This window comes from Lissotriton helveticus, chromosome 4_1 (genome assembly GCF_964261635.1).
Source record: "Lissotriton helveticus chromosome 4_1, aLisHel1.1, whole genome shotgun sequence".
NCBI classification, from domain to species: Eukaryota; Metazoa; Chordata; class Amphibia; order Caudata; family Salamandridae; genus Lissotriton; species Lissotriton helveticus.
Genome location: NC_136063.1, coordinates 85045529 through 85333886, shown reverse-complemented (window position 1 = coordinate 85333886; position 288358 = coordinate 85045529). Strand labels below are relative to the sequence as shown.

The window sequence follows — 288358 nt, the reverse complement described above, 5'->3', positions numbered from 1 at the left end:
AATAAGGAACTTTGACAGGAAAAGTCCGCTGGAGCCCCGCTGGAAAGAGCCGAAGACCGTCCTGCTCACCACGAGGACAGCAATCAAAGTGGAAGGCAGAAAGGGGTGGATACATACGAGTCATATTAAAAAGTGCAACGAACTGAAACCAGACCCTGACTCGTCCACCCCCACCAAAGACTGTATTAAACCTAGTGACTTTAAGGTTCCCGAACGAGAGAAAACTCCCCAAGAGGAGTATAAACTGAAGCTTCGATCTAGCAAGTCAGACAGTTTAATTGTTTAAGTCCTCCCCTAGGTGAATCGGTTAAATAGTTTCTGACATGTATCCCCTAGATCGAGATAGAGAGAGAGAGAGAGAATTCAAGAAACGTGCATATTGCAAATCACTCCGCAGCCACTGTATAGTGACTTTATTAATCATGTTTTTTCTAAGTCTTCTGATTATTGTGGCGAGTATATTGCTTCCTATATATCACCCTATCTTCAAGCGTGAACAATCTGCTTACAATGTTTCTGCTGAACATTCTTTTAGTACATTACCCCCTCACGAATTGTCTTACAGACTTGCGCTGCGCAACAACACATTCATTAGCATGTTACATCACTCCCATCAGACGAGCAACGCTACAAACTGTTGTATATGTGGCCGACTCCCTCCCCATCAGAAATACAAGGGAGTTCTGCCCCTCTTTCCGTATCCGTTCACTCACAATGGCTCCTGTGGTGCATGGAGTAGATTGATTAATTCTTTAGATTCTGATATTGCTGTTACCCGCGAGGGGGGCTGGGTTTGGGGAAACCTGAATTCAGTTCTGTTTGACGTCTGTTACCCTGATAAAAATGGACGATCCGTTAGAATAGAAACTGATCTAGAAAACAAAGTATATGGATTAGGTAATTACACAGTTAACCTCATGATCCTTACTATTGAGTCCGAAGCTGCACCCATTCTCCCCGCTATGTCAGTATTACCAGTCACTGGTCATCTTTGTGTTAGAAAGAAAGGTTCAGTACACTTAGGTCATAGTAAATGTACTACTGTGGTCGAATTCACTGATGAGGGTAGGTCCTCATTCCGAGCTACGCGTCATTCCTACTTTGTTTGCGGCCATACCGCATACATACGTTTACCTCCAGATTGGGATGGTACCTGTTACATTGCTTTCCTTCTGCCCCCTGTTTTTCTAGCTCCTCCTGATTATCATAGAAATACAAATCTAGTAAAAGATAGATTCCGAAGAGATCTCCCGATTGTCGACTATACTGAAACGGCATGGGAGCAATACACAGATTTTAATAAAGGATTCTTTTTCTTCACAGGCCCCGTCCAAAACAGTAAATTAATACGTAGACTAACTAGAACACTTGAAGCAGTAGTACATGAAACTGCCTCCGCCCTAGGTAACTTAACAGAGGAGCAGTCTGCTATGCGGATTGTTGTCCTTCAAAATCGTCTTGTTATTGACGTCATCTTGGCAGATACAGGTGGAGCTTGTAAGGTCATCGGGTCAAGTTGCTGTGTTTTCATTCCAGAAAACGCGCCATCTGTATACAAGGCTATTACACGTCTTCATAAGATTGCAAGTTTAATACATCACAATCCAGGCACCTGGACTTGGTCCGGTTGGTTCTGGACAACGTTGACCGCTTGGGGATGGAAGATCCTATCCTTCCTAGGCATTGGCCTTGTCATAGTATTCAGTTGCTGCCTGTGCCTACAGTGTGGGCCGGCGATATGTGGACTGTGCGCCACATCGTGCATTGAACATTCCAGTTTTCTCTCAAACCGACAACGGAAGAGAGACGAGCAAATGATGTTACAAGAACAGACTGATCGATTCATGATGATCGAGATATCATGAAGGGTCCGTAGGGAACAAGGAGGGAATGAGGAAATATAAATTTTTGGTCAAGTTATGTTCCCTATCGTGTACCCCACCGACTCCATGTACGAGCTTAAAGTGCATGTAACTTCCCTCCTGTGCCAGCTATGAAGACGCAAATACATTTGCGTCCAATGTTAACATGTCCTCTTTCAGACCCACCCTGAATGGGTTGAATAGTCCGTTCCTAAGTATGCCATGCCAACGTCTTTTTGTGGTGTACTTTACACGTTTTTCAGCTCTGGCAAAGTAGGCCCTGAATTCTGCCATCGAGCCTTTTTCCTGCCTTCTGACTCTGAAAGCCTCAGCCCAGGCTGCCCCTGTACCTGTGAACTCTGCCTTACTTCCAGCGCGGCCCACCGCGCTTAGCTCAGCCTGCTGCCTGCCAAGAATGAATTCAACCTTCGAGTTATCTGTTTCCCTCTCCGAAGATGCATTCCTGCCTACTAGTTTAAGTAAACATCCCCCCAGCTGCAGAGCGAAGGGCCTGGCCTTACTGTCTCTGTGCAAGTAATTCATAGCCTCTGTTACCATGCTCCCATGGAAGGCCCATGCCCCCACGCTTCTCATGCAGACACTTAGGCGCTTATACACGCACTCACAGTCAGTATAGAATAGCTTCTGCCCCAGAGACCTTTCCGTCCAGATAGCTCAGTTCCTAAACATCAGATATCAGATATGATAGAAGCACAAGTTGATCTGACATGCCAGACTTCTGTCTCTTTCCGCTAGTTAAAATGTCAAGTCCCCTGCACCCCTTCAGCTTTACGTCAGTCACACGTCATGCAGCTGCGCGCGCATCCAGGCCTCAGATTTCTACTGACATTGCAAGATTCTGCTTTCGTTGCCACCCACTTATGACACCTACCTGTGACGTTTCTAGCACACACCTCTATGTTCACGCCTAGTTCACGCCTTCTAATTACGTATCACGACCACGTGTGTGTTTTATCTTGTTTCTCTCAGCTGTTACACCTACTATATTGGTTTCTATAATGTAACTCAAGTATATAAGCTATGTATTGTCAATAAAATATTGCTCTATCCCTTCCTGCACCCTCAGTGGTGGCAGGAACCAGATATCCGGTAATGACCATTCCTTTTTAAGGAATAAAACCCCTAAGAACTCTAACACCACGGACTCTGCGTCTTTCTTTCCGATTGAGTTATTATTGATTAAGTACTTACCTGCATAGAAATTAAGACGGTAAATCAAATATTTACCACAACCGCACAAACAGCAGCAGCACAAGCACCATGCATGCACAGAAGTGTTACTGTCAATAAAGTTTCCCCTTTGGGTGAACTTATAGGTTAACCACAGTTTTAAACTAAGTATACATACATACAGTTAATTCAATACCACAGACTAGGAGCAGCAAATGATAAACATGAAACAGTCATACAAAAAATGTACATTTTATTTTGGTATTTTAAAAACAATATTAAAAACAATACATAATGCTACACCATAAATAAATAACAGAAAAAATGGGACAATACACAAGGAAAATAATTCCAATTAAAAAGAGGAGAGTACACTAGTTCAGACAAATTGTTGAATCCTACTCCAAGTTGTATATTTAATTTCACAATCAGAGGAGTTTCTTTGTTCAATGACTTAGTGTATCTCCACCCATCTGCATTTTTATAAATTAACAGTGAGGCGGTTGTTGAGCCCACAATATATTTAATATGAAGCATTATTACTGCAAGCCTAAGAGCTATTGTGGGTAGGCTTTTTGCAAGCCTAAGAGCGATTGTGGGTAGTCTTATTAAATCGGCTGCAGACCTTTAAATCATAAGCTTAAGAGCTGATGCAGGTATGACGCAGGTATGATGTAGCCCCATAAAATTGGCTGCATATTTATATTTCAATAGTGAGGCAGCTGTTGAGCCCACAATGTACCTAATATGAAGCATTACTATTATCATTAATTTTGTCTCACCTTTGTAGGTACTACCTGAAGGCAGCTGATCATAGCGGCACCGTCGATACTGTTTACTCGTTGATTTAAAAGGTAAATACAATATGAACCTCTTTGTGAATCTAGTAGTGGTAATTTTTCCCCAAATTACTAGTTTCTTAGATACTGGCTGATTTTATAACGCCTTCTGTGGATATACATTGTTAATTAGAAACTGATTAGCTTTAAGATCTCTGTGTTATTCTATGTGAGATTTTTTCGCCACCTAAACAGATCATGGGCGAGTATGTGACAATGCTTTGCACATTATATATGTTGTTATTTTAGCAACATCTGATTAAATAAATCGCAGAAGAGTGTTGTAAATGAGTTGTGTGTGTAGGAGCAGAATTGTGTAATATGAAGATTGTAATTTGTCTATGCGGTCATGCGATGTATATCTTATATTGTGTATTTTTTATTTCAGATACTTTGTTAAAGTGGGATACTATTATTTTAATCCTGAGGAAGGTTTTTTGGCTTTGAATAATTATATGCCATAACCGAAACTCATCGATGCAATGTTGGGTGGAGATACACTAAGTCATTGAACAAAGAAACTCCTCTGATTGTGAAATGTTTATGTTTATGTTTCTTGCAATTTTTATAGCGCACAACTACCCGGGGGTGTCTCGGCGCTCAGTATACAGAACGTTAGCTATGGTGAATTTTAATGTGAGAATAACCAAGTTTTTAATTTCTTCCTGAAGCTGATAAGAGTAGGGGTTGTTTTGATGTGAAGGGGAAGTGTGTTCCAAAGTCTAGCTGTGGAGATCGTGAAGCATCTGTCGCCCCAGTTGGCTTTTTTTTGTTCGTTGAACTTTGAGCAGACAAGCTGAGGAGGAACGTAGCGTTCTAGGATTTTCAAGAGGGCGGAGGGCGTTTTTAAGAAACTGTGGGCCTAAGTTGTTAGTGGCTTTATAGGCAATGCACAATGACTTAAACTTTGTGCGGTTCCTTACTGGGAGCCAGTGCAGTTGTTTGATATACGGAGAGATGGAAGTGAACTTAGGAATGCCCAATAGGAGTCTAGCTGAGGCATTCTGAACTAACTGTAGCCTGTTAAGGACTTTATCCTGGGCGTTCAAAAGGAGGGCGTTACAATAGTCAGTTTTGGCAAAAACCAAAGTGCTAATTAGGGTTTTGCCGGCTGAGGTGGGAAGATAGGGCAAAAGTTTTTTGATTTTTTTCAAGGTAAAAAAGGATGAGGAGACCACGGAGTTGACATGGTGATGGAAGGTCAGTTTATTGTCAAACGTAACTCCAAGATTACGAACCTTGGTGACAGGTTCTGGAGGAGATCCCATCTCAGTAGGCCACCATTGGAGGGACCACATAGGTTCCAGTTTCCCGAATGTTATCACCTTTGTCTTGTCAGAGTTTAGTTTGAGACAGTTTGATGACATCCAGGAACTGATTGCCATCATTCCTTTTTGAAAGTTTGTGGCCACTGTCGCTCCGTCATTGTATATGGAAAGCACCAATTGGGTTACAACAAGGGGGTTGCTGGACTGTTCCTAAGCGTGACTGAGGGAAAGACTAACTGGCGTGACCAAAGGTGTAAATGTGACACCCAAGGGCATCCATTTTGTTGGATGGATTTGCCTCACACACCCCGAAGGATGTCATGCTTCATCATCGGCGGTTGCTCCTCGTCGGGGAGGCGGTGCAATCCCCGACGGGCTCACCTCAAAGAGGGGCTCTTTGGCGGAGATCTTTTTCCAACTGCCTTATGGTGAGGTGTGGGTGTGTGGGCAGGGTGGTATGTGATAGTGAGAAAGGGATATTAAAATGTAGCTAAGGGTACCGGAATGAACTTTATTCTGGGGGTCCCTAGCTGCAGTTAAAAACAAGGGGCTAGCTCACTAGGAGTCAACGAGTAAGTTCAGGTGAACCTAGATAGGGCTAGTGGTGCAAACGGTCGACATGTTTCTCGCAGTGGGCAATAGTTACCCGCGATTCATCAGGACCTATAAAAGGTGATTAACCACATGCTGGTGTCATGTGTGGGTTTGTGTGTGCATTACCTCTGTGAGAGTTGTCCTATGCCTAAACATGGAAAGGAGATAAAACAACAATGGGGTGTCATCGGCGTAGGTCGTAAGAGAGATGCCATATGACTTTATCACCCTCGCTAAGTCCGAAACATAAATGTTAAACAGTGTCGGACTTAGCGAGGAGCCCTGTGGTACTCAGCAAGGGAGGGTGAAAGTATGGGAGGTGAAAGGGCCCATTTTTACTGTCTGTGAACGGTTAGCTAAGAAAGAGGTGAGCAGTTCTTTAGCCTTGTTCTGAATGCCTATAGCTGAGACACGGTCGATCAAGGTGGCATGATCGACCGTGTCAAAGGCTGCGGAGAGATCCAGCAGTATTAATACTGCCGCTCCTCCTTTGTCCAATGTCATCCTTATTTCATCTGCCGCTTTTATTAAAGCAGTTTCGGTTCCATGCCCTTGTCTAAACCCAAATTGGGTTTCGTCCAATAAGTTGTTATTATCTATGAATTTGGACAGTTGAATATTCATGGTTTTTTCAAATATTTTAGCTGGGAAGGGGAGACAAGCGATAGGTCGATAGCTAGCTGGGAGAAAGGGGTCCAGAGTGGGTTTCTTTAGGAGTGGCTTAATAATGGCCTCTTTCCAGACTGAAGGATATAGTCCAGTGGTGAACATAGCATTGCATATGTTCATCAATGCGGGATATATGGCTTCTGGAATGAGATTGAGAATGGCAGGAGGGCATGGATCTAAGGGTGATCCTGATTTTGTGCCGGAAATTAGGCGTCAGACTTGTTCCTCGGTGGTCGCCTCGAAAACCGAGAGAGTAGGGGCATTGGTAGGCAGAGGTTGATTGGTAATAGCGGTGGAGGAAGATTTAAGGGTGAAAGCTGAAAAAATAGAGGTGACTTTATCTTCAAAGAAGTTAGCAAGGGAGTTGCAGAGAGCTTGAGATACGTTGGGGCGAGGGGCAGTGGGATTAGAAAGTTGAGTATCTACTTGAAACAGTTCTCTTGCAGAATTTTTTGCCTGATTGATTTGGGAGGTGTAATAACTCATTTTTTCAGCGGTGATGAGAAATTTATATTTGGAGAGCGCGCATATGTATGAGATTTTATCAGTGGGGTTGTAGTAGCGGCGCCAATGTCGTTCCAAATTTCTACAGTGTTGTTTCTGAAGACGTAGGGATTCCGTAAACCAAGGGGTGGAAGGGAGCTTTCTGCTGCGTTGGGAAATTTTTAAAGGAGCTAGTTTGTGACAAGCCATTTCTAGGCTGTTGAGGTAATTAGTAGAGTCTAACAACGGGTCCGGTTCAGTAGTGCTGTTGTTGTCGGACAGCATAGAGGCGAGATGAGAAGTGTTGATATTTTTCCAGTCTCTAAAGGAGATAGGAGAGGATGAAGCGATGGAAGATGGAGGGGACTTAAGCTTGATGGAGAAGCAAACTGCTGAATGATCCGTCCAGATAAGAGGGATCACATCTAAGATCAAGATATGCGGATTGCTGGTGAATATTCCATCTAGGATATGGCCGGCCTTGTGCGTAGGCTGATTCACAAATTAAAAATACAACTTGGAGTAGGATTCAACAATTTGTCTGAACTAGAGTACTCTCCTCTTTTTAATTGGAATTATTTTCCTTGTGTATTGTCCCATTTTTTCTGTTATTAATTTATGGTGTATCCTAATGTATTGTTTTTAATATTGTTTTTAATATACCAAAATAAAATGTACATTTTTTGTATGACTGTATCATGTTTATCATTTGCTGCTCCTAGTCTGTGGTATTGAATTAACTGTATGTATGTATGCTTAGTTTAAAACTGTGGTTAACCTATAAGTTCACCCAAAGGGGAAACTTTATTGACAGTTTGTCTTTTGGTACCCTACCCCTTTGGATTGTTTGGGTCCCTCTCTTTTGTTAGAGACAGCAGTGTTACTGTCATGGGTCATAGGTTAAACCATAAAGCAAGAAAGGCGACCGCCTAGGGTAGCCGGGTGCATCACATACAACACTGAGGGGAAACAAATAAAGCTACTAAATCAAATGTGAGCCTGGATCTATGTGTGGTCTTTGTGTCGCGTACACCTGCCGGAATGCCGCATCCAGCTGTACAGCTCAAAGTCAAAGTTTCAATCACCGGAGAGGCCGCTGGGCTCCAAGAGCTTCAGTTGTCTTTACGCATCAAGATGTAGCATAGCGTTGTTTTAAAAGGTGTGTCTTCGGGGCGTGGCTACGACGCCACGCAAGATGGCCGCGTTGTGCTGAACCTCCGCCTCACCGGACCTCTTCTTCATGGTTTCTGGTGTTTCCACGTCGTCTCCGTGACCCTGCATGCATCGAAAAAGCTCCGGAATGTGAGCTGCCTCTAACGCGCCCACCTAATTGATTTTCTGACAGCGAGTTATTTATTGCCAGCCTTCTCGACATTTGAGCTTCCTGTGGCGCCGTTTCACAGAGTTATCTTCCCTCACAGAACGAGAGCTTCACTTCACTGCGCAGAAAGAGAGCACCAGACCAGCATTTTTTCTCATGAATCTTCATACTGCAGAGCTCTAATACCTTGTGAACTTCCTCTAATGCAGTTCATTGCTTCAAAATAATCTTCTGCCAACGCATTGTCAATTTGCTACCAATGATGACTATCTTTCAGCTTGTCATCTCAACCCTTTACTGAATGTCTTATCCTCACGGAAGCGAATATGTAACTCATTGTTTGGCACTGGCTTCTACCTTCTGATACTCCAGGATTCTAACTTCTCTTACATCCTCAAGGTCAAGTGACTATTTTGCGACAACTATAGTCTAGTGCGCATGCTAAATGTCATTCTGAGATGTGTGTTCCTCTCTTCATCATCAGCAGCAGTTCCTCTGTGTAAATTGCATTTACTACCCAACGGAACTCTCTCTTCACTGCTACGGAGAAGCTATATCTTTGTATTTTGCAACACCTCACTAACTGATCAGTCATTCCAATAATTGTTTGTATAGGGGCAAATTGCGACAGCCAAAGTTTGTTTTTGTCCCCTCTAAATATCATCGAGAGTCCTCCGTTTTAATTTCTTCTGCTGCCTCTGCATCGGTGGATCAAATGGCTAGTCTTCCTCCGCATCGATCTTCTTCATCTCAGTCTGCATCAAATAAATCTTCACCTCCAGCTACTTCTTCTAAACATCTAAAACAAGACCCTCCCTCACCAGATAAACCTTCTTCTCCAATCTCAATGGAGTTACTTTTAGAGGAGATTCGTGCTCTTCGGCCCTTTGTTGAAGAAACTAATAAGGACATGCAAATTTTGAAAGAGAACTGGTCATCGATGGACTCCAGAATTACTTCTATTGAACAACAAGTTTCGGTTGTGCAATCTAATTCTCAACGTATCACTTCTTTGGAAAAATCAGTTCTTGCTCTCCAGCAACACACCGAGGATTTGGAAAATAGGAATAGAAGGAACAACCTCCGCATTTATGGTTTACCAGAATCTTTGGAAGGTGATGATCCGGTCACTTTCTTTACTTCTTTCATTCCTAAACTATTAGATATGCCTCCACACACCTCTATCAGCATCCAGAGAGCTCATAGACTGGGTCCACGTTCATCTGAGTCCCCGAAACCAAGAGGTGTTATTATTCTCTTTTTGAAATTCACAGATCTCCTTTCAGTTCTTTCTGCAGCCAGGTCCAAACGGCAAATTTCATGGATGGGCCAGAGAGTGTTCTTATCTCAAGATGTCTCCAATGCTACAGCATCCAGAAGAAAGGAATTCCTGAATCTTCGTGCACCTCTACGATCTCTCGGCGCTCGATATGGGTTATTTCATCCTTGCATTTTCAAAGTTACTTACCAAAACAAGTCTTGGACCTTTACAGATCCTGGAGAACTTAGAAACTTTCTTCATCTTCACTCCGGTGGCGCCATGGATACTTCGAATTCTTCTAAATGCTGATCATTTCACTTTCTTTTTTCATTTTGTTCATGTTTGATTCCTCCTAATAGTATACTTGCTGTTGTTCCACTTTCAACTTCTCTTTCTTGATCTTTTCTAGTCATTCTCGTCTTCTTCCTTATTGCATTTTTTTATCTATTTATTTGATGTGTTATGTAGAGTATTTTGACTTGTATATCGACTGTCACTTTCCATTTGTCATTTGTCTTTTTCTCTCCCAATATAGGTTTCTGATGACCCTTCCTGAATCCATATTTGTGGCATTCTCATTTCCTTTGTCCTGGTGTGGTTTGGATTTCCGCCCCTCGCCTGGTTCGTCTTGTTGAGTGTCGCCATTTCCCCACCTCCCTTGTATTTGTTCCTTCAGGTATGTTAATTTCAGTCGTCCTTTGGATATGTACTGTCTCTTTTTCTGCTTCTCTCTTTCCTTCCTTCCTTCCCCTTTATTTCCCATTTTTCTTGTTTCTTGGTTTTCACGATTTCCTCTTGCTTATTTTGTCTCTTTCGTCTAACGGTTATTTCATGTTTGTCATCCTTTTGGATTTGTACTGTCTTCTATGCCTTCTCTCTTTTCTTTCTTCTCCTTCCTTTGCTGACCCTCTTTCCTTTCCCCTAATCTTCTCCCTTTCCCCTCCTCTTCTTCCTCCTCCTCCTACTCTTCCTTCTACTCTTTTAACGGTTTGCATATTTTCTACCTCCTTAAAGTTTGAATTATTGCTTGTACAGTATGTTTTTGCATTTTTCAATTTTGAACAGTTTACTATTTTTTCACCTTCAAAGTTGTTTCATGGAATGTGAAAGTATTTAACCATCCTATTAAGCGGCAGAGAGTACTTTCACACCTCTCCTCTTACAATCCTGATATTGTTCTTAGTCAAGAAACCCATCTTTCAGATATTGAATCTTTAAACCTAAAGAGACTGTGGGTTGGTACTGTTTTGTTCTCTCCAGCATCTCATAAAAAGAATGGTGTTGCTATTTTGATTCACAAACGTCTCAATTGTAAAGTACTTCTTGAAGAAAAGGATGATGAGGGTCGTTGGATTTTAGCTAAATTGCTTATTAATGCTATCCCAATTACTTTGTTCAACGTTTATGGCTGTAAAGGGGGGTCAGGAATGGACTGGACACTTTGTCTTGGTAACGAGGGTTTTATTTTAACATAAAGTTTCTTTTTGCGTAAGGTTAGTCTTTCTCTTGCAAAACCGGCAGGATCCGTGGTGCTGTCTGTAGAGGGGTGTTCTTTCCGCTAAAACGTCTTGGTTCAGGATAGCGTTTCCTCCAGAGGGACCTCTCCCAGCGGTTATACCGAAAACAAAACACAGAAAAGGACCAATTACTGCCACGTCCTATACTTTTACTTTCAGGGGTACCAGGGGAGTGAAGGACACCTTCAAGTGATCTTTACGTTTTACCGAGGCTAAGTGACAGACGTGAGGGAGGGTAGTTTATCTCGGGAAAGGGAAGTGCAGGATACTAAGGGTTTGAAAGGCTTTTTACCGCGGGTAAAAGTCCCCGCCTTCCCACCCAGTTCGAGATTCTGTCCCGTACCTGTCGTAGCCACACTCCTCCCTCGGGAGTGTGGCACGGCGCTGCGCGGTCTCGTTGGCCTCCTGGCACGTCTTCTTCGGTCAGGGCCTCTCCGCTTCCAGCCTCGTCTGCTTCTCGTCCTGGCGTGGCGTGTTCCTCGTCTCCCCGGCGTTCTTCCTCCTCGAGTTCCTCTCCACGACCTCCTCCCGTGTCGGTGACGTCCCACGCCGATCTCCACGGTTCCGGGGCTTTATCCAATGCGATGAAGGCCACGTCATGATGGGCAGTCCCGGCGTCCTGTTCCGTCGGCCAGTTAAAGGGGCCGTTTTGTATTTCTTGCGACGTGCTTCGCCAGGCAAAAGGATCATCCTGTGAAGAAGGAGCAACCACATCCTCATCATGTACTGACCACCAGGAAACTTCTCTGCCGCCGCCCTTACTGTTAGACACTGTCCTGGTCACCTCGTTACAATGGCCCTACATGCTTTGACTCCTCTTTTTGGCCCTCCATTACAGCAAAATGTATTCAATACAAAGATGAATCTTTCCTATTAGGCGGAGACTGTAATCAGATTATCGATCCTTTTTTAGATCGTAAATCCTCTGTTCGTTTCACCCCTCACAAGCCCCATAAACAGTTTCTTGACACTATTACTCAGGTGCATCTTGTGGACTCATGGAGACTCACTCACCCAGATACTATAGACTTTTCTTTTTTCTCTCCTCCACATGCTTCTTTCTCTCGTCTGGACTATATTTTTCTATCCTCATCTTTATCTCAAAACCTTCTATCCTCTTCTATTGAACCTATTGTTATCTCTGATCATGCTCCTATTATCACTGTATTTGATCTTCTTCCTCCTACTCCTAAATCTTCTCGCTGGCGCTTTAATTCTTCTCTTCTTGCTGATCCTCTTTTTTCTTCCTCTTTTCGTTCTTTCACTTCTGAATTTTTCCAACTTAATTCTGAACCTGACACCCCTCCTCATGTTCTTTGGGATTCCTTCAAGGCCACAGCCCGCGGATTTATTATCGATTTTGTCTCTAAAAATAAGAAAAAGTTCCTTCAAAAACGTAAAGTTACCCTTGCGCACATTAAGTCATTAGAGCATCAATTCTACAATTCTTCTCCTAATCATATGTCTCCTAAACTTCTTCAGGCTAAAATTGCTTTTAACAAACTTACTGCGGATTCAGCTTCCTCTTTTCTTCTCCGGAGCAGTGCACGATACTATGGAGGTCGCAATAAATCGGGTAAATTACTGGCTAATTATCTAAAATCTCGTAAAGAACGAACTAACATAGACTCTATCTATTCCCCTTCTAATGTCCTTTTACATATAGATGCAGAAATTTTGGACCACTTGTACGGGCTCACTTAACTTACTGCCGTCGCAAAAGGATTCTTATCTTTATGGGGCCATGTGTTTCAAACAAATAGCCCCATAAAGATTAGCTTCGGAGCGATCTCTCCCTCCCCTTCTTTGCCTCTTCCACGCACTCCTCCATCCCGTCCCCTCTCCGCCCAGCCCCCACAGTCTCCACAGCCTCCTCCTCCCCTCCTCCCCACCATGGGCACGTCCACACTGCCCTTCCTCTTGGCATGCCCAGTAGCCACAACAATGCAGACATGCACGGTGTCCCCCCCTCTCCCTGCTCCAACAATTCCCTGCCAAAAGCACGTAGTACCTGCTGTGGCAGTGCAGCGGGTTAATGTGCCACCACCGAGATGCATGCTTGGCTGTTGGTTCACAAGTGCAAGATCGGAGTGGTATTAGCCTTCAATTGCACGCTGCCCGGCCCGCTCGGGAACCGCTGGTGTGGTGCTTCCTAAAGAGGGGGATCGGTTGGGAGATTGGGAGAGCCGGAGAGAGGGTGGTTTTTGGCGTGGGCCCTATACTGCCAGTCAGGCATGTAGCAATGAGGATCTGGCCGGTAGTTGGCGAGTCTCCCCGCAGGCTGGGGGGTCATGGGCATAATCAGGGGCATGAAGGTCAGAGTGCAGCGACGCTTGGGCACAGAGATCGGGCATGTTGGCAAGCGGTGTAATGTTAGCTCCGAGAGTGAGGCAGGGGCCATAAAATCTAGGCATGTGCCTCAGGGCGCTGGTATGCCCCTCTCCGGTGTAAGGGGTCCAGAGCTTGTCTGGGTTTCAAGCTTGGAAATACAACATCGTCTCCAATATGGCAGCTGTTGGGGCTCATGGAAAGTATTTGCAAGACTGGACACCCCCCTTACTTATAGGAGTACCCTTTCGGGGGCTGCGGCTCTCTGTGAGTGGGGGTTGCGCATGGGTGGAGGGCGCGGGCGCCGTGCAGTAGGGTCACTCGGCATGGATGCAGTGTGGGAGGCAGCTATCCACAGGTCGGATGGCGTGGCGGCCTGGGCCAGTGGGTGGACACATGGTTTGTTCTGCATTCCGGTAGCTGGATGATAAAGGCGACGCCGGCGCCGACCACAATTCCAGCCTCTTTCAGACCCACGTTAGCATTGCAGCCTGCGTGTAGTTTTATGACCCAGAGTGGTATCTGGGTGCGGGGTGGGTGCTGCCGAGTCTCTCTCTTCAGGAAGCTATTTACAGCAGGGGTCACGCAGCCCAATCTTGACTGCAGGAGACACTTTGTAATCTGCATCTCGACCCAGGAACTGCACGCGGTGAGTGTGTGTCGTGCTTGCCTCCCCCTTGCGTCGGATTGCAGATCCAGTCTCGTATGAGGACCCTCGGCCTGGATGTGCACAGGCTCAACTTGTTAGTGCAATGCCAGGGTGGGCTGCAGTGGGGCTGCCGGGGCCCCATAAGTCAACGTCCTCGGGATTGCCCTCTCCCCTTTTTACACATGAGAAGCAGCAACAATGTCAACCGGATCTTTAAGTGGAAGCTTCTCTATTTATATACAAGTCATAGTTACTGCTTTTTTAGCTTCTGCAACGTACAGCCATTTACAAGCCAATAGTGCTGATTTGTTGTAAGTATGATGTTACGTGTATCATATATCTGGATCCCTCCCTCTGCTCCCCACCATGCCGTGGAGCCCCCCTGCATCTCTTTACTGGGCCAGGTTTGTGGGGTCGGGTAGCGAGTCTTGCCTGGATCCCTCCCTCTGCTCCCCACCATGCTGTGGAGCCCCCTGCATCTCTTTACGGGGCCGGATATGCGGGGGCAGGTAGTGCCTTGCCTGGATCCCTCCCTCCACTCCCCACCATGCCGTGGTGCCACCCCCGCATCTCTTTATGGGGCAGGGTATGCGGGGGGCTGGTAGCGTGGCTTGCCTGGATCTCTCCCTCCCTCCGCTCTCCACCATGCCGTCAGTGCTGGCCCGCGAGGCATGTCTCACCTGTTCTTATTGCAGTGGAAGCACAGCTGTCCTGTTAGTCCGCATACTGATGATTCTGGGGAGGGCGCCAAAGGCTCTGTGTGTGTGGCTCTGTGTGTGTGGCTCTGTGTGTGTGGCTCTGTGTGTGTGGCTCTCTGTGTGTGTGGCTCTTTGTGTGTGGCTCTGTGTGTGTGTATGGCTCTGTGTGTGGCTCTGTGTGTGTGGCTCTGTGTGTGTGGCTCTGTGTGTGTGGCTCTTTGTGTGTGGCTCTTTGTGTGTGGCTCTGTGTGTGGCTTTGTATGTGTGTGGCTCTGTGTGTGTGGCTCTGTGGCTCTGTGAGTGTGTGGCTCTGTATGTGTGGCTCTGTATGTGTGGCTCTGTGTGTGGCTCTGTGTGTGTGTGGCTGTGTGTGTGTGTGTGTGTGTGGCTCCGTGTGTGTGTGGCTCTGTGTGTGTGGCTCTGTGTGTGAGGGTGGCTCTGTGTGTGTGGCTCTGCCTGTGTGTGCAGCTCTGTGTGTGTGTGTGTGTGTGGGTGGCTCTGTGTGTGGGTGGCTCTGTGTGTGTGTGGCTCTGTGTGTGTGTGGCTCTGTGTGTGTGTGGCTCTGTGTGTGTGGCTCTGTGTGTGGCTCTGTGTGTGTGTGTGTGGCTCAGTTTGCGTGGGCAATTATTTTTTTTTCTTAGCCGTAGTATGCAAATGTGAATCAGGTGCAAAATCTCAGTTTTTGCATGATCCATTTTCTGCCTGCAGTGGACTAGAAAATGAATGAATTGTATGCTGCATTTTTGCAGTGATCCATTGACTGCCACAAAATTACTGACCAGTCATGCCAACTTGCAGATACATTTCACAATGGGGTAGGGGGTTTGGGGGGAGGATCTTATAGGGGATATGTCTATGAAGGGACAAAATCATAAGCCAATTGCATTTACGAGGCATGAGGGCACAAGGTCATGAAGAGGGGTCAGGGCTTTGGGCTGAGATCTGACCCCCAACATTCCTCCCCCCAAAACAAAAGCTTCTGAAGCTACCACTAATGCCCTGGGGAATATGTAAAAAAAATAGCCATGAAACGCAGCAGCGCCCACCCTCCAGACATGAGCTGGAAACCCACATCCCACAACCCACACCTGCAGTGTGAGAAGCAGCAGTGTGTATGAGAGACAGCAGTGTGAGAGACAGCATTGTGTGTAAGAAAGACGGCAGTGTGGGAGAGACAGCAGTGTGAGAGAGACAGCAGTGTGAGAGATAGCAGTGTGTGTAAGAGAGACAGCAGTGTGTGAGAGACAGCAGGGTGAGATACCTTTTATTTATGTTTTGGTTTTTGAAACATAAATAAAACGCATTGTTATTTGCAATGTCAATAGCTCAAACTCGCATAAATACGAGACCTATTGCACCCAACCTCTTTTCAGCTTGGCATATTCCTCGGCAGATAAATGGGACTCCTGTAGACAAGCAATATCTGTTCCAAGTTTAGCTAGATGAGTTAAAACTCTTTGTCTCTTAATAGGAAAATTCAAACCTCGAACATTCCAAGATACAATTTTTAAAGGCATGTAAAAACATTAAACAAAAATAGCAAAAACCAGCTATGACATTTTAACAAGAATTGAAAACCATGTTTTGCATTGCAACAACTGTATGTAATTTGGCAGAACTGAAGATAAAGAAAGAAGATTAAGAAAAAGAGGAAAGCAAGATGAGGAGAAAAGGATAAGAGACGAATAGGAGAATTAAATATAGCATTAATTAGTAGTGAGAGAAAAAGAGAAACTATGAGAAAAGAGAAGCAAGAATGAAAAAGTGAAACAAAAGAAGCTAGAAAGACCAAGAAAGTTATAACAAGAAAAAGTAACTTACATAACATCCAAAACATAGAGAGGGTGGGAGGGTGGAAGCCACATAGAACAATGACGGTTCCAAGACTCATAGGGGAGGGCAGGAGGGAAGAACGGTTTCCACGGACTCCAAGAACACAAGGGAAAGGAGGTGGCACGCAGGATGGATATCTGTGTAGGCAAAAAAGACAAAAAGGTAAAACAGGATGGTTGGACATAAACATGAAACATGTATAAATCAAATCATAATACCAATGAACATCTAGTAAGAAATATAACTGTTAAGTTCAAATCTGAAAAAACTAGAAAGTGTTACAGGAAAAACAAACTACTTAGAACTTGATGTAGAGGCAATGTCCATTTTGTCAACATTGTGAGAATACAGAAAACTTTTCAGTCTCATCGGGTCCTCATAAGTAGTAGTTTTTTTGTTGAGAGTTACTTTGAAAAGTCAGGGGTGGAAAAGCCCAAAGCGTGCTCCCATAGAACGTAGTTGTGGACGAAGAGACAAAAATTCCTTGCGGCGGTCCGCTGTGGGCTTGGCATAATCCTGTGAAAAATAAAGAGGATTCCCCGACCAAGTGATTCGATTCATGGCTCTTGCAGCAGATAGGACCCGCAATAAGTCAGTGTATTCAAGAAAATAAAGGATGACACCTCTTGGTTTCCTTGCAGCCGAAGAAGATACTCCACCAGAAAGTGAGCCCGAACAATATGTCCTTTGTATATTGAGATTGGTATTTTCTGGCAAGTGAAGTAGTTTTGGTAGAAAGGATTTGAAAAAAGCAATAGGGTCAGACCCTTGTGAGTTTTCCACCAAGCCATACATGCGAAGATTGTTTCTTATGTTCCTATTTTCTAAGTTTTCAATCTGCTTGTGTAGGACTGATATTTGTGCACAGAATGGATCTACTTTGGATACAGAAGATTCAAGTGAAGCCACATTTTGTTCCAAGGCGGTAACCAGTTCATCTACATTTGACCCCTTATCGGAGAGCATTTGGAGGGTGGATTTGGTGTCTTTAATAAAAGGTTGCAAGGCCCTTATCTCGTCTAGCAGTAGGTCCATCGTGGTTGAAGTGGGCTGCTTTGGGGGAGAAGGGGGATCTTTTTTTAGTCTCTTAATGGAGCCCTTGCTGGTATTAGACGTTGATGGAGTAGAAGATGTTGACGAGGCCATAGATGACGGTGTGTTCGGCGTGTCCTCCATTGATAAACACTGATAGCGAGAGCTAGTATGTACCAGAAATTTCCGTGCAGTGGGGGAAGGTTTATGCAGGACCTTAGAGAGTCTTCCCATATAGATGGTAGGTATCACAAGAAAGAAAAAGACTCAAGAAAGAAAAAGACTCAAGAAAGAAAAAGACTCAAGAAGAAAAAGGAAATGAGTCTCTTAGGGTTTAAAACAGTATTAATACCTTTTGTTAAATAGGAAACAGGTATGCAAAATAATAGAAAGAACTAGAAAATTACTTGCAATAATGTAGAGCAACACGTCAGAGCAAAAGAAGAAATGGAAATGGATCCACAAAGTATGAGAACAACATGGAAAGCAAATGCAAGGACTATAGAAAAAAATACTTGTAAATCACCATAAGATAACACATCTAATAGGATACTTAGCACAAATAAATATGGTAGGTCTTACGAAAAAACATGCCTAGATTAAACCTAATGTCACTGATGAGACCATTGAAATAGGAAAAATCTCAATAATACAGTATAACAATGCATATAAAATACACCATTAAATATGAAAGCATGTAGGTAATCAGTGATGCAGTGAGGGAATAGCTAACAGTCCTTGAAGTAGGCTGAAGGCACGTGGTGGTGAAGAAACGCTGAAAACATGTTGTAGGTCATAGATAGTGGTGTTTGGTAGTATATAGCCGTCACTGAAGAAAAGTAAGCAAATAGTGTCTCAAAAGTAAGTTAAAACGTTGAAAAATCATATCAGTCACCAAAAATATCCATATACATATATTGCGCCTGGAAAAATATGTAAAGTGTGTTTCAGTGTTGCAAAATTGGAAGGGACGCACCGCTGCAAAGCAGCAACATCAATGACACCCTGATCAAAATGGCGGCAGTCCATGAGTGAGAGAAACTTCAGCAAATAAAAAAGGACACAGAAGGCTGCCCAGGTTTATCAGCGCTTCACAAAAGAAGAACGCTACAACAAAGGAGCGGTAAAAAAGGGGGGTGGTAATGGACGGAGCATCTGAACCAATCAAACACTCACACCCAGTCATAAGATCTGGGTTTAATCCATCACCGTTCTTTAGCCCACTCTGCCACACCAGTTCAGACATGGCTATATGCAAATCAGTCTGACCCTGTGCCTCATGGGAACAGTCCACCCCCTTTTGTACCGCTACAACAAAGGAGGCATGTGCAGCAAGTTAGGAGCGGCTGCGTGTGCTAATTAAGAAACCCCTAGGAGCAGCTCTCCGTCAGTGGTAGCACAAAATGGCGGTCGTTACCGCGGCAGCTACGTGAGACACTCACATGGCATTAAAAAGTCCCGAACTTGTCCGCGAAGCCTCCAAACCAGGTTATCAGACGCAGAAGACCCTCCTACGACATCACCTCCAGGTGAGAAGCCGTGTTGCGGGAAAAAGGAGACGCGTCAGCCCGGTCTCTGCTCCGCCTCCCGGGAGACTCAAGGAAAAGCCGCCATCTTCCGCGGGCGTAAGCCACGCCCCACCAGTACCATCAATTTTGATTAAAACATTTATGCTATTTTAATATTAGATAAGCAATGTAGGAATCAAAACTCCTGTCTCAGGAGCTTCAGGATATGGCGCATAAATATTCTGTGCTGCAGTCTAGGAGTATTTGGCTGTATATAATGAATAATGAGTGTGATTTTAAAACAGGTTACATAAAGGATTTATTCACTCATGAACATATGTGTTTTTTAATGTTCATGATCTTCATGTTGATGATTTTTGTGAGCTCGGCTCATTTTGGGCTTCTTGTAAAAAGCTTCCACTAGCTTTATGCTTCTTTCTAAGGAGAATCCAGACCTGGCGAGGCATCAACAGTCGACAAGCAGCAGCAACCAGGGACTGTGGGGAGACAGGCAGTGTCTGGGCCACAGAGGGAGCAGGCATGGGCCGACAGCAGCAGTCGACAAGCAGCAGCAAACAGGGACTGTAAAGAGACAGGCAGTGTCTGGGCCACAGAGGGAGCAGCCCTGCCAAGTACCACACATCAGGGGTTAGGAGTTGCCAGAAAATAACCCCCCCACACTCACTTGAATCTCAGCCAACATCAATGTAGTAGAGAGGAGTGAGCGAGCTCGACTCTGTCTAGGCAGGTTTGGGGTGGGTGGGTAGGAGGATCTCCCACCGACATGTTTTTTTTTAAGCTGGACAAGTTGGTGCATTTTACAGCACAATCTTCAACAAATGTGGACAAACTACATGTTTTCCAAGCATTTCATGAAGGGCCATTGGTAAATAACCCAAAAATAAGGTCCCATTTACTGATCTTCACCATGTATTTTGGGAGGTTTCATAACAGACAAAAAGGGGGCAAACAGTGTTTTACAGTATAATTTTATACGACGCTGGTTAAGCGACATTGGTTTGCAATTTGATAGTTCCTGCCATTTCTTTCAATGACCAAATAGTTTCCATTCCCTATTACCTGTCACATTCTTTTCCTATTCGCAGAAAGGCCTGCTGGGCTATGGTTAAGCGGGGGTTTCCTAATAGGGAGTGATTCAGACCTGGTCATCGCGATTCCGACATGTTTTTCGGTGGACAGGAAAGACAGGGAGGGTAAGGAGATCGGGGCATAACCATAGCTTATCGTGATTCTCTGAGTGCGACATTCTTGGATCTTCCATCCAAGCTCGAATGTGAAGCGCTCTCCTTCAAAATTGCCCTCACCCACAACTATACTTTTAATGAACTTCTTACTTATCATCCCCCGGGTCCCAGAGCGATTTTTATTAAAGCCTTTAGTCAATTGCTAGAAACAACCCCCTCTTGCCACGATTACACCAAATTAGGTGATATCAATTTTCACTTGAATAATGAATCTGATAAGGATACGACTGACCTCACTGACTTAATGTCTAATTTAGGCCTGAAGCAGATTATGAAAGGCCTCACCCATGTGGTAGGGCACCTGCTTGATGGCATTTTCACAAATAATTCATTCTTAATAACAACCAGCTCACTCCAACTTTCCTGGTCGGATCATTCTGCTGTCGTGTTCAATCTGATTCTTCTGAAAGGACTGGGTAAGGTTAATACCCTAGCAAAAAACAAGAGCAATACCTATAGCACACCATAGATGCTACTGAATTTAAGACTTTTCTAACAAATAGTAGGCCTATGATCAGAAACGACTCAAAAGCCATCACCGCAGAGTATCATACCTGGATTGGCTCGGTAGTAAACTCTTTAGCACCCTTAAACGTAGAAAGAAATTGTTGAGCCTTGCCAACTGAGCATTGGTTCTCCGTGGAACTTAGACTTGAAAAAAAGGTGTTGTCACATCAGGAAAGTTGTTGGAGACAGAATTATTCCAATGCTGACAAAATAACCTATAAGAAAAAATTATCACTAATTGCAAAGAGATGATCATTAAAGCTGAAACCAACTACTATACGGATACAATAAAATCAACAGACAATTACCCTAAGTAATTATTCACCACGGTTCAGAAACTAACCAAATTGCCTGATATGTAAAATTCAACTATCAATCAAATCTTGTGCAACACCATAGCGTCCTTCTTCCACCAAAAAATGTGTAACATATATGACGCTTTCTCCATGAATCAAAACTCTAACAGTAGAAGCCTGCCTGCCGATGACCATGGCAGTACCCTGCCTATTGGTGACAACGGTGTTAGGGGTGGCCAGTCCCCACTGGCGAACTGGGCTGACAATCATTCAATCACATTATCTACCTTCCCATAAGCTAACTATGAGCAGGTTCTCAAACTCGTCAGTACTGCCAAGTCTGGCTCACCAGCTGTTCCCTGCCCACCCTAAATCATACACTTGACCCCAGAGATAATTGTACCACATCTTACCAGCGTATTTAATCCCATTGTTAAGTCTGGCATATTTCCAAAGCTTTGATAAAAGGCATCCATCAGTTTGTTTCTAAAATCTTAACCTAGATATTCTGGATCCCAAAAGATATCGACCTATCCCTCGTCTCCCACTGTCTGCTAAAATGATCGAAAACGGATAAATCAAGAACTGACGGCTTTTATCAACAACAATGATCTCTTGGACACAACTCAGCATGGTTTCAGGAGCAAGCACAGTACGGAGCTGGCCCTGATTTCCACCACAGAAGAAATCAGATGTGCAGGAGACAGAGGAGGCAACGCTGCCCTGGTTCTTATAGACTTCTCTGCAGCATTCAATACTGTCACTGATTAATGGTCTCCTTAGTCTAGGTATTAAGGGTTCAGCCCTTTCTCTACTGAAGTCTTTTGTAACTGAGAAACCGCAATCAGTGCAATTTGACGACTTTGAATCCCCTCCCTTTCAACTGCCCTCTGGCATTCCACAGGGTTCTTCACTCAGCCCTTCACTCTTTAATCTTTGCATCTCTCCTCTTGTAGGACTTATCTACTCCTTTGGATTCGCCATGGTGTCATATGCAGACGCCAATTAAAAGGGCAACAAGGAGCACAACCCAGGCACAGAGCTCCACCAAGGACCTACACGATGCCCTTCAAAAGGGATCAATTAGGCAATTTTTTCAAAAAGAGGAAATCCGAGTATGACTCTGGGCTGCCAAAAGGACTGCATACAGGACGGGGAATCTGTCGGGTCCGGCACCTTTCTTCCTCTGTTACCCAGCAACTCAAGCACGATTAGTGTGGTATCTCAGTGCTCACCTATTCCCAAAAGGAGAATGCTGTCAAGTTCAGAGAACTGGGGAGAAGTGCAAGTTGACACCTCCCCCGTCATCCCAGGGAGGCACATCAGTGACATTATCTCTATCTCAAAAGGAAAGTCGCCTGACTCTCCAACCAAAGGGAATAATAAGACAGTGCAGCCTAATGTGGAACTAACCCAAGAGATCGAAGGTCGTGGCCAATAACATCAGAAATCCGAGACTCCACCACCAGTCTCAAGCCCCTTCTCATCCATAGATGTCATGACATCAGATTCTCCAATGGTAGGTAACCTTACTGCCTCCTTTCTTCAAAACCTGGGGCAAAATATTGAAAGAACCTTGGAGCTAACCCCAAAATTACTGGGACAGTTATAGGTAGCACGGGACATACAGAAAGAAGGCCAAATATTGAATGTCAGCGAGGACTCACAACCAAGGCCCACAATTGAATTATACAACTCTGTAAGCAGAGCCCTACTATGGCAGTCGACAAAGATGGACGTACAAATAGACCCCTTACAATCAATAGCACTCCGTCTAGTCAACCTAAGTAGCAGGGTGGAGGCACTGGAAGATAAGCTTGTAAGGAACTTGGACCCCAAACCTTGCTCATGCTCTTGCGCAACAATCATTGACAAGTGGGCTTCCCTCCTGATGGTTTTAGGGGATATAGTAGAGATAGCCAGAGGGAGAAGGGATATGCTGGCACCCAGCAAAACTGATAGTCTGGCAGCTTCAAGCAACTATCATATGGCTCCAAGCGAGGAGGAAGCAAACCAACCCAGTCCAAAAATAAATGATGGACCAGAAAACGACCTTGCACAAAGGCTTGGGAAACCCACGCAAGGGCTCAAGGTCACTTTGGGCCAAGCGAGGGCCAACAACAGTGAAAGGGAGGTGCCCAAAAGGAAGAGCCAAGTTTCAGGAGCCCCAAATTCACCAGCCATGTTAGACGCTCCCCTATCAAGGAGAGCAAAGAAAAAGCTGAGAAAACGTAAAAAGTCCAAATCAAAATGAAGACAACCACAGTCACTGATTATAAATCAACCCCCTCACAATCCGAATCAAAAGACTGACAGTTTTATCCAATATACACAATCAAACAGGGGGTCTAGAAGGGTGTTCCGTCGGGCTCATCAGAGGGAGAAAATCAAGAACAGGCAACTCCAACAAGTCTTAACTACGTACAGGATTCCCTGTCCCTTGCCGACCAAGCATTATTCTAGGTCTCAACATCATAATTTTTAAACAGTGGTTTAAGATAAGCAAATCTAAAAGACAAATACAAATAACATAAAAGTACAAAGTGGAAGGTGCTCTGCTTAGTATGTCCGTCACAAGGGCATGGGGAGACTGGGCGCTGTTTCATTATAGGGAACAATACTAAATGGTGCGCAAGGCCTAACCTCATTCTTGTTAAAACATAGCAGTGGGAGGGTCTCGTTTATCTATTTATTAATGAAATTTAGTTAAGCGCGAACAATTGCCGTGGGGGTCTCGGCACTGCTACTTCTGCAAAAATTCTCCACAACTGAATTTCTAAAAGATCACTGGTTAAACAACCACGTTTTCAGTTTTTTGCGGAATGAAAAAAGGGAGGGGCTGGTTCTAATGGACTGAGGTAATGTATACCACAATTTTGGAGCCACGACCAAAAAGCGATCTCCCCAGGAAACAGTCTTGGTGCGTGGCACCACTAATTCGTTGAGAGTGGAGGATCGAAGTAGTCTCGAGGGGCAGTAAGGTGTCAACTGGTCTTTAAGAAACTGGGGTCCTTGTTTGTGCAATAATTTATATACAATGCATAACGTCTTGAACTTAATACGGTTTCTGATTGGAAGCCAGTGATAACCTCTGATGGTATCAGCAATGGGTTTATGCTTGGGAGTTCTAGAAAGTAGCCTGGCAGCCGCATTCTGTACAGTCTGCATTTTATTAATTACACGGGTCTGGTCATTGGCAAATAAGCCATTGCAGTAATCCAGTGAGGATAGCACTAGGGAACTTATCAGGGTTTTGCCGGCACTCTCGGGCAGGAAAGGGAGAATTTTCCTTACCAATCGTAGCTTATGAAAAGCTGTGGCCGCTGTCTGATTTGCATGGGCAACAAAATTAAGGTCATTGTCAAAAACAACTCCAAGGTTCCTTACCTTAGAAACTGGTTTACGCAGGGTTCCCAAAGAAGTTGGCCACCAAGCGGGAGACCAGTTTGGGGTTAGTTGTCCAAATATGACAACTTCCGTCTTTTCGGAATTAAGTTTTAGACAATTAGAAGACATCCAGTCTCCAATTGCCAACATACCAACTTTAAAACCCTCGGCTACTCTTTCTCCATCATTTTTGATGGCCAGGACTAACTGAGTGTCTTCTGCGTATGAGGTAAGGCTCATCCCATGTGCTTTGATGGTTTTAGCTAGGTCCGACACGTAGATATTAAAAAGTGCCGGACTAAGGGATGAGCCTTGTGGGACCCCGCACGGCAGAGACAGGTTAGCCGACTGGAACGATCCCAGGGTAACAGCCTGAGTTCTATCGTTCAGAAAGGAGGCCAATAGACTCTTGGCTGTCTGTTGAATACCCATTTTTTCGACACGGTCAACCAAAATCAAATGGTCGACCGTCTCGAATGCTGCAGAGAGATCTAGTAGCACTAGTAATGCTGATCCTCCTTGATCTCGAATGACTCTGATGTCATCGGTAGCTTTGATCAAGGCGGTTTCTGTGCCATGGAACTTACGGAGCCCGAACTTTACAAGTCATAGGTAAGTTTTGAAACCATCTGTATCTATTTCCAGCCTGCATTCGTTCTTGTGGCGCAGGAAGGTGCTCTTTATCTTCTGTTTTGACAATCCTGATACTTCACTTGGGCTTTCCAGGATTGTTGGATTGAATAAGACTCCAAAGGTTTTAGCTAAATATTTGAGCCAAGGGATCTTAAGACAGTTATCCAATCGCTTGCAGTCGTTAATAATAGACTTGGTAAAAATGGTCTCCTCCTTTAACCATATAGATCTCCATAACCAAAGGGGTCTCAATGCAATTAAATCTGTCAAATAATTAAGATCCACTTCACAGTGAATGAGTTCAGAAGAGGCCGAAGCCGGCAAACATAAAAGCTTTTTTAAAAATGAATTTTCTTCCGTTTGCAAGTCATAACTTGGGTGGTGTCCCCATACCCCAGCCCCATAAAGTGCAACAGAGGTACATCTTGCTTTATAAATATTGACCATGTCTTTAATGCGGCAATCCCCCAATTTAGATGCAAATTTAAAGACACCATACGCACTTTTGGATATTTTGGCCCGAACATTTGACAGTTCGCGGTTCCATTTCCCATCAGAGGAAAATGATAACCCTTTATAGCAAAAATTATCCATGTTTTGCACTTTTTTGCCATCATTAAAAAAGGGTTTCATACTCTTGAGTTTCGGACCACATACCATTGTGAAGGTTTTGGCCTTATTAATCATCAGCTTCCTCTTACTAATAAAAACCGCAAACCCATCGATTAACCTCTGGAGGCCACCGGTGTCCTAGAAAAAGCACAGCGTCGTCCGCGTAAAGCAGGACTGGGACTTCCTTGCCCTCCACTTGTGGGGAATCCGCCTGTATCATTTTAAGTGCTGTGCCCACTTCATTAATAAATAAGGTAAAAAGCAATGGTGCTAGGACGCAGCCTTGGCGTATACCACATTTTACATTGAAATTAGCGGTGCATTCACCCATTTGGCCGTACAGTACTTTGGTCGATAACTTCTTGTACAGCCTTGCTAAGAAATAGATAATGGGATGCAGATCACCTAGATTAAGTAAAACTGACCAAAGAATTGCATAATCCACTAAATAAAAAGTGATGCTAAGATCAAAAAAACATAAAAGGAGCTGTCCCTATTTAGCACATGTGTATTTTCCAAATAAAAGCTCTAGATTAATACACTGTTCTAATGTGCATAGCCCCTTTCTAAAACCATATTGTGCCTGAGCCAAAATACCATGCTCCACGACCCACTCCTCTAATCTTATTAATAAAACCCTACTCTTGATTTTTACTGAAGAGTCAAGTAGGGCAATGGGCCGATAGTTTTTGGTCTCAGGTTTGTTGCCCTTTTTGTAGATAGGGATAATAACAGACTCCCCCCAGGTAGATGGGGGGCCCTCCGTTACTGTAGCATTAGAAACTCTTGTTAATATCGGGCCCCATAGTTCCGGCACAGTTTTGTATACATCAATGGGGACACCATCCGGACCTGGTGCTTTCCCCCCTTTGCTGCTTCCAATACCTATCTCTACCTCGTCAAGGGTAATGTCTAGGGGAATAATGGGCCATTTATGCAGATTGACAGGGTCCTTAGTATCTAAATTCATTGGGTTAAAAATACTGGTAAAATGGACCACCCATTCCTCACAGCTGACATGACATGGAAGTTCTGGGAATGAACCATTTTAAAGAAATTTAGAGTTCACAGTGTCCCAGAACAACTTATTATTAGATGTATCTGCCGCTAGTGCGAGGTTATCCCATGCCTCCTGTTGGAGCTCTCTCTTTCTTCATTTTAAATTAGTTTTATATTCTAATCTTAGGTCATGTACTAATGCTTTATCCCTGGGACTGTTGGACAATGCCTGTTTCCGCTGATTCATGGAGGCGGTGCAAGAATGATTAAACCCTCCCCTGACCTGTATCTGTTTCCTACAGGGTTGCGCTGTAAATAATTTCGAGATTGAATTATTAATTGTTCTAAAATTAGTCAAGATCTTTTCTGATTCAGTCTCCAACATTAGACTGTCTTCAATCTCTTTACCACAAACTTGAACGATGTTTTCTGTTATTTCACCTGAGTTAGTACCCTTCCATCTAATTCTGGTGCCGCTTGGGCGGCAGGGGGCAATATTATTAATGACCATACATTGCTCTACTGTTTTGTTTCCCCATACAAGCAGTGGCATAATAATACAATTGTGGTCACTCAAGGACAAATCAACAATCCTCGGGGTAGAACATAGGCTCACAATATTGGCAGAAACGATTACATGGTCAATAGTGCTATTTGCTGTTAGTGGACCGGGGGAAACTATGGGAGTGCCTGATTAAATATGAAATCCCTGTGTGCTTACTTGAAATCTTGAAAGAATTACACAGAGGGAACTGGGCCCAAGTCATTAAAGATATACAAGGGGCGCTGACAAAGAAAATTGAAATAGGGAATGGACTGAGACAGGGCTGCGTCCTCGCTCCGCTCCTTTTTTCAATATTTCTAGCGGATCTCCCCGCAGCACTAGAGGTGGAAAGAAGCGCGAGCCCGAGAATGAATAGTAGAAAGGTCTCTTGCTTGCTGTATGCAGACGATCTTGTGATTACTGACCAGACAGAGCTCGGGCTACAAAGAAAACTAAATGTATTCCATGATTACTGTAAGGATAAATTGCTGACAGTGAACATGGAAAAAACAAAGATCATGTGCTTCGGTAAAGGGACCAAGAATTTTAGCTGGTACCTAGATAAAATAAAATTAGAAACGGTAAAAGAATATAAATATCTTGGTCTTTGGTTTGAACCCTCCTTAAAATGGGACATACATTTGGCACACCAAAATGCAAAAGCATCTTCCTCCATTTGTGGCCTGAAAAAATTCAATAAAAACTATGGGGATATGTCACACAAACCGTTATTAAAAGCATACGAGTCCATGATACCGCCCCAAGTACTGTATGGTGCAGAAGTACTCCTTCTAAGCGGAAAGGGAGGCTGGGATCGGGAGGAAGGTAAGGCCCTGAAAACATTATTGTCACTACCTAAGTCATCTATGATACAGGCAATTAGACTGGAAACAGATATCATTGGATGGACTACTCAGGCCAAAATGGCGATGGTAAGATTCTGGAAACGCCAATCCCAGTGGGTAGGGGAAAAGGTCTCACATTGGTGTAGTGAAGAAATCCGCCACAGTAACCTAAGGTGGGCACTAGACGCAAAAAGAAAAATAAAGGAAATAATCGGGAATCTAAAAGTGGGAGTAAACCAAAATTCTCTAGATGTAGAGTTCACGAAGAGTGCACTCAGAGTACAAGGAAGGGAGTACTCCAGAAGGCAGGATATAGGATATCTAAGAAACAAAAAATCAGTGGTAAATATGATAGAATCATGGGAAAACGAGACTGGGTACCCATACTTAGAAACCCTGCCAAATTATGCATTTAGGTGGGAGATACTGAAAATCCGAATTGGCACCATCCCTTGGCTAATGGAAGGGAGAGTTAAGGCAGAAATGTTATATCCAGATGGTACATGTAAATGTGGCCTGGGGGCCAAGTGTGAAATGCTGCACATACTACTTGACTGCTTGACATGTCTAGAAGTGAGAAAACGGTTCTTACGACCTTTATTTATAAAATATGGCATAAGACAACGAGTACAAGCGACAAACTTATTGATAGGAATGGAAAATCTGGAAATAGCAATTGCACTTGGTAACTTTCTGAAAAAGGTGAATCGCATAGCACAGGAACAACAAAATAAATCAAATTGAGGAACCTATATCGATAGACACAAGTAAAAGCTAAGTTACGAGGGATTGCAAGCCTATAAGATATCGGATAGTACTGTAATGAGAAACATATTGAAATTGCCTATTTTTAATGTAATATCTTCCAGTTTTATTATGTATAGCATGTGTTTTAAAATTCCTCTTAACATTTTTTATGTCTGTGCTACCCATAGAATGCCTTTTCTTTTTAAATTTTGTATAACATATAGAAAACGGCATGGAGAGTAACAGCCTGATTTTATACATTTTGTATGGTTTTGATATTGATGTGATGCATTTCGATCTCATTGTTTAAAGACCACGGTCTAAATAAACAGAGTTTCTCTCTCTCTCTGAAGAGTCAAGTAGGGCAATGGGCCGATAGTTTTTGGTCTCAGGTTTGTTGCCCTTTTTGTAGATAGGGATAATAACAGACTCCCCCCAGGTAGATGGGGGGCCCTCCGTTACTGTAGCATTAAAAACTCTTGTTAACATCGGGCCCCATAGTTCCGGCACAGTTTTGTATACATCAATGGGGACACCATCCGGACCTGGTGCTTTCCCCCCTTTGCTGCTTCCAATACCTATCTCTACCTCGTCAAGGGTAATGTCTAGGGGAATAATGGGCCATTTATGCAGATTGACAGGGTCCTTAGTATCTAAATTCATTGGGTTAAAAATACTGGTAAAATGGACCACCCATTCCTCACAGCTGACATGACATGGAAGTTCTGGGAATGAACCATTTTAAAGAAATTTAGAGTTCACAGTGTCCCAGAACAACTTATTATTAGATGTATCTGCTGCTAGTGCGAGGTTATCCCATGCCTCCTGTTGGAGCTCTCTCTTTCTTCATTTTAAATTAGTTTTATATTCTAATCTTAGGCCATGTACTAATGCTTTATCCCTGGGACTGTTGGACAGTGCCTGTTTCCGCTGATTCATGGAGGCGGTGCAAGAATGATTAAACCCTCCCCTGACCTGTATCTGTTTCCTACAGGGTTGCGCTGTAAATAATTTCGAGATTGAATTATTAATTGTTCTAAAATTAGTCAAGATCTTTTCTGATTCAGTCTCCAACATTAGACTGTCTTCAATCTCTTTACCACAAACTTGAACGATGTTTTTTGTTATTTCACCTGAGTTAGTACCCTTCCATCTAATTCTGGTGCCGCTTGGGCGGCAGGGGGCAATATTATTAATGACCATACATTGCTCTACTGTTTCGTTTCCCCATACAAGCAGTGGCATAATAATACAATTGTGGTCACTCAAGGACAAATCAACATTCCTCGGGGTAGAACATAGGCTCACAATATTGGCAGAAACGATTACATGGTCAATAGTGCTATTTGCTGTTCTTCCGGTAAACATAGGAATCTCCTTCCCACACCCATCCCTTGCACATTGCATGATATCAAGATCAAATTCAGCCAGAACAGCATTTAGGGTATCACCATAGGTGGTATGTGGGAAGTGTATACAGTCATCCCCTTCTTCGTTTTGAAACCCGCAAGCTTTTGTAATGAACAATGGGCAGGTTGAAATATTAAAATCTCTGAACCATACTATCTCCAAATTAGTATTATCCACAATAGCCAGGTTATCAAGTTCCAGCTTTAATTCGGTAACTACATTATGGCGGGTAGAGTCAAATATATTGTTATAAAAATTGATCAGTAGGACATCCTAGCCATCCCTGTGGTTTAGCCAAAGTAGCTGAGAATGATGCCCTATATTGATAGTTCTTTTGACTCTCAGGGGCAAAGTATGAACAACCCTCCTTTGCTCTACCAGATGACGAGGGGGTTGCTGGTAAATCATAAGAAGTGAACCCTTCAAATTAAACTGTATCAGTACTCCAGGTTTCCTGTAAGCAAATTATATCATGTAAACTAATAAACTCCTTCCAGCCTAACATATCCTTCTTACTTGCTATTCCGGCTATGTTCCAGGTGACAATAGTATGGCCACAGGCTGGGGGAATTCCTGGGCAATCGAAATGTAAATCACTAGTGCCACTACCTATACTGCTACTAGCCCTGAGAACAACCTCACTGGAATCTCGAGGCAATATAGGGGAAATTGGATTTGCTGCCGTTCTATGTCCTGTGTTCACGTCTATATTAACACCTACATTTGCAGCTTGATGCTTTCCTGGAGGGGCAGGCATGTTTTTGTCACATGATGGATGTTTAGGCAAGGTAAAAACATCCATGGCCCTATTATACATACTTCCAGCAAGATATCCTGTGCCCGTCTGCTTAGTAACACCCTGCTCCCCCTGAGGCAGACAAGCTGTGGCCTGTCAATAGTTAATATCTAATGTACTAAGTGTTGAGAATATATTGAATGTAGGTAAACCAAAGTGTGGCTGCTGGATAACTGCTGGTTTAGTTCTAAATAACTCTTGATCCCCGCCTACAGTGGATGAAGGTCTTAGATGTCTGTAAAAGAAACCGAGGGGCAGGAGAGAAGCAATATGATATTTATATGGGTAGGTAGCTGCTCTTTCAAGGGAGGTTTGGGCCCAATTAGGATTCATAAAATTGTGGGTGTGGTTTGCGCGTCAGCCAAGATGGCGGCGTAGCGTAGGAGCTCCGACATCGGCCTCCGCCAGACAAAACCGATCTAGTCCTTACAGGTGGTTGCTCCAGTCCCTGGAATCCCTCATTTTGGCCTTCTTCCCTGGGTCCCCCTCCCTCCCCTTCTTCCTCAGTAAAAACCCTAGGAATAAAATTGAATGACCAGCTTACCTTGCACTCACAGATTAGTTCTGTTGTTTCCTCCTGTTTTTTGATCCTCCGCACCATCCGAAAAATCTCACGCTTTTTCTCTCTCTCTGCCCTCAAACTTATTCTTCTAGCCATGGTCATTTCCCGCCTCAACTACGGCAACGCTTTATACTCTAGTGTTCCTGCCTATGACCTACGGCGACTTCAGCTGGTCCAATACCAGGCCGCCCGACTTGCCTATAATCTCCCCAAATCTCACCACGTTACCCCGTTACTCAAAGCCTTACATTTGCTTCCCGTTCGGGAACGTTCTCTCTTTAAGATGGGCTGTATCACATTTCAGGCCCGAGCAGGGAAGGCCCCCGCATTCATCAATTCAGAAATTAAGGTCTATCTCCCCTGTATAGAACTGCGCTCCTCCTCCCAATTCCTTCTCTCTGTTCCTCGTTTTAGGAGGAAGAAATTGGGAGGAATGAAATTCTACACCCTTGCTCCTGCATTTTGGAACACTCTTCCTTTCTCCCTTAGGTCCTACTCCCACTATTTAGAGTTTCGAAAAGCTCTCAAGACTCTCCTGTTTTCTTAAGCCTTTTCATACTAGCGACCTACTTCCAGTCCTGACCCTGGGTTTGCATTCTTAGCGCCAAGAAACCGCTTGGTAGTCATGCGCTATATAAATATTTTAAAATTCAAAATTCAAATTCCGCGTTTCTATTTACTTTGGCAGATTTACCGGAAGCTTCCTGTCTCCTCACGCTGTTCTGGACTTTGGATCATGAGGTGAGCCCAGCGCCCTCATTATACTGACTCTCTGTGCATTTTCAGCGGATTTCTTCCTCAGCCGCCATTTTGCGCTCAAATCGTGCATTAACCTACGAGAATTCCTAGCCCTCTGCGAGGACCTGGGCACTTTTCTGCATAACGCTGGCATGTTCCCTTGAAATGAGGTGAGCCCAGCGTCTTCAAAATGTATCAAGTGCTGATATTTTTGTTGTTTTATATCGCGACTCGGGTCTTTTGATCCTGGCCGCCATTTTGTTTTCTACAGAGCGCGATGTCTCTCAATGTAGTGCGAAGATGCCGCCTTTACTCCATATTATATCCCTGACCTTTGGATGATTTTTCCTGCAGTTTTTTCTTATTTTTTGAGCTTCCCTCCTCTGTCTCATTGGATTTCGTGGACTTATTACTTTTTCTTCAACGAACTTCCTGTCATAATTGGTTTCCCGCCATTTTGTCCATGTATCTTCAGTCTCATTTCTTAATCCTTCTCATGTATATCTAACTTTGATTACCCTGCAGAACCATTGGTGGCAAACGCTTTAATCTCAATTAATTTATTGGGCTCTTTCATGGGGAAACTTCGCAACCTGAAGCTCTCTACAACTACTAAGGTACCTGCTTGTTCAGATTCAGACTCTCCTCTTCAGGATATGGAAGAAAGCACAATGTCAAAACCTGACTCGACACCTGGCGCTATTCCCAAATCCCATAATGGTAGCAAATTACCATCAACCTCAGCCTCTACTAAGCGCCTCAAAAAAGATCCTCCTTCTCCAGGGAATGCCTCATCTTCTTCATCCATGGATCTTATTTTGGAGGAACTGCGAGCTCTCAAACCCTTTATGGAAGCAACCACTAAGACTCTACAGACTTGGATTCACGTGTTCTAATCTTGGAACAATCAACGGAGTCTCTTCACTCCCCCTGCTCGCATATACCCTCAATGGAGGCTGAAATACTACAGCTCAAACAGCAGATGGAGGATTTGGAAAAAAGGAATCGTAGGAGTAACCTTAGCCTCTACGGACTTCCTGAACTTTTGAAAGGGTCTAACCCTACTACTTTTTTCCAATCTTTCCTTCCGAAAATCTTGGACGCACCAGCCCTATCTTCCATCAATATACAGAGAGGTCACCGCCTTGGCTCTAAAGTTTCTACTAAACCTAGAGGAGTCATCATGCTGTTTCTACAATACACAGATCTCCTACAGGTTCTTTCAGCCGCTAAACTCAAGAAACAAATTACATGGGATGGTCATCGTCTTTTCCTGTCACAACATGTTTCCAAGGCAACAGCTGACCGTCGGAAGAAATTTCTGGACATGCGTCCACAGCTGAAAGCTCTTAACGCTAGATATGGTCTACTTCATCCGTTTCTTTTCAAGGTTACTTACAAAGATAAAACTACCACATATGAAGAACCTGCAGCTCTACAAGAATTCCTTCGTCATCATGGAGCAGATGCTATGGACACCTCCAGACATGTTTAATTGGACCTGATGATACTTTGGTTGTGCTGATTCTGTTCTCATCTTGTTGTCCCACTTTTTAATGTTGTCTTACCCTTTTATATTTATCCTCTGTTTAGAGTCATCTCGACTTCATGTCTCCCTCTTTTTCACAATCATCATAATCATCATTTTATTTCTCTCCTCTTTACAGATGTTTCCTCTTTCTTACTACCCCGATGTGTCACATTGTTTCTGTATGCTGCCTTTTCGATTTCTGGAAGCAGAGGCCTGATGCCCGCTCTTGATGTTGTCGCCGTCGTCTTTTGATGCCATCACCCTCGTTCTCGTTTTGCATTTTGTGTTCGTAAGTATGTTCTTCAGTCGTCTGTTTCGGACATGTACTGTCTTCTTGTGTTTTGAACTATTTCTATTCTTTCTCTTTCTCCTCACAGACTCTTTCCCCTCTTTCTCTTTTCTCCTTCCTCTCTTTTTCTTCTGTCTTTGTTTCTCCTTTCCTTTCTTTCTTTCTCATCGCTTCTTATTCTCTTTCATTACTGACTTTGCAATGTTCTTTATCCTTTTCTCTCTTTGAACTTAGTGAGCATATTATTACTAGTTACCTTTTCTTGGTTTTATCTTCCGTGTTACTACTTGGAATGTTAAAGGATTGAATAATCCAATTAAAAAGCAACGGGTGTTGTCCCATCTCACTAGACTTAAAACTGATGTTGCCCTTCTACAGGAATCCCACCTCTCAGAGATAGAGGCTTTGAGGCTTAAACGTTGCTGGGTGTGTCATGTATTCTTTTATCCTACTGTGGATAAGAAAAATTGAGTTTTGGTTTTGTTCCATAAAAAGTTCAATGTTTCTTCAGTTTCTCATGAATGTGATACTAATGGTCGTTGGGTACTTGTTAAATTACTTATAGATAATATCCCTCTTGTGATTTTCAATGTTTATGCTCCACCGGTACTAATATATCCTTCTGGCCCTCTATTTCTGATAAGTTCGCTTAACTTACTGATGATTATATTATTTTTGGTGGTTATTGCAAACACATTTTTTACCCTTTCCTTGACCGACACTCGAAGGTAAAGTTCTTACTGTCTAAAATGCACTCCCAGTTTACCAAAGCAGTTCAGAACAATGCATTAGTAGATATCTGGAGGTTTTATAATCCTGATCTCAGAGAATATAGTTTTTACTCTCCATCTCACCATTCACAATCCCACATTGATTACATCTTCCTTAGTAAATCACTGACTCAACATGCCATCCGCTCTGACATCGGTTCCATTTTAATTTCAGACCATGCTCCGGTCCTGGTTGATATAGATCTCTTTCCCTTTTCCTCTCATTCTGGCAGATAGAGATTTAACAATACTTTACTTCTCGATCCCACTTTTTGAACTGAATTTACCACGTTTGCCACTGAATTATTTCTACTTAATCAGACTCCCGACTCCCCTTTTGTTATGGTTTGGGACTCTTTTAAAGCAGCCTCTAGGGGTTTTATCGTGAATTTTGTGTCGCGGGGATGAAGCTTAGAGAAACCAAATCTATTCAGCTACTTGCTGATGTCAAACAACTTGTACTTGCTTACTACTCCTCTAACTCTGAATCCTCCCTTAAAGAACTTATAGAAGCCAAAGTGTATTTTAATAAATTTACCACAGAGGCTGCCTCTAATCTTCTATTGAAATGTAACTCTCGATATTACGGTGGTCAAAATAAAATGGGGAAGCTACTTGCTAATTATTTGAAAGCTAGGAAGGAACGTACCAAAATTGAATCAATTAAGACTTCCTCTGGAGAATCTCGGTTTAAAGATAAGGACATTCTCACTGAATTTGTCAATTTTTACAAAACTCTCTATACCACGGAACATGTCCCTACCCTGGCGGATCTCCTTTCCTATTTCCAATCTATCCCTTCCCCTACTTTGTCTCATGTAGATTTTGGTCCTTTGGATCTTGATATCTCGCTCACTGAGATTTCTCGTGCTGTCTCGAAACTACGTCACGGTAAAGCCCCTGGCCCAGACGGGTTTACTATCGAATTCTACAGTCACTTTGCCTCTCTTCTTCTACCAAAACCTTTACTTTTATTTCAATTCTTTCTTGATGTTGGTCTATCAAGTGGCTCTTTTCAACTTGCTTTAATATGCCTAATCCCTAAAGACGATAAAGATCACTCCTTATGTAAGAATTACCGACCCATCTCTTTAGTCAATACGGATTACAAAATACTGGCCAAGATTTTAGCTCTGAGGATGGACCCTTTGTTACCTGAATTAATCGTGCCTGAGCAATCGGGCTTTGTAAAAGGCCGCCTATCCTCCGATAATTCTCGAGTCTTTTTTAACATTCTTAGTAAAGCATCCTCTCTACATCTTCCTATAGCTGCTATTTCCCTGGATGCTAAAAAAGCCTTCGACAGGATCAGTTGGGATTTCATGTTTCAAGCTCTCACCTAGGCAGGTTTCCCTCCCAAATTCTTTTCTATTATCTCCTTACTCTATTCCGGCCCCCAGGCATCCATCTTTGTTAACAGTATGGTTTCATACTATTTTGCTCTTCAAAGGGGTGTTCAACAAGGTTTCCCATTATCTCCTTTATTGTTTGTTTTAGCTTTGGAACCTTTTCTCACTAAAATTCGTCAGGATGATACAATTTCTGGCTTCCACTTTGGTTCTCAACAGGTTAAACTTTCGGTATACGCTGATGATATCCTTTTCTACTGCTCTGACCCTCTCTCTTTTCTTCCTTCCTTTCTTCAACAAGTTTCCTCTTTTTCCGCGGTGTCTGGTTACCGTCTTAATGCTGACAAATGTGAAATTCTCCCTTTAAATTCTCTATGCCAAAAACATCTTTTCGTCCATTCTGGTTTCTCATGGCAACCTACTAAAATAAAATACTTAGGCGTTTGGTTTGCTCCTCTCTTTTCCGATACTCTTAAAATAAATTTTGAATATATTTCTAAGAAACTGGATGCGGCCATCACCCATTGGAATCAACTCTTTTTGTCTTGGTGGGGCCGTTTGAGCTCTATAAAAATGATGCTTTCACCTCTCCTATTATATACTATCTCTATAATTCCAATTCGCATTCCGGATTATTATTTTAAAAAGGTTGACTCCATTTTATTGAAATTTTTATGGAATGGTAAGCGCTCTCTTATCGCTATTGCCTCCCTACGGAAAGGTTCAGGCTGGTGTTCGCTTCCCTGACTTTAAGGTTTATCACTGTGCTTTCTCTCTGAAACAATTATCTCGCTGGCTCTCAACTGATCTCCCTCTCCATCCTCCTCTTTGGCTAAAAATAGAGTCTTCTTTTATTTCTCCTTTTGAATTTCGTGAAATCTTATCTTTTACGTCCAACTTGACTCGTCTTCATAATCCTATCTTCTCTCATTCTCATTAGCTTCTTCTTCCCTTTTTATCTTCCTCTTACCCTTCACTTTCTTCGACACATGAACATCCTATCTGGTATAACAAACAGCTTTAAATTTCTGATTGTGCCTTTTTCTGGAAGACCTGGCACTCACATGGTCTACGCTGGATTTCTCAACTTCTCTCTCATAACACTCCCCTTTCCTTTTCGGACCTTCAATCCCAATTCTCTCTACCCTCCAGCTCTCGCTCACAGTATAACTTGTTGTACCCTATTCTTATTCAATATCTTCAATCATTACCACTTTCCAATGACATTCCTACAGCTCACAGATCCATATCCTCGGTAATTAATTCCTCCCCCTCTGCATCCTTTCTTTATAATTCTTTTCGTTTCCTTGCAGATAGATCCAAAACTAAAATTGAGCTTGCCTGGGAGTCTGACTTATCTCAAGATTGGCCGATTCCCTTCTGGGATAAGATTTGGTCTAAAATTCATAGGCCCTCCAGAGCTGCTAATGCAACCCAAACTCTCTATTTTATTTATAACAGAATTTTATTTACTCCACAAGCTTTATCAACTTTTTCCTCGGACACTCCCTCTACCTGCTGGTCATGTCCTTGTCCTTCTGCAGATTTAAAACATATGATATTTGATTGTCCTCCCATATTTCAGTTTTGGAAACTAGTCTGGCTTCAAATCCAAAAGTTATTTCACCTTCAAGTCCCCTTTTCTCCAGCTCACATTTTTCTACGTTCCCTGTTTCCTGACCTTCCCCAATCCCATCAACATTATTTACTCCTTGACCTTTTAATAGCTGTGGCCTTTCATCTTACTACCTCTAATTGGAAACAAGCCACCAATGTCTCCTTCCGTTCGTGGTGGAATGCAGTATGTTTTCACCATCGTTTAGACACTAATTATGTTTCCCCCATTTCCCTGGCTATTAAAAGAGACCTAATGTGGCTTCCTTTGGTAAATTACCTCTCCTCATCTGCACCTTCAGTCACTACCCCTGATCCTTGTTCTGTTGAAGTACGAAAACCTCCTTAATTCTCCCATTGCCTTTTTTCTTAATATTTATTACTGAGTGTTACTTATTGTGTATCTCATATATTACTTAATTTATTCAGTTTTGTAAATTATTATGCTTGCTTTGTTATTTTCATTAAGATTTTGAATGCCTTTTATTTATCTATTTGTATTTTATGACTACAACATTTCTTTTATTATTGTGTTACCTAATGGCTTATAATTTTGTCTGTTTCTTCACCTTCCGTTTCTGATCTTTTATTTCTTCAATAAACTCAAACTTTAAAAAAAAGGATTCTTAAAATGGATGACTATGCAAGAAATAAACTGCCCATTAGACTTTGGAGAGCGCGTGGCATGCACATTAACTCGGCAGGGGTGAACGGGGGTGTTACCTGCAAAGTCGGGTTTCGGCTGTTTACTTGTCCGGTTCTTGCAGGTAACACGCCGTTCACCCTTGCCGAGTTAATGTGCATGCAACGCGCTCTCCAAAGTCTAATGGGCAGTTTATTTCTTTACTGATTACCTGCCCAAAGCGGTATTTACTTTCCCTGAACCTCTGACTTATCGCCCTTTTATACTACGTAGGTGCCTCAAACTTGCTCAATACCCCATTGACTACAAGCATGCTCAACGCTATATGTGCACGTTTTAATCTACACAATGCAAATGACTTGTTTTAAACTGAATGCCAATACCGTTCTGTACTCACGGATGCTAAGAGATAATTATTAAGCAAGATTTTTACACGTGCTCACAGCCACTGCGCCGTTTTTTTCGCATGATGCAACAAATCGGACCTCACCAACTTCCTCACTTCTTAGTCATTTTTAGCACATGTCACGGACAAATGTCTCAATACCAATATTGTCGTGCACGTCTATGCTTCTAGGAGATCGCTATCGTGCATGTTACCGTTGTTACCCACTCTCACATTCACGTCGCCGTTATTTTGTTAATACATGATGTCTCACTCCTCAACTGTCTCAAACACCCACCAGGGTTGATTGAAAGACTGATAAGACTAAATAAGCATCAATAGTCGAACATGGTGAATCAGCTGCATTTTTGGGGGTTTTTAGTAGTTTACGCTTCGGCATCCTTATAGTGGATGTATGACGTTACAATGCATGCTTTTACAACGAATGCCTTTATAACGCGGTTTTTACAACGGATGCCTTTACAACGCATAGTGCTTAGGGGCGCTAGATAGTGAATAGTTTAATTTACTATTACAACTCCAGTCCCCGTGGATAGTAGGAAAGGTGTTGGATAGTACATTAAACCTATTCCCTATCCTAGAGCGCCCCCCAGCGCAATGCGTTATAATGGGGTGCGTTGTAAAAGTTGCGTTGTAATGGTAGTGCGTTGTAAAAGTTTTGTTGTAAAGGTTGTTTACCCCTTATACTGTATGTGTAATATATATTACTGGAATATATCACCAAATCCAGATATAAGCACACCAACGGGGGCTTGAAGGTCTTCTGCAGTCGGTATATTGCCAGCAGATACAACCGCTGAGAACTAAATTACAGCTAAATTAAAAAACAACGTACATACATAAGTAACCCAGGCCCTAATCACTAGGTTAATACCATAAATTACCATTAGATACTAGGTGCCAATAATACAAAATACGTAAAGTGCCAAGTGCTGAGGATATTAATACTGTAAAAGGGAGGCCAAACGCACAAATAATGTAACACAGCCTGTAAAAGGTAATACACACACAAAAAAGGAGCGTATTACTGCTTTGAAAGTCTCACCGCTAACAGTCCTTTGCGAAAGTTCTACCTGTTCTGGCAAAGATCGGTTTCCGTTCACCCTGTGATGCTTGTCAGGCTGTTATCAGTGCACGAGCTCCAAACGACAAAAGGTATGGCCCTGCCACGATCTGGCACGGACGGGTGCAGACGGGCCTACCCTTGGCCCGCGCGCTTCCCGCGCCGCCGACACCCCGTCCGGTATGTGTGGCGCTGGGTGGCTGACGCGCTGTGGGCTTTGGCGGCTGTGCGACGGCGCTCCGAACCACTAGGGACGCTGGGAGTTGTAGTTGTTCGTGCTCCCGGTCCCGTTCTGCTTCCTCCTCCGGTTACAGCCTCCCCAGCAGGGCCGGTGCCAAGTGCTGAGGATATTAATACTGTAAAAGGGAGGCCAAAACCACAAATAATGTAACACAGCCTGTAAAAGGTAATACACACACAAAAAAGGAGCATATTACTGCTTTGAAAGTCTCACCGCTAACAGTCCTTTGCAAAAGTTCTACCTGTTCTGGCAAAGATCGGTTTCCGTTCACCCTGTGATGCTTGTCAGGCTGTTATCAGTGCACGAGCTCCAAACGACAAAAGGTATGGCCCTGCCACGATCTGGCACGGACGAGTGCAGACGGGCCTGCCCTTGGCCCGCGCGCTTCCCGCGCCGCCGACACCCCGTCCGGTATGTGTGGCGCTGGGTGGCTGACACGCTGTGGGCTTTGGCGGCTGTGCGACTGCGCTCCGAACCACTAGGGACGCTGGGAGTTGTAGTTGTTCGTGCTCCCGGCCCCGTTCTGCTTCCTCCTCCGGTTACAGCCTCCCCAGCAGGGCCGGTGGCTGCAGAGTCAATAACAGTTTCAGGGCTTCCCGCACCACTGGAGCTCCATCGAGTATTTGTGGCGCTGGGTGGCTGATGCGCTGTGGGCGTTGGTGGCTGCGCGACGGCGCTCCGAACTGCTAGGTACGCTGGGAGTTGTAGTTGTTCGTGCTCCCGGTACCGGTCTGCTTCCTCCTCCGGTTACAGCCTCCCCAGCAGTTTCGGTGGCTGCAGAGTCAATGACAGTGTCAGGGCTTCCCGCACTGTGGGAGCCCCGTCCGGTATTTGTGGCGCTGGGTGGCTGACGCCCTGTGGGTGTTGGCAGCTGCGCGACGGCACTCCGAACCGCTAGGGATGCTGGGAGTTGTAGTTGTTTGTGCTCCCGGTCTGCTTCCTCCAACGGTTAAAGCCTCCCCAGCAGGGCCGGTGGCTGCAGTCAATGACAGTTTCAGGGCTTCCCCCAAACTACTAAAGGCAATAACATCACTATACGAAGACACCTGGTTTCGGGTCAAAACAAGCGCCAACACAGTGACCTCTAAAATCTATACAACAACGGGCTCAAACAGGGCTGTGTGTTGGCACCCCTCCTGTTTAACCTTTACATCGCAGACCAGGGCCCCCCCCTGAAAGGTGCCAGTCTAGTATCACTAAGGCTGGGCAGGGCGAGGCTGAGAGTATTACAATACACAGACGACAAAGGGATAATGGACCACACAACAGTGGGCCTTCAGAGAGCCATGCATGCTCTGGACCACTTCAACCAGGACAAAAATCAACTAGTTAATCAGGGGAAGACTATGGTAGTGGTGTTCAGGAAACATCAACACAAAAGGCTAGCCCACTGGCTCCTAGGTGAGCTGCAAATTGGCACAGTAACAGCCTACAATTACCTTAGGGTCTGAGTCTCAGTAAGGGCCAACCCAAACATAATCGCAAACATCTTAACTTTAAGGCCAACAACATTATTTATTTATTAAGACAACTGAGCCACCACCTGCTAAGTCCATCAGCCGAGCCGATACTGACCGTCTTAAAAGCAAAATTTCACCTGACATCAGTTACAGTTATCTGGCCTTCCCTGGAGCGCTGGACAAGATCTTCAATACAATCCAAGTAAAAGCATGTATATCCGTGTTGCTTATCCCGCGGTCAGCAAGGAAATCTAGGCTACGACTGAAGCTTGGCCTCGGGAGACCACACTTGACATGCCAGGGGGACCTGATACAGCTATACCTCAGGACCTTGAGGGCACCAGCAGAATCACTCAGATATCAGCTGAGGTCTGTTTTTGAAGAGGAAAGTTCAGCCTGGCATGCCAGCTGGGGCCCGGCCATAACCACCCTGAGGATTGAGGCAGCAAACTTAAAATTACCTGAAATTCCCCTTTTCCCCTGTAAGAAAGCGGTGAACAGGAAGGTCCTGAAAACATTGTTTGCTCAAGATGTAGAAACCCTCTGCCCTAGATCGACTCCAGAGACATTGGATAAATCATACATTTCGGGAAAGGCTCAACCCTATCTATGAGAGGCGTTGACGTTAAAAAATTCGCAGAAAAATTCTTTACATGAGACTCATCCCGTTATCCATCACTGATTTCAACCCAGCATAGGCATGTAAGTGGGAAAACACTGAGCGTAGGCCCTGTGCTGTGGGCCCAAATTTGATCTTCGCCCGATACTCATCGCAAATGGGGTAGGGACCTGCTGAGAGGCTTCGTCCCTGTGCTTCACGGAATCAACAACAAGAAACCTAGCTAGACTGTGGAAATTCACGCACTTAATAAGGCTCGTCATAAAAGAGCCGTTACAAGGTGATGCTAATCCTTTGACAGCCTGATGACCACTTCTTGTGTTGGCATTCTACATTTTATAATACGTTGAAGGCTGTAGGGTGGTCGCCGCTAGACACTAGGCAGATCCATCCTTCATATTCAAATGGCCAACTCATCAAACCAGATTTTAACATTTTTGATTTTATTTGTTTCATCTAACATGCAATTACAAGTAACTATGAATTTGCACAAATGAGTTAAGAGCCAAAGGCTGATCATAAGGACAAACACATCAATGGGGAGGGGAGGGGGAAGAGGGTAACGGGGATCCATTTTAACAATTGTGCTTCCTTTTACAGTAATGATTTTAATGAATTGAACAGTTAATAAATTAATTCATTAATTCAAGTAGTAGTTTTGTTCTTTCAACATCAAAACTATGGAACACCGTACCCACCCACCTGAGGATCTCTTCAGAAGTGCTACCTTTCAGGAAGTCCCTTTAGACCTGGCTTTTCACTCTGTAGTCAGTTTTTATCAGTGGTTCTCTTCATTATTCTTGTTTCTTTCAGTGTATTTCAGGCTGTAGCGCCTAGACGCCTTCGGGCATTAGTCCACGCTTTTTAAAAATCAAATCTCATGGAGTTTCTCTTTTGTATTCTTCTTCTGCTCTCAGGGGCCTGCCTCCACTTTCTGTACTGGGATAGTAGCTTTACCTCCTCTCCTAGGCAGCCTGTTTTCATGGTCACACTCCCTCCCTCTCAGGGTCTCAGTGTGGTTCCAGAGGGCGCAGAGGGCGTTCTTTTCTACTGGGACTTGTTATCACTGTCCTGGCGGTGAGGTGGGACTTGTAGTTGTTACCCCTTATCGTAGTCCCCTCCGAGGGGCTCTGTGTCCTCCCTAGCTCTTTGTCTCCTCTGTATGGTGCTCTGGTCTCTCTTGCAGCCTCTGCACTGAGGGCTGATTCTGCTGGTGCAAGAGCCAGAGACCTGGGCCCTGATTAAGAGCTTAGATGCTATTTATCGCACCTGTTAAATACTGATACTACGCAATAAATACCACCTATTATGAGTTTGTGGGGAATATCATGCAGATTTTGGTGTTTTCCCCCATTAAATTTGGACAGGTTTGCCCTGCTGAAATTTAGCAACGGTTGAGTTATTTAATGCATCTGATAATTATTGGATGCATTAAATACCTGCAAACTTGCAATATTGACCTGTGCATAAACAGGGGTTTACACATGGGTCAGAATCCACAAACCAACTCGTAATCAGACCCTCAATGTGTTCAGGGCAGCGTCACTTGTTGCTATGGTAACTGGGAGCCTAAGGCACAGAACTAGTGGCTGCTCCTCCACTATGGCAGAGGAGCGTTGCCCACTGCCTTGAAGCAGTAAAAAATGGAAAAAAAATAAATGGATTGTAATGTAATGTTTGGTTGCAGCTTTGTGTGACGCTGCGGGACGGGGCTGCAGAGCAGGGGTGGAGTGGTAGAACCCTCCTAAGTGAGCAATGACTGCTTGGTTGGCCCTCTCGGGCCGCCCCTAACAGTCATGCGCCTTTCCTTGTTCTCCATGCAGGCTGCATTACAGCTTGTATGGAGAACATGCCCAGGCCCCCAGTCCCCGGCTGAGCGCCGAACCACGGCGCTTAGACTAATCACAGGGCTGCATTACACCATTTTGATTGGTCAGAGGAGCCTGGCTTTGCTCAGGGGTGTAACAATAACCCCCGCAGCCCCCGCAGTGCGGGGGGGCCATGAGCGGGAGGGGGCCCCTCCGGCACTGTGCACTGGCTGGCCAGAGAGCGGGAGCGTGACCCAGCCCTGGCTGTGCATGATTCAGTGTGTCAGCCGCACTGTACGCAATCTTCTCAGCAACAAACCCCCAAGGTAATGGTTTAAAACGTGCAACATGGGGCAGGCTTTCATTTGGCTCCGTAATCCATGCTGCTCCTGCAGCGTTCAACCGCGTCACAAGACTGCCATCTAGTGGATATCTACTAGTGCAGACTGAAAGACTGCAGCCAGAGGTAGATGATGACATGGCAGGCACCAAGGAACAAACACAGTCTGGTTAAACGGATGTGGGCCCCAACACAATCTCTTTTCAAAAAGGGCATAATATGGTGAGGTTTGAAGAAGCAACATGCTTTGTAGTATCTTCAAAGTAATAGTATCCTCTGCCTTTATAGCCGTACGTTTGTGCTTGTTAGTAGGGTAGGTGCATTTTAAAGAAGGGAAGTTGTATTTTAAAGAGCAGTGAACCATTACCATTTGAAAATGTTTAGGAAATGAGTATCAAACGGTGTTTTGAAAATCCTCCCTGGCAGTAAAATTAAGAAAATTTGAATAAAACATAAGTGCAAATATATCAAGGGATGTTTTTTACACCTTTGGGGAAATGTTGGGTAGATGCGCCATTTCTAGGCACTTGATTCCAACAACTAATGATATTAAAAGGTTTAAAGACAATTTTGAACAAAACAAAGGAACACAGATCTGGCGAGTACAAAGACACGGTGGGCCTGTTAGTCGCCACTGAATTGAATGTACCTGGTCTTGCAGGACAGCCCTCGATGGAACAATGACTGCTTGGGACAGATAGGCAAAGTCGCCATAAAGTCTCGAGGGAGGTGTGGCACAGATCAGTGTGTGTGGCAATGGGCCCAAGTCATTATGCACAGACATTCGAGCTCACCAAGCAGCTGGCATGCATTGTTCTTCAGCCTTGAGCTCTGGGCTTATTTTCTGCATGTGGTTGCAGATGGTGGTCACCAGCAATCATTTGTAGGTACCCGGGCTTAGTTTTCATCTTATTTTGGCCCACCGACTGAAAATGGGAAAGGAGTAGAAAGTGACAGGGAAACCATGACAAAGAGGGAAAACGGGGATAAAAAAGGGCCAGAAAGATGAGGCAAATACACAGAAAGTACAGGGCAGAGGAAGATAGAGACATGAGGTGGAACCAAAACTAGTCAGTTTTGGAATTCAGGTGTGCCAGCAGCTTCTTTCTAAGAAACATTTTGGAGCCTGCACTTACGTTTCTTACAAATCAAGCACTGACTGCACCAAGAAACTGTCAGTGACTGGTGGGGATACAATATGGTCCTGGACTCTCACTTTGCACTGCTCTCCTTCTCGTTCTCTGGTAGCCTACACACTGTTTCCAAATTGAATGGGCAGACAGTGCAATTTACCTGATGCAGACGGCTCAACCAACTAAGGAAAGAAAAGCCCTGCCTCTCCTCTACATGCAGAAGGCCTGACCAGGTGGCATAACGAAACTTGAGCGCCCCCCCACCCCCACCCCGCCCCTCTGCAAACTACATAGAGGGCCCCCACATGCTCCGGAACCAGTCAGGAGCTCTCAGCCACCACACAAGCCCAGTGTTGGAGGGAGATCGCCCCCCCCTGCACTTTAGGGGGTGGTCAGTACCTCCTTTCTTCACTGTGACAGCAGAACACATGTGGCCTTCTCCCAGTCCTGAAAGCGGTAAAGATGCGTTATAGGAATCCACGTTGGCTAATACATGGTTGGGATTATTAGGGCCGGGCTGTGGGGTCATAGTGTATGGTTGCTGATAGGCTGTCTTATTATTTTAAGACTAAAGATTATGGAGTATTACTGATGTCCAGCATTTGCCAACATTATTCCCTTCTTGGTGCTGAGGAGTGTTCAAAACACATTGTTTTTTAATTGTGACCACAGGCGTGCTTGTTGTTAAGTCCATGCACTGAGTGTTTATGGTCTCTCGCTCTGGGTCCCTTACCTAGTCTTTCTGTTCAAGCATTAGTGTTACTGTATCCTCTTTTTCCAGTGCCAGTGGATTTATGTAAGTTTCACTGTAATGTCTGTGATCTGTGTCTCTGTATCCCCATGTCCCAGTATCGGTGTCGCAGTGGCTGTCTACCAATGCAGGTGTCGGTCACAATGTACATCTGTCAGTGTTCCCATATCAGTGTCCAAATGCAATGTTCTACTATCGGTGCCCTTTGTCAGTTTATTTATTTAGTTTTGCATTTTTATATAGCTCGTACTTTACCCGAAGGTGTCCGAGTGCTTTACAATAGAACCAGTTTCATTACATAGGGACTTCAGAGTACATGAATTACATATACGATATGAAACAGATAAAAGTCTAAACACAAAAAGAAAATGTTACAATAGTGTGTACGCAAGATGGGCAATTTAAACTAACAGCATAAATATAATCTGCCAATATAGGCGGGAAGTGAGCACAAAGTATTGGCGGGAAGTCAGCGCAAAGAAGATACAAATAGCATAATGATATTATATAGCATAACATTATATCATCAACTTGTTGACATGTTTGAAAGTATGACCCAAATGGATCCAAGGGTCCCGGGAGCCAGACCTCACTACCGTGATCAGTCTGCAGGCCTTGCACAGTGCAGTCATCCAGGTCTCAGACTCTCACCCAGGGCCGTAACACAGGCCCCGCAGCCCCCTTGTTGTGGTGGGGGCCCACGCTCCAGGGGCCCCCACACTCAGCGGAGCAAGCAAGCCTCTTCAAGTCTTCATAAATAAAATGGTGCCACGGCCTCCCCATAAAATTAAATGGTGCACGCACGCCACGGCCTCTTCATTTATTAAATGGTTGGGGCGCACGCCCGGGCCCGGCCGGACCGCTGAGGTTTTTCATAATTAAATGGTGCGCAGTTGTCTACGCCGGACCGGCACAGGTCTGTAAAAGAAAGTGTTGCATCTGATGACCCCTTTCTGCATGTAGCGATTTACTCGGCCTCTACCATCCCCAGCAGGTCAGTCCTGGAGGGGACTCAGATTTGTGGCACAGTGGCTCTCTCTCGAGCATGCCCGGCCTCCTCACACCCCTTGGCCTTGCCCGGAGCTGCGCACGCACCCATCACATTTCCCAGAGATTAGAAGGTGGGCGCCTTGTTGCCTTAGGTCACGTAGTAGCCGTAGCCCTGCGCAGAGTAGTAGGGGCTGCCGTAGACCCCCAGGGCAGCGGCTGTGGCCAGTAGACTGCTCTCATACACCGGGCAGTAGACAGGGGTCTGCGCCGAGGCCCTAGCCACCGGACTCACAACAGGTGGTCAGGGAGTTGGTGGTCAAGATAAGCGTGGCTCAAATCCCACCGAGTGACTTACCACACTCACTTACAATCACCAAGTAAGAAGTCAGCCAGACCATGGAGAAGAATAAACAAAGTATTTTATTAGGCCACAAACTCCCATATGAGAGGGCCCTGTCCGACCTCACCCCTAAGAGTGCGCCGAGAGGACTGACTCATCTCATCACAGCAATACATTATAACATGGTACAGCAAAGTAAAACACGCCCATACTGGAAAAGTACTGGACCCTGGAGAGGGTGAACAGTGGCCTCACACAAGAGGCATCTGCACCTGCAATAGCAACATTTGGTTATCTCTGCCCAAGGCCACGGAGCCAGGCCTCAGCATCTCCAGCGCATGGGAACATTACTGATTAGAGTTTGTTATAGTTTCGGCCACAGTTAGCTAAGAAACGAAAACTGCTGCGTTCAGGCTTTTACCTATACCTACAGGAGGGTGAATAAGCGAGTGCATCCAAAATGGTGGCACACAGGCTAAGCTAACAAAACTGAATAACATCACACGCATAAATGAATAATAAAATGTAGGATGCAAACGTAAATGTATAAATGAATATATCATTAGTTAGACACATTTTAGCATTATGTGGCTAACATGAGCGTAGCCTTTATTAACCGAAAGATAAGGTCTTTACACATCATGCTAGGGGCGGGGAAACATATCAATCAAGAACATCATCAGCAATAAGCATCAACCATTGAACATCATGGAGCTCCAGGTCATTAAAAACAGGATACTGTCGGGTCGGTCTTTTAATAGATTGCAAATTACTGGCACACATGGAACAACAAGGGGGAATGCAATAAACACATAGGCAACAAGTCAGCAAGATACCCACAACTCTTACAATTCCCATCAAAATCTTCCAACCCCAAGAGGAGAAGACACCCCACAGCCATTTCTGTAGTGACCAAGTACCAGTGTCCTGATGAAGTTCAGTCGCTAATCTATGAAGTTTCTGCACAGCTAAATTAACAGTGGGGGCTGAGTCAGGAATATACACACAGCAAGATGTTCCGATGACGCGACAGGCTCCACCCCTATCAGCAAGGATGACATCAAGCACCATCCGATTCTGGATCGTAAATAATCTCATAACCTGCATCTCGACAGACATATTAGCTGCAATGTCTGCCTCAGTATTCACTACTTTTTCCATCACCCTCGACAGTCTCCTAATAGCCCTACTGTTAAATATGGGACCCCAGAACGGCAGTAGACCCTTGGAGAAATCTGTCCATTGCTGTAAAGAAGTGTCAGTCTGATCCACATCCTCAACTTGAAGTGCCCTCCTTTTACGCTGCCCAGGCATTATAGCAAATCGACGATGAGTCTTATGATAGTCTGAGGGCGCTACATAGACAGGAGGAAGCAGGTAAGCCAGATAGCAGCCACAAATATCCATTATCTCCACAAACAAAGTAAATATTCGGGGGAGTGACCAAAGAAGGACTAAAAGGCAAGCAAATCGAAGCAGTCACGTTACAAGAACTGTTCCCAACTTTTATAGGGCCCCTCCCCAGGATACAGAGGAAAGATGTGGGCCCAACAACCGCCAGAGGCACCAAGGAATGACCACTACCATTCGTCGCCGGAGGGTGTCTATAAGCCAGGGATGAGTTCAACTGTAGAAAGCTCTCCCTAACTTTGTCAGTGTCGTTAGGGGTCACATATTGTCCCACTTTCTTTGAGCATGTTTCCAGAAATGTCTGATCAAAACGTCCATCAGTGAACAACTGTCCAACAGAAGAGGTGGGCATAGGGCGTACTCGCATTGTCAAAGTCGATCTCCTACTAGGTAACCGGGGATCTAGAAAATCAGGTTGTTGAAAGAATTTTACCATGCCAATTAGAGTGTACCATCCCACACAACTATTCACAGGAGTTAATGGGAGTGCCAACAATCTATCCTTTTTATAGGCAGCAGAAGGTAGCAACCCACAAACCCAACAATCTGTCACATTATACACTGCATGAGCATGATGTAGTCTTAATAAAAACATTATCACGATAACCTTTCCGCAAACATTGTTCACCATAATCAACAGTAACCATATTGTGCTCAGGAAGGGCAGATGGGGTCGGGATAAACATATGAACAGGATAGGCTTCATCTAGGAAAAACAGTATTCCAAGAATTATTAGAAATACAATTATTAATATCACAATGGCCACAATTTTTCCTTTTCGGGGCAGAGCGAGCCATGGAGAGTCGTGTTCTGGTCTACGAGGAGCTGTAAAAGGCTGCTCCTCCTCAGGAATGGGACGGCCAAAAGGATACATATTCCCTAACTAAAAGTCCAAAATTAAACTAAAAGAAAATGGTAATCAAACAGTCACAGTCACACCGAAGCCGGCCAGGGGAGTTCTTCTCCCTCAGAAGGGATCTTCTCCCTGTGTCCGTTAAAGGCTCACAGGCAGACTTCTATTGTTCAATCCCTAATCCCACGATGGAGTCGCACAACTTTAGCAACTCAGGAGCACTTAATCCGGGCCCAGGCGCAGTCCTAATGTCTCATCTGACAATGTCTCAACAGTGCACCAGGGCTCTTCCAGCAGTCCGTCCCTAACACTTAACTAATCTTCAGCACAGTTCTCTGCTAAATCCCTATCACAGCCCTTCTTCCAGTGCTCCGTTCTCCTTCCTTCCTTTCCTGGGCTGCAGATTATAACGAGTGCTCCCTCGCACCTCTGGATCTATGAACAGAATGGGGGGCTCAATGGCAGGGGACTTATCCGCTGATATTTGCTCACTGTGATCAGGAGAGGCCTCAGGACTTGCAATATGAACCGGCCTCTCCTCCTTTCGATCTGGCTCCTCACTCCTCAACAAAGCATCCGAGAAGGGTATGTACAGAGGAACTTCTTCACATTCATCATCAGCGACGCCTTTTCTCACCCATTTGTCATATGGCAATCGCAGTGGGACGCGCTTCACGTGGGACACATGTGTCCACGCTTTCCGGCCCTGAATCCGGAGTGCGGTGCGGGTGGTGAGGAGGACTTGCCTCTGCTCCGACCACCTTGGATCCAAGCAGGACTTCCGCTGGTACTTCTTCACGACGACCCAATCCCCGGGTTGTATGGTGTGTCCTGCTCCCTCCGGCCGCGGCTTCAAGGTGTCTGCTACCTGCTGATGAACAGAACGGAGATCTTTAGTCAAAGCATACAGGTAATCTGTCAACAAAGGGTATTCTATTTCTGAGAAACATTTAGGTCTAGGGACACCCAACACATTGGCTGGGCGTCCAAAAATGACCTTATGAGGTGAGACCCCTGTCATGGAATTGACTGTCACTCTAGTGGAAAGTAAAGCCAAGGGGAGTGCGTCTGGCCAACGTAACCCTGTACTCTCTTGTATTTTGGCCATTTTCAACTTCAATGTCCCGTTAAACCTCTCTACCAAACCTGCAGCCTGGGGGTGTTGTGCTGCATTAAATGTCTGTGATATCTGTAGTCCCTTACAGATTAGTTCCATCAATTTGGCATTAAAGGATGTGCCGTTATCACTCCAGATCACCCGGGGCAATCCATAACGAGAGAAATATTCCTTTATCAACACCTTTGCTGTTGAGCCAGCTGTACAATCCTTATTTTATTTATTTATTTTATGTTCTTGTATAGCGCAAGAATCGACCCCTTACGAGGTATCTCCGCGCTTTGCTCGCAAGATGGAGTAGTTGCTATAGAACAGAGAATGCGGATGAACACTGATGACTGGGAATATTTAGTCTTCCTGGAATAATACAGTTTTTAGTCTTTTTCTGAAAGAGGAGTGATTGTAGGTTTGCCTGAGATCAGTTGGGAGATTGTTCCAGAGCTTGGGCCCTACCAAAGAGAATGCTCTGCCCCCTTGTCTGGTTTTTTTGACAAGAGGGGTTTTGAGTAGCAATTGATTGCTTGACCGCAAGGCTCTGTCAGGTTTATAGACGGGTAACTTTTGGACCAGGTAGTCAGGACCTTTCCCGAACAAGCACTTGTGGACAATGCAACAGATCTTGAATTTGGTGCGCTGTCTTATTGGCAGCCAATGCAGTTCACGCAGCAGGGGTTTAGAGGGAGTTCTGGGGGGGGGCCAATCTTGCTGCAGTGTTTTGGACTACTTGGAGGCGATTAATGGCACTCTCATTGGCTTGAATGAGGAGTCCATTACAGTAATCAATTTTGCTGATCACCATAGTCTGCACTAGGGTCTTTCTGTAGCTGTCAGAAAGGTAGGGGAAGACTCTTCTTAACAGACCGATGGTGTGAAAGCATGACCCAGCAACTGCATTCACGTGTTCCTTCATGGTAAGGTCACGATCCAGCTTCACCCCTAGATTTTTTACTGTGAGTTTAGGGGTGGGTACTGGTCCCAAGTCAAGGGGCCACCAGTCAGGGGACCACAGTAAGGATGCTTTCCCAAAAAGCATTAGCTCCGTTTTTCCAACGTTGCATTGGAGGCGGTTGACAGCCATCCAATTGGAGATGGCCCTCATTCCTTCTGCAAAGTTGTCCCTAACGTTGGAGTTGAAGGAATGGAAAGGATAGAGGAGCTGGGTGTCGTCAGCGTAAGACACCGGGGTGAATCCATATTTTCTCACAATCTCAGCGAGGGGGGCCACGTACACATTAAACAATGTGGGGCTTAGGCATGAGCCCTGTGGCACCCCCTTCGTGAGCACCCTGGAAGCAGAGCGATATGGTCCCAGGCTGACGGATTGTGAGCGCCCGGACAGAAAACTCTCCAGCCAAGAGAGGGCTTGACCTCCTATGCCCACTCCCTGTAGACGGCTCGTGAGGATCTTATGGGACACAGTATCAAATGCGGCCGACAGGTCTAACAGCACCAGAATCATTGAGCCTCCTCTATCCTGTGACATCTTGATGTTATCGGTCACGGTGAGGAGAGCAGATTCGGTGCTGTAGTTGGGCCTGAACCCAGATTGGGAGTGGTCCAGGCCCCCTGTCGCCTCAATGAACCTGGACAAGTGGATGTTGACATGTTTTTCTGCCAATTTACTCAGGAGGGGCAACAAGGAGATGGGGCGGAGGTTAGAGAGTTCTGTCCATGGGGAGGTGGTATTTTTACGAATCGGATTTACCACTGCCTCTTTCCATTGTTGGGGGAGTTTGCCTTCTGTATAGGAGAGGTTCAAAACTCTCTGGATAGAGGGACAGAGGTCGGTGCAGAGCATGTTCATCACTCTGGGAGGAAGGAGGTCAAGAGGGGACCCTGTTTTAGTGGTATTTAATAAGGATTTTAGTTGGAAAAGCCTCCACCCACCTACTAAATGCCACATACCACCACCAGGACATACTTAAGGTTATTCACTCTCTCCATTTCAATATAATCCATTTGGATCACTTCAAAAGGAAAAGAAGGAGGAGCAAAATTGCCAACCGGAGCAGGTGTTCCCTTTCCAGGATTATGTCTTAAACAAACCATGCACTGCTGCTGCACTAAATGGGTTGCCATCTTGGAAATGTTCTTATTACTCCACACGGGGTCTAGTAATTTACATATTCCTTTCGCACTAATATGAGCTGGCCCATGAGCCATTGTCACCACTGGGAGGACATATGCGTCTGGAAGTAACCATCATCTTTTATCTGACACATCCGGCCCACACTCATCCGAGTCCAACCGTCCCCCACCATCCTTCCATGTCATCAACTCGTCCTCAGTCGCTTTTTCTTGTATGTTCCGCACACTTTGTACAGTATTCATGAACATGTCAACGTCCGGTACCCACTTAGCTGGTCCTGCCACAAACATTCGTGGGAGTTTTGTCCTAGCTGTCTCCTTAGCTGTCTGATCTGCAAATGCATTGCCCCGTCCCACATCATCCACCACCGCTTTGTGTACACTACATTTTATCACTGCCAGTCGTCTGGGAAGCGTCAATGCTGTCAATAGTCTTAATATCAACTGACCATTCTGAATCCTTTGTCCGTGTGATGTCAAAAACCCTCTCTCTGCCCACAGTCGCCCGTAGCTATGAGCCACGCCGAAGGCGTATTGGCTGTCAGTATAAATGTTCACGTCCAGTCCTTCACTCAATTCACAAGCTCGCATCAATGCTATTATTTCTGCAGCTTGGGCTGAGTGGTACGGGACCCTAGAAGTCTCCACCACCGTTTTCAATGTTGTGACTGCGTATGCTGCAGTTGAGGTGCCATCCGCAAGTTTAAAACAGGAACCATCAACATACAGCTCCCCGCCGGGATCATCTAGGGGGGTATCCATTAAATCTATCCTTTCCTTCGTCTCCTCTTCTGTCCGAAACAAACAATCATGGACTTCATCGTCCTTTTCATATGAAGGGATGGGTAGCAACGTGGCTGGGTTCAAAGTGGCAGATCTTTTAATCGTAACATGGGGTGCGAATAATGTAAGCTCGTAACCAGTAAGACGAGCACTAGTTAAATGCTGCATCTGCGTTTTGTTCAATAAAGTGTCCACAGCATGCGGTACCATTACTGTGAGGTCAGAACCCAGCACGAGCCCCGCCGATTGTCTAATTGAGACCGCAGCAGCCACTGTAGCCCTCAGACAGCTCGGCAACGCTCTCGCCCCATTGTCAAGCATAGCAGAAAAATAAGCGCAAGGTCTCTGTTTCCCGCCAAAACATTGAGTTAGGACAGACAACGTGCAACCTTCCGCCTCATGTACATAAAGCACAAAATGCTTCTGGTAATCAGGAGTTCCCAAAACAGGTGCAGAACACAAAGCAGTATTTAGTGACTCAAAAGCTTCTTGACATGCTGGAGTCCAGGGTAGGGGTTCGCGGACCTCCTTAGTAGTCAGATACAAAAGGGGTTTGGTTAGTAAGGCATAATTGGGTATCCACTGGCGACAATACGAGGTTATGCCCAAAAACGCGCGCACCTCTCGCTGCGTGTTAGGTACAGCCATGTTAGTTATCGCCTTGATGCGCTCCGGTGTCAGCCTCCTCCCCTCCTTCGATAGGAGATGACCTAAGTAGGTAACCTCCTGTCGACAGTATTGAAATTTAGGAAGAGACACTTTGTGTCCATTCCGAGCCAAATGGTGCAACAGTTTAACCGTGGCATCCCGACATCCCTCTTCGGTGTCAGACGCTATTAAAAGATCATCAACATATTGCAATAACACATTGCCCTCGGGGAGTTCCAAATCATCCAATTGAGCCTTCAAAGCCTGACTATAAATGCTGGGGCTCTCGGTATAGCCTTGAGGAATTTTACAAAATCGGAAGCTGCGGCCAGCCAATGAGAATCCGAAGAGATGACGGCTGTCATGGTGTACCGGGATACTGAAGAAAGCGTTTTTCAAATCCAAAACAGAAAAATATTTGGCCGTGGGAGGGATCATTGTCAAAATCGTTGTAATGTCAGAAACCACTGGATATTGGGGCTCAACCACCTTATTAATGTGACGTAAATCAATCACAAAACGATAAACATCAGGTGCACCATCACCTGCATCAGCAGAAGGTCTTTTAAGAATCGGAAGAATGGGGCTGTTACAAATGTTAGAGGCCGTTTCCTCTACTACACCTGACCGTATCAAATCCTGTATTATTCGTAACAAAGCTGTCTCACCGTCTCTAGATATTTTATACTGTGGTATTCGTGGCAATCGAGCTCCCACTTTAACCTTGATGGACACGGGGGCAATGTCCACCTTTCCCACATCGAAGTCACAATTAAAGGGTTGACCCAAAGGTACTGGGAACTGGGTATTAAGTAGTACAGAGATAGGGGTCCCAGACTAAATAGAATTTGTATGCACAGAAGAGTTTACAGACTTTAGATACATATTACTCATACCCTGAATTTGAAGAGGAATGGTGTTTATTCACATCCTTTTAGTCATACATTTCATGTGCAATGCATAATCAACATTTACATTAGTGCCCATAAGAAAGGAAGAAAGAAGGGTCGTGGGAGAGAAGGTTTGTGAGGGTAAAGGTAGTGAGTGGACAGTCGTAGAAGTTGCATGTGATATTACAACAGTCCGTAAGTTTAAATCACAAGGGTGCTGTAATTAGTCACCCGATACATAGGTTCAATCACATTCCATCCTATCCCATTTATTTTGTAACACAGTAATAATACATCGTTGCAAGCTGGGTAGGGCGTAGGTATAACAATCGACGTTTCGACCCCTGTTGTGTGTAGGTTATTTGCACCTTACAGTGGGGTCTTCATCAGGACGTGATGTGAAGAGGGGCACCAAAAGGGGGTATTTTGAAAGGGCCGGCAGGCTCCTCTTGGAGGTGAGCGTGGGGTAATACCTAGTCACTGTCCGTCAGTAGCAGTGTGTGCAGGGTCGAACTCGGTGATCCCCGCGAGGTTAGCGATTCAAATATCAATCGCAAGGAAGGTAAATCATTCCAGCGGCTCAATCGGGGGAACACCTTTCCCACATCAGTATCACTACTGGCCCACAAAGTTTCCGGGATCCCCATAAGCTCAGATGGAAGAGGCTCGTCTTTTAAGAAGCACTGCTGCGGACGCGCGACAGTGGGACCCATAGTAACGTACACACCGTCCGGAGAACAGTAAATGATGGCATGTAATCTCTTCAACAAATCCAAACCCAACAGATTCTCGCCACAATTCGAGGTCAAAAGGAAAGGAGAGTCAACAGTAAAAGGACCAATCGTAAGTGTAAGAGGCTTAGAAATGGGGCTAATTACCAGAGTACCTGAAAACCCAACAGAAATATTATTCCTGCCAGACAGAGTCGCCCCTGGGACCTGAGAACGTGCTACAGAACTTTTCATAGCACCCATGTCCACCAGAAATTTCTGAGGAGACCCCAACAAATCCGCAGTCACATAGGGTCCTCTTTGATCAACATCCACAGAAACTGGTCCCATGCCCTGTCCTACGCTGTCCTAATTATGGGAGAAGCCAGTCATGTCATCCATTGCGTATGCGTCATTTTAGTACTGGTTGTAGTATTGTCTGTCACTGTCATGAGCACCGTCAGTTTGAATATGTTGTCGATCCCTCTCTCTGTCAAAGCAATTTCTCCCTGGTCGCCTTCCCTCATCAAACCGTCTGTCATCCCTGCGAAATTCACCACGGCCTCTACCTCTGCCTGGTCCAGCATTGGACCGGGGCTCCGGACAATATCTCCACCAATGCCCCTCCTTTTCCAATTCGCACACTGGTTTGGCCCCAGACCCTCTCTCTTCTCTCCCCTTCCGTAACCACTTCCGCCTCCACCCGCTCCCATAGACTGGGCTCCCCATCCTCGACCCTTCGACACCTGCTGCAACAGCACTCTTGTCTTCAAATCTTTGGCTTTCATCTCCTGTCTGTCTTTGTTCTCATTCTCTCTATGTTCATAATACTGAGCCATACTCAGAATACCGGAAGGGGTGGACGTTGTCCACGTACTCTCCGATGCCTGCAATCTAGCCGCTATATCCGGTAACAAGTTAGTCACAAACCTATTCACAAAAAGTTGCAAGCCCCCATCCTGAGAGAGATCCTGACCACTAAAGTCCAAAAAGGCTTCCTCAAAATGAGTGAAGAAATCCGAGACCGCTTCATCCTTCTTTTGTCTACATGCAGTCAACTTATCCCAATCTACCTTCTTTGGAGGAATAAGAGAGTGCATACATTTTATTATTCGTCCCGGCAATGCTAAAATCTCGGGTTTCGGTTTCTCCCCTTGCTTCCGTTCCTTATCCCAGTCCTTAAATTCCTCCCAGGTACCTCCCAATTCCTCCGTATGATCTGCACCCTTCACCTGCCTCCACACATCCACCGAAACCAATAATCCAAAAAACAATTCAATGTCAGCTAAAGTCATAACCGTCGAAGAAGCTGCTTCCGTCAGTTCTTTGTAATAAGCAGTCGGGTTTTTTCTAGAGTCGGGCAACTGCGCCTTCAACGCCAACACCTCGCTCCGTTTCCAAGGCGTGTATACCCATTGTTCCTGGAAACGAGCCGCTACGCCAGCTCTGGTCACATTATGAGTTACTGGGTCTACCACTTCAGGCACTTCGGGATGGAAAATAGGGTGAACTTCGCGCATTGGATGCGCTCCAGGAAAATGAGGCTCTCCTGCCGATGGCAGTTCATTTCTATATTCCAACAAAGTCCGCAAATTCTGTAACACATATCTCATACCAGTGTTAGCCCTATAGACTCTGTCCTTAATGTCATAAAGAACCCAGGGCGCCATTCCACCATATCCCTGCTCCCACAATGCTATCAGCGTCGTTGACATATGCCATAAAGCATGCTGCTGCATCAGAGGCTCATAATCCTTCATTGTGGACCATATGTCTTCTAGGGCATAAATAGGACTCCTAGACCACTGATTGGCCACCACCGTTTTTTCACCCAACCCAACAGTAGAACGTGTAAGCAATTTACGCACTTGGGTAAGCAACCCACCCCCGGCACCTCGAGTCGGGGTTGTCAACTCACCTTGGGGGGGGTAGCGCTAGCAGAAACAGTAGGAAGGGCAGAAGAAATCGCAGAGGGGGTAGGTGAGCTCGTCGCAAGGAAAGAAACCAAGGGCGTGGTCACGGAAGAGGTGATGGAAGACAATGCTTGTTCAACATCTCTTAACAAAGTAGGGGCCGAAACAGAGGAAGTGGGGGTACCGAGCAAAGAAGGAGCAGCCGTTTGCAGAACTGAAACCACCGCAGGGGAAGCAGAATCTGTCAACACGGGGTACAATGATTGCGGAGCATATGGGGGAGGGGGCCGAGCATTCAAAATATCCTCCATCTCATCTCGCTCTTCCTCTCTCACTACATAACTTTTATCCGTCTGTAACCTATGAAGCCTGTCCGCGCGCTCAATCTGAGTCTCATTCTCCTTCTTTGTATGTTCTCTCACCTTTTGAGCCATCGTCTGCGCCGCTCTCTTCAGGGCCACTTTCTCCTCTCTCATCTGTCGTTCCCTCACTTCTTTTTGCCATATCCTCAAGGAGTCGAACATACTCTGGTGGCTACGCTTAGCAAATAATGTGTCCTGCAAGTAATCTAGTTTTGCCACATCAAAAGAACCAGTCAACGGTCATTGTAAATCTACATTACTCTTAGTATATTTGTGCCACAAAGTATTAAACAAAATTGGAGTCAATCCATGCTTAACATACATCTCGAAATTAGGTGAGCCCTCCACTGGGGCAGGTTGGCACTCAGCCAGACTAGTTTCCGAGGCGACGCAACAGCATCCGAGGCAGCGTAGCTTACTAAAGCGCTGCATCTTCACCCACTCAATCACTCACCAACACAAAATTCACACTCCAGACTGCACAATCACTACTAAAACACACACCTATATTCACGCTTCCTATACTTGGAATCCCTGCCAAACACGTGTTACCAAAATGGGACAAGGCCCGTCGACCAAGTCCTGCGGAAACCTGGACCCTACCGAAGACCGAACAGTACACTCACTGTTCCGAGATTGGGGAACACATCCCCCACCCGAGCGGCACTACAGATCGCTGCGCACTTTACCACAGGAGACCCTGGACCCGCTCCCAACAAACCACACCCACTAGGGGTTCGGGTGAGTCCCAGAATCCACCCGCAATGAGCCACGCATCCACCGCAGTACCACCCGGTCGGATGACCACAAATAAACGTCCACCCAACCTCCGTCATGTCTGTCAGAGCACCACTCGCACTCTGAGTTCCCCGGAGCACACAGGCTCCTTCAATCATTAGAGACACGCCGATCTCGGAGATACATCAGTCTCTTGGAGCGTCCCAGCTCCCTCAATCAACAGTCGGACCACTCACCTATACGCGGTACCGACCTCTACCGTTCTCCACCGCCGGCTGCTGGGACCAACACGGTCAGCTCCAAAGTTCCGGCTTCTGGACCCCGGCGCAGGATCAGGAACCAGGACCTCTCCCAATCAGCAGGGTGGGGTAGCGCTGCGAGAACCAAGCTCAGCATCAAAGTGGGTACCCAGACCCACCGTATTGACCAGAGGGTCCCCGGCCTTCTGCTACCCACTTACGGGTGAGAAAGATCCTTATGGCGGGGTCCCTGTTCGGGCACCATCTGATAAGCGTGGCTCAAATCCACCCGAGTGACTTACCGCACTCACTTACAATCACCAAGTAAGAAGTCAGCCGGACAGTGGAGAAGAATAAACAAAGTATTTTATTAGGCCACAAACTCCCATATGAGAGGGCCCTGTCGGACCTCACCCCTAAGAGTGCGCCGAGAGGACTGACTCATCTCATCACAGCAATACATTATAACATGGTACAGCAAAGTAAAACACGCCCATACTGGAAAAGTACTGGACCCTGGAGAGGGTGAACAATGGCCTCACACAAGAGGCATCTGCACCTGCAATAGCAACATTTGGTTATCTCTGCCCAAGGCCACGGAGCCGGGCCTCAGCATCTCCAGCGCATGGGAACATTACTGATTAGAGTTTGTTATAGTTTTGACCACAGTTAGCTAAGAAACGAAAACTGCTGCGTTCAGGCTTTTTCCTATTCCTACGGGAGGGGGAATGAGCGAGTGCGACTCGCACGCAGAGAGAAGCATCCAAAATGGTGGCATACAGGCTAAGCTAAGAAAACTGAATAACATCACACGCATAAATGAATAATAAAATGTAGGATGCAAACGTAAATGTATAAATGAATATATCATTAGTTAGACACATTATGCTAACTCATAAATGCAAATGCCAGTGGGCGGGGCATCGGAAAATGAAACCTATCAGTCATCAGGAACTAGAGGGGTAGAGAGGCGTGACGGGAGAGCGGAGACATGGCCTGAGCACAGACCACCCTACCGACACACCCAGGGAGGAGGGACGGGTGTTTGAGCCGGGGCAGGCCTCAGATAGCTGGAGCTGTCAGGCTGGGGGGCTCAGAGGGCGCAAGCAGAGTTGAGGCAGGAGAGAGGGGAAGGGGTGCAGGGGAGATTAGAGGGGTGGAGGCAGCGAGAGCACACTGGCACACTCTGGCATGAGTGAGGGGGGGTAAGAGCAGAGAGTGCCATTAAGTCTCACCGGGACAGCAGAAAAGGCGGGGAGTGGCAGGGAGAGGGTGAGTTAGAAAGTAATTGCTGCAACCACTAAGAGACTGTCAGAGAGAGGGCCTGGTGGCAGAGAAAGAGAGGCTACATTGAGAACACACCCGCCATGGCAAACTCGGATGGGGGGGGGCAGAGAGGGGTCCGAGGCATGCAGCAGATCCGTGTCAGCGTCATGCTAGGGCGGCAGGGAAGGGGGGGGTGGGGAGAGACGGAGGTGTGGCACTCACTAAAAGATTGCCGAGTGATGGAGAGAAAGGGGTGCCAGTGACTGGGGAAGAGAGAGCACACTGGCACACTCGGGCAGAGAGGAGTTAAAGAAGCAGCACGTGGCAGGTCGCTGCCACTGACACACCTGGACAGCTGATGAAGGGCGAGACAGAGATGGGGGGAAGGGTCATGAGAGAGAATTAGGGCAGTGGTGTTGTCCCAGGCACAGCGAGAGCTCCCTAGCATGGACTCACTCGGACAGAAGAAGAGGGCAGAGAGGAGGGGAGAAAACTAGGAGTTGTTTGCACCTATATTTCACGGTCAGCACACACGTATGGAGCACAGAGCACCCAGGGGGTATAGAAAGATGCTAGAAGCTTGCAAAATAAGCTCACTAGTGCTGACAGACTAGGACAGGAGGGGGCAGAGAAAGATGTGTGGTCTGACGCACAGTGGGGGCTTTGTGGCACACTCGTGCAGCAGAAAGCGCCAGGGGATAGAGTCTAGAGAGAGTCTAGAGAGAGGGGTCTAGAGAAGAAGGGTGCAGTACAAGTGAACTAGCTCCAGCGGACAAGTGTGGGGCAGAGACATGACGTGCACACAGAGGCCGTTAGGACTGACACACACGTCCTGCAGGGAGGGGCGCGGGGCAGGGGGAGATGGGAGGCCTGCAGCAAGGACTTGCGGGCAGCGACACACAGGGAGGAGAGAGTGACAGGGAGAACAGATGAATGCAGACAGGCACCCTGAGGCTACTGCCAATGAAACACTCGGGAAACAGAGAGGTGCTAAGGGGCCTTAAAGTGAGGCCTTGAGCAGAGTTCAGTGGTGTTAACTCTCTAGGCAGACAGAAGATAGGGGCACAGGGGTCTGAGGTCACAGACTTGGCATAAAGGGGGGCCACAGTGAGACTAACACTTGAACAGTTATGAGTGGCACAAGGAGGGTGCGGTCAGAGTCAAGGCCTTCTGGAAAAGGAGGAGTGGGCGACCAGGCCGGGTCAGCCCGCCTCCCTGGTAATTACCCAGCGCCGCAGCTCACGGCCTGGAAAGCAGAGTCAGATTCTGCACTGCAGGCTGCAGCGCATGTTAACAATAATTTGCTTTCTAGTGTAAGCTGCAGCGCGCGCCGCGTGATCAGCTGCCTGTCAGTAGTGTTACTAGTTAAATCTCTTGCCAGTTTCAGACTACCTTTAAATGTAGAGAGTTGATGATGCTATTATATTATAAACCACTTGGCCACATGCACCCCGCGGGTGCCACTTTTTGCACACTCGGCTCTTAGACTCAAGCGGGTCTCAGCATAGGGGCACAACACACAAAGGTGCAGCCAGAGCTGCGTGGGTGGGTTTTCTGTAGTCCTAAATTGACTGTTTAAGGCGTACAAAAGCTCCTCCCCGGAGGGCTAGCAGGTGCCAACGGATGGGGCTGGAGTTATGAGTGTGACATCCAAACTTTGCCAGAGGCGTGTCCAACCTTGAATGTGCAGGCAACAAAGTGTATTTGAAAAGCGCACAATCACCCAATTGTATCTTTGCGCTGAACAACAGATGTTTATCGTTACCCAACTCAATGGAACTCATTTTATCAACCTCCGAAGGATGAAAGGCCTGCTGGGATTTGAACCTGTGACCACAAGAGCATAGGCCCCCACAGTGGATGTATTAATCCACTAAGCCACCAGACCCGGCTTCAGTTACTTAAGGGGCATGGACTAGAGTGTAAACAAGGAACCAACAGGGCCATGCACGTTTGCGGAGTAAGTAGAAAAGGGGTGGGAAAGGCACAACACACTACACATCGGTCAAAAGCCTTAACACTGACACTGCGCACGTGTAGGGTCTGGGGACTCACTCAGCCAGGATCCTGCCAATCTACTCATTCTGGAGATTTCTTGGGCATAGTCTGGAATATTTCTGCAAAACCACAAAAAAACGAATACATCGGTTCAATCTCACCAGTGAAATGTAAACCTCGCAGATGTAATCTATACCTTGTTAATGGAGACCTTCTGGAATATCTAGTGAGGACGTTATCCGTTCATTGTCTGTGAGGTTGTGGGCTCTGCTCATGCCTGATCCAGCCAACAGAGTACAGAGACGTGCACCACCTTAGCATGAACAAGCTCGTGGTGCGAGGGGCTCGGATGCATTCCCCGGCAAAGCCTTGACACTGGAAACTGAACTATTCCTCCATCCAGACGCACACACCTCTTTTGAGGTTTCCAAAAATGAACGGAGATCCCTTACTGTTCAAGTAATACGGCTCCTCAGTGCCGCAGTTCTCTGCCGCACCTCTAAGCCAGTGGTTCCTGCACCTGCAGAATCTCATAGAAACAGCTCAGAAGCTCTACACAGGACTCAGGCTTTGGGGGGCGGGGGAAGGCTGCAGAACCCCAGGATCTGTGATGCTGCAGAACCTGTTCCTCTGAGGTGCTGCAGGTTGTGTATTCTGAGAAGCTGCAGCTTTTATGCAGTGCAGGGGAGCCAATAGTTGAGGTTCAGAGCCGAAAACTCTTGAGGTCTGCCGGGCACACAACCTCCCACGTGCTGCGGGCTCCCTTTAAGGTGCAGCGTATATAATACCTCTACCTATTAGTGGGAGAGTATTTTTTTCCTTTTTATTGTTATCTTTTTGGCTCCATTTCCCTATGCTCTTGAGCTTAAAAATGGCTTAATCTTTCTTATATTTCCCATCTGAATATTTCAAAATGTTGGCACGTGTGGTTGAGGCCCTCACGATTCTACCTTTGATGTCTCTCCAGCTGTAAGGAAGGGTTCTATGCAGTAGCGGGTGGCACGGCTTGAGGGTGGCTGAGTGAGCTGAGGGGGGGCAGAGGGGAAGGGGGCGCACTAGGCACAATGTAAAATAGTAAAAAAACGACACTCACCTTGCTGCCGGGTCCCTCGTCTCTGCTCCTGCTCTCCTCTGTCTCGGACTCCAGGAAGCAAAGACTAGTATATCATCTGCATATGCAGCAATCTTAACAGTGGAGTTATTGAACTTGATTCATGAGATCTCTTTATTATTCCATAGCTGGTATAAGAACGGTTCAATCGCTAATAGAAACATGGAAGGTGAGAGTGGGTCGCCCTGTCTAGTTCCTTGTTCTAGGTTAAAGGATGAGGAGATACTACCTCCAGCTCTAACGTTGGCGGACGGATTGTAATACAAGGCCATTATCATGCGAATTAAGTTGTCGCCTAGGTTGAACTTCTCTAGTGTTGCTCTTAAGTAGGGCCAGTCAATCTTGCCAAAAGCCTTTTCAGCATCCAGCGTGATTGCCACTGTGGCGGGGTCTGTTACTTCGGATTTCTCAAGGGCATTGCATAATATTTGCGTATTATCATTGGAAAGCCTATTTTTTTGAAAACCCACTTGTGAGGGGTGAATTAGTTTGGGGATATACTTTTGAAGGTGCTTGGCAAGGATCGTGGTGTAAATTTTGCAATCTAGGTTTATTAGAGAGATAGGCCTGTAATTTTTATGCTGTGAGGGATCCTTCAGATCCTTGGGTAACACTGTTATAATTACTTCAGCAGGGGTACCGTTTATTTGGCCTGAGTCAGTGAATTGATTGAACAGGTTTAGGAGAGGAGGGATCAGAGGGGTTGCGAAAGTTTTATTAAATTTGGCATTGAATCCGTCAGGGCCAGGGGCTTTCCCCGTTTTTAGTTTTTTTGTGTCCAGTACTTTGTCTGAGGTTATTGGACCATTGATCGCTACTTGTCCTTTTCTGGTAGGGTAGGTAAGTCACACTTAAGTAGTTATGGTCCATAGTGGTATTTAAGTCAGGATTACTATATAGTTTTTGATAGAAGGCCTTAAATTTTTCTGCTATTTTGTCTGGGTCTGAGCAAGCTTTGCCATTAGGATCTAGTAAAGACTTGATCGTATTTTTCTGCAATTTGAATTTCAGATAGGAAGCTAGACTCTTGCCCACCTTGTTCAATTCGCAGAGTTTGTCCTTTTGCTTACTAATCCAAACCCCAGCTCTGGAGCTTACTAGTTTCTTATACTCTTATTTCTATTTCACTATTTCATTCAAGATTAAGGTATCCCTAGAAGCACTTTCTTTTCCAACAATGACATTTCCTTTTCTAGTTTCAGAAGGTTACTGCTGGCTTCTCTATTCATGATTGATCTCATTTTGATAATTTCTCCCCATAATGTACTTTTCGGTGCCTCCCACCTAGTAAGGTCAGAAGTGTCCCCAGGTTTATTTTCATTGAGGAAGTAATTAATTGTGTCTTTGATGTTTTGCCTTTTAGACTCTGATTCAATTACTTCATTGTTAAGTCTCTATTGTTTGTTTATTAAAAGGCGTTGGATAAGAGATGGTTAAAGTGATGCAAGAGTGGTCTGAGATCACTCTTGGTTCAATGGATGTTTGGTCTATTCTGTTTATAGTGTTGCCGGAGATAAGTAGATAGTCAATGCAGGAGTATGAGTTATTGGGGAATGAGTAAAAGGTGTATTGCCTTTCTGTGGGACTCTGTATTCTCCAAGTGTCAATCATATCAAATCGTTTCATAGGTTATTAACCCCTTCGATGCTGGTGACGGAACCATTCCGTCATCAGTCACGGTTGAGCTGTGCTGATGACGGAATGGTTCCGTCACGACCACACCCTGTTCATAAATCAGCAGCACAGCAGGAAAATTCCTGTAGCAGCGATGTGGTTAAGGGCTTAATGAGATTTGTTGGCACGGAAGAGGCATTGGAATTTTTGTCTAAGGCTGGGTCAAGGGGTAAATTGAAATCTCTTGCGAGAATGTGTGGCAGTGTCTGAAATGGTTTTAATTTGTTTGGCAAATTCGTCCCAGAAACCTGGACTATCTTTGGTGGGTGCGTATATGTTGTCATATAGACTTCCGAGTTGTGTTTTGTTCTTTTTGTAATAACCCACCTACCCTGTGTGTCTGCAGTGCTTGACACAAGGTCAATGTTAGCATTTTGAGCTACTAGGGTAAGGACCCCATTTTTTTCCCTGATTGCAGCAAAGTCTGCGACCTCATTGTATGATTTATTTCAAAGTGAGTTAAATTGCTTGGAGTCAATTTTCGATTCCTGTAGTAGGATTATGTTGCCCTTCTGCTTGTGCAGGTAACTAAGGATTTTCCTTCTCTTGACTGGATGATTGATGCCTTTGACATTCAGCGAGACTATCTTAATGTTTTGTTGAGCCATAGAGTTATCGGTAGGGATTGAGATATAGGAGCTAGAGATTGCTGATATCGGGCAGGTCGGACCGATCATGCATAGTGTGCATCTCTTTTCATGGATACGCGGATATGTATATTAAAGTTTGTTGTGGTGAAACTATGGGATTTGAGTTTCCGCTCTTAGGCAAAAATCATTAGATGAGACCATAATCCTGTTTTGATGTTATTAGGCATTCTTCTCTTAGCAGGGCCATTTGTGTTGATGAAGATGTTACAAATTAAGTGAGCTAAAAAACATTTTTTAAAAGAAGAAAACCAAAACGAGGGCATAACAAATCATAAGGTCATAACCTCTTCTCCCGCCTCCCCATCCCACCTTCCCTCCCAACCCACAAAGTAGTGAACAGGCATGGTGACAGGGGAAGATCGCTCTCCCATGAAAACATGGAATTCTTTAGACATTTGAGACAATCCTAATGTTAAAATAGGCATGTTCAACTGTAACTTCTAACTCTGAAGTGAGAATTGTGAAGGCCAAATATGAATTATAAAACCAATCTTACTTAACTTGCCTTCTGTTCTAAACATAAACGGTTACCAGGCTTTGAAAAGCATACAGCATAAAGCAATGTGCCCATTTTCTCTAACACCGCGAGGTCAGAAGTATGTATAATAATGCGGCATATATATATATATATATATAATAATGCATATCAATGTGTAACACGGTGCGTATAATTAGTCTTCTCACATAAACAATTTTCAAGCTTGAAACGCAAACAGCATATAGCTATGTGCCTATTTCCTTTAACACCACGAGGTGTACAGTATATAAGATAATGCATAATGCATAACAGTGTATTACGCTGAGCGTATAATTAGCCTTCTATCTTAAACAGAAGCAATAGACAATAAACAAGCTTTGAAAAGCATACAGCATATCAATGTGTAACACTGAACTTGTAATTAGCCTTCTATCAAAAACATAACACTTAGCTGTATGCTGTTTGCTTTTCACGCTTGCTATGTGCCCATTTCCTCTAACACCACGAGGTGTGAGGTATACCAGATAATGCATAACAGTGTATTATGTGGAGCATATAATTAACCTTTTATCCTTCTATCCTAAACATAAGCAATAGACAAGCTATGAGAAACATACAGCATACAGCCATGAGCCCCATTCCTCTAGCACTACGAAATGTGAAGTATGTATATCAATGCAAATCAATGCAATTCAAAGTTATGGAGAAGTGTGGCTCAATGGTTAGAGTGGCAGACCCTGATGCAGAGGTCTAGCCCGGGACCAGGGTTCAATTCCCCGCCTCAGCGGGTCTTGGGCTCAAAATTCCACAGACCTGATAATTCTCACCTCGGTGTCTATTCCAATCATGGAGTCCCACTCTGCAACTCTGGGCAATAGCTTGCTTAATCTCCACAACGGCCCCCACAATGCTAAGGATGCCTGGACTTCACCCTGGGGGTGCCCAGGAGTGGACGCCTCACAGGGAAAGCCAGGACGGGTTCCACAGCGGTATTCGTACTTGAGACCCTTTCGGGTGAGTAGTGCGCTATACAAGTATCCATTTACAATTTTATAACCCTGAGCAGATAGACATTTTTAAGTCGGAGATTGATTCAGATTTAGTTGTAGGGCTCACAAGTGCCACTCGTTTCTCTTTAGAAGAGGACAAAATAAGTTCCTATGATCTTGAGGTAGTTGAACCAGAATTTGAGATGTCCAGGAGTGCTTCTTCCTTTTTGATGAACTTTTTCAATGATTGGTGGTCAGTAAGACTTCAAATTTTGTAATAAAATCAGTAGTGTCTTCTGGGACCCAAGGAATTTGAATTTTTATATAAGAAATATCCAAGGATCCCAGTGATCTATTTTTTACCAAAGCTACTTAAAAGATTAAATGATCCACCTGGACGTCCAATCGTCTCAGGTTGTGATTCCCTTCTAGAGCCCATATCTAAGTATGTAGATGTAATTTTAAAGCCATTCTTGATTGAAGTCTCGTCATAGCTAAGAGACACTACTGATTTTATTACGAAAGTTGAAGGCTTGAGGTTTGATGCGCAGATGCAATGGATGGTGTCACTTGATGTCACCTCGTTGTACACTCAAATCCTGCAGGACGAGGCCCTGGAGGCCATTCTATTGTATTTAGAAAAGAGACTATGACCTCACAGGGTACTCACGACTTTAATTCTACAACTGTCGGAAGGAGCCCTCAAAAAGAACAATTTGAAATTCGAAGATGTCTTCTATATTCAAATGAAGGGGACCGCTGTAGGTTGTCCTCTTGCCTCAGAGATGGCGGTCCTCTTCATGGCACAATATGAGGAGAAATTCATCTTCCAGAATAATCCTTTCACGAGTAACATCACCCAATGGATCTGTTACATAGACGATGTCTGGTAACTCTGGTCGGGTCCTGTTGAAGATCTTGAGAAATTCCATGGGTGGTTGAATTCTAGACATGCCGATATTAAATTTAGTTTAACCAAAAGCAAAACTAATTTGACATTTTTGGACGTAGAAGTCGCCCCATTGGGGAATGAGCTTACAGTGTTGTTACATCGGAGAGCCACTGATAAGAATACAATCTTACATCACAGTAGTTCACATCCAAGAGGTTTGAAAGAAAATCTCCCTTATGGCCAGCTATTGCGGATTCTGAGAAATTGTTCTATAAAGAGTGTTTTTGAGCAGCATGCGGGAGCCTTTTGCAATCAAATGCTGAAGAGGGGGTACACAAAAAAAAGCTTAAGCATGCTATGAAGCGTGCGTGGTACACTCCTCGTGAAGTGTTGCCGCAGAAGAAAGAGAAACCAAATTTGGAACGATTGGTGTGTTTGTCCACGTTTGGATCAGACACCAACAAGTTCAGACAAATTCTGCTGCATAACTGGCATTTGCTACAAAATGTATAATGTCCTTTCCCTTGGCCATTGATTGCAATGCAGAAGAACAGAAGCATTGGCCAGGAGATTGTTAGAGCACACATTTTTCAACCGCAGCTAAAAGGCACCTTGCAATCGCATTGGAATTTGAAAACCATAGAGGGCCACCATAAATGTGGGAACGGTGCCGCCTGCGAATCCACAATAGAGGGCACGGAGTTTCTACACCAAGATTAAATGGAGCCATTCGGCGTTCACAAATTGCAAAACGAAGAATATTGTGTACGCAAGTACATGCCTTGGTAGAAAGATCTATATAGGTAAAACCAACCAACAGGTGAATCAGCGTATCACACAGCACAGGTCCAGAATAAAAAAAAGTGCACTTTGTGGCCATTTCTCATAAGGAGAAAAACTTCAAGTAGACAGTATTAGTGGCTTTGAATACGTCCAAACGCTTGTTTGATAATGACTGTGCTTTTGCAGAAAGAGGCATATCTAATTCTTAAATTTAACAGTATCCACTCAGGACTTAAAGAAATGTCCGAGTTGTCAAGAGTGTGAGATGACTCTTGTGAGGCCACTATTGTGCATACAGTGATGAGTTGCTGTAATATATGAATTTGGTTTTGTTTGATATGATGTGATATGATAAACAGTATTTATTGAGCGCGAGTTCACCAGCGGTTTATTGGCGCTTAGTGGAAAATGCGTGAACATGTGCAGCTGGAAAGTCATTGATCGAAGGCCAGTGAGAAAAGCCACTTCTTGAGGGATTTCCTAAACAGGGGGTAGGAATGGATTTGGCATAGTTCGGGGGATAGAGTGTTCCAGAACTGAGGTGCCAGGAAAGCAAATCGAAGTCCACCATGTTTTTTCCGTTTTAAAGAAAGCAGGGTTCGGAGATTGGAGCTAGCAGAGCATAGGGCACGGGGGAACATAGCGCTGAATTCTATTGGCGATGAAAGCTGGCCCGTTGGAAGACAGGGCTCTGTGGATCAGACAGCCCAATTTGAAGAGACAGTGCTGGGCAACCGGGAGCCAATGAAGGCTCTTAAGCAGAGGCTTCACATGGTGCGATCTAGGTTGTCTGTACACAAGTCTGGCTACTTGATTCTGCACCAGTTGAAGCCGCTGTAGCTGATATGTGGGAATTCCGGCATAGAGTGAATTAGCATAATCCATGCATGACATAACTAAGGCCAGGGTGACTTGAATAAGGGCCTCAAAGGAAAGAAATCTGCTAATTTTCCGGATCCTCCGTAAATGGAAAAAGTAGGAAGAGACCACCGAATTGATCTGAGTCTTCAGAGTAAGATTGCTGCTTATTGTTACACCAAGACTTTTGACCATGCTAACTGGAGAGGGTGGAAGAACTATGGAAGGGGGACAAAAGTTGGAGTTCCAAGGGTTGGCTGAGGTCCTTGTGAGGACAAGCTCCGTCTTGTCTGGATTTAATTTTAACTGGTATAGGTTCATCCAGTTTCTGATGAAGGTCATGGTAGACCGAAAGGTCTCCATTGCGGAGGGTGATGAGTCAATGGTAAAAACAAGCTGGAGGTCATCAGTGTAGTTAAAAATGGCTACTTCTCTCCTCCGTAGATTTTTTCTTGCGTCTGTACCCTGGTTGTGCTCGCTTTACTTGCTTCTGCCCCCTGGTTGTGTGTAGCTCTGTGTGTGTGGGGGGCTCTGTGTGTGGGGGGGGGCTCTGTGTGTGGGGGGGGCTCTGTGTGTGTGTGGGGCTCTGTGTGGGGCTCTGTGTGTGACTGTATGTGTGGCTGTGTGTGTGGCTGTGTGTGTGGCTCTGTGTGTGGGGTTCTGTGTGTGTGGCTGTGTGGCATTTGCGAGAGATTACACTATTGGCATTGTAAATGACAATACCATTTAGTTATCTGTTTTCAAAACCAACACTTAAATAAAAAAAAATTGTCATTTACAATGCCAATAATAAAAACAGTAAAATAATTTGATCACAGCCAGCAGAGTGCAGCAGAGAGCAGAAACGCCAGACGCCAAACTCCACTCCAGCAGCGAGCAGCGAGCTAGCCGCCACGCGAAGCACCCGGCAAGGAGGAGATCAGTTGAAGACTGCGGGGGAACTAATGCGGCACCCCACCTGACCCTCTGCGGTTCCGGTTGCAAGCTGGTCCAGCGTCCGAGTCCTGGATTGAACTCGGTGATTAGGGAGAACCGCTGCTGGTGCTCCGGTCCAGTCTGGTGAGGCGAAGCAGGTCAGCAGGCCACCATGGGCGTGGATGAGCAGGAGGTTTGAGTACGTGAATCGGCCGCAGCGTCAGTGGGAGGCAGGAGCCACTGAGCCACGGGAGCTGCGAGTTACCGCGAATTGCCGCGAACAGAGGAGCACTTGGTAAGCAATATACTTAGTGGTGTCCTCAGCTGCAACCTTGAGTCTGGGAGAGGCTGAGAGATCAGCAGGAGACAGGAGCTACAGAGACTTGCCACCTGTGGCTGTGCAGAGCACGGACATCACGCTCGCAGTTTCTTGGGGTTCTTTCAGCACGATGTCTACTCGAGGCACAAGGAGTAAAACTGCAGCGGGTGGGGAAAAATTGATTGGGCCTATTGATCACTTTATAACAAAGGCTAACTCCTTTATTGACCAGGAGATAACTCAGTTACATCGAAGAGTTTCGCAAGACCTTGCATTGGCTAGAAGATCGTCTCTGGGTCTTATCTCAGCTGCAAAGACTCCTGATAAAGTGAAAGACAGAGCCCCTGTGCAGGTTGAAATCCACGGTGTACCGACTGAGGTAGATTTATCGGTATCACATGTTTTTTTTTTTTTTTTTTTTTTTGGAAACCTTTATTGTGCAACATAAGCTTACAGGTACGGGCCCACAACCATTCAGGCCGGCCTCAAAATCAAGTGGTAGCACAATAGGCAAAATCAAAACAGCTCAGCAGTCCCAGAGACGAGAAGCAGCAATTATCCGAAACATCACATACTGGAAAAGGGGTGGACCACTGAGTACAGGATAAATGAGGTTAATTTTTAAAAGTTTTAGGTAAGAAGGATCAGACGCATGCATTTCACCGATAACACATGGCGGGCAATGATCCCAGCAGATTAGCAACAAATTAAGCGATAATCAGAGGATCATCAGAAAAACACTGGAGGATAATAACAAACAGTACAATACATACTGGTCAATACCCGCCCCATGATCGTGGAACATCTTGACTAATGTTAGTGGAGAGACTAACAACAGAAACAATAAGCAGCGCTACACCTAGCCACCAAACTGACCCAAAGGAAAAAGGAAAAAGTAAAAAGAATCAAGAAAGAAAGGAGAGAATAAAGGCCCATAGAACTAAAACGAAACAAAAAACCCACCCCCAAACCCCCACCCCGCACGCATGCAGAGGCTACGGCCTACCCCCCCCCTAGCAGTGTGCCTGTCGCCCAAAAACCGAGTCCCGAAATATAGACTCAGAGAAGAGAAAAAGGAAAGGAAAAAAGAAGATATAAAAAACAGTGGAGGAGGAAGACCTTCAACAAATATAATCTCGGCCGCCCACCCCCAGACCCCGCAACCGATATGACACCAACGTTCAATTCAAACAATGTCCCGCTTATCCCACCTAGTCCCAGCAATACAAGCAGTAGCGATCCAAGAAACGTCCTTAACCCTGTCCCCTGCGATCAAGTTGGTCAATGGAGTCCAACAGTCCAGCCGGCGCCACGGATGATAGAGGCGCCCGGGATGGCCAACACAGAATGGGGGGTCGTCCACAAAAGTCTACGAAAATCATTGCTGCTTGACCGAGAATGATACAAAAAGGATCAAAGCAAGGCAACAATCCATCGGAAGCAGCAGGCCAGAGCGAGAACACCAGCTCCTGGAAGGGATGAAGAGTCACGCTACCAGAACACAAGGGAGACGGCAAACATGGCATCCGAGGACGACGCACCAACCATTGCATGAAACCACGAACACCAGACCTCTTTCGAGCCACTGCGGTCAGCACTTCAGCAGAATCAGGAGCGTGATCAGCCAACGCCTCCATATGCACCTGGGTAGGTAGTTCACTGTGGTCTGGCGTAGAGTGTGGCGCAGTGTGCAGCACTTGGGGCCAGTCACGGCCAACATGAGAAATAACGTCGAGCCGGCTTCCCAGATCTCGGGCATTGTCCTGAAAAGCAGTTTGTACAGCCTCCAGTGCGCCCAAAACATCACAGATCCCCAGCGGTGTGTCAGGAGGAGAGGATGCAGCAGTGTCCTGCACCCAAGGCTCACGGACGTGTAGCAGTTCTGGAAACAGGTCGCCATTTTCACCCATCGACCACAAACCACTCCGCCGATGATCCGCTAGGCACCGCTGGGCCAGAGACATGGGGGCAACTGATTGCATTGCAGCACCAGCTGACACGATTTCAGCGAGCATCAGGGCCCCCGATCGCGATCTGAGGATTCCAATTCCAGGCGCTGAATGCGCGATGCAGAAAATGGCGTCCGTCACAGGACAGAAGCAACAAAGAAACTGTTCGGGCCACTTCCAAGCCGGGAAGGATACAATGTATTTGCCGCAGGCACAATGTATCCAGGCATGCAAAATCGCTGAGCGGAATGAAGCGCTGCAGCAAGAAGCACAGCGCGACAGTCTCTCGCCGGCCGATCGACTCCACCTCCTCTGCGTCGGCCGCTGTTGTTGTGGCCGCGTCCGGCCGTCCCCATAAACAAAGACCCGGTTTCGATATCGCGAAGGGCCAGGGAAGAAGCAAGGACGCCTCACCGCCGCTATCAGTCGGAGCGAGACGGGAAACACACCATTGTGTTCAGGATCGTTTCTCCCATTCACTCACTGGGTTGAAATGCAGGATGAAATACAGGATAATGAAGGAAAACGCGAAGGTCGGCGGAGCCGAGAGTCTAGGCGGCCATCGCGGCTGCAGGCTAGGCTCCTCCGGTATCACATGTTTTAACTGATTCCCAGCAAAGTCTTGCCTTGGAAAAAACCCTGGACCTTTGTTTGAATTTATCTACAGAAGTCAATGACAGTAGACAATCTAAAGGATTGCGGGAGGGTGCTATTCCAAAGAAAAAAACTAAAAAAACTAAAAAAACGAAGAACATTGAGAAAGCTAGGGAAACACTAAACGTGATAGATAATTCCAGAGAGGAACCCGACCAACTGCCACCTTCAGGCCAACCACATTCTGAAATGAACTTTACAATCGGGGATGTAAGGCCTATGAGTCCCGAGGCCTCTGCTATCTTTGTGGGTGACAGTGATACTGATGAAGCCGAGGGGTGATTGCTAATTAAATTAGATAAGCTATTCAAAATAAATTTTTCCCCCTTTGAAGTTAGACTGTCCCGTGTGGAGAATTTGTTATCTGAATTACATGCTCTCATTAAAAATGGAACACCTAAAACGATACCTAAAAGAACGGTCGCTAAAGTAAACGGACCCCCTAAGCAATTAAGTAAAAACATGGGGGGGACCCCTGTTAACACTAAAACTACATCTACCACTGAATCACAGATAAGACCAAAGTCTTCTGTAATTATAGACAACAATAAGGGATCTAACTCTAAGAACACCACTAATTACCCTCTTCAAGAAGTAAAGTCAAATGGGGCTTTGCCCCCACCGCCAACCAAAGCACGGTTTGGGGGAGGAGGGTTTGGAAAACTTATTGTAGATCTACCACCTGAGTCAGCCCCTTACGTGGTAGTGATGACAGGGGTCCCTGAGCAAGTAGATTATAAGGATTTGGTCTTTGAAAAATAAGGTTATCCACTGGTTGAATACCAACAGACCACAACCACCAAATCATTCGAGTAGGATTCTAACGGTCCGAAGGGTACATTGGATAGGGAAGGAAATGAAAACAACTCAGGGCGACTGTATTGTGATAAATTTTGAGGATCCATATATGGTAGAATATATATATTCCTGGGACTTGCATGGAGGAAATGAAGGGATTGAGACTAAACGTCTCTCTTTCTTCTATCCCCCCATTTCGCGTCCTGACTCTGACTATGATGCCTATGAGGGAAACTGGCGCAGAGTAGGCAGATTAAATTGGGGGGCGATTGGGGGAATTGGAGTGTTAACTATGATTACAATAGGACGCGAGCCTTTAGAGAACCCTGGAGAGGCATTCAGACAACCAACAGATATGAGTGTTTGGATATGGTTGACTGACTGGCTCCGGCTTCCGAGGACAAGGTCGTAGAACAATCAGTACCTCTCAACCCTCCTTGCCCCATAGTAAGCGAAAAACCTTGGCCAAACTCAGAACATAATGTTTCCTTGTGCTGCCTATGAAAGATAGCTCTTCAAATATAACACCTCCTGTCGAGATCTCAAGGGATGAGGTGGCGAGTTTGGCCCCCTTATCAAATCCAGTATATGTTCCAAATCACACCATATGAGACATAGGACCATCACGACGCGCTCAAAAGGTCAAGTTTGAGTTATTATCTTGGAACATAGCGGGCCTTTCAAATAAATTAAGGGACCCAACTTTTGTGGAACTCATCGACAAATATGAAGTGATTTGCCTACAGGAATGCTGGGAGAAGACATAGTTACATATAATGGGGTTTCATACATACTTCCTTGCAGCTCAACCTAACATTAGAGGGAGGTGTTCCGGGGGCCTTTGTACCTATATATCCAATAAAAGCAGTATAACCAGTAATTACTTACCCACCGGGGTAGCTCAATATTATCAACTTCTCATGTTAAGGTCAGGTGAAAACCACCCTATCCTCCTGATTAATTTTTACAACAACATCCTAAAGGAGGCCCTACAAAGGGCCCTTGAGGAATTAAATGATGCTATCCGCATGGGATTGGGATCTGACCAGAAAGAACATCTTATTATCTTGACGGGGGATTTTAATTGTCATTTATGTATGTATAGTGATACGGAAACATGTGGCATGGTGAACCTTAGGGGTGACCCCTGCACACATGTCGAGCACTCTGCACTCGGAAACCTTTTAAACCATTTATTATTTGATTGGGACCTGGGCTTTGCAAACGAACTCTGCGTTCCTTCTATTAAATTTGAACCTACTTTCTGTGGGCGGGGGTCCAGTACAATCATAGATTTCACATTGGTCTCCAACAATTATCACCGCAGTGTGCTCTCTTTAACTATAGAGCACATTGCACTTAGCGACCATTATCCAATTGGTTCTAGCTATGAAATAGGGCAGAGAGGTAGCAAAGCCACCAACGTAGCGGAAAACATCTATTTACACAGGATTTCCTTGGCCAGAACCAATGAATACGCAATTAAATGGTGCAAAGTAAACTCAAACAGCTTCCTAGAGAATTTGGTAGTGGAACAGATAAATGATTTTATGACCTGTTTAGAAGAGAATCCTAACCCCACTAAGGTCATTGCAGTATTTCAAAAGATTCAAGCCCACATTAGTAATAAATTAACTGGTTCAGCACGAAAGGGGGGACAGAGCAGAGCAGAGGGATGGTTCAATCATGAGTGTTCCAAATCCCACTGTCATTTGATCCAGACCTTAAAAAAAGCCCCAAGAAACCAGCTGGAAATTAGAGTAGCCAGAGCTTCCTATAAGGATGCTCTAAAAAACAGAGGAAGGAATTGAAGCAGTCTGCATGGGAAGCTCTAACCAAAGCGAGTGTATTAAAAGACACTACTGCATTTTGGAACGCAGTTAACGCTCCTTTTTTCTTGGAGAGAAATGCTGATCAGATAGAGATTGTTATTGAAGAAACCCTTTGGGTAAATTATTTTACCGATTTATATAAACAAGAGACTTGTATTGGATCAACAACCTCAGTGAGGGAAGATATGATCTCTATAGAATCTGATGCATCAGATTCATTCTCCCTTAATGTAGTTTTCTCTTTAGACGAAGTAGAAACAGCATTGGCAGAGAGTTCCAATAGTAAAGCCCCGGGACCAGACGCCATCCCAATTGACATCTACAAAGATAACGTCGTCCTGTCGGCACCACTTTTGACCAATGTTTTAAACAGCTGCAATATTAAAGGTTCCCAACCACTTGGCAGGAAGCTATTGTTGTCCCCATATTCAAGAAGGGGGATAGAAACGATCCCAAATGCTATAGGCCTATCTCTCTTCTTGATTCACTAATGAAGGTAGCGGGCAGAGTTCTTCTAAATCGTCTTCAATTATGGGCCGAGGAGAATGCCGTACTTTCTAAATTTCAGTACGGCTTTAGGTCAGGCCTCGGTACTGTCGAACAGGGTCTAAATCTGGCCTTAGTAATAGGCAAATATTCGACAGCAAAGAGGGGCAATTTATTTATGACCTTTGTAGACCTCAGCTCGGCCTTCGACTGCTTGAACCATGATATCCTGTGGGCTACCCTGGCAGATCTTGGTATTGATCTTAATATTCTTAACTTCCTAAAAGAGCTTTATAGAGGAGATGGGGCGAAGGTCTGTTTTGGAAAACTGGGAGAATGCACATCCAAATTCCCAATTGAGAAAGGGGTGCGCCAGGGATGCATCCTAGCCCCCTTTCTCTTTAATTTATATACAAATGGGGTGGCAGACCATTTATCAAAATTAAAGGCGGACTACCCACAAATTGAAGGTGAAAGTGTCCCTATCTTCCTGTATGCCGACGACGCGGTCATTATGGCCCGAACACAAATTGGCCTTCAGAAGGCCTTAACCAGCTTCGCAACATACATGGGTGATAGGGGCCTTAGGATTAATATAGGAAAGACTTTTACTATGTGTTCTGCTAAAAGGGTAAATATTACTTGTAATATTAATTTAGGTAAATCTAAGATAGGCTTAACTGACACTTTTTCCTATTTAGGAATTGTTATTAATAAGAAGGGTACCTGGAGATCAGCAATCATGACAAGAAATTTAGCCTTTTCACGGGCATTAGGTGCTCTAAAGCAATTCGCAAATAAGTTGGGGGACAGGCCAGTTCGCATTTTGATTGATATATATAAAGCAAAATGTGTTTCAACAGCCATATACGGAGCTGGCATCTGGGGAGTTGCAAATTGCCATGAAATCCAAACAAAAGAAAATGGCTTTCTCTGCTATCTGCTTGCTGTTCCCCGCTCCACGTCCGTCCACTTATGTCTGCCATAAAGAATTAGCGTTGTCTTTTATTTCTGATCTAATCAAAATTAGTCCTATGTTGTTGTGGCATAAGATTTGGACTACAGTAGAAACTGTATTTAACAGGGTGATTGTTGCTGACTGTACCAAACTTGAAGGTTCCAACAGGATCCAATGGTTGTCTTATGTACGGGAATTTTCTATAAGTATTGGGCATCCTGAATTCTATGATTCCCCTGAGGCACTGACTTTGATCTCCAGACGGGCATTGAAAGAACTTTGCATGGCCCGTCTGGAAGATCAACTCTGGTGTCTCGAGCGTAAGAAGACCTCTGTCATTCATCATCACTTTCTGCTGCAAAATTCTGGGCTACCACTTTATTTAATATCTGATCAGACTAGCTATAGCAGAATGCTTTTAGCACGTTTGAGAATTGGAAGTTTCTTTAGGATGATAACTTTTCCTGTCCAAAATGACTGGTCATCACAACTACCAACTTGTTCGTGTGACGATCATTCCACTCAATTAACCATTCATTTTGTCTTATTTTGTAAATTCTATGAGTGGGGGCGGAAAAGATATCTATTACCTCTCCTTAAAACCTGGAACTTAAGAAAAAGCAGACCTGCGTTATTTAAATTAATGACCCTAGCCGATGAAATGACTATTATTGCTGTGTCAGGTACTTGAAATATGTTATTAGATGTAGACTGACTATGGTTTGATTGAAACTTTCTTAATTGCTGACCTATTTCTGCTCCCTGGTGTAAGGGGAGTTTTGATATTTGATACTCATGAATCATCTATTGTATATAGCTTCTTTTAAATCAATTGTCATCTTTTTATTGTATGTAATTTTTTTTATCTGCTTTTATGATTTTAATGTAAAATCGAATAAAGCTATCTTTGATTTGATTTGACAATGCCAATAGCTCTAACTTTTGCAAAGGCGAGACTGTTGCATTGTAAATGCTTGTTTAAGATAGGTGTAACTTCCACGGTCTTAAAGAGATTGGGACTTGGACTACATGTCCCAAGATCCTTAGCAACATAGAATATAGCCTTATAGCCTGCCGTAGAGGGCTATACAGGCTATTAAAGGCCCTCTGCAGAGTTAAAGGCCCCGAGCCGAAGGCGAGGGCCTTTAACAAGGGAGAGGGACTTTAATAGCGGTATAGCCCATCTACGAAGGGCTATAAGGCTATTAGAACATTCTGTCACTAGAGAACAGAATGTTCTAACAAAAAAAACAAAGCCTTATGGGAGCGTGAGGGGATTGGAATCCCCTCAGGCTCCCTGAAGCCTTTGTTCACAGCCAGAGCTGTGAACAAAGAAACATTGGAATGTTGGAGCTCCAGGCTTATACCAGCCATTATAAGCCCGGAGCACTCCATTGTTTTCAATGGAGCTCCCAACATTCCAATGTTCTAATATATGTGAGGTGACTGTAACAGGAAGTGCCCCTGCTAACACAAGTGCTCGAGTTGTGTATAGGAAAACTCCCGGCTGATGGAAGTAAGTTTGGGCTACAGTAAGCAGGCTCTTTTGAAATGCGATGGCTTCGCACACTAATGGTCGTGTGCTCGCTTTTTCCAAATAAAAGGTTTGGTGCCGCGAGCCCTTAAGAGAGTGAAGCGTGACTAACTCAATGGTAAAAGTGGGCGGGGATGGAAGGGCACGGCGTGCCCCTACTTCTAAAAATTATTTCAGTCCGTTCCCGTACTTCTTACTTTCCACAAAGCATCACGGGACGGCAAGAATAGTCCTACTTAAAAACGATAACTTTTTTTTTTCATTCCGATTCCGGGGGCAAATCGCACTTCTCTGTTGAACTCCAGAGACGGCAGCAGCCCCTCCCTGAGCTCTCACAGACGGTGGGTAGGCCCATTGTCATTCCGATTGAGGCCGATTATCCCCTTTCGAATGACAATGCGCCTGCCCTTTGCCTTTAGCACAGGTGTTCCCAATCTGTGTGCCGCTGCACCTTGGTGTGCCTTTAAAACTAAACGGGGGCGCCGCGAACAGATGCTACAATTATTAATTATGCACCTCCTCTAAGTCAAAGTCTTGAGTAAACTTTTAGCTCAAATTTCAGTTCCCATCAGCCCGAGCGTGCTGAGATGCCAACGAATGTATCAGTGTGAAAGGCTGGTTGAACTCTGAGGCAGAAGCTGCAGCACTAAGGAGTATTTCACTGCAAAATATATGTTATGTTTTTTTACCACGCAGTATGAAACCAATTGCCTTGAATAGACACCAATAGAAAGTAGGTTGCATCACTAACTCACGTAGATTACTGATGCTGTTTGTTAGTCATTTTAACTCCTGCTGCACTCAAATTCCTGATTTTTGTTGATGGCTGAGTAAAAGTGTTTCTGTCTGAAGTCAGTAGATGGCTGTGTCTTACAGGAGCCAATCGGGCTACTAAATGTTGCATGCAGGCCTCGTGGGCCAAGGGGGGATTTGGAGGGCTGGGGTGGGGGTGGGGGTGGATGGGAGAATCCAGCAAACGTCTCGGCATGTATCACTAATTTGGGGTGTTATGCACGTACCACCAGAGATGGTATCAATGTTTAATTTGGTAGCCGTGCATGTTGAGGGGGATTTGGCTATGATAAACTGCACAAAATAACAGACACTTCCCTGCTAAGCTCCTAATTGTCCCAAGGATTGTATATGTACAGCAGGGTCTGGAGCGGTGTAGTGGACTGGACAGAAGGCTGTTTGCCAAAACAAATTTCAGCAGGTGTGAAATGTAACAGCATTGGGCCAGCGAGCCTAAAGCTACAGCTCTTGAGGTGGATGCTGGTAACTCTGAGTGGGCAGTCTGTACAGCAGTCTCACAGAACTGAGTTACTTCTTGGCACTATGTGAACTTTGCTGTGGTTTTTGTAGCTTTTAAAAATTGCTTTCTTCAGAGCCAATGGAATTAAACATCCCGTAAAGTAAATAAGATTTTTGAGAAGCAAATGCTCTTTTGCTCAGTCTCTTACCCTCTCTTCTGAGAGTGCCAAGTTTTACCACTTTTGCTTTTGTGCACTTCACACAGACCACCGAGTACTGTACCACATCTGACTGATTTAGATGACTAGTGACCTGTGTCCAAATTATGGAGTGTGATATTTTTCTTACAACATAACATTTAATCATTATTAACATAATGCTATTTTAGAATCTTTAGTGCCCTTGAGGCATTGCACAAAGGTGTCATATTGTGTCTTGGCTCTGTCCAGTGGAGTGTTTGTCCATTGGCTTTTTGGGTAGATTTGTTCATGTTCACTCGAGTGGTTGCATTGAACTGGATGACAAATAATTTGCTAACTATACTACTCTACATTCACCCTACTGCTGCTGGCATACATTGGCACATTAAATCAATCTTGCTAAAAGTGTAAATGTGAAATATTTAAGTCGTCCCTCATCCATCATCTGTTCCTCTTGGCTCCCTGGAATGAGTTCCTCTAGAGGCAATTTTTTAAAACATAAGATAGTTTAAAAAAATTCCATATGCAGACCTCAGATTATTGTTTCTGGCTTACTTAACAAAATCAAATTGTTCATTAAACAGCTGTCATATTTTTAATTTGTTACATCTATGATTATAATACCTTCATCTGCCTCATCCCAATTATTTTCAAGGTGAAAAATGGAAGTAGCCCCAAATCTGGGCTTACATCCCTTCGCCCACAAAAAAAGTAAAATAATGGGGAGCCATGGCCAATGGCCAATAGCTCAAGGGAGCCGTAGGTCAAAAAAGTTTGGGAACCACTGCCTTTAGCATATAATGCGCCAGTGAGATCGGAGTTGGTGATTACAGAGGGCTTTCCCCAGAGTACTGTGGGGAACTTGACACCGTGTGTAATTTGTCAATGTTGTACATGGAGTGAACTGGGCAGGAGCAGTGACCAGACAGAAGAGGTGACCGGGCAGGAGAGGTGACCGGCCAGGAGAGGTGACCGGGCAGGAGAGGTGACCGGGCAGGAGAAGTAACAGGGCAGGAGAAGTAACAGGGCAGGAGAAGTAATAAGGGCAGGAGAAGTAACAGGGCAGGAGAAGTAACAGGGCAGGAGAAGTGACAGGCAGGAGAGGTGACGGGGCAGGAGAGTTGACGTGTCAGGAGCAGCGATGGGACAGGTGAGGTAACAGGAAAGAAGAGGTGACGTGCAGGAGAAGTGATGGGGCAGGGGAACTGAAGGGGCAGGAACGGTGATTAGGCATGGGCAGGAGCGGTAACCAGCAGGAGCAATGAACAGATAGGGGTAGTGAACAGATAAGAGCTGTGAACGGGGCAGGAGAAGTGATGGGATAGGAGAAGTGATGGGATAGGAGAAGTGACGGGGAGGAGAAGTGATGGGGAAGGAGAGGCAACAGGGCAGGAGAGGTGACTGGGCAGGAGAAGTGACTGGGCAGGAGAAGTGACTGGGCAGGAGAAGTGACTGGGCAGGAGAAGTGACTGGGCAGGAGAGGTGATCGGGTGGAAGGAGAGGTGATCGGGGGAAGGAGAGGTGATCGGGTACAAGAAGTGACGGGCAGGCGACATGACAGGCAGGTGACATGACAGGCAGGTGGTGTGACGGGGCAGGAGAGGTGACGGGGCAGGAGAGGTGACGGGGCAGGAGAGGTGACGGGGCAGGAGAGGTGACGGGACAGGAGAGGTGACGAAGCAGTAGAAGTAATGGGACAGGAGCAGTGATTAGACTTGAGCAGGAGTGGTAACCGGGCAGGAGCAGTGAACGGGGCAGGTGCAGTGAATGGGGCAGAAGTGCCGGGCAGGAGCAGTGAACGGGACAGGAGCAGTGAACGGGGCAGGAGCAGTGAACGGGGCAGGAGCAGTGAACGGGGCAGGAGCAGTGAACGGGGCAGGAGCAGTGAACGGGGCAGGAGAAGTGACAGGACAGGAAAAGGCATCAGGGCAGGAGAGGCGCCAGGGCAGGAGAGGCGCCAGGGAAGGAGAGGCGCCAGGGAAGGAGAGGCGCCAGGGAAGGAGAGGCGCCAGGGAAGGAGAGGCGCCAGGAGAAGTGAACAGGGCAGGAGAAGTGAACAGGGCAGGAGAAGTGAACAGGGCAGGAGAAGTGACAGGACAGAAGGGAGAGGGCAGGGGAATTGACGAAGCAGCAGTGTTGATCGAGCAGGAGTACTGACTGGACAGGAGCAGTGAAAGTGTAGTAGCAAGCCTCAGCAAGGCCCACCACTGCAAGGGGTTCGCCCTTCTCTGCACAAAGTCTTCAGACCAATAGGAAGAAGTTGGCACAGAAACTGGAATAGAAAAGATACTGTTTATTACACCTCATGAGGTGGTGCTGCGGTTCAGACAGTACCCTCCGGTATTGCAAGAAGTAGCACTCCGAACTAAAAGAGCATGGTCTTTTTATACCCACACAGGGGCCCAAAAGAAGGCGGTACAAACACAGAAGCAAGTTTTATGTACATATAAGGTAATATAGAAAGGTACAATCGATCAGTGGGAGGGGCTAACGGTTTTGGGAACTGGTAAACACATTCATGTCTGGTACTAATCACTAACAGCTGTAGACTCTACTGGGCATGTGCGAAAGTGGGGGATGCTAAATATAACTCGTTGCCGGGCAGATTTCAAGCGCAGTTAACAGGAAGATAGGACAAAGCACCTGGTCGACACGTGGTAGCATGTGGCAAACAAAATGGTTCCCATAAATACAAAATAGAGTCCGCTAAATGTCACGATAATAGCTAAACATGAGATGTCTTCTGCTAATGCTTAATCTAATCGTTGTGAAACTACAACAAAAGGACAGGAGCAGGCGTTTCCCAGGGCGACTGGAAGGGTAGGGGGCCAGTTTAGTTTGGAGGGACCGGTTTTGTACAAGTGCAGGAGTTTTAAAAACACTGCAAATTTCTTTGTATATTCAGCAGGTTTTGGTCAACAATACAAGTGCCAAGATAACTTTGGTGATCAATGTACCTGCTGGAGAGAGATGGGAGCATGTTTTGTCTAGTGGCTGTTTTACTCATCTAAGGTAGTGCAGAGTGGTAATATGCCTGCTGCAAAGAACATGTAAATGTAAATGTGGCGTATTTGTATAGCGCGAACAGTGACCCGGAGGCATCCCGGCGCTTGTACTCCTACCACAAGGGAACCCCTCCTGGCTTTTCCTTGTGGGGTGTCCACTCCTGAGCATCCCATGGTGAAACCAGGCATCCCTTGTGTATCAGGGGGCCTTTGTGGAGACTAAGCAAGCTATTGCCCAGAGTTGCAGCGTGGGACCCATGCTTAGAATCGGCACTGAGGCGAGAATATCCGGTCAGAGGAATTTAAGCCCGAAACCCGCCGAGGCGGGAATCGAACCCTGGTCCCTGGCCAGTGTTCTGCATCAAGGTCTGCCGCTCTAAGCATTGAGCCACACTTCTCCACATGTACCATGCATATCAAAGAGCAATATGTTTTGTGCATAGTTCAGTGGGTACTGCTTTGTGTTCACTTCCCAAATGAATGGACACTTGAATACATATGGCCTGGCAGTTCGGGCTGGACTGTTCACATTGGGTGCAGGATCAAGACTGATTTGCATATGGCTGGGTCCAAACTGGAATGGCATGGTGAGCAAAAAACGATGGATGTAAGCCCAGATCTCTGAACTGGGGTAAATGTATGACATTGTTCTGAATTCTGTTAATCAATTGTTCTTTTTGCATTTGTCACCCCGAGTGGGACAGGTATGGTCCGACATGAGTCCCATGCTCTCCCTGCCACTAGAATCAAGCAATCCTGGCTGATGATGGCTGAAAGCCTGAAACCAGTCCTAGGATGCTTGTTTCCAGTCCAGGGAGGACCTGGCCTGGCAGTTCAGACTGGACTGTTCCCTTTGGGAGCAGGATCAAGACTGATTAGCATATGGCCAGGTCTAAAGTGGAATGGCATGGTGAGCAAAGAAACAATGGATTTAGTCCCAGATCTCTGAACTGGGGTGAATGTATGACATTGTTCTGCATTCTGTTAATCAATTGTTCTTTTTGCATTTGTCACCCCGAGAGGGATGGGTATGGTCCGACATGAGTCCCATGCTCTCCCTGTCACTAGAATCAAGCAATCCTGGCTGATGATGGCTGAAAGCCCGAAACCAGTTCTAGGATGATTGTTTCCAGTCCAGTGAGGACCTGGCCTGGCAGTTCAGACTGGACTGTTCCCTTTGGGTGCAGGATCAAGACTGATTTGCATATGGCCAGGTCTAAACTGGAATGGCATGGTGAGCAAAGAAACAATGGATTTAGTCCCAGATCTCTGAACTGGGGTGAATGTATGATATTGTTCTGCATTCGGTCCACCAGTTGTTCTTTTTGCATTATTATGATTGAGCAGCTAGCTGGCTGACCTGAATATGAAGGAGCCTTTGTGGGTTTCCGTGAGTCTATATCCTCCTGAAGAGTCCCTTTCTCTTCCGAGCCCTGCTTAACACATGTGTACAGGAGGAGCCCTGTATTCATGACCTCAATGTTTGAGACAAAAAATAATCATGGATATCTGAACAATGAGAGTAAAAGCATTAAGGTAACATGTTGTACTTTTATGGTTTTTGTAAAACCGAAATAAAGTCTTTTGAATTGAATGTTGTTCCAGCTTATATTTCACACGCTTTACATAAACCTGTATTCCTTATGAGTGTTTGCTTTTTCCTGAATTAAACCTCAAATAAACATGTTTATCCATTGTTTTAATTAAATAACGTTATAAGCTGTAACTGGTCAGTGAAATACTAAACGTACTAAAAATGTGTATGTTTTGCTCTTTCTAGCCACGCCGCCCCTGACTCCGCCCACTGATTCAATCTTCGGTTATTCCCGCCCCCTGATTCTCCACCCACAGTTCCCCTACTTTTTTTCCCACTTCGACCACTGGACTAACTGCGATAAGAAGTACCGGTAAAAGTATGTTCCATTTATAATATCAAGCTGTTCTGTATTTGTTCTATCAGGCGAGGGTCTGCAAGGTCATTCATTAGCGGTTTCGGCATTTTCTTGCAGCGCGCGCCCTGCATTATTTCCGACTTCGAACTAAGTCGAAGGTGCATGATAGAGCGGCCTCCTTCAGGAAGAAAGGTATGTGGCCTTGAAGTCGTTTGGTTTTTAATCAAGTGAGGTGCTGGGCAAGTAAGGAGAGTTTGCTGGAATACTCTCCGTGTATTTTCAGATCGAGCTGGTGTGATCAGAATACGGCAAAGACTTATCGTTCCCACAGCTGTGGTAGGAGGTACCGTAGGTCGTGTGTTCACGTCTACGTAGTGAAAAGGTTCCTGCTGGGAAGCATAAACTTCGTTTTTTGTCCAAATAGGCCCAGCCCGGGATTTCCATTCCCCACCAGACGGGTGCAACCTTGATGGAGTGAATTTCTTCCATCCGGTAGAGTTTCCTTTTTAATAAATTAATTGGAGGAGACGGAGTAGCGTTGAGAAAAGGATTTTGAACATTTAGTGATTTATTGCTGTGTTTATCTTTATACATAAAACCAATGTGCGCATTATTCAGAAAGCCCCTGGAGGTTCCCTGGGGCTTGAAATGCGTCGGCAGTTGCACTAATAGGCATTTGTATTTACATGTATATTGGTTTTCGCGCTGAGGAACTGTGAAGTGAAATTGTCTGTTATTTGTACACAATGTTTTTTCCAGCTTTTGCACTTGAATTGCACTTGCAAAGAAACGCTTTGCAATGATCAATTGTGAAGCATTGGTTGATGGATTATATTGATGTTTGTTTTCTTGTGATAAATGTTGTAAATATTTGCAAACGTTTTGTCAATGTATGAATAATTTTATACGTGTCTTTTTGGAAGAAAGTAGGAGTGTTTCTGCTCAATTTTTTGAACGTACATACATGAAAGAAAAAATCAGATATCACGAAAATGGTTTAATAAATAACCACATCATATACAGTTTGTCTTATTGTGATCAGTGCTACAAAGAAAAGGCATACATTGTTATGAATCCGGGGCCCCCACTCTTGTGTTTAATTGATCACAGCCCTATCTGGTGTTCGTCCTGTTTGGGCCTTACTCCACTTTGCTAAAGGCTTTTAGAAAGTTGTCATTTTCCTGCCCTTAGTTATTCGTGCCTGCAGCCTGTCTTGAGTGATAAGACTGGGTGTAGCTGAAAGTTACACTTTGTGAATTCTTACAACAGTCGCACAAAAGAGCGACGGGAAGTGATTCAAAGGGGTGGTTTGCTGGACTCCCGATCAGAGCCACAGGGACATAAAAGGCTCCCACCATCTTGAACCCAGACCTGTAACCAGCCTGAGTGAGTCCTAAACCCCTAAGAAGTGTCCTACTAGTCCTGGACGTTTGGTTGTGGTGCTAAAGGTGCCCAGATGCCATTCTCAAACTGCTCTGAGAACCAGCTGGAGACTGGGACCAAACTCGACACTGACACAGGCTCGCTGGCACTTGTGTTGGTCTATAGCCCCCCTCAAGCTATGGCCACATTTCCTACATCCTTGGGTGAGCAGATGGCCTCCTTAGTGGTAAACTTTGCTAAAGTTCTCCTAATTGGGGACCTGAACTATTGGTTCAACAACACCGCAGGCGGCCCTCAGGCGGTCGAACTTTCGGAGCTCCTCCTGAACCTGAACCTGGTCCAACATATACACTCCCCCACTCACGAAAAAGGACATATTCTGGACCAAGTATGGTCACACAATCTTTCACTATCGTCTCCTTCCATCACGCCTTGCATCTGGTCTGACCACCACTTCATCCAGTTTACAGCCACTGTCAATGGCTATACTAAGCCTCTGCCCCGGGCGGGGGGGGGGGGGGGGGGGGGGGTGGCTGTAACCAGAAATTGGAAATCCTTAAACACATCGGCCTTTGTCGACACTCTGAAAACCACTCTACCCACTTTTTAGGTCTCGGCAGCAAAACCTATTGCAGTTGAAATGCCTCCTAAGGGAGACAGACCGGGGCACGCGCAGATTGTGGTATGTGGACGCGCTTCTAAAGAGTCGCGCTTGCAAAGACGCGCTTACACATACACACACAGCCCGCTTTCGCTTAGCTAGCATGCACTAACGGCGCACGCACACACACAGCAAACTCCTTCCTTGAACACACACGCGTGCACATACACACGCGCACACATACATACACACACACGCGCACACATACACACACGCACATTGCCCCCCCCCCCGCCCCACTCACCGCATTGGCAGCCGCAACAACTTCTGACTTCTGCAGCCATCGCGGGGCTCTCCCTCGGGCGTCAGTACTGCTTCTCTGGCCCAGTCACTCCGTGGGTGCGGGCTTCCCATAGAAAACGGAAGTCCTGCCCCACGACAGTCGTAACGCACCCGAACTTCCGGCTGCACATCGCGACATCACTAGTGCCAGTGCGTAGCTCACAGCATGACTCAGGAGTCGGTCGTAATACGAACACACTTGTTCTTTCACTGGGATCCGGCCTGGGGCAGAGCGTGGGAGGCCCCACCCGCCCGAAAACCCATGGTGCAGCTAAGAAAAGGAATGCGAAAAAAAACACAGCAGGGGAACGGCAATCCATCCCAGCATGCGTGCCTCCTGACACCGGTCGGATCTTACTGCTCTGCGGACAAGGAAACAAACACCATGTGATCTTTAGTAGACTGTACGTGAATGGGCTTTGTCAGTTTAAAGTCATGAACTGTGCGGGACGTAAATCAAGAAGTTATGCTGCCTTGGTTTCTATTTGTGTCGTGTCACCCAGCGCATTATGTTTCGTTAAGAGAAGTGCCTTAAACCATGAAGGAACATGTCAGCAAACCTTACCCACTCACTCCTTTCTCCACAGGCTTGTCTTTCCGAGAGGCTTGGCCTATGTGTGCTTAAAACACGTGAAATAGTCGGTGCGTTACACTTTTTGGGCGCCTCTCTGTGGTATTGCATGAAGATGTGGCACAATAACCCCATTTAAAACAAGGCGGACCTATTGGCTTTGCCAGTTTTTTAGTTAGCAGTACGAGTTAAGTAATTGTCGGAGTCATTACAATTTGAAAATGCTTCAAGTAAGAACATGTCGCAGAATTTAACATTAGCAAGGTATGTGGCGAGAGCCAATTATGATTGTTGCCCCTCCTCTTCCTTTCACACTACTTACATTTACTGACTCTCACTGCTATACACTTGTGCCGTTTATCCCCCCCTATGTATTTATGAAATTATGCATCCAACATGTCACCCCCCACTTCTTTATCATTGTCTGTCCTTTCTGCCTACATGTACTTCCTGGCATCTCCTGACCATCGCAACGCCCCCTCACACTCTGATCTCACCTCTAAACACTTTATCTTTTCTTTGGCTTTTCAGCAGCTAAGTATACTCTTTCACTTACAATGGGCACATATGTGATTGTTGTCTGTAACACACTTATGACCCGTTTGAAAGATTTGCACTACCTTGTGAGAAGTTGGCCTGATGTATGATGTCCACAGTTCTGTGGGCACCTTGTATCAGTCCAAACAATCCCTTATGGTGGTGGTTGTAAAGTCAACCTTATAGACAAGCTATCCTAGGGGTAGCATGGACTAAGCAGTCTTAGGCTAAACTCAAGAGGGCATGTGAAGCCAGCTGTTTTACCATATGTAATCCTGTAATATCAAATGAACGGACACCACACAAGTTATATATCATAAAAATATATGTATTTATTACTAGAATAATATCCTGCACTCTTTATGAGTGTAGAAGCACAAGCGTTTAAACAAAAGCACAGTTAAACATTCAAAAGTTGCACAATTTTGGATAGGCCCGGTGGCCACTCAAACCATATACTAAAATAGTGGTATAAGTACCACCTCTCGAACAATGGTAAGGCCTAGGGCGTTGTGAATCACTGGGACTACTCGGGACTAGCAGTGATGAAGTCGGGAGAGACCCGCGGGACACAGGTGCAGTGCCTAAAACACAAGCATATGCCAATGCAAAGTCAATGGCGCGTAACAGTTATCGAGTTACTGTTTTGGAAATCTTCCGACTGGACTAGAACTACCACACTTAAAACTAGGACACTAGAGGTGTAAACCACTACAGGAGCACCGTTGTTAGTTTGTTACCTCACCCACAGGAAGCGGGTGCATAGGTGCCAAAGTGTCGGGTTTCGTCGTGTAGATTTATGGAGCCCGGAGATGAAGATGCTGCAGGCAGCCAGGAGGGAAGAGTCCGGTTGGATCCAAGGGTGGATCGAAGATGTAGAGTACCTGAAAGCAGAGGGGACAGAGTCTGGGTCACTAGCCAGTGACCAGGATGGAACCAGGAAGGAACCAGGCAATGTCGGGCGCAATCAGGTGGTTGTTGTGAAGCTTGTCTCCGCTGCCACGTGGACTCTGAGGCATCGACGATGACCAGGAGTGGAGCACGAGCTGTCCCACGAAGGCTCTTGCTGTCAGCTTCCGGATCGTAGGTAACAAGCCTTGGCAAGTGCAACCCACGCAGGATTGGAAGATCGCTTCTTACTCGGACAGCAAGGCAGAGCGATGGCTCCTTTTTAGGGGAGCGAGGGCAAGCCTCGAGCAACCAGACTGGCAAGTTAGATTTCAAGGTTCGTCGGTTCTGGGGCCACTAGCCAGCAGGCAAGCGACCGAACCAACTCGTCAAGCAGGAAAATGCAAAAGGGCCCTACGCAGCACTGGATGAGTGTGGAGGGGAGATCTTCGTGCACAAGCTGCTCGGGGCTTCTCAAACCCCAATGCACAGCTTTGAGGGTGCCTCAGAAGCTGCACGGTCAGCACTTCGCAGTCTTTCCAAGATGGCCGGCTTCACGCTTCACGTCGCCTCCACGGGTCTCAGATTCGCTGGGACTGTGGATCGGGCTGTTAGAAGTCAGGGAAGCTGGGTCTTGTCGATCTCTGTCGCTCGAGTTCCGGCGGGAAGTGCAACAAAGCAAACCGTTTGGCACTGGATGATGCCTGTTTGCACAGGGTGGTCACTCCTTGACCACAAGGGAGTTTCTTCAGTCTTCTCCGTCGAGTGGGATGTTGAAGGGTCCAGAGTTTCGTTTCAAAGTTTCAGTCAGGATAATCTGATGCTCCTACCTTTATTCCAAATCAAGGGGCTGGATTACCTGCTAGGTCCCTCCTATGGGTAGAACCAGGGAAGGGGGTGGTTACACCCCTGTCCCTTTGTCCAGTTTCGCGCCAGAGCTGGGACTGGAGTGTCCCAGCACCGGTTTGAACTGGACTATGCATGGGAAGCCTTCTGCTCCCCAGGCAGTGTCTAATTTCATTCAACCCTCCCTGCTACAATCCACTATCTCCTGTCTGGGGTGGTGTAAAACTCCCCTTTAACAGGATATCTATTGTCCAGGCCTCCCCTGCCGGAGTTTCGGTCAGCAGCAGGAGGCCAGACTCGTGTCTGTGGCAGCAGCGTCCATTTTGTGATGCTGTGGCTTTGGTTAGGTTTAACCGCGTATAGTTAAAGTAACATGTCTTCTCCCTCTAGAAGGGTGGAATGCTACCCCTGTCGCCAGGACTGGCGAGGGGGTAGTATTCCAAAGCGTATGACACCTTACACGACATGTTTTGATAAAGCCAAACCAGAGTTAGCAAATAACCGCGAGAATTATAATGCACTTAAGAGTGTATGGTATGGCAATATCCCGGAACAGCTAAGGGAGTTGGTCCCGACAGCTGCAGACAGGCTGAGCTCATGCTAGAGCACCATCTCGCATAAAACCAAGCACTCTGCCTCCAGGATTGTTAAGGCCTGCCATAGGAGTGACTTACAGGTGTATATGTGTCCAGTTCTAGGGGTAGATATATGGTAGGCCTTGGATACACCTTTGCCCTGGGCACCTATAGTGCACTGTACAGGGGCTGATAAGGTGAAACAATGTCCAATTGGGTATGTACCTAAAGTACATGGAATCCATTTTACAGAGAGAGCAGATAGTCTGGGGCCCTGATTAGCAGGGTCCCAGGCCAACTAAGTCGAAAACCAGCTAAACACTAGGCAAAAAATCTGGGGTAACCATAGTCAGGTATTCACCTTCCTACATAACCCCCCCCCCCCCCCCAAACGAAAGGAGTTAAGGCTATCCTTAACCAGGTAAGCCTACATTGCCTAAGTGGCCATATAAGGAAGTACCTGCACTAGCATGGTTACCTCCTGTCTCATGGTCCACTAAGCAATCCCTCACCCTAGGGGTATCAGAGGGTCTCCACCATAAGGAATCTCTACCTGTGGTGTGTTTTGGCAAAGTAAAAGGCTGGTGTGGGAATGGAGTATTGAAGTGAGGCTCCACTAATGTAGGGCTCAGCTTCCTCCAATCACTATCCGCCATGGATGCCTTTCTTTCCATGACTGAGTTGCACTGTGCTCTCAGGGTCAACCTCTGGCTACCTAAAGCTGGAGGCTGGGTCCCTTTTGTTGGTTTACTGGAGGGACAGTTCAGGTTTGGGGCCTTTGGGTCCCAGGTTTGGCTGTGCCCTACAGAATCCATCTGGGGGAGGCTCCTAACCAAGTTTAAGGGAGTTCCCTCAGGAGTTTTTAACTTTTTCACCTTGCTAGGGCTGCTAGCTTTGGTGCCCCTAATCTGCTGATGGGGTGGTTCTTTTGGACAGGGGGCCCTTTTGGGTCCACCACTGGCCTCCCTGACCTCTACAGCCCTGGGCTGACTGAGGCAGGGTAGAGAGGGCAGGTTACCTGCTCCAGACTGGGTCCTACCTGGGAAGGGTCCACTCACATAAGGGGCTCTGTCAGGCTAGGACTAACCACCTCTTGGACAGTTTCTTTACCAGGGGTAAGATCAGTTCCCTGAAGAGGCTGATCCTTTCCTAAAGTCTGGTGGGAGGGAGATTTCTCCTCCTCCTCAATGCTCTCTGTGTGGAGTGATCCATTGTTTCAGGCTTCACAACACATGAATCAGTTTGAGTTTGGGCTGTGGCCATCACAGCCCCACCAACCTTTTCAGGAAGGGACTCAGTTTGGGTATGGGCTGTTACCATCACAGCCCTGCTAACCTGTTCAGGGAAGGAATCTGCTTGAGATTGGGCTGAGACTGGCACAGCCCTCCTGACCTGTTCAGGGGGGACATCTTGGATTGTGGCTGTGGCCAACACAGCCCCACTAACCTTTCTATGGAGATTTACCATTTTAGAATGGGTTTCCTGCTCAACCTCAGCCCAGGCTGAGATTTCTAGATCATTCCCCAGTAGACAATCTACAGGCAAGTTTGATGACACTGCCACTCTCTTGGGGCCAGTGACACCTCCCCAGCTGAGATTTACCACTGCCATGGGTTGATCTTTCTGCACTCCATCAATGTTGGTCACCTGGTATGTGGCGCCAGGTAGAAGTTGCCTTGAGGGGACTAGGCTCTCAGTCACCATAGTGATGCTAGCCCCTGTGCCTCTATAGGCCTCAACTTTCAGAACATTGATGAGGGGCTCCTGTATGTACTTGTCCAAAGTGTTGGGACAAGCAGTGAAGTTGGAAAACCCCATGCCATTTTCACAGACAAGAGTATCTATGGTAGGGGACCTGGTTAGGCCAGAATCCTCCTGAGTTCCCCAAGTATACCCAACCAATTTCTTGGGGGCACTCCCACCGCTGGGGATTACTACTAGTAGTACCAGGAGGTGTTGGAGTATTACCTGGAGGAATATTCTCCTTATTGTTGGCCTTAGGGCAACTGCTGTCAGTCTTCCAATGGCCAGGCTTTTTACAAGTATGACAATAAGGCTTTTTCTGGGTAGAGGAAAGTGTCTTGGGACCCCCCCATCCTTGGAGTTTTGGGGCCCTGGGGAAGTCTTGTCTTTAGATTTATCCCAACCCTTTTCCTGAGGTTTGGTAGACTCCTTCTTCTGGTCATTACCCTGATTTCTAGGCCTAATTCTGGTTCTGACTCATTTGTCTGCCGTCTTACCCAATTCTTGTGGAGAGGTCAGATCTGAGTCCACCATGTGCTGGTGTAAAAGCTGGTTTTGACAATTACTAAGTATCTGCTCCCTCATAATCAAATTATAAAATCCTGTATAGTCATGTACTTTGCTGCCATGCAACCAACCTGCCAGAGCCTTAGTAGCACAATCTACAAAATCAGTCCAGTCCTGAGCCTGTGTCTTCTGGGTGTCTCTGAACATTAACCTGTACTGTTCAGTGGTTAAGCCAAACCCATCAATTAGAGCACTCTTCAGGACGGTGTAGTTCTTTGCATCCTCCTGTCTAACAGTGAGGAGCCTATCTCTCCCTTTCTCAGAAAAGGAGAGCCATACGATTGCAACCCACTGGTCTTGAGGAACCTGCTGTACCATGCAGGCTCTCTCAAGAGCAGTTATCCACTTGTGGATGTCATCCCCATCTCTGTAGGGGGGCACAATCTTGCTCAGGTTTCTATGATCATAGGACCTGTCTTTATCTCTAGGGATAATGTTGCTGCCAACAGTGGTATCTAAACCACTTAATTGTTGCTCTCTTGCTAAAGCAAGTTTAGCTTGAGCCAGGGCTACCTCTTCCTTCTCTATCTGGAGTTGGACAGCTCTTATCCTAAGCTCATGTTCTCTTCTCTGGGGGGAAGTCATTCCCCTTTGAGATCCCCTTGAGGCATTAGAGTAATTAGAGTCTCTGGAGGGAGATCTAATCCTTCTATTGCCAGGGTTAAGTCTACTGTTGGGCCTGGAAAGGTGGTGCCCTTCTCCATTCCCATGTAGGCTTAAGTTGGCCTGGTTCAGTACTCTGACTTGAACCTGACCATCCTCCCCTTGGTCATCTGACTCATCTCCATCCCCTTCTACGTCTACCTCTTCAGGATCAACTTCTGGGACATCTATGTCATCAGGGGGGGTTCACTCTCCTACCTTACCTGAAGGGGCTGCTGTAGCTTCCTTCTCTAGGTCAGCTTTCTCTAAGATTGCTATAAGGCTAGGGATTGTGGGGTTGTGACCCCTTTTCAGCCCCCTTAAAGTGCATAAGGCACTCAAGTCCTTGTGGCTGAGTTTTGCATAACTGGATGGTGCCTTTGGCTGGTCACCTACAGGTAGAGAGCTGGAAGCTTCACCTGTTCCAGGCATGACTAGTGAGGTGTAAGTGGTGCACTTACCTACACTATTTGTTTTCCTACTAGAACCTTGCTAGTGAGCTGTAGTCAGGGTGTGCTACTCCCTTTAGTCTACAGCTACTAAGTTCAGTAGAACTTAAGTATGCTAAGCTTTTGTTTATATGTACCTATAGTACTTAATGTGATCTTTCAAATGATATAAAGATTGCAATGGTAGAACAGCAAGCTCAAATCCCCCCCGCTGCACACCAATGTGAGAAGTTGGCCTGATGTATGATGTCCACAGTTCTGTGGGCACCTTATATCAGTTCAAACAATCCCTTATGGTGGTGGTTGTAAAGTCAACCTTATAGACAAGCTATCCTAGGGGTAGCATGGACTAAGCAGTCTTAGGCTAAACTCAAGAGGCCATGTGAAGCCAGTTGTTATACCATATGCAATCCTGTAATATCAAATGAAAGGACACCACACAAGTTATATATTATAAAAATATATGTATTTATTACTAGAATAATCCCCTGCACTCTTTGAGTGTAGAAGCACAAGCGTTTAAACAAAAGCATAGTTAAACATTCAAAAGTTACACAATTTTGGATAGGCCCGGTGGCCACTCAAACCTTATACTAAAATAGTGGTATAAGTCCCACCTCTCGAACAATGGTAAGGCCTAGGGCGTTGTGAATCGCTGGGACTACTCGGGACTAGCAGTGATGAAGTCGGGAGAGGCCCGCGGGACACGGGTGCAGTGTCTAAAGCACAAGCATACGCCAATGCAAAGTCAATGGCGCGTAAAAGTTATTGAGGTACTTTTTTGGAAATCTTCCGACTGGACTAGAACTACCACACTTAAAACTAGGACACTAGAGGTGTAAACCAATACAGGAGCACCGTTGTTAGTTCGTTACCTCACCCACAGGAAGCGGGTGCATAGGTGCCAAAGTGTGTCAGGTTTCATCGAGTAGATCTATGGAGCCTGGAGATGAAGATGCTGCAGGCGGCCAGGAGGGAAGAGTCCGGTTGGATCCAAGGGTGGATCGAAGATGTAGAGTACCTGAAAGCAGAGGGGACAGAGTCTGGGTCACTAGCCAGTGACCAGGATGAAACCAGGAAGGAAACCAGGCAATGTCGGGCGCAATCAGATGGTTGTCGTGAAGCTTGTCTCCGCTGCCACGTGGACTCTGGGGCATCGACGATGACCAGGAGTAGAGCACGAGCTGTCCCACAAAGGCTCTCGCTGTCGGCGGTGTCGGCTTCCGGATCGGAGGTAACAAGCCTTGGCAAGTACAACCCACACAGGATTGGAAGATCGCTCCTTACTCGGACCAGCAAGGTCAGAGCGATGGCTCCTTTTTAGGGGAGCGAGGGCAAGCCTCGAGCAACCAGACTGGCAAGTTAGATTTCAAGGTTCGTCGGTTCTGGGGCCACTAGCCAGCAGGCAAGCGACCGGACCAACGCGTCAAGCAGGAAAATGCAAAAGGGCCCTACGCAGCACTCGATGAGTGTGGAGGGGAGATCTTCGGTGCACAAGCTGCTCGGGGATGGAGCTTCTCAAACCCCAATGCACAGCTTCGAGGGTGCCTCAGAAGCTGCACGGTCAGCACTAGACAGTCTTTCCTAGATGGCCGGCTCCACGCTTCACGTCGCCTCCACGGGTCTCAGATTCGCTGGGACTGTGGATCGGGCTGTTAGAAGTCAGGGAAGCTGGGTCTTGTCGATCTCTGTCGCTCGAGTTCCGGCGGGAACTGCAACAAAGCAAACCGTTTGGTGCTGTATGGTGCCTGTTTGCACAGGGTGGTCACTCCTTGACCACAAGGGAGATTGTTCAGTCTTCCACGTCGAGTGGGATGTCGAAGGATCCAGAGTTTCGCTTCAAAGTTTCAGTCAGGATAATCTGATGCTCCTGGGCACAGCTCCTACCTTTATTCCAAATCAAGGGGCTGGATTACCTGCTAGGTCCCTCCTATGGGTGGAACCAGGGAAGGGGGTGTTTACACCCCTTTCCCTTTGTCCAGTTTCGCGCCAGACCTGGGACTGGTGTGTCCCAGCACCGGTTTGAACTGGACTATGCATGGGAAGCCTTGTGCTCCCCAGGCAGTGTCTAGTTTCATTCAACCCTCCCTGCTACAATCCACTATCTCCTGTCTGGGGTGGTGTAACACGCCCCTTTGACAGGATATCTATTGTCCAGGCCTCCCGTGCCGGAGTTTCGTGTCTGTGGCAGCAGCGTCCATTTTGTGATGCTGGGGCTTTGGTTAGGTTTAACCGCGTTTAGTTAAAGTAACATGTCTTCTCCCTCTAGAAGGGTGGAATGCTACCCCTGTCGCCAGGACTGGCGAGGGGGTAGTATTCCAAAGCGTATGACACCTTACACAACATGTTTTGATAAAGCCAAACCAGAGTTAGCAAATAACCGCAAGGATTATAATGCACTTAAGAGTGTATGGTATGGTCATATCCCGTAACAACTAAGGAAGTTGGTCCCGACAGCTGCAGACAGGCTCAGCTCATGCTAGAGCACCATCTCACACAAAACCATGCACTCTGCCTCCAGGATTGTTAAGGCCTGCCATAGGAGTGACTTACAGGTGTATATGTGTCCAGTTCTAAGGGTAGATATAGGTATACTATATCTAAGCAAGGGGTGATTACACAACCTTGCCCCAGCTGAGTGATCAGCCAGTTGTGTTAGTTTGGATAGCCAGCCAGGGGTGGCAAAAGATATGCTGCAGCCCCTGGTAGGCCTTGGATACTCCTATGCCCTGGGCACCTATAGTGCCCTTTACAGGGGCTGATAAGGTGAACCAATGTCCAATTGAGTATGTACCTAAAGTACATGGAATCCATTTTACAGAGAGAGCAGGTAGTCTGGGGCCCTGATTAGCAGGGTCCCAGGCCAACTAAGTCGAAAACCAGCTAAACACTAGGCAAAAAATATGGGGTAACCATAGTCCGGTATCCACCTTCCTACATACCTTTACACTCTAATATATATCCTGGAAAAAGTAGAAACTCTTTGGGACCTTGTGATGAAGTAGCCCATGAATGTAAATGTATACATACTCATGTTCTGGTGTGAAGTACTATAAGGTTTGTTACAGTAATTGTAGAGAAATCCCAAGTGTTTATGCCAGTAAATTTAGGGCACAAATATATGGATCCAGTTTAAAAGTCCGTTTTTAATTACAAAAGGCCCTGAACACTGGCAGCCATGAAAACCCATGTTCTTCGTGTGCATAGTAGTCAACACATTGTCAAAGTACTTTACAAATTCTTCGTTTGTATTAGCTATTCTGACTTCTCCTATCTTAAGCTAGAATAGCTTTGAGCAGTGGATGGGTCCTTTAAATAGTGATGTATCTTATAAAAAGGTTGCTAGATCCTTCACTTTCTGTTTCTTTGGACTTGGGTTCACAGGGGTTAAGTGGTTGTAGATGGCACAGACTGCATCAGGTTCATAGCAGTTTGACATACACTTGGGCGGGGGTGGAGGGCATAGGAACCTTTTCAGTAGTGTGCAAGTCATATTATTTAGTTGGTATTTAAAAAAATGTTTATCCTGCTGCACGCCTCTCACTTCTGCACGCCTCACACTGCTGCACGCCTCACACTGCTGCACGCCTCACACTGCTGCACGCCTCACACTGCTGCACGCCACACACTGCTGCACGCCACACACTGCTGCACGCCACACACTGCTGCACGCCACACACTGCTGCACGCCACACACTGCTGCACGCCTCACACTGCTGCACGCCTCACACTGCTGCACGCCTCACACTGCTGCACGCCTCACACTGCTGCACGCCTCACACTGCTGCACGCCTCACACTGCTGCACGCCTCACACTGCTGCACGCCTCACACTGCTGCACGCCTCACACTGCTGCACGCCTCATCCCGCTGCACGCCACACACACATCCCACACACACATCCCACACACACATCCCACACACACATCCCACACACACATCCCACACACACATCCCACACACACATCCCACACACACATCCCACACACACATCCCACACACACACACAACACCACACACACAACACCACACACACACACTCCCCTCCACAACCTCACCATCACACACTCACCACCATACACACACACACACACCACCAGCCATCAGTGCACACTTTCAACAGGCACACACAACACCAGCCGTCACTGCACGCCTTCACCAAGAACACACAGCACCAGCTGTCTGTGCACGCTTTCACCAGGCACACACACCTCCAGCCGGCAGTGCACGCTTCCACCAGGCACACACACCACCAGCCATCAGTGCAAAATTTCTACAGGCACACACACCACCAGCCATCAGTACACACATCAATTGTTAACGCGTCCACAATTAACTATTGTAGCAATCGCAGTATGGCACACTTTACTTTTAAACATATTCATCTGAAACGCAGCATGTCACCATTGCTACAATTCCACTCCAACCCACATAATTCCACTACACACCACATGCATACACTCCATAACACATGGCGAAAAGACATTGCCATTTACAATGCCATTAGCTCAAACTCCAATAAATCCGAGACCTATTGCATTTCCAATGCTTGTTGCTCAGATGTCGACATTATGGAAGGAAAAATCACGGAGTGGTTAACAGCGGCCAGTGACACTCATGCCCCCTCTGTTAAATTCTCCCGCACACGCGGTATGGATGCCCACAAATGGTTCACTTCTAACTTAAAACAATTAAACTTGAATTACGTCAGAAAGAAAGGAAATGGAGAGCAAAATACACCACGCGAGATGAAGAGGAATTCTCTACAGCCTGTAGGGAATATAAGAAAACTATCCTAAATAGCAAAGCGGCATATTTCTCCACGAAAATACTAAACTCCCAAAATAAATCAAAGGATATTTTCAAAATAGTGAATGATCTATGTAACCGCGAGAGAACGCCACCCACCCAGACTCCCACCCAGGAGCTCTGTAACTCGTTGAATAAGTTCTTCATAGATAAAATCTCCGCTATCAAAAACAGTATCCCTAACCTCCTCAGTCAGGAATCATTGGATGACATATGTAATAACTATCTTACTCTTGATGCTCTTCCTCTTATTGACCCAAAAACACTCTCAGAGCTTATGACTCGGGTCAATTCCGGGCCGCCCAACGACAGCTCCCCTTCACATATTATGAAAGAGGTCTTCTCGGCTCTACCTCAGAGCATTCTCCCCTTCCTTAATGAATCTCTAACACAGGGCAAGGTCCCTCGCACCTTTAAAAATGCAACGGTCGCCCCCCTCATAAAAAGAACTGGGGCAGAGCCATCGGACCCGTCTAATTATCGGCCTATCTCCCTCCTCCCGTTTATGGCCAAAATACTAGAGGCCCATGTGTCTAAATATCTTTCGAACTTTATCGAACACTCTGACTATCTAGAACCTAACCAAGCTGGCTTCCGCCCATCACACTCTACAGAAGCAGTAATCCTCGCAGTTCAGGACACTCTTAGAGTCAATGCGGACAAGGGCAATCAACAGGCCCTGGTGCTTTTGGATCTGTCAGCCGCGGTCGATTTATAACATTCTGCTGAACCGTGTCGAACAGGCCGGCCTTAGGGGACCCGCTCTTAGATGGATAGCCTCCTTCATCACCGAGCGAACGCAATCAGTAAGACTTGGAAACTTTACTGCCCGAGACTCTCTTCCCTCTGTGGGGTCCCTCAGGTATCATCACTGTCGCCACTCTTGTTTAATTTATACCTTAGACCCCTGATACACTCTCTAAAAATCGTAATATCCCCTTATTCAACTATGCTGATGACCTGCAGCTGATAATACCTCTGAACTCCCCTGACTCAGCGACAGAGTTCCGGGCAACTATGTCCCAATATACGGAGGTGGATGGACTTGAAACATCTAAAACTCAACCCAGGCAAGACGGAACTAGTACTGCCTGGGAAGAGTGAGATCAGCTGGGGCCCGCATTTCTGGCTGACCGATATGGGTTCTCCCCCCCCCCCCCCCCCCCCACTGCTTCCCATTCGGTAAAAAGCTTAGGGGTCATCCTCAACGTGGACCTGTCACTTAAAGGACAGGTGGGGGCTGTCCTCTCCTCTAGCTTTTTCCAATGTCGGAAAATTAGAAAAATTGCACATCTGCTGACCCACTCTGCACTAATACAGGTAGTGATAACCCTCTTACTGTCACGTCTGGATTTCTCAAACGCCCTATATCTTGGCCTGCCACTGGGCTTGCTAAAACTACTACAGATCGTTCAAAATCAGGCACCAAGACTCATCTGGAAACAACCCAAATGACAATCAGCCAGATCAGGTATGTCAAAACTACACTGGTTACCGATGGCCCAAAGGATTGCCTTTAAAACGGGCTACATTGCTTATAAGGCATTGCGCGGAAATGGCCCTACATTTGTAAGAAATAAGATCAACAACTACAAACCCCAGCGCAACCTCTGCCCATCTTCATCTGGTGACTATCCCATTGTTTAAAAGAAAAAGGCAAGGTGGAAGCTGCTTCTCCTACCTAGCCGCTACCTTCTGGAACGCTATCCCCTTAACACTTAGGAACTGTGACAATCTTCTGGTCTTCAGGAAGTCTCTGAAGACGTGGTTATTTGAACAAGCATACGTTTAGGGACCAGTTATGTCTTTCTGCACCAGCGCCATGAAACCTACGGGTGTATGCGCGCTCTACAAATGGTTATTAACATAACATAACATAACCTGCTCACTTATCCGCCTGAGGTGCATCGCCAGTCAGATTGACTTTGCGTCTTCTCCCGCTATGTGCGTCTCTGCAGCAACACATCCTTTTCAGCAGTCCTTCTACAAAGGAGTATCCGACCTCAATAAAATGTCTTCAGCTACAGCCCTCTACCTCATCCTGCTGGAGATTTTCCACTTCCATTTTGACAAGTAAGTCAGAGCATAGAAATTTGAACCGTGGCTTCAACCCAGTGCCCTCTCACGATGACACTCCGTCCTCTGAAACCGCCTGCAGCCTTCCCCGTTGAATTTTACCTTCTCATACACTTTTCCTTAGATCTCCTTCTAAGTCCGAGGGTAAGCTCTGACTGGGCCAATTCCACTTCTTGTATCCGAATGGCGCTCCATCGCAGTCGGCCACATTTTGTGATTTTGACCCGGTCTCGTGTGGCCCATTCTTTTAAAGTCGTGGGCTCTGGTCTTGTGACTTCTTTTCAAACAATACTTGGAGTAATTCCTTCCTTTTATACATTCTATTTTTTCCAGCGTGTTCGGTGGCTTCGCATTGCTGCTTGTCTTGATTTGTGGCATTGTTGAGCAACCGTGAGCCGGTGCGTCAGCTCTTTGGGTTGAGGCCATTGGAAGCTCTGGATATTCACTTCGGTCTAACCTTCAGATATGTGTACTTCACCGGTGTACAACCTATGTTTTACTGCATCCGTTGCCCCTTCCAGTGGGCCCTGGATGTCTGTCTGGCTACACTGTCAAAATCTGCCCTGGATTTTGATCTGTGGATGGGGCCCTTGATGTCCCATAACCAGGACTGTTCCTTGGGTATTCAGCTTGTGTACAATTCCTTGTTGGGACCAGTGGCCGGATTGAGTCCCTGTGTAGGTGCACAGCACCTCTTGGATCTGTTTCATTGAAGTCAACACAGGTTCACCTTGGAACGTCCTAGCATCTACTAGGTAAGAGGAGCATATCTCTTCCTTTTAGTTACTAAATTGGATGCCTGCGCTTTTCACTTTGGAAGGTTCAGATGACATGCTAGAGTTAATGGCGTTCCACTTGGCCTCCTACATCTTAGGTCCAGCCGATGCGCTGTAATTGTCTGTATTTTTACGCACAAAACATTTTCTCCTTATCTGTGATTCAGATCCTTTTGCCTTCGACATTCGCCAAATCGCTTTGGTTTTTCTTACCTCTGACTCTGTAGCCTTTATGTGCTATTGTCCTGAACAAACGGAGAGTGTCACATGTGGTAATTGTCGTCTTCCCTATGTTGTCTGCTGCAGACAGTTTTCTACTTTGCGCACGTTACCACTTTGTTTTTGCTTTATGCCACACTAACTTTCACACAGAACATGCTGTTGTTTCGCGTTCTGTTATTTCCGGGGATTTAGTCTGTACATTACAGACAAGGCCGAACAACAATGCCCCTTGTTATTCTGTTCTGGTCAGGCAACTGCAGCTGTTGTTTGGGAACATGTACTTTGGACATATAGGTATACACGGGTGGGTAACACACACACTTGGAGAGGGATCCATTTGGAGAGGGATCTTTCCAGAGAAAGGAGCGTGACAGCACCTGTGATGTAGATCTTCCATCTATAGACTGAGGTATGGGGGTCTGCTGCTAACATCCGGAGATCTTCTGATATATAGTCACTTTGCTTTTGCAGAAGGGAGGGAGGTTAGACCGCACTGTCGTGTATGATAATAGCACCATTCATGATCTTTGGATTACTTGTTATGCTATCCGTATTTGTGTTAGGCATTTTTCTAGCTGTTGTGGCACGTATACTGCATACTAGAGGATAATAGTTACAATACACGTTTTGAACTTTTCTCGTGACTGTCATATCCTATTGTGGACTAGTATGAAAGTGTGAGCAAAAGGGTGTGTCCTGCAACCGCGATTCCTGAGTGTCAGAAGTGTTGTGTTCTGGGGTGTCTAATCACTCTTTCCTCTGTGAGTGAGTAGGAGAGCAAGTGAGACTCTATGGGTACTCGGGTAGTAGGATAACTCAGTCCCTATATACTATGGATCCATGATCCCAAGCAAATTTCTGTGACTCTGCAGAATCCCTGCAACAGGTCAACAGAATCAAACTATAGGATACGCTCAAGAAACAAGGAGTTGAGACAAACCTGCAAACCATCAAAGCACTGCATGCAAGCATGCATGTTTGCATTTGTTGCGGAGGTGGAGGAGAATGCACCCTTTACTTTGACATCTGCTCGAAGGGACATTGTTGAATCTGGCCCTTTTGCAGGGTTATCCCCAAATGTTTTGTCTTACTCCTGTGTTTTTCTGGATGTCGTTTTGGCTGGTTTAGGTACTTAGTGCACCTTACCACTGCTGATCAGTGCTAAAGTGCAAGTGCCCCATTGCGTAAATCAGATTCTGATTGGCTCTCCATGATTGGCATATCTGATTTACTGATAAGTCCCAAGTAAAGTGCACGATATGTGCCCAAGGCCTGTAAATCAAATGCTACTAGTGGGCCTGCAGCACTTATTTATTTATTTGAACATTTTTATATAGCGCTGGCTAGATCTGGAGGTATCAGAGCGCTTTACATGAAGACGAGCAATTGTTTCAGATCATAGCTACCAGTTACATAGTTACACTGTTACAGAGCATAGTTACAAGTTTGTGGAGTGTAGTTACCAGTGTTAAAAACATATACGTAAGAGAAAAAGCAAGGGGAGGGATTCAGGGGAGAGAGGATAGGAGCATGGGAGGTAGACAAAAAATGAAAATGGGGGAAAGAGGTGGGGGTGAAGGAAACTCAACCGGGAGACAAGGAAAAACAGTGTCCAACGTACGGAGTGCTGTGATCCAAGTGGAAATGGTGTCATTCCCACACCTCCCCTTTGTGTGTGGCTCCCTTTACGCTGTGATAAACAAAAAAGATTCCTGTCTGTGTTACTCAATTCAAGCTATATTATATTCATTCCCACACCTCCGCTTTGTGTGTGGCTCCCTTTACGCTGTGATAAACAAAAAAGATTCCTGTCTGTGTTACTCAATTCAAGCTATTCTATATTCATGACCATCTTAGAGATTTCAGTAAAGACTTCACATATAATTCCTTTACGCTGTGGACACTCTCAGAGGGGTCGCAAAGACTGCAGGGCTTAAATACTCTATCCTTCTCCAACAAGGGGAGAGGGAGTGCTTTGGCAAGGGGCGCCATTCCCACATCACCATTGTGTGTGGCTCCCTTGACGCTGTGGATTCTCTCAGGGGGGTCTCTGAGACTCCAGGGAATAAATGCTGGATTCCTCCCCAACAAGGGGAGAAAGGAGTACTTTGGTAAAGGGCACACACCATGGTGGTAACTTTAGGGATAATGGTGTATTGCATGGTAAACCAGTTTTAGAATGGAGGGGACAGCTCCAAAGTCTGCAGAATTTTTGGCAAATCCCTCATTCTTGCCATCCGCCCTCTTGGCGGGAGTGGATCTGAAAAAGAGTCTGTGGGTAGTCGCCATCTTAAGGTCAGGCAGGTCAGAAATAGTGGATTAAGGCATTGGGTGTCTCTTTGGTGGCCATTCTGAAGTCAGGCTGTTCCCAATAAAAACTAATGACCCATATTTAAACACAACTGGCCACCCTGATCCCCAGATAGTCGTAGACCTTGACTGTTTCAAGAACCTTACCAGCAATTCTTGGGGATTTCATCAAGGGATTTCATCAATGGTGGAGATAACCCTGCTCACCCCCTTGGTACTTGGCACGAGCAGTCAGGCCTATCTCAGAGGCAATGTGTAAAGTATCTGTACATAATACACAGCAACACAGTGAAAATACTACAAAAGGACACCACACCAGTTTAGAATAATTGCTAATATTTATCAAATCAAAATAAGACAAAAACAACAAAAATCCAACAGACAAAAGCGAAGATATAAGTTTCTTAACAATAAAGCAATAATACAGGGGCTATCGTAGCATCATGACCAACCAATCCCACAGTCCAGTCCGACCTCGATGGAGTCGGGGGCTGGTTACGGCATCAGGAAAGACCCGCAAACAGTACCTGGGAGTTGAAGAGACCAAGAAGACCTTGTGGTGAAATGTTACGGTGAGTGGTCGCTGGAGTCGCGAGGCTTCGGTGCTACATGTGGCATTACAGCCGCCTGAATAGGCAGGGCGTAGGTCAGGAGCAAGAGCTGTGAATCAGTACCCAATCGAGCTTACGGTATTACTAGGGTATGGCCCTAATCCTATGCCTCGCTGAAAAGTTCCAGAAATTTGTTTTCTGCTGAAAATTGTCAACTAAACTGTGCACCGGAGTGCTGGCAGAAGCGTCCCATATGCTAATATGCAATTTTCAGGTCCGGTACTGCATGCAAATGAGTTGAGGACACCCGTTGATTAAGCCCGGGCCAAGCTTCACCAGCTCTATGAAGGGAGACCGCTGCGGGCACTGCAGCGTGCCTGCTCCCTAGATACACGTATGTAGCCTAATTGGGCTACCTACACGATCTTGCTCCCAGGAAGGGCCGCTCCCACGCCAGTAGCGTGGAGCACGCGCTTATCAAACCCCGGCCGCTCGGACCACGGCACGGGCAAGCAATAAAGGAAAAACTTCCATAGCCAGGGAAAATGGGAAAGAAGAAGGGCGCAACACGTGCCAAAGGTAAAGCGTGACCGTAAATGGAGGCGTGTCGACACTGCAAGCTGCATGAAACACAGAAAATTACATGACAATAAATTCCATACAATAAATGGCAAAATGGATTATAAAGCACAATGAATATGAAAACCACATTAAATAACCATATATCACAAATGGCAAAGTGAAAGGCAATATGTATGCAAAATAACGAGGCACTTATCTTGACTGCGGAGTAGCAAAGAACGAGGCAGGAAGATGTGCCTCGTTATTTTGTAGACTTTGGTGTCTAAGAGGCGTGGTTCAGAGCCTCATGGGATTTGTAGTATGTTTATATGTTTACTGTTTTTTCATTGGCTGCTGTTTTTTTGGTGCAGTAAAGATTGAGCAGCATAATATGAGCCTCCGGTCCTGCCTTAGAATCGAATATCAGTTGCCATGTTTTACGCTGTTTTATTACAAATGTTTTACTGTGAAGACACTGTGTGCAGCAGTGACCACAGGGCGGCGCCACAAACACTCTTTCCCGCCTCTGATGTTTTACTCTGAAGTCACTGGGTGGAGCAGTGACCTGAGTGCGCCAATTCTCACATACAAGTGTTTTACTCTCTAAGGCAGTGTGTGCAGCAGTGACCTGAGGGCGGGGACGGACACATTTCTAGCACTGAACATCTCGTCAGGCCTCGGCGGGACACGCCTTACACTAATAAGTATAAAGCCATCTTTGAAGTGATTTTGATGGTAGAATGGGGGTGTCGATTACTAAAAATAATTTTTACTGTCTTTTAAACAATTTTTTGATTCCATATTTATGGCAGGGGTGGCATTATTTGCTCCCATGCCTCATATAACCCTTATCTTATGTTCATGTATTTTTATTAGAGTTTATGATTACCTCCACTTTGGTCTGCCTCTGGGGTCCATTGACTCACATATACAGATTGATTGAACTAGAATTGAAATAGTTAGTGTGAGACCCATTGGCGGACTGGTTTTCTTTTTCTCCTTTATCTCCTTCTCCCTGCTGTTGCCTTTTTCTAGTATCATTATTGTTCTCTGTTTCTATTTCTTTTATTTTTGTATGACATATACATCATGTCTCTAGATTAGATTTAAATTGCACTTTACAAATTAACTTTCATTCTAAAATGATGCTTTTTTCATCAAGTGTATACAAATAGGCAATTATTTTGCTTGTTTTGTCACGTTTGTTTGTGTATAGCTTTGTTGTATAATATAAGATGTCTATATGTGCACTACGCTAGGTTGTTAATGGTTAAATGTGTGTCTGGTAAAATATGATGTCTTTTATAGATATATAGGTTATGTATTTTCAATGTCTTGGTGCCGTTCTGTAAATGTTATTTCCTTGTCTGGTGTGTGTGTATGTGTGTGTGTGTGTGTGTGTGTGTATGTATATATGTGTGTGTGTGTGTATATATATATGTATATGTATAGGTGTGTGTATATATATATATATATATATATATATATATATAACAGTTACAATATATATATATATATATATATATATATATATATATATATATATATATATATATATATATTGTAACTGTTATGTATTGGTTTAAGTATTAAGTGTGAATTAGTATTGCTTTATTTGTGTTCTTTCAGCCCTGATGAAGTTCCAGCTGTGGAACGAAACGCGTTGGCTAATGTCCAATTTTAACGACAACTACAATAAAAGATATTTTCAGATACATTTGGAGCTTATTGAGTTGTTCTGGTGCACCTTCCCTCTGTTTACAAATGTACTTATCTGGTCTCCAGTCGAGTGTAAGTGCGTCTAACTCTGGAAGCTGTTGCACAGACTTTCTAATTGTGTTTCCCTACTTAGAAACTGTTGTGCTGAGCCGTGGTCAGCCACATTCTGTCCTTTTTTTGGGGTCTCGACCCAAGCATTGCTTTAGCAATGCTTGTTTGTCGAGATTCTAGTAAGCGCTCTGAAAAGTCTACCAAAACGGCAGATTAGCCACAGTTCATGTGATCTATGCGCGTGCACAAACTAGCCACGTCACTAACCACCATTTGTCTGTGCCTCGCATCAGACTTCAAAGCTGCCGCTCCCCCACTCCCCCCCATCAGACTTCAAAGGCTGCTGCTCCCCCGCCCGCCGCATCAGACTTCAAAGGAATGCGCTTCTCTCCCTATACAGTCTTTCCCTGCTCTTGCGTTGGTCTGGCTGTGTCTCGCGTCTCCAGCCCCCTCCTCCAACACATTTTTATCTTTCCCCTGCCTAGCTCCCTTCATCCTTGCCTTACATTTTATATTTCTTACATGCCTTATTTCACCATTTCGTTATTCCTTGATCGTTTAACCCTTCCTTATTTAAACATGTATTTCCTTCTTTCTTTTTCTTGGTTAACGTTTTTCATTCAGCCTATAATTCAGTTGCTTTTCTTTTTGTGATGGATTTCCTCTTTATTATCTTTGTCGTTCTCTCTCACCTTCGTTTCTTTCATTGCCTCTTCCTTTCTAATTTCATTGCTTCTACAGGTTCACTTTTCAATACTGTCCTTTTTTGCCTTTTTCGTTCCAGCCTCTTTCCTAATTTCGTTTCCCCTTTCTTTCTTTCTCTTTGTTGCTTCTTCTTTCCCTTTCTTCCCCCCTCCTTTTTCCCTCTTTCCCCTCTCCCACACTCCCTGGTCTACTATATCCCTCGACCAGCTGTTGCCCTTACCTCTCTCTCCTCCTGTCCCCTCACCTCGCCATCCTGCCCAATTCTGGGCTGCAAGAGCAGCAGCAGCAGCTCGCGTGGCAGATTGCCGCCTAATTAGTTTATAGGAGAAAACTTAATTGAATTAAGTTTTTCACAACTCCTGCAGCCTGACAGTTGGGGCCCTCTTTCAGCCGCTCTCCTCCATCTCCTTGATCTTATTAACTTGTTTAGCAACCTGCCTTAGTCCAAAAAACCAGCAGCTGCCTCTGGCCCTAGCAGCTGAGGGCAGGGAGGGAGTCGGAGGGTGCTTTAAAAGAGATCTCCAGCCCTGACAGATTGAAAGGTTACAGAAGAAAACAAGACACTTCTGACACAAGGACATTAGAATATCCCATTTCTGAGCAGTAGTACCATGCAGAGGGCACATGTGTGATTGGTGAATGCAGACCACCAGTGATGCCAACAGAGGTACATATTCACAGCATTTGTAGACGATGCCATTCACTGCAGTCCAAGGCAGGGCTCCGATAACGGGCATGTTTGTGATAAGTGATCAATCAGGATAACAGTTGTGAAGTAGTGTGGCTCACTGGTTAGAGGCGGCAGACCCGAGAGCAGAGGACGGCCTGGGACCAGGGTTCGATTCCCGGCGCGGCAGGTTTCTGGACCAGGGTCAGCGGACTCGATAATTCTCTCGCCTCGGTGCCCACTCTGATCAGCGATCACACTCGGCAACTCTGGGCATTAGCTTGCCTCATCTTCACTAACGGCCCCACCAGACCGCCGGGGATGCCTGGTCTCACCCTGGAGATACCCATTAAGGGACCATCTCTCAGGGAAGCCAGGAAGGGTTTCGCAGCGGTCGAAGCGCCTTGGGACCCTACGGGTAAGTAGTGCGCTATATAAATGCCTATACATACTTGTTAGACAACACCACAAGATAAGAGGCATCAGGCTGGTCGCCTTCAAACACTACCTTCCTCTCACCTGAAATCCCTTTGATTGACCAAGACTATTCTAAACAATCGGTCTTCTGTCAGTAACATCTAAAGTTTTTATTTGCTTGTCCCCAACAAGTTAGAAAATAATGCTCCCATATGCATTATCAGATAACTTTTTGTTATTTTACAACTACCCGATCAGTCGATGGGTTTGGGTACATCATGTAGATTATTCCATAAGTCCACAGTCGGCCTTTCCTCACTTCCCCTCACCATTTTGGACTATTCATGTTTTCAAGATCGTAAAAAAATGATTGAAAGGGTAGTGAAACATTCTATCACCCATGCATTCTTTCATCCATCATTCAGTCTTTCTTCCTTCCTTCCATCCACTGGCTATTCCATCCACCCGTCCGTTCACACATATATCATCTATGCATTCATCCATCCATTCATCCATCCAACCCCTAACTCTAGCAGGTACATCTCTCACCATGTCACAGAAGCAGCCCAGCATGAGAACCTAGATACATTTTAACGAGCAGCCTACTGGGAGTACCTAGCACCCTATAGGAGCTTCCCAGCAGGAGGTGATCTCTCATCCACCCAAAACGCAGCGCTGGCTTCGGGGAAACCGCACTTTATTTTTTTTTACTTTAATGAGCGCAGCACTGTCTTCAGACACCACGCTCTGCAATGCAATAGGTGTTGCTTTTGCTATTGTAAATGACAATGCCTTTCAAGTTTTTAAAAGGCATTGCCATTTACAATGCCAATAACTCCAAAACTATCAGTTGCGAGAGCCATTGCATTGGCATAGCCAATAGGTGTCGCCTTTCGGACCTTATAAGTGTTATGGCGCGGTTGTTTGAAGATCCGGATGATGGATTCGTTTCGCTGCCGTCGATTTTTACTGGGTGAGTGAGGCTTATGTGTCTGTTACGACACGGGTGCTCTTTGGGTCTATGTGTTGTATGATAAGAATTTTTGCCGTGATTAATATTCTGCGGCTGTGGATTGCAAGGCTATACGTATTGATTTAGTGCTTGCACATGGTCCATGAATGAGACCGGTTTGTTGGTTATGTCACACGGGTGTCCTATGGGCTTATTAGTTGTTTTATGGTTTTAAATCTTTTATTTTTTTCAAACCGAGAAAAGGAGAACAGGACCTCCTTCTCCTTAAAGACAGTGCAATACAGACATCACATTTCATGAATGGTAGCAATACTGAGTAATATGCATGGAGCGGGTCTACAGGAGTAAACACTCAGAAGGAGCAAAAGAAATGGAATAACAAATACAACCCATCCCCACCCCACCCCCCGCCCCCTGTCCACAAAACAAAAGGATAGGAAAGGGGGGGGGGGTGCTAGATGTATGGGGAATCATTGTGGCCGTTTGGGATTACGCTCTTGTGGGATCTGCGTGTCTGGTAGGCTGAGAAGCCTAAGATATCGTATCGAGGGCATGTTAACTCCTGGAATTCCGTTGTGAGCAAGGTTAGGAAGGGACCCCCCAACTCTCGAAATTCATCCCCTTTGCCTGCCAGTGTGAGGGATAGTTTCTCCATACCCTGTAGCATCCAGAGTAACCAACCTGCGGTGGGGTCTGGGGAGAGCGCCAATGCGCCAGTATGTTCTGGGTGGCTGCCCCTAGGGCAATGGCGATTAGGATTTCAAGGGATATGTGATCGGGTTGGGTAGACCTAGAAGGATGTATGCTGGGAAGCGCTGGAGCTGTGTGTCAAGATGAGCATCTATTTCATCGAGGATTGGTGTCCAGTATGGTTGGATGCAGCCACAGCTCCACAAAAGGTGTTCCGGGGTGCCCACCTCCCCACAGCCTCTCCAGCACAGAGCGCGAAGGTGGGAGTTAAAGTGATGAAGGCGCTCCGGTGTATAATACCAATAGGTGGCAATCTTGGTCAGTGTCTCAGTAAGAATAGTCCTAGTTCTTATGGCAATACTCTATTGTGACATTGTACAACATCTCTGGCCTACGTGCCTAATCCAAGGGATCTCTTTAATCTTAAGGAAATCCTGAGATGATTCACTCTATTGCCTCTCTAAAACAGCAACCTCTCTGATTGAAACAAACACGACAGCACAGACAAAAAATGTGTGAAAAAGCGAGATGGCACCTCACGGGCGCACCACCAATGGGACCCCTGGTTGGTACTCACCAGGATGGCCCTGTTCTCATCATCGGTGCCATCAAGCTAAAACCAAAAACGTGTCTCAAACCTCCAAAAATAAAAAAGACAGTGAATGGTGCAGTGGACACAACTTATATGTGACAAAACTGACAACATTTAACATATAAGTCACTGTGCAACTGGGACCATAAACTTTACTTTCATTCCCCTCTCTGTTGCAAAACAGTGGACACACATATACTAAAAAAGAAGAGGGTGAATACTACCTATCGATTCACTCTCTACTTACAGCCGACATGTTTCATTGCCTTGGTTTCTATCAGGCAATTTCTTCAGGGCAATATACTTTAAATGCCACTGCAAGAGACACTGAAGCTTGGGTGCCTGTATGCAGTTTTGCTTCTCATACCAGTGGTAAAAGAAAGCTAAAAACGGAATCCAGCCCCTTTAAGTGAGCATGGTCCTTAATCCCCGTTAGAGAAAGATACGGTCAAAGAGTAGTGGACGCCGACCACTACTCTTTGACCGTATCTTTCTCGAACGGGGAGTAAGGACCATGCTCACTTAAAGGGGCTGGATTCCGTTTTTAGCTTTCTTTTACCACTGGTATGAGAAGCAAAACTGCATACAGGCACCCAAGCTTCAGTGTCTCTTGCAGTGGCATTTAAAGTATATTGCCCTGAAGAAATTGCCTGATAGAAACCAAGGCAATGAAACATGTCGGCTGTAAGTAGAGAGTGAATCGATAGGTAGTATTCACCCTCTTCTTTTTTAGTATATGTGTGTCCACTGTTTTGCAACAGAGAGGGGAATGAAAGTAAAGTTTATGGTCCCAGTTGCACAGTGACTTATATGTTAAATGTTGTCAGTTTTGTCACATATAAGTTGTGTCCACTGCACCATTCACTGTCTTTTTTATTTTTGGAGGTTTGAGACACGTTTTTGGTTTTAGCTTGATGGCACCGATGATGAGAACAGGGCCATCCTGGTGAGTACCAACCAGGGGTCCCATTGGTGGTGCGCCCGTGAGGTGCCATCTCGCTTTTTCACACATTTTTTGTCTGTGCTGTCGTGTTTGTTTCAATCAGAGAGGTTGCTGTTTTAGAGAGGCAATAGAGTGAATCATCTCAGGATTTCCTTAAGATTAAAGAGATCCCTTGGATTAGGCACGTAGGCCAGAGATGTTGTACAATGTCACAATAGAGTATTGCCATAAGAACTAGGACTATTGTTGTTGATTAGCTTTCAGAGTGGAGGGCGTCCTAGTTTTGTTCTTTCCCTCTAGACTCCCAATTTGTGTAGTGCAGTGTCTCAGTAAGGCCTGTGTGATATGCAGAGTGTCAGGCCCTTTAATATATGCCGTCCCATTCTTTGTGGGATAAAGTCCTACCCAACTCCCACTCCCAGCGTACTCGTCTGGCATTATATGTAAGTGTAGTAGTTGTTAGTAAGTGTTTATAAAGGTCCGCAATTCGTTTTTTATCGGAGGATCTGGTAACCAGCCACTTCTCGTATGGGGTTAAGAGACGCTGAGCACCAGGTTTAACTTGCGGCTGAAGTGCCTAATGCCCGAGTTGTAAATAGGGCAGGCGTTCCGTCTCCGGAATACCATAGTCTGTTCTAAGTTGTGGGAACGGGATGATGCCCTCTAAGTCAAACAGATGTCCCAGGGACTGGCATGGGGTACGGCGTCAGTTTGTGAAAGCCTTAGGATCTACTTCTTGAACAGTGGTGTCAGGGGGAGGGAAATGATGGCAGCTCATGAGGGTGCGGCCCCAGGCCTCCATAATTGTACTTGTGATGTAGAACGCGTATAGATTAGGTGGTCTATGGTTCTTCCGAAGGAAAGGGATACCCTGCAGGGGCATGGCCGCCACCGCCTGGTCCTGGAACAACCAGTGTTCTTCGGATTCTAGGCGGTTCCATTCCACCAAGTAGCGGAGCTGGACAGCGTAGAAATAGAGCTGTAGGTCAGGTATTCCAACGCCGCCCCGCTCTGGAGGCAGGACCGCGATCGTGTGCTTGAACCGTGGTTTGCTGCCTTGCCCTATGAATTGTGCCAGATCCGACTGGGTTTGTTGAATCCAGCCAGTAGGGGGGCGTAGAGGGAGGGTCTCAAAAAGGTAAAGGATCTGGGGGAGACTTGTCATTTTAAAGGCTGCTATTCTGCCCAACCAAGAGGGGGGATAATGTTTCCATTTGCCCAGTTCTCTGTGAATATGGGTGCAGAGCCTGTCATAATTAACAGTGATGGTGGCTTGTATGGTGGAGCCTAATTGCACCCATAAGTGGGGGACCGTGGTGGTGGACCACTTCATAGGGTGTTCTTCCTGTATGTGGGCTAACGTGGTCGCAGACAGTGAGATATTAGGGGCAGTCGATTTGTCCATATTAATTTTAAACCCGAGGCCTGCTCAAAGCTGTGTAGCTCAATAAAAAGAGCCCGTAGTGCCTGGACAGGGTCAGTGATGGAGAGCAAGATGTCATCCTCTTATAGGCTGATCGTGTGTGTGTCCCCACCAAATTTAATCCCGGTGATAAGGGGGTGGTGTCTGACTCTCAGTGCCAGTGGCTCCATACAGAGCACAAAAAGGAGGGGAGAGAGGGTGCACCCCTGCCGAGCACCTCTGCCTATAGGGAATCAGGAGGATGTCTGACAATTTACTCGAACTGTGGCTTGGGGTGATCGATAGCCATTTAGGATACAAGTGCGGAGTTTCGACCCGAAGCCGAATCTCTGTAGAACTTGTTCTAGATAGGGCCAATGAACCCTGTCAATAGCCAATAGCATATATTCCCCTTGTGTGCGAGACGCTTTTTCAATAAGGTGTAAAGCTCTCTTTGTGTTATCACTTGTTTGCCGTTGGGATATGAAGCCCGCTTGGTCTGGCTCCACCAGTTGAGGCATGTAAGGTGCTAGGCGTGTTGCAAGGATGCTCGTATATAGTTTAATATCTGTTTAAAAGGGAGATCGGCCAATACGCGATGCAGAGTCGTGTCTTTTCCGGGCTTCGGGATAACTACAATCGATGCTTCCAGCATTTGCTCGGGAATAGCTCCGGTTTGTGCAAATGTGTTAAAAAGGTCCCACAGTGAGGGGGCCACCTGATTTCAAAAGGTTTTATAGAGGCTGCTGAATAACCAACAGGACCAGGTGATTTACCGAGCCGGAGGCGGTAAATTGCTGCAATAACTTCTTCCATCTTGATATCTCTGGCTAAGTCGGCGGCCTGTGCTGGGTTGAGAGCAGGCACCTGCACAGCCTCTAGGTATTCGAAGCTGTGGAGCATGTCAAGGGAATCACCCAAGTAAAGCTTAGCATAGAAGTCTCGAAAGGCTTCCACAATGGCTACATTGTCCGAGGTGGGGTCACCCCCCCCCAAAGGTCGGATGGCTTGTACCCTCTATCGTTGTCTTGCTTCCAGCAAATTATGGGCTAGGAGACGGCCACTCCTGTCTCCTCCGGTGTAATAGGAGTGGTGGAGACGGAGAGCCGCATATTCAGCTTTGTCCTGATACAGCGCCGCAAGCTGCTTCCGCTCCGTGCAAAGTTGGCGCCAGGCCCTGCTGCCCCGGTGCATTGGTGCAACTGCTCTAACTCTGCAACTCTGAGTGAGCTCAGCCCTTTTCTGGCAGCGTTCTTTGTTGATGGCCATGGAGATTGCTATGAATTCTTCCCGCAAGACCGCTTTAAGGGCAGTCCACTGCGTCGCTAGTGAGGTGTCTAGGTTGGCGTTAAGGACTTGGTAGTTCGAAATGGTGGTTTTAATTTGGTGAATTATGGAGGCCTAGTGTAATAGTGAGTCGCAAAGGCGCCAGTGTCACAATGGTAGCTGTGTGTGGGGAAGCTGGAAGGAGGCTATGACTGGAGAATGGACAGATAGGGACGCGGTGAGGATATCTGCATCAGTGGCTAGTGCCTGTAGCGGTGAGGAGCATAGGAAGTAGTCTAGTCTGGCATAGGTTTTGTGGGCTCCTGAGAAATGGGGGTAAGCTCGACTGTGGGGGTGGAAATGTCGCCATAGGTCAAGACCCAATTCTTGGATGTGGGCCAATCCTGATTGTGAGAGAGCCCCTACCTGGCTTGTGCGTTGGCAAGAGCGATCGTTTAGATTGTTAAAGACCAGATTCAAGTCTCCCCTCAGTAGCAGGCGTCTCTCTGAGTTAGCCGTCGCCTCAGTGAGTGCACCGTGAAGGAATTTCTCCTGACCTTCATTGGGGGCGTACACTGAACCTCTTATAAGGGATACCCCGGCCACTAGGAATTGGTATGCAAGCAGACAATCCCCGATCTCAGCGTCTTTCTGGAGTACCTTGCTCTAGAAAGAACAGGAGACTAGTAGAGCCACCTCTGCTGACTTAGTGAAGTTGGAGGAGAACAACTGTGTGTTGAAGGCTCAGGATTTCATCCTGTGGTGATCTTTGTATTGCAAATATGTCTCCGGTAATAGGCAAATATCAGCGGTGGAGTGTTCCAAATAGTTAAGGACAGCCCTGCGCTTGATGGGGTTATTGAGGCCTCTGACTTTGATGGTCAGAATCTTAAGTGGTCTACGTGGCATCTAATGTATGGGAGAAGCATAGGCTATAATGAGCGCAGTATGAGCAAGCCATGTCAGCAGTGCTAGGAGGAGGGGGTTGTGCCGGGTAATCAGGTGATCCGTGATAGTGAGATGAAGGGGAATGTGGACAAGGGGGACCTACCCAAAAAAGGAAGAAAAAAAAGAAACCATGAGGAAAAAGTCCTCATAACTTGTCCGTAATGGTGAACAGTTCGAACTAGTACATTTAGCAAAAATAGTCAGTCGTCCCAGGACGACTGGTCAGTCAAAAAGTTGGGGGCCTTCGTGTGACCAATAGGAGGGTTCATTCACCCTGCCGCCCCCCCCCCCCCCCCCACCCCACCCAGCAAGGATGCAAGTAGAAGGTACGGTGTTTCAAAGGCATTTATTTGGCAGTGAAATCTTCTCTGACAGGGGCTTCAGTGGCTGCGGTTTGGGCTGCTTGCTGGCCTCCGTCGATCTGACTTGTGCGGTCGCTTGGGGTTCCATCACCTACCTTGACGCTGCCATCCCGACGGGGATACTTCGGGTCTTGAGGTGGTGCTGTGGTGGTGGTCATCTTAAGTAGGCTCCGCCAGGCCCAGTAGGCGTCAGACTCCTATGAAAGAGCGGACTTGGTGGAGCTTCCCATTATGGCGAAAGGGGTGTCCCCAAGAATATGGGATCCCCTATTGCCGGAGATGTTCAGTCACTGGGTGAAACTGTTGGCGTCTTTGCAGCATGATTAGGGCTAAGTCCTGGAACAGTACCGTAGAGTGACCCTGGAATGAGATGGGATGGAGGGATCTCGCTTTAGTGAGTATGGCCTCTTTTGTCTAAAAGTCCCGGACGCATACCAGAATGTCTGCTGGTGGAGCGTTGGTAGCTCGCGGTGGCCCCACTCTTATGTGCCCTATCCAAGACAATGTCTGTATTGTGTGCGCCCCCCAAGATGTGGCGAAAGAGGCCCTGAGTGAAAGCGAAGCGGTCGCAGGTGTCATCTGAAGGCTTGAACCCGCAGATCCGGATCTTGTGCTTTCGGGATCGGTTTTCTGTATCTTCCATCTGAGTCTGGATGTCTACGTTTTGATCCTGGAGCCGGACAACCTCCTGCTGGAGTATAGGTATTTCAGATGCTGTGGCGTCGCTTTTCTCCTCGAGGGAAGCCACCCGTTCTGTAGTAGGGGATCTCTGTGTATAGTCATAATCTAGTGACTAGTCCCGCCCATGTGCGTGGACCCCGGCAATCAAAAATAATCTCTTAAGTTGTCAAATCATGCAGAAACTGCAAAGACACTTAAGAGAGAATTTAAAGACAAATAATGCAGCCTATATCCACAGGCTACACTGTCCAGTACTTCAACTAGAAATTCCACCAAACAAAACCACACACAACACAGCCAGCCCAGTTTCTTCCATAGAGAAACTTGCCTCTACCAGTAAAAGGCTCTGGAATGATAGAGAGGAAGGCATGGACAGACAAGCCCCATAGGCTGCCATTATGTGGCTTAAATAGGATGCTGTGCGTTTAAGAGAACTTTCCAGAACTTTCTCCCAGTATCCCAGAATGCACAGCAGGTCCCTTGTTACTTTCAGTTCTTTTTTCCGGCTCCTGCTAACAGGACCCTGGCATTGAGCTCTCCCCTTAAGGGTTTATTGGATTTTTGTTCACTTTTTTGATAAAAGTGTTTGCAGTTTATATTTCTTGGTGTTTCCCTTCACTCCTGTGTGTTTGTTCAGGCTTTTTAGGGCTCTAAAATGCCTGCTCTTTTCGACAAATGCCCAGCATGTGGAAGGAAGAAGTCCAAGACTGATCTACACGACGTCTGCATTGTCTGTCTCCCTGAAGCATATGTCCCTGAAGAATGTGACATCTGCCAGCACCTTTCAGCAAGAGTGGAGAAGTGTGGCTCAATGATTAGAGCGGCAGACCCTGATGCAGAGGTCTAGCCCGGGACCAGGGTTCAATTCCCCGCCTCGGCGGGTCTTGGGCTCAAAAATTCCACGGACCTGATAATTCTCGCCTCGGTGCCTATTCCAATCATGTTGTCCCACTCTGCAACTCTGGGCAATAGCTTGCTTAATCTCCACAACGGCCCCCATAACGCTAAGGATGCCTGGCCTCCACCTTGGGGGTGCCCAGGAGTGGACGCCTCACAGGGAAAGCCAGGATGGGTTCCACAGCGGTATTCGTACAAGCGCCTTGAAACCCTTGCGGGTGAGTAGTGCGCTATACAAGTATCGATTTACAATTTACAAGGACCCTGAGGGAAAGGCTGAAGATTAGGCTGCAAGGCCTGGAGGAGAGACGACTGCAGGTGGGTCTGGGCAGGCTGGGAAGGTTCCCTCTGCCTCTGCTGAGGCCTCTGGTGGGGCTCCAGAGGCAGGAAGACCAGCAAACGGTCCCGGTCTTCGTCGGCGTCGATTGCATCGACGACGTCGAGAGGGATGACGACGGTGTGTTCCCCATCTCCCCGGGGCTCCGGGTCGAGACAGCGTGAAGATTCAACGTCGAAGGGACCAGCGTCTACGGCGTCTTCGTCGTCGCCAGCGTCGAGCTATCGACGTCGAAAGAAGAGCAACAGGCGCCGTCGAGAAGACGGTCGGCGTCGAGGGGATCCTCGATGCCGAGGACCTCGAAAGCGGTCGGCGTCAAGGAGAAGTCGACGCTCGTCGTCTAGAATGGAACGGTCGACGTCGCGGAGGCGGCGTTCGCCATCGAGGAAGGAGAGATCGAGGCGGAGGCGGCGTTCGATGCCGGAGTCGCGGAGGTGACATTCGACGCCGGAAAAGCTCAGCGTCGAGAAAGAAGAGATCGGCGTCTCGGAGTTGTTCCAACTCTCCTAAGCGGCGCAGAAGTAGTTCTGGCGCCAGAAGTCACGCTGGGTCTGGTGGAGGGCGCCGGAGACGGCGATCACCTACTGGAGGGGCTGGTTCGCAGTCCCCTCCCCCGAAGAAGTCACCGGGCTCGGTGTACTCGGTGGTATATACACCACCTCGGCCGAAGGCTCCCCCTCCCCCTGTACCTAAGGAGGATCCTCCCGTCAACCCTCCTCTTCCGCCACTTCCTCCCTCAGGACGACCACCACCACCGCTTCCACCGCATGGGCCCGCCCCTCGGCCGGAGAGAACTCCTGTTCCTCCGCCAAAGTCGGTGTCACTGCCTCCTCTTCCTACACCACCTAAGGGGACCCCTAGACCAAAACCCCAGGATAGGCCACGGAAGACGCCTCCACGGAAACCTGCGGAGCGCCCACGAACTGGGAGGTCGCGCTCTCGTTCCAGGAGGAGTGAACGATCGCCCAACAGGTCATCCACATGGTCCAGACGCCGCCACAGGAGGCACAGGTCTCGCTCCCATACGAGGTACTCAGGGACCAGGGACTACTCTCCGACTTTGTCACTTTGGAGACAAGGGTGTCACCGGTTGATGATCTGGTGGCTTTTCACGATGTCCTGTTAAGAGGTGCAGCAAAATTGGGAATCTCGTTGACGGTGCCCAAGCCCAAGACATCGGTAATTTTCGAGACGCTGCACCAGAAACATCTGTCTTGTCCATTATTGCCACTGGTGCCGGGCTTGGAGGAACCGGCCATGGACCTCTTTCTCACCCCGGCGGTGACTAAGGCGGCCCCCTCGAGCCTATAGAAAAAATACCGGGCTCCCGATTCTGATCCGGCTTTTCTAAGAGTGGAACCTCCTCCAGATTCTGTGATAGTGACCGCGGCTCGCAAACAGCATGCTACCACCCAGTCATCCACAGTCCCCCCAGATAAAGAGTCTAGATGGATGGATTCGGCTGGGAGGAAGGTGTGTGGAACGTCAGCGACCTCCATGAAGGCTGCAAGTGCCACAGCCTTGTTAGGACGCTATGACAGTGCCCTCTGGGACTCCCTCCAGCAGTTTGTGGAACACCTGCCTTGCGACAAAAGGGAAGATTTCCAGGAGGTGTTAAGTGAGGGGATGCTGGTGGCGGATCAGATCATCAGCGCTGCAGCCGATTCGTCCCTCTTGGCGGCACATGGCTTCTGCCATGGGATTAACCAGCGACGACACGCCTGGCTCCGTCTTACGTCGCTGAAACCTGACGCACAGCAAAGGGTTGCCAATCTTCCATTCTCTGGCGAAACCCTATTTGGGAAACATGCGGATGACGAAATGGCCCGCATGAAGGCGGAGGCCGAAACACTCACGGCTGTGGGTCTGGAAAAGCCCAAAGAGACAAAGAAATCGTACCGCCCGTTCCAGAGACGGTTCGGTGGACAGGGCAGAGGGCGTGGCCAAGCTTCGGGACAGCAACCGCAAAAACAGCAGCAGTTCCGAAGGCCGTTCCAGAAGCGCCCGAAGGGCAGAGGCGGCCAACAGTCGGCACGAGTGACCAAAGGCCTGGCCGGGTCTAGGCCCTGAGCGCTTACTTCCTCCATATCCGTTACCCACTCCGATAGGGGAAAGCATTCAATTTTTTCTGGCCGAGTGGAGACAAATTACTCGGGACAAGTGGGTGCTGAATATTGTTTGCAATGGATGCAGTCTTCGGTTCAGCAATTCCACCAGTCAGCTCGCAGTTTCAGCTGCGCGAGCTTCAGGCGGCGGCCGATATCCTGTTAAGGAAAAGGGCGATAGAAGACGTACCTCTGTCTCGGATGTATGTCACTACCACGCGCGCGGTACAACGAAGTACCATTACAACGCGGTTGTAACAACGCAAGTCGTTACAACGACTTGCGTTGGGGGGGCGCAAATTAAAAAAATATAATTTACTATTCCAACACCAGTCCCCGTGGATAGTAGGGAAGGTGTTGGGATAGTAAATTAAAGGATTTATTATCCTTGAGCGCCACCCAGCGCAATTCGTTGTAACAACTTTCGTTGTTATAACTGCGTGGTAATGGTACTTCATTGTACCGCACGCGTTGTAAACGTTGTATACCCTCTGTCTCAGAGAGGAAGAGGTCTGTACTCCCGGTTCTTTCTGGTTCGCAAGAAGGACCAGAACAAGTTCAGGACCATTCTGGACTTGCGACAAGCAAACCAGTGGATTCGCAGAGAGAAATTTCGCATGCTGTTGTTGCATCCGATTTATCCTCAGTTGCTACAGGGAGACTGGCTATGTGCCACAGGATGTGTACTTCCATGTGCCCATTGCACACAAACACAGGAAGTTCCTGCGATTCCAAGTTGGCACCAATCATTATCAATACACAGTACTCCCATTCGGACTAAAGTCTGCGCCGAGAACATTCTCGAAGTGCATGGCAGTGGTAGCAGCATACCTGAGGAAGAACAAGGTGTTCGTCTACCCGTACCTGGACAATTGGTTGATCAAGACCTCCTCCTTCTCGGAAGCTGGAGCACACTTCCAGAAGACGTGCGTTCTCTTGAACAAGCTGGGGTTGCACATCAACATGTCCAAGTCTGTCCCGACTCCGGTCCAATGCATACAGTACTTGGGAGCCTCCATCAATACGCTGTCAGCAAGTGTGTCTCCTTCGGAGGAGCGACGATTATCACTCCTTGGGAAGGCTCAGGCTCTTATGACCACTCCTTCTACAACAGTGAGGACGGTGTCTTCTCTACTGGGATCGATGGCCTCTTGTATCTTCCTGATGCCACACCCACAACTGCACATGAGACCGTTGCAAGAGTGCTTGGAGGACCATTGGGATCAGAGGAGAGGATCCTGGGACGACAAGATACGACTGTCTATGCATGCTCTTCAGTCGCTGAAGTGGTGGTGTTCAGCAGAGAATCTCCTCAGAGGGGTTCCCTTCCACAAGGACATTCCCACGCAGACTGTCGTGACTGATGCTTCTCTCCACGGTTGGGGGGTGCACTCCGGAGACTTACAGATTCAAGGAACATGGTCCCCGATGGAGGCCACGTATCACATCAATTTCCTGGAACGCAGAGAAGTTCACTTGGCACTGAAGGCCTTTCTTCTGTCCTTACAGACCTACTCTCTGCTTGTACAGACGGACAATACGACCACGATGTATTACCTCAACAAGCAGGGGGGTTCGAGATCAAGCACTCTGTCACAGGAGGCGCAGGCAATCTGGCACTGGCTTCTGACCAGAGGACTGACGATAACGGCTACCCATCTGCGAGGTGTGCAGAATGTTCAGGCGGACTCACTGAGCAGACTGATTCAGGAAAACCACGAATGGGTCAAAAACGACGAAGTACTAGGAGAAGTCTTCGCAAGGTGGGGGATTCTAGACGTAGACCTGTTCGCCACCGCCGAAAACAGCAAATGCCGAGACTTCGTCTCAAGGTACTACCAGCAGGGGACGCTGGGGAATGCGTTATGGATCAACTGGTCGAACAGCTTTCTGTACGCTTTTCCACCCATTCCCCTGATTCCGGCGGTACTCATCAAGCTGGTCCGGTCCAGGGCTCGGATGATACTCATTGCCCCGGAATGGCCCAAATAGTGGTGGTTCACGGACCTGCTTCACCGGTCTCTACTTCCTCACATACGGCTGCCGTGCAGGCCGGACCTTCTCACGAAGTTCGGGGGGCAGATGTTGCACCCCAACCTCTCGTCTTTGAGCTTGGTGGCATGGCTCCTGAGTGCAATATGGCCATTTGAATCTGCCCGAAGATTGAATGGACATACTGAAGGAGTCTAAGAGACCTTCCACTCGGACTTCCTATGCTTACAAGTGGAAGAGATTTACAAAAGGGGGTGGTGATGAACAGAGTGTCTGAATTGAGCAGACCACTCTTACCCAGTCCAAAGATCAGGGCTTGATCCATCACCGTTATTTATCTCACTGCCCCATCCCAGCTCAGAACCTGGCTATATGCAAATCAGTCTGTCCCTGGCCCAGTGCATCATGGGAACAGGGCAGACTAAACTACCAAGCCAATTCTTTACCAGAAAGGAGACAAGCTACCGGGGACCGGTTTCTGGCATTTCAGCCTCTTCGGCCCGGCTTGCTTGAATCCTGATGGAGCAGTGAGAAAGGGACTCATGTCTGAGTATACCCTGCCACACCTATAGTGGCCAAAATCGATTTACAAAAGGGGGTGGTGATGAACAGAGTGTCTGAATTGAGCAGACCACTCTTACCCAGTCCAAAGATCAGGGCTTGATCCATCACCGTTATTTATCTCACTGCCCCATCCCAGCTCAGAACCTGGCTATATGCAAATCAGTCTGTCCCTGGCCCAGTGCATCATGGGAACAGGGCAGACTAAACTACCAAGCCAATTCTTTACCAGAAAGGAGACAAGCTACCGGGGACCGGTTTCTGGCATTTCAGCACCATCAGGATTCAAGCAAACCGGGCTGAAGACGGCTGTAATGCCAGAAACCGGTCCCCGGGAGCTTGTTTCCTTCCCAGTCTAAGAATTGGCTTTTGTAGTTTGGTTTGCCCTGTTCCCATCATGCACTGTGACAGGAACAGACTAATTTGCATACAGCCAGGTTCTGAAACTGGGATGGTGCAGTGAGCTAAAAAACGGTGTTGGATCTAGCCCTGATCTCTTGACTGGGTGAGAGCTTTCTGCTTAATTCAGAGACTCTGTCCCTCACCACCCCTTGTTGTAAATACAAGTGGAAGAGGTTCTGTATCTGGTGCAAGTCCAAGAACTATGACCTGACGACGTGCAAGGAAGACGTCATCCTTCCTTACCTTCTACATTTGGCGCAGTCTGGACTTAATGTTCATTTCATTAAAGTTCATCTAGCTGCATTGACTGCCTACAGGAAATGCCCTTCACAGACTTCTTTCTTCCAGATCCCTGTGATTAAAGATTTTTTGGAAGGCTTGAAGAAAGTGTTCCCTCCTGTCAGGCTTCCTTCGCCTTCATGGGAATTGAATGTGGTGCTGTCCAGATTGATGAAGGAGCCTTTTGAACCTATTCATAAGGCTTCGTTGCAGCACCTGTCCTGGAAGGCGGCGTTCCTCTTGGCCATTACATCGGCCCGCAGGGTGAGTGAAATTCAGGCGTTGTGTTGCCAAGAACCTTATACTGTATTTTATGCTGCTAAGGTTTATGCATACTCACCCTAAAGGTTATTTCTGATTTTCATGTCAACCAGACCATAACGTTGCCTACGTTTTTTCAGAATCCTTCATCTCCAGCGGAAAGGTCTCTACATTCCCTGGATATTAGGAGGGTGTTGAAATTTTATCTGGATAAAACCAAAGATATTCGTAGGTCAGACCAATTATTTGTCTATTATGGATCGGTCAGGACAGGTCTTGCCACCTCTAAGCAGTCCATCTCTAGGTGGATTGTTCCTGCATACAGTTGTGTTACCAAAAAGCCAATAAGACCTTAGGGGGTAAACCTAAGGCTCATTCCACCAGGGGAAAAGCTGCCACGACAGCTTTGCTCCGTAATGTTCCGATTGCAGAGATCTGCAAGGCGGCCACTTGGAAGTCGGTTCATACCTTTGCTAAGCATTACTGTCTGGACACTGATGCCAGGACAGATGCTCAGGTTGGGCAGGCTGCGCTGCGGAATTTGTTCGCACAATAGTGGTGTTAATTTTCTTCTCTCCGCCGCCGCTTTGGTGTGGGGATGGGCTTGCCATTCTATTCACTAGAGTATGACTATACACAGAGATCCCCTACTACAGAAGGAGTAGTTTCTGACCTGTAACTCCAGTTCTGTAGTAAGGGTATCTCTGTTATAGTCATAAGCGCCCGCCCTCCTCCCCGGTGGAGATAAATATTCATGTAAGGAATGCTACAGGTCTGGCGTGCTACGCCTTCAAAAAGAACTGAAAGTAAAAGGGACCTGCTGTGCATTCTGGGATACTGGGAGAAAGTTCTGGAAAGTTCTCTTAAAGGCACAGTATCCTATTTAAGCCACATAATGGCAGCCTATGGGGCTTGTCTGTCCATGCCTTCCTCTCTATCATTCCAGAGCCTTTTACTGGTAGAGGCAAGTTTCTCTATGGAAGAAACTGGGCAGGCTGTGTTGTGTGTGGTTTTGTTTGGTGGAATTTCTAGTTGAAGTACTGGACAGTGTAGCCTGTGGATATAGGCTGCATTATTTGTTTTTAAATTCTCTCTTAACTGTCTTTGCAGTTTCTGCATGATTTGACAACTTAAGAGATTATTTTTGATTGCCGGGGTCCACGCACATGGGCGGGACTATTCACTAGATTATGACTAGAACAGAGATACCCCTACTACAGAACTGGAGTTACAGGACAGAAAGTACTCCTTCTCCGACGCTGTCTACATCCCGGCGGATTTCTCTGACCTCCGCAGCACATTCAGTCTTTACCGATTGAATGTCCTCTTAAGAGTGAGAAATAGTGATTCAAGGAAGGCTTCCGTGATTGGCTCCTCACCTGTGGTCGAAGGGCGCTTCACTGTCTCGGCCTCGGGAGTTGCGGTTGCCATGTTCAGTATGGATTGCGAGCAGCCAAAAAATGTCTTTGAGGGGTTTCGCCTTGTTGGCTCTAGTTTTGCACATGCTTTCTGTCTCCGTCAGGCGGGGGCTGGTTTGAGGCCAAGGGTCAGAGGAGTTGCCCCCAGTGAGAGGGCTGCCTCTGCCAGTCAAGCAGATTCTCCTCGGTCTCCCTTGAAGCTATAGTAGTCATTTGTCCCCAGTCCAGAGGTAGTGCCCCTCTCCGGGCAGTTACCTTCTCGGTTGCGACCTCCTCTATTCGGTGTCACCTCTTGTGGATACACTCCTGCCGTATTCTGCGAGGGAAGGAGGTGATGTGGGGCTCGCCGGTGTCCCCCTTGTCCCGGACTCTAGCAGTGTCTCCAAAGGCCAGGGCCCTGCTACTTCTTGGGCCAGGGTGATAGTCTCTCTGCGTTCGACCTCTGATTCAGGCCCTCGCTGAACCCCATGGGAGGGGCCTCTCCAGTCAGTTCAGGAATGGCATGGTTCTCAGCAACATGCTTACCCATTCAGGGCAGGTGCCGAGGGCAAATGGTGGTGCTGCGGAGCTCAGGGATCACCCTGACCCCCACTCCGAACCACCCAAACAGGGACCGGTAACTGCAGTGGTCCCAGCCCCCGCCTTCTAGTCGCCGTGTCAGTCAGACCTGCTCACCGTGTGTCTCGTGGCTGCTGTGGTACTGTCCCAAAGCCACACCCGGTCCGCAGTGTCCTCCGCAGGCCCGGGGGCTCCGTCTGCACTGTCGGTGCAGGCAGCGCGATCTGAGTGCGGACATTCTGGTGATCTATGCAGGATAGCGGGGTTCACCCACTCTGGTATCACGTGGGCGGCTGGTCTAGCTGGCCGCTAAGGAGGGGTGGACAGTTGTATCCATGGGCGGGGGGGGGGGGCCCCAGGGATCTCGGTCCCGCACTGAGAGAAGCAAGGATGGTGCCACGGGCCTCCTTCCAAGCCTGCAGGCTTTTATTGACCGCCGCCGGGCACACCATGTCCTTGATGGGCCTGAATTCACCCCAGACCGGGGATCGCTGCGGCCTAGGGCGCCAGGTAGGCCCAGGGCAAGCTCTGCGCGCTGCGTGTAGTCTCAGTCACGGGTCTCGCAGGCCCTCCCTGCAGCTCCGGTGGGTGTTCGGGGGTGTTGCTGAAGGAGTCCCTCCACTCCCAGCGGGGACAGCGGGAGGATCTTACCGACAGCGTCTGCTTCGGCCTCCCCGGTGAGCAGTCCGGTTGTAAGCTACTGTGATACCAGTGGGTCAGCTGGCTGAGGGGTCAATGAAGAGGAGGCCGGGAGAGAGGAAGACTGCCTCAGTGATCCAGCCCTGGACCACCGCGTTGTTGGGGCCGCCCTGGCGTGGGACGGCCGGGTCTGTCTCACGCCACCAATCCAGCTTCCGACGCGGCGCCACATCTTGAATTTTGGGCTTAGACCGGGTCCGGTGTGTGTGGCCGGAGTTCATGGGGCCGGCTCACGCTTTTCGGGCCCCCAGGGAGCCGTGCTGAGCTGTTACGGGCGGACTGTGGGCAGGAGCCAAAAACCAAGCATCCTACCTCGCCGCCATCTTGGCCACGCCCCTTATTCGTTGTTTGAAAGGATTTTGCAGTGATTAGTATGCTGTGGCTCTATATCACGGGGCTCTATGTACCGCTTTATTGGATGCACATGGTCTGTGTGATCTTTCATCCAGGCTGATTCACGCCAGTGTAGGTCATTCAAAAATGGGATTACATGCCATTATATGAATATATAATCTTTGTCTATTGAGGACGACTTGACACTGATTGTTCACCTACATTTTATACAGAAGATAGGGAATGGATATTATCTTTTTTATATTAGGACTCTTGGCCGTCACATTGGCCATTGGAAATATGGGACGTTGAAACTTAGTATCCATTACGTTACTCCGTTATATTGGAAGTTGGAGGTAAGATGATCTCTAGTGACCCTTGTGGGTTAAAAATTAACATACAATTGTGTGTGGACCATGAATTCTGTTGTCCCTCCTTCTAAATTTGGTTGGCTTTGTATGTTATCCCTCTTTCTAAAATTGGTTGTCTTTGCATACTGTTTTTTTCTTTAGGAGATAAATGTATTTCTCTGTGTGCCCCTTTATGAATATAGGTCTCCGCAGTGTAACTGAATCCGTAACTACGATAGACGTGCCCACATCTACTTCTATGCCCAATGTTACCCCTTGTTATTGTTATTTTGTTATACTATTTTTTTGTCTCCCGTACCAGAATCTAAGGTAATGGGGATTATTTGCGTAGTACATTTATTCTATCTTGCAAATGATCCAGGCACGTTTATAAATACGTGGTGGGAATTAGGATGTGCAAGATGTGGAAAGCACACATTGATTATTTCTGTCCTCCCTTTACTAGGCTGGCTTTCTAAAAAGAGGCCAGCCATTGGAGGAGAGGGCCGTCACTCTGTTCAAGCCCCTTCCTTTTGCGATTCGGGGGCGTGTTTTTTGCAGTTTTTAAGCCGGCACATCATCTGTCACTCAACTGCTAAAAACACGCCCCCGATCACGAAAATGGCAGTGGTTTCTCCGAAGCATTTCTGCCTCGCCTCGGAGAAACGTGGTGGTGTTCCACTGCCCTCCTGACGGCTTGTTTTCATCAGGCGTTTGAGAAAGGACTAGGAAGAGAGAGAATAGGTAAACAGTTATGAAGGAAAGCATGGACCTAAAAGAACTTCTAGAGTGAGCAAAGGCCACTTTAAGTGTAGATATCAGGTGGACTCTAAACTAGCCAGAAACCAAGGACGACCAGGCAAGTGAGGCGTCCTAAATACCCAACTTTATCCAGGACTAGATATCGACCTGGGGGGACGAGGGAAGCGATCTTGCGCTGACTGTGGCTAACCTGATTGGCCAAAATGGCACTGAAAAATTACTATTCTTTCGGGCAGTGGGAGAAACATCAAAGGGCTGTCTTCTGTAACACCCCCCTGCGGGTGACATGGCCTTTCCATCTGGCTGGCTCTCTCGAGGAGTGCATGGTTCTCAGTGCAGCATGGCCACCCCCGATGTTGTAAGCAGTGTTCCCTCAGAGGGCGAGGTGTCCCCTCCGACCAACAACAGAGGTGAGCGATTGGTGGTTTGTTTACTGTATTAATCAGATTACCACAGCCCTTATCGATCGATTGATTGATTAGTAATGCCTGTCTGCCACAGTCAATCGACTGCCACAGTCAATCGAAGGCAACGGTAAACCTAAATATGCACTTGAGACAATCTAAGGCTGGGCGGCCAAAACGGGGCACATTGTATTTAAGGTCACCAGATAACTTCATGTTCCGTACTCTTACATTGTTTTAAAGATGCCGATTTGTTTCAGCTCAAATGAACCTAGTCTACAACGCCCAGAATTTGGGGGTGTGGCCTAACGGCCATATCTGAGGAACAAGGATCGAGCCTACCCGACGGCTCAACATCCTGTGATTCTGGGCAAATCACTTAAACTCCCAGTGCCTAACAAAAATGAAGATGTCCTTGTGTGACGTAACTGGTGCTGAAAAGCGCTCCAATACCTTCGGTTTAAGTTCGTGCTCTATAAAAACTGCAACAACAAAAAAATGCACTGGGCTGCTGAATGAGATCCAAAGACATGAAAACACAGAAGCAGTTGAGTCACGTGGTAATCAATTTTACACCAGAGTCCGAAAGGATTATGACTTCAAAATGGACTTTGTAGTAAATTATATAGATCAGATACTAAAAACAATCAATTAAACGAGTCAATTGTGATACTAGTGTATTTTTAAACAAAAGAGGATCTTAAGCTTGCTAAACTGCCTGTGCCAGCTGCCAGAGGTCACAAGTGTCACCTTCCGCCATTGCAGGTTTTTATTATGCTCTAGCACCCCGGGACTCCTGCTTGAAATTGGAACGGTATTAACTGATTCTCCGATTCCTCTGTGATCTTGGCCGAATATAGCTTTTATAACCACAGAGATTCTATCAAAAAAGTGAAAGGGTGATAATTTTTTATATATACTTTTTACCGTTTACACCAGGGTGCTAGGCTCTCTCTTACACATGGAAAGATGGGAGCACAATGTGCTTGTTAAAATACCCCTGACACTCTAAAAAAACCAAGTAGAGTCATGCTTCATCATAGGGGTCTTCCCGCCCCTATAACGGGACGGGGCGTGCTACGACCAGACGGAATACGCGGGAGCACTAAGATGTGACAGAGGCTATGTGTAGGTGTATAGGAGTCAGTGAAAGTGTAGGGACCTAACACTAGTGAATGTGTAAAAAAGTGAAAAATTGAAAAGATTTAAAAATTCCCTGGCTAGTAGAAAAAAACACATTTATTAACTTCTCCAGCTGGGAACATTAAGAAGGGGTTGTGTGGTAGAGCATTAGCTACTACCTTGTCGACATGTTTCGTAAGCAGTCCCCTACTGCTTACTCATCAGGACCAAAAGAACGGTCCCTACTGTTGTTTACTCAGTTTCTAACAGATAATGCCTACTGTCCTATAAACATCCAACAAAAATAAGTTGGGTGTTTAGGCCTCAGGGCATGAGTTGGCCCTCACGAGGCAGAAAAAATCGACCTATTTGGTCTCTGTAGGAAAAAGAAAGAGAAAAACCAACATAAATTTATGCACGGACATTGTTTTCTGAGTGGGAGAGAAAACAAACAAACAAACAGGTTTTTTTTCTTATAGGAGACCACAATTTCAATTAGGTAAAAGTGGATCTGCTTTCATACATGAAAATCAACATGTAGTCATGTGTCTCTTTTGGTATCATTGCCTTATGTGAGAGACACCAATGGTACCGTTTTTTCAGGACCTTTATCATGGTTTCACACACGCACACACTAACAATCGTGACTCAATGCACTAACCACACACCAACACAAGAGGGGAGGGGGGCCTTCCCGTGAAGATGTTTCAGGGTTGGGAATCGTGACATACTTATTTCAGAGTTGAGAATCGTGACATACTTATCTCAGCAGTTATCATGCCCCATGAGGTATTGCAGGCGAGGGGTAATCTGCGCAGTTTCACTGAGAGAGACAAAGGTTCATTTCAGGTGTTCGTTTTTTAAAAAAGCGCAGCGAGATATTAATGCGTTTGTCTACCACCACGACCTGTTTTTTAAAGACTCGAGGTCGGAGTCTATTACTTACGTCTGCTAGCAACAGGAAAACATTGTTCCTACCCCCGTGCACCTCCGAGGATTGCCGGGCTCAAGTGGCTTGATGCTTTTGAAAGCCGTTATGCTTCCGCGTTCATTCCGCGCTAAGTGCCGCCCCCTTCGTTTTGGGCTAGAGCGTCAACCCTGCAAGATGGCGACCTATTTTTGGCACAGCGGAGGGGTAAAGGATGCGGAAGTCTTTTTTCCGTTTCTATCAATTCGGAACCCAGGAAAACGATGCATATTATAAACCCTCCGGGACATAATTACATGTAAATTTAATTTGATCACGTCATTTAAAATAATTTGAGAGGTTTCCTTTATTATAAGTACAGCCTCGTGATGGTTAGTATGAGAGGAAGGATTTTTTTTGGGGGGGGGGAGAAGGAGGATATTGCCACAGTAGATCAGTGTGCATGGCATTTGGCAGAGTACTTATAAGGTATGTGTAGAGACTTGTTGTTGGTAAGCTCTCACGGTGGAAATAGCTGTTGAAGGGAGATATTGAGTGACTAGCCTACAGTTGGCTCCACGGTATATCATCATTCAGTCCATATTTATGTGACTGGACGCGGAAAACCCATTGCTGTTCTTTTTCCAGCAGGAATCTTTCGATACTTACTAGTTCTATTACTGTCCATTTAATTTCCTCGGGTTTGTGGTTCATTTCGAGGAAATGGTTAGTAAGTTTTGTACTTGTTTTTTTGCATTTGATTGTGCTTTTATGTTCGCCAATCCTTACCTTAATTGCCCTGCTTGTCATGCCAACATATTCTAGTTGGCATGGGCAGGTAATAAGGTATACAACATTTACGCTGTTGCAGTTGCTGAATGCCCTCTGCTCCCACACAGTGCCATTTCTGAAGGTTATTTCTTTACTTTTCTTGGTCAGTCCACATACCTTGCATCCGCCACATGGGTAGTGACCTTGGACAAAGTTGGGGTTTTTTGTATGCTGATGTCAGATTTTGGTCTTGTGTGGACCAGGACGTCCCTCAAGCTCTTTGGTTTTTATGTGCGAACATGGGTTTTGATATGTCCAACCCCCCACTGTTCAGGATTTTCCAATTCTTGTTTATGATCTTGGTTACTAAGTTTGAGCTGGTGTTATAAGTGGTCACGCAGATCGGACGTTTTTCTTCCTCTGTTGCTGTTTTTTCTTCCAACAGGCTTTCCCGGCAGTTGTTCCTTCCTCGTGTGTAGGCCTGATTTATGACATTCTCAGGATACATCCGTGCTCTTAGTTTCCTTTTCAGGTCACTTGACTGGGTTTTAAAAGACTCAATCTCAGTGCAATTTCTGCGTAAACGCAAGAACTGTCCATATGGTAAACTGTCCCGCAGGTGCCTGGGGTGAAAACTACTGTACATGAGGAGACAGTTCTTGGAGGTACTCTTGAAGTGAGTCGTGGTCATCAATTTCCCATTTTTAGGAAAAATGTTAAGGTCCAGAAAAACCAAGTTGCTCCTGGATACTGTGCTGGTGAACCTTAAGAAATCGTCCTGCAGATTTAACCATGTTAGGAACTGTCCCGAATCCTTTTCATCTCCATCCCAGATGATAAGGATATCATCGATGTAACGTTTCCATAATCTGATTTTGGGTCTGAAAGGATTATTGGGGTTCAATATTTTTGTGACCTCTAAATGATGTACATATAGACCAGCTATACTAGGGGCAAATGTACTTCCCATGCTGGTCCCATGCTTTTGTACATACAAGGTGCCCTCGTACTCGAAAAAGTTCTCTTTCAAAGCCAAAGCACAACAGTTCATTACCACATTACGCGGTGTCTGATATTCCCAAAAGTCCTCGAACAGAACATCCTCAATGATGTCTAGGGTGGCTTGGTGGGGCAGACTAGTGTATAGACTTTCAACATCACAGCTGATTAACAGCTGGGTTTCAGGGTCAAAACGTATCTCTTCCAGAAGGTTTAGCACTTCTTTTGTATCCTTCAGATACGTAGATGTTTTTTGTACCATTGGTCTTAGAAATGCATCTGCGAACCTAGAGACTGGTTCCAGAACCGACCCAATACCCGAGACAATTGGTCTCCCGGGGGGGTTTTGGAGGTTTTTGTGGATCTTTGGTAGGGTATACAGGTAGGGGGTTCTTGGATTCTTTTGGATTAAAAAATCCCCCTCCTTCTTCGTGATCCAATCGTGCGATAGTGCCTCCTCAACCATTGTGCCTATCTTGTTTTGTATGCTGACTGTAGGATCATTATTGATGACTCCGTAGTTTCTTTCATCCTGCAGTAGTCGTCTGCACTCCTTGTCGTAGTCTTCCACGTTCTGTATCACCGTTGCACCGCCCTTATCGGCAGGTTTTATTATCAGTCTTCTGTTGTTACTCAGGTCACGTAGAGCCTGTCTCTCTTCACTGGTGATGTTCTGAAAAGCGCGCTTCTCATTCGGATTTATGTTCTCTAAATCCTTCATTACGGCTTTTTCAAAAGCAAGGAGTTCGACTGGAAGGGTGCTGTCCAAAGGTGTGAAATTGGATTTGGGTTTTAGATTTGTATCCCCATGGTCTGAAGTGTCCTCTTTGTCTTCAAAGAAAACTTGCAGTTTCAAGCGTCGCATGAATTCTTGGACTTCTCGGCACAGATGGAATTTGTCCATGTTTGCTGTAGGCACATATCCCAGGCCTTTTTCCAAAACCCTTCTTTGCGGAGGGGAGAGTTCAATGTCTGAAAGGTTGACAATCAGGCTCACTTCTTGCTCGTTGTGGCACCCGTCATGCTCCTCGTTGCGACTCGAGGAGTTTCTTCTTCCTCGGTATTCCAATGGACTGTGGACCCTCTCCGGTTTCTTCCTTTCGGTCGTCCTTGGCGTGCCCCTAAAAAAGGAGCCGATGGGTCAAAGTATCCGTAGTCTTGTTGTTGATAGCCCCAATTGGGGTATGGTCCTTGCGGATGTTGGAAGGGTGGTGGTCCATATGGTTGTTGCTGAGGGTACATCATGGGAGGGTTGAAGGTATTCCATCCTCTTTGGCCCCTGAAGTTAGGTCTGCGGAAATTCCTCCTATTCCCCCGTGCCCTTGGGCTTCTATTTCTGCTCGAGCTTGAGCTGTTAGAGCCTGAGTCAGATGTTTCGTCATCTGTTACGTTGTCATTCATTGTTTTATAATCATCCCTGATGTAGGGATAGATCCTCTCCTTTGACCATCGGCTGTTGTCTTTCTTTAATTTGTCATATTTACTGGCTTTTAGAGTAGTTTCAAACTCATTCAGAGTCTTGTTCATTTCGTCTAGATATTTCTTGATATCAGCTGGAGATTCATAGCTTTTGATACGTACTTCTATAGTCTGTATTTCTATTTTTAGCTCACTCGCCAATCTACTTGCTGTTTTGATAATAAGGACTATCCAGTCCCTAGTACATCTCCAAGAAATTTTAGACCAATCTATTTTGAAGGTTTTGTCGTGTAGGAAAATGAAGGGTTCATTACGGACGACCAGGCCAGATGGTGCGGTGTTCACCTTTAGATATTCAGACATTAGTAGTCCATGGAGGGCTGTCTTAATCTGTGTTTTCCTTAGCTCCTCCAGCTCGTCCCAATCATTGTTTTTATTTGAAGGGCCCGCAGTATTCAGGCCATCGAAGGTTCCTAGGGATGCCATCAGATTCGAGATTTCATCTTCAGTGAAGGCTAGGCCTAGGTCGGCCATTGTAGTACGAGGTAAGGTCAAGGAAGGGGGTCCCCTTTTCCCCGTCAGGAGTTAGCTGTGTAGTGCAGAATCACTTTTGAAGTGGTGGTGGACCCGGAAAATGTTCAATTCTTTAGTAGCTCCTGCAGCTGTGCGCTGCCAGTAGATCCAAACCAAAAGGGAGAAGCGTAGAGGTACTGATAGAATCACCCTCCAAAGTAAGCTTTTATAACCACAGAGATTCTATCAAAAAAGTGAATGGGTGATAATTTTTTATATATACTTTTTACCGTTTACACCAGGGTGCTAGGCTCTCTCTTACACATGGAAAGAAGGGAGCACAATGTGCTTGTTAAAATACCCCTCACACTCTAAAAAAACCAAGTAGAGTCATGCTTCATCATAGGGGTCTTCCCGCCCCTATAACGGGACGGGGCGTGCTACGACCAGACGGAATACGCGGGAGCACTAAGATGTGACAGAGGCTATGTGTAGGTGTATAGGAGTCAGTGAAAGTGTAGGGACCTAACACTAGTGAATGTGTAAAAAAGTGAAAAATTGAAAAGATTTAAAAATTCCCTGGCTAGTAGAAAAAAACACATTTATTAACTTCTCCAGCTGGGAACATTAAGAAGGGGTTGTGTGGTAGAGCATTAGCTACTACCTTGTCGACATGTTTCGTAAGCAGTCCCCTACTGCTTACTCATCAGGACCAAAAGAACGGTCCCTACTGTTGTTTACTCAGTTTCTAACAGATAATGCCTACTGTCCTATAAACATCCAACAAAAATAAGTTGGGTGTTTAGGCCTCAGGGCATGAGTTGGCCCTCACGAGGCAGAAAAAATCGACCTATTTGGTCTCTGTAGGAAAAAGAAAGAGAAAAACCAACATAAATTTATGCACGGACATTGTTTTCTGAGTGGGAGAGAAAACAAACAAACAAACAGGTTTTTTTTCTTATAGGAGACCACAATTTCAATTAGGTAAAAGTGGATCTGCTTTCATACATGAAAATCAACATGTAGTCATGTGTCTCTTTTGGTATCATTGCCTTATGTGAGAGACACCAATGGTACCGTTTTTTCAGGACCTTTATCATGGTTTCACACACGCACACACTAACAATCGTGACTCAATGCACTAACCACACACCAACACAAGAGGGGAGGGGGGCCTTCCCGTGAAGATGTTTCAGGGTTGGGAATCGTGACATACTTATTTCAGAGTTGAGAATCGTGACATACTTATCTCAGCAGTTATCATGCCCCATGAGGTATTGCAGGCGAGGGGTAATCTGCGCAGTTTCACTGAGAGAGACAAAGGTTCATTTCAGGTGTTCGTTTTTTAAAAAAGCGCAGCGAGATATTAATGCGTTTGTCTACCACCACGACCTGTTTTTTAAAGACTCGAGGTCGGAGTCTATTACTTACGTCTCTGCTAGCAACAGGAAAACATTGTTCCTACCCCCGTGCACCTCCGAGGATTGCCGGGCTCAAGTGGCTTGATGCTTTTGAAAGCCGTTATGCTTCCGCGTTCATTCCGCGCTAAGTGCCGCCCCCTTCGTTTTGGGCTAGAGCGTCAACCCTGCAAGATGGCGACCTATTTTTGGCACAGCGGAGGGGTAAAGGATGCGGAAGTCTTTTTTCCGTTTCTATCAATTCGGAACCCAGGAAAACGATGCATATTATAAACCCTCCGGGGGATTGGACATATCAAAACCCATGTTCGCACATAAAAAAGCAAAGAGCTTGAGGGACGTCCTGGTCCACACAAGACCAAAATCTGACATCAGCATACAAAAAAACCCCAACTTTGTCCAAGGTCACTACCCATGTGGCGGATGCAAGGTATGTGGACTGACCAAGAAAAGTAAAGAAATAACCTTCAGAAATGGCACTGTGTGGGAGCAGAGGGCATTCAGCAACTGCAACAGCGTAAATGTTGTATACCTTATTACCTGCCCATGCCAACTAGAATATGTTGGCATGACAAGCAGGGCAATTAAGGTAAGGATTGGCGAACATAAAAGCACAATCAAATGCAAAAAAACAAGTACAAAACTTACTAACCATTTCCTCGAAATGAACCACAAACCCGAGGAAATTAAATGGACAGTAATAGAACTAGTAAGTAACGAAAGATTCCTGCTGGAAAAAGAACAGCGATGGGTTTTCCGCGTCCAGTCACATAAATATGGACTGAATGATGATATACCGTGGAGCCAACTGTAGGCTAGTCACTCAATATCTCCCTTCAACAGCTATTTCCACCGTGAGAGCTTACCAACAACAAGTCTCTACACATACCTTATAAGTACTCTGCCAAATGCCATGCACACTGATCTACTGTGGCAATATCCTCCTTCTCCCCCCCCCCCAAAAAAATCCTTCCTCTCATACTAACCATCACGAGGCTGTACTTATAATAAAGGAAACCTCTCAAATTATTTTAAATTACGTGATCAAATTAAATTTACATGTAATTATGTCCCGGAGGGTTTATAATATGCATCGTTTTCCTGGGTTCCGAATTGATAGAAACGGAAAAAAGACTTCCGCATCCTTTACCCCTCCGCTGTGCCAAAAATAGGTCGCCATCTTGCAGGGTTGACGCTCTAGCCCAAAACGAAGGGGGTGGCACTTAGCGCGGAATGAACGCGGAAGCATAACGACTTTCAAAAGCATCAAGCCACTTGAGCCCGGCAATCCTCGGAGGTGCACGGGGGTAGGAACAATGTTTTCCTGTTGCTAGCAGAGACGTAAGTAATAGACTCCGACCTCGAGTCTTTAAAAAACAGGTCGTGGTGGTAGACAAACGCATTAATATCTCGCTGCGCTTTTTTAAAAAACGAACACCTGAAATGAACCTTTGTCTCTCTCAGTGAAACTGCGCAGATTACCCCTCGCCTGCAATACCTCATGGGGCATGATAACTGCTGAGATAAGTATGTCACGATTCTCAACTCTGAAATAAGTATGTCACGATTCCCAACCCTGAAACATCTTCACGGGAAGGCCCCCCTCCCCTCTTGTGTTGGTGTGTGGTTAGTGCATTGAGTCACGATTGTTAGTGTGTGCGTGTGTGAAACCATGATAAAGGTCCTGAAAAAACTGTACCATTGGTGTCTCTCACATAAGGCAATGATACCAAAAGAGACACATGACTACATGTTGATTTTCATGTATGAAAGCAGATCCACTTTTACCTAATTGAAATTGTGGTCTCCTATAAGAAAAAAAACCTGTTTGTTTGTTTGTTTTCTCTCCCACTCAGAAAACAATGTCCGTGCATAAATTTATGTTGGTTTTAGGTCTCGCCTGTCGATGCGCATGCGCATCGAGCAAGGCGAGAGTATTGGCACTTATCCGCTCTTTATCCACACTGCAAGGAATCGTGGCGATTCCTTGCAGTGCACGATAAATTTAAGCTCAATGCGCGTGCGCATTGAGCTTAAATGCGCGTGCACATGCCCCCAGCCGCCTGCCTTGCCTACTCTCTTCCACAGCCTCCCCCAGCTCCGCCCCCTCACTACTTGATTGCACGGCCGCTAGGCCGTGCCTCCCCTACTCTCCTCTCCTCTCCTCCCCTGCCTGCCTGCCGCTAGCCTTGTTTCCAATTATTTCTACACGCAGGCTCCATATCCAGTAGCGCTGCCTGTAAATATCGCGAGCGTTCCTCAGTCCGCCACTGCGGCTGTCCAGGTAAATAAATACAAAATGGTTGCTTGGGCGGGATCGTTAATGGGGCTGCATAGTACAGCCTGCATCTCTCCAATCCATGCATCTCTCCCCTTACCCAGTCTTCGGTTTCCAAACACGCCTCTACTGGTGCTTGCTTTTACTATTGTGCCGAAGATTATTGTGTCGTCGATTTCACGAAGCGCCTTCTGATTTGTTTTTAAGGGTCAGCATTCTAGTGTTGCCTGCTGTACCAGCACGCACGCACCATAGAGTCTGGCACTGCGTAGACTTGAATGCCCTGATCACGTGACCCGGAAATACCGAGCAATCTGGTTTGGCGCGCTCTGGCTTACCTATTTAAAAATAATCGGCCAAGACAAGCCCGTGTACACATCGAGGGAAGCGGGCAGACACTTTTGGTACCAGCGGCATGTAAGTAACCCTCCAGATTGTCCAGCTTGCTAATCTCCATTTTACTTTGAGGACATAGTGCGAAGCCGCATCACTCAGTTAAATTACCCGCTATTCGTTAACACCCTATCTTGGATGTATTTGAGTATATGATCTAGCTGCACTTATTGTTTGCGCCACGTCCCCACCACATTCCACTGCTTTACAAATATTGTGTTAATCTCCTATTGATTTGGTTCAAAATCAATTGGCGCTCCAATCTTATTAGTGATCTGGTCAATATTCCTCGGTGTTGTGCCTCGTTTTATTAACCAGCGTGCGTTAGAGGGGTGTTTCAGTCTGCCGTGACAGCTGGTGTTGTGTGTTTTCAGTGTCTATGGGTGCGCCTTGTTTTTCACGCGCCATTTGACCCGCGCAGTCTCTCTGGTCAATGGTTCCTAGAAGGGCTTCAACACGCAGTCGTCCGCGAGCCAGTCGCGGCCTGGCCTCTATGGCCGTAGCACCCTATGAGATATTACTGTGCACAGTCGCCGCATCTGCAATAGTCAACGTAGAATGTTTGGTGGTGTGGGCGCCCATCTTGGACGGTGCAAAGCCCAGGGCTACCCCTCGAGGCTGCGGCCTTGACCTCCGCAATGGAAAAGGCCTACTGTCTGTCACTCGGCTGCTTTCTAGTCTTTTACCATCTGGACCAAGTTCCGCACAGCTGCACGGATTTCTTGTGTGATAGAACATTTTTTCCATTCAGTGCTAAATGTTCCTTCCTATGAAACGCACAGACGCGCTTAATTTAGTCTGCGAGAAGAAATGCTCATGCAAAAGCACAAAAGGTGCCTTAATCTCTGCAAGCTGTTTGTTTTTCTACCCCAGGCTTGTCTATTTGGGTTTGAAAAGTCGTGTTTATTGAGGAGATGTTTCTGGGGTGTGACATTAAAATAATACACGGCTTTTCATGCTGGCTGCGGATTTTTTCAGTTAATCTGCAGGGATAGGTTTTATAGCTGTCAAAGCATGGCTGGTCCAGAATTTTTTTGCACTAATTAAAAATATATTGTTTACAGTGCTTTATCCTGTACCTTAGGATATCTAATTATGTTCAGTTCTCTGCTACCACATTATTTACTTTTGTTAATCATTTCTGCATATATATATGGTTGGAAGTTATTAGTTCACGTCATCCTGTTTTTGATTTTCATGATGGTAATTCTTTTTTTGGATGCTGGCTAAATGTTCTGCTTATTAAGCGTTAAAATACCAGGTGCACCAAACATGTTTCATGTAAATTGGGAGGTTGTTTAGTGTATCAAATTGCACATTATTACACGTATACATGTGCATTTAGAAATAACTTCACGTTTCGAAGGTACTCGGTACTTAAAGATTGTAATATTTTATTATGTACAGTGTATATCTGCCAGTGTTTTCACAAATATCTATTTTATACATACTGTGTCCTGCTATGCTATGGGCTTCAATGTGGGTGTGCAAGTGTATGTACTTTTAACTGATTCCAAAGTCATGTATGTTAGGATGTTTGTGTGTGCGTGTAACTATTTTCGTGTGTGTTGGAGAATGTGTGTATGAATAGAGGTCTAAGACTGCCGTGTGGCTTAAATGTGTTTGTTGGGATAGAAACATATACATTGGTCTGGCCCTGTCCTACCAAACTGTGACTTTGGACATATATTAGGGTGTTATCAGGGTCAATAGTACTTACTATCGACAATGGTTGTAATTTAAACAGTCTATAAGCAGTCCTCTGAAGTCATTAGATGTAGCTCACTCACCCTCACCCACACTCACCCTCACTCACCCTCAACCCCTCACTCACACTCACCCTCACTCACCCTCACTCACCCTCAACCCCTCACCCTCACTCACCCTCACCCACACTCACCCTCACCCACACTCACCCTCACCCACACTCACCCTCACCCACACTCACCCTCACCCACACTCACCCTCACCCTCACTCACCCTCACCCTCACTCACCCTCAACCCCTCACTCACCCTCAACCCCTCACCTACCCTCACCCTCACTCACCCTCAACCCCTCACCCTCACCCTCACTCACCCTCAACACCTCACCCTCACTCACCCTCAACACCTCACCCTCACTCACCCTCAACCCCTCACCCTCACTCACCCTCAACCCCTCACCCTCAACCCCTCACTCACCCTCACTCACCCTCACTCTCACTCATCCTCACTCACCCTCAACCCCTCACCCTCACTCACCCTCACTCACCCTCAACCCCTCACCCTCACTCACCCTCACCCTCACTCACCCTCACTCACCCTCACCCTCACCTTCACTCACCCTCAACCCCTCACCCTCACTCACCCTCAACGCCTCACCCTCAACCCCTCACCCACCTTCACTCACCCTCACTCACCCTCACTCACACTCACCCTCACTCACCCTCACCCACCCTCAACCCCTCATCCTCACTCACCCTCAACCCCTCACCCACCCTCAACCCCTTACCCCCACTCACCCCCACTCACCCTCAACCCCTCACCCTCAACCCCTCACCCTCACTCACCCTCACTCACCCTCAACCCCTCACCCACCCTCAACCCCTCACCCACCCTCAACCCCTCACCCTCAATCCCTCACCCTCACTCACCCACACTCACCCACACTCACCCACACTCACCCTCACTCACCCTCACTCACCTTCACCCTCACTCACCTTCACCCTCACTCACCCTCAACCCCTCACCCTCACTCACCCCCACTCACCCTCAACCCCTCAACCCCTCACCCTCCCTCACCCTCATTCACCCTCAACACCTCACCCTCACTCACCCTCAACACCTCACCCTCACTCACCCTCCACCCCTCACCCTCACTCACCCTCAACCCCTCACCCTCAATCCCTCACCCACACTCACCCACACTCACCCACACTCACCCACACTCACCCCCACTCACCCTCACTCACACTCACACTCACACTCACCCACCCTCACTCACCCTCACCCTCACTCACCCTCACTCACCCTCACTCACCCTCACTCACCCTCACTCACCCTCAACCTCATGCTAAAGATTTACAAAAAAAACCATTAACAATTCTAAAAGCACTAACTCTAATGCTGCGAGACCTATTGCATTTCTAATGCTTGTTTCTCTTTCTTTTTCCTACAGAGACCAAATAGGTCGATTTTTTCTGCCTCGTGAGGGCCAACTCATGCCCTGAGGCCTAAACACCCAACTTATTTTTGTTGGATGTTTATAGGACAGTAGGCATTATCTGTTAGAAACTGAGTAAACAACAGTAGGGACCGTTCTTTTGGTCCTGATGAGTAAGCAGTAGGGGACTGCTTACGAAACATGTCGACAAGGTAGTAGCTAATGCTCTACCACACAACCCCTTCTTAATGTTCCCAGCTGGAGAAGTTAATAAATGTGTTTTTTTCTACTAGCCAGGGAATTTTTAAATCTTTTCAATTTTTCACTTTTTACACATTCACTAATGTTAGGTCCCTACACTTTCACTGACTCCTATACACCTACACATAGCCTCTGTCACATCTTAGTGCTCCCGCGTATTCCGTCTGGTCGTAGCACGCCCCGTCCCGTTATAGGGGCGGGAAGACCCCTATGATGAAGCATGACTCTACTTGGTTTTTTTAGAGTGTGAGGGGTATTTTAACAAGCACATTGTGCTCCCATCTTTCCATGTGTAAGAGAGAGCCTAGCACCCTGGTGTAAACGGTAAAAAGTATATATAAAAAATTATCACCCATTCACTTTTTTGATAGAATCTCTGTGGTTATAAAAGCTTACTTTGGAGGGTGATTCTATCAGTACCTCTACGCTTCTCCCTTTTGGTTTGGATCTTGGCCGAATAACCAGAATGGGCCGAAGTCGATGACCCTCTAGAGACGGGTTCAAGAGGTAAATAAAGGCATGGGGCTCATCTTTCAGACAGTTCTCGTTGATCTTCTTGTATCTCTTTCAGGAGGATGTAGATATGAGTGCAGCAGGTGCGGTGGCACCAGGGCGCACATTTGAGAGGGGGTCACTTCCTTTTAATTGTGACTGCCGTTACACCTTAACCTTGCGTACATTAGGGCAAACTGCATTATTGCTACGCGGGCAGCCGATCACTGCGAACACCAGTGCAATGCATAAAGTCTTGCATTTGTAATATGACTAACACTGCACATTTTAGAATACAAAGCGCTGCGAGGCGAACTAAGAAGAAACGGCACAACAAAGAGAGGGGGGAGGGCCTTGACTAATGGGCCACGTCATCGACCCTCTTCGGTGGAGAGAGAGAGCAAGAGTTTACGCTATTTTGTTCATTTGTGAAACAGCTTACATGAATTCAGAAACACTTCCCAGGGAAGCGCCTGAGGGACAAAAAAATCCTGAATTTATTCGAACACTGGAGCAACAGCGCTCATAAAGCAGGGTGAAGCCAGATACTGTGTACTGCATTCTCACAGTGAATAAAGAGTCTTTTCGACACCAGCACCGAAGAAGCAGTTGGTAATTGGGAAAAAGGTATCTTTTTTTTTATACAGGAGTAAGTAAACAGGACTCCCATAAATTCAGGAGCAAGTCACCCCTATATTGGAAATAATGCATATTGTAATCATAGCGCTTACTGCCTTTGACGAGGCGTCGAAGCGCTTTTTTTCCCGGCCAGTAGCACGCCACTCCGGAACCCAGATCAGTTAATAGCAGTAGTTTTGTAACCGGACCCATGCCGAGGACGGCATGGCAAAAGCGCCTTAAGGCAGAGGGTCGCGGAGGCCGGGCAGAATGCTCAGGAGCGACTGGCCTGGGGATATTTTCATGTCAGACTCAGACTGCAATGGGGCAGTGTTGGTCACAACCACTCCGGTAATATGGCATATTTGGCACATGTCAGCTGCTCGCCAGGATGGTGCCGCTGACAGATGGATTATCGGTGGTTTATTGTAAAGGATTAGATTATCTATTAACATGACTTTTCACTTGTTGTGCTCCAATAGGTACGTTTTAAAGCTGACACCCCTCAGTAATACATTCCCGTCACTGTGTGTTTGACTTTAGCCCTAACCGTATCTGTCTCAGGCCTTCTCGCTTAAAGTTGACTTCCCAGACCAGAAGACTGGTCTCGCGCCGTTCTTCATACCCTATGCGGGTGAACATATCTATTTATCAAACTACCAAGGGTAGCACGGCATCACACAGCCCTTCACCCCGAAGGCATCATAACGTTAGCCCTGTCGCACAGTGCTTAACTTGTAAAATAGTAAGTGCCAGGGCCCATCGAGGAGGCCACTGCACCTTGCACTACCCACTGCCCCGTCATCGCTGCCAATGACGGTACAAAACCAACTATTTCTCGCCTGCAAGTGCAACATTTCAGATTATCCAGGTCCCCAAAGCTAAAGAAATGGCTGGGCTCGCCACTTAGTTGAACTGCACTCCTTATCTAACTAGAGCTGTTCTTTTACCCCGTGCTTCAGAGTGTAGTGGAACAGAGAGGGATTGAAAGATGGAATGGTTGCTTGTTTATATAACTGCTTGGTTTGGCTTTACATGCTGCAGAAGCTGTAAAGCCTGCCGGAACAGTGTGGATTGTGATAGACTAACCATTCCCTCATCGGGCAGAGAATTCATCATTCGTAAGCCACTCACTTGTAACACCCCGTACTGTGTCTATGTACTTATCTGTCCGTGTGACAGGTGGTACGTAGGGAGCATAATACATTGTGCCAAAAAGAGAGTGATGGAGCATCTCAGGGCCATCAAAAAGCACAATCAACAATACCCTGTGGCACGCCATTTCTAGGAACATCTTCAGAATGTTATACATGGAGGAAACAGGAAACTGGCTCGACGTAAATTAGAGTCCAGATACATAATAGATTTTGAATGTATGACTCCAAATGGGCTAAATTCGAATGAAGAATTTGCAGTTCATCTTGCTGAATGAAATGATTAAGTATAAAATATGAATTATCTGCAGATGCCTTCCAGGTGTCTGATTTTATAATTTTAATTTTTTTATTGGTTCTATGATTAATTGGGTCGGACCATTACTGTGGAGTAAACTATTTGACTTTTCGAGCATTGGATAAGTGCATTATCAATGTGGGTGCCTTTTTTCAAACATTCATTGCATAGAATACTACAGAACGATGGACATTAAATAAGACTGTAGTAATTTGATATGCCCACTTGGGCGTGGAACGATGAAATCCTGTGGGAAAATGTCTTTCTCAGATTTATAAATGATTGTGCCTAAAAACCATGATTGACATATTTAAATATACCCACTTAAACCTGGAACCATTTCAAAATGTCTGCCAATTTGAGCGCGAATTAGCATATCAAGCGGGGAGAACCACATTATGCGGCAAGAAAAGACAAATTATTCGACCTAATGAATACATGTAACTTTATCGAGAGTGCAAAAATTAAATGACTCACAGGTTCAGAAATGCCCACTTGGGCGTGGAACCATTCAAAGATGTCTGCCGACTTGAGTGCGAGGTAGCATACCAAGCGCAATTACGGTTCACTTGAATATATGCAACTTTATTGAGAGTGCCGCATTCAAGTAAGGCACGAAGCGCAGTAAATAACATAATATTATATATTGTGACAACGAGATGTAACTCGCGCTAATGTGGCTGATATATATACAGTATGTGACATGATTTAATGGCACGCTTCGTCAATTGAAAAATTATAATTAGCGGAATGTTTGATATTAATAATAGGCACAACATGTATCTCACGATTTGATGAATGTATGCACATTGCCTATTTTAGGATGCATAATTGTGACAAAGAAAGCTATCATGTAGCATGTACCTCCGTCAGTATTGGCTGCCATGAATTTTCACTGTATGTTTACACAAGAGGGATCAGTACTATTTCTATGTAAAAGTATGTATTAAAAGGACACTGTGGGGTTTTCACGGCTGAAACGTGATCAAGCCGCAAGGTGAAACGCGTTGTTTCCTGCCATAATTAAATTCTTCGTGCACCAGCAACTCTAGCGTGTCAAGTACGTACCTTTTTGACAAATGGAATTTTGCTTTGTATATATATATATATATATATATATATATATATATATTTATATATTTAGTGTTGCCTTATTTATGTGTTCTTTCAGCCCTGACGAAGTTCCAGCTGTGGAACGAAACACATTGTCTGATGTCCAATTTTTAACGACAACTACAATAAGATATCTTCGGATACATTTGGAGCTTATTGAATTTGTTCTGGTGCACCTTCCCTCTGTTTACAGGTATAAAGATCCCATCAGAGGGAGAGGAGTGTGGAACTGTTCGGACCAGACATGGCGACTAGACACCCAGGGGCCGCGCTCCTAGAAGAAGCCACATGCTCCATCTGCAGGCAGCTGTTCACTGACCCCATGACCCTGGACTGTGGACACAGCTTCTGCCTCCCCTGCATCCCCAGATTCAAGGCCAGCAAGGATTTGGAGAAATCCTGCCCAGTTTGCAGGCAGCCGTTTGATCCGAAGAAAGAACTGAGGCCGAATAAGAGAGTAGCACATCTGGCAGAAACTCTGAAAAGATTGGGAAGAGTGCCCGGAAGTCTGTGTGAGGAACACGGGGAGAAGCTGAATTTCTTCTGTGAATCAGACTGTGTACTCCTGTGTGTTGGCTGTTGGACGTCTGAGGCACACAGAGAGCACAGTGTGTGGTACATAAGGGAAGCTGAGCAGGAGTACAAGGTAAGTAGCACTGGAGTCAGAATATAGAACGGAGGGTCATGAGTGAGCAGGGCACGAGTCGGGGTACCATGCATGTGGACGGAAGCCCCCCATTTATTTTCCAGGGTGGATGCAGTCCACCCTGCTTATCAAAATGCCGTCAGGAAAGTGTCTCCCTTATGGTTAGGGAGGGATCGGGTTTACGAACAAGTGGCGCCTGCCCTTGCTGCATTTTTTTCTTAATAGTGCACGGCTGAGGGGCAGATTGTGGGCCTTTGTGAAAGTATTCATGTTAATCGACGCGCCATCTTGCCCTGCAATTAACATGAATACTTCTACAAAGGCCCGCAATCTGCCCCGCAGCCGTGCACTATTAGGAAAAGGAATGTGGCAATGTGAAGTGCGACATGCGCACTTCAGATGATTCTGAAAAAACACTTTGTGTTTGACTCTGCGTTCCTTTGCTAATAGTCAGGGGCAAATAGTGGACGAATAGTGGGCACACGTGCTGCAATTAACATGATTATTATCTCAAAGGCCCACATTCAGCCCCGCAGCTGCCCGCTATTAGCAAAAGGAATGCAGTAAATGTAAAGCAGGAAGTGTGCTTCATAGCTGCCAAGGTTTCAGATTGCCTTGTGGGATATTTTCATATGTTTCAGTGTAAGATGAGTAACATTTTAAGGATCATGAGCACATAGCTGCCATGGTTTTAGATTGCTATGTGTGACATTTTCATGTTTCAGTGTAATATGATGTCATTAGAAGTAGTGGAAAATGTTTTTTCCCTAATGACATTTTGGATGTCAATCCGGTGAAATTTAATTGGAGGTGGAAAGTCCCGGTAAATATCTGTGAATGCACCAAAATTCGCATGCTGTGCCTCATTTTGTTTACGGGCAAACTCGTGGTTGGTGCTGTTTATCACACTCAGCAAATTCCTTCTGGGTATTGGATTTCAATGGTTGCTGAAAAGGGCATTTTATTTGCAGTTTTTCAATACGAGCAATCAAACAACCGGAAAAGAGTGCACGCCATCTCTTCGTGTTTCAGCTTTGGAATGTGGGTCTCGCCTTATCATGGAGACATATGGTCCCCATACACCCATGGATGGAGAAAGTGCATCATGTAAACCTTATGAAGAGATATCCGATTCTGTGCCATTACTAGGGCCACTGGCAGAGGAGAACCACATTATGCGGCAAGGAAAGGCAAATTATTCGACCTAATGCAGCACTTTTATGATACTATTTCTTAATTCTTTTGTAACTTTTTTACATGTTGACACTGCCTGGGCAAAGGTGTTACCTCATCCAAATACAGTATTAGGTAACAGAAAGCCGACCGGTCAGCCTTGCATAGGGCATTCCACTGACCGGCAACATAGGTCAATTTCAGTTATTTTGGTCAGTTTGAGCTAAAAGAATTGTTGATAAATTCTGTGTTCTATGCGGTAGATGATGGATTATGTGGCAAATGCAGAATGCCTATTATAATGTGTAGAATTATGTCACAGAATTGGTTTAATGGCTTCATTCCTGTGGCTCTAGGTATAATGCACAGAAACCTGAAGTAGTGCGCCTTGTTTTATGGTATTTCCATCTGTATTAATCCATATTTTTCTTTTGGCCATTTTATCTGTATTTATCCATATTTATTTTGTGCTTTAATAATCACTATTGTAGTTTCTAGCATGTGGTTTTCTTTGGGTTTTTTCAATGCACAAACTCTGCTTTTGTTCATGGTGCCATGTTTTAGTATGCCTCACTACAGCACTTAATAGCTTGACTAATGTAGTTGTACGCCAAACTTCATCCGCATTTGGGCTGTTAATTTCTCCGTACAGGGACCTTAAGTCACAGGCTTAAGTACTGAGCAGCTTCAATTGTTAAATCTTGCAATATGTACAAATGATAGATCTACTTCATATTTGATGTCACTTCCTGCCGAGATGTCACTTCCTGCCGTGATGTCACTTCCTGTGACACCACCTAACTTGTCGAGTCCCCCCACTTCTTTTTTTTAGGACTTGTGACCTGTGAGTGAGTAAACGCCCTTGCCTACGCCCCTGTCACCATACAGTGCTTCGAGAAGCCGAGCAGGAGTACAGGGTAAGAGGATACAGAGTGTGAATGTAGAACCGAGGGTCTTAAGTGAAGAAACTTACTTATGTAGAGTCCCTTTCACACTAAAATACTTTGAGTAGATGAGCAGAAGTACTAGTTAGCAGGAACCAGAAGCAGAATCTAGAACTGAGCATCGTGAACAAGTACACACACCTCTATAGCGCACCTTTCACACTGAGCTACTTCTGGGAGCTGAGTGTACCATGAGAGAGAACACGCTCTGTCCCACTAACTATCATCAGAAAGCTTAGAAGTAACCAGTGCAGGCGGCCCCTTCCTGCCTCTGGACCTAGATGCCATTGCACCAGCTGTACCACTGACCGCTCAGCCACTGGAATGAAATTCAAGTTGTAGCATCTGCAGCGCCTGTCTGGTCTATAGTAAGAAGTATGAGAGGTGCTGCCCATGGTATGCCCTCTCTGTGTATGAGGAAAGCTTGCACCACTGCTGCTGCTGGCCATTGCATGCCCTCCCTGTGTATGTGGGAAGTGTGCACCTCTGCAGTAGCTGCAGCCCATTTCATGTCCTCTGTGTATGAGGGAAGCTTACACTGCTATCCAGTAGCTGCAGCCATTGCATACCCTCTCTGTGTATGAGGAAAGCTTGCACCACTGCTGCTGCTGGCCATTGCATGCCCTCCCTGTGTATGTGGGAAGTGTGCACCTCTGCAGTAGCTGCAGCCCATTTCATGTCCTCTGTGTATGAGGGAAGCTTACACTGCTATCCAGTAGCTGCAGCCCATTGCATACCCTCTCTGTGTATGAGGGAAGCTTGCACTGCTGATGCAGTAGCTGCTCCCCATTGGATGCACTCACTGTATATGAAGGAAGCTTACACCACCACTGCTGCTGCTGCTGCCCATTGTACGCCCTCTCTGTGTATTAGAAAAGCTCTCACAGCTACTCCCCCGTCTCTGTGTATGAGGGAACCTTGCATCGCTGCCCATTCCATGCCCTCTCTGTGTATGAAGGAAGCTTGACCGCTCCTGCAGCAGCTGCTGCCCATTGCATGTCCTTTCTGTATATCAGGGAAGCTTGCACAGTTGCTGCTGCTGCCCATTGTACGCCCTCTCTGTGTATTAGAAAAGCTCTCACAGCTACTCCCGCGTCTCTGTGTATGAGAGAACCTTGCATCGCTGCCCATTCCATGCCCTCTCTGTGTATCCGGGAAGCTAGCACATCTGCGACTGCTGCCTATTGCATATCCTCTCTGTGTATGAGGGAAGCTTTCACCCCTGCTGCTGTCCTGTACAGTGCCTTTCTTTATGTGAAGCTGCACCATTGCTGCATTTGCTGTGCTTGTTTGAAGCTCATCCTTCTCTGCTGCGGTCTATACTGTACCTCAGATTTGTCACTGAAGCAGATACAACTGCCCTCTAGTGCTGTCTGTCCTGTGTGTCTGAGAGGGCTGCATTGGTACTGATTGTGCTGTTGGTATTGTGTGTGTGATGATCCTTACACTGGTGCTGCCAGTGCTGCACCTGTGTGTCTGAGAGGGCTGCATTCATACTGATTGTGCTGTTGGTATTGTGTGTGTGATGATCCTTAAACTGGTGCTGCCAGTGCTGCACCTGTGTGAGAGGCCTGTATTGTAACTGATTGTGCTGTTCATATTGTGTTTGTCTGTTGGTACTTGCCCTGCCGCTGCACATGTTGTGTCTGTCCTGTGTGTGAGTGAGGGCTGCATTGTTACTGATTGCGCTGTATGCATTGTGTATGTGAGTGATGTGCTTACACTTCTGTTGCTGTGTATTTCTGTGCATCAGTGTTGCCTGCATTGTTACTGATTGTGCTGTTCATATTGTGTGTGTGATGGTTCTCACCAGCTGTAATTATTGTAAATGCTACATTTCTGGAGGTAATACTTTGTTGCACTATGTCCATTCCATAAGCTATGATTCTGTGTATATATATATATATATATATTACCTACTGGCGGTCGCCAGTAGGTAGTTATAGTTAGGATTATTTTCAATAGAAAATCTCAACATTCTATTGTGAATAACTTCGGCGCCGGTTGAGGAATCTGCCTGAAAATATCCTCAAATTTGCCTCGCGGCGCCCCGGTCCTTCCCTGAAAGTTTGGGGGGGATTTGTCAAGCAGGGGCCGAGATAAAAGGGGGGTCCCAAAACGTGTTTTCCCCGTGTTAATTTCCATAGGGCGGTCGACCTCACTTTTAGCCCGAGCGGCTGAATGGATTTCCACCAAACTTGTCAAAATTGTAGGGACTGGTAGCCCGATATGCCTTTGCTATGTCTCAAGATATGTGCTCCAGTGGATTTTGAGTAATTTAGGTTAAAAAAAATATATATATCTATAAGCGCTCCCCGGTACGCGCACCGGGGCGCTAACCAGCGCGCTACGCGAGTTCGCGAGCAGAAAGCTGATTGGCTCTCGGGTGTCTGTCAACATTCCAAACAGTCCGGAGCGGCCGCCATCTTGTTTCTCGGTAAGATCGAGACACAAAAGGTGGCAAAAACAAAGGGGGAAATGACCATAAGGGGGAAGAGTAGACCCCCCTGACCCCCTAGGTTTGATGTGGGGGCTATAAAAGGGGCCCGCGGGGCAAAAAAAACATTTTTTTTTTTTATTTGCACGGGGGGAGCGCCCGGTACGCGCACCGCGGAGCGTACTGGGATGCGTTTCATGGGGAAAAAAGAATGATAGAGTTTTTAAAAAATGTAGCCTTTTTTTTATAATTTGGAGGTAGTTCTAAAAAGAACTGTTTTTTTTCTTCTTTCTGTTTTATTTTTTTTAATGTTTTTTGAACATTTTGTACTTTTTTTGGCTTTTATGAACTATTTTATATATTTTTTGTTATTTTTATGGGGAGAAACAAAAAACAGGGAATTGAAAATGGCTCAACTGGAGCAAAAAAAAATCTGGAAAAAATTAGGGTTTTTGGTGGCAATTGTGGTTGTCACCAGCAAGGAAGACGCGCTTTATGCTCTGTTCACCATAGGAGATGGTCTTACCACAAAAAATACATGTGATCCTAAATTTAACCAAACCGTGGTTGTATGCAAGGGATCGTCTCCCTTGTCTCTGGTCCCGATGGAGTGGGTTGTTTTCTTTTGGAGGTGCTGGGTGTAGATTGGGGAGGGTTACTGGCCATTTCTCTCACCTCTTCGGCAGCATAGTTGTTGGGATGTGCCTAATCATGGTATTATTACCAAATGAATATTTTTTGTTAGGGTTCCCCCTTGAAAGTTCAATGCCACAGATTTGGCAAGTCACCTTTGGCGCATTGACTTTCTTCTTGCCCTCTGGGATAGAAAAAAACTCCCATACAATGTGCTGCCTTGGCCTGTATGGGGTATTGTCTTCTGGCAGCCACCTCCTCCCCTCCTCCTTCTCCTCCTCCTCCTCTTCTTCTTGACCACCAATGTGGTGATGTGGTGGTCTTCTTGGTGGTGGTGGTGCAGATGCTCCAGCTGCTGCTGCTACTGTAGCCATTTTAAAGTATAAAATATTTCTGTTAGATCTCCAAACAGGTCTTTCTCAGTCAAAGGACAAAGTCAGAATAAGGAAAAAAAATTGGGGCTCATCATTTGGGAAAAAAAACTGTCCTGAACCAATGAAAAGTGTTATTTTCAGGTCACGTGACCTGGGCTTTCATCATTTGGAAACCAAAACTATTCTGCACCAATAAAAAGTGTTATTTTCAGGTCACATGACCCGACGCGCTTACGCGATGCGCGCCACGGGGCGCGTGGCGTAAGCGAGTCAGATGCTTACGTTGCGCGATCGTATTCGCTTGAGTACTTCCGGGTGCGCTTACGCCGTGCGTATCACGCGGACGCGGCTACGCGATACGTCATGATGTTTTCGTTTGCGGCAATAGCGCTAACGGGACGCTCACCGGTGCGAGACCCGGGGCGCTCCGAAAAAATGCGCTTTCCAGTGCGCACACCGGGGCGCGCACCGGGAGCGCACCAAGGCAAAAAAAAATAACAAAAAATAGTATTATATAAATATACAATATAGGATTCATTATAAAAAATATTAAATTTCATAGGTTTGAGGCCCTTTATATGGTTAGGAATTAGCATTTAAAAAACCTATTAAATTCACTGAAGAAAACCATAGGTTTCACACCAGTTATAGTTAGGAATTTAGCATTTAAAAAACCTATTAAATTCACTGAAAAAACCATATGTTTCACACCAGTTATAGTTAGCTGCAAATTTTACTGACATAAAACCATAGAAATTCCAACGTTATAGTTAGTTGGACTCACCATAACAAGCGCGCCTGCAATGCACTGCTGATGACGTCACATATTACATCACTCATGACATCGTCAGTGACATCACTCATGAAATCACTTATGACACCATCCTTGTGACAGTGACAGACCTCCTTTTAGTGTAATGTAACCCTTGAAAGAGATATTCAAAAATAGAAACTAAAATTTTCAAAAACATTGAGATACCCATACCAGTTACAACAACCTATTCAGTAATTCCACCATCTATATACACATCCACTCATTTACCAACAGTTCTATATAGTCACTCATACATATACTCACTCATCATATGTCGTGATACATCTATACATCCTGTTATACACCGACAGTCATCCAAAAGTTACTCACACACATACTCACACATGCAAAAAAATTATTGAACATTCATTTATTTGCATATAAAACTATACACACACTACCTCTTTACTTCTAAGGAAACTTACACATACTTACTCTCTTAAACAATCACTTATATAAACATATACTTATTTAAACAGGAACTCTTACAATCTCTTACTCTCACATATACTCACTTATATACATCAAAACTCACATACACTAGATTAAAATATATGTCGTTACTAAAAAACACAATAGTGAGACAGCCATTCACTCACTAACACACACATATACACACTCATCCACCCATACAGTCCTGCACATATGCTATCTTCAAAACACATACAGTGAGTCAGTCACCAACCCATGCAGCTACTTATACACAAAGTGAAACACTGATACATATATTTCAATATTTAAAAGTTACTCGCTAATATATGTATTCAATAAAATGCTCTTAATAAGGCAGTTAACCAATCATTTAAAAAAAAAACATCCATTTACACACTTATTTAAGCATTTATTCTTCCATCAACCTTTACAAATACAAATATTAAACATATTAATTTTAAAGAAAGACACATTCACTGGCTGGTGTCATCAGTGATGTCATGAGTGAAGTCACTGACGATGCCATGAGTGATGTAATATGTGACGTCATCAGCAGTGCATTGCAGGCGCGCTTGTTATAGTGAGTCCAACTAACTATAACGTTGGAATTTCTATGGTTTTATGTCAGTAAAATTTGCAGCTAACTATAACTGTTGTGAAACCTATGGTTTTTTCAGTGAAAAAAAATATATATATATATTATATACATAGTGTTTTTAGCAGTTAAAAATAGCGGTAAAACAAAAATGTGTCCTTTTCACCTGCTTTGAATTGGAAGGTAGCAGCATGGCGTGAACACATTATGTCGAAAGAGTGCTTGATAGTTCGATTGTGGCCCAAACAAAGGATGTGGGCCCACGCTCCTTGCTTGCGTGAGGCCCCACGCTCCTTGCTTGTGTGAGGCCCCACGCTCCTTGCTTGCGTGAGGCCCCACGCTCCTTGCTTGAGTGAGGCCCCCGCTCCTTGCTTGCGTGAGGCCCCACGCTCCTTGCTTGCGTGAGGCCCCACGCTCCTTGCTTGCGTGAGGCCCCACGCTCCTTGCTTGCGTGAGGCCCCACGCTCCTTGCTTGCGTGAGGGCCCACGTTCCTTGCTTGCGTGAGGGCCCACGCTCCTTGCTTGCGTGAGGGCCCACGTTCCTTGCTTGCGTGAGGGCCCACGCTCCTTGCTTGCGTGAGGACCCACGCTCCTAGCATGCGTGAGGGCCCACGCTCCTTGCTTGCCTGAGGGCTCCTGGCAGTTTTGGTACAGCCCTGCTTGATTCACTCGAGAATAAACGGGTGTGTAACTTTATTATGCGAGCATCATATAGAATTGTTGTTTATACATTTAGTACACCCATAGACTAATATAGAACTATTGCCTTTGAAATGAATTTCCTATAATGTATTACAGTGCGCTTTATGTGGATTTTAAATTTTGCCTCATGTCAGATTTCAACTCCATTTTGACATAGATGGATACTTTCTCTCTCTCCTCTCTCCTCCCTTTGCTATCTCCATTGGTCACCCATCTACTTTGGGTCATTTCCATTGGTGTTCTTTTTGCTGAAGGTGATGAAGCTTGCACACAAAATGTTGCTGTTTTCAAGGGTCTTCCACCAGTTTACCATGGTCTCTTCATTCCTAATTTGCTGTTGTTCATGTAAGTGCTTCTTCCTGCCACGTGACATTAGGTCAGAATCAATATTATTGTGGTGTGATAGTGTTGAGCCAATAAATATAACCTGTAATCCGGCTGCGTTCAGATTGATTGAGAATTTGAAACTGTTGATCATACCACTGTAGTTTTGCAGCTTTGGTTATTTAATATGCAGAAATAGTGTATGAAAACCCTCAATTTTGTGGCTGAGCCATACCTTCATGGGGCTTGGATGCTGCTAGGAATGCTGTCGGATCTTCTACTTTTTTGGTGCTCATTTGAACTTATAACTTCAGAGAAGGGTGAAGGACAATTTGACACAGTATAGCAAGATAGAGAGGGGTAAGGGTGGTGCACCCAAGGGACGAACGGTCACCCTTCATTCACAAATTGGATCCCAAAAGGGGTTCTCTACAAATGTACAAATTCCCAATTGGCATACACAGGGTATATAGTACGTTCAGTTTATGATAATGATACAATCTTCTTCAGTTGATCTGTTCTTTCAATTCTTGGACTCCATAAGTCATTTATTTTGTATCTTCAAGATTAGATCTTCAAGATTAGATCTTCAAGATTAGATCTTCAAGATTAGCCAACACGAGTTTTGTCAAATGTCTACTTCGTCAGGGCTACAAATATCAAAAGAGATAGGAGTTTCGGCATCTGACATTCATTTTACAAGCAATATGAAGGCACATATTATTGCCACCACCAGCGACTTAATGTGCCAAATTCTTTAGCATGCTTACATTGTGGGCGGGCACATGAAGAAGAAAACAAAACCAAAGGAGACGATGGACGGAGTGTTGAACATTGCAAGCACTTACTCCCAGTCAACTGATCTGGGTTTAATCCATCATCATTCTTTAGCTCACTCCGCCACCCCAGTTCACACATGGCTATATGCAAATCAGTCTGACCCTGTGCCTCATGGGAATAGTCCAGCCCGAACTGCCAAGCCATGTCTTCCCTGGACCGAAAACAATCGTCCTGGGACCGGTTTCGGACTCGCAGCCCTCATCAGCCAGGCTATCTTGAATTGAGTGGCAAAGGGAGCAAGGGACCCACGTCTGGGCATACCCTGCAAACTTAGGGCGAAAAAAGTTAAACCAAAGGAGATGATGGACGGAGTGTTGAACATTGCAAGCACTCACCCCCAGTCAACTGATTGGTGAAGAAGAAAACAATCCACCTTACATTTAATCCATATTATTAGTATTGTTTTAGAATGTATTGCTTCATTGTACATCTACAGAGGAATTTCACACATAGTAGTCATATTAGATAAAGAGCTCCAGGTCAGGGGGATCTTGCAATAAAATCCCACATGCAGGTTAAGAGCAGTAGGAGCATACAGCCCCTTACTGTAATATCTCAAAGTCTAATCGCCAGCATAGCTATGCTGTTACTGAAGACACGCCACAGATCCACCTACACAAGAAAGGATTTCTTTCGATCCACCATTGAATCCAGATCGAAAGCAACACCGTGCAATTCTGTTCCATAGGTCTGTGAGCTTACCCTAGTGTTTGGGAAGAACACTCAGCCAAGCACATGATATTCACTGTGAAGGAGGTCTGATATACCTGTAATGAACTCAAACGTAAGTCTATTATGGGTGTATACCCACGGTATTGTGCCAGTCCTAACGAGACCTGTAACGAGAAAAAGCTGTAAATAAATATGATTCACCTAGAGGAAATTGAGCCGGTCATTCCCCGGCTAAATATGCGACGGTTTCGATTTAATTATTAGTGCGGTGATGGGTCCAAGTAGGCCCGTAACCCATTGAACCTGATCTTAAGCTGAAAAGCATTGTATGTGACCTCTTCAACATCCGAGCTAGCTCACTATGTAGAAATAGCACAGGAAGAGTAGAGTTCAATGGCCATCAAGAGGCGAGAGCAAATTATTGAGCACATCAAGGGAGGCTTGGCAAGATAGGAAGCAAAGCTGTGAAACCACTGGCCTGGCTGGCGTGCCCCAAGCTGGATAAGCAAGATACGTAGTGAAGACGGGGTGTGGTTGAAGGGTCGGACAACATCGTGCAGGCCTTTTACAGAAATCGATTGTGATTTTGTTCGGACCTGAGCAACCTAGAGCTGTTCCTAGAGACATCCCTGTCCCGACACTTGGTGAGGACTTTTGCGGTGTGCCCTGGAGTCAGACATTACAGAAACTGAGATCTCAGAGCCATGGTCCAAGATGAAGGATAGAAAGTCTCTGGACCCAAACAGACTGCCCGCTTACTTCTTTAAATGTATATGCTAATGTATTGTCTAGCTTTTTAAGGAAATGTTTGACAAGGCCAGGAAAAAGGGAGTTCTCCTGCAAGACTTGCAACTGGCCACTATTCTTCTTAGTCATTATCCTCATATCATCTGATCTTGCACCTTAACGTAGACACAAAAGTGCTAGTCAGGGTAGAGGCAAATCACATTCTGCAGATTTCAAAGGACAGAGGAGACAGTGGAAACTTCCTAATTTTAGCACTTAACACGTTCAAGTTCAGGAATTTGTATAGCGCACTACTCACCCAGAGGGTCTCAAGGCGCTTGAGGGAGGCTGGGTACATTACTTCTCGAATAGCCAGGTTTTTAGTTGCTTTCTGAAGGAGAGGTGGTTCTGTGTAAGTCGGAGGTGAGTGGGGAGAGAATTTCAGGTTTTGGCCGCTAAGTAGGAGAAGGATCTTCCTCCCATGGTGGATCTGTGGATGCGCGGAATTGCGGCGAGGGCTTGATTGGATGATCGTAGTTGGCGGGTGGGTGTGTAGAAGGACAGTCGTGTGTTGAGGCATTCGGATCCTATGTCATAGAGGGCCTTTGTGTGCGTGGGTGAGGAGACGGAACGTTATTCTCTTGTTGACGGGGAGCCAGTGGAGATCCTTCAGGTGACCGGAAATGTGAGCATGACGGGGAATGTCCAGTATGAGTCTGGCTGAGGCATTTTGGATGCGTTGGGGAGTTTTTTCTGTAGTTTGGCTGTGGTCCCGGCTTAAAGGGTATTTCCATAATCTAGTCGGCTGGTGACCAGTGCGTGGGTGACTGTCTTTCTTGTTTCGGTGGGGATCCAGCGGAAGACTTTTTTGAGCATGCGTAGGATGTTGAAGCATGAAGATGAGACAGCGTTGACTTGTCTGGTCATCGAGAGGGAGGAGTCTAGGATGAAGCCCAGGTTACGTGCATGATCTGTAGGTATGGGTGCTGTACCCAGGGCAGGTGGCCACCATGAGTCATCCCAGGCAGAGGGGGATGATCCTAAGATGCGGACTTCCGTTTTGTCCGAGTTAAGTTTTATGTTTAAAGTATTTTATTGAAAGAGTACACAGATAAGAAAGACATTCAAGCAATGACATTGTGCTGTAACCCCGGGAGCCCATCTTCAAGATAATGCTACGTGTCCCGCAAGTGCAGTAGAGGCTGCATGGGCTCCGTTTCCATCCACATCACATTAAATAACACCCTGAGGTAGAAATGAAGTCTCCGTGCCCTTCCCTTTTTAAAGAAACAGTTCCCCCCCAACTCCCCCCCCCCCTGGCCCCCCACCCCCCTCCCAGTACCCCCGTCCAGTGTCCTGTCTAGCTAAACCTTCTGAGCTCAGCCCACCCCACTATCCCCTATCTCTATCTAGCCTGTGGTTATTAAGCAGTGAAGTCCAGCGGTTGTGTCAGTCTCAAGAGCCTCGGGTACCTCGGACAGGTTAGTTCCCTAAACTCGGTGGCCAGTAATGCGTGAAAGGGCTGCCACAACTCCTCGAATTGATCTACTTCCCCGGCCATCATCAGTGATAATTTCTCCATGCCCAGGACATGCCATAATCTATGTAGCCAACCCGTGATGGTTGGAACAGTGGTGGTCCGCCAATGTATTAGAATGTTCTGAACGGCGGAGCCCAGTGCTATAGCAATTTGTCTACCCCTGCGCGATTTCAGTGGATACATCAGCCCGTTAGGCAAGCCCAACAGGACGTATGTTGGGAAGCGGGGCAACTCTATCTCAAAGCGGGTGTCGATCTCATCTAGCACCTCCTTCCAATAGAGGCTCAACAACGGGCACTCCCACAGGACATGTGTCAGTGTACCAGGTTGCCCACACTCTCGCCAACAGGTATTATCGATATGTCTATCCATCTCATGCAACCGCTCCGGAGTGTAATACCAGTATGTAGACACCTTAGTGAAAGTTTCAGTTAGCCCTACATGGTATGCAGAGTGTCGTGCGCGGTATGAAATCTGGTCCCACTCTTTATGGCTCAGTGTTCTTCCCAGCTCTCTGTTCCAACGTTCCCTACCTGGGTTATGAAAGTGTGTGGGGGGAGGCTGTAACATTTTATAAAGATCCGTGATGAGCTTAGCATCCGAAGCTCGCGTCACTAACCACCTCTCGTACGGCAATAATTTTCTGTCTGCCAGCTCACGCACCTGTGGCTGCAAAGCCCAGTGTCGTACCTGCCAGTAGCGCATCCTATCTGTCTCAGCTAAACCATACTCTTCCTTAAGAGTCTGGAAAGGGAGAACTCCGTCCGGCCCATACACATGGAAAAGGGTCCTGCAACCGGCAGCACGCCAGTGTGCAAAAGCTCCCTGGGTAATCCCCGGTGTGAAGTCCGGGTTGTCTGCAATAGGTGTGAACGGAGAGGGGAACGTGGTAAGCTCGTGTGCATTGCTAGTAGTATCCCACACCCTCAGGAGAACCCGCGTTACAAAAGACGCGTAGAGATTCGGAGGGCGATGAGCCCTACGCAGAAAGAGCACCTCTTGTAAGGGACGGCCCGCCACCGCCTGATCTTGGAACAACCAGTGCTTGTCCGACTCCCATCGGCTCCATTCAACCAGGTATCTAAGCTGTGCCGCTTGAAAATATTTGCGTAAGTCTGGGACCCCCAGTCCCCCCGATTCCGGTGCCAACGTGGAGAGAACTCTCCTCATCCTAGGCTTGCGGCCTTGCCAAATAAAACGGGATAGGGTCGACTGTGTCTGCTGGAGCCAGCCTTCAGGCGGCTGCAACGGCAGGGCCCGGAATAGATATAATATCTGTGGGAGGACCGTCATTTTAACCGCTGCCACTCTCCCGAGCCACAATATTAATCCTTTGCTCCACCTCCCCAGTTCCTCCTTAATCTTTCCAGTCAAAGCCGTATAATTGGCTGTCACCATGGCCTGCAATGTAGGTGCCAACAGGATACCCAAGTACTGGGCCTGGTGGGCCGACCAATGCATGGGAAAGAGGCCCTGCAACTCCCGCCGTGTTGCAGGAGTCAGGGAGATGTCCAGTGCTATTGATTTACCCATGTTCATTTTGAATCCAGCCACCCGTGAAAAAGCCTCCAATTCGTCAATACACGCAGGCAGTGCGCGCCTCGGTTCCTCCAAGGTCAGAATCACATTGTCCGCATAGAGGCTGACCGTGTGAATATATCCCCCTATCCTCACTCCAATCGCATCCGGGTTCTGCCGGATTCTCTGGGCGAAGGGCTCCATGTATATAGCGAAAAGGAGTGGGGACAGAGGCCAGCCCTGCCTGGTGCCTCGTTCAATGCCAAACCTTTGAGAGCCACAGACATTCACCCGCACCACCGCCGACGGGAACAGGTAGCAATTAAAAAACAGGGTGCGAAATTTTTCACCAATGCCCATCCTTGCCATAACCCGTTCCAAATAGGGCCAGTGCACCCGGTTGAACGCCTTTTCAGCATCCACCAAAAGGAGCATTCTTTCTCCAGGGATCCGGGAAGCCTTCTCCAGAATATGTACTACCCTCTTGGTGTTATCCACCGTCTGTCTCCCGGGGACAAAGCCAGCCTGGTCCGACTCCACCAGACCCGGCAAATGAAGTGCTAGGCGCGCCGCCAGAATTCTCATGTAAAGTTTTAAATCCACGTTCAAAAGGGAGATAGGACGGTACGAGCTGCATTGGGTTCGGTCCTTCCCTGGTTTAGGTATAACAGATACCGTGGCCTGTAGGAGATCCGGTGGGATCGCCCCCGGTTCGGAGAAGGAGTTAAAAATTTAGTCAGTATAGGGGCCAACGTGGCGCTGAACGTCCTATAGTAGAGCGCTGTGCAGCCGTCCGGGCCAGGGGCCTTACCATGTTTAAGCCTGGAGATGGCAGCAATCACCTCCTCGACCCGTATCTCCCTTTCGAGATATTCCATTTATGTTTCTAGGGACGGAAGTGTGACTGAGTCCAGGTAGTCCTCCGACTCCTGCGCCATCAGGCTCTCCCCAGTGTATAAGTCCGCGTAGAATCGGCGGAAGGCTTCGGCTATCTGAACATCCTCCGTGACCAGCCCGCCATTACCCGCCGCAATCTCCTTCACCCGATGGCGTTCATTGGCCACCCTGAGTTTGTTCGCCAGAAGGCGGCCACACCTGTCTCCCCGTGTAATAAGCGTGTTTCAGTCGAAGTGCTGCATATTCTGCCCTATCCATGTCCAGGGATGACAGGAGCTTCCTCGCTGCCTTCAGCTGTTTCCAAATCCTGGGGGCCCCCGTACGGCAGTGCACCTCTTCCAATTCCCTGATTTTTTGCGTGAGCTCGTCCCGTTTCTGTCTCCGTTCCCTGTTCTCCGCCGAGGAGACCGCAATAAATCCCCCTCTGACCACCGCCTTAAGTGCGGCCCACTGCGTCGCCACCGAGGTATCTGCGCTATCATTATGTGTTTGGAAGTCCCTGATCGTCGCCGTAACCCTTTGCACAACTGTTTTCTTATGTAAAAGAGCGTCTCTGAGGCGCCAAACCCCCCCGGGAAGCCCGATCAGCCGGCAGAGAGAAGCTCCCCGAGACCGGCGCGTGATCAGATAGAGAGATGACCCCCACCTCCGATGTCGTAGCTAGATCATGGACTGGGACGGTAACTATGAGGTGATCCAGCCTCGCGTATGTTTTGTGCGCGTGAGAGTAAAAGGAGTAGTCTCGATCCGTGGGGTGCAAGTGGCGCCAAAGATCATGAAGATCCAGGTCCACCAGTTGGGATTTAACTACTTGTGACATTTCCCCTGTCTGTGGGGAACGCTGGGCCGACCTATCTATAGCCGAGTCTGCCACCATATTCAAATCTCCACCCAAAATTATGTGCCTGTCCTGGGATGCTGTTATGTCCACTAATGCTGACTGAAAGAAGCTATCCTGATGTTCATTCGGACAGTAAATCGTCCCGATGGTAAATGTCAGGGCCCCTAATTTGAATCTATGCGCTAAGAGTCTCCCCTTTTGTTCTGCAAACTTGTGTAGTACCTCCCCCCTGAAAGAGTTTGACACTAAAATCGCCACCCCCGCCGTCTTGGTGTTGGACGAAGAAAAGAACTGTGTGGGAAATGTACGGGATCGTAATATATGGCAGTCCCGCGCAAGCAAGTGAGTCTCTTGTAAAAGACAAATGTCAGCCTGTGTGTTCTCTAACAAGGACAAGACTGCTCTCCTCTTGACAGGGTTATTAAGCCCCTTAACATTAAGGGTCACTACCTTAAGGGTCGCCATAGAGAGTCAAAACAGAATGAAGCATGCATTAAATCCTGTGCAATGGGGGGGGGCCTGTGGGCCTCAACTGCCCATAACTCCCCGTCGGGGCATCGTGGAAAGCTCAAGAACACTGAACGGACTGTACCCACCCCCTCCCTACCCAACTCCCAACCCCCTTGTCCCCCAACTCCCCAACTCCCCCTCCTCCCACACAGTTCTCGGTGCCCCAACTTCCCTCCACCCCTCCCCCCCAAACCCCCAAGACCCCCAGCACCCTCCGAGAAATTGTCCCAGCCATGTCCTGTCCGGACAAGTCCGTGGTAACTTATTGTAGTGGACGTCCAGCCACACCCTTCCTCCCTCTGCTCCCTCCCCAACCCTTCATGGCCCTAAGCCGGCAAGAACAGTAATGCAAAGTCGTTCTCCCCCCGGAGCAGTCTTACGCTGTTAGTGCGACACCACCGTGTCTCTGGAGGCTTCTTGGATGGCGCTCGCCATTTCAGCCCTGATGGTAGGCGAGCTCGGACGCTGGTATGCCGCTGACGTTCTGCGCCTCGAGACCCTGCGCCAGCTATCCTCCGTGGCGCGTCTCCTGAGGGGCGTGGCGGAGATCTCCTCTTCCGCGGTGATCCCCAGTACTTCGCACGTGTCCTGTAGGGACCTCAATTGATGTAGCACACCGTTCCACCTGAAAATAAGTCGGAAAGGATGACCCCAGGAATAAGGTGTTTCATGCTGTTTCAAGAACTGATACAAGGCCACGGGGTGTCCTCGAAACGTCAACAAGGGTTTTTTCCGGGCCTCCGCCATGATCCGTTCTTTAAGTGGAAAATCAGGAAGAAAGGCCAATATGTCCGGAGGCGGGGCTGTCGCGCGCCTCTGAGGGCCCACTCGATGAGCTCTATCAATCCGTACCGGAAAGTTCGCCGCTTCACCCAATATGTCCCTTAAGAGCTCCCTCAGGTATTCCGCCACATCCGTCCCCTCTTCCGTCGATGGCACTCCCCGGACCCTGATGTTGTTCCGCCGAGAGCGGTTTTCCAGGTCTTCGTTATGGGCCTGGAGGTCCATCTGTTGGTCCCTCAAACGCAGCACCTCCTGTTGTAACTGCGTGATTTCCTCGTCCTGTCTCTGTGTGGAGCTTTTCACCGTGGCCACCCTCTCACCAAGACCGTCCACTTCTCTTCGGATCTCGCGGACCTCCCCGGCCACCTCCTGTTTCAGCGTTTGAAAATCGTCTCTCAGTGTGCCAAAAAGTGACTCCAAGAAGGATCGAGTGACCGGGGGTTCACCGCCTCCTGCTGCGTGAGAGCCACTCGCCGCGTTCGGCAACGGTTGATTCCTGTCTCCCCTGGTCTGAGACCTGCCAAGAATCTCGGGGAGCGTGCAGTCGTTCCGTTTATTGCCCTTCTGGTTCGCCATCTTGTCCTCGAGGCCGCTCTGCCAAGTACGGGCACCGCACCGGCCAGACACCCGGGCTTTGGCCCCACCTGCCTCTTCTTGCTAGGATGACTCGGTCCTCTGCCGCGGGGTGCACCTCCCGGACCCCCCGAGTCTGGGGACGACCTCTGTGGCTTGGGCACCACTATCCGCTCTCGGCCACGCAACGATCGAGTGTAGGGAGCCTTCCGCGGCCTGCGCAAACCGGTTCCTCTCGCCTAGCTTATCCTTCGGCGACCACTGCTGTTGTCTACGGCAAGCCGACCATCCGCGGCGTATCTCTCAAGGGCACCACGTACCACCACAGTCCACCGGTCTCCTCACCACCTCCGAAAGCAACTATGGCGGCTCTGCACGCCTCCGCAAGTTGTTGCACCCTTTCCGGTGATGGCGCCGTCTCCGGGTAACTCTCCGCTCGGTCCCGGGATCAGTCGCCAGCTGGCCAGGAGCCGACGCCTCCGCAGCAGACTTTGGAGGGTCCCCGTTCCTATCCTTGTCGCTGCAGCTCTTGTTCCGCCTACGCTCCCAGCGACACCGCCCTTCCGGCCTGCAGAGCCTCCGATCAGCTAGGCCGCAGCCGCGGCCTCAATTTGCGTCGGGACCGACAACCAGGGGTGGGTCGTCCCCACGAGAAGCAGGCGCTTCTCCGGGCCTCCCAGCACCGGCGCGGCACCCAGGCGTGTCCCCTACTTCCTTCCGCTGTACCACCGCTGACTTCTGCGTGCTTCGGGGACAGAGCTCTGCCCAACCCCGGGTAGGCCGCCATTCTTCTTCGCATCCGGTCTCGGCGTCGCTCAGTGCCGCGGTCCGGACTACGGGCCCCCGGCCACACCAGAGCTGGACTTCGGTTCTAACACAGCCCAATCGGTTCCCGCACCGTCCCCAATCGGTTTTATGCCAATGGGGGGGGAGAATACAGAAGGCTCAGGGCCCGGATCGGGTCGGGAGCTCCGGGCGAAAGCGTCTCCTCACTCCGCCATCTTGGCCACGCCCCGACAGAGTTAAGTTTTAAACGGCTGTTCTTCATCCATTCGGCTACTTCTTTCATTCCTTCGTGTAGATTGGTTTTGGCGGTGTTTGGGTCTTTGGTGAGGGAGAGGATCAGCTGGGTGTCGTCTGCGTAGGAGATGATGTTGAGGTTGTGTTGGCGCGCGATGGATGCGAGGGGACTCATGTATATGTTGAAGAGGGTGGGGCTGAGTGAAGATCCTTGTGGTACACCACAGATGACTTTGGTGGCCTCTGATTTGAATGGGGGGAGGTGGACTCTCTTTGTTCTTCCGGCGAGGAACGAGATGATCCAATCCAAAGCTTTTCCTTGTATTCCGACGTTGTTGAGGCGTTGTATGAGTGTGCTATGACATACTGTGTCGAAGGCGGCGGAGAGGTCGAGTTGGATGAGGGCAACTGTTTCTCCGTTGTCCAGTAGCGTTCGGATGTCATCTGTAGCTTCGATGAGGGCGGTTTCGGTGCTGTGTTTGACTCGGAAGCCGGACTGTGAAGGGTCGAGGGAATTGGTGGATTCAAGGAAGGCGGTGAGCTGACTATTGACGGCTTTCTCAATGACTTTGGCAGGGAATGGGAGGAGTGAGATGGGGCGGTAGTTCTTAAGTTCAGTGGGGTCTGCTGTGGGTTTCTTCAGATAGGGGGCTGAGTTCGGCATGTTTCCAGCTTTCCGTGAAGGTAGCGGAGTTGAAGGAACAGTTGATGACATCGCGGAGATGAGGTGCGATGATGGAGTCTGCTTTGTTGAAGATGTGGTGGGGACATGGGTCGGTTGGCGATCCTGAGTGAGTGGAGTTAATCAGGCGGATGGTGTCTTCAGTGGTGATTGGGTTCCAGGCCTAAAGATTGTGAGAGTGCTGTTTTGGTTCGGAGGTGGGTGGTGTGGGCTGTTCATCGGACTGGTTTTCAAAGCTGTTATGTATGTCAGCAATTTTGTTGTGGAAGAAAGAGGATAAAGAGTCGCAGAGGTCTTGGGAGGGAGTGATGTTGTTGGTGGCGGCGGTGGGGTTGGTAAATTCTTTGACGATGTTGAATAGTTCCATGCTGTTGTGGGCGTTGTTGTCGCGTCGATCCTTGAATGCTGATTTCTTGGTGGATCGGATCAATTGGTGGTGTTTGCGGGTGGCGTCCTTGAAGGTGGTCAGGTTGTCAGAGGTTGGGTTTTTTCTCCAGGTTTTCTCGAGGGTACGACATAACTTCTTGGATTTCTTAAGGTCATCGTTGAACCAGGGGGCCTTTTTGCTACCTTGTTTGATCTGATGGTTTTTCAAGGGTGCTAATACGTCAGCACTGTGGGTGATCCATTCTGTGAGTTTGGTGGCAGCTTGGTTTGGGTCCGATGATATGGCAGGAGGGTTTTGGTTTATCGATGTGAAGAGTTGGTCTGTGGTGATTTTGTTCCAGTTTCTTCGAGGAATAGGTTGTGGGGGGTTGTGGGTCGTGGTCTTTTTGTAGCTGAAGTGATCTCAGTTGTGGACTGTCCAATGGAGAGCTGTGGTGTGATCGAAGGAGATGTGTTTGCTGTAGGTGAATATAGGGTCGAGCGTGTGTCCGGCAAGGTGGGTAGGGGTGCCAACAAGTTGTTTGAGTCCGAGATTGGCCAGGTTGTCCAGAAGGGTGGTGGTGTTGCTGTCGTTTTTCTTTTCCAGGTGGAAGTTGAGGTCACCCAGTAGAATGTAGTTCTCGGAGGTGAGGGCATGTGGGCTGATGAAGTCGGTGATGTCTTTGTTGAATTGTGTGCGGGTTCCTGGTGGTCTGTAGATGAGGGTGCCTCTCTATGTGGTCCTGGGGTTGGTGTGGATCTGGAAATGAAGGTGTTCGGCGGTCGCTAGGTTATCGTCGGAGCAGGTCGTGATTCGGATGGTGTTCTTATGGACGATGGCGATGCCTCCTCCTGTTTGGTTGGTGCGGTCTTTTCGGATGATCTTGTAAGCGTCCGAGATGGCTATGGCGATGTCGGGCGCTGATGAAGCGTTCATTCAGGTTTCTGTAAGGAAGGCGACGTCCGGCGATGCAGTGTCGAGTAGGTCCCAGAGTTCAGTGGCGTGTCTGTGGACCGAGCGGGTGTTCAGCAGGATGCACTTCAGGTGGTTGGAGTTGGAGCTGTGTTTGGAGGTAGTGGATTTGGTGTGGGTCCTGGTTCAGGCGAACTTGCAGGAGTGGCAGGCGAAAGGACCATGGGTGCGTCCTGGGGCAGCTTCGCAGCATTGTGGTGTGCGTCCGGGGTTAAGGGCAAAGAGGGTAGTGGCGTCAAACGTTATGCGGGAGGAGTGGGTTTTACGAGGACCAGGGGGTCTGGCGCTGGGCGCGGTCCAGGCGCAGACGAGCGTAGACGGGCTTACCTTTGGCGCGCCTTCGGCGCGCATGGGGCCTGTCCGCTGCACGTAGGTCCATCTGTCATAAATGGATATTGAAGGGGGCGGAGGGAGGGAGGGAGGGGCAGCTGGGAGGCGGGAGCGAGGTGGGGGGACGGGCTGGAGGCACAACCACCAAATGGCAGCGACAACAAGGCAAACAGGACGAGACTGGGGCACGATGTGAAAATGCAGCTATGGGCACAATCAGGCACAAATTAAACTAAGGAAGCTATGCGGGCAGTGGAGCGCTATGATAGTACACAGGCACAATTCACAATTAAGCACAAATATTATTATAGGCAATGCGAGCGCTTGAGCAAAATTAAGCGCTACAAAACTGAGCAGGCAATTAAGCGCTACAAAACTGAGCAGGCAACAATCAAATGTGAGTCAGGCTGCTCAGAATTGTTTTTGGCAGCAGTGGGGAGCAAAGTGCTACGATACCAAGAGGAGATACCAGGAAAGAGCGACCGCTACTGCAGGGGTCAGGCTGGTCACAAATCACCCCCCAAATTTTGAATCGCCCCTGATGGTTTGTATGGGCGAAGTGTGTGCACACTGGTTAACACCCACTGTCACAGTGATAGTTCATTCACGAACTCATGAAGTCAAAACATAAATGCAAAGGTGCACCACACAATTGCAGAACTATAATATCAATGAACACAGACGTAGGTTTTCTTAGTCGTGATTTTCTTTATTCCAAAAAAAGTGTACAGGCAAAACACGGGTGTTCGCAGCCGACGCGTTTCGTCCTCAAGGGACTTCTTCAGGGCTGCCATAAAAACATATAAACATACAATTAAAATCTAAGTTAAAAAAGTTAATCTTCCAGATAGACAGACTTTGTTACAGTTAATGACCTAGAGGTTATGTTATTACAATTGACCAATATGGTCAAACTCATTTGGAACCTATGCAACCAATTTTTTCATTTTCATCACTAGCTGATTTTCATTTAAGATGGGAAAGCAACAACATATAGTTTATTACTCATCATATATGCTTTTCATATCATGGGTAATCTAATTAAATGTCCATGAGAGTTAGATTGATAAGAAACAAAACTTATGAAAGAGTAGATGAGTCTAGAGAGAGAGTGAATAGGGTGAAGAGAAATAGAAGTATCATATTCCAGGGGCAGAGAGATGTACTATGGGAAAGAGACACTATATTGCATCTCATCATGCAGATGTAAAGAAAGGGGTACAACATACCAAATTATTTTGGGTATATACAATCGTCGTAATGGATAGGAAGTTCTTTGTAGATGAGCGTTTCAAACGATCTCTTAATTGTAGTATTGGGAAGCCTAAGGGAAGGACGGAACAGAATCACATTAATGGTTTGCCAAGAGGGAACACAAGTGTATCTGTCGTAGCATTGGAATTCCCAGAACAAAATCAGGATAACTCTGTGTCTTCAATCCTATCTTTATGAAACATCAACAATTATATTTAAGTAATCTTAGGAGTCAACAAGACTAGAAAATGTCTGTATACCTCAATGATAATGTTTTTATGCTGGAAACACTGTATCTATGTGTTGAGACATTCCTAAGGGAGGGTACATTTATATGCAATATCCACATTTAGGTTTCAGAAATCTTAGAAGTCCATAAGCCTAAGTCGTATCTACATAACTCAATCATGGTGCCTTAGTAATGGAGCACCGGGCTTACATAGTGAGACGTCTATACAACTCCATCCTGGTGCCTATTTAAGGAAGCACACTGTTTTCATAGTAGGAGTCCCTTATTGGATGAAAACCCTGTCTACATTAATGTCGCATAAGTACTCCAAATAATATATATATATATAGACTGAAGTTATGACTCACCATAGGAATATTTGTACATGCAAGCAAGTAGTCCGAGTATGAGTCGTCTTCGAAAATTTGGCAAGACGTCTATAAGCAGTCCTGAGAGAACGATAAGTAAGTTTAGTAGTACTAGGCAAGTCTGAATTGTGTATGATAACATATCAACAACTAGTGGTGGATGCATAACCTTACCTCCTTTTTTTACTATATCGATTAGTATTCAGAGGAGGATGGACAGAAAAGCGTTTGTTCCATCAGGGATGACTCTGAAAGATAGGGAGATTGCACAATATGTCTATTAGTCTAATGTTGGTAATCCATATCCAATTGCTAGATTGTGAGTACAATACGGTCATATAATTCATGCTAAAAATATTTTTTTAAATACAATTTCAAGTGAGAGAGAGAGTGTATCTATCAAATTGGTATTATAAACTATGAGACATTCAGATTTAAACGGCCCTAAGTATTCTACCTTGCGTCTATTTCCAAGATATATAAAGTGGCTGAGCAGTTAAAAGGGGGCCTTGAACTGCAATTGGACAGAACCTCCTCAATATTTTATAATGGCCAGTGGTGTAAGCCGACAAGACTAATTTCTGTAGGAGAATCTGGACCAGTGCATGAAAGATACATGTATACATGTTAAGTATTAAAACCTCTAGTGGGACCAATGGCAATTAACTCATAGTCGAGTGTGAGTGCACAAAGGCTGTCCCCCTGAGGAGCAAAAACTATTCCTACAGCCTCAAACACACTATTGAATCCAGAGGTTTTTCTCCATAAAAGGGCACTCCTACAGTGCTTACCTTGGTAAAGTCCTAAGTTCCCTGCATCCTCCTTCCTCGTGTCGCACTACGTCGAAAAACGGCTTCCTTCCCGGAGTAGAGCGTAAAAAATATCACATCCCCTCGTGATATTTATAGTGCAACCTAATTCAAATTGGAATCACCTGTGTTCCAATCTTCCTCCTTCGTCACGTCATGTCTGCCATCTTGAAAATGTCCTAAAGGCTATCTCCATAGGTGGCGGCCATGTTTGTAATGTCATAGTGATGGGTGGGAAAAACTATAATTTGCGGATATGGGTCCAAACAGTCACTTGGCTAAAATTCTAGTTTCGGATACGTTTGCGTCAATTTTTAATTTTATTCATCAATGTTATAAACCGAGAACCAATCTCTATGTTACACTTTATGCCACTAATGTAAGACATGTGGCTGATCTCGGAGGAATGACCGCCATGTTGCAAAAACATAGAGGTTTTCGATGGAATGTGCCTCTCCAAAAAGAATAACATCGCATACCGAGAGAATAGAATCATATTCCCTAATTCGCGATAGTCAAGGAACAAAATGTTCATATTGCTTCTTAGTAAGGGGGATTGTTTAATATAAACGTAGAAATACTGTATTTGTCTGACCCCAAGATCTCATGATCCAGATTCTATTCGAATATATTTCATATGTGGGCGTAAATTATAAAAGTACTGATAAGTCGTTGTGACAAATATGCTCGAGGATACTATTTAATTCGAGCATATAGCCAGATCACAAACAAGAATAACGTAAAGCAATAAACGGCAGCCATAATGGAGGGTCCAAGGTAGCACAATAATTCACGTTGGCGCCGATATCTGTTAGGAGGCTCCACATAGTTCCGAGGGCAATCCACAATTTGTTCGTGAATTGGATAGGGATCAGTAGTAAATTGAAAAGCAACCACAAAGCATTTGGTAGTATATCCCCCCAAAGGAATATGAAAGTGAGAAAAAAGAAAAAAAAAGGATTTTTTGGGACATCTAGAACAGAAGAAAAGAGAAAGGTAAATAAATAAAAGAAAAGGGTTAGGAGATTTTACCTGTAGGAATTAAAAAGCACATGTAAATTGAGTATTGAGAGAGTAGAAACAGAGTTCTCCGATGGGCTGTCAATACAGTCCAACTCACAATAACAATAGCAAATTTATAATTTGTTATGGTAATGGTTTCATCATTAGATGTGGGAACATACTATATCTCCAATAACATTGGCATTCGTGATAGTAGCATATTGTAATAAGTTCAGTGAGTTGCATGCCAACTGTTCTGATCAATGATCTACATATGTTCAAAATGTTTCTGCATATAAATGATTCTTATATGGGCAAATTTGTATATTTCCTAATCATACAACAATTGAGAGAGAGCCCAAAACTTGCATATTACAACATATAGTGTAAAATACCATTATATCACCTAAGTTCAGGCGTTGCAAACTACTGGTTTGCAACAAGCTAATGGTCTTAACCTGGTTATACAGACCTTCACTATGTTTATACAAACTGATACTATAATGGGAGTCCCTGTTCATCCTTCTCTTTTCTCAGACAGGGAACATAGCCTGATTGGTCTTGAAAGTCACTAGTAATAACCCTTATGTTGTAGTTAGAATTTAAAGGTTTTCTTCATTCTACAGGAGAGACGGGGGGGGGGGGGGGGGGTTCACGCTAGTAGGTGATGCATCTCGTCATCAAAATTATGACCCAATTCCACACTTCTCAATCTGCAGATCCACTCTGCTTCCTTTTTTCGAAGGGCTAGAATCCTGTCTCCACCTCGTGGGTGTACTGGTACATGATCAATACCCATAAACCACAGATCATCTTCGGGTTTATGCTTTTCTTGCATGTGAAAAGTCATTGCATATTTGTGATCACCAGTACGGCGTGCACGAACATGCTCTTGGATTCTCAATTTGAGGGGTCGTTTTGTGCTGCCCAAATAGATTTTTTCACAGGGGCAGCCCACTATGTATATTACAAAGGTCGTATTGCAATTGATTAGGTCTTTGATCTGATGTATCTTTGGTGTACTGAAGCAAAACTCCTTTGTTTTATCTCTGCCCAATTTACAGACATTACATCCCCTGCAGATGTGGAAGCCCACAGTCTTTGGTAGGAGCCAACATGGGTTTTTCTTTTCTGTGGTCACATAGCTTGGACATAGCATGTTTCTCAAATTTTGTCCCCGTCTATATGTAACCTTTGGTTTTGTTGGTACAATATTGGCCAGACTTGGTATCTCTGTTAGTAAGTGCCAATGTTTTCTTAAGGTATTGTAGATTCTACTGTTTTCATCAGTGTATTTGGTGGCAAAGGCCACAGGAGCATTGTGTTGTGTCTTACAGGGCATGGTCACAAGAGTGGTTTCCCTTTTAACCTTGTTGAATCTTTCCTTAGCCTTCCATGGAATTTTAGGTGGGTAACCTCGCTTTAGGAATCGTTTCTCTGTTTCATCAATGTTCGTGATGAAGGAGTCCTCCGTGCTGCAATTCTGCTGCATACGGAGCATCTCCCCATATGGTATGTTTTCAATGACATGGCGGGGGTGTGAACTTTTGAAATGCAACATACTGTTGCACGCTGTCGTTTTTCTATGGGTCCTGCTGTTAATTTTATTGTCCTCGATGAAGAAGGTTACATCCAAGAAGTCGATCTGTTTGTCACTGAATTCCGTGGTGAATCGGACATTATATGGGTTGTCATTTAGATAATATGACAACAGTTCTAGGGCAGGTCCATTCCAGAGTATGATAACATCATCAATATACCTGCCCCAGAATATCACATGATCTGACCACTTTTCAGCATGTCGGCCCCAGGCATGCTCCCGCTTGAACCAGCTCATAAAGAGTCCGGCGTAAGCGGGAGCAAACCTGGATTCCATTGCCGTGCTCTGTATTTGCTGGAACCAGATTGAGTCATGGAGTAAGAAGTTCTTTGACAGGATAATATCTGTCATTTCCATTAGAACTTCATTGTGAAGCAAATGATCCGCTGTTCTTTGGCCCAAGAAGAAGGCCAATGCATTCATACAAAATTCCTTCTCTATGCAAGTATATAAGCTTGCAACATCCAGGGTAACAAACAACATGCTGTCTCACCATGTTAAGCCATCAAATTTCGAGAGTATGTCCTTTTGTGTCCCGAATATATGCAACAGATTCTGAACAAAGGGTTGGATATATACGTCAACATACTCTGACAATCTTTCGGTCGGCGAGTTGACCCCAGAGATGATAGGGCGGCCAGGTGGAAATGGGCCGCCCTTATGAATTTTGGGCAGGATGTATATACAGGGATAGTTTGGATTGGAAACTGTCAGGTATCCATGTTCCTCTTCACTTAGTAGCCCGGTTTCTCGCCATTCCGTTAGTCTCATATTTATATGGGCTATCAATCTGGCAATGGGGTTTTCAGTAAGTTTAGTGTAGCAAGCAGTATCTTAAAGTTGACGATTAATTTCATTAATGTAGTCCATTTTCTTCATAAGGACAACATTGCCCCCCTTGTCTGCTTTGCGACTAACAATAGAATTGTCTGATTTTAAGTTTTTCAAGGCCAGCTTTTCTTTAGGGGTTAGGTTCTGGACACCAGGTTTGGAGCGGGTGGGATCAATTGGCAAAACCCTGATGCTACTCTGTTTTTGAAGATTTCTATATTTGGATGTGTTCCTACTGGTATAAATTTCGATCTTGGTTTGAGACCACTTTCAGTTGATACATTTTCCACAATTTCTAATTCTTGACAAATCAAGTCCATGTCAATAGAAGTCTCCAATTCCACTGACATCATTGTTTGCAACAAGTTTATTTCACTTACAGTATGAGTGTTAACAACATTGACATCAGTACATTTATCTTTAGAAGTCGGGTTCCTGACCAAGTGATCTTTCAGTTTTAGGGTGCGAACAAATTTAAACAGATCAACAAATATCTCAGTATCGTCCCCTGACTGATTAGGACAGAACCCGAGACCCAATTCCAACAGAGATTTCATCATCAGTTAGACATTTTTCCGAAAGGTTAACAATGATTGACTTATTTTCTTCCACCATGTTCATATCATTATGGACAGTTAGTTTTTGTTCGATCTCGTTCGTTTTGCCACCGTTTCTATATTTGAGTTTCTGCCTCTGCTTACGCTCCTGCCATCTCCGCCCCCCTTCTTGTTTTTGATACTTTGGTCTCGCACCTAGTTTTAATCTTTCCATCTCCAATAAAAAATTGCTCGGGGCAGGTCTATTTTCCCCCGCTTCAGATACTGCAGGTGCATGTGTTGAGATGGAGCTTGCTACTGATGATAGAGAGGTTATGCTACCTGCGGAGGTCAATTCAGAGTTCTCCTCTTTGTCTTTTCCCCTCTCCTGCCACTTTGACATTATCAAATTTGTAAGAAAATGTATAAATTCTCCCATCTTTATAATCTTTATCATCCCTTCTTATTTTTTTTTAATCTTTTTGTCCCTAAGATACATCTGATGGTTCTCTAGGATTCCATCCAAAATTGCATAATTCTTTTGAACTGTCTCCTTCAGTGCGGAGCTTTCAATTTCCTTTTCAAGTTCCTCAATTTCTCGTTTCAATTTCTCACCTTTTTATTTCAGCATTTTTTATGAGGATTTTCATCATATTGTAGGAGGCAGTTCGTAGGTTGCCCTCCCAATCCTCTAGTTGTTCTGGACTGAGGTCCTCAAATGTGGGAAAGATTAGGATTCTAAGGCCTCTGGGAATTTTTTCATTTTCGATATTTTTTTCTAAGGTGGTCCCATCCCACTACCTTGACATTTCACTTTTCTTAAGTTTTTCTGGTTTTTGAAATTTAGCCTTTAAACCCGATGTTGTTGGGGTTGGTTTGTTCGTCAATCTAGGATTGGCAAACCGTTAATGTGATTCTGTTCCGTCCTTCCCTTAGGCTTCCCAATACTACATTTAAGAGATCGTTTGAAACGCTCATCTACAAAGAACTTCCTATCCATTACGACGATTGTATATACCCAAAATAATTTGGTATGTTGTACCCCTTTCTTTACATCTGCATGATGAGATGCAATATAGTGTCTCTTTCCCATAGTACATCTCTCTGCCCCTGGAATATGATACTTCTATTTCTCTTCACCCTATTCACTCTCTCTCTAGACTCATCTACTCTTTCATAAAATTTGTTTCTTATTAGTATAACTCTCATGGACATTTAATTAGATTACCCATGATATGAAAAGCATATATGATGACTAATATACTATGTGTTGTTGCTTTCCCATCTTAAATGAAAATCAGCTAGTGATGAAAATGAAAAAATTGGTTGCATAGGTTCCTAATGAGTTTGACTATATTGGTCAATTGTAATAACATAACCTCTAGGTCATTAACTGTAACAAAGTCTGGCTATCTGGAAGATTAACTTTTTTAACTTAGATTTCAATTGTATGTTTATATGTTTTTATGGCAGCCCTGAAGTCCCTTGAGGACGAAATGCGTCGGCTGCGAACACCCGTGTTTTGCCTGTACACTTTTTTTAAAATAAAGTAAATCACGACTAAGAAAACCTACGTCTGTGTTCATTGATATTATAGTTCTGTAATTGTGTGGTGCATCTTTGCATTTATGTATTCACATTCTGCAGATTATTGAGTTCCTTATGGCCCGACCAGTCTAGCTAAGTGCTTATTTTGTAAAAAAAAAAATAAGTGCCAGGGCTCTTGTCAGGAGGCCGCTGCAGCTTGCACCACACACTGCCCCTGCCATGCTGCTAATGATTGTAACAAAACAACTACTAACATCACACTCCTACAAGTGGGACAATTCAGACTATCCCAGGCAAGAATGGATTGTGCGGCAGGAAATATTCATTTTTCATGTATATTGAATTAATTAACTGTTGTGATCATCTCTAAATTAGCCAGACAGTGCCACCTTGTGACAGACGGTTTCAAGCACCGGTGTTGACAATTAAGTGCTGTGCTGAGCACCATAAACCACCCTCTCAAATTAAGCACTGGTCTGGCTTCATACCCCACAGGGCAAGGAGGCACAAACTTCGACACCTACTCATCTGCCTAGCACACAGAGACTGCATACAGAAACCACCAATACTGTTGGCTTTAGATGCTGAAAAAGCATTTGATTTGCTGAAATGGCTTTATTCATCAGCGGTCTTGAGTAAAATGGTGTTTGGGCAGTCTTTACACAGATGTGTTAAAAAAGCTCCTTAAATGCATGATGGCCTGGTTATGAATCATTCATACAACATTGGGTGATTTCTCCCTGGGTAGAGTACGAGACAGGGGTGCCCATTATATCCCCTGCTGTTTGCAGTAGTGATTGAGCCACTGGCGAGGTGGATTCAGAGTGACCCACTTGTTCGTGGATTGAGATGGGGCCCGGAATGAGAGGACGCCATCCTGTTGTATGCTGATATTCTCCTGTACCTGACCCGAATAATCCAGAGAATTCTAGAATTTCTGGGAGTATTTGGGTCATATTCAAGGTTCTACATCAACTTGAACAAGTTGGTGGCGTTACCACTGACTGATTGGAACCTCACAGACAAATGGAGCTGTCCGATACAAAGGGGAAGGTCTGGGTGTCCATACCTAGGAATTTATGTGAGCACCAACAAAGCACTGTTCAACAGGAAAAACCTTGTCAGGGTCCTGGACGCTTATAGGAGAGCTGTGGGTCATTGCCGACGGCTGCCTCCGTCTCTGTTGGGGAGGGCAGCTCAGATTATTTCAAAGTTAACATGTGAAACTAAATTGGCTTCAGATCCCTGAGCCAAGAAATGGAATCACTGATTTCCAACAAATCATCAAGAATCATGTGTATGACGCTGGTATTTAATATCCAAAAATAGGGGCGGCGTCAACTGAGATAGAAGGGAGTAGCCGTCGACGTTTCAACCCCACACAACTGTAGGCGTAGTTGAACCTTACACCGGGGTCTTCATCAGGACAAAGAACGTGAAACCCAAGGGTACACTAGGAATTCATGGTGGGTGGAGTGATTAATTTCCACATGATAGTAAAGCACTCGAATAACTTCGTTTCCAGACAGACACTGCCGAAGTTGTCAATTTCTCACCTCAGATGTTCTTCCGAATGAGGAACTTGGACAGGGACAGGCGAGCAAGACCTCTGACTCATTGTCAGTGAAATTGCTCTCCCACCCTCGTAGCTCCAACATTAGGTGAGGTGCCCCTGCCCCTGCACTCTTGAGTGTTAGTGATCGAGGCCCTCCTCCACCCGCAGGTTTCCCTGCACCTCATCCCTGGTGGTCCAGTGAACCCCTGTCTCCTTTCTCTCACTCTGCTCCTTCACTCGTTTTTCTACCCTTTCTATCTTTCACCCTTCTGCACCTTTCTGCATCTCTGCTCTTTTGTGCCTTATTTCTGCCCATTTTCCCTTTCTCTCCCTCTGCTCCTTCACTCTTTTTCACTCGTTTTTCTGCCCTTCCCATCTTTCACCTTTCTGCATCTCTGCCCTTTTGTGCCTTATTTCTGCTTATTTTTCCTTTTTTCTTTATCCCTTCTTTCCTCCCTTTACCTTTCCCCGACGCTGCTGCGTCCGCGGTCCCTCCCCAGCGCGACCGGCCCAATCCTGGTGCACTGAAGGCGCGTCAAAGGCAAGCACGTCTGCGCCCGTCCGCGACCAGCACCAGGGACCCTTGACCTCCGCCCCGCCAACGCCACGACCCAGCAGCACTCCACGCACTCAACCCAGGCTGCAACAACAACTGCGAGCTAGCATCACCAGCCGACACCCATGGACCCTTCAGCTGTTACCGCTGCCGGCACACCTGCAGCACCGCCAAGAACACGGATCCAGCACAACCCGCCCACAAGAACACAACCGAACCGAAGACACTGCAATGCATCCTCCTCAACGTCCGATCCCTCCACAAACACGCCACAGAAATCTGGGACCTCCTCGACAGCACCACCGCGGACGTAGCATTCTTCACCGAAACCTGGACCAACACCACCTCAGGACCGGACTTCGCCATCGCCATCCCCCAAAGATACAAGATCTACAGGAAGGACCGCCCCAACCACCCAGGAGGAGAAATCGCCATCGTCCACAAATCCAGCCTCCGCCTGAGCACACTCCCTGACGAGTCCACAGAACTGATGGAACACCTTCACTTCAAGATACTGGCCAGCCCCACTGCCGCCCTCCGAGGAACCCTCATCTACCGACCCCCTGGACCCCGCGTACCCTTCGCCAACTCCATCACGGACATTATCTCCCCGCAGGCCATCGCATCCACCAACTACACCCTGCTGGGAGACCTCAACTTCCACCTCGACAATCAACTGGACCCCAACACCACATGCCTCCTGGACAACCTCCACAACATTGGACTCGGCCAGATCGTGACTGAGCCCACGCACTCAGCAGGACACACCCTCGACCCCCTCTTCACTACAGGAAACTCCATCACCTTCAGCCACACAACCGAACTCCAATGGACCGACCATCGTTGCGTCCACTTCACCTTCAGAACACCCACCATCTACAGACACCAGCACCTGCTTCCACAAAGAAACTGGACCAAAATCACTGACGACCAGCTCATCTCCTCACTCAACAACTCCACCCCAACCATCTGGAAAACGACGACCCCAACACCACAGCCCGAACCCTGCATAGATGGATCTCGGACAGCACCAACACCATAGCCCTCCTCAAGAAAAACAACAATACCCGTGCCAAGAAAGCCAGATGGTTTACCACCGAACTTCGAAAGTCCAGGCGCACATGCCGCCGCCTCGAAAAGGCCTGGAGAAACACCAAATCCACAGAAGCCCACAACAACTTCAGAGCCGCCACCAACGCTCACCATCAACTCATCAGAGAAACGAGGAAAAAAGCGATTGAAGACAGAATCTCCACCCACGCACACAATAGCAAGGAACTCTTCAGCATCATCAAGGAGTTCGCCCAACCCACCAGCGAGTCTACTGACATCCCTCCCTCACAAGACCTCTGCGACAAACTCAGCACCTTTTTCCACCACAAAATCAAGAGCATCTACGACAACTTCGACGAACACAACCAACACACTGAACCCTCACCAACCACCCGACACCCGGAAACCAGCGATTGATGACTGGACAGCCCTCACCACCAAAGACACTGAAGACAATGAAGTCAATCCACTCAGGGGCCCCCACGGACCCCTGCCCCCACCACATCTTCAACAGAGCCGCTGACACCATTGCACCCATGCTCTGCCACACCATCAACCTCTCCCTGGCGACCGCCTCGTTCCCAGATGACTGGAAACACGCCAAGGTCAAACCCCTCCTGAAGAAACGCTCAGCTGACCCCACCGACCTCAAACTACAGACTCATCTCCCTGCCCCCTTTCCCAGCGAAAGTCATCGAGAAAGCCATCAACAGCCAACTCTAACATTCATTGAACACAAAATCCTCGACTCCTCCCAATCCGGCTTCAGAAAAAACCACAGTACGGAAACCGCCCTCCTCGCCGCAACAGACGACATCCGCACCCTACTGGACAAAGGAGAAACAGTAGCCCTCATCCTCCTAGACCTATCAGCGGCGTTCAACAAAGTCTCCCCCCGTACCCTAATACGCAGACTCTACGACGCAGGAATCCAGGACAAGGCCCTCGACTGGATCTGCTCCTTCCTCTCCGGCAGGACGCAATGGGTCAGACTCCCCCCTTTCCTCTCAGACCCCAAACCTACCACCTGCGGAGTCCCCCAGGGCTCCTCCCTTAGCCTGACGCTCTTCAACGTCTACATGGCTCCACTTGCCCCCATCGTCAGAACCCACGGACTCAACATCGTGTCATACGCAGACGACACCCAGCTCATCCTTTCCCTATCCAACGAGCCCAACACCGCCAGACGCAACTTTCAAGAAGGCATGGAAGCCGTCGCCAAATGGATGAAAAACGGCTGCCTACAACTAAACACCAACAAAACAGAAGTACTCATCATGGGCCCAAACCCCGACGCCTGGAGCGACACCTGGTGGCCCACTGCCCTCGGAAACCCGCCAACCCCCACAGACCACGCACGCAACCTGGGAATCATCCTGGACTCCGAGCTCAAAGTGGACCGCCAGATCAACTCTGTCATCTTCCTGCTTCCACACCCTCTGCCTCCTTTGTAAGACCTTCAAATGGATCCCCCTTGAACACCGAAAGAGTCCCTCACGCCCTGATCACCAGCAGACTCGACTACGGCAACGCACTCTACGCCGGAATAAACAAAAACCTCATCCGCAAGCTACAGAACATCCAGAACGCCGCCGCAAGACTGGTCCTCAACCTGCCAAAACACTGCCACATCTCCCAGCACCTGTGCACACTCCACTGGCTCCCCGTCGAGGTGAGAATCACCTTTAAGATGCTCACCCACGCACACAAGGCCCTCCACAGCAACAAACCAGCATACCTGAACAGCCGGCTCAAATTCCACGCACCCCAAACGACCCTACGATCAGCCCAGCTCTCCTACGCCGAGGTCCCCTGCACCAGAAAGACCAGATCGGGAGGCCGCTCCTTCTCCTTCCTCGCGGCCAAAGCATGGAACGCCCTTCCGCTCCACCTCAGACATACAACATCGCTCCCCATCTTCGCAAGAAACCTCAAAACCTGGCTCTTCGACAGACCCCCTCCTTGATGGAATGGAACCTGCACCCCCCCCCCCACCCCTAGCGCCTTGAGACCCTTACGGGTGAGTAGTTGCGCTTTAACAAACTCCTGATTGATTGATTAAGTATTGTAGTTTTTGCCCATTGTGATTATTTGACAATGCGCCCAGTTTAATGTCTGTATTTACACTTATTGTGAATAAATGTGATTAATGTTTAACAGTTTACTGGGACCCCCTTCTTGTATACTACATAGCACCCAGGTCCCCAGTGACTTATTTGGGTAAACCCCCCCTCGATTTATCTCACGCTTCAATCAATCATAGCATTTGCAAAGTACACTACATACCCGTGAGGCTCTCAAGGCGCTAGGGGGGAGCTGCTACTGCTCGAAGAGCCAGGTCTTGAGAAGTCTCCTGAAGGTTAGGTCTTCGGTCTGCCTAAGGCGCATGGGGAGAGTGTTCCATGTCTTGGCGGCTAGGTGGGAGAAAGATCTGCCGCCGGTGGTCACTCTTTGGATGGGGGGGGGGACAGTGGTGAGGGCGCGATCTGTGGAGCGGAGCAGGTGGGTGGGGGTGTAGAAGCCGAGTCGGCTGTTGAGGTTCCCTGGTCCGGTGTTGTGGAGTGCCTTGTGTGTGTGGGTGAGGAGTTTGAAGGTTATACTCTTGTTGACAGGGAGCCAGTGCAGATCTTTCAGGTGGGGTGTGATGTGGCTGTGGCGAGGGGTGAAGAGGATCAGGCATGCAGAGGCGTTCTGGATGCATTGGAGCTGTTTCAGGAGTTTGGCCGGGGCTCCTACGTAGAGTGCGTTTCCGTAGTCCAGTCTACTGCTGATGAGGGCCTGGGTGACCGTCCTTGTTTCGGTGGGGATCCACTTGAAGATCCTGCGAAGCACGTGGAGGGTGTTGAAGCAGGATGAGCAGACGGCGTGACCTGCTTCGTCATGGAGAGTCGAGGATGACCCCTAAGTTGCGTGCATGGTCGGTGGGTGTTGGTGGGGGGGGGGGAATCCTAGTGCAGTTGGCCACCAGGAGTCATCCCAGGCCGAGGGGGTGGATCCGAGGATGAGGACCTCTGTCTTGTACGAGTTCAGCTTCAGACGGCTGTTCCTCATCCAGTCGGTGACGGCCTTCATTCCTTCGTTGTGGTTGTTTTTGGCGGTGTAGGGGACTTTGGTGAGGGAGAGGATCAGCTGGGTGTGGTCGGGTAGGAGATGATGAGGTCATGCCGCGGTGCGGCGTGGGCGAGCGGTGCCATGTAGACGTTGAACAATGTTGGGCTGAGGGATGAGCCTTGGGTTACGCCGCAGATGATCCTGGTGGCTTTGGAGTGGAAGTGGGGGCAGGCAGACGCTCTGTGTTCTGCCGGAGAGGAAGGAGGAGGTCTAGTCCAGGGCCTTTTCTTGGATTCTGGCATCATAGAGGCGTGTACGTAGTGTGCAGTGGCAGACCGTGTCGAAGGCGGCTGACGGGTCCAGGAGGATGAGGGCTGCGGTTTCTCTGTTGTCTAGCAGGGTCCTGATGTCGTCGGTGGCAGCGATGAGGGCGGTTTCGGTGCTGTGGTTGCTGCAGAACCCAGTCTGGGATGGGTCCAGCATGCTGTTATCCTCGAGGAAGCTGGTCCGTTGTCTGACGCCCTTTTCAATGACCTTTACAGGGAACTGGAGCAGGGAGATGGGTCGGACGTTCTTGAGGTCCTTGGGGTCTGCCTTGGGTTTCTTGAGTAAGGCGTTGATCTCTGAGTGCTTCCAGCTCTCAGGAAAGGTCGCTGTCTCGAAGGAGATGTTTATGGTTTTCGGAGATGGAGTGCGATGGTGTTGCTGGCTTTGTTAAAGATGTGGTGTGGGCAAGGGTCTTCCTGGGATCCGGAGTGGATGGTGTTCATGATCTTGATGGTGTCATCGTCGTTGATGTTGGTCCAGGAGAGCAGGCGTTGGTGTGGGTGGTGGTCGTCGGAGCGGGGATCCCAGTGGTTGCTGGGGCGGTGACTGCATCAAAGCTGTCATGGATGTCTGCGATCTTGCTGTGGAAGAAGGTGGCCAGCGAGTGTCAGGTGCCCCACAAGTCTTACCTTGTGACACAATTCCGCAGAGACGACAAGAGCACCCGTCCCTGTACCCACCTGACCCTCGTGGAAGGCAATACCCAGCAGGGATGAGATGGACGCAGGGATGGGAGCCAGGGTGTAGGGCTAAATGATAGCGTGGAGCTGGCGGGGCGTCCCGCTGTCAACTAGAAACCAATAAAGAGCTAGATCAGATAGTGAGTCAGACCAGAAAAAGAACCACCCCACACATGCACACACAGACCTAGTAACCCTCTGAGGACTCACCAATGCTTCCGGGAAATCGGGTCCCCAGACAGGTTTAGCTCCGGATACGAATAGCTAAGGTAAGGCGCTCCTGCGCGTATCACCCAAGCTCAGATCAAAAGAAGCGCTCCTGCGCAGGGGCAAAACGAATTAAGTGAAAAACAGGTAAGCAAGCGCTCCGGCGCGAGTAGCAGGAAATAGAGCGTAGTCACTCGACCTGTGGCATCCCCAATAAGTAACACAAGCCTGTTGGCTGAGCTGTTTCCCTAGTAGCGCTCCTGCGTGGTGGGAAACCAAAGAGTAAGAGACCAAAACAAAACACACCTGTGCAAGGTCTATAAACACCCTCAAGGCGCTCCTGCGCGTCAAGGGTTTAACTAAACAAAAACAGGCACTTCCTTGGATCACCCAGGAGGAAAAACCAGCAAGCGCTCCTGAGTAGCGCAGACGTGAAGACAGAACAGCGCTCGAGCGCGGCGTCACTCTATGGTGACAGACGAGCCTCAGCAAGCTCTCCAGCGCGTGTGGCTGACATGACAGCAGAGTAGCGCTCCAGCGCAGCTTGACTCCGTAAGAGACTGGCAGGCTTTAGCAAAGGCGAAAGACGTCCGCCCAATGGAACCTCCAGCAAGGAATCCGAAGCACAGAGCCGGCGGGAAACGCGATGTTTAAGCGATTCCCCCGGAAGTGCTTCTGTGCTCCCAGGTTGCTGCCCGGGACTAGACCGGGGACTCAACTTCCGGCCGGAAGTGAGTATTCCGGCGTTCTGTGTGTGAATGCGGGGATGGCCGGCCGCGGTATCGCTGCGAACCGTGACAGCGAGTCGCACAGGTCTAGTGAAGGTGGGATGTCGTTGGGGTTGGAGCTGGGGTTGGCGAGTTCCTTTATGATGTTAAAGAGCTCTATGCTGTTGTGTGCTTAGTTATCTAGGCGGTTTTTGAAGGAGGTTCTTTTAGCAGATGTGATGAGGTGGTGGTGTCTGTGGGTGGCGTTCTTGTGGGATGTGCAGTTTTCCGGTGTTCGTTTACAGATCCAGTTTTTTTTCGAGATTTCGGCAGGTCCACTTGGAGGCCTTAAGGTCTTTGGTGAAGCAGCTGGCTTTCTCGCTCGTGTGGGTGTTGGAGGGATTCTTGAGTGGGGCGAGGGTGTTGGTGCAGTCGTTGATCCACTGTCTGAGGTCGTGGGCTGCGGCGTCGAGGGCGGTCGGGTTTGCGGTGGGTTCTGGGCAAGGGTGGTGTTTAGCTGGTCTTCTGTGACTTTGCTCCAGCGGCGGCGAGGCATCTGCTGGGTGTGGTGATGCGTGGAGGGTTTCCGGAAGGTGAAGTGGATGCAACAGTGGTCGGTCCAGTATAGTTGGGTGCCGTGGTTGAAGACGTGGATGCTTGCTAAGAAGATGGGGTCAAGCGTGTGGCCGGCGGAGTGGGTGGGTGTTGTGATGAGTTGTCTGAGTTGGAGGTTGTCGATCAGGGTGGTAAAGTTGGAGTCATTGTTGTTCCCGAGGTGGAAGTTCAGGTCCCCCAAGATGGCGGAGGGAAGACGCCACGGAGAGGACGCTCCCGCTGTGAACCCTCGATCCTCGAGCTCTCAGGTGTCTGAAATGCCGAGTATGCTCCCGAGGTAACCACGGCCTGATTTCTAATCTCTGGATGTTTGGCTGTTGAGAAAAAAACGAATCTTCAGAGTGCTGAGAAGGTGCCCTGCTAGTGCTACAGAAACTACATAAGCTCTACACAGCACTACAAAGTTTCAAAGCTACAAAGTTACAGGCATGGCAGGCTGCAAGCTATACTGCCTTTGCAGGACTTTTGATTTTCGACTTTCTGAGCGGAAACTTGCTTACCTGCTGTGCCGCTGGTTGTGGAGCGCTGGAGCTGAACACTCATGGCTCGGGTTCGGGCTCGGGAAAATGTGGAAACGTGTTTGGAGGAAACCCAGCGGTAGCGGCTGCGACGTATTGCCTGAGAGGAGGAGCTGGCAGGCGCTGGGAACACCCGCAGGCAGAGGCGGAGGCAGCAGAGGTGGCGGTAGGGACTCGAATGCCGTGATACACTTTTTTGGACGACGATACACTGAGCTAGTGTGACTGCCTCCACTGATTGACTGACTGCACCGGGTAATGTACGGGGGGGATTTTCTGATTCTCTGATTCCCCGAGGTCTTTTGCCTGATTTGCCTGTAATACCTAAAGCGACTGTGCCGGAGCTAGGGGCCGGCTTTAAAGCACAAGGCTTAAGGTTTAAGGCTTTGCTTGGCTAAGCTTGTTTGCTTGGGCGCTGCGAAGTGAAAGAGAAGTCATACTAGGCTTTTGGCTCCAGTAACTATTGGCTATTAACTACTACTACGCTACCGGGAGAAACGGGCACATTCTGCTGATGGCACCCAAATACGTCAGGGGCAAGTTAACCAAAGGCACCCCCATGAAAGACGGAGTGGACGAGGGGAGTTCACCAATATTCAAACCGATTTCACCAGCAGTGGTAGCCAGGATGCCCCGCCACACGGATTGACAAACTGATAAACAGCAAGCTATTCAACTTTCTCCAAATACACCTACAAAAACTAGCTCCACTACAGCAGTTACTAAAAATAAAGACAAAGGGAAAGATAAAAATGAAGTGGCAGGAACATCCGCTAACAAATCTGATAAATCTATTGATAATTTAGCCAAAGACGGTAAAGTGATGTCAGATATGATGGACAGGAGCGCTACAAACAAGGTGGAGAAGTTGAATAAGGCTGAACATAATGAGAACATGGTGGTTGAAGCTCATACTACAGATGCTACTACTAAGCCTGCCCCACAGCCCCCTCAGTCTACTCAGTCCTTACCGGTTTTAGATCAGACTATAGCTGATGAGAGAAACGATAATCACTGCGATGGCGCGGATGGGAATGATGGCACTGTGAGAAGTTGGCCTGATATGCAGTGCTCACTATTCTAGTGATCACTATGTATCAGTCCAAACAACCCTTATTGATGATTGGTTGTAAGTCAACCTTACAGACCAGCTATCCTAGTAGCATGGACAAGAGCAGTCTTTAGGCTAAACTCTAGAGGACGTGTTAAGCCAGCTATTATACCATCACATTTACCCCTTGAACACCAGGTGAAAGGACACCACACAAGTTGTTATGAAAATAAAAGGATATTTATTTATTACACAACAGCCCTGGACTCTTTGAGGACAGGGCGCTAAGCACAATACAAAACTCTTAAAGAAATACTGAAAGTCGCACAATTTACACGAATGCCCGAGGGGCACGAAAAACCATATACTATGGAAGTGGAATGCGAAATTACTAGCAGGTAAGTACTACTCTCAGAGACTTTAGAAACGCTAGGCCTACAATGCTGAACCCTTAGATTAGAAGCAGGAGGCCTAGGGACGTCGTGTGCAGAGTGGGAACTCTCACGCGTAATGCGGGACAAAGTCTATGGATACTAGTAAATGCAAAAGTTAGTGTTCTCGGGCGAACCCGACTAGGTAGGTCAAAAACGAAAGTGGATCTAGACACTTAGAGAGTTGGTCTACGCTGGAGCACCGTGGTACTCGATTTACCTAGCCCAGGGGCTGCGGCTGCATAGGGTTCAAGTGTCGTCGGGAATCCTCGTTGACGAACCAGGAGCCTGAAGTGGAAGTTGCTGGCAGGCGACCAGTGAAGATGTTCCGGGCTGATCCAAGGACTGGATCAGCTGAAGAAGAGTACCTGTAAGGAGAGGGGACCAAGTTCTGAATCACTAGTCAGTGATTAGGTGGGCACCAGGATGGCACCAGACGAGGTCACTCAGCCAGGCGAAGAGGTGACACTAGATTCTGCTGCTGCACAGACCAGGGGCGCTGATGTCGACCAGGCTGGAGGTCTGCGAGCTGTCCCACGTCGGATGTCTGCTGCTGGCACTGCTGGATCCGGTGAAGGAGGCAACAAGCCTTGGCTATGGCAAACCCACGTTGTGACACAAAATGGCATCTTGGGTGGACCAGGAGGGTTCGAGGAAGGAGACTAGGGCCAGTCTAGAGGAGATAGACCAGCGGTGAAAACAACGTAGGTCGTCGTCTGGAGGGTCACTAGCCAACGGGCAAGTGACCGGATAACGTAGCAGCAACCCAGGAGCAAAAGGGCCCCACACAGATCTGTTGGATGCTGGGGGGGCTGGACTTCGGTGCTTGTGCTGCTTGGGGTCCAAGCTCTCCTCGCTGGAAGGACTCCCAGCAGCAGGAGGTCAGACTTGTGTCTGTGGTGGCAGCATCCATTTTGTGATGCTGAGGCTCAAGTTAACTTTAACCGGGGTTTACAGTTACATACATGTCGTGTCCCTCTAGAAGGGTGGAATGCTAACCCCGTCGCCAGAATTGGCGAGGGGTTCGTATTCCAATTCGTATGACACCTTACTCGACATGTTTTGATAAAGCGATACCAGAGTTGGCATATAACCGCGAGGATTATAATGCACTTAAGAGTATATGGTATGCGTTATCATGGAACAGCTATTAGGACTTGGTTCCGCAAGCTGCAAACGGGCTCAGCTCATGCCAGAGCACCATCTCACATAATTCCAAGCACTCTGCCTTCAGGATTGTTAAGGCCTGCCATAGGAGTGACTGATAGGAATACATGTGTCCATTTTAGGGTTAGATATAGGTATACTATTTCTAAAGCAAAGGGTGATTACACCACCTTGCCCCAGCGGTCGTGCAGCCAGTTGTGTCAGATTTAGATGGCCAGCCAGGGGTGGCATAATACATGCTGCAGCCCCTGGTAGGCCCTGGGTACACCTATGCCCTGAGTTACAGGGTCTGATAAGGTGGCCCAGTACCAATTGGTAAATGCACCTAAGGTACACGTGTCAATTTAGTGAGAGAACAGCTAGGCTGTGGGTCTGATTAGCAGGCCCACAGCCAGGAAAGTCGTAAACCAGTGAAGCAAAAAGCAAGAATCTGGGGTGATCATAGGATTGCAGACCCTACTCTCCTACAGGCACCGACAACGAGATATGCCTAGAGGCTAACTTTGATGATGCGGAATACGAGGAACTAGTTGAAGGAGGAGACACTGAGGGAGGAGAAGACATAGGCGAGGACATAGAATACAGCTCTGCGCAATTAAAGGCTAGTAGATCCTCTGCCCTCAAAAAAAGGGGAAAAGCAAAAAATAAAGTTAAGAAAGGGGTGAGAAATATGAACCCTGCTGTTTTGCTAAATACATTAATACCAACCATCAGCGGAGGGAAACTGCTTACAGATCAGAGCCCGCTGAGTAAGTGGCTTCAAGCTCAAAAGAGAGGGGCTAAAAATTTGTCGCCGACCTGATCAGGAGACAATCCTACTGCAGGAGAAAGCCTTAAAAACAATTTAAACAACTCGCAAGCTACTCCACTCGTGAGTGTGGTCCCACCAAATACAGACTCTGACTTGCTGCCTCTATTGTTGCCTTCTACAACTGACCCCTCTACTCCTGCTCCTGCGACTACACCATCTACTGGGAACATTCTTGATGGCAATATTGATACTAGCGGGAGTATCGGGGGTATTTGAAAAGACAAACCTCTTGCACTCACTTCCCCCATAGCGGGCTAACGCTAACACCTATTGTTCGAGGCATATGGGCTGCAGATGGTACATTTATGAATAGATCGCCATCTGGTGTTGGGCTCGGATGATTGCACTTTGTTTTTCTCCTGGAGAAGTCTTTGTCGTCATAGATGACTCCTCCTCTTGGTGTTAGTGCGCATGGGCATCGGCTCCATCCTTAGATTGTTTTTTTCCGCCATCGGGTTCGGATGAGGATCGAAGCGCTCCGGACCGACTTCGGTAAAAAACGGTATATTCGGCGCGTAAAACTTTCCAATTCGACGGTATTGTTACCGAACGCGACTTCACTTCCATCTCGACGCGTTTTGAGGAACGAAGACTAGGAGAAGACCAACGGGACGTAGTCCAGCCCGGAGTCCATGGAAAGGACTCCATTCAAAAAATGTCCAAAGTGTGGTGCTAAGTTTCCACACAAGGACCTACACGAGGTGTGCAACCTCTGCTTGTCCCCTGAACACGAATCCAGGGACTGTGAAGCCTGTGCAGCATTTTCTTCAAAATCGACGATTAGAAACCGTCGAGCCCGAAGACACGAGGTATCGAGAATGCAGTCACAAGCAATCCCGGAGCTGTTCGAGGACCAGCACCCAGAAGAGGAGGAAGAGCAGGCTGACGAGGCGGGGTCAGAAGCGGACGAGTCCGACGTCGACGAAATCGGCGTCCAACAAACCGTGAGTGACGACGTCCCTTTACTAAAGAACAGACCCCGCACGGTGTCGACCCCGCCCTCGAGCCCGGTCAGACAACCGAAAAAAGTTTCCGACGCCCCGCCTTCGGGCCCGGCAACGAAACCGAAACACTCGGCCTCCCATCATGGTGGTTCCGATAAACGGACCACATCGACACCGAAGCTCCATGGCAAGGAAAGCTCGAAGTCGAAACAGTCCATGTCGACACCGAAACACGTTTCGACGTCGAAAACACCCTCGACACCGGGGACATCCTCGACACCGAAAACATCGGATCCGAATAAAATCTCGGTGCCGAAAATACAAATGGACAGTAATAAGAAAAAACACCTTTCGGACCCGAAAACTGCGGTACCGACACAGGAATATAAAACAGATCCTAAACAAAAGACTCTGTTTATAGATCCAAAAACTGGCAAGGTAGTCACAGAACTACCTAAAAAGAGGAAGAATGAACAGTCGGACGACAAGACTCATCCGAAGAAGAGAACAATGGGGACAAATACAACTCCTCCCCCTTCTCCAAGACCTAGAGACACACCCTCTTCCCCTCTCCCTCACAATAGGCCAAATATTCCTCCCACACGACCATCTACACCTACAACAGATGTAGAGAGTGACACAGGGGAGGGAGAACATCCTAGGGATGATGAAGACACAAAATCAGAGGAGGCAGACCCATGGGAGGAGTACAATGTAGGGTCAGATAACGATGACGACCCTGAATTGTACCCTTCAAAACCCTCACCTCCTGATGATAATACTGGTTTTGCACAACTCATTAATAGAGAAGCAATATATCACAAGGTAGAACTACATGCAGAACCTCAAATAGAGGATTTCTTATTAGAAACACTACCTACTGCACAAAGAACATCAGGAACACTACCAATGCTTAAGGGCCTTCTCAGTCATACATCAGAGATATTCAGGACCCAGTGAGGGCTAGGGTACTGAACCCAAGAATCGATAAGAAATATAGGGCAGCTCCAAAAGACCCAATATTCATTAAAGGGCAAATTCCTCTAGACTCACTAGTGGTCACAAACGCTCGTAAGAGAGCAAACTCTTTATCCACAGGAGAAGCTCCACCTCCTGACAAAGATGCCTCTGGCAAGAGAGTAGCATCTCAAGCGGCAAACAGCTGGCGCATAGCTAATACACAGGCACTACTGGCAAGGTATGACAGAGCGCATTATGATGAACTAGAAAAACTCATCACACATCTCCCTAAAGAACATCAAAAGAGGGTCAACTCATACAAGAAGGGAAGTTAATTACTAACACTTCAATCAAGTGCGCCCTAGACGCGGCAGACACTGCAGCAAGATCTACAAACACAAGCATCATGTTAAGGAGACATGCATGGCTCAGGGTATCAGGGTTCAAACAAGAGGTACAAACATCATTACTAAACCAACCTTTTGATGGGAAAACACTTTTCGGCACAGGGACAGATGAGGCCTTAGAAAAGATGAAAAAAGATACCGAAACGGCTAAATCAATGGGAGCATTGCAACAGCCGACACAAAGAGGTTCCTTTCGTAGATCCGCCTATAGAGGAGGATCCAAAAATACAAGTACAAGCCAGCAACAAACCTCTTTTACACCTACATCACCCAGAGGTAATTCAAGAGGTGGCTACAGAGGTAGCAACAACAAGGGTAGAGGTCGCGGGAACAACAACAACCGCAACTCTCCAACCCCAAATCAGTGACTTCATACAGCTCCCCCCAGACCATATAACACCGGTCGGGGGACGCCTATCACAGTTCCTACCTGTCTGGGAAAACATCACATCAGACAGGTGGGTGCGACAAATTATCCAACATGGTTATTGCCTGGAACTCACATCTACCCCGCCAAACATCCCCCCAGGCAGCGTCCAATGAAACAAGATCACCTGACACTGTTAAAGCAGGAAGTACTATCCCTGCTAGAAAAGCATGCCATAGAGAAGGTTCCACAGCACCAACAAGGAACAGGAGTATACTCCCTATACTTCCTAATTCCCAAAAAGGACGGGTCTCTAAGGCCAATACTGGACCTAAGACCTCTCAACGCATCCATAAATTCGGAACATTTCCACATGGTCACGCTACAACAGGTACTTCCTTTACTGAAGAAAGGGGACTTTCTTTCTACACTGGATCTAAAAGACGCTTACTTTCATATTCCGATTCGCAAGGCCCACAGGAAATACCTCAGGTTTGTGGTAGAAGGACAACGTTATCAGTTCAAAGTCCTTCCGTTTGGTGTCACAACAGCACCAAGGGTGTTCACAAAATGTCTGGCAGTGGTGGCAGCTCACCTAAGAAGACAACAAATACATGTCTTCCCATACTTGGACGACTGGCTAATAAAGGCCAAGTCACAAGAGGAATGTCTTCAAAACACACAAAAGACAATTCAGCTACTACACCAGCTAGGGTTCACGGTGAACTACACAAAGTCACACCTACAACCAAGCAAGGTTCAACAATATCTGGGGGCTACTATAGACACAGGAAAAGCCAAGGTATACCCCAATCCAGTCAGGATTCAAACAATGCTTACAATCATTCAAAGATTCCAGCCACAACACTCACTACCAGCAAGAGTGTTTATGCAGCTATTAGGGATGATGTCATCCTGCATACTGCTAATACCATATGCCAAACTACAAATGCGTCCGCTACAAGAATGCTTAGCGACACAGTGGAATCAGGCTCAAGGACAGATTACAGATCTGGTGTTGGTAGACGACCGCACACACCGCTCTCTGAAGTGGTGGAACACAACAAACATTGCCAAGGGGCGGTCGTTCCTAGAACCAATTCCACAGGTGACAATAACAGCAGACGCATCGCTCACAGGATGGGGAGCACATATGGAGAAATACACAGTACAAGGAAGGTGGAGTGTGCAGGAAAAAAGACTGCACATCAATCATCTAGAACTACTAGCAGTATTTCTAGCATTGAAAGCCTTCCAAATACATGTTACCAACAAAGCAGTCCTGATCAGAACAGACAACATGACAGCAATGTATTATATTCAAAAACAGGGGGGACGCACTCTCTCCAACTATCCAGACTAGCACAGGAAATCTGGAGATGGGCCATTCCTCAAAGCATCTATCTGTTAGCCGAACACCTACCAGGAGTTCGAAATCAGATAGCAGACATCTTAAGCAGACAGTCGGAACAAATACACGAATGGGAACTGCACCAACAAATACTGCAGCCATTCTTCCAAAGATGGGGACAACCAGAGATAGACCTCTTTGCCACCCATCAGAACGCAAAATGCCAAAGCTTCGCGTCCAGGTACCCACACCACCTGTCGCAGGGCAATGCGTTATGGATAAATTGGTCCAACAAATTTGCATACGCTTTTCCCCCTCTCCCACTAATCCCATTAGTGGTCAGAAAGCTGCAACAACACTCAATGACCATGATACTAGTGGCACCCACGTGGGCAAGACAACCGTGGTTCACCACGCTCCTGCAACTCTCACAAGTGCCACATCAAAAGCTAAGAATTCTACCCATGCATCTTACACAGAACCATGGAGAAATAATGCACCCAGATCCCACACAACTGAACCTAGCGATCTGGCTCCTGAAATCCTAGAATTTGGGTACTTAGATCTACCACCAAATTGCATGGAGATAATTAAACAAGCGAGACGTCCCACCACCAGAGCATGCTATGCAGCTAAGTGGAAGAGGTTTGCTATACACTGTACTACTAATAATATCAACCCTCTAGACGTATCAACAAGGGAGATTATTTGCTACTTACTACACTTACAGCAATGTAATCTCGCATACACATCTATCAGGGTACATCTAGCAGCTATAGCAGCGTACCTACAAAACAGGCAGCACATATCACTGTTTAGAGTGCCAGCGATAAAAGCCTTCATGGAAGGCCTTAAAAGAGTCATTCCACCAAGATTACCACCTTCCCTGGTCTGGAACCTCAATGTAGTACTCACCAGACTAATGGGACCACCTTTCGAACCTATGCATAGGTGCAAAATACAATTCCTTACATGGAAGGTGGCTTTCCTGATAGCCATTACCTCACTCAGGAGAGTAAGTGAATTACAGGCATTGACAATACAAGAACCATTCCTGCAGTTACACCAGAATAAAGTGGTTCTTAGAACAAACCCAAAGTTCTTGCCTAAAGTAATTTCGGCATTTCACATCAACCAACCAGTGGAACTGCCAGTCTTTTTTCCAAAACCACAGACAGTAGCAGAAAGGGCTCTACATACACTAGACGTCAAAAGAGCCATTTTGTACTACATAGAAAGGACACAAAATTTCAGGAAAACTAAACAACTATTTGTGGCATTTTCCCCAACACATAAGGGCAATCCTATCTCTAAAGCAGGCATAGCTAGATGGATTGTAAGATATATACAAGTATGTTACATTAAAGCAAAGAGAACATTAACTGTTCCTCCTAGAGCTCATTCTACACGAAAACTAGGAGCATCTATGGCATTCTTAGGGAACATTCCCCTAGATGACATATGTAGAGCAGCAACTTGGTCTACACCACATACATTCACAAAACACTACCGTGTTGATGTACAGGCTACACAACAAGCCAGAGTGGGCCAAGCTGTATTAAAAACTCTATTTCAAACAGTTGCGACAGACACTGGTGACCACCGCTAGGGAGGTAACTGCTGTACAATCTATTCATAAATGTACCATCTGCAGCCAATATGCCTCGAACTGAATATGCTACTTACCAGTATGCATCTGTTCTTGGCATAGAGGGCTGCAGAGTGGTACATGCCCTCCCTGCCTCCCCGGAAACCTGTGTCTGTCCCAACATTATCTTAGTTAGATACACTTACATGGGCATATCTTTATGTATTCTACTACACTACTCCATCTAACCCTACTATGGCAAAACAATCTAAGGATGGAGCCGATGCCCATGCACACTAACACCAAGAGGAGGAGTCATCTATGACGACAAAGACTTCTCCAGGAGAAAAACAAAGTGCAATCATCCGAGCCCAACACCAGATGGCGATCTATTCATAAATGTACCACTCTGCAGCCCTCTATGCCAAGAACAGATGCATACTGGTAAGTAGCATATTCCATCTCCATCTCCCCTCCACCGGCTTCTGCTAATGCTAATGTCTCATCTTTGGATTTAATCCTAAAAACATTAATGGATCATCGCCAAGAGTTACAAGACTATTTCCGACAACTACGGGAAGACAATACTAAAATCCACAGTTCCCTCCAGGAAGTCACTAATAAGTTTAGCGGCGTAACAAAAGAAATCGAGGCAATACAGCAAAGAGTTGTCGAAGTGGAGGAAACCCTCGCTACTACTACGGCTTCATCAGATCGACATAATGAAGAAATAGGGGCTCTGTAGAGTAAAGTTGAGGATTTGGAAAACCGGCAGAGGTGGCAGAACCTGAGACTCTTTGGGATACCTGAAGGGTCTGAGGGAGCTGATGCAAAGGTTTACATGGAAAAAATACTACAGAGGGCATTCCCAGATTTATCTGACTAGAACTGGGATTCTCAGCTTCAGCGGGTACACAGACTCCCTATCATTCCCAGAACCCAGGAGAGTAAATACCCACAGCCTTTTTTTAATCTACTTCGGCAATTACTTGCTTAGACAAGCAGTCTCAATGAAAGCCAGACCAAGAACTCCAGTGACAATTGATAAAGTAACTTTCTTTGTAAAATCCGATCTCAGCAAGGTTACTATGGATAAAAGATGGGGGCTACGCAAGTTGATTGACCCCATTAAGGCCCATGGTGCAACGGTGTATCTACAGGAACCTGCTCGCCTAAAAGTTATTATGTCCGGACACAGTTATTTTTTTCATGATGTTAAAGAAGCGGAGCATTTTCTTTCAAAAATGGATTTAAAAACGTAATTAAGAAAATAATGGGGTAGAAGGAGACGGAAAAAAATAAGTTACATTAGACTAACTTGCTATGATTGTTATGCATGTCTATAACTTACTAGGGCAACTTTCTTCTATTCTGATTCTCGTTCTTTATTTTTGGGTCATTTGTCTTTCTGTAGGACAGCAATACAGAGGGTTGGGGTTCCTGGGGAAACCTCTCTGGTTGGCTCCCCCTCCAGCGGCAGCAGAAGATAGGGGGAGGCTTCCGGGTAGGTACAGGGGGGAGGGATTTAGGAGAGTGGAAGGGAGGGGAGGGGAGGGGAATGGAGGAAGGGTGGGTGGAGCTTTGGCTTGGGGTAGGGTAAAAAAAGGGGGAAACATTTTTTATTGCAGGAAGGAAAGATTATTTAGGTATTCGTAAACTATATTTGTTTGTATAAATAAAATTGCATATGCAGAGGACAGACAATTGTATGACTACAGGAAATGTGGAAAATTAGACTTTTAGTTTGGAATGTTGCTGGTCCCAATAACAAACAGAAAAGAAAATTGGTACAAGAGGAAATGGATATGTATAAGCCTTATCTAGCACCTATGTCTGAAACACACATTAGTTACCAAGACAGAAAGCTATTGTCCCAAATGGGCTATGACTTGGTTGTTAGCTCGTCCTTAGGAGCTTCGATCCGTGGGGTTGCTATACTCAAACAGAAAAGCTTAGTGGTGGAAATTATTAAAACGGCTTCTGATGTACGGGGAAGATGCGCGATAGCGCAAATTTAATTGGAAACTAAGAAATTTGTCTTGTGTCTGGTTTATGGGCCTAATATTGATGAAAGTTAATGATGGGAAAGGCACTCCTTTACTCACAATACTCACAATGAATAATTCAACAAAATTATCTATGCGTGCTTGCAGAAGGAGATGGATAGTCCAAACTCCATCGAGGTAATTACTGAAACAAAGACATCAAGCAGAACCGCTTGCCCTCTGCGCACTGTTGCAATTCCCAAAAGTGGAATTAATGATTAAATTATGTTTCAATACTAAACATTTTGAATACAAGAACACTCTACAAGTTATGTGTATTTAATTTTTGTCTTTACTGACATGTCTTTTAAATCAACTCATGACATTCTTTTAGTGTACAACTCTCATTGGTACAAAAAAATTGTAAATTGCAAACATCTCATTTCCAATTACATCAACAATGGGATACTATTCATATGTTCCCTGCCCAATGCATTTCGGGCCTCCCGGCCCTTCGTCAGGGGCAATACCTAAAAAAACAGAAAAAATGCTTTTACTTTAATGCAATAGGTTCTTTAAATATGCAAAGTACACCGCAAGTCACTGTGTGCGTTCATTAAACCTGCTAATACACTGGTTAATTAATTGTCCTATAAACCTGTCAACAGTATTTTGTGATCATACTCACTTAAAGCCAAAAAATATAAGTTGAAAGAAGACGGTCAAATGCAAGTGTATGAATGTGGAAGCTTCCCTCCGATTCTAAAAAGTGAAAATGGTTTGTTTTTAGTAACATGTTGCAGCATTTGTAAATAATAACCAGAAACTACATGGGGGATTCCTCATCACTTACTCGTGAGCGCGCTGATGGTAATACCGACTTCAACATAACAAACGACCACTGGTCCCACAAGACTCAAGTTAACTAGCACTGGACCCGAAGGGTATACTCCATACAACTGGAAAGAACATGAGGAAACGTGTGATTAAATTCCGTAACTCCACCCACTACTTGAAAGAAAGCGTGCTACATTGTATTAAGATTTCAATTTCACCCGTGCGATACTGACTAAACAATGACAAACACACCTCTTTAACTGCCGCTGCAGGCTTTAACATTACACTCAATATCTCGCTGGTATCGTCGGACTTGCTCGCGGTCCGCTACAACAAGAGAAGAAAGCTGGTTCAAACTAGGGCATAACACCAAACGGCACATCCACCTGCTAGCCTCGTGATTGGAAAATAACTACCTGTGTTCTCCTCAGTTAACACTTCTAGATTCTCCCGTCCGTGGCTGATCTCTCGTGACGATCCCGGCACTCGGTCAACAAACAATCCTACTCCGCGTCTATTAAACACCTACAAAAATGACGTGGCAATCACGCGCGGTAGTGAAAACTGACAACGGACTAAAAAACTAAGGTGGTCCTGAGTGAAAAAACCCCATGGGCGCCATCTTAACATGTAAAGTGTCTAATGAATGCGATCACAAGGTGAAAATAATACTGTCTATTGTGTAAATTACAGGTTACAAAGATACAAATAAATGACACATGGCAATCGGCCTCTGGGCGAACTGTTCTGTGCAATATCACAAAAAACAACTAAAGTCAACTCGATCATTGATCCCTTTGGGATCTTGTGTCTGCAACCTCTTGATCCAGTAAATTTCTCTTTGTAATAGAGTTCTTGTTAAACTCTTCCCGGGTGTGGGGGTCACCATTTCTAAAATCTGGAATTTTAGTTGAGCGATGGTGTGTCTATTTTTGTCCCAATGCACTGCCAGGCTGCTTTTTGCATTCTTATTGCGAATAGTGCTCTGAAATCCTTATTTTTGCTTTTCTCTCTGTTTTCCCTACGTACAAAAGACCGCAGGGACATTTGATGGCATATATGATGTTCATGGAATTACAATCCGCATTTACCCTGAGGGGAATAGTTTCACCCGTGTGTGGGTGTTTTACTGAATCTGTAACAATCACATTGTTGCAATGAATACAGTTCTGACATTTTTTCATCCCTTTAAAGTTGGTATAAGTCCTTATGGTGTTTGGTTTTAGTAATTGTTTCATGTTGCAGGACCTTTTATAGGCAAAAATAGGTTTGTGTATAAACAACTCCTTGATATCGGTCTCATTACTCAATAAATCCCAATGGGAAATAATGCTTTTCTTGATTTCCTGCGAGCAAGTTGAATATTTGGAAACAAAAACCTGGCGCAGTGATTGCTCTCTTATTTTTTTGGATGGTAAATTGTTAATGAGGTTCTTAGAATGAAAGCTGTTATATGCTAAAGCCGTGTTTTTATCAGTGGCCTTATGATAAACCTCTGTTTCCAAAGTATCTTCACACAATTTCACTAGTACATCCAGATATGGGATTGCCTTATCATCAATGGTGTGCGTGAATTGAATGTTCTCATCACATGTGTTCAACTCAGCTATTTTTGTTCAAGAACCTCATTAACAATTTACCATTTTCCTTGATGCTAAGGGCAAAAAGGATTTGTTCCCTGGATGAGACTCTTCATACGAACATTGACACTATTTGCAGTAAATATGTATCAAAAAAGTACCCTGCTAATGTATTACAGACAGCGAAGGACAAGGTTGATAAACTACCAAGGGAAGTTCTGTTATCCAAAAAAATAAGAGAGCAATCACTGCGCCAGGTTTTTGTTTCCAAATATTCAACTTGCTCGCAGGAAATCAAGAAAAGCATTATTTCCCATTGGGATTTATTGAGTAATGAGACTGATTTCAAGGAGTTGTTTATACACAAACCTATTTTTGCCTATAAAAGGTCCTGCAACATGAAACAATTACTAAAACCAAACACCATAAGGACTTCTACCAACTTTAAAGGGATGAAAAAATGTCAGAACTGTATTCATTGCAACAATGTGATTGTTACAGATTCAGTAAAGCACCCACACACGGGTGAAACTATTCCCCTCAGGGTAAATGCGGATTGTAATTCCATGAACATCATATATGCCATCAAATGTCCCTGCGGTCTTTTGTACGTAGGGAAAACAGAGAGAAAAGCAAAAATAAGGATTTCAGAGCACAAGAGCACTATTCGCAATAAGAATGCAAAAAGCAGCCTGGCAGTGCATTGGGACAAAAATAGACACACCATCGCTCAACTAAAATTCCAGATTTTAGAAATGGTGACCCCCACACCCGGGAAGAGTTTAACAAGAACTCTATTACAAAGAGAAATTTACTGGATCAAGAGGTTGCAGACACAAGATCCCAAAGGGATCAATGATCGAGTTGACTTTAGTTGTTTTTTGTGATATTGCACAGAACAGTTCGCCCAGAGGCCGATTGCCATGTGTCATTTATTTGTATCTTTGTAACCTGTAATTTACACAATAGACAGTATTATTTTCACCTTGTGATCGCATTCATTATACACTTTACTTGTTAAGATGGCGCCCATGGGGTTTTTTCACTCAGGACCACCTTAGTTTTTTAGTCCGTTGTCAGTTTTCACTACCGCGCGTGATTGCCACGTCATTTTTGTAGGTGTTTAATAGACGCGGAGTAGGATTGTTTGTTGACCGAGTGCCGGGATCGTCACAAGAGATCAGCCACGGACGGGAGAATCTAGAAGTGTTAACTGAGGAGAACACAGGTAGTTATTTTCCAATCACGAGGCTAGCAGGTGGATGTGCCGTTTGGTGTTATGCCCTAGTTTGAACCAGCTTTCTTCTCTTGTTGTAGCGGACCGCGAGCAAGTCCGACGATACCAGCGAGATATTGAGTGTAATGTTAAAGCCTGCAGCGGCAGTTAAAGAGGTGTGTTTGTCATTGTTTAGTCAGTATCGCACGGGTGAAATTGAAATCTTAATACAATGTAGCACGCTTTCTTTCAAGTAGTGGGTGGAGTTACGGAATTTAATCACACGTTTCCTCATGTTCTTTCCAGTTGTATGGAGTATACCCTTCGGGTCCAGTGCTAGTTAACTTGAGTCTTGTGGGACCAGTGGTCGTTTGTTACGTTGAAGTCGGTATTACCATCAGCGCGCTCACGAGTAAGTGATGAGGAATCCCCCATGTAGTTTCTGGTTATTATTTACAAATGCTGCAACATGTTACTAAAAACGAACCATTTTCACTTTTTAGAATCGGAGGGAAGCTTCCACATTCATACACTTGCATTTGACCGTCTTCTTTCAACTTATATTTTTTGGCTTTAAGTGAGTATGATCACAAAATACTGTTGACAGGTTTATAGGACAATTAATTAACCAGTGTATTAGCAGGTTTAATGAACGCACACAGTGACTTGCGGTGTACTTTGCATATTTAAAGAACCTATTGCATTAAAGTAAAAGCATTTTTTCTGTTTTTTTAGGTATTGCCCCTGACGAAGGGCCGGGAGGCCCGAAATGCATTGGGCAGGGAACATATGAATAGTATCCCATTGTTGATGTAATTGGAAATGAGATGTTTGCAATTTACAATTTTTTTGTACCAATGAGAGTTGTACACTAAAAGAATGTCATGAGTTGATTTAAAAGACATGTCAGTAAAGACAAAAATTAAATACACATAACTTGTAGAGTGTTCTTGTATTCAAAATGTTTAGTATTGAAACATAATTTAATCATTAATTCCACTTTTGGGAATTGCAACAGTGCGCAGAGGGCAAGCGGTTCTGCCTAATATTGATGACCCAAAATTGTACGAGCAGCTAAACATTGAGCTATTGGACTGGGAGGGCGAAGTTTTGGTAATGGGAGATTTTAACTGTGCTATGGATAATAAAATAGACACTACCGGTTTAGGCAGTGCTAAGAGGATGCGTAAGGTTAGGGCTGCTATTACGGAGCTGGGTAGAATTCATAATTTGAAAGACCTGTGGCACTCAAAACACCCCAAACTAGCTGGCTTCACTTATTCTGCGCCTCATCGATCTTGCTCTTGAATTGATATGGTGTGGGCTTCTGATCATATAATAGAAAAGTGTACAATAGAATTATGCCCGAGGGTTACCTCGGATCACAACCCGATACTTATGGAACTTAAAATTACTGAGCAAAGTCCAGTTGTACGACTTTTTACATTTCCAAAATATTTGTTTAGCGACTCAATTTGTATTACTTTTAAAGGAACATATTAAGGAATATATAGATTTAAACACCAACACGGCTCCGGTAAATACAGTCTGGGACGCTTGTAAGTGCAGCATTAGGGGCTTTGCCCAACAGTATATTTTTAGGCTGAAAGTCGCAGAGAAACCAAGTTAACCATCTCTAATATTTTGCGGGTAGAGCAACAATTAGCAGAAGCTGCCGCTCAAAAAACACCTAACATTGAACTACTAAGAATGGAGCTGTTAAAACTACAATCTTCTATTAAAAAGTCACTAAGAGAAGGGTGCAGCGCTAAAATCCATAAATATTAATTGGCTCAGTATGAAGGAGGGGATAGAATAGGCAAAGTACTTGCATATAAAGTTGCTGATAAAAAGCCAGAACCAGGATTAAACAAATTAAAGGCCCAGATTTATGCAATTATGAACAAACAGACCAGATTCTTGACCAATTCACTAAATACTATCGCAAACTATACACACCCGACAACACCCCTACTACAGCCAAAATACTTCAGTATCTCGATGAGTATATGCCTACGCCTTTAGATCCTGAAGCTGTGCACCAGCTTAATTCTAGAATAACAATGTCTGAAATAAATGAGGTAACCCTCGCCCTACCCTCTGGTAAAGCGGCAGGAGAGGATAGTTTGCCCATAGAGCTGTATAAAGTATGTGCACAAGAATTACTCCCTCTTCTGGAAACAGTGATGGACTCTATAACTGAGTCTAGAAAAGCTCCCATGTCCTGGAAAATTGCTAAAATAGTATTATTTTTGAAGAAAAACAAGCCCCCGGAAGAATGTAGCTCATATCGGCCGATTTCTTTGATTAATTCTGATGTAAAAATTTTGCCATAATTTTGGCTAAACGTTTAGCCCCTATAATGCCAGGTTTAGTTAACGCCCAGCAACACGGTTTTGTGACAGGAAGGGATACCACAGCCCATGTAAATATGGCAATCACAGCCTTTGATGTCGCCTCAACTACTCACACCCCACTCGGGATGGTAATGTTAGATGCTGAAAAAGCATTCGTCCGAGTGGGTTGGGAGCATTTGTGGGAGGTTTTGAAGCATATTGGTATCGAGGGCCCCTATTTTGATTGGGTCTGCTCGCTCTATGATACACCACGGGCGAAGATCAGTTATGGGGAAACGGACTCAGCTACGTTTTTAAGAGAGGGGAACAAGGCAAGGTTGCCCTCTGTCCCCTCTACTTTTTGTGCTATCTTTGGAGCCTTTTTTAAATGCATTGACAGCTCAGGATAGTATTATACCTGCACAACATGGTGTTAAAAACCTGAAGATAACTGCTTTTGCAGGTGATATAGCGATATATACTACTGACTTGTTTACAGCAATTCCAGCGATAATACAAGAGGCCGAAAATTTTGGAGAGGTGTCTGGTTATAAACTTAAGCAAGACACAAGCTATTGCTAATTATAAACCATCTGTACCAATTCTGGGTTTATGCCCAAGCGCGACCTATCTTGGAATCAAGTTGGCAGCTAATATAGACAAAGTGATAACCATGAACTATGACTCTATGTTAAAGGAAATGATGTTACTCTTTAAAAAAATGGCACAAGGTACCGCTCAGCCTAGTGGGGCGTATCAACTTAATTAAAATGAAGATCCTGCCCAAATGATTATATTTATTTAGATCAATCCCCTTGCAAATTAACATACTTTTCTTTAAGAAACTAGAAAGCATCTGTAGTAGCTTTGTGTGGGGCTATAAAAAAGCGCAGATCTATCAAATTATTGGACTTACCATATCTATGGCGATGTCCGGTGCCGAGGAGGGGTTCAGCCAGGTCTCCGTCAGGAAGGCGATGTCTGGGGCGTTGGTGTTGAGTAGGTCCCAGAGTTCGACGGCGTGTTTGCGGGCGGAGCAGGTGTTGAGCAGGATGCATCTGAGCAAGTTGGGTTCTTCAGTGGGTGGTTTGGCGGGCCGGATGCTGGTGAAGCTGCAGTTCTGGCAGGAAAAGGGACCTTGGGTGTGTTTCGAGGTAGCCAGGCAGTAGGTGCTTCATCGTCCGTCGTTGAGTGCGTGGAGGGTGCTGGAGTCGTAGCAGTGTCGCATGTCGTGGCCGCCGTGGGAGCCAGGGGTTCTAGTGCTAGGCGCAGTCCAGGCGCGGACGGGTGCAGACAGGCTTGCCTTAGGCGCGCCCGCTGCGCGGCTGCTGCAGTGCCTCCATATAATAGGGGGAGGGAGGGAGGGAGGGAGGAGCACCTCGGTAGTGGGAGCGGGTTGGCAAATGGGCGCTGAGGTGGCGGGCCGGAGGGGAGACAGCGGCGGGATAAAAGCGGTGGTAGCAGACACAGCGGGAAACAGAGGGAGATGGAAAAGAAGCACGTTAACAAAAACAAAGTTACAACAGTTTACCAGGGGGAGACAATAACAGCAGGGCAAAATAGCAGCGGTGTCACAAGATAATCAGCAGAAGCAGTGTGGGGAGCGGCCTACCCTGAACCGGGGTCAAGGGTCGCTTGTCTGACAGAGAAGCCTCGATCAGGTGGTGTGGTTTGATTTCATCCACCGCACTTCTGTTGCTGAGGTGTCCAGTATTCTAGTGGAGAGCGTTTTGGTACTACCTCATGAAAGAATACAGTGCCCATTCAGATATGGGTCCAGCAGTATACGCAAGGTGAAGGCCAGAATATGCCCAAATATTCACTTTGCTGTGGGCTAGGGGCCATCGAGAAGTAATCCTGATATGTCATATTTCCATTGATCTGAGGTAATTTGCGATCTCTTGACTCTGGAACGGTGGCCCACTGTTGCAGTGCTTTCAAGAATGAGAGCTGCGCATATCTTTTCCAGTCTGGAGGTGACTTCTTCTCTTGACATGGTTGATACTGTTTCCACTTTGCCAGATGAGAGATATTTCCTAGTTCTTGTTGATGACCACTCCAAATAACCCAGACAGACTAAACTTGCACTCTCCTGTACCACGGATGGTATGATATCTCTTCTCTGAGGAGCAGGGCAAGTGGGTCTGGCGGCCCAGCAACTTTGTATACCACACATTCTCTCATCGTGGCTTTGATCATGCCGTCCACTAGTGGCAAACGAGCACTGTTTGTCAATATTGTTTTGGTGTTCACCACTCCCTGCATGAGCTGCTTGGAGGACTTGTTGGTTAAGGCCATAGGAATAACGAGACAGTCATTCCTCAGGTGAATTCCATCATAAGCCGCTGTAAGTTCAGTGCGGATATGGTTTACTGGTGGTTAGTTTGTAAAATAAGTGGCGGGCCCCTGACCAGGAGGAAGAGGTGTCCTGCCTCACGGATCCTGGAGGAAGAGGTGTCCCGGCAAGGGTGCATACATGGGCGCTAGAACATCCCAGGGGCAAATGCAGCTCCCTCCTATGAGGTTAGGACTGGAGCTGCGCCTCTGTAGAGCTATAGACCCTTTAAACATGCCTAATTCAAAGTGGAATACTCTGCTAAAACAGTTTCCATTGATTTCAGGCTGAAAATGAATGATTAGGAGTAATAAAGTGCCGCAACATTGCCACTAACTTTCCATATTTATGCCGCTAAATTGCCATATTTGTGCCACTAAACTTGCTAATCCATGCTGCAATATCCTGGGGGGTCTGACTATACAGTCATTATTGTCGACATTATAATTGGTAATAACGTGGGGTAATGTAATGGTAGCACCGGTTATGTCACTAAGAGGCTGGTTCCATCGCAGTGTGCGCTGTTTTACAGTGTTGTTTTAACAGCCGGTGTATTCGCTCTGCATTGAACCAGTCTCCTGTCCGCAAGACTTGTTGCGCGGCTGGGCCCACTGCCTGGTTAGACTCCCAGCTGGGCTGGAAAACTGGGCGTGGCGAGACGCCCTGTTGGGCGAGGAGTCTGGGCCTCTAGAGTATGCCTTCAATGTTGCAAGCTGGGTTTAGTGACATTCTCTGCTGGGCTGGGTGCCTGGGTTTGGTAAGACTTCCCACTGGGCTGGGTGTATGGGTCTGGTGAGGTTCCTGTCTGCCAGGAAAAAGACTCTGAGGTCCCATTGCATCCAGGCCTAGGAACAAAAAGTCCACCTGACATAAAAAGCTTCTGCTTGTGCCACCTTATTTAATTGCAGGTAATCCTAAATAATTAAAATATAGCTATCCTCAATGCATTAGGACTGTTTCTGCTTGTGTTTGACATATTGCTGATGCAGGGTGGTGGGCGAATCCCTCCCATTCCAACTGACTGACCAAATATCCAATTTTAAAGGCAACACCAATGTAATTCTTTTTACACAGCACCTAAAACATCTCACAATGTTGGCAAATACCAAGAATCAATAAATAATGTGTGTAACAGTGAGAGCTGGAATTGTAATTAGGTGTAGTATCTCCGAATATGGGGTTATAGTTTTTAATACATGCAATACTTGGAGTGCATCTCGTTCCGGAGGCAGTATGCAGTTATAATCTCCTGCAGAAAACGTCCCACACACTGCACCTTTCTACAGCTTTGGAGAAGAGTACAATTTCCCTACCAACTTAATGCAGCCAATTGTATTATTGCTCTGGTCGTGGTTTATAGAGTGTACTCCAAAATGCATGAGTATTTCCGCTCTTTTCATTAAACGTGTTATTGCCAAGCGGAGTTGGCTCTGTAGTGATTTTTATCAACTCGGGTGTTTTCAAGTTTTCTCTTTAATTTTGCTAACACCCACCACTTTGTTCCCAGAGCAAATTGCCATTCCCAAGTGCAGGTTCTGCCTTATTAATAGGATAACACCACAACATTGAGGCACATTTTCACACACTTCAAATTAAGTTTTCTATTCATGGGTGCAGCAGACTTCTCTCAAGGCATGTCCATCCAGTGGTTGGATTTCCCCAGTCATATCTGCCAAGGGTTGGACGCCAGCCGGCCCCTTTTCCTTCTCTGGAGATCAGCACATTTGATGTGGTAGGGCAGATAGTTCTTTGCAATATTCTTTGGCGCCTGGATACCCTTTTGGTGAGAAGTTAGCGCTTTACAAATGTGGAATTATTATTATTTGGCTGGGCAGAAGTGATCTGCCCCCGGCACAGTCTTGTTTGGTCAATCGCCGCTCCCTGTTATGCCGATTTTTGAAATGTGATAGGCTATAAAGCCACAGCAGCCAGAGGGGGTGATATTTGCACCTGCCATAATCCACTGCGATGGATGTTTGTAGCATGTGGCTGAGGTTGTAGGAGTAATCTGTTGTGGCGATGAGGTTCATAGCAGCAATTCCTCATTGCGGTGAGGTTTGTAGCAGGACTGTGGGGTTTGTATCTGCGATCCCTTGTGACTGTGGGAATCCCAATGATGGAGGCTCTGTAGCAGCAGTTCATCCTGGCTGTGAGGTTTGTAGCAGCAATCCCTTGTACCGGTGAGGTTTGTAGCATTAATCACTTGTACTGGTGAGGTTTTAGCACCAATCCCTTGTCACTGCAAGATATGTGGTAGCAATCGCTGCGACTGGCGTTTGTAGTAGCAGTCACTTGTACCCGTGAGGTTTGTAGCAGCAATCCCTTGTTCCAGTGAGGTGTGTAGCAGCAATCCCGTGTTCCGGTGAGGTTTGTAGCAACAATCCCTTGTTCCGGTGAGGTTTGTAGTCACTCCTCTAATGTTCCACTTTTATGCACATACCTGACTACATGCTTTAACTCCTTTGCTGCTAGGCCTTCCCCGTGCTAAGTCTTTTTTGGGCTATTTGGGGTAGTTCGCGCTTAGGCCCCTGTAACATTTTGACCACATAAGGCATCCATGCCAAATATGCGTCTTTTTCTAACCACATCATGGGGATTCTAAAGGTACCCAGGGTTTGTGGATTCCCCTGGAGGGGACCCGGAATTAATTTGCAAAAATACATCAAATTTATTTTGGGGGGGGGGGATGGGAACAAAGGGCTACAGATGAAAGCCTCTGGTCGAGGCATGTGGGCTGCTGAATTCATATCTGTACATAGATCGCCGCCTAGTGTTGGGTCTGGATGATTGCACATTGTTGTCCTGGAAGAGTCTTCGAAGTATCACGAGATAGGTGGCTCCTCCCCCGGACTACAGTGCGCATGGGCATCCTCTCCATCCTCAGATTGTTTTTTTCCGCCATTGGGTTCGGATGTACTTTTCTTTACTCAAGTTCGGAAACTTTCTAAAGGCTAAAAGGCCTTCGGGTCGTCGGTATTGTTATTTCGATCGGTGCCGAGTTCTTTGTGACGTCGAAGAGAGCCGCGTGGCCTTTTCGACACCAAAGGCCCGATTGTCGATGGAACGGAGCCCGTTCAAATGATGCCCCCTTTGTAACTCTAAGTACCCGCACATCGATGTACACCCGGTGTGCAACAAGTGCTTATCACCGGAGCACAATGAGGACAACTGTCTAGCTTGTGCTCGATTCAGGTCGAAGAAGACGCTTAGGCTCCGACGCGCAGCAAGGCAAACGATGACTAAGCCAGCGCCCGACCCGGTGAATATCTTCGATGAAGAAGATGATGAGGTCGTCTAGACTGAGGATCCAGGATCCAGGTTCGGAGCATGACTCCAACTATTATGAAGACGAAGACGAGAATGTCAAGGATGAAAACGTTGTCGAGGTAAGGGACGACTTATCCCCCATCGGAGCCATCGACGACGACTCGAGTGATGAACCAGGCCCAACAGTGGGTACGGATGATGATGATAATTCTTTGTTTGATTATTTAAAATCTTACAATATTTCCAATACAAAAACACATTCAATAAATACAGTAGAATAAAAGCAATTATATCATAAAAAATGTCTTTAAAAAATATTTATAAAAACATTTTTCTAATTTATTCTCCCAGTTTTATAGTGGGTACGGGGCCTGGAACAGACACTGAAAGACTTCCAAGGGCTCAGGTCGAGGCATCACCAGAAGGCCTTAGCCAAGATCATGACGAACATTCTATAGTCCCGCGTCTCGGCCCGGCTAAGAATATATCAAACGAGCCATCGGTCGAACTACTTAAAGTGAAACCGAAATCCATCGAGTTAAAATCGAAACCGAAACTGCTGAAGAAAGTCTTCGGATCGAAGAGTTCGAACCCATCGGATTCGACAAAGAAAAAGAGTGTCGACGACCCTGGGGGTCGAAACTAAAGGGTGTCGAACCGAAGATCGGTGCGCTGAAGTCCATCACTAAAGTCAAGCACGTTGAACCGACGAGGCCGACGTCGACTGACAGCGACACAAACAAGGGACTCGAGTCTCGGAAGGTTCTCGATCCGAAGCAACGTGTCGACAGGCCACAGCTCGTCAAAGGCATCGAGCCAAAATCAAAAAGCACCTCGAAGGGGCACGTCGAATCGAAGCAGAAGAGTGCGCCTCCGACGCAACAAGCACTGAAGTCGACGCAGGGCCAAAAACATATTGGCGAAAAGGCAAAGTCGGTCGGACCTATATCGACGCCGGCCCCGAAAAAGGTCAGTCTGTCTAAAGACACTATGCCACCGATAAAATTCGGACTGCCCCCCGACTGCAGGCCCTAAGGCGCTCGATCCAAAAACTGGGGTCGAAACACCCACGAAGGTATCATATGGAAAGAGGAGTCATCCTCTAGACGAGGACATTGTGTACCAAGAGCCCTCCTATAATAAGCAGTCAAGACACCGCAGCCAGGGCCATCAACACAAGTGTCATGCTCAGGAGACATGCTTGGTTGCGCATCTCTGGGTTCAAACCTGAGATTCAAACCACATTACTAAATCAGCCTTTGAACACTCATTTTTTATTCGGTCCTGATGTGGACGCAATCTTAGAGAAGATTAAAAAAGACACAGAGACAGCCAGGTCTATGGGTGCCTTGCAGTCACAACAATTCAGGGGAGGCTCCTTTCGTCGCTCCGGTAACAGAGGAGCTACACAAGGCCAGGCATCCCAGCCGACTCCATACAATAAAGGGAGACCGCAAAACACCTATAATAAGAACAATAGAGGTGGATACCGTGGCAACAGCAGCAAGGGCAGAGGACGAGGGAATAACAACACCAGATCCTCCGCCAATACTAAACAGTGACGCCTTGTCACTGCCCCCGGACCATGTAACACCGGTCGGGGGACGATTACAACAGTTCCTGCCAGTCTGGGAGATCATTACCACAGACAGGTGGGTGAAACAACTTATACAGTACGGCTATTGTCTAGAGCTAACCTCCACTCCACCCAACATACCCCCAAGACACCGTCCTGTGTCCGCAGAGCACATAAACTTATTGCAGCAAGAAGTCATCAGCATGCTGCAAAAAGGGGCCATAGAACTCGTCCCTATACAGCAACAGGGCACAGGGGTGTACTCGCTGTACTTCTTAATCCCCAAAAAGGATGGGTCTCTCAGGCCAATACTGGACCTCAGGCCCCTAAACCAATATATCTTGTCAGAACATTTTCACATGCTCACTTTACAGCAGGTTCTACCATTGCTCAGTCAGGGAGATTTCCTTGCAACACTAGACCTAAAGGACGCATATTTCCACATATCGATACATCCATCACACAGGAAGTATCTCAGGTTTACCATACAGGATCAGCACTACCAGTTCAAGGACTGATAAAAGGTTTCCTCTCCAAGAAATTATGAGTGAGGTAATACATAAGCAAGATGGCGGCTAACATACACGCCAGCGAACCGAACACGGAAGGATTGTGCCGAGATACTTTGGTGAGCTGTTATTCGATTTGATTCAGGGATGGGCAAATATAATATATCTGTGGTGTCGACTTACTTGGATATTTCTCCAATAGATATTTGTTGCTGTGATACTGGATGGATATTTGGAAGTTTATCAATAACTAGGAGTGAATTTACAAAGACAAAGGGTGTTGATATCTTGAGTAGGTAAGTCTTACTCTTGAGCAGAGACGGGAATCTGTGCTAATAGTAACAAAACACAATCTAGAGGTAACTGGTGTTTTACATAAATTTTGTTTTTCTAAACACGATCAGTTAAACTGGAACTGGTTTGATTTTCAGAACAGGTAACTTTAATGGTTACGAGGTTAACTTCACACATCACAGTTTATTTAAATGTTTACAATGTGATGTTACTCAGTTATAGATACGGTTAGAGGATTTTTGATTTTACAACAAGAGTATTATACTCGTATTACAGCCTAAATAGGGAGTAGCAGTTATGGAAGAAGTTCAATATATTTTGGAACAAGAAGCTTAAGAGTTAAAAGCCTACTATCTGATACTCACCGTGAATGGCTAACAGAATGAATAAGTCTGTATCAGTCTAAATGAATAAAGTTAATTAATAGTTGTATCCTTATTATTGACAGATTCTAAAGTGCTTACTGAACTTACCAGAATTACGAATTCCATATTAATATTGGAAATTATGAACAGCTATTGACGAGAGTAAGTAGAGCAATTTGGTGACCTTTCTCACCATTGGACACGAGCGTTTGGGTCGGGGCTAAGAGGTCCCTTGTATCATTTCAGATTTTGCCTTTAAGAATTTCTACTACTAAGAAAATGTTGGAATGAAGATTTATTGATTATAGGTAAACTATATCTGAGTATTTATGAATTGTTAATTTGGCTTAAAATACAGAATGTTTTGTAGATTAAAACGAGACACCGGGAGTCACAATATGGATATATATTTGGACCAATTTGTCACAATCATGAGGGAACTATGTCTTTTTCACTTAGGTGGTGATTTTATATTTAAACCTATAAAAAATCTTCTGATAATGGTATATACCATGAATAACTTACAAAAGAAGGTATATTATACTATGTTCCTATTATTTTCTGGCTTGCAGCCCTGAGGAAGTTGATTAGGCATGAGACTGATGCCCAACGAAACACGTGTTGGCTGCAGAGTGTGTTAAATTGAGAAGTTTGGAGTCCATAAATAAAGTGGATCTACATCAAGCTTACTAAAGAACTCTGGTGTTTGACTTGGAAAAGAACTTGCAATGGACTTGTAACCACTATTACTGATGGTTGAACTCTGATACAAGGATATTATCAATTTTGAGTGCTCAGCGAGAAATTTTGATTGTGAATACCCAGAGCTTTTGTTCAAGGGAATCTGGGGGAGTGAGGTGACCTTCCCTGTCTTGCTTTTGAGCACCTGTTGTGATTTAAAAAATTTCTACTTAAGCCAAATTTCTTGCAGTGCGCCCGCTTCTAACCCTGTTACCTCAACTTCATTTTACCAGTTCAAGGTTCTGCCTTTCGGGGTGACAACAGCCCCCAGGGTGTTTACCAAGTGCCTAGCGACAGTAGCTGCGCACCTACGGAGAAACCATATTCACGTCTACCCCTATCTGGACGACTGGCTTATCCAAGCAAAGTCAGCCCAGCAATGTGCCAGCCACATGTACCGCAGTATTCACCTCCTACACAGCCTCGGATTCTCTTTAAACTACACAAAGTCTCATCTCCGACCCGCCCACGTACAACAGTACCTGGGGGCGACGATAGACACTCTGGCAGCAATGGCACAGCCAAACTCAGCAAGAATCAACAGCATTCAATTGCTTATTCAGAGATTCAGACTCCAACACTCGCTCCCAGCACGGGTGTTTATGCAGTTGATAGGCATGATGGCCTCCTGCATCTTCATAGTCCCTCACGCGAGACTACACATGCGTCCGCTTCAGGAGTGCTTAGCACGGCAGTGGAACCAGGCTCAAGGACAATTAAAAGACCTAGTGTTGGTGACCGGTCGTGCATACAACTCTCTGCATTGGTGGAACCCACAAAACCTTTGCAGGGGACGACCGTTCCAAGAGCCTGTACCACAGATAGTGCTGACGACGGACGCATCTCTCCTGGGATGGGGAGCGCATGTTCTCCATTACACAGTGCAGGGACTATGGACGACACAGCAAAAAAAGATGCACATCAACCTGTTGGAACTGATGGCAATCTTTATGGCGATGAAGGCATTCAAGGTACATTAGTGCAACAAAGTTGTGTTGATCCGGATGGACAACATGACTGCCATGTACTGCATACAGAAGCAGGGAGGGACACACTCTCCACAGTTGTCACATCTAGCGCAAAGCATGTGTCTCACATTTATTGTGTGTGTTGGTTAGTTCTCATCTGCATTAAAGCAGTGCTTAACTTGTAAATGAATAAGTGCTGCACACTAAAATGTGTTCAGTAGTCCGCAGCTGGCACTATCGAAGGTTTTGGTTCCATATACCAGGACTGCGTAGTCCTTCTTGCACCTTATGCCTCTTTAATCCGCCACCAGACACTCCCTGCATCTTTATCGTAACCATGCAGGTTCTTTTGGGGCCCTGTTTTCTCCCTTTGCCATATTTTTCTTTCCTGCTCCTTCTTTCCCACTTGGCTGTTTGTCTTTCTCTTGCTCTGTGTCAGTCACATTTGAAAAAATGAGTGCTGGTCCCCAAAAATGAGTGCTGGTTGGGCCCCACCTGCAACCACTGGCTCAAATGAAGCACTGCATTAAAGCACTCTTCTTCTTGAAAGTGCAACACTGGGTTTGACACTCCGTTATTGCGCTGCTGCATGATTGTTGAGCCCGATCTTGAGCACCCTCACAGTACCTCCCGGGGTCGCCTGTGACGCTCGCCATCGCTGGCACTGAGAGTCACGTCTGGGTTGTACATGGCCCAGTTTGCAGAGCCATAGCTGGTTGAGCCCTGGGACATCAGATTCAATCGATCTCAACCACCGTGGTTGAGGGGCAGTTGTCCCTGCTTAGCCCACAGGTCCTCCTATGGGGTTTGACATTTTGTGGCAGCGGTGTGAGGATGCAGATCAACTCAGCCAGCTCTCCAGCACTGCATACCTTCACTACCCCCATTCGTTTGAGACTTGAGGCACCATAATCTGTGATGCCCGTGGCCGCCCCTTCTCCGAGGGTGCCAGTACCCTTTAGTTTCTTCAAATATTTCCTTTTTAGGTCTCGCCTACTCAGCACACATGCGCAACATAGGAGACCTTTAGCCGTCGCTCTGCTCTTTTTTGAAACACATACTCGTGTTTGTGGCGGCATACACCTTGCGGGAGCGAGCAGGAGCGCACCACAAGCACATGTGCTTCGAGAAACAGCAGACTGCGCACACATGCACGCACCTTCTCACTCCCTCTTTCTCCCGTGCCGTCTCCCTCTCTGTGTCTTCCACCCACTCTCAGATGGCGCCTTTACAGCACCTCCCAGGACTCGTGGACAAGGAACATCTCCCTTTGGCTGCCGCCTGGTGTGGACTGCACTACAAGTCCCTTGATGCCCCTCTCCGCCTTGCCCCCTGTAGTCTGTGCCCAGGCTTGGATCGATGGAAGCCTGCTGGGCTTTGCTGCTCGCTCCGTTACTCCTGCTCCTCCTTGCGGCGACCTATATCTGGTTTTTATAAGTTCAGGAAAAAAACACAGTTGGCTCCTTTAGCTCTGTCAGTGGATGGCCACATTAATGTTATTGCAGCCACCTTGTTTGTGAGGAAAAGGTGCAAATGTATTTTATTTTTTATTTAAGGTCATTTATATCGCGCACGAATCATCCCCAAGGGGATCTCTCGGCGCTAGAGAAAACGACAGGCGGTCAGTGAGGAGAGGCTTAAAAGAGCCATGTTTTAAGCAATTTTTTGAATTGGGACAGTTTGAATATTCCCGGATTTGTTCAGGGAGGCCGTTCCATAGTTTGGGGGCCAGATGGGAAAAGGAACGGCCCCCCATTTTTACCTTCCTGAATCTGTGGCAGCACAGCAGCTTACGATTACTAGATCTAAGCTGACGTGTAGGTTGTTAGTTTGTTGGTCCGATAAGCCGGACCCAGGCCATACAGGGACCTAAAGACCAAACACAACATCTAAAAGGTGGCTTGTTTCTTGACTGGAAGCCAATGTAGTTGGCGTAGGAGAGGCTAAGAGGGGGTTCGGGCTGGTTTATCGAGGGCGAGGCGGGCAGCTGTATTTTGCACGACATGGAGTTTGGATAAAAGGTCCTTCCTGATTCCTACCAATAAAGAATTTCCATCATCGAGGTGACTGATTAACAGCATCTGAATGAGTATCTTTCTAGCGCTGAGCGGAATCCATGGGAAGATCTTTCTCAACATCTGCATGGTCCAAAAACAGGAGGCTGCAAGCGTCTTCACCTGTTCCTCCATTGAGAGCTGGCTATCTATCTTTATTCCCAGGTTCTTCGCTCAGCTTCTTGGGGAGGGGGCCTCTCCCAGTACTGATTGCCACCAGTCTAGGGACCACAGGTCGACAGCTTTGCCAAGCAAGAGTATCTCGGTTTTAGCGGAGTTTAGTTGGAAAAAATTTCTCTTCATCCAATCTGCTATGCAAATGATACACCTCAAAAACTTTGCTTTCGTTTCAGCCGGGTCTCTCTCTTTGTGTACAATCAGCTGCATATCATCAGCGTAAGACATAATTTCAAACCCACAGTTCCTGATGATAGAGGCCAGTGGGGCAACATATAGATTAAATAATGTGGGACTCAATATAGAGCCCTGCGGTACCCCCTTGTCCACAGCAGCTGGAGATGACACATGGGACTCTAATTGGACAGACTGATAGAGAGAACTCTGAAACCATTTAAGGGCTAAGCCTCCGACACCAATCTTACGCAGCCTGTTTAGCAGAATACTGTGTGAGATGGTATTTGAAGGGGATGATGAGTGTGTTAGACGTTACATCTTAGTGTCCTTAGGCTCAATCCTTTTTTGTTTAAATAGAATCAAGAGAGTCCTTGCTTTATAGAAAAGTTGCTTTATTTGTGTAGATAAAAGCGTGAACAGCCGACATGTGTTTCGCCCCTGTGGCGAATTGCGCCAGGGCTTTTTCAAGGCTGTAATAAATCACAATTAAAATTGTAAGTGTACATAATTGAGAAGAAAGCGCCTAAGACCCCAAGAACCGTGCAAACGTGTGAAAGAGAAATAATATAGAGTGTAAATTCATTGGTGTGAGTTTTGGTGTGTGATCACCGGGTAGGAGAAATCCCTTGTGCGAGTTTTTAAGAACAGGTGTGTGCATGCAGACAAAAGGCGTCGGACACTGAGAGTTAAGTCACCACAATTTTGTGCAAATTAGATACAGAACTCAGGAAGGTTACATTTTTGATTAATTAGAGGTGAAATAGGATCTAAGTGATCATGAATAAGCAAATGCCACCACAAGTCTAGTTATAGAGATAGTTAGGGTATTTTACCAAAGCAGAGAGATTAGAAGATGTGAGGAGAGAAAAGTTTAACATTATCTATTTCATACCTATTTACAATGTTATCAGTTCTGTAAATTTCTTCATTTTGTACACACTATATTTCAACATTTGATCCGGTTGGTAAATCTGTTGACACAACATTTTCAATTTTTAGAAAAGAATTATAAAAAAAACAAATTTACTGTATTCATTAAAAGCCTACTTATGCCTGTTTCTAAGTCTACTAACAGTCTAATTTGAAGGATGCGAGGTAATGTACAGACATCTATTTACGTAAATACCACTATTTCCATGATATGGTTCATAACATTTGAGCCCAGATATTCTGACCATATCTCAACATTATCACATGGTAACACTCGATGAATCGTAATTAATCAGGTGAGGTCCGGGTCATGGATTGGAATCTAGTGGGTCATGTGAAAGGATATTGGTTTGGGAATTAAGTCCCTTCGTTTCTAGGGCGTGATCGTTAAGGAGTTAGGGCAGATGTTAATAATTGATAGGTTTATTGAATTCCTACACGTGTAGTTTTACAATTCAGACCAGCCCTTCCGGGTTAAGACTGCTCTTCCGGTTTAAAAGAGGTAGAGTCCCCCGAACGCGCAGTTCGTGAAAGCGGTAGGAGAAACGGGAGACTTTCAGGAGCACGCCAGGGATTCAACCCCATTGTGTAAGTGATTCAATTGCTGCATGTTAGTCCCCGCTCGTTAAAATAATAGTACGCTGCATGAAATACTATTTACCGGACTGTCATCCCCCGCGCATACACCCGTATGGTGTCTTGCTTACGAAGCCGGGCTATAAATGCATTCCTTAAAAAATCTGCCAAGCGGTTTTTCTCCACATCGGAGCACGCTGCACCGTAATACCCTCTGTCGGACTACCACCCCCGGCAAACACAACTTCTGGGTATTTTCTTAAGAAACCGCTCGTTTTCTGCATGTTTTAATTAAAACCTGCCAAGCCCGTGTCCACATACCGAGGTGCCCAAATCCCTTAGGTTTGAATAATCCTTGCTGATGTCTCTTAAATGTGTTTTTCTTTAGGCTCCTTATGTTATAAACTAGATCCTGAATTCAATAAACCTATCAATTATTACCATCTGCCCTAACTCCTTAACGATCACGCCCTAGAAACGAAGGGACTTAATTCCCAAACCAATATCCTTTCACATGACCCACTAGATTCCAATCCATGACCCGGACCTCACCTGATTAATTACGATTCATCGAGTGTTACCATGTGATAATGTTGAGATATGGTCAGAATATCATGCCTCAAATGTTATGAACCATATTATGGAAATAGTGGTATTTACGTAAATAGATGTCTGTACATTACCTCGCATCCTTCAAATTAGACTGTTAGTAGACTTAGAAACAGGCATAAGTAGGCTTTTAATGAATACAGTAAATTTGTTTTTTTATAATTCTTTTCTAAAAATTGAAAATGTTGTGTCAACAGATTTACCAACCGGATCAAATGTTGAAATATAGTGTGTACAAAATGAAGAAATTTACAGAACTGATAACATTGTAAATAGGTATGAAATAGATAATGTTAAACTTTTCTCTCCTCACATCTTCTAATCTCTCTGCTTTGGTAAAATACCCTAACTATCTCTATAACTAGACTTGTGGTGGCATTTGCTTATTCATGATCACTTAGATCCTATTTCACCTCTAATTAATCAAAAATGTAACCTTCCTGAGTTCTGTATCTAATTTGCACAAAATCGTGATGACGTAACTCTGTGTCCGACGCCTTTTGTCTGCATGCACACACCTGTTCTTAAAAACTCACACAAGGGATTTCTCCTACCCGGTGTTCACACACCAAAACTCACACCAATGAATTTACACTCTATATTATTTCTCTTTCACACGTTTGCACGGTTCTTGGGGTCTTAGGCGCTTTCTTCTCAATTATGTACACTTACAATTTTAATTGAGATTTGTTACAGCCTTGAAAAAGCCCTGGCGCAATTCGCCACAGGGGCGAAACACGTGTCTGCTGTTCACGCTTTTATCTACACAAATAAAGCAACTTTTCTATAAAGCAAGGACTCTCTTGATTCTATTTAAACAAAAAAGGATTGAGCCTAAGGACACTAAGATGTAACGTCTAACACACTCATCATCCCCTTCAAATACCTTACTGTCCGAAAACTCAAGAGGTCCAGAGTTTTCTTGAGTGTGTTATCACTTTCAAAATCCTGTGAAAACTGATGTGGACTTGGATTCCTCTGTGGACCACCTCTTTTCTGTAGAAAACTGTGTGAGATGGTGTCGACAGCTGCCGACCGGTCCAGCAGCACCAACATCGCTGGAAAGTCCCAGTCAAGCGACGTCCTGATAGTGTCCGTGACTTCGAGCAAGGCGGCTTCCGTGCTATGAGATGCACGAAAACCTGACTGAGGGGTCCAGTATCTTATTCTCTTCCAAATAATTAGAGAGGTGTTGATTTTATTATTGTTTCCATGATTTTGAACCTACATGGGAGAAGAGAAATAGGTCTATAGTTTAGCACGTCTGTAGGATCTGCTAGTGCCTTTTTCAGCAGAGGTTTAACATGCAATACTTTCCAATTACGAGGAAAGATAGTTGTGGCTAAGGAGATATTACATATGTCTGCCAAAGTATCTGCCAGATTAGGAGCAAGCTAGGTGGCAGTGGGTTTTAAAATTGATCCTGACTTGGCCTTAGCCAATAAGGCACCCACCTGTTCTCCCGTGATAATGGGCAAATCATTTAGACTCGGTGAGCCAGGGATTACCTGAGGAGCCTGCCTGTCATATATATCCTTTGTTTTCCCAAAGGAGCAAAATATGGTGTCAATCTTATTGGTGAAATGGGACGCTAAATGGTTACAGAACTCTTGTGTTTCTGGCGGGTGCCGAGATGAAGTCTCCTGGCTGTATTGCAGCGGTTTATATACCTTCTATGGGCCTCACCAGAGCAGCGTCCATTTGCTGCTGATTTGGACTTTCTCCACCTTCATTCTAATGATCTACATACAGCCTTCTTCTGTTTTAGTGTGGCAGTTTACCATGGCGCAGGGGCTAATCTGGCCTGAATTCTTACTCTCTGCACAGGTGCGATCACATCAAGTTGTTGTTCCATTCTTTTACCTTCCAACGAGGAGCCTGTCCTTTTGCACTGCCTGGTTTTTCTACTGGATTGGAGGTTATGAAACCTCGAATGCTACCGGCGCGGCGGAACAGAGCCCCTGCGATTATACGTAATCGCGCAAATGGGTAAAGGGGCTTGAAACAGGCTGGATTGACAACCAAAGCCATCCATATCTCCAACCTGGTGCTTATTACAGGCCAACACATACTTGCATATTGTTTTGCTGAGTTTGGTTTAAACGGAACAGCACCCTTCTCCACTCCTTTAATTAAGATATAGAGGGAGTTGATCCTTACTGGAGATTACCCACACAAGTATTGTTTTTGGTCAACATCGGCTCGATTTAGACTCTAAGTTTACTTCCTTCGTGATACTACAAAATGGCCCCCACGTTCGTGACCCAATCACGTCTAGCCTCACACTCTTTTTAACCGGCATTGACCCCGCCCTCCTCCTCTACCCGGTTCCAGCGGCGAGGGTTAGGTGCGTGAAGAGCATCTCGGGGATTCCCAAGTAAGTGAAGCAGCTCCGCTTTTTTAAATCGTGGCAGCGTTTGATCGTTTACGCTAGGAGAGACTTAGTTCCCGAATGGTTAACCATATTATGATTAGCGGGTCTGAGGATATCAGGTCACCTTCCAGCCGGGTATGAGTCTGACATTACCGCGCTTAACACACTAGCGGTAACAGAAATAATTTGGTTTTGCCCCCACGCAGGAAGTTAATTTTGGCATCTTATCAGCGCGTAAAGCATGGTATCGCATACCGATCTAGAACACACTTATACCCCAGTGGTGTCGTTTTTTGCATTCACTAGCCTCCCAGCCTCTACCCTTATAAGTACCTGCTCAGTACACCGGCATAAGAGATTAAGGATAATCTCTATCGCGTTTACTTTCTTAATGATACACCGATTTCAAAATATGCTCACCGAGTCTATAACAAGGGCCTTTGTAGTTAACTCCGAATAACAAGATATATCACGCTCCTTACTTTGAGGTCTGGGCCACAACTGTCGCGCACGCCTTTGCACATCTCACTGCGTGGGCTCCTTACTATAAATCAGGGTAACCATATGTACCTGCTCAGTACACGGGCATAAGAGATAAAGGGTAATCTCTATTGCGTTTACTTTCTTAATGAAACACCGATTTCAAAACATGCTCAACGAGTCTATAACAAGGGCCTGTGTAGTTAACTCCTAATAACAAGATATATCACGCTCCTTACTTTGAGGTCTGGGCCACAATTTTCGCGAAAGCTTTTGAACATCTTACTGCGTGGGCTCCTTACTATAAATCAGGGTAACCAGAAATACTTTAGCCAAACTTTTAGCGCATTATACAGCGCTTGAGGTCTGGGCCACAATTTTCGCGCACGCCTTTGCATATCTTACTGCGTGGGCTCCTTACTATAAATCAGGGTAACCAGTAACACTTTAGCCTTACCTTTTAGCGCATAATACAGCGCTCCCTTAGGCATCCCTTACGATTAGAGTAAACGCCGTTGGGAAGAAACTATAAGACTACCCAGTCACTGTACATTGTTCACAAGGCACTAAGATCTTTCCCTATACATAGCCTTGTGGTAGAAGATCTACCTGAAGCTTTACCCGCTGGACACTGTCGTTATCTGACTGTTTATAACTTTAGGTGAGTTTTGAATAACTGTGAGCTAACCATACCATTCTAGTATTTTTATTCCTTTTAATTTTAGTTATTTATCGCGCCACTCTCACTGAGTTTCACATTTGAGAGTGCATGTTACACTTGTGCAATGGTGTGGTGACACGCCTGATTTTTACTGGCATGCGAACCGCACAAGGATTACAGTCACTGATGCAATTGTTTTCAATCTGTTTGTGATCTGCTTTCCCTCTTTCCTTAACAGGTATTGACAGTCACAATAGAAGAAGGGTAATATAGTATTGTTCTCCATTCACCCATTAGTTTTGCAGCCACATGAGCATACATACACCACACTTTAGGGAATTAATGTAAACAGTTTTTTGCACCTTTAGATACTTGCTAAATAGTCATCTGGGTCCTGAAGAATCGCTTGTTAACCTTACAGTAGCGAGAAACATGTTGAACGAACTATAACAAATTCTGGAGGATAGCTGGAAACATAACTTTCCATCACTCCTCTAGAAAACCGTTTTTAACTAAAGCAGTGGCCCTTCTGAATAAATCATTCCCGGTACCACTAGCTTTATTTTAACTCGCTACTCCACATCTACCCTCTAATTCTGGCCCTATATCCGCACTTCATCCATACGGCTGTTGGAAAAAGATCTCCGCCAAAGAGCCCCTCTATGAGGTGTTGCCCGTTGGGTATTGCACCGCCGACCCAACAAGGAGCAGCCCAGATGATGAAGCATGACACCTGAAAGGGTGTGTGAGGGCATTGAATCCAACAAAATGGATTCCCAGGGTTACCTTGCTGTCACCCTGCCTTAATCATTCACATCACAGACTGTACCATTCCCTCCTCCCTCTCTCTAGGAACAGCATGGCAAGTTTTGTAAAGAAGCATTATCCATAGCCTCAAATTGCTAAACTTTGAAAACGTGTACACTTTTTATACTGGAACCACTGTCAGTAGTTAAGTCGGGGCTTACAACATTTACTTGAAGGGCTCACTCTAATAATAAAGCCTTTCAATTAATGAACCATAAATACAAGATTGAACAGCATTAACATATGGGCAAAAACATTACCTTAACTGCAGACATTGCCCTTCCCTGATCCATAATGTAGTGCTGCAAACTGGCAGCCAAAGGGTTTGTGCTGCAGGGGGTTGGGCCTACTTGTCCCAAGGACAAAATGCACATGAAATCTTGTTGCCCTTGACCCCAAACAATATGTCCTGGGCGTCGGGCTATAGGAATTCCACTTCCCTGCGCATCGAGTGCACCGATCTCTGAAGTCCAAGATCACTGCACCGATTTCGATTCAAGGCCTGCTGTGCACCTGCAAGAATCATCGTATCGGATCATTGCATTGCATCGAGGCACCAAGTTTGTCGCATCGTTGGCGCACGCAGTAAGAAACCGACACATCACCTGCCCACGCAGTAAGAAACCAACGCATCACCTCCTCTCCAGGAAGGAACCAACACATCACCTCCACTGCGCAGCAGTAAGGAACCAACGCATCGCCTCCCCCCGAGCAACGAACCGATGCATCACCTTACCGGAGTACAAGAAACCAACACATCACCTTCGCTGCGGACCCTTTTGTTTGTTTGCGTGACGCACCCAAGTTAATTTGTGTGAAAAGTGTTGCATCTGCAATTTGCTTTGAACTGAACTATTTCTACCATTTGAAAGTCGTATATTGTGGAGTTTTGGTTTAGATAAAGATTACTTATTTTTCTAAACTGGTGTAGTGTTTTCACTGTATTACTGTATGTGTTCACAAATGCTTTACGCACTGCCTCTGAGATAAGCCTGTCTGCTCGTGCCAAGCTACCAAGGGGGTGAACAGGGGTTATTTTAGTAGTGTATCCCCCTTACCCTGACTAGAAGCAGGGGTCCTTATTTGGACAATGGTACCTACCTCTGCCAACTAGAGACCCCCATTTCTAAACGGGATCATCTGCTGTAAAATCCAGTCCTCAAACTGGGTAGAACGCAAGTGATTAGGAAAGTTGCCGTAGTCAAAGCAGGCAAAGGGAACAACTGGACCCAAGTAAAATAATGGTACAAATGAATAAGTTAGATAGTGTAATTGGGGGGAGGGGGGGAGCAATGTTAATTGGGAAATCGATGCGTTCACCCATAAAAATGAACTATTATACTGATTAATGGAATCGCCCATTCTGAACTCCACATCTACCTTGACACGCAAGTACCTGCGACCTATGCCCGGGATTCCTGATTGATGGGTCACAGGTGGGAGGGTGCATAGCTGGCAGGCAAAACACATGGGCAGGAAACTCTTGATCAACCCCAAAGAGGGGCGCAGCAACATAACAATGGTCAGGGGAGATTGACCAATAAAGCACACATGGCTAAAGGGAGTACACACTCCCCTAAAAACATCATAAAATCAAATGCCACATGAGTTAGAGCTCAGTCAATCAAGACCCGGCACGCGTAGTGATAACACGTTCCACATGTCGGACACATTCCCCACTGGCTACACAGAGTTCACGTTAGGTAGTAGCCTTTTGACCATTAATTTATGACTCTAGCAGCCAACATTCCTCACCATATATGGTATGCTGGAAACCTTTATTGCTTGTTGTAATAATGTATATAGGAAGAGTGCTGGACAGTGGAGAAACAGCAGCCCTCATCTTCCTGGAGGGTCCTCCTATCACAGACCCTGTACGGACTGCAGCCTGCCTATCACAGACCCTGTACGGACTGCAGCCTGCCTATCACAGACCCTGTGAATACTGCAGCCTGCCTATCACAGACCCTGTAAGGACTGCAGCCTGCCTATCACAGACCCTGTACGGACTGCAGCCTGCCTATCACAGTCCCTGTACGGACTGCAGCCTGCCTATCACAGACTCTGTAGGGACTGCAGCATCCCTTTAACAAACCATGTAAGGACTGAGGCCTGCCTATCACAGATACGATATAGACTGGCAGGCTGCAGTCCTCTTAGTATCTGTGATAGGCAGGCTGCAATCAGAGACCCCTGTAGGGACAGCAGCCTGCCTCTCACAGACCCTTTTAAAGACTGCAGCCTGCCTATCACAGACCCTGTAAGGACTGCAGCCTGCCTGTCTCAGACCCTGTAAGGACTGCTGCCTGCCTATCAGTTTAAAGACTGATGCCTGTACCAAGGCTGCCTTTGCCCTTCTATAAGATTTAGTAGTACATGGGACTGCTCTATAGAGGAAAATTGTGATGTATTTTAAATGATATTGGGATGAAATAGATTTTTAGGTGCCGCAGACACAAAAAAGGCTGCAATAATAGAGCTGGTGAGTTTGAGGGGAGGCAGCTTAGGGCATATTCAGGAATCAATATGACTGTTCTGGTAATTTAATGTTTACAGCGCCCTGGAAACCACTATCTGGATATGTGTGGCTGGTACACGTGACATGGAAATATGTGGCCTGATACCTACAATCAATAGGTGTGTGGCAGGAACTTAAAATATGTACATATGTGGCCTAGTACACATGATCTGGAAACATGTGGCCTGGCACTTCCAATCTATGCATCTGTTCCAGATACTTATATTTCAGATGTGTGGCTGATACTTGTAATCTGGATATCTGTGGATAAAACCTGTAATCAAGATATATGTGACTGGCACTTTAAATGTGAACATGTGTGGCTGGTACGTACAATATGCATATGTCTGGAAGTTGATGTAGAGGTTATTTTTCTATGAACAACTTCACTTTACAGATCTACAGTTGTCACCTGTGCGCTTTCCTCTTTACAGGTGAAGCTCCAGGACTGGCTGCGACGTCTGAGGAATGAGACAAGATACATTCAGGAGTTTAAACTCAGGGAAGAGGAACAATATGACACCGTGAGGGTGAGTGGCAGCCCTGTGTTCTTGGTATTTGTACCCCTTTCATTTTGTATGTTCAGGTCTCTGCATGTGCCGGCCTAAGCTAGAGATTCAGAGAAGACGATGGTTCACCCTCCTAACTGGGGTTTGCCTCCACCAGGTAGACAAAGTGGCTGCACAGTCACTGCCCTGGGGGTTCAAGGACCCATATCTCTTTCCACGGGTCTTCATGAAATTCACAAAATAATGATTTACTCTTCCAGCCTTTATGCAGCAATCACAAGCTTCAAAGGTGTATTTCGGAGTATGTATGTACATATCTTAGCCAACTGGTGCTGAGTGTGTGCATGTGTGTGTCTGTATTTGTGCATTTATGTGCATGTCTGTTGGTGTGTCAGTCATCTGTGGGACTGCATTTGTTTGTCTGTTTTTAACCACCTCCCTGTCACCATGCACATGCATGTGTGTTTGCATGCAGCTATATATTTGTAGGTTTATGTATGCTATGGTGTGGAAGAATTTGTTAGTATGTGCATGCATGCATGCATCTCTGTGAGTGCATTGTCTGTGCATTTGTACATGCATATGTGCAGTTGTGTATGAAAATGTCCATGCATGTTTTTATGTGCCATGTTACCGTTGCTCAGCTGTTAAAATCTAACCCCCAAAACGTCAACAAGCACAAACTTTAATCCCAGAAGTCCGCTACAATGTTCAGGTGCATAAGTATCAAAATGGGCCTAGCCCTAGAATATATTAGGTGTAAAGTTAGAACAGCAAATTAAATAAGTTCAACATTTGTTATTAGGTGAATGGAGCTTTATTGTTGTTGAGATTTGTGCTTGTTCACCATTTTGGGTCAAGTTTATGACCTGAAGTCTTGTGATGAAGCGGGTCAGTTTTAGTGTTTTCTGTGGGATGTGGAGCTCATTGGGAAGAGATGTTTGTCTCAGACCCGAACTAGTCAGGAAAAATAAAAGTTATTGTGGGGTCTTGAGGAACTTATGGACAGCTCAGATCAATTTAAACTCATTATTTCCTGTTCTTGATCGGTTTTGAAGAACTATTGGACCAGCTAGTTGTATGGTTTATACTTTCTCAGTAAAACTGTGCATTTGTTGGACAACCTAAAAGTCAAAACTGCTCGAGACTCCATACACACCATCGGGATATGCTGGCCTTTGTCCAGGCTAGCTCACAGTGCACCATCTGTACCCCTAACCCAACAAGGTAACAGGTGCAATGTGCAAACTCAGAACACAACAACCCTGACTCCCCAAGGAAATCATGGAAACAGAGCTAGAACCTTTTAATTTGGTAACTCATGCGTTTCCAAAGGAAAACACAAGAAATACTCAGATTGGCATTTCAATATTTATTGAAGCAAAAGGATTCTTGTGTAAAATACGTGCAATGCAATGATCAATAGAAGGAAACAAAATAGTGTAATCAGCATTACGGGAACGGTGAAGAGAATAAACAGTTCAACCAGTGTGCTGTTACATAGATTCCATGTTTGGATACAAGTACTCGTATATTTTGTGCTTCTAGCATGCGCTCCCTATCCTAGTGGACCTAGGTTGGGTGAATCTGCCAGACTCCCTGTAGGGTGATCTAACTCCACCGTTACTTGTGGGTAAGTGGGAAAGAAATCGTACTTTGCTAGGAGGATTGAGGAGGCCTCTAATACCAGCAAATACATTTTCCTGATTGTAAAAGAATTCACCTCCCCGGCCTCTATCACCCCCAAACGCTCCTTCTCAAAGTCCTGGGTTACTCAAGTGGCAAGCTTTATTGCTAATAAAATCATTAGTATCCAGGCAACTTTCTCTCCAGCTGCAGGGGCAGCAACTTCCATCATGGCTCGGCCCTCCCTCCAACTTGCGTAGGGGCAGCCCTTTCTTGCTAATTTCCCTCCTATTGCACCACAAGACTCGCTTGAGATTCTGGATAAGATGCGATCGGGGTCACCTCTAGACCCCTGTCCGGCAAAGGAACCTTGCCAAATTGGCGCACGTGATTAACCCTATGGTCAACCCAATTTTGAATCGCTCCCTTGAGGCAGGAGTCGTGCCTCCTGCTTGGAAGGAAGCCTTGGTCCTTTCCCTTCTAAAGAAGCCGGCACTAGATCCAGGCACCCACGCCAATTACTGTCCTATTTCGCTGCTTCCAGTTTTGGCTAAGGTGACTGAGAAGCATGTGCAGGCAGGCCTGGCGGATTTTGAGGAATCTCACGGCATACTCCATCATACTCAGTCCGGTTTTCGGTCTAACATGAGTACGGAGACGGCACTGCTTGAGGTGTCGGAAGCAATCAAGGAGGTCCAGGATAATGGAGGAAAGGCACTGCTGGCGTTAGACCGTTCCTCATGACCGTCTCTTGGAGATTGGGGTAAGGGGAACGGTTTTTAGGTGGTTCGAGTCCTTTCTCTCGAATCGGCAACAGACAGTCTGGGCCCCGCCGTACTCGGCTGCAGTACCGCCATTGGAGGTGGGAGTCCCCCAGGGGTCGATTTTAAGCCCCACTCTCTTTAATATCTATATGTCCCCTTTGGCGGTGCTGGCTGAGGCCTGTGGTGCCCAGATTGTCTCATACGCCGATGACACCCAGCTTCTTTTCAACTGTAGCAAGAATGGGGTCTTTGATGGAGAGCTCATTAAGAACTGTCTGGGTGCTATGTTCGGCTGGTTTCATTTAAACCAGCTGAAACGTAACCCTGACAAATCTGAGGTCCTCTTCTTTGGGTGTCCACCGGACCCATGATAGAAGTCCTGGTGGCCGGCTGATATCCATCCTCCCTCTGCCGAGACAAGGATGGCAAAGAATCTTGGAGTCAAGATGGACACCGGCCTGTCCTTTAAACCACAGATTATGGGCCTGGTGGGCCAATGCTTCAGGATGCTGAGAATGCTCAGGAAATTCCTTCCTTGCCTATACATTGCCGACAGGAAAAGTACGGTGCAAGCCTTGGTAGGGTCCAGGCTTGATTACGCCAACGTGCTATACCTCGGCCTTCCTGACTATCTTCTCTCGCATCTGCAGGTGGTGCAGAACTCGGCCGTTCGTGCAATCTTCGGCCTTGGCCGGAGGTTTCACGTCGCGGGCCTGTTGAAATCCCTCCATTGGCTTCCAATACGGAAACGCATCGAGTGTAAGAGGCTGGCTATGGCTTTTAAGGCACTCCATGGCTCTGGCGCAGGTTACCTAAGGAATCGGCTGGGATTTCAAGTTCCACCTAGAACTCTTCGCTCTGCGTCCCTTTCATTGGCTACTATTCCGGCTGTTAGGCGTGCTCACATCGGAGGTCGCTCTTTTAGATATCTTGCACCCCGAGCCTGGAATGCACTGCCACTGTCACAAATAAAATGCGTGACCCTATTGTCTTTCAGGAAGGAGCTTAAGACGTGGCTGTTATGCAATTAATTCCCCTCTGCTGCGATGGTTGTGTTGTCGGGTCTGACTGCGCCGGGACACTCTGTTCGAGTAGCTGAGCGCTTAATAAAACTCTATATAACATAACATAAGTGTCCTCAGGGAACCTGTCTCGGTGTAGAGACGGGCACCATCATTCTCCGGAGTTAAACAATAACCAGCAGGGCAGGAATTCTGACACGGGCGACCTCAACAGTGTCAGTGAAATGCCCCTCTTTCTAAACAAAGGAGTTATGCAGTTTATATAATAAACGTCACCCATGTTACCTTGCCGAAGCCCCAATCAGGTCGCCATTATTGATACTATGTCTGTGAAGCTGTCGCCAAGCGTACAATAAGAAAAAAAAACATTTTTCGCAGTGGACTTAGCCCTTGTACAGAACGTTCACAGCTCTTGATAAAATGCCTACAAAGAAAATGTAAGGAAAGCCATTTCAGATAATATTATCCTTTATTGGCACGCAAGTAAATGTGTGTCAAATGTCAATGTACGGAAAGATGTTAAGTTTACAACGCGAACATATAAAATGGTGGTGCTCGCACCCAGGCCTAAAGTGACCACGTGGCACCTGCTCCTTGGGCATAAGGTGACTAAAAAGGTTCCTAAAAACTATGCATAAAAATATAAGATTAAAGTATTAAAACCTAAAATTCATTTTGCTCTTTAATATTTAAGGCTTAGTGAAAGCCAAGTCATTTAAAATAGAAAAAGATAGAATTAAAGGAAAAGTTTGTTTTAAAAAGCAATTTTGCATGTAAAAACATGGGCCAGTTAAAAAGCTCCACAGCTCGAAACTGCCTGATTGTTTACATGTCCTGAGTAGTAGACAAAAATTGCTGTTTCCAGCTACTGCAGACGATTGTCCCGTTGGCACCCGTCTCACCAGCTTCAGGGAGCAACTATGTTCAAATCCACCTTCCGCTGAAGGTAGGATGGCCAGTAGTGCAGCTGCAGAGGATGAGCCAGGGTCCAAATCACCAGGAGCTGAAGCATCCCAGGAAGGCTCATAATATGTGTTTAGAAGCAACGGCAATCGTGCAGTACAGGTGAGTCTTGAGGTACCCACCAGCATTTCTAGGTCTATAGAATGGACCGGTTGCATACCCAAGGATATGTCCAGGGCAAAAGTGCACAGCTGTCAGCAGAATACGGGCTGCACACAGTGTAACCAGACAGGCAGAAAGAACAAGAACCAGTTGCCATTCGGTTCTTGAAGCAAGGGTGTGCAAAAGGACTGCATCATTCTCTCACAACACAATAGCACATTTTGTAGTGCCATCACCATTTGGCCGAGTGACAGAACATCCATTTCGGAGCAGAATCTTGACAACAGGACAAGCAATAAGCCTCCAAAAATGCTTCCAAGCACAGAGTATATGAAAGATTGATTAACTGAGAAGACCGTCTAGAAGGTACTAACCAATAGGCAGCCAATTTTTATTGAAAAGTCTGTAATCCTTGTGGTGTTAGAAATTTTGTTAATGTGGTGGTGTTCCCCGAAAAGGAGTGGGAAGTTGGTAGGGAGTAGCGACTGTTTCTCAGAAGAAGACCTTGCAACTTGAAGATTAAACATCTTCCTCGCAGACTCCTCACATCAACAAGAGGCATTGCGGAAATTGCTAGTAGATGAGGCTAGAAATTCCTGGCTCGCTACCCAGAGTCGCATTTATCATTCTGGGGATAAAACTAGTAAAACTCTGCACTAACACAATGCATCAGACACATATTGCATATGTAACAGGCAGGAGGGGAGTTAGGCATGCTGGGGATTTGGCCATGACCCAGTGCTTAGCCACCTTTGTCACTGTGCTCGCAACCACCTGGGTGGAATTTAAATCACTCTGTGGTTTGTTGGAGGACTTGCCCATTCAGCCCCTGTCTGACTTAGACTGAAATGTACTGGACAAGGACATCATCTGCAAGAAGCTGGGGTTGGCTCTGCCTCAGCTCCACCCGGGAAGGACCCCAGGTCCCAACGGTCTCCCAGTGGAGTTCTTTAAGGATTATCAAGGACTACTTATTTACCCTCTCTGGAATATGTTACAGTGTAGCATCAAAGTTCACATTCGAAATTTGTATTGAAAGCCAAATTGTCGCATCCCTAACTGTGCGGGCAGGTGGAGATAGCACTTGTGTACAATAGGTCACAACCGCAGACACCGTGAACAGATATGCAACCCCCGGCTTCATCCGGCAGCACCATTGATCATTCAGCATCAAATAATTTCCATTCGAAAGCAATCTGAATACGGACAAATTGGAGCAGCTAGGGTGTCTTGTAGTTCCTAGGAATTCCCATGGAGCTGCGTTTTGGATGACCTAAACTGAGGGCTTGGTGTCAAAACCGACCCTGGACACCCCCAAAGGTTATGTAAGCCATTAGACCAGCCAGCTCTACAGTGCCCCAACACCCCCCTTTATTCTACAGGGGTGTAGGTAGTTTCTGACAACCACTGAAAATGACAACCCTGATTCCTCAGGGATCATGGAAAACCATACAGTACTTTACGCTCAGTAACTCATGCTCACTTATTCTCTCAGGAAATATACACAATGGCAATTAGGACGTTTTCACTAAGTATTTATTATCCACCGATAGTCTTGTGTAAAACATATGTGCTGCGATAATCAGGAGACACAAGCATACAAAAGAAATCGCTAGTTAAAATATAGTAAATACATTTCTACCATGGTGCTAATAAGATGAACATAAGCAGTTCAGATAAAAACAGTAGCACTTGCATATTTCTAAAATGCACGCTGTTAAATTTGGGGGTCTCTAGTTGGCACAGGTAGGTACTTGTGACAAATGGGGACCCTTGCCTCTAGTCAGGGTACGGGGGTACACTCCTAAAATAACCCCTGCTCACCCCCCTGGTAGCTTGGCACGAGCAGACAGGCTTATCTCAGAGGCAGTGTGTAAAGCATTTGTGAACACATACAGTAATCCAGTGACAACACTACAGATGGAAACCACACCAGGTTTTGTATCAAAAATAGGTATTCTTTATATAGATTTAACACAAGACCGTACCAACAAAAATCCAAAATACTGTGACTTTAAAATGGTAGTTTTAGCTTCGTTCAGTTCTCAAGATGCAACACTTTGAGTCAATGTACCTTACAATGCATTGCGCTTCCACAACAATCAATGTTGCTGCGATGGAAATGCGGCAAAGTTCCGGTGCAAAGAAATAAAGACGTGAAGATCTTCCAGATGCGGCACACTTCTCCGATGATGCAAGAAGTCTCGATTCGATGAGTCAGCTGCAGTGGCGACACCCTTGTTCAGCGATGCTACGGCAACAGCCTCAGCTGCGGCACTCTTCTCCGACGTTGTGACAACAATGCGACCACTACAGTGGCGACATCCAAGATGACGACGGCGTGCTTCTCCGGAGGATGCGAGCCGCTTTTCTCGATGCGGTGCAATATGACAGCTACAGTGCCGACATTCAAGATGCGACGGCAGCAGCAGCGACGGCGACACGCATCCTCTTTGTTGCGAGGCACTTCTCTCGATGCAGTGCAGTACGACAGCTACAGCACCGATATTCAAGATGCAACTGCAGCAACACGTTTCTTCCTCGTTGAGTCTCGCTTCCAGCTCCTTGCTAAACGCAGTCCCTCAGAAGGCCCATAACAGCAGCAGGCACTCCCAAAAGAACTCTGGGGAGCTGGGGGTTGAAGTCTGTTGTCCCTGGGGTGGTGCTGAGTAATGCTGGGGTAGTGTTCAGTGGTGCTGTGGTGGTGCGGAGTGTTAATGTGGTGGTGCTGAGTGATAATGTATTGGTGCTGAGTGATGCTGGGGTGGCACTGAGTGATGATGTGGTGATGCTGACTGTTGCTTGGGTGGTGCTGACTGTTGCTGGGGTGGTGCTGAGTGATGCTGTGGTGGTGCTGAGTGGTGCTGTGGTGGTGGAGAGTGGTGCTGTGGTGGTGCTGTGGTGGTTCTGTGGTGGCACTGAGTGGTGCTGTGGTGGCACTGAGTGGTGCTGTGGTGGCACTGAGTGATGCCGTGGTGGTGCTGAGTGATGCTGTGGTGGTGCTGAGTGATGCTGAGTGGTGCTGTGGTGGTGCTGAGTGGTGCTGTGGTGGTGCTGAGTGATGCTGTGGTGGTGCTGAGTGATGCTGTGGTGGTGCTGAGTGATGCTGTGGTGGTGCTGAGTGGTGCTGTGGTGGTGCTGAGTGGTGCTGTGGTGGTGCTGAGTGGTGCTGTGGTGGTGCTGAGTGGTGCTGTGGTGGTGCTGAGTGGTGCTGTGGTGGTGCTGAGTGGTGCTGTGGTGGTGCTGAGTGGGAGATTGGGAGAGGGAGAAAAAGGAGAGCAGGGGGAGGGAGAGGGTAAAGAGGGAGAGAGAGGAGAGAGAGACGGGGAGAGGAGAGGGAAGAGAGGGAAAGAGGGAGAGAGGGAAGTGAGGGAAGAGGGAGAGAGAGAGAGGGTAAGAAGAGAGGGGGAGGACCAGAGCGAAGGACGGAGGGGAGAGAGAGGGGATGGAGAGAGGAGAGCAGGCAGAGGGGGAGATGGGGAGAGGGAGAAAAAGGAGAGCAGGGGGAAGGTCAAGAGGGAGAGGGTGAGAGAGGGAGAGGGAAGTGAGGGAAAGGGATAGAGGTAGACGGAGAGAGGGAGAGTGAGAGAGTGAGGAGAGGGAGAGAGATTGGAGTGAGAGAGGAGAGCAGTGAGAGGAATATTGGAGGAGAGTGTGAGAACTGGGTGCAGCATACCAATTCATGGCAGTCCATTTATAGCTTTGAACGGTCTTAATTGCAAGACAGCAATCAGATTTTAAGGTGCACAGTCTATATGCCTTTGAGTTTCAAAATGTTCGTTTTCTACATGGTATCACTACATGGTATCACTCCAATGAGGTTAAGTACTGGCCTATGAGGTTACAGGAAGAAATCACAGTTGAAAAGAGGGGCAATAAAGAAACTAGCCGCAACGTACACATAACTATTGTTTTTGATTCAAGAGAAATTAATACGATTCTCTTTAGTTATATGCAGAAGTATATTTTTTACGAAAGTGGATAAAGAAATACTTATGAAGACAATACAGAAATTAGTTACCATGCAAGAAAGCCGTAATTGAATAATACATAACAGAAGCAACATGCGATACTTTCAAGCTCAGTTCTTTGAGAAGCAAACAAAAAGATGGTTTAAAATAAAAAAAATCCACGCCACAGCTTGCTATTGCTCTCACAAATAGGAATGCATTTGCTTGGCTTTACTTCTACCTTCTTTTTTATGCATAACAGACCTGTTGTTGTGTTGGCCCCATTACACCAAAACACGACAACTTGTCTTCAGAAAATCGTGAGCAAACCACTGCTAAAACCATGTTACTCCCGAGTAGGTAGCGCGTGTTCACAACATCAAATACATGGTGTTTGGCTCAGGTTTTCACCAATAGTGATGCAACAACCAAAATTACCGCGCAAGACACAGTGAATCTTACCTTCTTAAAGTATACAGCAAAGTTGCAGCCCCACGACAAATCACTCGGTACCAGGTAGTGGACGAGGGAGGGCTGGAACCAGGAAGTGAATAAAATGGAAGTCTCTGAAAGCTCATTGGTTGAGGACATACGTAAGAGCTGAAGCGTCAACCGCAATTGTGTTCAAAAGAGCGGCAAAAAGTGAGGAAAGACTATAAGAGTGGTGAAAGACTCTTTGTCTCATACTGGTCATTAACTAAAACTGGCGATTAGGTGCCAATATGTGTGAATAAAGTCAGCCCCTATTAGTGTTTGATAGCGGAGGTACATTGCTTAAAATTGACAATTGTACCGAAATGGGCAGTGAAAATTGGGTATATTACGTAAATGTACTGATTAATTTATCATCAGCCAAGCTTCCAGTTGCGCCGAAGAAAGGAAAGGGAGAGAGGTGGAATGGATAGAACCAGCGGTAACTAAAAAATGTTAAAAAAATAAATTAAAAAAAATTAAAATAAAAGGAGACACGGCCTGGCGGCCGTGAATAATTAGGGGAGGAGAAATGGCGGATTCAGAGCGCACGCTGGGGGGAATGAAAGGCTTTTATGCAGCAGGGGGCGGGGCGGAAAGAGCTGCTGGCGGCAACAAGCTGGGGAACAGATGGCTGGCTTTGATGTGCACGTGCTTTTTAGGTCAATGCGATTGCGCATTGACCTAAAAATCGCACGGGCACAGCATCAAATCGCCAGTTTGGTAAGCTCTGGATAAGCCCCTATATTTCTCGCCAGCAATGCGCAAGCGCATCAGCAGGCGAGACCTAAAACATAGGGCCTGTTTGGTGACAAATTTGCTTGAAAATTAACCACTGCCCATCATTTTTTCCCCAAAGTTTCCTGGGAGAGCCCCCCCCCCCCCCCCCCTTTTCCTGGGCTCGCTCGCTACAGGGCGCTCATCCCAAACGTTTCTGCCCTACCACTTTAAAATATCACCAGCTGCCACTGGTTTGGCCACTAGGAGCATCTCAGTACTAACAGGAGAGTGGCTGTGGGTCCTCTGTGTCAGGCTGTGTCCGTGTCACTGCACATTCACAAAACCTCTTATGAAGTTCCTTGGTAGGAAGGATTAGAGGCTGTTGTTGGAAATACAGATCTCCTCGGAAGGTCCGTGATTCAGTTAAGTCTTTAAGAACCTTAGGATTTAATTGAGAATGAGTGAGACACACTTGTACAAATGTTTGAACAGCACCAGTTATTGGATGGGGTTGACTGATCGCTTGTGCAAAGGTGATTGGATATCTTAGTGACATCAGCAAGTGTGTTCTTGGACCGAGGGACAGAACTAATGAAGAAGACTAACTGAGCAAAGCAGTGGGTTCTGTTCTCATACCGTAAGTTACGGAGGCTCTCTATGTTTCTACGATGGGTTTGAATCTCAAATGGTCTTGTATTCGGATTTTAGGATGTCTCTATCATTTGTGGATGAGTTTTATTGCCAGACGTTTTATGAGCCTTTGCAGTTCCGCTCACAGTCTTTAAGTTGGTGAGAAAGGTGGAAGATCAGGTCTTCAAGTCCGGCCTAGTACTGAGATTGCAAATCAATTATCATTAGTCTAATCACTTCTATTATCTTCCTTAAACGAATCATTATCATCAAATTCAAAAGATCCATAATCAGATTTCGTATATGAATCATCACCTTTCTTGAATAGCTTGGTTGCAAGGAAGGGGCGGGCTCTCTATCTGGGGGGAAACGGTTCATAGAAGATGAGCAGATTTTGTTCAGGATATAAAGTAATAAAAGGACAAGGCCGTCCTCCTGCCTGGAAATACTTTAGGCAGGAGGACCCCCAGAACTATTTCCAGCACCTGCCTCCCTCCCCAAAATATGCTTTTCATCCAAGACTAGATGCTTCATCCATCAAAGATAAAGCAGTCATTAATTTTATGTAGTTCCTTCGCACTATAACAGATATGATCAATCAGTTCCAGTGTACTCAGTGAGAGGGAGGTTTGGGTGGGCAGTATGCAGCTCAGTGGGGGGCTTTGTGGATGGACAGTACGCAGCTCAGACCTGGTCTGTGTGGGTGAGCAGTGCACACCTCAGTGGGCAGATTGACTGAGGAACTGAGGGCTTGAGCAGTGCACAGCTCATTGGGGACTGTATGGGTGACCATCACATATCTCAGTGGGGGAGGTGTTGTGGGTGAATAGAAAAGAGCTAAGCATGGAGTTGTGTGTGGGCAATTAACAACTCTATGCCGCAGGTGCAGTGTGGGCAATGCACAGCCTAGTGAGGTCTGTGTGGGTGGGTCGTGTACTGCTCTTTCAGAATGTAGGTGTGCAGTGCACATGTCAGTGGAAGGCTGCGTCCGTGAGCAGTGCCCAGCTCAGTGGAGGGCTGTGTGTGGGCAGTGCCCAGCTCAGTGGAGGGCTAAGTGGGTCGGTAGTGCACACCTCAGTGGGGGGCCTCTGTGCTTGGGAATTATACCGCTCAGTAGGGGGCTGTGAGGTCTGTGCTGGTGGACAGTTTACCGCTCAGTGGGGGAGGTGGGTGGGCAGTGTACAGCTCAGTTGGGAAGGGGGTCTCTGTTGGTGGTCCGCACACTGTTCAGTAGGGGAGGTTGGTTGACAGTGGGCAGCCCAATGGGGGGAGGTTCTGTGTTGGTGGACAGTGCAGAGCTCAAGGGGGAGGTGGGTGGACAGTGCGGGCTGTGTAGGTGGGAGCGGAAAAGCAGTAGAAGAAAAGGCAGCAAGAGTGTGCAGCTACAAAAAACAGTGTGCAAGGCATATGAGCTGTAGATTATATGCTTTAGCATAGATCGCCATCTGATGTTGGGTCCGGATGTTTGCACTTTGTTTTTCTTCGAAGAAGTCTTCGTAGTCACGAGGTATGTGAGTCCTCCTTTCAGTGATAGTGCGCATGGGCATCGACTCCATCCCCAGATGGTTTTTTCCGCCATCTCGTTCGGATGTGTATTGCTGCACTCCGGTTCGGTATCGTTCTCGAACCCCTTCAACGCGCAATACTCTACCCTCGACGGTATTGCCTTTAGATCGCGGTATCCCATTTGAGGCGCAGCGTTTAAACTGTGAAAACCTTAGATCGGGAACTTCGAGGCAGGCCGTCGGGAACCTTAGATCGGGAACTTCGAGGCAGGCCGTCGGGCCTACCCGTGCTAACCAAGCCAGCAGTCGATGGAACTGACTCCATTCAAGCTATGTCCTGGGTGTCGTGCTAAGTTTCCATGCACTGACTCGTATAAGGTCTGCAAACTTTGCCTATTTCCGGAACACGAAGAAAAGAACATCAACGCTTGTCGATCATTCAGATTGAAGAAGACCATTTGTAATCGTCTGGCTCGACGCCATGAGATGTAATGCAGCAGCGGCTCAGTACTAGACATCTTCGGCGAAGATTCTTATTTCCACCGTCCAGACCCAGAAGCAGAGGAAGAAGAACTGGTCTCCGTGTCTGAAGCCGACTTCGACATGGAAGAAGACCTGAACATCACTCCACGTCAACATACTGTGAGTACCGATCCCCATGTGTTCTATCAACCAAAATCTAAGGCTCCGGTATCACCTTCCCCTCGGGCTCAGGTTGACACAGTGAAAAAGTTTGATGCCCTGCCCTCCAGCCCAGCTATAAAACTTAGACAAGCCTTCAGGCTCGAGCCTGCCCCATTCCGGTGCCAAACCAACACCTTCGGCGCCGAAACATAAGATGAAGCATGTGCCAGTCTCCACACAGTTGGCACCGAAAACACCTCCGACCCCGAAGGCCTCTGAGCCAAAACCCTCAAAACCGAAAGCTTCAGAACCGAAATCATCCAAACCTAAAGCTTCGGAGCTGAAATCCTCTACACCTAAAAGCTCGGAGCCGACACCCACTGCGCCGAAAAGTTTGGAGCTGAAGCCTGCCACTCCGAAAGCTTCAGAACCCCAACCGGCTAAAACCAAGCACTCGCACTCGAAATATTCAGCGCCACAAGACTCTCAGCCCAAATCTTCGATGCCGAAATCCACTCCAAAGGAGAAAGATACTCCATCAAAAAACATCCATCTGAAGACACACCATTGGATTCAAAAGAAAAGAGACTAAGTATTGACCCTAAAACTGGACACCTTCTTGCCACTCTTCGTAAAAAACGGAAGCTGGATCTCTCAGAGGATTACCATATCCCTTTGAAGAAAAAGGACATGGGTACTAACCCTTCTCCCCCTTACATGCTCCTTCTCTTCCTCCTAATCCCAATGTACTCATTACACCATCAAATTCACCACCGCCTCCACTTTCACCTGACCCACAGGATGAAGATTATGGGGATGTGGGTGGGGATGAGGATGATGAGCAGGATATGCCACAAGATCAGGATATACCACAGGACACTGATCCCTAGGAGGATTATAATAAGGATCCCGATCAAGATAATGACCCGACCTATATCCCTCCAGACCCTCCCCACCCGGCGACAACATTTGGCTATGTGCAGCTTATCAACAGGGCTGCTCAATATCACGGGGCGGAGCTTCAGACAGACCCTCTAGAAGAGGATTTTCTTGTTGAGACATTAACGCACTCACAAAGGTACACTAATACTTTACCAATGCTCAAGAGCATGTTAAAACACACAGATGAGGTATCCAAAGTCCCAGTTAGAGCCATAATACTCACATCTAGAGTAGATAAGAAATACAAGGCCGCTCCACCCGTTGTAGAAGCAAGAAAAAGTTTTATACATACCATTCGTAGAAAATGTAAAATTAATTCAGTTCAGACCTTGATTTCGCTTTGTAAGGTACCGTCAAATGAATTTGTATGCTACAATTTATTCAGATTTTCAAAATCTTTTTAAACTTTGTACTAGATTGACGACTTTTATCATCTCATTGTTAAATTTTAAAGGTAAATTTTATGTATTAAATTTGTTCTCAGCTGAGAACTAAATCAAATAAACTTAAAAACTTGTAACTTGGGAGGTATTAAAAAGCAATCCTACAAGCCCGCTCCTACAGACCCCGCATATATAAAAGGCCAGTTACCTTTAGACTCTCTTGTTGTATCTAACGCCCGCAAGAGAGCGAACTCTGAAAGTAGAAGCGACGCCCCCTCCTCCTAATGTTACTGAGACTTCTAAAGCACTCTGTTGCCCTAGGGTGTCCTGGCGCTGAGCACTCCCTTCCTGGAGAAAGATAGGGTTCAAGCTGTTTTATGCAAAAAGCCAGGTTTTCAATCCCTTCCTGAAGGGGAGGAGCTCGATTTGAATTTCTGAGGTGCAAAGGCAAGCTGTTTTAGGCCTTTGCAGCACAATGACGAACGCTCCTACAGCCCCAGATGGCTTTTTTAAAGCGAGGAACAATCACACGTTTTTATTCCGAGGATCGCAGTGCTCTTCCTGGCACATACCAGTGTATCCGAAAAGGAGCCACTTGAGACTCCGTTCAAGCTGCACAGCCGTTTTCACCAAATGAATCTAATCCATCAAATGTAAAATTAAACTTTTTATGTAATCCACTTTTACTCCGTTATTTTACTCCATTAATTTTTTCCTATGGCTATCCATAATTTTCTTTCATTCATTATACTCATTCGTTTGTGTGCTTTTCCATGCAGACACTGGAGAGTCAGAATGTTTCCGTGTCACAATTTATTTGAAAACCCATTTGCATTTCCGGAAAGTCCCTTCGTCAGGGGGTATCTAGAAAAAATAAATTAACATCAATTTGCTGAAACATATATAAAATGATGTACAGATTTTGAAAAGAATTAAACTAAACAACTCCATACTATTCCGTCCTTTTTACAATCACTTTATAGCGAAAACCCACATTACTACTTACACATTACGCATATATCCAGTCTAAACCTCCAGTGCTGTTAGAAAACCTGAAACCTTTTCTTTTTACGCAAATGTGAGAGCCCAAAAGGTGCACTCATACCCCCTTGTTTGCCACTAAATACATTTACTACCTGTTTTTTTAGAAACGCTATTTATTTATTTATTTATTCAAAGTTTTATATAGCGCGAACAAGATCTTTGCAGATATCAGAGTGCTTAACAGAAACAGGGGGTAGGGGCAACAAACAGTGGGTAGGGGCAACAGGAGGGTGACTAAACCTAAGACTATTAGGTACAGTATAATAGTCAGTAGCATAATAGAATAGCAGTCATGTACAGATAAAATACCAATAAACAGTCATGTACAGATAAAATACCAATAAGATACCAATAAACATACAATAAACAATCAAGTAACCAGTAGTATAAGACGGCGTAAAGTCTTTGGTCCAACTACAGTAGAGTGTGCACTTTACATTTCTAAAAACCTTCATTATCACTTCTTAAAGTTCAAAATAAGCTTTATTGAAAGTTTTGAAAAAGTCATATAAACATTTTAAATACACGAATGCATATAATTGATACAAAAAGAATAAATGAAACACATGAGAACAAGAATCAAAAATCCAAAATAGATAAGAAAAAACAGTTCATATGAAATAAATACAAAAGGATAAAAAGAAAAGAAAAATACCAGCTAGGAGATAAAGAGTAATATCCTTTTCATTATCACTTCTTATCAGGATTTTACCGTGCTATCACTCGGTTCACCAGTAGTGTGCCCCGCGCATCTTTAGTTGCTGGTATTAGCTGTTATGCAACGTTCACAGCCTTCGCTCATTTATGCGTCATTGCCTTCTCCCATGTGATTCATCACGTGTCGTGGAGTTTCACCTAAACTATGGACCAGGATTTGTCTCTGTTGGCTGTGAGCCTCCGTTAAAGCTACTCATTACGTGGCCATATCCTCACTAGTATAAGCCGAATTTCCACTGTGGCACAATGACACCCGCTCCCCAAACTCTTCTCGTCGTGCTCGGTGTCCCAATCTGCACTACAACCTTCCACTCCTACTTCTCTACCTCCCCACCAGGTAAACCGCTAGCATTTTGCTAAGTCAACATGCATAATTAGTGCAATAACATGATGCGAGTCAAACATAAATTGCCGATTGCACTTTAAAATTTTGTAATCTCGAGTACATCACAGTCCTCCTCCGTGACTATGTCCACAATAATCCAAAACATAATTCGCTTCCAGTGTATGCCATGTTTCAGAAAAGCAGGACCAATAACCCTACGGGCCTTGAAAACGGTGCAGAGAGTCTTAAATTGTGCACATTGTCTTACAGGGAGCCAGTGAAGATCCCGGAGTCCCATTCTCATAGAGATAAACCTAGGTGTACCTGTTAGCAGCCTGGCTGTCACATTCTGTACGATCTGGAGTCTGTTCGGATGTCTCTTTTGGATGTTCAAGTAGAGACTGTTACAGTAATCCAGTCGTTACAGAATGAGCGCAGTGACTGCTATCTTTAGGCTGCCTTCTGGGAGCAGGAATTTGATTTTCCTTTAAATTCTAAGGATGTAGAAGCTGGTTGAGACAACCTTGCTGATTTGGTCACCAAATGAGAGTTTAGAGTCCATGATCATCCCCAAATTCTTAGCCTTCTCCGCAGGGACCGGAAGCATTCCCAATACAGCTGGCCACCAGTCTGGCGTCCAGAGGTTAGAAATGTTCCCAAATATAGTCACCTCAGTTTTATCAGCATTAAGTTTCAGGCAGTTTAATGCCATCCAACCCGCGATTGCCTGCATGCAGTCATGGCCTCTTAATCCAGTCTCCTCATTGAGGCCTTAGGTAAAAAGAGTGGCTTTCCAGGCTGCTAACCATTGGCGTATTGCCAATGCTCAGGCTTTGTTAGCAAGCTATGATATGGTCCTTTACGATGAGATGGAAAAACTCATGCAACATTTGCCAGATGAGTATAAATCCAAAGCTAACGACCTTATACAGGAAGGTAAGCTCATCACCAACACTTCCATTAAATGCACACTAGATGCGGCAGACTCAACCTCTCGTGCCATCAACACTAGCGTACTATTGCGCAGTCACACTTGGCTTCGAATCTCTGGATTCAATCAGGAGGTTCAGTCCTCTATACTTAATCAGCCCTTTGATAAGGAGCATCTTTTCGGGCCAGAGGTTGACACTTCCCTAGAAAAAACGAAAAAATACACCGAAACTGCAAAGTCCATGGGTGCTTTACAATTACTTTCTAGCAGGGGTTCCTTTTGCCGCTCCTTTTACAGGGGTGGCTCAAAGTGGTGTCCTCAGAGAATCCCTCCTCCTCTTATAAGAGTAACAACCAAGCTACCTCCTCCAGAGGTTATTTTCGAGGAGGCGACAGAGAAAATAATAAAAAGGGAAGAGGCAGAAGTAACTCCACCTGCACTTTTCCTGCCAATAAACATTGACTTCCCTCTGCTACCCCTGATCATTCCACTCCTGTTGGGGGACGTCTCTCACAGTTCCTACCCGTATGAAATTCAATCACCTCAGGCAAGTGGATAATTTAGATTATACAGTATAGTTATTGCCTGGAACTTACCTGCACTCCCCCATCTATCCATCCAAAGAAAGTGCAATGTCACTAGAAAATCTCACACTCTTAAAACAAGACTTTCTCTCTCTGTTGCAAAAACATGCAATAGAACCAGTCCTGTTACATCATCCAGGGACAGGAGTGTAGTCCCTGTACTTTTTGATTCCCAAGATGGACGGCTCTCTCAGGCCCATACTGAACCTCAGACAGCTAAACCTCTACATTCAGTCAGACCACTTCAAAAGTAATCACCCTCCAACAGGTGCTCCCATTGCTTCAGCAAAGCGACTTTCTTTCCACTCTGGTGTTAAAAGACGCCTACTTCCATATTCCCATTGGCCCGGCTCACAAGAAATATCTCAGGTTCGTGGTGGACAGACAACATTACCAATTCAAAGTTTCCCCGTTTGGGGTAACTACAGCACCCAGAGCCTTCACCAAGTGTCTAGCTGTAGTTGCAGCTCATTTAAGAAGACAGCACATTCATGTCTTCCCTTACCTGGACGACTGGCTAATAAAATCCAAGTTGCAACACAGTCGCATACACCACATTCACAAAACAGTTCAGCTGCTTCACGACTAGGGATTCACTGTAAACCTCACCAAGTCTCATCTCCAACCCTCCAACATGCAAGCGTAACTAGGAGCTACAATAGACACTTGTAAAGCTCTAGTACACCCCAACCCAGTTAGAATACACAACATGCAAAACCTGATACCACAATTTCAGCCCCAACAGTCATCACCAGCCCTAGTGTTTATTCAATTGATCGGAATGATGGCTTCTTGCATTCTAATTGTTCCTTACACAAGACTCCAAATTTGTTCCCTACAGGAATGTGTAGCACGTCAATGGAACCTGGCTCAAGGTCAGTTGACGGATCTGGTGTTGGACAGCCGCACCTATCGCTCTCTGCAGTGCTGGAATACACAAAACCTTTCCAAGGGGCAGCCCTTCGTCGACCCGTTTCCACAGATAGTGCTAACAGCGGACGCATCGCTCACTGGTTGGGGAGCTCATCTTCAAAACCATACCATTCAGGGCAAGTGGACCCTACAACAAAAACAACTCCACATAAACCATCTAGAGCTATTACCAATTTTTCTAGCATTGAAAGCTTTTCAACTGCTTCTAGTAGGCAAAGCTGTCCTAGTTCGTACAGACATGACAGCAATGTACTACATATGAAAACAGGGGGGACACACTCTCTACAGCTTTCATAACTAGCTCAAAGCATATTGAGATGGGCCATAGCTCAAAAAATATATCTCCTTGCGGAACACCTCCCAGGAGTAAACAACCACATTGCAGATCTGCTCAGTCGTCAAATACAACAGATCCACGAATGGGAACTACATCCTCAAGTTCTCCTGCCATTCTTCCAAATGTGGGGCTACTCAGAAATAGATCGGTTCGCAACACACCTCAACGCAAAATGCCCAAACTTTGCATCCAGGTATCCTCACCAATTGCCCAAAGGCAATGCGCTTTGGATGAATTGGTCAGGAACATTTGCTTACTCTTTTTTTCCACCTCTCCCGCTAATTCTATTAGTGGTTCGGAAGCTCAAACAACAGTCCCTGAAGATGATCCTAGTTGCTCCCACATGGGCTCGACAACCCTGGTTCACAACCCTGTTGGAACTATCAGTAGTTCTTCGCCAAAAGCTACACCTCTTCCCCCAAGCTTCTCACTCGGAACCATGAAAAGATAAGACATCCATATTACAGTCAACTCAAACTTGCGAGCTGGCACCTGAAATCATGGCGTTTGGCTACCTTAATCTTCTGGTAGACTGCACGAACATCATTAAGGAGGCTATACGCCCTATCACAAGAGCTTGCTATGTACTAATGTGGAAACAATTTGAAATTTATTGTACAAACAATAAAATCAATCCACTAGATGCTTCCATCTTGAACATAATTTGCTATCTGTTACAACTAAAGCGTTCTAACTTAGCATTTATATCTATACGCTTACACCTTGCTGCAATAGCTGCGTACCTACAAAACAGACAACACTGGTCTTTGTTTTGAGTGCCCGCTATCAAAGTCTGGAAGGACTCAAAAGAAGAATCATTCCTCCTAGACGTCCACCCTCTCCAGTGTTGAATCCTAATATAGTCCTTACAAGATTCATGGGTCCACCCTTTGAGCCATTGCACAGATGTGAATTACAATTTCTCACCTAGAAGGTAGCCTTCCTTATAGCCATCACATCTCTTAGAAGAGTGGGTGAGCTCCAGGCACTAACTGTACAAGAACCATTTTTACAAATTCACCAAAATTAAGTGGTTCTTAGGACTAATCAAAATGTTTTACCTAAAGTTGTTTCTGCGTTTCATCTCAACCAGTCTCTTGAGTTACCTGTGTTTTTCCCTCAACCAGACTCAGTAGCAGAACGTGCTCTTCACACATTGGATGTAAAAAGAGCCATAATATATTACATTGAAAGAACTAAATATTTTAAGAAAACTAAACAACTCTTTGGGCTAGATGTAGGTGGCTAAATATCAGTCGGTAAAGCCGAAGTTTAATAAATTTCAGCGTTACCGACCAGTATTTAGCCCTGTGCGATGTAGGTATTACTGAATGCCATCAGTAATAACCAATCGATAAATTAAATGGAAATCAGTTACCGATTCCTTATTTACCGATCAGTCGACACTGAAACCCCAAAATACCGATTCGGTAAATAGGGAATCGGTAACCAATCTGCCCACCTGCAGCTACAGAATACATATACCGCAACCGCAAATCCACTCACTCCATCAACGTGCAGGTGATATGTGATGCAGACTTCATCATTACTGACATTTGTGGCCAAATTCCCAGGGAGTACCCATGACTTCTACATATTCAGAAACAGTGGGATCTATACACGTCTGGCTGCTGGTGAATTTGGAGAAGGATACCTTCTAGGCAAATCATTGTGACACACCCTGATGTATACCTTGAATGAACATATTGGTGACCCAAATTAATGGCACCCATTTAGGTAACAGCGCTTTTGTCGTCCGGTCATCCATACTAACTCCATACCTCCACCCATCCACCCCAAGGGAGAGGAGATACAATGTGGCACATAAAATCACACGCAACGTTTTGGAGCGCACCTTTGGACTACTAAAAAGCAGGTTCAGCTGCCTCCACAAAAGTGGAGGTGCACGTCAGAACCACCCCATCATCTGCTGCAAAATAATAGCAACATGTGCAATGCTGCATAACTTTGCCACAAAGAAAGGAACAGCAGTGGAACTAACTGACTCTGAGGATGAGGACAATCCACAGCCAGAGCACAGCGCAGCTGGTGTGGCAGCAGCACCGGATGAGAGAGACAGAAAGGCTGAGATAACACGCAACTATTTCTGAGTGAGTAAGGAGACCTAGCCAGTTAATGTATTTGAGTGATGGTGTTTAATGACCAGTGCACGCCACCAAGATCAGAAGCAGTGTCCAAACACCCATGGGTTACATCACCCATTTCTGTACAACCATGGCTGGCTCTATTTCTTGCCCCCACGCGCTGCACTGCCACGTTCCTTTGCCCCACTGTCTGCACTGCCAGTATGTTCCTGGGCCAGCGCTGTGGTGTTCGCTGCGCCTCCTGGCCTGGGTGGGAGAGGTCGTAATGCTACTACGGCTAGTAGCCTCTCACTCCCCCCCCCCCCCCCCCCCCCTCCCGCCATCTACTGTAGTGGCCACCTTGTATGTTTGCAGCAGTTCAAGTGCTGCGGTCACTGTGACCATCCCCCCTAGCCACATCCCGACCACAGTGTGCCAGCTCCTCCTGCATGGCTATTGAGCGTCTGCACATGAGAGAGGTAGCAGTGGACAGGCGGTTCACCACCTTGGTGTAGGCTTCCAGCCTCTGCCTCTCCCTGCACCTAGACGGCGGTCTCCTCCAACTTGCTGCAGAGCAGCCTCACAGCCGACGCCACATCATGGTGGTGTTAATGGCACTGATGCATTTTTCTATGCGATGCATGTGAGCATTCATGTGTGCCATCTCCCGCTGCACTGACCTAATCGCTCTCCCTTGCAGGCGCTGGGCCTTCAGCATGTTGCCTTCAAGCCCAGCGAACACACTGTCATCTTCGCCCTGGATGTGAGGACTTGCTGCCCTTGCCCTGCGGCATCAGGAGGATGTGTGTGCACCCTCTGATGGGGACTGTGAACTTTCCCTGTTTCCATCTTCAGCCACTGTCGACTGTTGCCCCCCTGTGCTGTCCTCCTCGGACACCTCCATCTGCTGGATGGTGGCCACGGCATGCCCCCTGCCTGACGGTGGTGGTGGCGTTGATTCTGTCAGTGGTGATGGTGGTGATGGTGGCGTTGTCTGGAGCTATGGTGGTGGTGGTGGTGGTGGGGTTGTGTGCCCTGCAGGCGACTTATCCTCCTCCTGTTGTCTCCCCTCTGGCCTGGGTGGCTTCCTGCTGCTCCCCTCTGCTGCACTGCGAGATGTCTTGCCTGTAAAGACAGAATGTAGATATGCTCACTTATCTGGCAGCATTTGCATTGTAATAAACATTATGCCTGCCAATCACACTGACTGTCCTCTGCTTGCTAATTGATGTCACATGCCTTTGGGTTTGCTAGACTGACTGTTCTGAACATGTGGTACTTCTGACTACATCTCCCATAATGCTGTGCATGCATCTTACCTTGTTTGGTGGCAGCTCTGGCAGAGCTGTCTGCTTCGCCAATGCCACTCACATTCTCCGGCTGGAGGGTGGACTCAACCATGAGTTCCAGGGCTGTTGGTGCAGGTGCTCTGCTCCTCCCTCCACCAGTTTTGCTGGCCTGATTCTGCCTCTCCGCCATCCTCGCCTTCGCAGTCTTCCTCAGGTCATACCATCTTTTTTTAATATCTTCTATGGAGCGCTGGGTGACTCCGATGGCATTGTCTTGCTCTGAATAGCAAGCCAGATCTGTCTCTTCTGCGATTTCGGCACATGCATGGACTGCTTGCCGAACAACTTCTCATGGTCCTTGGTGACGTCTTCGATGAGGACCTCCAGCTCCCTCTCCCTGAACTTCTGCTTTCTTTTCCTTTCTGCTCCCTCCTTCTCTCTCTCCTGGTTTGACATTTTGCTAGGTTTTTTTTGCAAAAAAAGGCTGTGTTGCTCCTAGCTCCTCGTCTCAGCTACCTGCCTCACAGTCAGCTCCAGGTTCAGTGCAGGTGCCTGGGTGTGGCCACTCCCTGTTTGGGAGGTAATTGGGATGCACAGGATTGGCTGATTCCACAATTTCCGAATTTTTTAATTACTGAATCGTATTTACCGATTTGGTATTGGGATTCGATATTTACGATTCGGTATTGGGGTTTCGTTTTTTTTTTTTTTTTTACAGATATATTCTGAATCGCAATTTTTTTTTAACCGATTTAATACTGATTCGGTAATTTTTAATGAATCTTTACGTACATCGGAGATACCGATTCCTTAATACCGAATCGGTAAAATTTGGTATTAAGGAATCAGTATTTCACGATTACCTACATCTAGCCCTTTGATGCTTTCTCACCACCACACAAAGGCAATCCCATATCAAAAGCAGGTATTGCAAGGTGGATAGTTAAGTGCATCCAAATATGCTATATTAAAGCTAAGCGCACTTTAACAATTCCCCCCAGGGCGCACTCTACACGCAAACTAGGGGCCTTTATGGCATTCTTAGGGAACATACCCTTAGATGACATCTGCAAAGCTGCAACATGGTCTACACCACACACATTCACAAAGCACTATTGTGTAGATGTGTTGGCAAAATAACAAGCTAGTGTGGGCCAAGCAGGTTTTAAGAACACTATTTCAAACCACTGCAACAGATACAGGCTCACCACCGCTTGGGAGATAACTGCTGTATAGTCTATGCTAAAGCATATGATCTACCGCTCATATGCCTTGAACGGAATATGCTACTTACCCAGTATGCATCTGTTCTTGGCATATAGAGCTGTAGAGCCATATGCGCCCTCCCGCCTCCCCGGGTACCATTATCTGTTGCAGTATTATCTTACTTAGATACACTATACATGGACATCTATTTCTACTCTTACTAACTCCATCATCACCCTTACGGCAAATACAATCTGGGGATGGAGTTGATGCCCATGTGCACTATCACCGAAAGGAGGAGTCACATACCTCGTGACTACAAATACTTCTTCCAAGAAAAACAAAGTGCAAACACCCGATGGCGATCTATGCTAAAGCATATGACTCTACAGCTCTATATGCCAAGCACAGATGCATATTGGGAAGTAACATTTTCCTTTCTTGCTTAACTTTAGCTTTGCACCACTAAATATGGCACCAGCCCTAGTTTTGTTGGCTTCTGTCAGAACACCTTGTCCCCCCCACAGCCTGTACACTACATATGGTGATGCTCATTGAAATCTTCCCAGAATCTAACCAACCATCATGTCTTTGATGCTGACAGAACAAGGTGAGAGCTGAAACCATCTCCAAACTGTCCAATCAAATCACCTCGCTCAATGCCTTGATTACAGATCTAGAAGAGAAATGCACAGCATCAGCGTGGGACCTCCTGAAGGTGAGACACTGCTTGGTAAATACAAGACAATACAGAAGAGCTACATTCATATGGTGTCTGAGGTGTTGAATTGTGTGGAGATCATGTATGTTCAACAGACAGGGTTAATTTTACTCTGAGCTCCTGCATTCTGACAACCCAATAAAAATATACAGATACGTTAAATGGCAAATCCTTCTACACTGACGGCCCAATGCAATGAACAGACGGATACAGTACAGAGGAACCTACTTGTATACTGGCGGCCCAACACAGCATAGGGAACGGCTGTACTATGTCAAACAATCCTATTCAGAATATCATGCTGCGCTGTGTCGCGTGACCTCATTCAGAATGTGGTTATGGATTATTGCTAAAAATCTCCTATGGAGGTCAACAATGAACATCCTTAAAACAGTGCAAAATATAAACACATTTAAATTTTATTCTTATACTAAAATATCATAACACATTTGATAAATTGCTAATGCTATTATCGATGGAATTTAAATAAATATAGTGAGCACTGGTCACGTTCATTGACTGTTTGAGACTGTACATATAATTACTACAGTGTGTGTAGTTTTGGTCAGTCCCGCTAGCACCATCCCATCTCCCCTTACTTACATTTACTGACAAACCATGTGTGCATAGATGAAGAAAGAATGTTTTCATAGAATGGTCATATTGTGAAATATGGCTGCATACTTTGGTTTCATGCTTTTTAATCCGGTTCAGAGCTGTTTATCCAAACGGTAATTAAGCTCCGGTGCTCGAGATCATACATTCATTTATATTATTTATAGAGCTCGCAGTGACCAGACTGATAGATTGGACTGTAGCAGCAATTGTATATATGGGTAGAAAAAAAGAACCAAGACTGTGTAGTGTTACAGACATCCATTATTTATTCAAGGCTTTCCTCAATTTCCACAAATCTGTCAAGGCTCTCAATTCAGATGGTCTCCTATTCCAAATCTGGGCACCCTTCACTGGGAAGGCACGACCTCCTTGTCGAACCAAGAGAACTTGTGTTCCTTAATACGATTAGTGATTGCAGACCGTAGAGCCCTCCCCGGAGCATATCTTTTCAGTCTACGCTGCAGCGGTATAAGGCCCTTATTCTAAGGGCCTGATACACAATACACATCACCTCGAAGAAAACCCTCTGCTCCACAGGGAGCTAATAAAGTTCCCTCAGAGCGTTGGCAGCCGCGGATCTCTGCGTCCTGTTTCATACCAGGTTTGCCTCCTCCACCTGAACTCTGTACAGTCTCTTGATCGAGTAGTCAGTGGCTCCTAAAAGGAGATCATTACAGTCGTGTAATCTACTGAGTGTGACACTTCCCACAATTATTGCTTTAGCCTGATCAGGTAGGACAGGGAGCAGTTGTTTTAGTCCTCGAGGCAGAGCAAAACAAACTCCAGCCACTTTGTTCACATACTTTTCCAAGGAAAGACGATCATCAAAAGTGTCTCCAAGATTGTGTACTTCTTCTAAGAGGCATAACTCAGTCTCTGTAGGGAGCGACTGGAAATCCATGGCTAGTGGCATCGAAATCTTGTTCGCCGAGCAGCATAGACATTCTGTCTTATTCCTGTTTAGTTTAAGGGAGTTTGCACTCATCCCATGTACAACATCCACTAAACAGGCCTGGAAAGATTTTACAGCATCTGGCTGATTATTATTAAAAGCGCCAGGACCCCTGGCCCCCGTCGATTCCAGCCCACCCACCGGACCTACGACGCAGCAACCATCTACGCACTCAACTCCGGCCGAACCCCCGGCTGCCACCGAGCCACCCCAGGGCGCACCCACGGACCCTTCACCTGCCAATCCTGCAAGTTCTCCTGCATCCGGACCTGCACCGCATCCGCCAAGCCGAGCACCAGCAGCAACCACTTGAAGTGCATCCTGCTCAACACCCGCTCCGTCCACAGACACGCCGTGGAACTCTGAAACCTCCTCGACACCACAGCACCAGACGTCGCCTTCCTCACCGAAACCTGGATGAACGCCTCCTCAGCGCCCGACATCGCCATCGCCATCCCGGATGGATACAAGATCACCCGGAGGGACCGCGTCAACCAGACAGGAGGAGGCATCGCCATCGTTCACAAGAACACCATCCGCATCACGACCAGCTCCGACGACACCCTCACAGCCGCCGAACACCTGCACTTCCAGATACACACCAACCCCAAGACCACCCTCAGAGGCACCCTCATCTACAGACCCCCAGGACCACGCACACAATTCAGCGAAGACATCGCCGATTTCATCAGCCCGCACGCCCTCCCCTCCGCTGACTACATCCTCCTCGGGGACCTCAACTTCCACCTGGAGAACAACAACGACCGCAACACCACCACCCTGCTGGACAACCTCGCCAACCTCGGACTCAAGCAACTGGTGACCACCCCCACCCACTACGCCGGCCACACGCTCGACCCCCATCTTCTCCTCCAGCAAGGATATCACCTTCAGCCACGCCACCGGACTCCACTGGACGGACCACAGCAGCGTCCACTTCAGCTTCAGAAGGACCACGATCCACCACCGCCCACAACAGGTCCCCCGCAGATGCTGGAACAAGATCACAGCCGACCAGCTCACAACATCCCTGAGCCAGAACCCTCCCGCCAGCTCAACAAACCCCAACCAAGCCGCCAACAACCTCACGAGGTGGATCAGCAACAGCGCAGACGACCTCGCCCCACTGAAGACCCCGCCAGACCCGGCACCAAAAAAGCATCATGGTTTACCGACTAACTCAAGAGCTCCAAGAAGAACTGCCGAGCCCTCGAAAACCTCGCGCAGAGACCCAACTACAGACAACATGACCACCCTCAAGCTCGCCACTCAAACACCACCAGCTTATCCACACCACCAAGAAAACCGCATTCAAGGAACGACTTGACAACAACGCCCACAACAGCAAGGAACTCTTCAACATCGTTAAAGAGCTCTCGAACCCTAGCGCCGGAGACAACGACATCACCCCATCGCAAGAACTCTGCAACTCGCTCGCCTCGTTCTTCCACAACAAGATCGCAGACATACACAACAGTTTCAGCACACAGCCCCCCACCACCAGCATCCGCGCCTGGACCCCGGTCAACACCGAAGACACCATCCGCACGATGAATCCATCCACTCCGGATCTCCAACCGACCCCTGCCCTCACCACGTCTTCAACAAGGCCGACTCCTTCATCGCACCACACCTACGGGACATCAACACCTCCTTCGACACCGCCACCTTCCCAGAGAGCTGGAAGCACGCCGAACTCAGCGCCCTACTGAAGAAACCATCAGCGGACCCCACCGAACTCAAACTACCGACCCATCTCGCTCCTTCCTTTTCCTGCCAAAGTCATTGAGAAGACCGTCAACAGACAGCTGGCCGCCTTCCTCGAGACGAATGGATCACTCGACCACTGGCTTCCGGGCCAACCACAGCACCAAGACCGCCCTCATCGCAGCCACCGACGACATCAGAGCCCTGCTCGACAACGGAGAAACAGCTGCCCTCATCCTCCTGGACCTCTCCGCGGCTTTTGACACGGTCTGCCACCGCACCCTAGTACAACGCCTCAGCAACATCGGGATCCAAGAGAAGGCACTGGAGTGGATCATCTCCTTCCTCGCCGGAAGAACCCAGAGAGTCCGCCTCCCCCCGTTCAGATCCGAGGCCACCGAAGTCATCTGCGGCGTACCCTAAGGATCATCACTCAGCCCCACGCTGTTCAACATCTACATGAGCCCCCTTGCGGCTATCGCACGCCAACACAACCTCAACATCATCTCGTACGCCGACGACACCCAGCTAATCCTCTCCCTCACCAACGACCCCGCCACCGCCAGAACCAACCTACACGAAGGGATGAAAGACGTAGCCGAGTGGATGATGAACAGCCGCCTGAAACTGAACTCAGATAAGACGGAAGTCCTCATCCTGGGGTCTTCGTCCTCCTCCTGGGACGACTCCTGGTGGCCCCCTACCCTGGGCAGCGCACCAAAACCGACAGACCACGCACGCAACCTGGGCTTCATCCTGAACTCCTCCCTCTCCATGACCAGACAAGTCAACGCCGTCTCCTCATCATGCTTCAACATCCTCCGCATGCTACGTAAGATCTTCCGGTGGATCCCCACCGAAACCAGGAAGACGGTCACCCAGGCCCTCGTCACCAGCTGTCTGGACTACGGCAACTCCCTCTATGCCTGAACCACAGCCAAACTTCAGAAGAGACTCCAACGCATCCAGAACGCCTCGGCACGCCTCATCCTGGACATCCCCCGACACAGCCACATCTCCGAACACCTGAGAAACCTGCACTGGCTCCCCGTCAGCAAGAGAATCACGTTCCGACTCCTCACCCACGCACACAAAGCTCTCCACAACCAAGGCCCAAGATACCTCAACGACCGCCTGAATTTCTACATTCCCACCCGCCAGCTACGATCGACCAGCCATGCCCTCGCCGCCGTCCCCCGCATCCGAAGAGTTACAACGGGAGGAAGATCCTTCTCCTACCTGGCTGCCAAGACGTGGAACTCCCTCCCCATCCACCTCCGCCTGACCCAAGACCACCTCTCCTTCAGGAAGCAACTCAAGACCTGGCTGTTCGAGCAGTAGCAGACCCCCTTCCCCCAGCGCCTTGAGACCCTACGGGTGAGTAGCGCGCTATACAAATGCTTTGATTGATTGATTAATCCAATTCGTAGGGTCTGCACAGTTAACCACAGAAATGTGGTGCGTCTTTATCAGAGAAATTAGAAGCTGCAGATAAATGTTAAACAGCACCAGGCTCAGTGCTGAACCTTGGGGCACCCCCTGTTTAATATGTCTAAAAAGTGATTGATAAGGGGATAGCGCCACCACCTGGCAGCGATCTTGCAAATAAATTTTATCCACTTTCATACGTTCCCACCAACACCGAAGTCCGCCAGCCTTGTCAGCAGGGTGTGGTGGTTGACCGTATCGAAAGTGGACGACAAATCCAGCAGGACAAGAACTGTAGACTGACCACTTATCTGCTCACGTACTGATCTCATACAATGCAGTCTCTGTACCATGGCCCGGTCTAAAGCAGAGCTGTTCCTCCTCAAGCAAGAAGTAAGACTCTAAGAAGGAAGATAAGATCTTACTAACATGACGCTCCAGAATTTTCACCAGGAAAGGTAGGAGAGAAATTGGCCTATAATTACTCAAAACCGCTGAGTTTTCTGATGGCTTCTTCGGCAGAGGGAGGAACACAGCCTTCGTCCAGCTGCAAGGTACTCGTCTTTTAGTGATTGATGACAGAGTAATGTTAGTGGCGGCTCCAACTCATCCATCATTTTTTCTGCTGTTTAGGCGGAAGAGGGTCTAATGGGGATTTCGGACGCTGTGGACAAAACGATTGTTAACAAGATTTGCTTGGCTTAAAGAATTCAATCCTCCAATGGGTGCTCTCACCACTCCCAAGCATCGACATTTCTAAATCTCCATTAGACAAAGAAGCAAGAGTCTTGGTGGTGCTATCACTGGAAGGAGCAGCTTCCACCTCAGAAGAATTACCAATGTCCTCTAAGATCTTGCTGACTTTCTTTTTAAAGAAGACCACAAGATCATCACACGGCTGCTGAGTAGGAAAAATATTATGCTTTAAGCACTGCGGATTAGAGAAGCACCCGAGGTCTCAAAGGCCTTCTTTGCACTATTAGCGGCTGCTAAAATAGAATAATGTAAAAGCCAGCTTTTGCTGTGCGGATCTCCTTTTTATACTTATTCAATGTTGTCTGTCTTCTTCCATGTAAGACCAACAGGATTTCCTTTCTAATTGTCTGCATTTTAGTTTTGTTGCTTTTAATGATTATACCATGGGGCAGATAGATGGTTACAGGGTATTAACTTAATAAGGGGCTATTTTATCCAAGGCTGCTGTACTCTCTTCATTAAACTTTCTGCAATTAGTTTCAATTGAATCGTTTGGCTCAAGACTGTTAGAAAAGTCAAAGACATGCCCACCAGAATACTTTGTGAGATTATTTTAAGCCCTCCCCTAAAGGTTTCCTAACCTGAATTATGCCAGTTCATTCATTTCATAATTTGTTGTTCAAACGGAAACAATTCAGAGCAAAGTCCAATTTTTTACATAAAACATAATTTAATGACTGAGGCTTCCCAGTTCAAGTGTCCCCAATTCTCAACAGAGTATTAAGAGCCTCCTGTTTCCAACAAAAACACTCTGGCATAGCATACAGAAGTGCATTTTCCTGAGTGCGGGTTATACCCAGTTCTAGTTTTGCAGCTTGTATGGGTAGACATTTTCTAACAGAAACAAGAGACTTAAAGGCCTTATCCTGTGCTTTATCCGAAATACTTGTTTATTTACAGGTGTACATTTAATTCCTTATAAGAGCTTTAGGAGTATTTTGGTGAGGTATAATCTGAGTATGGACGCTAGTTGTTTCTGTGGTATATCACCAATTATTTCTAGTTATGCAGGAGTTTTAGCAGGTGTGCCGCCTGATCTCAGGAACGAGAGGCTATAATACATGAAGCATTCAGAATATATCCGTCTGTACTCCATCTGCCCTCACTCAGAATTTGAAAGTTCTTCTGTCTTGAGGGCTCATTTGGGATATCACAAACTGTCCTGTGTCATGTGACCCTATTCAGACTATCACAACTGTCTTTGTTGAGGTCAGCACCCTTGTGTCTCCTTAGATGAGATCCTTGCATTAACCTGAATTGCACAACTAATACCTAAACGTCTGCGAGAATTTAAAATTGGTTGTGGAAACTGATGTCCTTCTTTTGTTTTGCAGGATGTCAGAAGCACCCTGGACCGGTAAGGCTAGTTTATTGTCCTCCTCTCTGTGTGTACGGAGCAGGTCTGGCTGTGGTGTGGAAATGTCAGTACTGAGATCACACAAACCCACTCTGCTGCCAGAGCAATGCAACCTCATACAATTATTATATGCAGATCACCTCACAACTACTCTCCTCCCTTACAAACAGTGTTGAGGCCCCTGGCTTGTTCTCAAAACATCCACAGTCTTTAAAAACTCCTTTTCATTCTAGGAAACTTTAATTTAGTTTTCAAAAAAAATCCTTTGAGACTCCACAAATTCCTAGTCTTATGAAAATACCCCTCACTCCAGGGAAACTCTTGTGCCCAGGAAAAGCCCCTTTGTCCACAGAAACTACCTCAAGTTTTCCACAGTCACAGAACTCAAAACCTCCGTCAGTACTTTCCGGCGCCACTGCCAATCCTCAAATGTCCCTCTAGTGCTTTGAAACATCTTTGTAAATGTCTAAAAACCACATCCTCTCCTAACCCTGTCTCATCCTTTAGTAAGGAGCCTGTGTAGGGTCAAGAAATCTACAACCCAAGTTCAATGTCCTAGTTTAAGGAACATATGTAATGTATTGCTTGTGCCTATCTGACTGCAAGTGGCCCCAGTACCCAGAGTTAAATTACCAATAGAAATGAGTGGGCACAATTTGCAAACGTTTTCTGGGCCATTAGCGGCTAAATGAAAGCACTAATTCTGAGATAATGAAGGGTGTAGTAGAGAGACTCATACTCTATTTGTTCAAACTGAGGCAAAGTGATGTGGTTTCTGAGTTACAATATTATAATACATTTGTTATTCAGGCTTAATATTTCACATTCAGAAGTTTATACATAATGGTACATTCCACACAAATGCTTTATGGTCCGAAGGCTGTGCCGAAACACTTTTCACCACTTGTGATTAACACTAGGGCTGTCCCAAGGCAAACGCTTTAGAGCAGTTGTTTTATTTTAAAGCAAACCTCTAATCTCATGGTGATATGTGCACCTGACATGTAATGCACTGCACATCAATCCATAGTTTTCATCCCCGGTGAAGGCTTCAAAAGAAAAACGTTTATAAAAACGAGAAGTGGTCGGAGTGCAGCAGTTTTTGAAAATAAAAGACAACATAAAAAAGGCATGGATTATGTCTGTATCATTCAGTGTCATAAAGATGCGCATGAAGGAACGCCACTTGAAGATAATGCCCTGGGATAGTAAAAGTCGCAGTTGAATTAAGATGTCCTGCGTGCCCTAGAACACTAATCACAGAAATGGGCTTGTACCTGTGTCTGAGTAACAATGTCATGTATTGTCCAAAAGCCAGGTATAAATAAATACATTGGTAATTCTATAAAAAAAAGTACACTTTATGATTTCCCTTCTGTTCCACTTGTTAGGTTTGGTTCCTTTTAATCTGGATATTAATTCATCTGAATACTTTTATTTTTACTCATTCTTTAGTAATATCGCTCCTGTCTTCAAAGCGCTCCTCCAGTCCTCATTAACCCAACCATGTTCCTCAAAACTGCTTTTGGTGGAAAGAAACCTTTTTTTATCCCTCAGTGACTTCCCTTCAGCCTACAGCATCCTCAGGGCAGCATCAAATCAATCCTTGAACCTTTGAAAGTGTCCAGAACCCTCACTTAAGTCAACAAAGATGGGGAGAGAGAGATAGGTTCTAAAATACTGAGAAATAGAGAGAAGGTGGAAGAAGAAAGAAGGGTAGAAGAAGAGACAAAGGCAATTGACCAGGAAGGGAGTGAGGAGAGGGGAGAAATGCAGACGGAGGCGGAGAAGAGCAGAGTGATAGAGACACAGGCAGGAATTAGAGAGAAGAGCACCTGCTTGCTAGTGGCACCATTTCACGTTTGGAGCTGCCCCGGAGTGAATATCCAGCACAAGTGGTTTAGGATAATCTGAAAGCAGTTTGGGTCGTAACAGAGGGGCTAATCCTTTACAGAATGGCACCTGGGAGCTGTTCACAACAACAAGCGATAGAAGAAAAGTCGAGGACCCATCTTTGGGAGGTGTTCGAAGCAGCCAGCAAGACTTGGTCAAACCAAAGGCTGTAGACTGGAATGAAATGTCCACAAACAGAATTTGCAGCAGGGTCCAAGGTGCAGGACTTCAGAGACTTCAAGGTGCAAGTCCTCAGGGTGCAGGACCTCAGACTCCAGGGTGTAGGACCTCAGAGTCACAGATACTCCAAGGGGCGGGACCTCAGAGACTCCAAGGGGCAGGACCTCAGACTCCAAGGGGTGGGACCTCAGACACCAAGGGGTGGGACCTCAGACTTCAAAGGGCGGGACCTCAGAGACTCCAAGGTGCAAGTCTGCAGGGTGCAGGACCTGGGAGACTCCACGGGCAGGAACTTATAGACTACAAGGGCAGATACATTTTTAGGTTCAGAGCTTCTGTGAGCCCAATGTGCAGGGTCCTAGTGATTCAATGATTCGAAGATGCAGGAAATGTAGAAATTCCTGGTTGAAGACTTTCACCGACAGGATGCAGGATTTCACAGATAATTATAGTCCGCACTACTGAGATTTTCACGTGCAGGACATTTAAGAGGGAGAGGGAGAAAGCAAGTAAGAGACAGTGACACAGAAAGAGAAAGAGAGACAGACACGGGAGACATGAGATTGTGAGAGTGAGTACAAAATCAGAAGGCATATACAGAGAGTGAAAGAGGGAGTGAGAGTGTGTGTGTGTAATTATTCACACCTGCCTTTGAGATCCCAAGAACTGTTAGAAAGAGACAAAGTGGGAGTGCGAATGAGTGTGTGTATGTGTGCGTGCGAGCGTCAGTGTGTGTTGACAAGTGTTATTTAGATAAACAGTAAAGCAACGAGGGGCAGAGAGTGATACAGATGTCGAGACAGAGATAGAGGGAGTGAGTGTAGTAACAACAATTGTTCACAATGATCTTTGTGCTGTTAGTCACACAGAGAGACAAAGTAGGGGAAGGAGAGAGAGAAACAAAGTAGAGAGGGTGGCATATAGAGGGTTTGTTTGCATTTGCAGTAACAAGGAATGTTCAGTTACCTTTGAGATCCCTGGAGCTTTCTGAAAGAGAGGGAGTTAGGAAGAGACACTCGTAGAGGCAGCGAGAGAGAAACACAAAGGTGTGTGACAAAGGGAGAGAGAGTGTGACACGGGTAATCAGATAATTAGACAGAAAGAGAGATGGAGAGAGAGTGGGCTTGTGTGTTGGTGGCTGAGTTTTTCACGGTTACATCTAGATCCCGAAGCTTGTATTATCAGGTGATAATCCCTGCAAGGTTCTGAGCAGAGGAGCATTCCGAGTGGAAGGCAGAGTGTGTGTCACTTTCGGATGCCCCTAAAGGTGCAGGTGTTTGTGTGTGTGTGTGCGTGTGTGTGTGTGTGTAGTAAGACACATAAAGTGCTGTTCCGCAGGCGCTCGTGTGATGTCAGTATTGTTTTTCTAATACTAGGGTGTTTGTGCTGTTCCTTTTCATATACCTTTGCCTCTGAGTGTTCTGTAACACTTACATGATTTGTGTCCCTTCAGGTGCAAGGAGGTGAATTTCTGCGTCCAGAAAACATCAAGAAATATGAAAGTAAGTGGCCTTAAGCTGACAGGTCCCATTCACCACTACCCTACGGATCTGTAAGAAGACCTCTTCTAAGTCCAGAACCTCTTGCTGTGGCCCTAACAGGAGCCATGAAAATGACGAACAATCCAAAGGGGTCCCTTCAGGGCGGAGCTCGATCATGAACACATTGAAACTAACGTGTGTCTGACCCGTGAGCGTATAAACTACAGTACAGTCCTCTCACGGGGAGAGGCTGCATAGTGTGGACATTTAATTAAAAGCAGTTCTGCTCTACTCCATGTACTGAAGTTTGCAGTGTAATCTGTACTGCAGTGCAGAGTTTAGTGCAGTGAGATGGCTGATGCTGGGTGTTTTACACTATGTGCACGGTATGCAGTCTGGTGTAGTGTGCTATCTAGGACAGTCTAGTACTGTGTTTGCCATTTTGTAGAGTGTGCTGTTTAATGTATATTAATACTGTGTGTTTTGTACTGTTTATTGGTGTAGGTGCAAGCTTCCCCAACTCAGAACTTGTTTAGTAGATACTGAAGTGCACATGTCTGTCGTTCAGAACTGCTCTAACACATTCAGAAAGTGCACATTTTCCACACTCAGACCAGCTATACATACATGGAAGTGCAATCTATGGAATATCTTGAACATACTGACATGCTTCTAAAAATGATGTCATTATGCCTTACAAGCAACATCTTCATGTTTAATGGTGAGCTATTTAAACAAATATGCGGTACAGCTATGGGCACATGCTTTGCCCCAAGTTTTGCCAACCTATTCTTGGGCAAGTGGGAGGAGTCTATCAGACAAGACCCCGCTTTCAGTCTGTATTTATGGAAGACTAAGTTGTGGCTTCGATATATAGACGTCCTTTTCCTTATCTGTACAGATACGGAGGAGCGGCCTTAGAATTCATCAATAAGCTGAACATCAACTCAAGCAACATAACTTTAACAGGTCAAATGAGCAGAGAGTCGATAGAATTCTTGGACATCAAGGTGACACCAAAAGACAATGTGTTGGAAACAAGTCTGTTTCTCAAAAGTACAGCATGGAACACCCTTCTTCATGCTCTCAGCAGCCACCCAGATACCCTTAAATGGGGTATCCCCTATGGAGAGCTGCTGAGAGCAAGAAGAAACTGTAGCAGTGTATCTGCTTTTGAAAAAGAAACCATGATTGACCGCTTTCGTGAAAGAGGATACCAGGCATGGGTATTATGAAAAGACATCACTAGAGTCAACCAAGTAGAACGCACAAATCTTCTGATCCCCAAAGATGAGAGTAGTACCAGTGAAAGATCCAACAACTCAGAAGAAACGAGCAGAGTTATACCAACCTATAGTGGGAATCACGACCAAATTCGGAAAATCCTAGCTGCCGAGTGGGATATACTCACAAGTGATCCTATTATCGGGTCAACCTTTCCACGCCGACCTCTGATAACTTACAGAAAAGGCCGTAGCATAAGAGACATCATTGTCCATAATGATATAACGCCAAAACAGTCGAGGAACGAACATCAGCTTAAAGGTTTCTACCCTTGGGGACACTGCAAGGCCTGTCGAAATAGCCATATGGTTAAAACTGTATCTATTCCAGGTCATAGCTCACCCAAAATTATCAACCAATTCCTCACATGTTATTCCACATTTTGCGTGTACGTGTTAGTGTGCCCCTGCAGACTGAAGTATGTGGGGCGTACAACCTTGATGACAAAAAAACGGGTACTTGAGCACATGCGTGCAATTAATAAAAGACCCTCAGTACCCCATTGCCAGACATTTTGAACTGTTCCATCTTTCAAACAGCTCCTTACTCAGTTTCTTTGCACTAGAACAAGTTCATACTGGGCCCAGAGGAGGAAATAGAACACTCCTCTTACGTAAGCGAGAATCCAGATGGATCATAGAATTAGAAATCAAATACCCCGGGGGCCACAACTTAGATGAGGAGCTCAATACATCTCAGCTATGAATAGTTAAATTTGTTTGATTGATATTATGCTGGTGAAATGTGCGATACTGTATGTTTTCATACTGATGAAATGATCCTATGTTTTTTAAAGGTGACTAAACTGTGATAGAATAGTTTAGCATGACTTGATCTTAACTTCACTATTTCTTATTTATCTTACACAGGAGGAAAGGAAGGAAAGGAAGGGTTGCTGATGGTGCCGACTGTCTCATCCATTCCAGATACCCTACCCTTTTCTTCCCCCGCTTTGTGGGTCCATCTCAGATAAGATTATTTCTTCTTTTTTCTAAAGTTTTTGGACTATCTTTTCACTAGTTATAAATGCTACAAGGACCTTATACTAAATGTCTAGCATTAACTACTGCCCATTTAAGTTTTTAGATGTGTTATTATCCATTTTTTAACTTCTGTTCCTCTAATTGGTAATAAGACTAGCTATGACTCATTCGAAAATGAGTCTCTGAGTGGTATCATGAGAATGTTATGTTTTTGACACTATGTCACTTACTGAATATAGCAATTGTGCTTAATGTATGAACATGGCCACTCATTTTGGGTTACTTGTCACCCTCCTTGGTAACATGTATAATTGTAATGCGTGTCCAGATTGAGAGCAGGTATTATGCCTAAATGCTCATGGTTATACTAAATATTAATTTCTTTTACCATTATCTAGCAGTCTTACCACAAAACATTGATTAGTTGTTAATTTATGTTGAGTAACATGTATTGAGTAGACTTTCAGAAATGGCCGCCATAGTTTTTCGTGAACATTTGTCAAACTAGAAGTCTGTCTTTTATGTTTACAATTGCTATAAGGTACCTGTATGTACACCTGAAAATCGTGTGATCAAGACACCTTGCTGTCGAAACGCGTAGCCTTTTGTGGATTAAACTTATGGTTTCATATATCCGAGAGCGAGTATTTCTTTGAAGAAAAGACTGTGCTAATATATAATTCCACTAGTATCCCAAACGCACAACGTGTTATAAAGTATACATGATCAAACTCTTATCTATAACTGATTTAACTGCCAAGTAATCAACCGAAAAGTTACTTTTTGTCAAAGTTTTTGTATTGGTTCTGTTTGTTAATACTTTTACATTTTCAATAATGGCATGAAATGTCTACACATAACATTAGATGAAATCCAAAAACAAAATAATTGTCAGAAAACTGTCATATTAGGTTCATTAAACACAAAAGACAATCAATTATAAGCTTGTGCCAACTTAGTCACAACTTAAAATAGGCCCAATGCATTTCGGGAAACTCCCTTCTTCAGGGGCACTGTGAAAAAACATGAAACATTAAATCAACACTGTGTGTGAATAATTGTGCAAATTTTAAACACATTGTTACTCTATGCAGCTAAATAAATGAGTGAGTAGCGTCACTCCATAGCAATTCTTCAAACATACTGAAAAACACTATTGATTACAACAAGATGACTATCTAATGAGCTTATTGCTAGGTCAAGGGAAACCTGAGAGTGTCAAGAAAGTGAGAAAATAGAAGAAAGGGGCATGTAAGTGGACCGCCACCTTGAACGATTGATTTTAGAAAAATTGTGTTCCTAAAAACTGTTTGTCACCAATGTCTACCTGTCACCGATGTGAAAATAAAGACCTTAGAAAAACCAGTGCCATCTACGGATAGTTGTACTTACTTCTGAATTAAGTTGTGTAGAAAACGTTAAGTATATGACTGTGTAGAATATGTGAAGACTCTGCAGCTCTGTTGTTGAACAATAAACACAAAAGCCGCAATGGCCATCAGAAAAGAGAAAAACCCAATTTGTTGAAGATATCACAATGCTGTGATTGCACAAAATTAACTTACTATAATGAGCTAACTGCTCAACGTAGCTGCTGTTTTTAAGATAAACACTTCTCCGCGAGTACTTGTTGTGATGGACTTCAGTGTAAGCTTAACATGTTAGCCTGCAATGTCAAGAACGGAATCGTTTAAATAATAGTGAATGAGCCAGCTAACTCACTAATGAGCTTTAATTAATGCACAGACCTAACTCACCGGAAATCGTTACTCACGTCCATCTCAATTCAAAATACTGCTTCCTGCTCGGGATTGTGTCGACAGTGGTGATCAGTCGTAATCTATAATAAATGAGTGTGACGCTGTCAATAAATGAGCGTTTACGATGTGCGCGTGAGCTGCCTCACTATTTGTAACTGACACACTAGGTCTATCTAAATAACTCACCTATGGGTAGAAAACTGTGTCCACCATTAGCGCGGTATGTGGTCAATCAGAAACGTCCTCTGAAACAAACCAAAGGCGTTATCAGTTATATGATGGTTATAACCCCGAATGCCTGCAAAAACGATCCATGTACTTAAAACCGTGATATGCCATGAGTACTGTGCTCACCTGAACGAATAGAACAATACGTCTCAGCTACCCGAACTACGACCGCAAACATGTGTTACTGTTGAGCACCTGAATTAAATTGACGAGCGCGTTCCAAGTCTTTCATAAAGAGAGGACTAAACTTGGCCGCCATATTGGAATGGTGGAGGAGATACGCTCCCCATCCATTTGTACTACGGCTGATAGTGCATTGTTTATTGCTCGTGAAAAACGAAAAGAAATAGAATTCCTAAGCATACAATCGTAAACTGTATAGTCCAACTCATAAAACGGCAAGATTTACGTTCGCCGTCTGTTTAAAATGAACAACTAATGGGGCGTTGTATGCAACATTTAAAAAGCAACTAGAACTGAATTGCTACTATTGCAATTGTGAGATATAAAGTCCGTCTGTTGATAACTGAAATTAGAGCTAGATAAACGTTCCCCGTCTGTTTTAATTAACAACTGATGGTAAGTCGTGTGATGCTTGAACAAAGTAACTGGGACTAAATTGCTGCTAAGGCTATCGTGAGCTATGAGGTCTGTCTGTTGATAACTGTGATTGAACCACTCACCGAGTTGGAAACCTGCAGTGAGAGGCCGGGGCTGACATGTGATTGAAAAGATTACCAAATACATAGATGCTGAGACCAGAAGTTACCTTCCTCCTCTACCTTAAAATAGAATGTAATAGACAATGAAGGTAATGACCATTGAAAATAAGAATGTTGTAGAAAATGTTGTGAAAGGGTCAAAAATTATCAATGACTCAATAACTCAATATGGATGACTTAGAAATGTAGTGGCAAACTCGTGCACAAATGAGAAACCCGTAATAGAAACGCTGTAATGGAAAATAATGTGCTCACCAAAAGATAGCGAAAAGATTGGGGTTGACTAGCAAGAATCTAGTTATTAGATCAGTGCCAAAAATACTAGTTGACCTGAAAGTAAACCAATTTACAATGGTTGTAATGAACGAATGTAAGTACAACACTGTTTACAGTACCCAAGGCTTTCATAGAAAACATTGCAGTTCGATTCTGTCGTTAAGCCCACTAGGTACCAGAGTTTGCAAATATTTAATCCACCAAGCTTCTCTTTGTGCTAATAAAATTGAGTGATTGTAGTCGGGCTTTACCGCTACTATCTCTAGAATAGTGTACCTTAACTGAGCATTGGTGTGCTGATGTTCTAACCAATGTGTCGCAAAATAGGACTTGGTAGACTTTGTACGAAATGTGCTTTTGTGTTCTGTTATTCGTACTTTGATTTTTCTTGACGTTTTGCCAACATATAATGATCCACACGGACATTTGATGGTGTAAATTACATTGGAACTGTTACAGTCACCATTGTATTTTAACTAAATTGCTTTCCCAGAATGTGGATGATGTATCGTGTTTCCTGTCATTACATTGTTGCAATGCACACAGTTGTAGCATTTGCGCATTCCATGATATTGTTGTTCAACTGATACCTTGGTAGTTAAAATGTCCTTGATGTTTTTGCTGCGTGTATACGCAAACAGAGGTTCTTCGTCAAATAAACCCTTAAAATCAGGTTCTTGTTTGAGTAATTCCCATCTTGATTTGATAATGTGCTTAATTGCATGAGATCTAGATGAATATTTAGACATGAAGACATGCCGGTTAGTTTTCTCTTTTGGTTTAACTGTAAGCAATGTTTCACGTTCTTTAGACTCAGTCTTGGTAATTGCTTGTGACAAAATTTCTGAGGGGTAACCCCGTTCATTGAATTTTGCTTGCTGTATTTCTAATGCCTCTTGTAAATTTACTCTATTGGAAGTAATTCGTTTCACCCTCAACATTTGTGAATAGGGTAAGTTATTAATCAATGAAGGTGGATGAAAACTTGTGTACAATAACAAGTTGTTTCTGTCTGTCGGTTTTGTGTATACCAGCGTATCCGGTTTATCATTTTTCTGGCTGATCAGTACATCCAAATAATGGATGTTGTATTGATTGATCTCATGGGTGAACTTTATTCTTTCATGTTTGTGGTTGAGTTCACAAATCACTCGTTCCAACAAGTCTTTAGAATTTTTCCACACTAAGAAAATACCATCGATAAATCTAGTGTAAAACACTAGATTGTTGGACCAGATATCCTGACTGAAGATGTGAATATGCTCAAATTGAGCCATAAACGTATTGGCATAGACCGGTGCTCCTGAAAAACCCATGGAAGTTCCACTTACTTGAATGAAAAACTTTTCCTGCCATGTCAGATAACTGTGCTGGAGGCAAAAAATCAATAGTTCTAGTAAAAAAAACTTTGACAGTTAGATCTGGCAGTTGTAAAAGAGCCCACTCACAGGCTTCAACTCCTTCCTTCAACGGAATCGACGTGTACATTGAAGTAACATCTATAGTGCACATCAGCCAATTAGGATTGTAATCATTTTGCAATTGTTGTAAGATGTTCAAAAAATGAGTAGTGTCTTTGACATAGCTTCGCCAAGATTGTACAAATTTTTGAAGATAGTGATCAATTAGTTGTCCCGCTGGCGCAAAGATGGAATCACAACCAGACACTATCGGCCGAAAGGGTGGATCATTCAAGTTTTTATGTACCTTTGGAAGCATATACAGCCTAGGTCTCCTCGGGTATTGGACTGTCAAGAAATTCCGTAATGTTGATGTGATCCAGTACATATTTTCTGCCTTATCCAAAATTTGGCTGAGCGTTTCCATGAAGCTGGTAGTAGGATCCTCTTCCAATTGGATGTACGTTGTTGTATCTTCAAGATGTTCATTCACTTTATTCACATAGAAACTTGTGTCCATAATGACAAGGGCTCCTCCCTTGTCTGCCATTTGAAGAGTTATGTGTTCATCCGTTTTCAATCTGTGTAAGATATCCATCTCATCCTTTCTCAAATTGGACCTTATCCGTGGACGTAAGTTCAGTTTGGTCAAATCATGGCGTACCAATGATTCAAAAGTATCTAAGATTTTGTGTGAAACTGGTGACATAAAGATACTTTTAGGCTTAAATAGCCTCAATTCTGGGTCATCTCTGTCATGATCTGGTATAGGTGTATCTGAAGTAGGTACCACATTTGTGAAGAAATGTTTGAGCCTTCGATTTCTTAAGAAATGGAAGATAGAAACCTCCACTTCTAATTTGTTGGTATGATAAATCGGTACGAAGGATGTCGCTTTATTTAAGACCAGTTCTTGTGATCTGGTTAGTTGTCCTTGGCTCCCACTTGTTTTTTTGTGAGGCCTGGAGGTCTGCCTCCCCCTGGACCTTGTCTAAAAAAACAGGTGTTGCAGTAGATGTGCTCTCTCCATTTTTTGTTCCTGGTGTTGTTGTCTCTTGACCAGTGGCCACTGGCTGTCTAGAAGGATCCAATTCAGTGTCTAATACTATTGATTCTTGTGATGAAGTTGCGGGTTTTTGATAAGGACGACGTTTGGCATACACCTCTGCCCAGGTGTAGACCTAGTTCCATTTATAATCAATAGTATCTCTACGGAATTTCCGTAGTTTCCGTTCTTGGATATCTTTCCCATAGGCGTCCAAAAAACTAATAGCAGGGGCCATATCCCCCCAGCCGGGGGGTCCCATTATAGGATAGCATTGGCCCATGGGCACTCTTCATTGAGGCCGCTTTGAACCGAGTTGAGGAGAAAGATCAAGAAGACCTCTTTCCTTACACATAGAGGTGGGGTTAGTGCCTGGATAGACTTGGATTTTCTCCAGTATAGACCATTTAAGATCTTTCTCAGAGTGATTCTATTCCTGCCAGTGGGCCACCCGATTTGTTCGTACGAATATTCGATCTGTGTTTCCCTATTCTCAGGCGAACCTCTCGCCCAGTTTCGCCAGCATATGGAAGGTCACATGGACATAGAATAATGTACACCACATTGGCAGTACGACAATTGGTCATTTTGGTCAGAGTGATGGTGCGGGCCGGGGTAATGATGGTTTCCCCAATAAGTGCATATGGGCACGCTTGACATTTGCCACAATGATGGTTACCCCTAACATGGCTCACACCGCAGACGTCTGAGATGGTTCGCGTGGTTCCTGAAGTTTTCCTCTCACTAGGTGGTTCTTCAAATTCTTATTCCTCCTGAAGGCAAAGAAAGGTCTTGGAAGATGCTCTTTGTTATTGCCCAAATTAAGGAGGTACCAACATGAGTCAACCGCCTGTCTAACTTTGTGGTTCAAGTTGGAATGTCAGGTGACGCACATAATTTTATCCAAGTCTTCTCTATCTTTAGGTTCAAACATGGACTCTGTTAAAATATCTAGCACGTTTGAAGGAGTCTCTGATCAATTTGTAGGGATAGCCACGAAGTGTCAGCTTTTCTTTTAGGATATCAGCTTGACAAAGGAAATCCTTAATATCCGAACAGTTTCTCAGAATCCGGAGAAATTGACTGAACAGGATACTATCCCTCTGGCAGCAAGGATGGAAGCTGCCATACTGCAAAAGGGTGTTCCTGGCAATAGGTTTATTAAAGAGGGATACATAGATCTCACTGTTGCGATGTTCCACCTTCTCCTTTACTTTTTGCGCCCAGCATTGAACCCTTGGCCATAGCAGTTCGTACCAACCCAGATATTCAGGGCATCCCGTTTATGGGGGAATTCCACAGAATATCCCTATTTGCAGATGATATCCTCCTGTCGCTGTCCGATCCTGAGATGTCCCTTCGGAGTTTACAATTGAAACTCTAACGCTTTGAATTGGTGTCAGGGTTCAAAATCAACTTAGGCAAACCATACATACTTAATCTCACCCTCCCACCCGCAGAGGCTCTAAGACTTCCATCCCTCACCCCGCTCTCCTGGGCGACCTCCTCTATACAATACCTTGGGATCCAACTTACTCCAAGGATGGAGGGGTTGTACGCTGCCAACTTCCCGCCCGTTAACACGCGCATTCAGGCTGCACTCGCAAAATGGAAGCCTCTCTTCCTTTCATGGTTAGGGTACATTCATGCAGTAAAGATGACACTCATGCCCCAGCTTTTCTATTTATTTCAAGCTTTACCCATCGAGCTAGAGCGTGATTTCTTCCTGAAGGTGAACGCCATGATATTAAGGTTTATTTGGCAGGGTGGACGAGCTCACTTCTCTTATTCTCTGCTACGCCGTCCTAGCGCTGAAGGGGGGGGTTGGCCTTCCTGACATCCTATTATACTATAAGGCGGCACAGCTGAGTTAGTAGAGTGGTCACAGCAGGAATCTAAGAAACACTGGCTCCATATGGACCGCAGCGTGACGGGACGAACCATTTGGGATTTGATATGGCGGCCTTGTAGAGATAGGCCCCAGAACACATATATTAGTACCCCCACACGTACCACTCTTAAAGTATGGGACTCTGTGTCAGGCGACGATAGGTGGACTACATTCCCATCCCCGTTTTCTCCAATCCACTTTACTTCAGCCTTTCCACTGGCTCAGCACGAGAGGCCGTTTGACGCCCGGAGAAAGGGGGGCTGCTAAGCGTTAATAAATTTGTTCCATAATTATGATCCCCTTAACTTCGATCACTGTGAAAGGGACTTTGAATTAGAGGACACAGAGAGGTATCATTACACCCAATTGATGCACTGGGCCCTTGCCCCTCCGATACGGGAGGCTGCCACCTGACCTTTAACAACATTTGAGACCTTTCTTACCAAGTCCGCCACCATGCTTTCTGCTTAAAACAGTGCTTTCCCCACGCACCAGATACATGTCCATGTGGGAAGACTTAATACACCGTACTATTTCCGAGGAGGAGTGGACGCATCTCTGGTCCGATATGGCAGTCTTTAATCATTCTTCAGAACTCAGGGAAGCTCACATGAAAACCATGATGGACTGGTACTTACACCCTTCTAAACTTCACCGGATCTTTCCCTCCTCCTCGGACAGGTGCTGGAGAGGATGCAGGCTTTTGGAGGACTTCCGACACATCTGGTGGGACTGCCCGACTATCCGCCCTTTCTGGGAGGAAATTCTGACACATATAAACGACATGTTAGGTTATCCCATTCCCATTACCATGGCAGGCGTTCTTTTGGGTCTCCGCGACCCGTCCTTAGAACACCAGACAAGGGCCGACAAAATGATTATGTGGCTCTGCATTGGAGCGGCTAAGGTCACTATAAGCGGCCGCATGGAAGAGAAGGGAGGCTCCAGCTATCTCACTTTGGCACTACCGCCTCTGGCGACTGCTTAGCTTAAAGCGTAGGGCTGACATTTTCAGGAATGATTATAACATTTTTGAATTTAAATGGGGCCCCCTGGTCACCTTTCTCTCTCAAAGCCTCCCTTCTGCAGTATGGCCCTCCACCTTCATCTTTTTCAATATTGAACATAATCTCAGATTGACCGACCTATAGTTGGTTTAGTTTTTGCCACCACCACGGGTTTTGGAAGGGGAGTGGGGGGGGGGGGGTTGTTCCTTTGTTCCGCATCACATGTTGGGATACATTTGTATATGCCTTTTGTTTATCTCTCACACAGCACTTCCGTGGCGCACCTTTGAGAAGATATTGTTGAAGAAGGGCGCCACGATTTCTTTGGACTGCCTCTATGCTTCGTGAGGTTGCATGATTATTCTTTTCTTTTCTTTTTTTCGCAAGCTCATGGTCATTTAGAAGCTGTATGTACCACTGGGCTTCCTTATAGAGGAGAGGAGCTGTTTATATTGTTCAATGCACTATGTACGATGTTATTCTTCTGCTGAGGCATTATGCTCCCCTGCATGGGATTAAGTGATGATGTAATTTCGTTTGTGGTTTGTAAGAACATCTAATAAACAGACTTTTGACAAAAAAATAACAAAATAGGTTAAATGTATCGCAGGGAACAAAAACAGTCAACTGAATAGTGAGTTGTTTCGAGGTGATCCATAAAAAGAATGGCTAAGTTTGGCCAAAAATAGCGCCCATAGAAGTCCCTTTGATCTGCTGATAAAAGTTGCCTTCAAAGGCAAAAAAATTCCTCGTTAGGCACACAAACCTAAAAGTCGAACTAGCTGAATTAACATGGGCAGAGCGACCATTTAAGCTTATTAAGCCACTTCTGCCCAACCCTTCACAAATAATGCTAGACTCAATTGAGGATGCAACAGCTGAAAAGTTAGTGAGAGTGATATTATACGACTGACTTTATATCCTTATGGAGATAAACATTAGCTAGGATTAACATTTCAGTTCGATTTTGTTTTACCTGAATTTCAACCACTGATATTTATGCCCACATACTTATACTTTCTATCCTTCTTACCTTTCTTATTTTTCGTGTGTATATCAACGTTAAAAGGTCTCCACATTATAGTGTATTTCCTATATTCCCAATAGGCTCTGCGCATTGGAATAACATAAACAGCAGTGTAGACGTAGGACTGAGGTCATCTAGGTCTCTACTGACTATGTTAGACTTAATTAGTTTTGCCAGCTAGCTCAGAGGTCACTAGAAACTTTTTTGAATGAATAGGGAGGGGTTAACTTTCCTGATTTAGACAAGAAGGGATTAGCTTCTGACAACCATATAACATGACAACTTTGCTCCCCCAGAATAAAGAGTATCTCTCCAGAGTCGTGTGTAAACAATAGAGAGCTATTTCACTCAGTCAATCGTGCATGCTTAATTTTACCAGAGTGCAGAGAAATAGAGAGACTGACGTTTTCAATAAAAGATGTTATTTTATTGAGCAGTCTTCTTTCTCATGCAAGAGAAATGAATTGCCACAATTGCAATACTTATCATGAAGTAAAGTGCGTACAGTAAAAGGAGTATTATGAAATAATACTGTAAAAGCATTGATATGGTTTCTTAGCCATATGATACTTTAAACCGGATAAAATATTTACATACATAAAAACATTGACTAACGAACTCAACTGGTGCTTCTAAGATACGCCTACCCCGGTGTACCTGACCTAAGCCTAATACGTGGGAAGGAGTAAGTAAGTTGCAGTTTTAGGTTAAGTTGGGTTTTTGCCAAGAATCTGAATCAAGAATACTCTTTAAGGTTTTAATCAGCTCCGTACCTTGTTATAGAATGAAGGAGGTCTTCTATCTCGTTCTCAGGAAGCCATCTCCCAGTAACCCGCAAGGGTGACTAGAAACAACAGAGCTGGATTTCTCGTTGTGAGAAAAGGCAGCTTCTTTCCCGGTGTGTCAAAGGGAGGGACGGCTTCCTTCGGCTCTCCCATCAGCTGGGCTTCGGATAAGAAGATAGCCGCTCTGCTCCACACCACCGTGGGTTGCTTACGGCAAGTGTTGGTATATTTATACCTGGAAGGTGCCGTGTTTTTGACGTAAGGTTGGACATAAGACGTCAATAAAATATGTCACTAAGAACTGGCCGTTCTTTTAGTGCTCGCAGGAGTTCTATGACAAATCAAAACAAAAGCATGGGGAATTCCCAGGTTGCTGGAGGTTTGGTTTGTTGAAAGAACTCGTTGTGCTCTCTAGGAGTCTAAGAAAGTAGCCCTGCCGTATTTGTGCTGCATGGGCTATGACTAAATATGGGTATGATGCTTATGCCTTTATAAGGACATGATTTATTATAACCGCATAAGGGCATAAATCTGGAATATTTAATTAGGGTCCTAGATACATTCACAACAACATAATCAACCGTCGCACCTAACATGGCTGGGTTTACATATTGATACAATACCATTAATATTCGGGTTCTCTTGGGGCTAAATCTCGTGTAGGAGGATAACATGGTATATATACATTTCAAAGATTTGCTGAGAAAATAAGTAAAATAAAGTGCAATATAGCACGTGGTCAGTCGTCCAAGTCTTAATCTCTTTATTGTTCCAATTGTCTCTTCAAGTCAAAGATTGAAGACTATGACACTATTTCAACTCTTCCATTTCCATAATATTCACACATGTGAATGTAATCTTTACTTCGATACTGCCACAGCCAGCAACTGTTTCACAAAAAAGTGGCTTTTTCAGGCTGTTACATCAGAAACATTTATTGTAGTGACAGTAGCTTATCACAAACATTACTTCATCCATACCATTAAAAAAAATACTCATTAAATATTTATTACATTTTTTTATACAACGCTTTTGTGTTAATTACTCTGAATGATCTCAAAATTAACACCTGCATTTTAATTCATTCGAGGAAATTACAATTTAATCATGTACAGGGGCCTCCGTCATTAAAACAGATACACATCACATTTCTATGAATGGTATGTATTGAATTTAGGCATTAATAATACCCGTTCAAAATTACAGATTCATCTGCGGTTTTAGTAAACTTAAAATAATATTTCAAAAGTGCTTCTTATGGAACCAATAAACTCCTATTCGACAAATACCTCAAATATAAATAAATACGTTCATTCAGTATGAACATAGTTTAGGAAAATAAGTCTTTGGTACGTTTTAGAGATCTATAGCGTGGTGAAAGTTCAAAATGAATCTTAGCAATGGTCTAAACCATGTTTCATAATTCAGTGCAGTAAAATAAAGAATTTTAGATCTATATAACACAGTGCAAGGAGAGCCAGTCAAGTTACAAATGTATTTTACTAGTATCCAAATTAGCTCCACTTAAAATGTGGCACTGAACTGCTGGCATTAACCATTCTTTATTCTTCTCTTGCCTGCCACTTTTTGCACAGAGGCCCTTTTTTCAATTTCGTGTGCCCCTGCTGATGCAATTTCCTTTGATTTTACAAATAGGACAGATTAAAGTTTGAGGAGAGGTTCCATTACCGACTGTTATAAAGTGCAAGCTAACCACCATTGGCCAGTAAGAGATATGTTCCGTCCCATTTCCTCCTAAATAATCATTAGTTAAGTCATCTAAGGCAATATCGACATCTGAAATATGGTCTTCTACCAAGTTTCCTGACAAAACAATATGCGAGTTTTCTAGAGACTTGTTTACTGGTCTTATTAAAGTAAGTCTGCAAATGTTCACCTTTTGTAATTCCCCAGTTATATTTTGCTGTTGGAATGTGAGGGTCTGTTGATTTTTATTTGGTACTGTTGTTTTTTATCTAGTACAACCAGCACTTCTAAAATACTTTTTAGAGTGCCTTGCATAATCAATATTACACTCAATGAGGCAGAGGACATTGTTGGATTTATAGTTTCACCTGTTGAGAATAAGGAGGGAGAGATATCTTCACCAAAGACTACACTCATTGCAGCTTAGTGTGGTATCTACAATAAATTAATGTGCTTTGAACACCAGCTATTACTTCTGTTCTGAAGCCTGTCGAGTTAGTGATATCCATACGGTTTTATCTCCCTAAATCACCACTTGCTTTTGCTGGATTATCTACTGGGATACTCTGCTGGATTGTCTTTCATTGGCTGAGAGGAAATGCTTGACACAAGTATCTTTCTTTTGGGAGTGAGCTGTTTTTTTCCAGATTCATCTTCCATATTCACCTGAGAGTCTTGTAAATCCCTTATACATTGCTTCGGAATTTTTCCTTTTCCCTTAGAATCGATACAAACCTCATTAGACCATAATATTTGTACGGTCATTTACAAGTTCTCCATTTGTTAAACACCTGTTTAAAGGTCAATAATAATCTACTCTGATAATACTGACGTCTATCACTTGACAGTGGAAGGATCATGCCACAGAATTCACAGGGCCACAAGCCGCATTGGAGCAACCTCTCTTCAAATTTGCCCCCCACTCTCTGACCACCACGATCAACCATCCCCGCTTTGAAGCCAATAAGGGTGGCTACTCAACCTAAAAAGCCAATGCATGGTATGGCTGACTGCAAAGTCGGGGATAATGAAGTCTACACACAAGGGGGACGAGCACACCATCCTCTTCTGTGGCTCTATTTTCTCATATAAACTTTAACTAAACACCAGCTCTCCTCTGGAGGGTGCAGACCCCTTTCCTTGATCAGAACTCTACAAGGTATGACAGATGGATGCACCACCACACACTCCTTGCCACACCATATATTTACCTCACCATATTTCCTTAAGTGGGGAATAGCATTGTGCACCAAGAAGACAATCACCAAATCTCCATCTCCGATGGCTTTCCACCAAAAGCCATGGTGAGACAGCCTATATAAAAAAAATAGATAGGACCTGAATCCCTTCTCATGCTCAACAGTGATGTCATGTTGCTCATGTCACTGACTAGCAAAGGGCTGAAAAACTAGCAGATTACAGCAAACATCACAGTAATTATCTAGAGATCTCTGTCATGAACCACCTCAAAAAAGACACGGAACAGGTTAATGATAACGGGCCTTGCACTTGAACTCTCATAATGGCACGCCTGGGCATCCCAAAAAACAGCATACTACCTCCCCAAAGCAAGGTCCGATGTTGGTCACAGTCTAGCTCTGCCACTGAGTAGCTGGATCAATACCGCCCCTGCAACAGACAAGGGGTGAGAATAGTACAGGTGGATGAGAGTGAATGGCGTTTCCCCGCCTTGGAGATCACCACATCTTGTGCCTTTGCCCCCACAGGCCTCCAGGTCCAGGCACAGGATTGGGCCCATTTTCAGCTACAGCCGCCAGCGCCTCCTGTTATGTGACCGTAAGCCCTACAGCAGAGCAATTGATTCAGTGCAGCGGCCATACATTGAACTTTAACTGAAGCAAGAGATCATACCATACTAAGAATAAATATTTGCGTTTCATTCCATGATGTCTTAGCTTCCTTACCATGACAATTTTCAGCCTTTCTTAATTGTGATAACTGTTATTCTTTTAGGAGGCCACTCTCAAAATGTCCAAGTATTTCAATTTCCATCACTTTACTACGCCTAGCAATTTTTATACAACTCCTGTTTGTAAGATTACCAATCATAATGTGAGATTGGACATGAAACAAACTTCCTGACTGCACTCATTCTTGTAGAGATAATGTTCCAAAATGTGCTTGACTTATTATGTTGCAATACGTCATAGACTGTCATCGCTGAATCTCCTGGATGTTATGCAGTTTGGAGAGATGGTTTCTTCAAAGTTACTAGGTTGCACTTCTTACTGCAGCTTTTACCACACTCTGTGCAGTGGAAGGGTTTCTCACCAGTATGGATCATCTGATGTGAGAACAGTTTGCTTCTCTGTGTGAAACTTTCTCCAAACTCTGTGCCCAAACAGGGTTTCTCAGCAGTGTGGATTACTTTCACATTTCTCACACTACATCCGCCTTTGACTAAGTAGGTGTCCTCCAATGCTTGACATACCTTCCCTTGAGTGAAGTTTTTCCCACAATCTGTAACTTTCTTTAGTTTCTACATTGTATGGATTATTGATATCTTAACAGTGTGTTGTTCAGATTGAAGCATTTTCCACATTCTGTTCACAAATAGGGTTTTTAGTGTGGATTCTTTGATAACTTAACATATTTTTCATAAGTGTGAAACTTTTCTCACACTTTCTACAATGATACTGTTTCTCACCAGTATGGACTCTTATGCTACACCAGTTCTCCCCTCTAAATAAATCGTTTTCCACATTCTGTACAGTTGTGGGGTTTTCACCAGTATGGTTCTTTGAAGTACCAAAAGCCTTTTCTTCAGAGTGAAGCGTCTTCTACATTCTGTACTTGGAAATGGTTTCTCACCAGTATAGATTCTCTGGTATGACAATAGTGTTCTCTTTACACTAAAGCCTTTTCTCACCAGTATGGATTCTCCGGTGTGATAATAGTGTTCTCTTTACACTGAAGCCTTTTTTACACTCTGTACACTGAAAGGGTTGCTCACTTGTATGGATTCTCTGATGCTGCATCAGGTTGTACTTCACACTGAAGCTTCTCCCACATTCTGTACACTGAAAGGGTTTCTCACCTGTATGCATTCTCTGATGTATCAACAAAATTGGATCTATGAACATAGCTTTTCCCACATTCTGTACATTGATAGGGATTCTCACCAGTATGGATTCTCTGGTGTGACAATAGTGTTCTCTTTATACTGAAGCCTTTTCCACACTCTGTACACTGAAATGGTTTGCCACCTGCATGGATTCTGTGATGCTGCACCAGGTTGTACTTCACACTGAAACATTTGTCACATTCAGCACAGTGGTAAGGTTTCTCACTAGTATGGATTCTCTGATGCCTCTTTAAGGTGTACTTCACACTGAAGCTTTTGCCACATTCAGCACAGTGGTAGGGGTTCTCACCAGTATGGATTCTCTGATGCTGCACCAGCTTGTACATCACGCTGAAGCTTCTCCCACATTCTGTACACTGAAATGGTTTCTCACCAGTATGGATTCTCTGGTGTGACAACAGTGCACTTTTATACGGAGGCGTTCTCCACATTTAGTACATTGATAGGGATTGATAGGGACAAAAACAGTCAACTTAATAGGAGGAGTGCAAACCTCAAAGTCGAACTAGCTGAATTAACATGGGCAGAGCAACCATTTAACCCCTTCGATGCTGATGACGAGCTCAGCTCGTCAACAGCCACGGGTGGCGTGTGCTGATGACGAGCTGAGCTCGTCATGTAACGCGGAAAAATTAAAAAAGCCGCACAGCGCAAAAATCGCTGCAGCAGCGATGCGGTTAAGCTTATTAAGCCACTTCTGCCCAACCAATCACAAATAATGCTAGACTCAATTGAGGATGAGACAGCTGAAAAGTTAGTGAGAGGGATATTATACAACTGACTTTATATCCTTATGGGATATACATTAGCTAAGATTAACATTTCAGTTCGATTTTGTTTTACCTGAATTTCAACCACTGATATTGTGCCCACATACTTATACTTTCTATCCTTCTTACCTTTCTTATTTTTCGTGTGTATATCAACCTTAAAAGGTCTCCACATAATCAACCGTCTCACCTAACATGGCTGGGTTTACATATTGATACAATACCATTAATATTCGGGTTCTCTTGGAGCCAAATCTCCTGTAGGAGGATAACATAGTATACATTTAAAAGATTTGCTGAGAAAATGAGTAAAATAAAGTGCAATATAACAAGTTGTCAGTTGTCCATGTCTTAATCTCTTTATTGTTCCAATTGTCTCTTCAAGTCAAAGATTAAAGACAATGACACTATTTCAACTCTTCCTTTTCCATAATATTCACTCATGTGAATATAATATTTACTTCGATACTGCCACAGCCAGCAACTGTTTCACAACAAAATGGCTTTTTCCGGCTGTTAAATTAGAAATATGCATTGTAGTGACAGTAGCTTATGATAAACATTACTTCATCCATACCATAAAATAAATTACTCAAATTAAATATTTATTACATTTTCTTTATACAACGCTTTTGTGTTAATTACTCTGAACGATCTCAAAATTAACACCTACATTTTAATTCATTCGAGGAAATTACAATTTAATCATGTACAGGGGTATCAGTCATTAATACAGATGCACATCACATTTCTATTAATGGTATGTTAGTGGAGAAGTGTGGCTCACTGGTTAGAGCAGGCAGACCCTGAAGCAGAGGTCAGACCCGGGACCAGGGTTCAATTCCTGATGCGGCAGGGTCTTGAGCTCAAATGTCCATGGACTCGATAATTCTCGCTTCGGTGCCTGACCTAATCATGGGTTCATACTCTGCAACTCTGGGCATTAAGCTTGCTTAATCTCCACAACGGCCCCCCCGCGGTGGGATGCCTGGCTTTCACCTTGGGGATGCCCTGTAGGGGCTATCTCACAGGGAAAAGCCAGGACGGGTTCCCAAGGCAAGCGCGGAGATACCCCTTCGGGGGTCGATTCAGGCGCTATATAAGAAACATAATAATAATAATGTATTGAATTTAGGCATTAATATCTGTTCATAATTACAGATTCATCTGCGGTTTTAGTAAACTGCAAATAATATTTCAAAAGTGCTTCTTATGGAACCAATTAACTCCTATTTGACATACTTCAAATATAAATAAATACGTTCATTCAGTATGAACATAGTTTAGGAAAATAAGACTTTGGTACGTTTTAGAGATCTATAGCATGGTGAAAGTTCAAAATAAATCTTAGCAATGGTCTAAACCATATTTCATAATTCAGTGCAGTAAAATAAAGAATTTTAGGTCTATATAACACAGTGCAAGGAGAGCCAGTCAAGTCAGAACATTTGTAATGCGCACATATCACGTCCAAAGAGTCTCATGGCGCCTGCAGACAGCTCTGACAAGAGATGGACAGCTGAGTTAACAAAAAAGCCAAGTCTTCAGATTCTTGCGAAAACTGATGTGCTCTGACGTCGTATGCAAGTTCAGGGGCATTTTATTCCAGAGGGAGGGGGCCAGAAAAGAAAACTATCGGCCCCCATTTCTGGCGGTAGCGGGGTGAGCAATGACTCAGTGCTTGATCTAAGTTGCCTATTGGGTGTATACCAAGTAAGTTTGCGGGACCAGTATTTTGGGCCGTTCCCGTACATATGTTTGTGAGCCAAACATAATGTTTTAAACACAATTCGCTTCTTCACAGGAAGCAAATGGAGGGTTCTGCGGCTGGGGCAGACGGCGACCTTTTGGGAGATCTAAGACCAGCCGCGTTGCGGTGTTCTGCAGAACCTGTAGTTTCTTCAGATGGTGCTCATTTGTCGTAAGTAGAAGCGCGTTCCCGTAGTCCAGCCTGTTTATAATTAGACCCTGCACTAAGGGTTTTCGCGCCTCTGCTGGATTCCACTTGAAAACTTTGCGCAGGCTGCGCATGAGTCCAAAACAGGTTCCTACAATGTGGTTTATTTGGGTCTTCATGGAGAGTTTGTTATCTATGTAGAAACCCAAGTTCCGCACCGATTCCTTGGGGGTAGGACAATCTCCAAGCTGTACTGTCCACCAGTCATGGGTCCAGTGTTCGGCAGCTTTGCCAAACAACATGACCTCTGATTTATTGCAGTTAAGCTGCAGATGGTTCAAACCCATCCAATTCTTAACCTCAATTATACAACTTTTGAAGCGAAGTTTTGTCTCATTGATGTCAGGGCCTAGAGTGACCAGAATTTGAGTGTCGTCGGCATAGGATAAAACATCGAAGCCGAACGCTTTGATCACATTGGCCAAGGGTGTCATATAGACATTAAAGAGCGTAGGGCTCAGGATGGAGCCCTGCGGAACACCTCTCTTGACAGGCCGGGTGCTTGCTGTGTTCTTACCAACTTGTACAGTAGTTGTGGTGGGAGATGGTGTCAAAGGCCGCAGACAAATCAAGGAGGACAAGAATGGTTGCTTGATGTTTGTCCAGGGTGAGCCTGATATTGTCTGCGGCCTCAACCAGTGCCGTCTCCGTGCTATGGGCGGCACGAAAGCCCGACTGAGAAGAGTCCAGCAGCCCCTTATTCTCAAGATAGTTTACCAATTGTCCATTTACAAAGGATTCCAACATCTTTCCGAAATAAGGCAACAGGGAGATTGGTCAGTAGTTTAGAAGAACATTCGGGTCGGCTCCAGGTTTCTTCAATATTGGCCTTATTCTGGCCGCCTCCATATTACGGGAAAATCTGCCTCCAGAAGAGATTTGTTGAGGAGGCTGGATAGACATTCTACCAGCGCAGGGTCCAATATAGTGAACAGTTTAGGGGACACCTGATCAGTCGAGGAGCCCGATTTAATCTTTAACCCAACTGCCAAGGTCTTGTTGTTATCAAGAATTTCAAATGTGTACCAGGAATGAGGTGAGTCATCGGGGATAGATGTTAAATCTTGAGACTGTATTGGGATTTGACACGGGAGACAAGGATTCGTATATCGTGGTTATTTTATCCTCAAAAAATTTCGAAAGGACTTCGATCCATTCTGTAGATTTGGGGATGGATGATGGATTATTAGGAGAGGTAAATTCTTTTAAAATATGATACAGTTCTTTAGAGGAGTTTTCAACTTTAATTATGCGCTCCGCTAAATACGCCCGCTTCGCCGACCTTATATTTCGCATATAGTTAGTATACAGAGTTTTATATGTATTACGGTTGGTTGGGTCTTTATTTTTCCGCCATTTTTTTTCGGTGGTTCTCGTTAGAGACTTGGTGTTTTTTAGCTGTTCCGTAAACCAGGGGGCTGGCTTCACCTTACAATTGACCCTCCGCCGGGGGGCGATTTTGTCTAGTGCTTTTTCAATAGCTGCCTTGAGAAGTTGTGCGGCTGCACTAACACTTGTGGTCACATATATGCATTCTGGCTGGAAATGCTTAGCAAAAGAAGGTAGTGTTATTTTTTTCAGGGATCTACAAAATGTAGACTCCTCTTTGAAGGCTGGCACTGTGGTGGACATAGGGATGGTAAATTTCACTAGATAGTGGTCAGTCCATAGCAGTGGGATAGGAGGGTTAGTCCTGATATCAGGGGAGTTGGTGAAAAGGAGATCAAGGGTGTGGCCTGCCCGATGGGTGGGGCCAACAATCATTTGACTGAGATTCAGGGTGCACATATTGGAGATTAATTTTTCAGTGTCAGCATCTGATTGTTCGTCCGCATGATGAGTAAAATCACCAATCAGAAGAAATGTATCTGCGGTCAGTGCATGAGGGGCTATAAACTCTAGCAAGACGTTTGCAAACTCTCCCTTAATACCGGGAGGTCCATAAAGCAAGGCCCCCTTCCAGACCTCTTTTAAAGGACCGCTTATTTTAAATACTACGATTTCTGTGCGGTCAATTCCAGTGCTTTCTATGCAGCTGATGTTAATGTTTTGAGTTGCTGCGATCAATAGCCCATCTCCTCTAGAGTCCTTCCCATCAGATCGTATGACCTTATACTCCGGGGCAAAAGCTACATGAAGATCAGGGACAGCATGCTCATGTAACCCGGTGTCAGACACAAAACCTAAATCTGGGGCTTCCTCATCGAGGAGGCTACATATTTCCAGTGCCTGTCTGGGGATCGAGCGAGCATTAAGATATAAAGCAGCGAGTTCCTTGATGACTTCAGTGGTCGAGTTAAGACATGCAGAAACCGTATTTATACTCAGATCGAAGGATGGATCTAAACAGGAGATACACGGAAACCTGTCAATGTCGGCTGATAAGGCATCGGAGATTAAGGCCTGGGGAAGATTAAGGTCTATTAGTTCTTTCCTTGAAAACCTAAGGGTAGACATATTAATGGATGGGTTACTTAAAACTCATGAAGCAAAGAAAGATAGGGGTGCCTAATAGGGACAATATTGACCTGGCGACAATAATGGCCTGGCAACTGGCAGCGTTCTGGCACGGACGGGCGCAGACGGTCTTGCCTTTGGCGCGCCGCTGTGCGTGTCCGCGCCTTCCTCCCGATTACGTAGGTAGAAGGGGAAGGTGGCTAGAGCGCTGCTGACCCTTCCAGTGGTGCAACCGGAAGTGAGGTTTTGCCTGGGCCGACCCTCCGTTCAAGCGGCACAAGCCGTGACGGACCGGGGTCTCAGGCAGGCAAGGTGAGCGACAATGCAATAGACTGTATTTTTAAAAGGGCAAATGATGTGGCGCAAAGAAAATAAACTAACACAAAAATGTTTAAAAACACAATTTTACAGCACGAGTGTGCAAGAGCCTCACAAGCATTCAGTAAGGAGATGACAATCTGCCAAACAGCATAACCCTCCAGTTAAAAATTTCTTTTACTAGTATCCAAATTAACTCCACTTAAAATATGGCATTGAGAACTGCTAGCATTAACCATTCTTTATTATTCTCTTGCCTGCCACTTTTTGCACAGAGGCCCTTTTTTCAATTTAGTGTGCCCCTGCTGATGCAATTTCCTTTGATTTTACAAATAGGACAGATTAAAGTTTGAGGAGAGGTTCCATTTCCGACTGTTATAAAGTGCAAGCTAACCACCATTGGCCAGTAAGAGATATGTTCCGTCCCATTTCCTCCTAAATAATCATTAGTTAAGTCATCTAAGGCAATATCGACATCTGAAACATGGTCTTCTACCAAGTTTCCTGACAAAACATTATGCAAGTTATCTAGAGACTTGTTTACTGGTCTTATTAAAGTAAGTCTGCAAATGTTCACCTTTTGTAATTCCCCAGTTATATTTTGCTGTTGAAATGTGTGGGTCTGTTGATTTTTATTTGGTACTGTTGATTTTTATCTAGTACAACCAGCACTTCTAAAATACTTTTTAGAGTGCCTTGCATAAGCAATATTGCACTCAATGAGGCAGAGGACATTGTTGGATTTATAGTTTCACCTGTTGAGAATAAGGAGGGAGAGATATCTTCACCAAAGACTACACTCATTGCAGCTTAGTGTGGCATCTACAAATAATTCATGTGCTTTGAACGCCAGCTATTACTTCTGTTCTGAAGCCTGTCAAGTCAGTGATATCCATGCGGTTTCATCTCCCTAAATCACCACTTGCTTTTGCTGGATTATCTACTGGGATACTCTGCTGGATTGTCTTTCATTAGCTGAGAGGAAATGCTTTGACACAAAGTTTCTTATGAAACTTGGTAAAGGAGATAGACTATCTTTCTTTTGGGAGTGAGCTGTTTTTTTCCAGATTCATCTTCCATATTCACCTGAGAGTCTTGTAAATCCCTTATACATTGCTTCGGAATTTTTCCTTTTCCCTTAGAATCGATACAAACCTCATTAGACCATAATATTTGTGCGGTCATTTACAAGTTCTCCATTTCTTAAACACCTTTTTAAAGGTCAATAATAATCTACTCTGATAATACTGATGTCTATCACTTGACAGTGGAAGGATCATGCCACATCATTCACAGGGCCACAAGCCGCATTGGAGCAACCTCTCTTCAAATTTGTCCCCCACTCTCTGACCACCATGACCAACAATCTCCGCTTTGAAGCCAATAAGGGTGGCTACTCAACCTAAAAAGCCAATGCATGGTATTGCTGACTGCAAAGTCGGGGATAATGAAGTCTACACACAAGGGGGACGAGCACACCATCCTCTTCTGTGGCTCTATTGTCTCATATAAACTTTAACTAAAGACCAGCTCTCCTCTAGAGGGTGCAGGCCCCTCTCCTTGATCGGATTTCCACAAGGTATGACAGATGGATGCACCACCACACACTCCTTGCCTCACCATATATTTACCTCACCATATTTCCTTAAGTGGGGAATAGCATTGTATGCCAAGAAGACAATCACCAAATCTCCATCTCTGATGGCTTTCCGCCTTAAGCCATGGTGAGACAGCCTATATAAAAACAATAGATAGGACCTGAATCCCTTCTCATGCTCAACAGTGATGTCATACTGCTCATGTCACTGACTAGCAAAGGGCTGATAAACTAGCAGATTACAGCAAACATCACAGTAATTATCTAGGGATCCCTGTCTTGAACCACCTCAAAAAAGACACGGACCAGGTTAATGATAACGGGCATTGCACTAGAACTCGCATAAGGGCATGCCTCGGCGTCCCAAAAAACAGCATACTACCTCCCCAAAGCAAGGTCCGAGGTTGGTCACAGTCTAGCTCTGCCACGGAGTAGCTGGATCAATACCGCCCCTGCAGCAGACGAGGGGCGATAATAGTACAGGTGGATGAGAGTGAATGTCGTTTCCCCTCCTTGGAGATCACCACATCTTGTGCCTTTGCCCCCACAGGCCTCCAGGCACAGGATTGGCCCCATTTTCAGCTACAACTGCGAGCGCCTCCTGTTATGTGACCGTAAGCCCTACGGCAGAGCAATTGATTCAGTGCAGTGCAGCAGCCCTACAACGAACTTTAACTGAACCAAGAGATCATACCATACTAAGAATACATATTTGCATTTCATGATGTCTTAGCTTCCTTACCATGACAATTGTCAGCCTTTCTTAATTGTGATAACTGTTATTCTTTTAGGAGGCCACTCTCAAAATGTCCAAGTATTTCAAGTTCCATCACTTAACTACGCCTAGCAATTTTTATACAGCTCCTGTTTGTAAGATTACCAATCATAATGTGAGATTGGACATGAAACAAACTTCCTGACTGCTCTCATGCTTGGAGAGATTATGTTCCAAAATGTGCTTGACTTATTATGTTGCAATACGTCAGTCAGGGAATCCCATAGACTGTCATCGCTGAATCTCCTTGATGTTAAATGCAGTTTGGAGAGATGATTTCTTCAAAGTTACAAGATTGCACTTCTTACTGCAGCTTTTACCACACTCTGTGCAGTGGAAGGGTTTCTCACCAGTATGGATCATCTGATGTGAGAACAGTTTGCTTCTCTGAGTGAAACTTTCCCCAAACTCTGTCCCCAAACAGGGTTTCTTAGCAGTGTGGCTTACTCTCACATTTCGCACACTACATCCGCCTTTGACTAAGTAGGTGTCCTCCAATGCTTGACAGACCTTCCCTTGAGTGAAGTTTTTCCCACAATCTGTAACTTTATTTAGTTTCTCCATTGTATGGATTATTGATATCTTAACAGTGTGTTGTTCAGATTGAAGCATTTTCCACATTCTGTTCGCAAATAGGGTTTTTAGTGTAGATTCTTTGATAACTTAACATATTTTTCATAAGAGTGAAACATTTCCCACACTTTCTACAATGATACGGTTTCTCACCAGTATGGACTCTTATGCTACACCAGTTCTCCCCTCTCAATAAATCGTTTTCCACATTCTGTACAGTTGTGGGGTTTTCACCAGTATGGATTCTTTGAAGTACCAAAAGCCTTTTCTTCAGAGTGAAGCGTCCTCTACATTCTGTACTTGGAAATGGTTTCTCACCAGGATGAATTCTCTGGTGTGACAATAGTGTTCTCTTTACACTGAAGCCTTTTCTCACCAGTATGGATTCTCTGGTGTGACAATAGTGTTCTCTTTACACTGAAGCCTTTTTCACACTCTGTACACTGAAAGGGTTGCTCACCTGTATGGATTCTCTGATGCTGCATCGGGTTGTACTTCACACTGAAGCTTCTCCCACATTCTGTACACTGAAAGGGTTTCTCATCTGTATGCATTCTCTGATGTATCAACAAATGGGATCTATGAACATAGCTTTTCCCACATTCTGTTGATAGGGATTCTCACCAGTATGGATTCTCTGGTGTGACAATAGTGTTCTCTTTATACTGAAGCCTTTTCCACACTCTGTACACTGAAATGGTTTCCCACCTGCATGGATTCTGTGATGGGCAGGGCAGACTAAACTACCAAGCCAATTCTTCACCAGAAAGGAGACAAGCTTCCGGGGACTGGTTTCTGGCATTTCAGCCGTCGTCGACCCGGCTTGCTTGAATCCCAATGGTGCAGTGAGCAAGGGACTCATGTCTGAGTATACCCTGCCACACCTATAGTGGCCAAAAACGATTCAGAAAAGGGGGTGGTGATGAACAGAGTGTCTGAATTAAGCAGACCACTCTTACCCAGTCTAAAGATCAGGGCTTGATCCATCACCGTTATTTAGCTCACTGCACCATCCCAGCTCAGAACCTGGCTATATGCAAATCAGTCTGTCCCTGGCCCAGTGCATCATGGGAACAGGGCAGACTAAACTACCAAGCCAATTCTGTACATTGAATGGGTTTCTCACCAGTATGGATTCTCTGATGCTGCACCAAGGTATGTTTTACACTGAAGCTTTTGCCACATTCAGCACAGTGGTAGGGTTTCTCTCCAGTATAGATTCTCTGGTGTGACAACAGTATGCCCTTGATACGGAAGCGTTCTCCACATTTGGTACAATGATAGGGAATTTCACCAGTATGGATTCTCTGATGAACAAGAAGTGGACTTTCTTGAGTGAAGCTTTTCCCACATTCTGTACATTGAAAATGTTTTTCACCAGTGTGGATTCTCTGATGCTGCTCCAAGTTTTGCTTCATACTGAAGCTATTGCCACATTCAGTACACTGGTAGGGTTTCTCACCAGTATGGATTCTCTGATGTATAAGCAGTGCACTTGTCTGAGTGAAGTGTTTCCCACACTCTGTGCACCAACAGGGTTTCTCAACAGTGAGGATTCTTTGGCAACTTAACATATTTGTCTTACGAGTGAAGCCTGTCCACATTCAGTACAGATAAGGTTTCTCACCAGTATGGATTCTCCGATGTAAGTGTGCTCTCACAGCAAAGTGTTTCTCACTGATGAGGGTTCTCACGGTATGAATTCTCTGGTGCTCTCTTTGTCTCAGTGATACTTTTCCCACATTCCATACAATGGTATGACATCTCCTCAGAACAAACATTTTGATGCCTGTGTAACAAAGAGCCTGTAGTGCAGCTTTCCTCACGTTTTGTACACTACTATGTCTCTCATATACGCAACCTATGGTAATTCACCCGATTTAGTTGGCAAGTCAAGCTCTTGTAATCCTCTTTACAATGGTATAGATTTTCCAGAGTATGGATATTCTGATGCATGCCCTAATCTGATATTACAATGAAAATGATGTCACACTCTGCGCACATCTATTCTTCAGTCTCGTATGGATCATCTGATGCATGGACAGATATGAGCTCTGAGTGAGGCTTTTCTCAGACTCTGTACACAGATCTGGTTTCTTGCCAGAACAAAACCCTCTGAGGAACATATCGATGCAAGTTCCAAGCAAACATTTCTCACTCCGTAGACTGATTAAGATTTTTCATGGTATGGAGCATCAAACTGTCCCTACAGATGAGCTCTGTATGAAGGTCTTGCTTAAGCTAGTTCACTGTTTTTCCCCAGAATGTATTGTAGAGCGTGTAAACAGATCAAGCTTCAAGTGGATGTTTTTGCAGACTCTTCACACGGATACAGTTTTTTCTTCTGGTAATGCTGCTCGGGAGTATTTTGGTGCAGGGGGCCTGTATGGTCTGTTCACCAGCTCCTTGATTCTGTGAATAAGAAACAAATGTCTGTGAGTTTGTCACAGCCAGGCGGCTACAAGACAGAAAAGTGGGACGATGAAGGAGCTACTGTGAAGAGGGGAGAGACACTGAGGGAGGAAAGCTGCAGAACATATACTGATGTCTGATGTCACAGTTGGAGCCTAAAAGTAAAATACAGTGTCCTTCCTGGTTAGGTGGGCGCTGCCGACAATCATAATTCCTGATCACAACAGCGCAGTTTTGAGATACAGCCTCGAAGTATGGTACCCTTTGAACACTACTCTTAATTGGTTTTCAGATCAACTCCAGCACCAGTAATCTCTCCAAACTTGACTGCAAGGATGAGTTAACCCTGTGAAGGGTTCCTCCATTCACTCAGACCCCAAGCAACAGATAACTCGAAGCACAGTTTGAAGGAAGCCAGGCTCTGGTCGACCTTATGAACTACCATTCCATAAAGCAACGAATATTTGATAAATTGTCCGAGCACATTAGCAGTGCTTCAAATCAATCAACTGAGCTATCTCATATCACTCCCAAACTACAATATACTAAGGCAAGTCAGTCCTCTCCTACGCCACCAGAGCTTCTATTTGAGAATATTTCAATAAATTCCAAAAACATTTTTAAAAAACCAGACATATCTCCCCTTGTAATCCCTTATGATTATGCAAGACGAACCTCACCTACGTATATGCTATTAAAATCTGAGCCAATAGCAGAGGACTAGCTTATGGTCTTTTGCCTCCAGTCTCCCATAAGGAGTTCATCCCAGTAAACACTATGAAACACCTGAATCATTTGTATTCCTCAAACCAGAGTGCTTTGATTATTGCAGAGATGCTAGCACAGAGACACACGTTTGGGGAAAAAAACTCACCACAAAGGGTGATCATCAGAATAACTGGCTTTAAATACTGGAGAAGCTGACCCAACTTCACTGACAGAAATGCTCCACTTGCCCACTGTCAAATGGGGTTTTTCCTGGATTAACTGGGTGACCCTGTTTCCAGGACAACCACATGAGGCTTCTAAATATAAGAAAATGACCTCAACTTGAAAAGTTTCCAATACAAAGAGGGCAGCACAAGAGGTCAGACCCACAGTAGAAGAAAACACCTACTTGCGTTGAATTACACTGCTTTAATGCGCTTTATGAATATCATTATTCAAGTCACTGCTCCTATCGTACTGCAGAGGTAGTAGCTTGTTCCTCTGGGAACCACGAGGGGAGAATATTTCCACAAGCAGCACCAGATTTAATCTCTTTAAGTTGAGCCTAGGGGCAGCGCGCATCAAATTCTCACTCTGTGAGACTGCTGTTTTAGAGTATGGGAGAGAAGCCGTGCCCACTCTCCTCCCTTATTTTAATTGGCTTGTGTCAATATCTAGCGTAAATGCGCCTTCGGATTAGTTAATAAGCTTATTAATCTCTCCTTAGTACGGCCTTGTCTTCATTTGTACCTTCCCATTACGACTGCCCTTTTATTTCAGTTGCTACGCGGGACCCGTTATTTAATCTGTAAGCACTATTTACTTTATTGAGTTTCTCTTACTGCAGGCCGGACATGCGCTGCTTCAGCTGAAATAGTTTGCGTTTTTTTAAGTAGGGAGGCCAACCCCGAAACAAGCGAGCCTGCTTTCAATCACTTTAACCCAGCATTATCTAGTATCTGTTTCAACCACCCCTCCAATTAAAATGGATTTAGAAATTATTAGCGAATTAAGCTATGTGAATTCCGGGTAGCACATAATCCTGTACTAATGGGTTGAAGCTGACAACAGCAAATATGTGTTACATGCCATCTGTACTAAAGCCACCTGAAGGGTTGTTTTCAAAAGTCTGTTTTATTAACACCACCACCTTTTTCCAATACCACTAACAATACCAACAGTACCACAACCACCAATACTACCACCACTGCCACCACCAATACCCCCACTACCACCATCTCCACCAATACCAGCAACACTAATTCCAATATCACCACCTCAGCGCCTCTCGGTCACTAGTAATAGCAGGGGCACTGTCGGAAGCCAGAGCTGCGGCCAAAACATCCCTCCTTCCATGCCTGCCATTAAGCAGAGCCCACCCTGCACCAGGAGGTGAAACCAGGGCCCTACTGCAGCTGGATTGTTTTTTATTAGGCCAAATATTGCAATGACATTACACAATGCCACACT

General features: G+C 45.8%; 1 long non-coding RNA gene across 1 annotated transcript; it reads left to right on the top strand.

Annotated features, from left to right (window-relative positions):
* Nucleotides 1–85947: 85947 nt before the first annotated feature.
* Nucleotides 85948–225079, top strand: LOC144827024 (uncharacterized). Its single transcript, XR_013609982.1, has 3 exons — nucleotides 85948–86006; nucleotides 146300–146752; nucleotides 223781–225079. It is a non-coding gene; the product is annotated as an uncharacterized LOC144827024 (long non-coding RNA).
* The last annotated feature ends 63279 nt before the right edge of the window (nucleotides 225080–288358 follow it).